Genomic DNA, 281096 nt, shown 5'->3' on the forward strand with positions numbered 1-281096 from the left:
GTGGGAAGTGGAAAGTCACATACTGGAGAAGAGTAGGGATAGTTCGATACAGACACAGAGATTTCAAAAATAAATGGACTAGGAAAAAAATGATAGGCTTGTTAGGCAGTATTTCAAGCCCTTCTGCGGTTGGTGGTTATATTAATTAAGCTTGACTTCAGCTGTATATAACAAGAAAAACACACCAAAATAATGATGTCTTTAAAAAAAATCAAAGTTGACTTCTTTCACACAGAGAGATTATGGAGGTAAGACGAGGGCTGGTATATGACTTCATCAGGGATCAGAATGACTGCTTTTTGCTTCAGCATCTTGGCTCTTGGCTTCCATCCTCAAAGTTACCTCATGGTTCAAGATGTCATCGGGGGCCACACTGGATGGTACGGGGTGGCGCGTCCACTCAGTCAGCTCTCTTACACTTTACTGCTGCAGTAGCACAACATTTTCCCTTGTTTTCTGTAACATAGACACTTGGCCACACCTGTGTACAAGGACACCTGGGAAATACACTACTTTATGCCTGGCAGCAGTGTTTCCAACTAGTTATCAGTTCTCTTACATTTTAGAGCACGGAGTTGGGAATCTCTGCCACACTGATCTGCTCTGCCTTGCGCTTTTCTTCTCTGGTGGGGATCATCTCCGGATATGGCCATGGAGAAACCTGGGTGTTGTTTTTACCAGGGGCTGGAGTTTTATCAGATGAATTGTAAAATAAAAAGTATAAAATAAAAGTCCTGAGGAATAAGAATCTAGAACTGCCTTGAGAGAGGGACTAAAATTATGAACCATAGATTCTAAACTAGATTTGGAGACAGGTGAGGGCAGGTGGAAGCTGATGGATAGTGAAAAATTAGAGGGCTGAATTACAGACATCCTGATGCCGTGGAAGAAATGTTCCTGTGGAAGAAATTGAGTGGGGCAGGAAGTTGTGGTGGGAGGTGAATTTAGGCTGTGGACAGACAGCCGCCAATCATCATTTTAAAGAAAGGAGATGGGACGACCACACCCTGAATCTCAAGTGAAGATCAGGAAGTGAGAAGAGTCCACCAAACCTCTTTCCTGTTTCTGTCTCTTGCACGTCTGTTTCCTGCTTCTGTGAGTCTGGATCTGTAGTATTCCAAACTGAGGGTGCGCATTCAAACACTAGCTTCCATCTCACGTTCTGCATCCTGAAGTTCACATTAGTCCCAGATCATTCTGGGACCTGTGGGACCAGGTCTAGGCTGGACAGTACGTCAGTCTTCACTGGAGAGGCATTTCAAATGCTTTGAGGAAGGCACTCCAAAGAGCAGGGCTCTCTGAGAACCTCACTCACCCAGGTCTAAGTGTTTGAATGTGCCCTACTTGCCACACTCCATGCAACACACTTGTTTTATTTGATCCTCGTAAGCACTTTGTAAGGTGGATACTATCATCAAATCTGTTTTACAGATGAGAAAACTGTGTCCCAGAGAGATTATGTGACTTCCCTCAGGTCACCCAGTGGGGAATCCAGGCTCTGAAATGTCTTCTCTTTCTACATCCCATGTTATTTGCCCATGAAGGGTCTTGCCTTTTCTACTTCTACTAAAAGGGTGTGTGCTATTTCTTTGCAGGAGTACAGCACTCTGCTATCTCCTCTGGTTGCTGACTGAGTACATCTCACACCCAGTTTGTGTGACTAGGTTTTGGCCATAGGCAGAAGCCCCCTCTGATCTCTTGACAGAGGGATAGGAGACCCTCCCCTGGTTTGCCTCCATGGTTTCATAGCTCCTAAACTCCTGTCTCAGGTCCAGGACTCCATCTGTGCCTGACAGTCCCCTGACTGTTGTCCTGGTGAGGTTCAGCTCCCATGTGCAATAAACTCGAGCAACTGCTTGAACAACTTTTAAAACCAGAGAAAGGGCCACCAGGCTTGAAGATGGAAGGTTTATTTAGTACTTTGCCAGAAACTCAGGTTACAATCATTCTGTGTAAGTCTGTGGTGATGTTAATGATTATTCTGGTTTGAAATCTTCATTGGTTGGGACAGACTTTGGGCAAAAATCATTAGGGTAAGGTGTGGCCATTCTCTAATCTTGGCTGATGAAACCTTGCACCTGGGCAAGAGGCCAGGTCAGAATTTAAGCACTGCTGCATGGCTAAAGCCATTGTTTCAACACTTTCACCAAGAGCCCTAAATAAGAGATGGCTTCATCTCTTGAGAGGCGTTGGCTTGGGGTTAGGCAAAAGTTTTACTGCTTTTATAGATATCATGGTCTCAATCTGTTGATCCTCCATCTTTTCCCTGACCACCATTTATGACCCCATAAATAACTATAAATAAATCAATAAAATGGAACTCCTGTGAAGGCAGAAACTCGGGATGTTCATTAGAGGGAGGGCAATGGGGAGCCCCATCCCCTTGTTAACTCTCCTGAAGGAGAGCATCTGGACAGTGTTCAGGAATGAAACAAGGTGTCTGGAGTGTCTGGTGACTTCGGCAACCCCTCAGGGCTGGGGCAGGGGAGGTGCTGGGTGTAACCGTGAATTAGAGTCCCGAGGTTCAAAACAGCAGCTGTTCCTACTCAGCCTAAAGCCAGAGAACTTCCCACAGACCCCTGCCTGAAAATGGTACTTATCTGTGATCGCAAGAAGGGGTAAGGAAGATGCCTCCCAGAAAGGTCTGGTACCAGGACAGACATCATTTTTTTCTGTATGGGTAGTTATCCCAGGATCTGCAAGTTAGTTTCCTCTCTTAACTTTTTTAAAAAATATTATACATATGAAATTTGTCCTATTGATTGATTGATTGGCTGTGCTGGGTCTTCGTCGTGTGTGTTGGCTTTCTCTAGCTGTGGTGAGCAGGAGCTACTCTTCCTTCTGGTGCGTGGTCTTCTCATTGCAGTGACTTCTCTTCATCCAGGGGCTTCCTAATGGCTCACCCACTCCAGTGTTCTTGCCTGGAGAATCCCAGGGATGGCGGAGCCTGGTGGGCTGCCGTCTATGGGGTCGCACAGAATCGGACACAACTGGAGCAACTTAGCAGCAGCAGCAATAACAATGGCTCAGTGGGTAAAGAATCTGCCTGCAATGCAGGAGACATAGGAGACGCACGTTTGATCCCTGGGTTGGGAAGAGCCCCTGGAGAAGGAAACGGCAACCCGCTCCAGTATTCTTGCTTGGAAAACCGCATGGACAGAAGAGCCTGGCAGGCCACAGTCCAAAGGGTCGCAAAGAGTCCGACACGACTAGCCACACAGGCATGTTGTCCTTTGGTCCAGAGCACAGCTCAAGAGCACCTGGGCTCAGTAGTTGCAGCATATGGGCTTCGTTGCTCTGTGGCATGTGGGATCTTCCCTGACCAGGGATCAAACCCACGTCCTCTGTGTTGGCAGGTGGGTTCTTAACTACTGGACCACCAGGGAAGTCCTTCAAATTTTTTTTAACTAGTTTTTTTTTTTTTTTTTTTGGCTGTGTTGCACAACATACGGGACCTTAGTTCCCCAACAAAGGCTGAACCCATGCCCCTTGCATTGGAAGCACAGAGTTCCAGCCACTGGACAGCCAAGGAAGTCCCCCACTCTTAACTTTTGACCTATGTAGCGAATAAGGTAATAGATACGAAATGAGGAGCTAAAATGAGTCTGGTTTCTAAGGTACCTGATGGAACAGAACCAAAATTTCTGGATGAGAGAAAATTGACTTCCAGGCTAACTCACTCCCCAGCACTTGTCCAAAAACTTGGCCATCCCAGTTGGTTTTCATCAAGTTATGACATACAGATTGGGCACTTGGGGCGGTTGCCCGCGTCCATCAGCCCCAGGAAATACCACACATTTCCATCATAGTGTCACGCTTGTTTGTTCTGGACAAAAGGACTTTGGCTCCCCCTTGATGGCTTGTCTTCGGCTGCTGCAACAGAAACCGATGTCTCGGTTGTTTGACTTCACTGGGGCATGAAATCATGGGCCTATTAAAGGAGTAGAGACCGTGAAGGGTTATGTAAGGTTTAAATCTCAAAGTCAGCAAAAATGGGTTTCAGGTTGCTGGGCTGACAATGCCCAGAAGGGAGTTTTGGCATTTCAGGGGCAGGGTTGATGCTGCCTGTACGGCCTGTCTAACCAGCAGCACATTGTCAGAGGCACTTCAGTCCAGTGCCAGAGCAATTATTCCAGTTTGGATCTGGAAAGCATCAAAGGCATTTTGTGGTGGTGGTCATTCTTACCAGGCAGATTAGTTCAGTGGTATGGGATTCAGTCCACGCCTTGGAACTATCCAGAGACTGGATTACTGCAGGATTCTCAAACTTGTGTTTGAATCCATCTCTACCATTAGCCTGTGTCCATGAACAAATTACATCCTGGGCTTGGGACTTCCCCTGGTGGTCCAGTGGTTAAGAATCTGCTGTCCAATGCAGGGGACATGTGTTTGATCCTTGGTCAGTGAATTAAGATCCCACATGCCGTGGGGCAACTGAGCCCCTGCACCTCAATTAGAGAGCCTGTGTGCCACAAATTACAGGGCCCCTGTGCCGCAACGCAGGATCCCACATGCTACAACTAAGTCCAGAAGCCGCCAATAAATAAGTAAGATTCTGACACTCCTGCTTTAATGTGTTACCACCTATAGCTGTGCCTTAGCCTCTCTGTACCTCAATTTCCCCATCTTTAAAATAGGAAACATAAACATTAACTCCTCATAGAGTTGCTGTGATAAGTAATTTTCAGCATAGGGCCAGGACATTGTAAGTACTTGATTCATTTCTGCTACTGAGTTTATTGTTACAAATAGCCTAGGATGTGTTCCTTCCCATCTATTTTTATTGTAAATGCTCTATTTTAAGCTCTGTCATTTTTGGCCTGGGTTACACACTGTTTTCACTCACTAAGTCACCTGGCTTCCCAGGTAGCGCTAGTGGTAAAGAACCTGTCAATGCAGGAGACACAGGAGATGTGGGTTCAATCCCTGGGTCAGGAAGACCCCCTGGAGGAGGAAATGGCAACCCACTCCAGTATTCTTGCCTGGAGAATCCCACAGACAGAGAAACCTGCTGGGCTACAGTCCATAGGGTCACAAAGAGTCAGACACGACTAAAGTGACTCAGCACAGTCACTAGTCATGTCTGAATCTTTGCGACCCCATGACCTGCAGCATGCCAGGCTTCTCTGTCCATCATTATCTCCCTGAGTTTGCTCAAACTCACGTCCACTGAGTCAGTGATACCATCCAACCATCCATCCTCTGTCACCCCATTCTATCTTGCCCTCAATTTTTCCCAGCATCAGGGTCTTTTCCAGTGAGTCAGCTCTTCACATCAGGTGGCCAAAGTATTGGAGCTTCAGCATCAGTCCTTCCAATGAATTTCAGGGTTGAGATCCTTTAGGATTGACTGGTTTGATCTAGCTGTCCAAGAGACTCTCAAGAGTCTTCTCCAGCACCACAGTTTGAAAGCATCAATTCTTCAATACTCAGCTTTCTTTATGGTCCAACTCTCACATCCATTCATTACTACCAGAAAAACTATGACTTTAACTAGACGGACCTTTGTTGGCAAAGTGATGTCTCTGCTTTTTATTACACTGTCTGGGTTTGTCACAGCTTTTCCTCCAAGAAGAAACCATCTTTTACTTTCGTGGCTGCAGTCACCATCCACGGTGATTTTGGAGCCCAGGAAAATAAAATCGGTCACTGTTTTCACTTTTTCCCATCTATTTGCCATGAAGTGATAGGACTGGATGCCATGATCTTCATTTAATGAATGTTGAGTTTTAACCCAGCTTTTCCACTCTCCTCTTTATCAAGAGGTTCTTTAGTTCCTCTTCACTTTCTGCCATTGAAGTGGTATCATCTACATATCTGAGGTTGTTGATATTTCTCCCAGCCATCTTGATCCCAGCTTGTGAGTCATCCAGCCCAGCACTTTGCACAATGTACTCTGCATATATAAGCAGAGTGACAATATACAGCCTTGACATACTCCTTCCCCAATTTTAAACCAGTCTATTGTTCCATGTCCAGTTCTAACTATTGCTTCTTGTCCTGAATACAGGTTTCTCGGGAGACAGGTAAGGTCATCTGGTATTCCCATATCTTTAAGAATGTTCCACAGTTTGTTGTGATCCACACAGTCAACGGCTTTAGCATAGTCATAGTCAATGAAGCAGAAGAAGATGTTTTTTGGGAATTCTCTTGCTTTTTCTATAATCCAGCGGATGTTGGCAATTTGTTCTCTGGTTCCTCTGCCTTTTCTCAATCCAGTTTGTACATCTGGAAGTTCTTGGTTCACGTACTGGTGAAGCCTAGCTTGAAGGATTTTGAGCAATATCTTGCTGGCATGTGAAATGAGTGCATTTGTAATTTGAACATTCTTTGGCATTGCTTTTCTTTGAGATTGGAATGAAAACTGACCTTTTCCAGTCCTGTGGCCACTGCTGAGTTTTCCAAATTCGCTGGCATAATGAGTGCAGCACTTTAACCACATCATTTTTTAAGATTTGAAATAGTTCAAATTGAATTCCATCATCTCCATTAACTTTGTTTTTAGTAAGCTTCCTAAGGCCCACTTGACTTCACACTCGAGGACGTCTGGCTCTAAGTGAGTGACCACGTCATTGTGTTTAACCATGTGGCTAACATGGTTGACATCATCGTGGGTCATTAAGAGCTTTTTCGTACAGTTCTTCTGTGTATTCTCGGCACCTTTTCTTAATTTCTTCTGCTTCTTTTAGGTCCTAGTCATTTTTGTCATTTATTGTGCCTATCTTTGTATGAAATGTTCCCTTAGTAACTCCAATTTTCTTGAATAGATCTCTAGTCTTTCCCATTCCATTGTTTTCCTCTATTTCTTTGTATTGTTCACTTAGGAAGGCTTTCCTATTACTCCTTGCTATTCTCTGGAAGTCTGCATTCAGTTGGGTATATCTTTCTCTTTCCTTTGCCTTTCACTTCTCTTCTTTTCTCAGATATTTGTAAGGCCTTCTCAGACAACCACTTTGCTTCTTGCATTTCTGTTTCTTGGGGATGGCTTTCGTCATCACCTCCTATACAATGTCATGAACCTCTGTCCGTAGTTCTTCAGGCACTCTGTCTACCAGATCTAGTCCCTTGAGTCTATTCATCACTCCACTGTATAATCATAAGGGCTTTGATTTAGGTCATAACTGAAAGGCCTAGTGGTTTTCCCTACTTTCTTCAGTTTAAGTTGAATTTTGCAATAAGGAACTGGTTATCTGAGCCACAGTCAGCTCCAGGTCTTGTTTTTGCTACTGTATAGAGCTTCTCCGTCTTCGGCTACAAAGAATATAATCTATCTGATTTCAGTACTGACGTCTGGTGACGTCCATGTGCAGAGTCATCTGCTGTGTTGCTGGAAGACAGTGTTTGCTATGACCAGTGCATTCTCTTGGCAAAACTCCGTTAGACTTTGCCCACGTTCATTTTGTACTCCAAGGCCAAACTTGCCCATTACTCCGGGTATCTCTTGCCTTCCTACTTTTGCATTCCAGTCCCCTGTGGTGAAAAGGACATCCTTATTTTGGTGTTAGTTCTAGAAGGTCTTGTAGGTCTTCATAGAACCATTCAACTTCAGCTTCTTCAGCATTAGAAGTTGGGGAATAGACTTCGATCACTGTGATGTTGAATGGTTTGCCTTGGAAAAGAACAGAGACCATTCTGTCATTTTTGAAATTGCCACCAAGTACTGCATTTTGGACTCTTTTGTTGACTATGAGGGCTACTCCATTTCTTTCAAGGGGTTCTTGCCCACAGTAGTAGATATATTGGTCATCTGATACTGGTGTCTTATTTTATCCTGCTTCCAGATTTCCCTCTGTTTTCCTGGTTAGTTCTTCAAGATGAGAGGACATTAATTCAAGCTGCCAATGAATGCAGATCTGCTGTGCTCCTTGGGTTTATATTTTTTCTCTCTTCTGCCTTGCGTATGAGTACTTTGGTTCTTCACCTGCACATTCTTTTCCTCAGGTCTCCTGAGAGCTGATTTTATAGACCGTATTTCACATCTTGTAAAAAGCAACATGAATAATACCATACATCTTAGTTTCACAATCTTAGTAACCTAAGGGACCTGAAGTGATTCTTACCAAATATAGCAGGAGAAGGCTCTCAGTCATCAAAGAAGACATTCATCATCTGAGGAACTGTCATGCAGACACCAGCTGAACAAGAGTCATGCACAAGACCTACCCATCACTTGATTCTATGCCCCTGAAGTTAGCTTTCTTTGTGGTTATGAAAAATTTTATTCAGAACTTACGGAAAAGCATGCAATGTGACTCCAGCATGTTTAGAAAGTCCTAGAAAATAAATGTAGCAGATCTTGCTTTTTAAAGTATTTCCATAATGAGCAGATGTACAATAAATAGCAACAATAAGGGTATTTTTTTTATCTATAACCTTTTAAAAAATGGAAGTATAGTTGATTTACAGTGTTGTGTTAGTTTCTGGTGTACAGCAAAGTGATTGTTAGACATATATATGCATATTATTTTTTCATATTCTTTTCCATTGTGGTTTATTACAGGATATTGAATATAGTTCCCTGTGCTATATACAATAGGACCTTGTTGTTTATTTAATTTTTTAATTTAATTTTTATTTTCGAGTATAGTTGGTTTACAATGTTGTGTTAGTTTCACTTTATGTATAGCAAAGTGATTCAGTTATCTATTTTATGTATAGTAGTGTGTATCTGAAGAAGGAAATGGCAACCCACTCCAGTATCCTTGCCTGGAGAATCCTACTGACAGAGGAGCCTGGTGGGCTACAGTCCATAGGGTCACAAAGAGTCAGACACAACTGAAGTGACTTAGCAGCAGCAGCAGTGTGTATCTGCTAATCCCAAACTTCTAATTTATCCCTCCTCCACTCTCCCATTTGGTAACCATAAGTTTGTTTTCTCTGTCTGTGATTCTGTTTTGTAAATAAGGTTGTTGTTTTTTTTTATCATTAACAATAAGCGTTTTTTAAATGACCTGTTGGCTAACACGTAACAAGATATAGAGACTTGGATGCTGTGTGTTCTAGTTGAATTGAAACTGGTGTGAGTCTAGGTCATCACCTCAAACAAAAGTGGCCACAGGCAAGGCTTACCCAAAATGAAAAAATCAAAGGAAACTGGGATAGAGGATGAGTTTCAGGTTCAAGTCACTACGGGTAAATCTTCATAGTTAAGATGCAGCTAATATGATTGTCTTCTACCAAAATAAGAGAAAATAATTACCAAAATAAGAAAAAAAATCACTGTCTGTGGTTACGTATCTCTGTCACTACCCACTGGATGTCTGTGTGGAAGATGGGGGAAGCAGCAGGTCTAAGAGAGGGGTTCCCAAAAGCATATATTTATAATCACAGCTATGTTCTAACGGTTCTGGCTGATTCTCTTTGCATGTATGACCAAAAGAACAGGCTTCCATGACAGGCTTGCATTTAGGGTGTCATTGTATTAATTTTCACTAGTGCTAAGGTATAAGCGTGGACTTCGCTGGTGGTCCAGTGGTTAAGAGTTCGCCTTCCAGTGTAGGAGGCAGACAGAGGTTTGATCCCTGGTCAGGCAACTAAGATCCCATATACTGCAAGGCAACTAAGCCCAAGCTCTGGAGCCTGTGCTCTACAGGAAGAGAAGCCTGTGCACCACGACGAAGGACTAGTGCAGCAAAAAAAAAAAAAAATACGAGAAAGTTCTGGCTCCAAAACATTAAACCCTGACGATGAGAGATCCTGTCCAATTCCAGCGCTGATAGTGTGCCAGGTGCTAGGAATACAATGGTGAATAAGATACTGTTCCTACCCTTAAGGAGCCAGGGTAGGGGTAATACCTAGTGAGAAGACAGATGAGAAAACAAATTATAACAAAATACGTGACTTCCCTGGTAGTCCAGTGGTAGAGAATCCGCCTGCCCATGCAGGGGACACAGGTTCAATCCTTTCTCCAGGAGGATTCCACATGCTGCCGAGCAACTAAGCCAGTGCACCGCAACTACTCAAGCCCAAATGCCTGGAGTCCGTGTTCTGCAATGAGAGAAGCCTCCACAGGGAGAAACCTGTGCACTGCAACTAGAGAGCAGCCCCTGCTCCTCACAACTAGAGAAAGCCTGTGTGCAGCAACTAAGGCCAAGAGCAGCCAAAAATATATAGATAAGTAATTTAATCTATATTAACATTAGAAAAACACAATATAGATGGTAGTTACATGGTGCTATGGCAATATAGAAAGGTAACACATTCCAGCCTGAAAGGGTGGGGGGATTAGAACCAGGGAACGCTTTCCAAAGATAAGCCTTGAGTCACGTAGGAGTTGTATGAACAAAGTTGGGATAGTGAGGTTGAGAGTAAGGGAAAAGAGGCAGTACTAAGAGTCTGAACAGTAAGAACAGTGTAAGTAAAAGAATGAAAGCATGTAACAGTATTCTGTCTTTGGGACCCAGGTATACCTTCTTTATAACTGGGATGTCAATAAACAGAGAAGGTATGGCAGAGGGTGCAGTTTGTGAGATACACAGTGTCAGATTCTAACTGTATGAAAAAGCAGCTAATGAAGAATTGCATTATATGTATAATAAATATTAATAGAAAAAAATGAAAATCAGAAAAAAGCAAGACAATGGGGAAAGTGATAGCAAAGTTTTTTTCCTCCCTAGGTTGCTGATGTATCCAGGAATAAGAGATATCAGTTTTGCTAACTTTTCCTGAGATTCAGTTCAGTTTAGTTCAGTCGCTCAGTTGTGTCTGACTCTTTGCGACCCCGTGGACTGCAGCATGCCGGGCTTCCCTGTCCATCACCAACTCCCGGAGCTTACTCAAACTCATGTCTGTCGAGTCAGTGATGCCATCCAACCATCTCATCCTCTGTCATCCCCTTCTCCTCCTGCCTTCAATCTTTCCCAGCATCAGGGTCTTTTCAAATGAGTCAGATCTTCGCAACAGGTGGCCAAAGTATTGGAATTTCAGCTTCAGCATCAGTCCTTCTGATGAATATTCAGGACTGATTTCCTTTACAATTGACTGGTTTGATCTCCTTGCAGTCAAAGGGACTTTTCTGGGATAGCAAGTTTAAATGTGAATCAGAGATTGAAGCTCTTTTCATTAGAAAATCCTAAAAATGTGGACAAAGACTAGGGAATGAGAAAAGCTGTATGTAGCGTAATATCCTAAAATTCATTATTATTACAATTTATTTCTCCATCTTAGTCTTCCAATTAGGTGACAAATGACTTTTCACATAAATATTAGGGCAAGGTCTTTCCTCTCCCTCTATTAAACTTACTTAGAGAGTTCCACACCAAGTCATGCCCAGTGAAGCATCAGCACATCCTAGGAAGATCCTGTGTTTATGTTCTCCCAAGCATATTTAATTGCACATTCCTACTCCCTCAGATTAGCCTTTTGGCAAAGTGAGCTCATTTCATTTCCAATGAATAAGATTACCATCGTCCATTGTTGAGCAAAAAGGATGAAGATTAGCTGGAAACTCAGTCAAGGAGAAGTTTCAAGAGTATTCTGCAAATCTAGGAGTAACACAAGGAAGTCTACTACCATTACCCAGGTCAAGTCAGATGAATTTTAAATAAGGGGTGTTGAAAACTTGAATGCCTTCCAACAACACATGGTGATTAAAGGAATTCTGACATCTGCTTGTACACAGTAGGCACAATGGTAATATTCAATAAATTTATAAAATTTATTCAAATATGAGTGTCAGATTGGACCAACAAGTATTTATTGAGTATCTACTATGTTGGAGATAGAGAAGTGAACTAGACATAATTCCTTCTCTTAGTCAAAGAATTCCCACTTTGGGACCAGGCGCTTAAGATCATTGTCCAAGAAAGATAGGTGAGTAGTCTTATAACTAAACCATGGAATGATAGAACTTCTTTGTGTACATAATTATTGACATCCAAGGAAATCTCAACCTACCCTAAAGCTGATTATAATTTTCATAATTTCTGCTCTATATATTCTTTTTCTCTCTTTAAACATCAAATCCAAATATGATTAGCAAGGTCATAAATGACCTCCAAAATCGGTGACTGCAGCCATGAAATTAAAAGACGCCTGCTCCTTGGAAGAAAAGCTATGAACAGCCTAGACAGTATATTAAAAAGCAGAGACATTACTTTACCAACAAAGGTCTGTCTAGTCAAAGCTATGGTTTTTCCAGTAATCATGTATGGATGTGAGAGTTGGACTATAAAGAAAGCTGAGCACCAAAGAGTTGATGCTTTTGAACTGTGGTGTTGGAGAAGACTCTTGAGAGTCTCTTGGACTGCAAAGAGATCCAACCATTCCATCCTAAAGGAAATTAGTCCTGAATATTCATCGAAACTCCAATACTTTGGCCACCTGATGTGAAGAACTGACTCATTGGAAAAGACCCTGATGCTGGGAAAGATTGAAGGCAGGAGGAGAAGGGGACGACAGAGGATGAGATGGTTGGATGGCATCACCGACTCAATGGACATGAGTTTGAATAAACTCCGGGAGTTGCTGATGGACAGGGAGGCCTGGCATGCTGCAGTCCATGGGGTCGCAAAGAGCAAAAGCTGAGCAACTGAACTGAACTTGCCAGCCTAATGCTACTTTATAGACCTTTCTTCATCACTGAAGTCAAAAAGCTTACTTAGTTTTAATGTCACACTGGACATCATTGGATGGCCCCTGGGATTAAGAACTTGCCTGTAACTAGTTCTTCTCTTAATCACCAGACTGTCCAAAGAGCACAGGCTCATCTCTCACAGGAAGACAGTGATTGATTACATTTGGGGCTCACATACAGGAGTATTTTCCAGAAGATATCTAGTAGCATGGGTCCTAGAGTAGGTGTGAGTTGTTTGAGGGTGAGTTTAGGATCACAACGTGAATATGGAATAAAGCAGGACTTCAAGGTCTGAGATCACTGAAAGAGAAGGACATGCAGGGCCTGGGCATTGGAACACGTCTCTTACATGTCAACTTCCTAATATCAATAAGGAGGTTTAAATATGCAGAACGATGAAAAATGGACATTCCATGGCAAAATCTAGAAAACACATAAGGAAGTGACAGTCCTGGCCTTTGAGGAACATATCCTACAAGAGTTGTTCTTAACGTCATTTTCATATCCTCACTAGTATGTACAGTGTTTTTGAGACCCTGACAGAGCAGAGATGCAAAATAAGAAATTCCCTTCCTCCTTTAACTAGTTTTCTGGTCTAAAAAGAAGCAATCATTAAATGAGGAAAAGGGCTTTTACTAACTCTCATAATTACCCAGTGTCTCCATACCAGAATTTTAAACATTCAAAGGTGAAATGGAGAAGCAAAAAGTACAGTCCACAACTTCAGTTCTTAATCTGACCCACATCTCTAACTACTGCAGATTACTCTTATGAAACTAGGATCCAGCACTACTGAGTGCTGCTCCAAAGGCACAGAATTAATGTTACTGACAAAACTCTTAAGTGTTCTAATGACTAGAGCTTAAGAAATGAGTAAGTCCTTAACTGAGTATGATGCATGTATAGGGTCAGAGGTGGAGGGCATGTTTAATCTGATAATCACACAGAAAATGTGGATAATTTCTCTGGGGAGAACAAGCCCAATTACTCATAATGCGCCATACTGGGCAGCACTTGAGAGACTAGGCATCACTAGTAATTTTGGTCTGGCACACATCCATGTTTTCCTGACATCCCCCCACTCCAACACTCCCCGCTCCCCCAGAGCTCTGTATTGCCCAAAAGTGATGATAATAATGATGGCTGATGGTACCATCTAAAAGATAGCATAATGGAAGGCATTTCTGGGACTTTGGTGTTATTTCTAGCTTCAAATTCTGGTACTAACTGCTACATTGCTGAGAATACACATTTCATCAATGTTCTGCTTTGACCTGCTTCTGAAAGCTGGAGTGTGGCTTGTGGTGAACTTAGAAACAGTAACTACACAGCGGCTTTTCCCTTTCTGGTCACAGTCCTGCCAACTAGTATTAATACACAATACTGCCTACTAGTATTAATACTAGTACCCAGTCCACGGACAGCCTTGTCAGATGCCTAGCCATGGCAAGCCCTTTGTTTCTCAGGACTAACAACTTCCCCAGAAAGGGCTCTTGCAGTCTCAGGGAAGCTGAAGTTAGAAGACAACACTTTCTTCAGCTTGTCTTCTCCTGAGAGCCTTCATGTAACAGAGCCAACAATGCCCTCTCTGTGCACTAGGCTTGTGTTTGCTAGTTGGTTTTCATAGATTACTTTATAGATGAAGTTGTTAATAGAAATATTTAGGGGAAAAGGATTGTAGGTCATACTAAGTCCATCAAGATGTTAACATTGATAGTACTTGTAGAATCTCAAGTTAAATTATTAAGATTTCAAAGATTGAAGACAAACAAGAAATACCGAAGTGGTATTTTTGAGACATGAATTCACAAGGTATACACAATTTTGATGACAAACTAAGGCTCAAGTTTTAAGAATGAATACCTAAGATGTTCTATGGCTCTCAGAAGGCTCACCGGGGAAAATGGTTCATTTAAAGGAGGTAATTGAGGAGAGTTTAATGAAGATACTAATTAAAAAGGGATGAGCATGGTTAGGTAAACCAAGTCAAAATGGTGAAGTACCTCAGTGGAGTCCAGATCTTTCTGCAGTGATGGAAATGTTCTACATCTGCACTGTCTAATTCTATAACAATTAGTCACATGTGGCTATTGGACACTTAAGATGTGGTTAATGCAACGAAGATGCTGAATTCTTTGGAGGGATGCCGAGTCAACTTATGGCTGTGGCTTTTGACTGAAGAATGCAGCTGCTGCCAACTTACAGCCTGGTAGGGGAAACACTGGGAATACTAACTCACTCTTCCTGTTGAACCATCCTTCTCTGGTACTTCTGACTGATGGAACTCTCCAGGAACCAGAGAACAAGAAAACTCACTGATGCAGTTCATAAAGGTTGACCTCCTGGGGCACAGAACATAGTGAAGCATGGAGCGTAGAAATGGAGCAAAACATTTTCATATCATGTACAAACTGAGAAATCAAACCGTTTTATTAGCATTTATAAATGTAAATAAGTATGGAACTAGTGGCAAAAAAAATTGAACAAAATCATGTGTGTCAATAAAGTCATATAAATGTTTTATTAAAGCTATCTGAGCTGTCTGCTGAGATAAGTGGTACAGTGCTTTAATGAAACTGCAACTGGGTTCATTTCAGGTTTTGTACATGAAGAATGAGGTCAAAACCATGTCCCTTCACCTATATTCAACCTTGTGTTCTTAGCAAGGATCTGTGTGAAACTTTTTCCAAGGTCCCATCTAAAATCACAAAGCCTGGGAGTGGGAAATTTTTCACTTTACTTAGGTGAAAGGTCATTGTAACTCAATAAATGGGTAAACTCAGATTAGAAAGTAGGCAGAACACCAGGAAATTAGATACGGGGACCCAAAGGCCCCCAAATCCTACTCTAGGACTATATGACCACTCTATTTTTGTACCATCTCTTGGAATTTTGGTGTGTTTAAAAAAAATTGTTTTTTCCACTTTCTGCACTGAATAGCAGTGCTAAGAAAGAACCAGAAACAAAAAAAGGAGTGAGAAGGGGAGTGGTACTGTCCAAAGCCAGAGTCAAATCCTATTCTGGAAAGCTTTATTGTCCACTCTAGTGGGTCCTGAATATATAGCAAGTCCAGTCTTTACTGTCTAGCACTTAAAGGAGAAAGGTCTAATGTCACTGTATGGGGGTTGAAGTAGGTGCCAAAAGAAAAGCAGTTCCCACCACCTCCAAGGAGCAGGAGCTGTTGCTCTTCAGGAAAGAGGATGCTGGTATGATTGTGTAACATTAATGGCCATGGCACACATGTTGTGTCAATCTGATACTCAAAGCTCAATCCTGTAGACAAATCAATAACAGTCACTCCAGGAACTGCAGAGGAATGAATCCAGACGCCTCCAACCAACAAAAGCTTCGCATTGATTACATGAGCTGTGTGGGAGTACCTTGGGGTAATGGGAGGCTGGATGGCTATAGATTCCCAGAGAAATCCACTAGTGATTGGTTTCAGAAAGAATACAGAGCTCAGTGGCTCCTCAGAAACACCCAGACCTCCAGCAATGAGGGCTCCCCCTTGCCAGCTGCAGGCACTGTGGGAATGGCGACCTTCAGGTCCTTCTCCCTCCACTGGGATCCTAACCCAAGTCATTGTCCCCACATGGAGGAAATGCCAGTCACTTAGTACAGGTTCTGCCACACTTCGGCCCCCATACACAAACAAATATTTCTGATTCTCACAGGACACTTCTGTTGTTGAATGGCGCCAACGTGACAAGGTGGAATCTTCTTCTGGACCGAACTTCGTGACTGTTACAATTGGGTCCTCAGTGCTATTATCCTCATTCTCACAACAAAGTTGGAGTATCCCCAAGGCTGGAGTTACTGGGGACAGTCTCCCTCCTAGAACCAGAACCTGAGTATCTGAAAGTCTTGTCATGGTGTGATAAAGGCGTCCATCCCACTGAGCTCCAGTTCCCCAACTGCCTATCTGGTTGCCTTTCCATTCAAAGTCACTGTATCTTAAGAGCATGTGAAACTTGCTCACTCGGCAATGTCGCCCCTCCTGCTCTCCAAATCCTCCTGCACTGAGAATAACGCCTGGGCTCAAAAGGACAGAGGCGTGGCCGTATCTCTTAAGGCCCAAGCCCTGGGTGTCCCCAGTGACTACACTGGCAGGGAAGACTCCTGAAGGGGAAGCAGGATCTATCCGAGGAAACGTCTCTGAGGGTGGAAACACCAGAGTCTGGGAGAGGCTGTCTCCCCGAGAAGCGGCTAGAATGAAATAGTGGGCACACTTCAGATGCCACTCTTCAAACTCGTCAAAAGGTTCAAGATTTTCCATGCGTCGGCGTTCTTCTGCGGGGAGAAAGCAGCGATAGAATTCATTCAGGTCCATGGCGCGACAGGCAGTCCAGCCAGCCTGAAGGAAGCGCTGCTGCTGGGCCTCCGCGTCGGGAAAGCGGTCCAGGCCATGAAGGGGAGAATTCAGGTGCCGAAAATGTTGCTGCATAAACTCGCCAAAGGCGTCCTGCGGCCTCATCTGCTCGTAGACGACGAAAATGGCATTAGAAAACCGCTGGGCGGCCCAGGCGATGAGGGCCGCGGCATCATCCGGCTCGAGGTAGGTGAGCACGGCCTCAGCCAGGAGCAGGGTCGGGAAGGCAGCGTCAAGACCCGCGGCGGCAAGGGCCTGGTCCAGCCGCTGCAGCTGCCGCAGGTCCAGGCCCAGGATGCGGTAGTCCGAGCTCTCAAAGCACAGCGTGGACCCGTGGTCTCCACTCTGGAAAGGCCCGGTTAACGCGCACAGATCCGGCGTATCTCGAATCCTCTGAGCTTTACGCTCGGCCACGTCCGGAAAATCCACCTCCCAGACAGCAGCCCCGGCCAGGTGGCCCGCAGTTTTGAGACGAAAATACAGTGAGTCTGAGCCGGCGCCCAGCGACAGAATCTGCGCGCGAGGAGTGCCGGGGGCCGCGCACGTCTGCTCTATGAAGGCGCGCACGCAGTGCCGCACGGCGCGTGCGCGGACGTAGTAGCCGCGGTGGATAAGCGGCGCGCGGCGGGCCGTCCCCGGAACCAGCAAGGCAGCGAAGGCGTCGTGCACATACCCGCGCGCGGCCAGGGAGCTCTTGCTGAGCGCGCTACTGTCGTTGGTGCTCTGCACTGCCTCAGCCCGACGTTCGCGGTTGCGCGAGCCCATGGTCAGGGGAATCAGGAGCGGCGGTCCGTCGGGGTGGTGAGCTGCTCTTTGGTCCCGTAGTATCCAGTAGCCGGGAGTACAGCTCGCGGACTCGGTACTGGGCGGGGCGAGGGGGGTGGGGAAACAACGCTCCGTTACATCTCTTCCTCGGATAGGCGGGCGTCACTTCCGGAAACGGCGCGCCTCGCCAATCAGGATTGAGTAGGCTGCAGCTGGCGCTGACAGTCGGCTGTGATTGACATTTCTTTGATTTTCTATGATCGAGGTTTCGCGGGAAGACTGACGGCTGCGGGTTTTTGTGGACACGTGGACTGTGTCGGGGAAGCGCGGATTGTCACTTTTCTACAAGCCTTCCTGGCTGAAACGAAAATTTATCTTAAGTTTTCATAAGCTGACTCAGCTGTTGACAAAAATCTTTCAGAGGTGAGTCTGTGGGGACTGACAACCCAGAACTTCTTGGACCGCAGCGCCTGCATTGAGTGTCTGGTAGGGACAAAGCAGAGTTAGGACCACTAATTTTAGGGGGCAAGGAGAAGGAACGATCTTTCCTTGGATGCTAACTACGAATAGTTACGAAGAGATCCCATTTAAGTCTGAAAACAAGTCAGTGAGGCCAGGTACAAAATAAAGAAACCTTTACAGAAGTTGTGATTCACTCAGTGTTTCCCCACAAATGTATACTGTTGATTCCCTTGTATCCCAGGCTCTGTGCTGAGCTTACAGTAAGTAAACCACTCAGCCTCTGTTTCTCAGCTGTAAAATGATACTCCCCTCCGCGTTCAAAGTTCTGTCTTCTTGGATAGAATTGAATATGTCTGCGGAAGAGGGAATCACAAAAGAGAGGTGATTATTCTTTCTGAGTCTTGGCAGTTTAAAATAATCATCAAGTTTCTACTTTAAGTGTTTCAGAGTCATCACCAGTAGGTAATCACTTGCAAAGATACTTGGGGGATTTGTAACTTATTAATTGGTATTTGGTGACTGTGGGAGCCTAGATGGAGAAGGAAATCAGGATGACTCTTAAGTATGGTTACCTTGAAGCAGTATAGCATAATGGTGAAAGACATGAGTTTTGGAGTCCAGCTGATTCGGATACTGGAACTGGTGTTTAGATTTGGTGTTTAAAAGCTCTTAGTGACTTTCAGTTCAGTTCAGTCGCTCAGTGTCCGACTCTGCGACCCGTGGACTGCAGCATGCCAGGCCTCCCTGTCAATCACCAACTCCCAGAGTTTACTCAGACTCATGTCCTTTGAGTCAGTGATGGCATCCAACCATCTCATCCTCTGTCCCCTTCTCCTCCCCTTCTCGCACTTTCAATCTTTCCCAGCATCAGGGTCTTTTCAAATGAGTCAGCCCTTCGCATCAAGTGGCCAAAGTATTGGAGTTTCAGCTTCAACATCAGTCCTTCCAATGAATATTCAGGACGGATTTCCTTTAGGATGGACTGGTTGGCTCTCCTTGCAGTCCAAGGGACTCTCAAGAGTCTTTTCTAACACCATAGTTCAAAAACATCAATTCTTTAGTGCTCAGCTTTCTTTATAGTCCAACTCTCACATCCATACATGACTACTGGAAAAACCATAGCCTTGACTAGACAGAACTTTGTTGGCAGAGTAATGTCTCTGCTTTTTAATATGATGTCTAGATTGGTCATAACTTTTCTCCCAAGGAGCAAGTGTCTTTTAACTTCATGGCTGCAGTCACCATCTGCAGTGGTTTTGGAGCCCCCCAGAAAAAGTCTGTCACTGTTTCCGCTGTTTCCCCATCTATTTGCCATTAAGTGATGGGACCAGATTCCATGATCTTAGTTTTCTGAATGTTAAGCTTTAAGCCAACTTTTTCGCTCTCCTCTTTCCATCAAGAGACTCTTTAGTTCTTCTTCACTTTCTGCCATAAGGGTGGTGTCATCTGCATATTTGAGGTTATTGATATTTCTCCCAGCAATCTTGATTCCAGCTTGGCTTCATCCAGCCCAGCGTTTCTCATGATGTACTGTGCATATAAGTTAAATAAGCATGGTGACCATATACATACTTGACATACTCCTTTTCCTATTTGGAACCAGTCTGTTGTTCCATGTCCAGTTCTAACTATTGCTTCCTGACCTGCCTATAGGTTTCTCAAGAGGCAGGTCAGGTGGTCTGGTATTCCCATCTCTTTCAGAATTTTCCACAGTTTATTGTGATCCACACAGTCAAAGGCTTTGGCGTAGTCAATAAAGCAGAAATAGATGTTTTTTTGGAACTCTCTTACTTTTTCAGTGATCCAGTAGATGTTGGCAATTTGATCTCTGGTTCCTGTGCCTTTTCTATATCCAGCTTGAACATCTGGAAGTTCACGGTTCACGTATTGTTGAAGTCTGGCTTGGAGAATTTTGAGCATTGCTTTACTAGTGTGTGAGACTTAATGACTTTTGGGAGAGCAATTTCTGTGAAACAGTAAGGGCAGAATCCATGTTTTGGTGAATGGGAGATAAGTAAATGGAGGCAGTTCAAGGAGTGTAGCTCAGAAGGAAAGAAGAGACAGGTCAGTAAAGAAGAATGGGGGATAGGAGAAATTAGCAAGTGGAGAGAGGGTGACTTGCAGAAAAGTGAGAAGATTAACTAGTGGAGTAATGACTTGGAATAGATAAGAAGGAATGGAATATTACATAGATTAGTCTTGGGAACAGGAGACTGAATCCTCTCTCTCTGACTCATGAAGGAAGAGGGGTACAGATACAGATAAGATTAAGTGTGAGGGAGGGCAGAGAGAAATACAGGAAATTCATGCCTAAAGGCTTTTGTTGTCTCTGTAAAGCTAGTGACTGAGTTGTAAAGTTGAGTGTGAGGCAGCTGGGTCTAGCGGAGCTCTTGAGGAGTTTAAAATTGCCCCTGAAGAACATGGGAGAAGGACTCCCCTGAGTTTGCTGGGCTTTGAGATGTTCATTTCTAAAATGAGTGGATTAAGTGAAGTATCTCAGGGTTGATTGAGAGAGAAAAAAAGAGGAATGTTGGACTTTGGACAAAATGTATAGCACTGTAGAAATAAATTTTTGACAAGTTAATCAAATGTACATGATATATTAGAAATACTATATTTTTGGTAAAGAACATATCAAGAAAAGTGATTCAAGAAGAAAGAGAATGGAGCAAAATTTGTGAATTGGGTACCTTACAGTTGTTTTCTGGTGTGTGTGTGTGTGTGTGTGTGTGTTTCAACTGCAGGTGTGTGTGTGTGTGTGTGTGTGTGTGTGTGTGTGTGTGTGTGTGTGTTTCAGCTGCACCGCAGGTATCTCCTGGTCTCCTGGTCCAATCTTAGTTCCCTGTGTGTGTGTGTGATTGAACCCAGGTATCTCCTGGAATCTTAGTTCCCTGACCAGGGATTGAACCCATCCGCTCGCAGTGAAAGCACAGAGTCCTAGCTACTGAACCACCAGAGAATTCCCTCTGGTTATTTTTTCCCCCCTCAGGTTATTTTTTAAAAATCTGTATATTTTTCTGTAAAATGGGACAGTAATATCTCATAGATTTTATGAGAATTAAGTACAGCTGCCAACTAGGACAGTTAGCAGAACACCTGGCTCATACTGAGTGCTTAATAAATAGTAGCAAGTGTTTTTATTATTCTGAGTTCCCTTTGTGGGGCAGGGACAGAGGGTGGGGAGGAAAAATATTCTCTGGGAAAACAGAAGATCTGATTCTGGCTCTGCTCTAATTTGATAAAATATTAGTACAAATGGATTCTGAACCACTGGGCCACCAGGAAAGTCTACTACGTCATTTTCTCAGGGTATATGCCCAGTAGTGGAGTTGCTGGATCATATGGTAGTTCTGTTTTTGATTTTTCAAGGAACATACTGTTTTCCACAGGGGCTGTATCAATTTACATTCTGATCAGCAGTGCAAAAGGGTTCTCTTTTCTTCACACCCTCTCCCTATTTGTTGTTTGTAGGTTTTTTAGATTATGACCATTCTGACTGGTGCGAGGTGATATGTCATTGTAGTTTTGATTTGCATTTCTCTAATAATTCGTGGTGTTGAGTATATTTTTATGTCTGTAGAAGTGTAAACGCTTAATGACTGTGGATTTCTATGGCTGTCAAGTCCTGTGTGTGTGTATGTGAGTCACTCAGTCGTGTCCAACTCTGGAGGAGCCATGGACTGTAACCCACCAGGCTCCTCTGTCCATGGAATTCTCAAGGCAAGAATCTTTGAGTGGGTAGTCATTTCTTCCTCCAGGGGATCTTCCTGACTCAGGGATCAAACATGGGTCTCCTAGGTTTCAGACAGATTCTTTATTGTCTGAGCCACCAGGGAATCATCAAGTCCTGTATAAACCATTTTCTTAATTGCCCATTTTAATACCTTGGTAGCTTATTTAACCCTTCTCAGTGTTAACTGATTGATTTTTAATGTGGTAAAAATATGTATTTTGCCAAGTTCCTGCAAGAATTAAAAATAATATCATTAAAAGCACTTGCTACCTAAATGGTAAGCTCTGAATGGAAACTACTGTTCTTATCAACATCATCATTAATATCAGAATCCAAAGGGTCAAGGTGGCTACTTTTAAAAATCACAAAATTTTGTCTTAATTTATAATCGACCTTCAGAGGTAAAGGGAAATTAGGATTTATTTATCATCTACAATGTGCTGGGCACTCTGCTATGTGTGAAACTGCACTGCTTCTTGGGTGGGACCCAGCCAAAACTCAAATTGGAATTCAAACCCATGGGCTGGGACTTAAACCCACGGTCCCCTGACTTAGGAAAGACTCGAACCCACTATCTTTTAATTGAAACTGCACTTACCTGGTGTTAGGATTTACTGATGCTCAGGTCCTTTTGTCTCATTGCAGAAAGATTTCAGTGAGAGGCAGAGTGGCAGGCAAAGAATGAGTGTATTAGCAGAGGACTCTTGTGAGAAATGCAAATGGGCAGATGAAAAGGCTCTGCCCCAGGACCACCTTCTTCCTCATTCATGGGTAGATGTCAAGACTTACATCGTTTGTTTCTCCTTTGGTTCTCTGTGGTCTAACCAGGCCTGCCATGGTGCTATTTAAATCATATGTGTTTTACCAAAAGGATGGTAACATATACTAAAACATGGTAATGCATCTCAGGTTTCGGTGTAATGTCTCCTCTCACCTAGTTTGTTTCTCCTTTCACCTATATTTCCGTCTTGGCTATGTGCAGAAATGCTGCTCTTCAAGGACTATTAATTCCCTGACTTTGTATAACAAGATTCAGACCCCATATCTATGGTCTTGTGTTTTTAACTATCAGGGTCTCTGGCTTGAGTGTGTCTGGCACTTGGATGCCCCTAGTCTTCCTTCAAGGTAAAGTAGACAATTACCAGGTTACTGGATTCTTTTCTTGAGTGGTCTTTAGCTTACAACAGTCTCCCAAACTCCCTTAAAATTCCCTTTCTGTTTTTAATAATCCCCTAGTGGGATTTTTAAACTATTTAATGATCCTACTCTATCCCTGGAACTTCCCAGGTGATGTACTGGTAAATAATCCGCCTGCCAATGCCAGAGATGCAGGAGACACAGGTTTGATCCCTGGATCGGGAAGATCCCCTCGAGGAGGAAATGACAACCTTCTTCAGTGTTCCTGCCTAAAAAATCCCATGGACAGAGGAGCCTGGCGGGCTACACAACATGGGGTCGTAAAGAGTCAGACATGACTGAGCATGCACGCACTCACCATATCCCCTATCAGGTGCTGGGGAGGTAGTATCAGGATAGAGGAGGTAAATTTAAGTTACTTTATTAATCCCCACAGCTACTCTGCTTTTTTTTTTTTTTTTTGAAGGATAATTGCTTTACGGTGTTGTGGCGGTCTCAGACTTACATCACTGTGAATCTGTCATAATTGTATATATATCTGCTCTCCTCTTGAGCCTCCCTCCCCCCACACCATCCTGCCCCTTGAGGTCGTCAGAGCGCCAGGCTGGGCTCCCTGTGTTATGGAGCAGCTTCCTGCTGGCTATTTCACACATGAGAGTGTATATATCCTGAGTGTTCATTGGAAGGACTGATGTTGAAGCTGAAACTCCAAATCTTTGGCCACCTAATATGAAGAGCTGACTCATTTGAAAAGACCCTGATGCTGGGAAAGATTGAAGGCAGGAGGAGAAGGGGACAACAGAGGATGAGGTGGTTGGATGGCATCACTGACTCAATGGAGATGAATTTGAGTACACTCTGGGAGTTGGTGATGGACAGGGAGGCCTGGCGTGCTGTGCTCCATGGGGTCTCCAAGAGTCGGACACGACAGAGCAACTGAACTGAAGTGTATATATGGCAGTGCTACTTTCTCAATTTCTCCTAGCCTCTCCTTTCCCCAGCTGTGTCCACAAATTCTTTCTCTACATCTGTGTCTCCATTGCTTCGATGTAAATAGGCTCATCAGTACTGTGTTTCTGGATTCTGTATATGTGCATTAGTACATGATGTTTGTTCTTCTCTTTCTGACTTACTTCACTCTGTATAACAGGCTCTAGATTCATCTACTCTGCATTTTTATCGAATTTTTATTCCATTTTTTAATCCCGTTTTTACAGTTAAGGAAACTGAAGCCTGGAGTTAAAAGTGACTCAGGGCCACACACCTACTAAAGGGCAGAACTGGTACAAGGATTAACCTGGGTCCATCTGATTCCATTGCCTCTATTCTTACTTTATATATTTTAAACAGTTCAAAAATGTGAACTTTTGAACCCAAAGTAGGTCTTATAAATTTCTAGTTTTAGACATAGTTTTGTAGAAAGTGCTAATAGGTAAAAGTATATACCCTACTCGTAAAGGTATACATCTTCCTGGGTCGGAAAGATCCCCTGGAGAAGGAAATGGCAACCCACTCCAGTATTCTTGCCTAGAGAGTCCCATGGACAGAGGAACCTGGCGGGTACAGTCCATGGGGTCACAAAGAGTTGGACACGACTGAGTGAGTAATCCTTAATCCTATACACCCTACCAAATTTCAGATTTTAATCTCCCTCTTATCAGCTTGAGGACTTTTCTTATTTCTAGTTCAGGTTGTTGGCTCACTTAAATTATTAATAGCTTTGGAGAGCTTTTGTCTTTAGAGGAATAAATTAATAGAACTTGTTTCTTTGCTTTTGCGTCAACATCTAAAATGTCCACATTTGTTTAAATAGGTGAAACTGAGCCCAGAACTACATATACTGTTTATCTAATCAAAACGGGTGGAAGTAAAGCAGTCTGAAGGAAGTTCAAGGCCACCAAACTTACTGACTGAACTATATTTAGTATTCATGCTGAGAATAAGTGGCTGGGGAAAGACCTTGATATTCTGCTAAATCATGATGGAGGCAGAAGAACAGCCATGGAAGACAACCTTTTACTCAAAATTACCTAAAGTGGTAAGAATTCAACCACAGAATTCTGGAGTGTTGCTAAGTATCATGACTTCTGTGTTGTTTCTTTTCACAAAAAGAGAAATAAATTTTATAGGTAGAATTTGTAAACTTTGTACATTTTAAAAGTTATTTAGCTACATCTGGTAGGCCATTTGCCTAGTGCAGTCTACCAACATCAAGCACCTGCTACAATGCTGTGACTCTAGTGGACTTGAGAAGATTTTTACTGATTGTATTCTCTTATTTTAGGAACTTCATGCCCACTTGAATGGATCCATTAGTTCCAATACCATAAGGAAATTAATAGCCAAGAAACCAGATCTAAAAATCCACGATCAGATGACTATGATTGACAAGGGAGAGAAAAGAACTTTAGAAGAGTGAGTTTGGGGGAGTTTGTGCACACACTTCTTTTTTTCTCTATTTTGCGATTGTAAATAGTATGTAAGGATTCGGATTTTTGTAGTTAAAGGAATAAGGTGGCCATCTGGTATGGAGAGTATAACTTGACAAATAGTATTTTTTCCAGCTGTCAGACTGTTGACAAATTTTAGTAATTTGTATTGTTTGTGAAATTATACTGTATTGGAATATTCTTTAGACTTGCAAATATAGACTTTTTGATTTTTTTCCCCCTGTTTCCTGCTTCCACTTGAGATACGGGTTGTGGGGGTGAAGAAGGGAAACTTGTTTTCCACTTAAAAGTAACATTTAATTTTCCATCATTTGATGATCTGTCCAGATCAGTGTAATTTTTGAGAAACCTATTCTGTTGTTCCTTATAAATATATAATTACTACTAGCCTAAAATCAATTAATTTAGTGAAGTTTTTGATGACTAAAGTATGTTAAAACTTTTCATATTGCAGGTGCCTCCAGATGTTTCAAATTATTCATCTACTTACTACTACCCCTGAAGATGTTCTAATGGTGAGAAATGAAGCAGTTTTTAGACTGGTTTAAAAATTAGTAAGTAATTGATGCCCTTCTGTTGTTGCACATGACTGAAGAGTCTGATGAAAAATATTTTTTTGCTTTTTTTATGGTAACTTTTGAAAAATAATGTTAAGACATTTTGCCTAACAGCTAATAGACTCTATTAATTGTAAACAATATGAGGAAAGAACCAAGATCAAAATCTTATGTTAGGTAGAAAGTTGGACAGTGCGGAGGAGAAAATCTTGTCTTTTTTTTCATATATGTATAAACTGTATATATAAACATATCATATGAAATATCTGACCACAGGCTTTACCTGAATTGCTCAGGATACTTTGAACTTTCTGGGTGGACAGTATAGAGAATGAAGGCGTTCAAGAGGTGCTTGGAGATGGAATGATCAGTCCTTAGGGAAACTGCCTTCCCTCTGGAGATGAAGGGCTAGAGGACTCCACTGTGTTCCCTTAGCTGGATGACTGGCTTTGTATCAGATTTGTATCATTGATCTGATTAAGATAGCATTTTTAAATGTTCTCTTTCTAATTGGAGAGAAGCAGAATCCTATCAGTGTTCTTAACCCTTAAGGAAAAAGTAAGAAATGTAATGTGTTTTTGGAGAGGTGACATTTGACTGGTCCAGAAAGAATTTTTCTCCTTGGCTGAGACTGATCCTCTTGATAATTATTAAGTAAATTAATCACCTTTTGGAGGAAGGTTAACTCTAAGAGTTTAGTTTAGCAGAAGTTGACAGAGTGTCCCCAGTGTTCCAGGCACTCTGCTAGGGCTGAGAGACAAAAAGATCGACATGGTCCCTGCCCCTCGGGAATCCATAGTCAGGTTGGAGAGACAGACCCGTAAGAGGATAAATCCAACATCACGAGGTAAGCTCTGTGTTGGAGACATGCACAGGGGTTATAGGAACCCTAGGAAGCATTTGTCTTATCAGGCACTCAGTGGGTCCTGTTGAACCCTGCTAGGGATGTCCACCACAGGAGACTGTGTCTCATTTTCTCTTGTTGAGTGGAACAGAGCAAAACTGATTACACTTTCGATTCTGAGAATTCCATGGGTATAATATGCCATACTCATTGTTTCTTTTCTTTAAAAGTTGGTAAGAAGCTTTAATAAGTGAACCTTGTGTGGGAATAAGTCAAGGGATTGTTTATAGATATGGGACTGAGTGTATGAGGATCACTTAACAGTCTTATCAGAGTAACTGAGTGTTATCTCAAAGAGACAAGATTGAAATGTGGCTGAAAAAAGATTAACTATTGCATGTGCTAGATTCTGTGCTCAACATGACTTTTCTGAAGTGGTTATTTTTATTGGTCCCTTTTTGCAGATGAAAAAAACTGAGGCCTAAAGAGGTTAAATATAACTTGTTCAAGGTCACTAACCATGAGTAAAGTGGCAGAATTGGCTGTTTTGTCTGATTCCAGAGTCCTTGTTCTTTTTTATTTGAGATGTACAGTCTTACCATCCCTGGAGTAAGCGGCAACTTAATTGTAAGGTACTCTATCTGAAGACAGAACTTGAGTCGATGTTCTTAGTCTAGAGCAAAGGAGAACAAAGCCCAAAGAGCCAAGAGCTGACTGCAGTACCTATTGCTGCCTGGAGCAGAAAGGACTGAATCTGGTTGACATGGGAAGAGAAGTCACTCCCTAGAGAAGTGTTCTTGGATATGAGCTAGAGATGATTCCACAGGTCTCACTGTGGCCTAGCGAAGTCTTGCTTCCACTGCTCTCAATCAGTACTTGCCAGCAACCTTCTGTTGTTCCTTTAGGTTTCACAGGTACCTCACCGCCAGGAAAGGGGATGCCCTGGACAGTAGATATGATCACTTCACACCTTCCCTTCACCCTCGTTGTCAATCCACACACTATAGACGGGCTTCTGCATTAGTCTCCTGTGAGCTGGGGTAGGGGGAGTTGGTCTTTCTGGATCTGCTTAGTTAAGGAGTGAAGATGAGATTTGAGTTCCTCACAACCTGCAAAGACGAGGACTGGGCTGTGGTGATGGCAGTGGCAGCAGCGTGGGGTTTCTGGAACACCAGCGCTACAGAGTGGTCTAGCGCCTTTGATGATGGTGCAGAGGCTGCAGGGTCGTGCCTAGTGGTGGAGGAAGCAGTGGTGTCTTGCTTGGTCCAAGGGTGTCATGTGATTTTGAATGCTTTTGTGTTGTCCTTGTTACTGAGTCCAAGCTCTCTCTGCTTGCCACACAACAGGCCAGTAAATTCAAGAGATGAGGTGTTGAGGCAAGGAATATGACTTTATTGGGAAAGCTGGCAGATGGAGAAGATGGCAGACTAATGTCTCAGAATAACCATCTTATTGGCGTCTGGATGCCAGTTTCTTTTATAGAACAAAGATGGGGAGAGGTGAGGGATTAAGGTTAAAAATGCTGTTAATCTTACATATATCTTCTGGAATGGCCAGCCTCCAGGAGAGGATATGTTAATTTTGCCCTCCTGGAGCCATCCACAGGTGGACAAAGTCCTGAACAAAGGCATTTTGGTTTGACATTAGGCAGAGGGGGCATTTGACATAATGGCCTCCGAGGCAGGCCATTTTGTTTGTTTATAATAATAAAAGCAACAGAAAGCAAAGGTTTAAGTCAAAGAAACAGATTCAGCATGGAGTCAGAATTGACTCTTGCCTGTAACATCCTGAGCTGTGTGATCTCTAAGGCTGATTCTCGAGACCTCCTGGTGAATCTGAGCCACCTGTTATATGCATGTTGTAATAAGTTCCATTTTGGCTTTAGTATGAAGAAAAAAGACGAGGCTCAGACCTTGGCTTGCAGTGAATCCACCAAGGTGGTGCCACCCTGTTAGGCACTGTCTGTACAGTCAGCCAGCCCTGTTCCTCTGCCCGGATACGGCATCTGTGTGCCCATGTGCGTGTGGGCAAAGCAGGTGAAGCGTAGGATACCAGCTGTAAGGACTAACTAGGGCTGGTTGTCACAGTATTTCTAACCGGGTCCTTTTTTCTCCTAGGTTTTTACATTTTAGGTAATGGCAATGAGGGAAAACATGCCTTCAGCCTTTAGATATCATTTATCTTGGTCATTTAGTAATTTTTGGATTGTTGAGTTTTCTATTAGATTGAATACAGTTTTTTAATTCAAATTTATCACCAATTTTTCTTTGCCTAAAAGAATCTTCCTAAGTACCTTTGGGGAGAGTTTAACCCTGCCAAAAGAAATTCTTGCAAAGTTCAACTTATCCGTAAATAACGTGAATAAGAACCTTAAGCCATGACTTTATTTTTTTTTTATATTTTTAATTGAAGGATTATTACTTTATAATATTGTTTTGGTTTCTGCTGTACATAAACATGAATCAGCCATAGCTATACATATGTCCCCTCCCTCTTGAGCTTCCCTCCCACCTCCCACCTCATCCACCCCTCTAGCTTGTTACAGAGCTCTGGTTTGAGTTCCCTGAGTCACACAGCAGATTCCCCTTGGCTATCTGTTTTATATATGGTAATGTATATGTCTCCATGCTACTCTCCCCATTCATCCCACCCTCTCCTGCTCCCCACTCCCCCACCCCGTGTCCATAAATCTCGTTCTTTATGTCTGCGTCTCCATTGCTGGCCTGCAAATAGGTTCATCAGTACCTTTGAGGATACCACATATATGCAGAAATATGTGATATTTGTTTTAGTTTCAGACTTACTTCATTCTGTATAATAGGCTCTAGGGTCATCCGCCTCATTAGAACTGACTCAGACGCATTCCTTTTTATGTCTGAGTGGTATTCCATTGTATATATGTTCCGCAGCTTCTTTATCCATTCATCTGTTGACAGACATCTAGGTTGCTTCCATGCCCTAGCTATTGTAAATAGTGCTGCATTGAACATTGGGGTACACGTGTCTTTTTCAGTTTTGGTTTCCTCAGGGTGTATGCCTGCTAGTGGGATTTCTGGGTCACGTGCTAGTTTTATTCCTAGTTTTTAAGGACTCTCCACACCATCTTCTGTAGTGACTGTATCGGTTTACATTCCCACCAGCAGTACGAGAGGGTTCCTTTTTCCCCACACCCTCTCCAGCATTTATTGTTTGTAGATTTTTTTGATGATGGCCATTCTGACCAGTTTGAGGTAATATCTCATTGTAGTTTTGATTTACATTTCTCTAATAATGAGTGATGTTGAGCATCTTTTTGTTTGTTTATTAGCCATCTGTATGTCTTCATCGGAGAAATGTCTGTTTAGGTCTTTTGCTCACTTTTGGTTTGGGTTGTTTGTTTTTCTTATATTGAGTTGTATGATCTGCTTATATATTTTGGAAATTAATCCTTTGTCAGTCGTTTCACTTGCTATTCATTTCTCCCATTATGAGGGTTGTCTTTTCACCTTGTTTATAGTTTCCTTTGGTGTGCAAAAGCGTTTCAGTTTAATTAGGTCCCACGTGTTTTTGTTTTTATTTCCATTACTCCAGGAGGTGGGTCTTAGAGGATCTTGCTGTGATTTATGTCATCCAGTGTTCTGCCTGTGTTTTCCTCTATAAGAAGCCATGACATTAAATGGTACATCAGTACTGCCTAATCATTTTAACTGCTTATTTCTGTATGTAACTTTCCAGTACTGTACACTCAGAGATGGTTTACTGGTTTTAGTTTTGCCTCATTTCTGTTTTATCAGTCTGCTGTTCTCTAGGAGATAGACAAATGGTTAAAAGGGAAGAAGAGAAACAGAAGGTGGCGGGGGGTTGTGCAGATTTGGATTTAATGTGAGAGTGAGGTGGGTAAGGGAAGCTGTTGGAAACATGGTAGTTTTGTCACAGCCTCCACTAGGGGTGTGAAAAGCAGGTTGCTTTACTGTGTGGGAGACGCCACCACTCCTTGCAAGTCATTTAATGCGTGAAATAAAGCTGAGCACGTGGCATTTTCATTGGGCGCCTTGCTGCTGCTGCTGCTGCTAAGTCGCTTCAGTCGTGTCCGACTCTGGGCCCCTTACACTAATGTTATCAGTATTGTGTGCATTGCTTTTATTATCAGGTGACGAAAGATGTCATTAAAGAATTTGCAGATGATGGTGTCAAGTATCTGGAACTAAGGAGCACACCCAGAGGAGAAGATGCTACAGGTAAAATCTAACTATTGCTGCTTCTCAGCATATGTCTATCTTTTCCCTCACGTGCTTTGATCATGCATGTGCCTGCAAAGTTGAGAGTATGCAGCATTTACCGTTACACTGTTGTAAAAGTAGGGTCAAAGATCCATATCTTCCGATGTACATTAATGACATATGTTATTAATGAGTCAGTCAGTTATTCGTAAGTTAAAATACCAGGTCAGGTATTATCTGTTGAAGGGAAATTAAAAGGGCTGCAAAAATTTAGATTATTCTTGTTTGCTCTTCTCACTCTGAAAAAAGAACACTTGTTCCTTATGGCTGTGTTCTTAAATAGACGTTGGTTCGTGTTCCCTGCAGCAAGCGCTTGTGACACAGTGCCCCTGAGTGGATGTGGAATTGCATTTCATGACAGTCACTGAGATGAAGTTATTCAGTCTCTTCTCGGGGACTGATGGTATCTTAGGCCAGGAGCGAGCTGTGATGTGGTAAAACCTCTCTGGGTGGAGATGAATGGATCTGGATATGGTCTGGAGAAGCTTCCTAGGGCCCTCTTTCTGCTGATAAGAGCAGCATCAGGAGGTATTCTATGATGTCTTTGGGTCCCGCTTAGCATTTTGTGACCAGATCATCTTGTGCCTAGATAATGTGTAGCCAGCATTATTCAGAGGGTGAAATTTTAAACTACATATAGTAAAGTAAGTGTTGAAATGAGATAAGCAGAAGATTCTTTTTTTATTTTTGATTTTTATTAGAATATAGTTGATTTACAGTGTCATGTTAGTTCTGCTATACAGCAAAGTGAATCAGTTATACATATACATATATCCACTCTTTTTTAGATTCTTTTCCCACGTAGGTCATTACAGAGTACTGAGAAGAGTTACATATATCCACTCTTCTTTAGATTTTTTTCCCACATAGGTCATTATAGAGTATTGAGAAGAGTTCCCGTGCTATACAGTGGGTATTTTTTAGTTATCTACTTTACATATAGTCATGTGTATGTGTCAATTCCAGTCTCCCAATTATTGCTCCCCCTGAACAGAAGATTCTTATTTCACATTTTTAAACTTTAGGATCAGTTCCAAGTTATGCCGGTGAGGATCGTGAAAGGGAAGGAGAAAAGCAATCTATAGATTATTAGTGCTAGTGGACTCTTCAAATGGAGATTCAAAGGGAAATGCTAACTTAAGTGTGCAGAATAGGGGAATAGTTAAAGTTTAATGGAATATTTGGTAACCATGAAAAATATTTGCAAAGACACTTTAATGACAGGAAGATATGCTCAGAACACAGTGTTAAATGAATGAATAGGATACACATACATCTAGTAGCATCTCATCTGTTCAGAATTGTATTTTTGTTGTTGTTCAGTCTCCAAGTCATATCATTGTGTGTGTGTGTGTGTGTTGTTGTTGTTCAGTTGCTCAGTTGTGTCTCTTTGCTGCCCCATGGACTACAGCACACCAGACTTCCCTGTCTTTCACCAACTCCCAGAAGACTGCTCAAACTCATGTCTGTTGAGTCAGTGATACCATCCAACCATCTCATCCTCTGTCGCCCCCTTCTCCTGAACCAGGGTCGAACTCAGGTCTCCTGTATTGCTGGCAGATTCTTTACCGTCTGAGCTGTCAGGGAAGCTCATTAAGTACAAATGGCATTTACTAAAGCCTGCATATGCAAGAGACACAGATTCGACCCCTGGGTCAGTAAGATCCCTGGAAGAGGAATCAACCTACTCCAGTATTCTTGCCTGGATAATCCCATGGACAGAGGAACCTGGGGGGCTACAGTCCATGGGGTTGCAAAGAGTCTGACATGGCTGAGTGACTGAGCATGCACACACATCCATAACTCATCTGTAACCATACACTTATCACACAGAAAGTGAAATGTAATTGTTCATATAGGAATATGATTGTTGAAGGATGAAATTGTTGATGATCTCTTTACAGATGTTTTATTTGTGTCCTTTCCAGGAATGACTAAAAAGACTTACGTGGAATCTATACTTGAGGGTATAAAACAGTCCAAAGAAGAAAACGTAGACATTGATGTTAGGTAAGAAACATTGTGCCTTAGTGGTCACCACTGAAAATACTAGAATGTGACAGTTTTACTCTGAGCATGGGTATAACAGATTTTTATAAATCAACCAATAACTGACTTTTATCTTATAATAGAAAAAAGGTCAAGAACTTCATTGTTTAAAGTTGAGAATACAGTTTTGAATTTTTTTTCCTGTGGCAATAAAGTTCTGAGTCCTGTTGCTGTAGTGAAGTGTGGCTTCCCGTGGCTCTTCAACAAAAACCCAGACTTCTTCTTGGGGCCTGCAAGGTCCCACGTGCTGCCTTTCTCACTTCAGCAGCTTCGTGTGTTTCACTGGTCACGTACCACGCACTGACCTTCCCCCTGTTCCTCAAACAGGCCGAGACTGTCGTCCCATGTCAGCACTTTTGTAGTTCCTGTTGCTTCTGCCTAGAACACTCTACCATATCCTCACATGGCTGGCTTCTTGTTCCTCAGGTCTCACGTGGCTGTCACTTCCTCAGAGAGGCCTTCCTTGACCACCTTATCTAACATGCCTCCCCACATCTTCTAGTTACTCCATTTATTTCCTTTATGACACTCCTCTTAACAAAATCAGAAATTTTCTTGTTTTATGTATATATATACACATTCACTCACTAGAATGTAAGTTCAGTGAGGCCAGGGACGTTGTCTTTTGATTCACCAGTACTTAGAGCTGGCACATAATTAGGGCTCATTAAGTCCTTGACGGAAGAAAATAAAGAAAGCTAGCTGGCATTCTGGCTATAAAATCTGTCTATAACATCTCTCAGTTATGCTTAACTAGACTGATACCCTAATTAAAAAATAAAAACAGGCAAAAGACAAGAATTCAGAAGAGAAAACATAGAAATGGCCAATAAATGTATATAAAACTATTTAACTTCAATAATCAAATAATTTTGTTTATTTTTTAGTATATGTTGATATAATTTGTATCAGCTATTGGGTACATGTTAGAATATTACCAGTCTTGTAACCCTTAATGAAATAAGAGATCTAAGCCTTCTGATGAAGGAACCACCGCCTATTAATTCCTCTTGCCTCAGTATTGAATTTGATGTGATTAAGCCTCTAGACTGGATCCAGTTTCCAATCCGTAAGAAATACAAGAGACAGGAGAACATGTTAGCAACATAGGGATTCAGTCAGCAAAATCAGACTGTGGGAAACTCTACAGAACAAATGATCTGGTTTCTTCAAATAAATTCAAGAAGAGAGGCTGGGGAGAGGTGTGAGGTGGAGAGTGGGGGAGGGGCGGGAAGTGGCAATGGATTAAAAGAGACTTGGGACACATTGACCAAAACGATGTGTGGACCTAAGTTGGATTCTGAACCGAACAGACTAAGAAACAAATACATGAACAACAACAACAACAAAAAAAAAACATGAAATAATCAGAAGTTTGTGTGGTAACTAGATATCTGGTGCTGTTTAGAAATTTATGTTTCACTCCCTCTGGCAAAGTAAGCTGTCAAGTCATTCAGGCTGTACTTCTGCAATAAGATACATCGCAGGTAGCTTGCCGTACCTTCTGGCCATCCTCAGAGTTGTCTTTTTCATCTTCACAATCAGCATTCGTTTTCACCTGTGTTCTTGCATTGAAGGTATTTGATATCAATTGACAGAAGAGGTGGCCCTTCAGCGGCCAAGGAGGCTGTTAAACTTGCTGAAGAGTTCTTCCTTTCTGCAGAGGATACAGTTCTTGGCCTCGACCTCAGTGGAGACCCTTCAGTAAGTTATTTTTCCAAAATATGTTTTATTTCTAAAAAATAGAATCAGTTTGTGGGGTAAAGATTAGCTTGGGGCACCTTGCGTTCTCCAGAGGTTCAGCAGACCCCCTGTGTGGATGAAGCCATGTTCTGTCCTGGATGACCAGAATGTCCGCAGCAACTGCTCTCCAGGTTTCTGTGAAAGAGTAAGCCCTCTAAAAAAAGGAAAAGAAAAAAAAAGATTTGTATGACAGTATGATTATTTTATTCATTTTTCTAAAGATGGTATCCAACTAGTACCATCCTACATACATAGATAGAGTTGATTTATTATAGTCCATGTCTAATGCTTAATTAATGCTTAACTGTGGGTAGGGCTTAATTATCTCACAGAAGCCCCAGTTGAAAAAAGCTGGCCTAGAGCTTCTTGAAGGTCATATTCAAGCAGGGTGTCTCAGCTGTGACTACTGACATCTTGGGCCAAAGAATTTTTATTGTAGGAGAATGTCCTGTGTATTTTAAGATGTTTAGCAGCATCCCTGACCTCTTCCCAATAGATCCGAGCACCTTCTTAGTTGAAACAACCAAAAATGTTTATAGATGTCACCAAATGTCCCTTGAGGGGCAGAATCACCTCAGTTGAAAATCAATGAATTAGAGTCCTGTGAACCTGGTTCTTACAGCTTTAACTAAACCTGGGCTGTTCTGGCCTTGTTTCATCGTCCATTTGATAGAATGGACATAACAGTCATACTTGTTCCTGAATCAGGTGAGTTCTCCTTAGCTCTAGATACCTAGATAACCTTCCAGAAATAAAATTTGGTGACTGTTATATCTAGCTTAGCTGATTCACCTGAGGTTCACTGATAACTTGAGATTCTTCAGGGTAAGGACAGTAGCTTTGCCAGCTTTGAATTCCCTAACTTTGTTTTATAAACAAAATGTACAAATGAGTCCATCTGCCACTTTATTTCCTGCCATTATTCCTTTGTTATTGAGACAGAATACTCAGTTCTTCAGTTTGCCTAGACTCATAGATCCTCATTTTAACTTTTATCTTCAAGGCAGGACAAGCAAAAGACTTCTTGGAACCTCTTTTAGAAGCTAAAAAATCTGGTCTGAAGTTGGCACTTCATCTTTCAGAGGTAAATAATATTGTAAAATTAGGCTGGAGAGGGTAGATTACAGTGGAAAATCATTAACAGAAAATAATAATCACTTGTACATGGCTAAAGATAAACCTGGCTTGGGAAAACACTTTTAGAGAGAAAATAGAAATATTTTTGTATAAGTTATAATGATAAAGGCATAACTTGCCATAGTCCCTGGAGTTATGGTTTCTATGTTGTTATAGTTCCTAGGCTTGGCTGTTGACTTGTGCTACAGTTGTATCCTTAGAACAGTTCAATGACAGCTTGGTGGAGAAAATGCATGAATTTTGGTCAGCAGCCTTGTTATCAGCAAACCGACACTGAGAAAAGCAGAGTTTGCCTCGCTTGTCCTTGCAGGGAAGGGACCTGAATGTATCACATACACTGGCAAGAAAGGAAGTAGCTCATCATCGTTTTGTAAGGCCCAGAGGGAGATTGGGTGCCCCGTGGGCCCCAACTGGACAGCAAGAGCACAGGGCAGGTCATGCATGGACAGTAGCTGGAGAACAGTCACTTCCCTGGCCGGCATGTCCCTGAGGGGCAAACGAGGGCTCTCCTGCACTTTTCCATTTTATAGGTAGATTTGCTTTCTTACCTCAGTACTCTACCTACTTAATGCTTTCTTTTATTAATATACAAAAAGCTGTAAATAATTAAGGTATACAACTTGATAAATTTGGGTTTAATTGTTTCTTGAATGCAGGAAATATTACCTACTTACTGCATATGATTATTTTGAGTATTAGATGGGGTCATGATATAAAGATTGAGGCAAAAATTGGAGCTTCTTGTCAGTACTGAGTGTTTTTCATGTCTACAAGCAGAGAGTCAGTAATCTAGTAGCAGAACTTAAAGTCTAGGATCTATGTTTCCACACTCTGATCAAAAAGATCCTTCACACACAGGACACCCTCTAGTTGACCTAACCGATGCCAGATTGAAGCCATCGGTCAGGGTAACGGAACAGCCAGCATGAAGCCGGTTACCTCTGGTTCTGTGCACAGCGTAAGAACCTGCCCTTACTTTAGTTTCTGTTCTCTTATTTGATCCATTGGATGGGAAACGTTTCATTTCGACATGTTATGGTCATTTGTCTTTTAGTCTATCTAAGAGATGAAGAGCACAGCTAGACACACATTTCCGTGGTGGTTGTGGTATGCACATAGGTAGCTTTGTCAAGATAAAGCACGAATGCACTGTGTGGATGGAGGCTAGGCCCCAGAGTCAGACAGAGCCGGGTTTCCCCCTTATCTCTACCATTATGCTAGCTCTGTGAGCTTGGACAGCTTTTCTTTAAAATGCTTTATATCTGGACAGCTTTTCTTTAAAATGCTTTATATTTTTAGCTACAAAAGTTTTATGTACCTGAAGAAAATCGAAGAGTAGAGAAATAGTATAAAGTAGAAGTAAATAAATAAAAAATGGAAGGTCCCCTTCAGTTCTGCTCCTGAGTTGATCCTGTTAACAGTTTCGTTTTTATGTTTTTCCAGCTCTTTTTCTAATATGTGTGAAGACATGTACACAACACAGAACACACGTATGCATATAGAGTTGTGGGATTTTGTTATTGAACACTTACTTTTTGAGTTTTGATTTCTTTGTCTTAATACGTTGTATAATTCTTGTGAGGTTTAAAGCAGAATGTATGTAAAAGTCAATAACTGTTGGCTCTCTAGTTATTATTATCATTGAAATGAATCCAGAAGAATATTGGGAAATGAACGGGAAGATCAAAGGCAAAGAAGAAGTACTTTTAAGAGCCACTGAAAGACGTTATTGATGCCTTCTTCTCCCCTTCTTTTTTTTGAGATTCCAAACCAAAAAACAGAAACACAAGTACTCCTGAACCTGTTTCCTGACCGAATTGGGCATGGGACATTTCTCAGCTCCTCCGAGGAAGGATCCCCGGATCTGGTGGACTTTGTGAGGCAACACCAGATACCGCTCGGTAAGGCTTCAGGTCCTCCAGGCAACTCTCTGACCCTTCCTCCCCACCTGCAGCTTGCCATCCATATGTAGAGAAGCACTGTTCTAAATACATAGATATCATTTAGAAATGAAGTGATGCTTTCTCAACCTTATCTAAGTAACTGGAAATTTTATTAATAGCTCCCATTAGAGTATAAAAGCTCCATGAGAGCAGGGCCCTTGTCTGTCTTGCTCACTGCTGCACTCCCCAGTTCCTGGAACTCAGTATTATATTGAATAATATATAATTTTATATATATATATATATATATATAATATATAATAAGGGTCATCTTTCATTTTGGAATGACTTTAACCTGTTTACTTATGTTGTGAAAATGTATAACATATATTTAAAGATTAAGACGTCTGCAAAATTCCATATATACTTTTTTATGTCTGTTAACATCACATGCTTGTCCACATGTATATACCAGGAGCTATTTTTATTTAGCAACAAATATTTATGAAGTGCCTACTCTCTTCCAGTCACTATTCCAATTGCTGGGAATAGAGCAGTAAAAAAATAGACAATGTTTCTTTCTCAAGGAACTTATATTCTAGCATGGGTAAGAGAGACAGTAAGCAAATACACAAGAAAATATCAGTGATAAGTTCTTTTCAGAAAATTAAACAGGCTGGTAGAATAGTGGTAAGCTAAGCACTTTTGATTGGATGGTTGGGGAAGGCCTTTCTGATGAGGGAAAAAAGCAGGTGGCTGAACACCTTTTTACTGAATGATGAATTCACCGAACTTACAAATTTAACAGTTTGTCGTAACACTTTTGTGGGTGTGGTTTTTTGACTAATGTATAGAGTTTTTCAGCAATTCATAATGGGTGAGATTTTTTTTTTCTTTTTAGTAAAGAAATTTTTAAACATCCACAAAGGTAAAGAATCTTGGAAACCACTTGCCTAGTGATCTTACTTGGAGTGGTGTCCAGGCTCTGCAATCAGCAGGGGCAGGTTGGGTTTGCCATTCCTGGGACTGAGTGGCCCTGGGTCGCAGCCACCTCACTGAAAGGAATGGATGCCATCAATCAAGTCAGCGAAGCATTTCACTCTGGCTGGAGAGCCGGGCACAGCATCTCAAGGCAGGAGTTTTGTAATCATAGAAGTCATTCTTAAGATAGACTTCTTTGCAGGAGGCAGTGAATGGAAGGAGTTGAGACCTTTCTTTTCATGGAAAAGGTCCATTTCCACTCTTGGAGTTTTGTAACATGCAGCCCTCAAGCATTGCTACTGTTTCCTAACCTCTACTTCAGCCTCCACTGTGGAAGAAGTGCAGCAGCCCTGTGAAGATTCCATCTACTCCCCTCTCACGCTTCCCTGCATTTGTCATGGTGACTGGCTTATCATGCTCCTCTTTCCTCTCCTTTTTCGTAAAAGAAAGGGGGGAGCACATGATTGTGAAGGGGACACTAATTCCCCGCCTGGTACAGTCGCTGCTGTAAACCGCAGCACATGGCAGTTTTCACATGTAAGAAAAGGCCAGCTACTAAAAATGAGCATAGCTTGGGAAGATTTCTCATGTCTCTACTAATAGATCTTTTAATTAGAAACTTCTTCCATTCCCACCTCGTTCTAGAACTCTGTTTGACCTCCAACGTCAAAAGCCAGACAGTTCCAGCTTACGACCAACATCACTTTGGATTCTGGTACAGCGTTGCCCATCCTGCCGTGATCTGTGTAAGGTGTTTTGCTCCCTTTTAGTCCCAGAGTTGCTGTAGGTCAGACGTTCACTGTCTAGCTGGCTGCGTTGCATGCCAGGGGTGGTGCCCAAGTGGAGGAGTGAGAGAGGAGGGAAGTGTGAGAGGCTGCAAAGGTGTGACTGTGGTTTGGCTCTGAAGGGGAAGGTCCTGGTCAGGACCTGGGGGGAACGACAGTACCGATGCCCAACACCCACCTCTTGAGATAATGCTTTCATTGATCGGGGCTGAGTCCTGGGCACAGATGCATTTTAAAAGCTCCCTTGGTGATTTGCACATGCAGCCATGGTTGAGAGCCACTACTCTGGTGGTTTATGTTCTTAAAAAGGATAAAGAAGACTGTTCAGTAACAAACGTGCCTGGATACATTTGTAGGCCCCTGTTTAGACTCTTAAAAGCATGGTAAATAGGAAAATACTCTCAACAAAAGTTGAGAGTTGTTATTTTTTTTTAAGTCATTTCCTCGTTCATTTTGAAACTTTCTTACATTGACAGACTGATGATAAGGGTGTTTTTGCAACACGCCTTTCTCAAGAGTACCAGCTGGTGGCTGAAACATTTCATCTGACCCAGTCTCAGGTGTGGGATCTGTCTTATGAATCCATCAGCTACATCTTTGCTTCTGACAGCACCAAGGCTGACCTGAGGAAGAAGTGGAGTCATCTGAAGCCCCATTTTTAAGCTGTAACAAGGTGAATACTTTTGAGTGTGTTTTACAACCTAGATCTCCCTGCCATATCCCACTTAGTAAGCCACACCTCCCTTGGAACCATAGCAGCCAAGTGCTGCGGACTCCGACACCAGCACCTTTCTCATGGTGGGTGCTCAGTAAATCTGTCTTAAACCGCCTAAAGGCTCTGAGGTTGTCCATGGCTTACCTCCATGCTGCTTTCAGGAAGGGACCCGAATGCTGCTGCACACTGAGCTCCCCATTCTAGCAATGGTTTTGCCTTAACAGTCCCTCTTCACTAGAGATCATGAAACTTCAAGAAAATCAAAGTAGGTTCTCATCAGGAAAAGTTTTGGAACTGCTAGTCTAAATAAGGTGAGAAGGGAATACAGATTGTTACCAAAACCTTTAATCTGTCTAGCTTGTGATGACAGCTCTGTGGTTTGTTGTGCCTACTTTAATCAGACTCCCTTAAGTATTCTCCAGAACTGTGGACTCCAGGCTACACTGTATACCATGGATTTTTGTGAATCCCAGTAGCCAGGGTTAACCTCCTTTGGGTGATGCTCGTGACAGATCAGGCTAGCTGCTGAGATCTGCCTTTGCCCTTCTCATGATTAATCCTTCTGGAGTCAAGATACATTTTAGATTTTGAGTCGAATAATGGCGAGAGAATTGATCCATTTTTGTGCTCATATCTCATCTTCCCTTCCTTACACTTTGTCACCATAAAAATAGTTCCCTATAGAGTTGACAAGACAGCCCTATACTCAGGTTACAATAAAAGAGAAATGGCAGTGTTCTCTCTCTATATATATGTATGTATACACACACACATATATATATGTATATATATGAACGTATGTATGAAGTGAAGTCGCTCAGTCGTGTCCGACTCTTTGCGACCCCATGGATGGTAGCCTACCAGGCTCCTCCCTCCATGGGATTCTCCAAGCAAGAGTACTGGAGTGGGTTGCCATTTCCTTCTCCAGGGGATCTTCCCGACCCAGGGATCGAACCCAGGTCTCCCTCATTCCAGGCAGACGCTTTAACCTCTGAGCCACCAGGGAACCTATGCATATGTGTGTATTAAGTCGTATGGCGTTGGCCACAGAGAATAAACAATAAAGGGAAGAAGGGACGGCATGGGGGGGTGGGGGAAGAATAGCACGAGGAAAACAGCTGATGAGAACAGACATGACTGTCCAGCTCCTGCTAAGATATTCTTGCTTTCTCTGTTGCACACGCTACCCAGTCTGTCCCCACGGTCTTACAAGAATTACAGGGAGGGGTGCACAGATCCTCTTGCTCTCCCAGCAGTAGGCTTGGCTTCTCCTAGGATGTCAGAAGGCTATGTATTATTTCTTGCTTCATCCATCCTCAAGAGTGGCAGACAATGGTTTGTGAGTTAGTTTGAAATAAGATTGGGTTTTCCCAGGTAAGAATTTTGCCTTTGTCTTATTCTTTTTGCACATTTTCTTCATCTGGAGATTGGAGGGCTGGTCCTGGGTCTTTTAAGATAGACTCATTCTCCATGCCCAATTATAATGGGTCCCAATGGATTGTCCTAAAGGATATGGATACAGATACTAAGGAAGAATTTTCATTCTGATTTGTCTTTTAACCACATTCTAATTTGTTTTTCAGCCTGGAACATAAAGATTTAGACAGGCATACTTGTAGCAGCCCCACACAGGGAGCCAAAAAAAGCAAGTAAAGATTATCTTTTCTTTCCAGGAATGACTTAATCATACTTTGCATATATACATTTTTTAAAAAAGCACTTGAAGAACCACTGGGCACTTTATAATTTTTATTAACTTGGTATCCCTGAGAGGCAAATTAAGGTGTAAACATTGTTCTGCTTTACACAAAGGGAAATGGAGGCAGGTTGACTTACATGTAAGACATCTGGAAACAGAATTCATATCTGTTGATACCACAACCAGTGCTTTTTCCACAAGACTATACACAGACATACTGAACACAGTACTCTCATTTTTAAAAAACATTACAGCACACTTCCTAAACTATCTCAGATCCTGAGGCATTGCTTTATACTGGTATTTATTGTTCTCTCCCTGTCTGTTTAGGCAACGTAACTGAGATACCACCTCCCCTTAATTCCTAAGACTCAGGAAATTCCCTCAGCACCAGAACTCCAATTCATCATTGGTAGACATCATTACTGTCTACCACAGTAAGCTATGGATTTTAGAATATCCTATCTCCCCATTTCTCTCCCAGATCTCATTCCTATCTGAGAGCTCATTAATGTGACTGTGACAGGGCTACTTATCTGACCTTAGCCATTGGGCATCTTCTTTCCTTTGACCTGCCAATCGAAATATCTTCTCTCAGGATACTGGTTCCTGACCTTTGTCTCCCATAGGAGCTAGTCCCCTAAAACTTCTCATCTTTCTTACCCAGTGCCAGTCAGCTGTTGCCTCATCAGTAAGTGCAGCACAGGACCCGATATATTAATATTCTGGGGGATGGAAGCCCGTTCGTGATTTTCCTGGCACTCCACGTTTCAGCTGAAGCAAGTCCCTCTCTGCCCCCTGCACAGCCCTTATCGTGGTACCCCTCAAATTCTGTGCTGCTCTGAGCTTTGTCTCACCTTCCTTAGTCTGTCCTTTGCCCTCTGTTCCCTTGCTCCCCAGTTTTCCCATTTCTCACTCATTCAGCATGCAGTTTTACAATTAGTTTTGGAACGTTCATCTTGCCCAGTAAACCTTCCCTCTCAGCACTTCCTGCTTCATGAAACCTTCCTGGTTAAAGAGAAGGAAATACCTCTCATTTTTTCCCCAAACTCTAATGCTTTAGACCTTAACTTTTATGCATAGTGTTACTACCTAGCTTTCTAAATTTCTCTAAAACTGTTGTAACTGTACGTGTGCACCATTTGTTCCTGTCAGTGTCATCTGTTGTAGGTTGTAAGGACAAGGACGGGGTCTGTTTAACTTGTGCTGTACAGGCTCATACTACTGTGAATATGTGGGCAGTTAATTCAATACCATCTTTATGGTATCAGAATTACACTTGTTTGAAGAGCTGCTTTTAAAAATAGATGTATACAGTTGAATATGTGTGCGTGTGTGTGTGTAAGTATTGTCAACTCCACTGACCAAAGATAATCTGTCCTCCTTACAATTAGGGTAAAGAATTTTTGGCACAAAGTGGTCTGTTTTCCCAGTCTGTGGGAACATGGCCAGTGGCTTCTGCTCATCGCACATTAGTATTGTGCCCACAGGGTGCGTGACACTCACCCAGGTGTTAGGGTGTGTGGATTATGGCAGTCCCTCTGGCAGTTCTAGCTGCTTTCCCTACTACTGCATCCACTTGCCTTCCTCTTTGGGCTTCTGGACCACAAGGGACAGACAACTTTTAGATGAGACAGACCAGAAAAAAATCACACTAGATGCTGTAAATACAACGTTACTCTATTCCAAAGCTTCTGGGGCTTTGAAGACAGTAAGAAATCCAGGGTTCACAACTCTCTGTTTATATGAGGTTTACACTCTTCCCCCATATGGCACACCTAGATTCTTGACAAAATGGTTTATAGGTCAGAACCAGACTGGACACTTAAAGGCTCCTTCTTTAAGGTAAAGGAGTGTGTGTGATAAGTATATCATTCTGAGCACAGACTTAAGTGAGCAGGAAAAAAAATCATTCTTCTTTGCATTTCCATTACTGTATAAAGAGCTAGACCCATTCAGTGAGAATCCTTACTACTTCTCCATGAAATGCTGCAGTGTGGGTTTTTCTAGTTGAAATGCAACTGAATAATGTGATGAGTAAAGAGTACACATCGGATTCACAGGATCTGCTACTGTGTCCTCTCTGTTAGGGGAACAACTCAGGCTCTGAGAGGAAAGGGTGTTACCGTCAATACAAGCAAGGAGAGGGAACGAATCTTTCTTTCATTCTTACTCTAGATCTGAGAGAAACACAGGAACAAGCAGTGGGGTAAATTCTAGACTGTTTGCTTAACTAGTTGGGCACAGATTAGGAGATGGATCTCACTACTGGAGAACTGTTTCCAAACAATTTCAATACATGTAATGAGGCTGTTTTTCTCATAGATCCTCAAGGGCTTACTTAGGTGCTGGCTGTGACAGAAGTTTCTCTCGTGTGTGGATCTCTCGGTGCTTGTTAAGAGCAGAACTTTTACTGAAGCACTTGCCACAGTCTTGACACCCGTAGGGCTTCTCTCCAGTGTGGGTTCTGTGGTGTGCACGTAAGTCAGAACTCTTGCTGAAGCTCTTCCCACAGTCGGGACACACGTGGGGTCTCTCTCCTGTGTGTATCCTCCGATGTGCACTGAAATGAGAGCTGTTATTGAAACTCTTCCCGCACTCTTCACACTGATAGGGCTTTTCTCCTGTGTGGGTTCTCTGGTGAATGATAAGGCTTGAGCTCTGATTGAAGCGTTTTCCACACTCACCACACTCATACGGTTTCTCTCCTGTGTGGATTCTTCTGTGGGTGATGAAATTGGAGCTGTCACGGAAACTTTTCCCACAGTCAAGACATTGATAAGGTTTCTCTCCAGTGTGGATCCTCCGGTGTCTAATGAGGCGAGCACTCCGACTGAAGCTTTTCCCGCAATCGGCACATTTATATGGATTTTCCACTTGATGGGCTAGCTGATGCATAGGGTGGGAGTTTGGACCAAAGCTTTTGCTGTATCTCAGATATTTATAGGGTCTCTCTCCCAAGTAAGGTCTCTGATGACTTGGGACCTTACCTAAACTTTCAGGGAATGTTGGTTTTCCTTTTTTCTCTCCCGGCGTGTTTTCCCACTGTCTTCCAGATCTGCATTCACTCTCATTGCCTTTACTTTGATTAAGATGCCGGGGAATTTTCCTTTCAGACCTTGCAAGTAATGTCTTATGTAGTTGTACTTCCTCAGAAATATCCCGTTTTAGATTCTCTTCATTCTCAAATCCAGCCTCGAAACCTAACATAAGAATAGAAATTTAAGTTACCCATTTTATCAATTATTATGTGTGACTGTAAAGTATCACATTAGATGACTTAACATAAAAATTAGGGAGCTCTAGATCCTAAATAACTGCTGCTGCTAAGTCGCTTCAGTCGTGTCCGACTCTGTGCGACCCCATAGACGGCAGCCCACCAGGCTCCCCCATCCCTGGGATTCTCCAGGCAAGAACACTGGAGTGGGTTGCCATTTCCTTCTCCAATGCATGAAAGTGAAAAGTGGAAGTGAAGTCGCTCAGTCGTGTCCGACTCTTAGCGACCCCATGGACTGCAGCCCACCAGGCTCCTCCGTCCATGGCATTTTCCAGGCAAGAGTACTGGAGTGGGGTGCCATCGCCTTCTCTGTCCTAAATAACTACTGTCTATTAAAACCTATTTGGTAATCTGTCACATGCTTCTCATCTACAGGGGAACTGATGAATATGTTCTTTTAACTCTTTTTCCTGGATATCTGGGATCTTCAGAAAATCCTCTCAGTATACCAAGAAAAACCTGCCAGATTTAAGATAAAACCATGACTATGATTATGCAGGAAAGACACTTTCTAATGCTGTATTTTAGCCTCATCTCAGGCCTGTCACGGTTTACATTCTTTGCCAGTAACTAAAGGGATAAGAAAAGAATGTCCAGGGAAACTGGGGAACTTCTATATTGAGGAAGAGCTACATAAGTCCTTTTCACCCTCAAATTCCATGTGTTGAGAATAAAAACAGGGTAGAAAGATACCTGTTGTCTTTCAAAGAACAAAAGGCCTTCTGAGAGAGAAACTTTGGTAGGTGCTCTCTCTTTGAAACTTTCTCTTTGCCCATGGACAAATAATCACTAGATGTTCCAAAGCACTACTCTAATGCCCAAACTAAGCTTTAATATTCCTCTAAGAGCCAAATGCCAGGCTTCCCAGGCCTAGGCTATGAGAATTTGTAGATACTTGGAAAGTTTCAGTTTGCAAATTCAGTTTGAATTTGTAGAATTTTCAGAGGTTTCAGATAAACTCTGGATCCCAATTCCCTGGACTAAATCTGAGAACATGTACCCCTTAAAGCACTATTTCTACCCAGAAGCCCAGTGTTAGGATTAGACCCATGAAATGGAGGTTCATTATATTAACTGAAATCTCAGAAACTTAAATATGTGACTATAAATTATAAGCCTCTGAGAGGGGTACTTAGCATTTCCTAAACCTAGAAGCTGTTACTTAGTGGAACATGTTAATAGCTTCATGGAGTTGATGCTCTGTGGAGCACACTTGGAGAATGCAGATCTAAAGAATATTTTGGAAAAGAAAACTATTGTTTATCAAATGCCCAAGTACCGTGCTAGGTGCCTCACTGTGGTACTTCACTTACATCAATCTTGTGAGGCCGGTCTTAATAAATAAGCAAAATTACAGGGTTAAGTAACTTGCTTTAAGGTACTCAACTAATAACATAGTCTATATTCACATACATATATATGTATGACTCCAAAAACAGAATTCTTCCTGCAAGGAGGGAAGCCATAATGAAGTTTTATGTTTTTTTTTTCTTCAACAGTAAATAAGATTCAAAGGGTCAGTTCCCTCAGAAATTTCAGACTTTGCGTTAAGTGTGTCTGAAGAAAGAGATTATCAGGTTTTCATAGATATGAATAAAGCAGGCATACAGATGGTGTATAAGCTGAAACTAGAAGAAAAAGCAGAAATGAGAATGAGCTTTAAAAACCCAACTTCATGTACTGTGTGTACAGGACATGCCGTTTGGGAAATGTTAGCTTTCAGAGTCCCTGCCAGGTACACTGGCTAGTAACTGAGCAGCTCACGTGCAGATGAGGGCACATTTACAAAGTCTGCAGCCATCTCAGATTGATGCTATAGCGTGAGGAGGCAAGTCAAGTGGAAAGCTGCCTAAATAGACAGGAAACCTGGAGAAAAGAGAAGAATCCCTGAGTATTGGGTGTAGAGGCCAGTTCTCCTGGTCCTCAATCTGATAATTTTTCTTCTAGATGCCACTGCCTCCCCTTTGCTGCTTCTACCTTAAGAACAGGATCTTACCGCTGGGGCTCTGAAATAAGACTGGAGCACGGGTCAGTGCCTCTGGAGGTATCTCGGGATCCTCTTCATCATCTTCAGAATCATCTTCTATGGCCTCGACTGCCGGCTCGGCTTGCTTTTCGGCTTCAGCCTCACTGGTCTCCTGCATGGGGCATAAGGCTGTCTCTTCTTCCTGGCCGTCACTGGGCCGGGCAGCCACCCGGGCATTCACCAAAGCGTCCATCTCTTCAAAGAAGGGACAGGTCTCTGGTGCTTGGCCATTCTTGACTTTCCGATAGCTGGTCTGTAGGCTCTTAAACTTGGTCCGACACTGCTCCGGTGTCCTGAGGAAGCCATATTCCCATAACCGCTCAGCCACGGCTCCATACAACTGGCTGTTGCGGTGACAGTTCCGAAGGGCTTCGTAAAACTGAGTCTCACTAAGAATTCCAAGGTAGGTCTTTGTCTCTTCATAGCCCCAGTGCACACCTGCCACCAGAAGAGAAGTTTTAGCACCACTTAATGCAGGGCTTTATAGCCGCAATTCCTCAGTCCTAGCATCTGCATCATGAAAAGTCGCCTAAGCTTGGGCTCCTAGGTGAGAAGGCAAGAACACCTCACATTTCCAAATCAATGCAGACTCTCAGGATGTCCTGCTTCTCTGGTCCATATCAGTTTCACAGAGACCTTGACTCCTACATTCAATTTAAAAGGCCTTTTCAGCTGATCACAGTAGTGATCATTATGTACACTGAGGCAAGTGTACAGAAGGCATTTCCCCATTCTTCTAGCAGTTCTGGAGTTCTGATCCTAACTAGAAAATAACTGGTTACAAGACCTACAGTCAGTCACTGTCAGCCAGGAGCCATCCTTAAATTCTCTGATCAATGTTTTCCTACCAGCCCTACTTCCTTATAAATTAAGTCTCCCAAAGAATGTCTCAAAATCCCAAGGAACAGTCTTTTTCAGATTCATACTGCTGCCTAATGCACTCCCTTTTATGGCCCTTCTTCACCTGGCCACAGTCTCAAAAAGCCAGCCCAACAATAGCAAAGGCCTGAAGGGTACAAGATAAGAACCTGTGGTCAGGCACCTTCTCCTTAGTAGCAGAGGACTGGCAGAGCCAGGAGGAGGAAGGAAGCAGAGCATTGAGCACCTCCTGGTCCCCAACATGGGCAGAACTTCATCAGGATGACTAAGAGACTCTGCTCCCTGAAGGTCCCTCAAGCTAAAGGGAAGGGAGGTTCCAAGAGCTTTCCTCCCACTTGAGAGCCAGGTGGCAATGACATTGCTTCCATTATCCTCCACTCTCTGCCAGTGAAGCAATAGGGAAATAATTGGAAGACAGAGAAAAAGCAGTGGAAAAAGACAAAAAGAACACAGATAAAGAAAGTAATAGCAACTAGCACATGGGCCATGTTTGTGATTTACCTAAATTTATTCCAGTGACAAAAAGGGAAAGAGAATTATTTTTTTTTAAAGGAAAAAGTACAAGACAAGAAGACTAGAACAGAGCAAAAGTAACAACACGTAATAAAACGTGGAAGGAATAGATAAGTGTTCACAGTAGAACTGCAGCTTTGGAGTTAGCTCTGTCCATACCTTACAGTTGAGGACACAAACTGTGAAATGCTCCCCTGGCTGATGAGTGGGCAGGATTAGAAACAAAGCCTCCTGCTTCATATGTGGTGCTTTTCCCATAACAGCTTAGTTGTACAGATTACATCAGTAATAATGTGATATTTAAAGATGGTTCCATAGGCAAATAATATTTCAATAGAGTGTTAAACAAGATTTCTTGCTGCAAAACTGGGTCCTGTTAAAATGCCAATATGTGATACAAATCTCATGGAGGAAACGTAGAAAATGTTTTCCCAACTTTAGACAGTCCTTCACTATGCTCTTTTAAGTAAAAAGGAACACATAATAAACTTGAGTTTGGAGGATAAAAATAAAACACCAGTTCATATAAGGCACTCAACAGATAAACTGTTTCTCCTTAAAGATACTATACTGCCAAGATTTTCTCAGCCTTCAGTGATTTTATAATCAGGAAAATATATTTTAAGAAAGAAACAGAAGGAATGGTACTCCTTTTCAGGACTCACTTGAATTTTGAGTGTATTTCTTTATAATATTTAATATTTTTCTTTACTTACTATTAACTCACTGGTTTTCCCACAAGAGAAGGAAATACATAAAGAACTGAGAAATACCTCTATTCTCTTAAGTGACAAAGCTGGCAAGTGACATTAAGTTTACTAACTCCACACCCAACCTCATAATTCCTCCGTCTAATCCTAAAATGCCAAGAAGAAAGGCTTACCACTTGGGCTACGGAAAAGGACAGGTGTGGTGGAGCTGTCAGGGTCCTGGGGAGTGGCCTCTTGGCCCACTTCGTCACTGTCGGACTCTTCAGCCGTGGTCTCCTCTCCCCCTTCATGGTGCCAGCCCTCTTGCTCTGGCTCCTTGGTCTCAGCATCACTGCCTCCCAGGCCAGAGTGAGAGGCCGCCTCCTCCGGGCCGTTACTGGGCAGGGCAATGACCTGGGCACTCATCAGGGCTTCCATCTCTTCAAAAAAGGGACAGGTCTCAGGTGGGTGGCCACTCTTGACTTTCCGATAGTTCTTCTGGAGACCTTTGAACTTGGTCCTGCACTGCTCCAGGGTCCGGAGGAACCCAAACTCCCGGAGCCGCTCCGCCACAGCCCCGTACACTTGGCTGTTTCGATGACAGTTTCGGAGAGCCTCATAAAACTCAGGCTGACTGAGAATTGCGAGGAGAGTTCTGGTCTCTTCATGGCCCCAGTGCACACCTGCCACCTTCTCATCCTCAAAGCCCCAGTGATCCTGGTCCACCCAGCTGCTTCTCTCTCTCCTGGATGGTAACAGATCAGCAGACATTCGTCTGTCTTCTGTGTGACTGCCTCTTGGGAGTTCCTTCTCCTTGGAGCCCAGATCTGGGATCCATGGCTCTCCTTGCTCCATCCTGGAGACCATGCTGGATTTAGAACATGGAAATCCTGCTTGCAGGGAAGCAAACAAAGGATATCATAGTTTGGAATGGTCATAAAAAAGTATGAATTCAGACTTGCTTTTTTTTTAATCCAAGAAGCTTATAAAGAAAAGTAAGAAAATGTTTTCAGAAAGATCAGTGGATTGAAGAAAGTGAGGAAAATACATAAAACCTCAAAAAATGAGAAATACTTTACAGAGCCAGGTGACAGAGGAAAGTGTCCTCTTGTGTGTTCAGAGCAGATAATTCTGCTCCAAGTTACTGCTTAGCTCTCCTGACTACTTGTATGCAGGTCCTGGCACTGCTGAAAACAGTCACCTCCTGCCTCCTAGAGAGCTGACTCTTCAATGACATGGGAGTTAATCCGAGCAGAGCTCACAGTAGGCCCTCTGTATCCACGTTCCTCCACGTCTGTAGACTTAACCAACTACAGTACTGTAGTCATTACTATGGAAAGATCGCTGTGTATAAGTGGACCCGTGCAGTTCAGACTCATGTTGTTCAAGGCTCAGCTGTGGTTCTCTACTTGGGACTAGAGAATTAAACTCAAGAGTGATTGCAAGGAAGAGACTGTCTTCAACTGTTCCATTTCTCACACTTTGTCAGTAACTTCTAGAGGCTTTTCCCTCAGTATATATCCTTTATTCCTTTATTTATGAATGGGCACAGCCCATTCATACCAGACTCCTCTCTCCAGAACGCAGCACACATTCACCACTCTGCCTTGCCTTTCCTTTAACTCCCTCCCTTCTATGCAAATTTAACCCATTAGTGCCCCCCTGAAGCCTTCCATACAGCCCTCCTTCGTCTCCTGCTCTTTCAACCCCTATTGTACTCACACAACTGAGTAACAAGTCATTGTTTGGCACTGTTTGAATACAGTTCAGTTCACATATTTATGTTCACTTTTACATTCTCAATCATACTATAGGCTCTCTGAGAGGTACCTTTCCTCGTTCCAAGTACCCTGCATGGTGTTAAGCATGTTGGTAGGTGTTCAAAATGGATCGATTTTGCAAGTGGGGTTGAGGGACTGCATCTGGATGACTAGACAGAGACCACTACCAGCCTGGCTGGGAAGGCTGGCGTCTGGGATGATAACATCAGAATTCAAAACCACCTCAACAAGTTGAAGTGTTCGAGGAAAACAACGTACAACATGGAACTCAGCAGAGTACAAAGACGAAAAACAAGTTCCACAAAACCAAGTTTAAGAATAAGAACCAGGCACAAAGACAATCAGGAAGAGACCTGGGAGTATCAGGTGAATGATAATCATTAGTTGAGTTATACTGAAAGAAAGTATAATGAAATTCTGAAGTAAAATTCTTAGTCTGCCTCTACCTGCCAGACCCTCACTGGAGTAATATATATAATTTAATTCTCCACAATTAACATGATGTTTGAAGAATTTTCCAAAGGACAGTAACAAAAACTTACTAGCTCTGAAGAATGGAGCTTCTGGGGAAAAGCTTAAACAAATCTAGTTTAATATGGAGAAAGAAAATGACTAAAGGGAAGATAAGCCAAGTATAGAAAATAATTTTTATCTAGAAAATTCAGACTTAGTGTCGTCATTACCAGGAGAAAAGAAATTCCAAGTCCTGGTAAAAACTATAGAGAGCCATTCTCTGGCAGACTTATCAAAAGAGGAAGTATAAGAGTACTTATCACAACAGAGAGCTAAGCTACTTGCCTTAAGGAGGTCCCCAACAGCTGCATGCTCCATTTCCACTCATTCCTGAAATCCATTTCCCACTCACAGCTCCCAACCCTACTTCCCAACTTAGAACGGCATCCTATCTTCCCACATGAATCTACTCCTCACCGCTCCTTTGAAAAGGTCTGAGCTTCTCCTTTGGGTTCATCTGCTCCTGTGGTCCCAGGTCTGGGCTTCTTGCCCTCTCTTTCTTGGGTACACCCCTGGGCTGGGGTTCCACTGACTCCTGCCGAACACTTAATAACTCTTGTGATGATTTCAGGGGTGTCATCTTCTCCAAGCGCACTTCCTGCCCCTTCACAGAGACTGTGACCTGGAAACAACCCCCATGAATTGTCACTGCAAGGTCATAATGAGGGGTATTCCCAGAGGAGTCTAGTTAATATCCCAAAAGAGATCATCCCTTTGGGACATGGCTAGGGTTGGGGTGGTGGTAGGGGGTTGGTTAATAGAACAAGGGTCTTTCTTACTCCATTACTGTTAGCTTAGAGCAGCTGGAACTCCAGAACAAAATAGTAAACCCAATTCCACACTAAAAAAGGATTCCCCTCTCATTATGTCGAAAAGTTACATTCAGGTGGCATCTCCCAATAACCTGTCTGAAAAAGTTACCTTTTGAAGGACCAGAAGTAGGAGCATCTAATGGAGACTGTGCCTTAATTTGGCCTTTTATCCTGCCCCTTCCCAGTCACATACTTCTGAATTCCCCCTCCCTGCTCACCGAACGTCCAGGTCTTCCAGGCTCTCTTTCTAAGTCTTCCACCAGAGTCACTGCCTCCTCTCCACTTTCTGGACATTGCTTTTGTACCCAGTTCTGGATCTCCCCAGGTAAGACGGTCAGGAACTGCTCTAGCACCAACAATTCTACAATCTGCTCCTTGGTGCGCACCTCTGGCCTTAGCCAACGACAGCAGAGTTCCCAGAGTTGGCTGAAAGCCTCCCGGGGCCCAGCCACCTCCTGATAATGAAATTTCCTGAAGCGCTGTCGGAAGGCCTCAGAGTTAGAGCCATTCCCTCTCAGGGTGGGTTTGGCCATGGTTCACAGCAGGAAGCAGCTTCCCTTCACTTAAAGGTCTAGGTTCCAGGGCTTACACCCATCTTCCCATGTCCTTGGAGAATCACCTGCAGATGAGTCTCTCTCAGTAAGCAGTTTCTTCCTAGGGCAGAGAGAGATGGCACTATCAGAAGGAATATATGTCTAGGGTCTTGCCAGAGCTGGCCTGACTGCCCATATGCTCCAAGTGGTCACCTGAGGTAGCACCAGCTTCAGGTCAGGAAGTCAAAACTGAGCATGAAGGTGAGAGACCATTCAAAGGCTGCATTTCTGGGCAACATCCAGGGCAGCCCGGAGAAGCAGCAAAGGATAGAAAGTACTGTCTACTCTTCCACCGCCCCCAAATCTGACCCATGGAGCTCCCCTGACCAGTGAGTTCGAACCATTTGGGAGACCTGGAGCTCGGGAGGTTCTAAAGTCAGGTCACCATTCTGCTGAAGGTAACAAAAAGCCTCTGTCCAGCGGGTCGCAGCTGATCTCCGCCGTCCTTCCCCAGGCCCTCACAGCCCGCCCCTCTCCCTGAGACTCCACCACTACCAATTCCCACCCCAAACAAAAATCAAGTACTGAATACTGGGTCTCTGTTTTCCCTCACAGCAAAAGTAAGCGGTCAGTAAACATCCGGGAACTACTGACGGGAAACCTCGCGCATTCAAAGAAGCTGATTTTGGCTCCTGAAGCGAGGTCCGGGTGGGTTTGGGGAGAGTCACACTGAGTTGGTGGAGAGAGGAATTCCGAGGGGGCAGTAGTCATGGGTCTCCTGAGGACGAGTTCGGGTGGTGGCCAGGCGCTCCGAGGTTCGCGAGCGCGGAGCTCAGGTCTAGGAGCGGCGGGTGCGGGGTTCCGGCCTCTTTGTCTTCGTTCCCTCCGGCCAGGTCACTCTCGGAGCCGTCATGAGTCCCTCCAGAGGCCTCCGACCGGACTAAGGCGCCCTGAGGGCACCCTGTGGCACACACCTGAGAGCTTCTTCCTCTCAGGCTATCGCTCAACCCGCTTGCATCTCTGCCCACCGGCCAGCCTCACCCAGTCAGGGTCTGGCTCCAGCCCGGGCTCGCCAGCCTCCCAGTCCAGCTTCCAAACCGGAAGTCCGAGTTGGTGCCTCGGGAGTCAAAGGCGCATGCGCAAGGGCAGCTCCCGCGACTCTTGCGGGGCACCGGCTGCAGCCGGCGAGTGGGCCCTGCTGAGCTCGGCGCACTTCCGGGACGCGGCGCGCCGGCTGCTTTCTGTCCTGTCTCCCCTGCAGTTGTCTCGGCGGGTAAAGTCAGGAAGAACGGTGCGTCCCGGAGACCTGTGCGCGCATAGAGAAGGGAGCGCTCGCCTTCTTGGTCTCCAGCTGAGGCTCTGGAGGAGGGTGCGACGGATATAGGGACTCGAGGTCCGCCGTGGGAATGATCCACGAACTGCTCTTGGCTCTGAGCGGGTACCCAGGGTCCATTTTCACCTGGAACAAGCGGAGTGGCCTCCAGGTACTGTCCGGCTCGGAGCGCGGGAACTAGCGAGCTCGGAACGGGTGGACCCGCGCTAGCGCTTGGGAGGAGGAGTCTGAGGGAGCAAGAAGGCGGGGCTGGCAAGGACCGACCGAGGCGTGGGGGGCGTATCCCTGGACGGGTAACCTGAGGGCTGTGCCCTAGGGGCTTAGGGATGGATTAGACACCTGGAGAGGGTTGGGCCTAGGCGGAAAGCGGAGGGTGGATCCCTACTGGCTCTGCCTTAGGGGAGGAGGGAATCGCGGACCAGGCCTACGGTTGAAGTGTCTGGGCGAGAGTTGCTGGAGAACTGGACGTAAAAATGAGAGAGGCCCTTTCTCCCATTTTCATGCTTGCACAACGTTTTAAACTGAGTTTTGAAAGCTAGACCAAATACACAGTGCCTAATATACAATATGGAGAAGGAAATGGCAACCCACTCCAGTATTCTTGCCTGGAGAATCCCGTGGATGGAGACTGGTAGGCTGCAGTCCACGGGGTCGCAGAGTCAGACACGACTGGAGACTTCATTTTCAGTTTACAATAAGGATTCAGCCAGTTTTGTTGAGTGAAAAAGTGAGTGAGTTCCTTATTACTCCTTGCTGGAAAAATCTCTGCACTCAGAGAATTTGGAGCAGGGGAGGCTTTTCGTGTATCCAGGGATTTCAAGGGGGCTATGTATATACTATATATATGATTTACCTGTATGCTTTAATCTTCACAACCACCTATCTCCATATCAGAGATTAATTTCCGGTGTCAGGGATCACAGAGAATAAGTTTAGGGTCTTGAACCCAGGTCTGTCTGACTTCAGTATTTGAACCACTCTTTTCTACTTCTGCTTCCAGTAATATTATTCTAATCATTTCCATAACTTAGTAACTTACGTATTGTTGGCCTCAGTTTACAAAAGAGCAAACTGGAGCTCAGAGGACTTTATGGTGGCTGGTCTTAAAAAGGCAAGATTTGAATCTAGCTCTGTCTGATCACAAAGTCATGCCTGTTTGTATGAGAATTGGTAGTATAAGCTGTGGAGGAGCAGAAGAATTACATTCTTGGTTTTTACAACTTACACATCAAACAGATTCCTCTTATTTCTTTGCACCTGTAAAACTAGCACAATGCCAGGCATGTAGGAGGAAAAGGCTCAGAAAGTAATTGTGTGCTCTTGACTATGAAGTAAAAAGAGACAACAGAATATGGGAATAATAGCTGCCTTCCTTTTTTTCTTATAAAAAGTCTTAGTTGGATATTTTCCTCTTTAAGTTCTCAGTTTTAAAGTTACCGTCTAAGAAAAACTTTCTCTAACCACCTCTTTATACTTCTAATGCCATTATTTTCCATCACAGCAACTTATTTCCTTTAGAGGACATCATAATTCATATGATTTATTGTTGTTACCTACACATATAGTCTTTCTGTCACATAGGTTGCCTATGGGGGCAAAGGCCCCAGTGATCTTCATAGATGTTGCAGAAGCACCTAACAGTTTCTGCCACATACTGGTATTAAGATATTTGTGAGGGACTTCCCTGATGGTCCAGTAGCTAAACTCGTGCTCCCAGTGCAGGGAGCCTGGGTTCAAACCATGGTCAGGGAACTAGATCCCACATGCTACAACTAAGAGTTTGCATGTCGAAGCTAAGATCCAGCACAGCCAAATAAATTTTTTTTTAATTAAAAGATACTTATGAAAGAAAAAATTTTACCCAAACCAGCAAATATTGCATACTTTCTTCAGGACAGTGTTTTTCACATTTGTATAAAGGGTAAAATTGTCATGAATGTTCTCTGTTGATAAAAATAATTTTATTGTAATATAGAATATGTACACACATTAAGCTAAGTATAAACTCATATTGTTCTTGAACAACTGTAAACCCAATTATTTTTACAAAGTAAATAATGCTACCAAATTGATAATTCACATTGACAATCTGACGCAGCCTCTCAGTGTTGGCACTGTGACATTTTGGACTGGAAATTCTTTGTTGTGGGGACTGTCCTGTGCGTTATAAGATGTTCAGCAGCATCTGTGATCTCTACTCACTAGATGCCAGTAGGACCCCTGGCAACCAAAAATACCTCCAGACATTACCCTCTCCCTTGGGGGCAAAATTGCCCCAATTGAGAACCATTGAGCTAATGCAGCATATACTTTTGTTTTGCTAAACCTAAATTGTCAACACTTGAGTTTCATAGTAGAATGATTTTGCTGCTGATCTGGCTATTTCCTATTTTGACTTTAGTAACTCTGTTCATATAAGTAGGTTATACTAAACAGTACCAATAACTTTAAGGTATCATTTGCTGTTTCAGAATAACCAGACCTTGAACTTTTCTAAAATTCCTGCAACACTGCACAAATGCCAATTTTAGTAGTATTATCACTTAATAACTGCATAGGGCCGTCCTAATAATAAGAAATAGTACTCATTGGAAAAGACCCTGGTGCTGGGAAAGATTGAGGACGGGAGGAGAAGGGGACGACAGAGGATGAGATGGTTGGATGGCATCACCAACTCAACGGACATGGGTTTGAGTGGACTCTGGGAGTTGGTGATGGACAGGGAGGCCTCGCGTGCTGTGGTTCATGGGGTCGCAAAGAGTCGGACACGACTGAGCGACTGAACTGAACTGAATAATAAGAAATTGCTGACATGTATTGAGCACTTGGCTATGTGCTTAGCACATGTGATTTACATATTTAATCCTCAAAGTTATTATCTCTACTTTATAGGTATGAAAGATGAGGGTATTGCTTGCCTAAGATTTCAAGGAAGTAAGAGGTGACTCAGATTCAAACCCAAGCATTCTGACTCCAGAGACCAGGTTCTTAAGCACTGGTCATGCTACCTCTTAAAAGTTATTAACTTGAAGATATGGTTAACATTGTGTCATTAAGTCTACTTTAAATGGATTCTTAATCAAATTATTGTGGAATCAGTAACAGAAAAATTCTTTTTTGCCTATTTATTACATTTACTATCATATAAAAATGGCTTCCACAAAATATAATACATTATGAATATGAAATATTCTGAGTTCCTTGTGAGTAGTAAATATATCTGACTTTGCTCCTTATTTATGGAAAGTTAGCACAGTGCCTGGGATAAGTAGGTGGTCACTAAAAGTTGGTTGATTGTCCAAAGAAGATATTCAATGGCCAATAAACAAATGAAAAGATGATCAATAGCATGATTCTTTAGGAAAATGCACAATGAGATATCGTTTTATATCCTTTAGGATGGTTATTACCAAAAAAACAGAAAATAACAAGTGTTGGTGGGGATGTAGAGAAATTGGAACCCTTGTGCATTGCTGGTGGAAATGTAGAATGGTGCAGTCCCTGAGGAAAAAGATATGGCAGCTCCCCCAGAACTTAAACAGAGAATTACCAAATGAGCCAGCAGTTTTATTCCTAGGTATATAACCCAAAGAAGTGAAAGCAGAGACTCTGATAGGTATTTGTACACCATGTTCATAGCAGCATTATTGACAATAGCCAAAAGGTAGAAGCAGTTTGTCCGTAGACAAAGGAAGTGATTACACAAAATACAACAAATATCAACGGAATGTTGTTGTTGTTGTTTAGTCTGAGTTGGGTTTGACTCTTTTTGCGACCCCATGGACTGTAGCTCGCCAGGCTCCCCTATCCATGGGATTTCCCAGGCAAGAATACTGGAGTGGGTTGCCATTTCCTCCTCTAGGGAATCTTCCCAAATCCAGGGATGGAACCTGCATCTCAGCATTGGCAGGCGGATCCTTTAACACTGAGCCACCTGGGAAGCCCACAATGGAATATTATTCCAGCTTAAAAAGGAGAGATATTCTAACATGTGCTACAACATGGATGAACCTTGAAGACACTATGCTAAGTGAAACAAGCCAGTCACAAAAGAATCAATATTGTAAAGCAGTCAAATTCATAGAGACAGAATCAGAAGGGTACTTGGCAGGGTCTGTGGGTTAAGGAACAATGGAGAGTCGTAGGTACAGAGTTTTCATCTGGAAAGAAGAATATTCTGGAGATGCTGGTGGTGATGGCTGCCCAACAGTGTGAATGCGGTTAATGCCACCAGACTGTACACTGGGTGATGGCTGAACTGATAACTTTTGTGCATATTTTGCCATGAATTTCTTTTTAAGTTGATTGAATGAATATATTCTCTCACTACTATTTTTCTGCTTGAACTGCTGTGAAATCTTTATATACCATACTAAGTTATCATTTGGCCATGATTTAAATTAAAAATATGAATGAAAATATGGATAGTAAATTATATGTCCTGTTTTAAAGTGCTCTTACAGATTAAATATGCTACATTAACTTTACTTTTTTTGTTCTTTTCTTTTAAGCTTTACATTTTTACTGAAGTGAAAACAAAATTTAAAATTTCAGAGAGAATTTGTAAATCCTATGAGTATGTTTGAGAAACCTCTGGAGTGTGCAGATCCAAGTTAGAGCAGTATTGCTCAAGAGACTTTGTTGAAACCAGGTCAAAAACCCCAAATATCCTTATAGATCATCCCAGGAAGAAAGATTTCATAAGAAATAGGTAATACACTCAGCCATGAAAAAGAATGAAATCTTGCCGTTTGTGACAACGTGGATAGGCCTGGAGGGTATTATGCTTAGTGAAATCAGGCAAAGACAAATACTATATGAAATCACTTACATATGGAATATAGAAAACAAAATGAACAAATATAGCAAAACAGAAGCAGGTGCGTAGATACAGAGGCCAAATGGCCATTTCCAAAAGGAAGAGGGGTAGGGTGAGGGATGAGATAGATGAAGGGCATTGAGTACAAACTACCAGTTGTAAGTAAGTCGCGGGCTTGTAATGTACAGCACAGGAGCATAGTCTCTTGTAATAACTTTGTACAGTGTGTAATCTTTAAAAATACGGAATCACTACATTGTGCATCTGAAATCAATATAATATTTATACCTCAATTAGCAAAAAAAGAAATAGGTGATAGTGGCTGCCTCTGAGGAGATTGACTTATTTTTAATGTACACCATTTTGTATTGTTTAAATTCTTTACCATGCATTACCACCCATTTCAATAAGTGACTAATTAGGCTAGGGCTAGGGAATAAGGTCTTTGTAGTGACTTGAAAATTCTTTTGTTATCCAGAACTTATCGATGTTAAATAGGCATCTTGCAAAGGGAGACAGCAGTTGTAGCGAGCAGTGAATAGCAGGCATCAGCATTCTTAGCATTATTCTCCTCCTCCAGGTGTCACAGGACTTCCCATTTCTTCATCCCAGTGAAACCAGTGTCTTGAATCGACTCTGCCGGCTGGGCACAGACTACATTCGCTTCACCGAGTTCATTGAACAGTACACAGGCCATGTGCAGCAGCAGGTAGGTTTCTGTTTTCTGAGAATGTACACCTCCTGTGGGCAGGGGCTAAGTCAGACTTTCAGTGATTCCATTGGTAATTCATGTGACATAAGTGTTAAGAAGTAATGAATGTCTCACCACTGGAATTATTCAAGTGAAGGGCAAGGTGACTCTCCCTCCAACAAGGGGAAAATATACGTGGGGACCAGTTTAGGCAGATTGAGAAAGTACGCTTTGCCCAAGTTTTAGGAACCTAAATTAAATCAGTTTGAATTGGATCAGGGTTCCAATTCCAGAGGTGAAAACACAAAGCATCCTTTCCAGTTCCTTTGTTGCTTTGCTTCTAACTGCTGTACTCACATCGAGGCAGGCAATTCAAATCTTCAGGCTTTGTTTTTTTAATTTGTAAATAAAGTTAAACTGGAGAAGGTTCTTGGCATGTGGTGAAACTTAATAAATATTGTTCATTAATAGGAATTGGAAGTCAATGCTTTATAGTGTAGAAGCCAAAGATTGATGTCCTGTCCATCCCTTACTGACCATAGACTGCTCAGCAGCAACCTGAGGCTGTTTCCTCACCTATAAAATGGGGATAATAGATGGTACCTATCTCATAGGGTTGTGGGGATTAAACAAGGTAGTTCCTGTGAAGTGCCTGGTATACAGCAGACCCACAAACAATCTTTAAGAGAAGTTTTAAAGTTCTATTTTATTTTTAACAGTCTGCAGTTCTGTCAGTGGTAAGTAAAAAGATTGCTACATTGTGTGACTGATTCAGTGGTGACTATTTCCCAGTGGAAAGATTGATTCTGCTCTAAGAGAAAGGCTTCTCTTCTAGAATGGGAAAGGAAGGGTGCTTTTCTGAAACAAATGCAGTCAGCACCATCTGCTTCTTCTGTAAGCACTTGTCAGGCCCTTGGTGGTTTTCTATGGGGCAAAGATGTTGGAGGATAATGCCTTATAAATGTTCGTTTCTGGGACAGGGATTCTGGTTCTATCAAAGAGATTTTGTTGCAGAGAAAGTACATAAGCTAAACTTGAATTCAAAATCTAATCAATGCTAGTTTGCTATGAAAACATAATAATAATAACACAATGATCAAATTTGGAACCTGTGTATATCCTGATATAGATGAAAAGGGCTCTAATTTTAAGTGTTTGTAACTTTGGGGTTTCTGTGGTGGCTCAGCAATAAACAATCTGCCTATAATGCGGGAGAGTGAAAAAGTTGGCTTAAAACTCAACATTCAGAAAACTAAGATCATGGCATCTGGTCCCATCACTTTATGGCAAACAGATGGGGAAACAATTGAAACAGTGAGAGGCTGTATTTTCTTGGGCTCCAAAATCACTGCAGGTGGTGACTGCAGCCATGAAATTAAAAGACACTTGCTCCTTGGAAGAAAATTTATGACCAAGCTAGATAACGTATTAAAAAGCAGAGACATTACTGTGCCAAAAAGGTCTGTCTAGTCAAAGCTATGGTTTTTCCAGTAGTCACATGTGGATGTGAGAGTTGGACTGTGAAGAAAACTGAGTACCAAAGAATTGATGCTTTTGAACTGTGGTGTTGGAGAAAACTCTTGAGAGTTCCTTGGACTGCAGGGAGATCCAGCCAGTCCATCCTAAGGGAAATCAATCCTGAATATTCATTGGAAGGACTGATGCTGAAGCTGAAACTCCAACACTTTGGCCACCTGATGTGAAGAACTGACTCGTTGGAAAAGACCCTGATGCTGGGAAAGATTGAAGGCAGGAGGAGAAGGGGATGACAGAGGATGAGACAGATGGTTGGATGGCATCACCGACTCAATGGGCATGAGTTTGAGTAAACTCTGGGAGTTGGTGATGGACAGGGAGGCCTGGCGTGCTGCAGTCCATGGGGTCACAAAGGGTTGGACACGACTGAGCGATTGAACTCAACTCACAATTCAGGAGACGCGGATTCCATGCCTGTGTTGGGAAGATCCCCTAGAGAAGAAATGGCAGCCTGCTTCAGTATTTTTGACCTGGGAAATCCCATGGACAGAGGAGCCTTGCAGGCTACAATCCATGGGGTCACAGAAGAGTCAGACATGACTTAGTGACTAACAACAACAATATATCACTTTAAGAAAAGCTAACCTCTTCTATATTCACATGACTATGTGGATTTTATATGTGGATTCCTACTTTTCCAATTCCTAAAGCTATTTGTAGCACCTCTTATTTATTTATTTATTTTTTCTGAAAAATAAAAAGCAATTTCTCTTTCATTTTGTGATAAATGAAGACATTCAGTTCTCTGAAATGATACAAGATCAAAAAAACAACTGCCTGGTTGTAAGCTAGTCTGGTCTGTTTCACCCTATGCCCATGTTCTTATTATAGCTGTGAACATTTATCTCCAGGAACTGCTAGTATCCTTTGTGGCATCCTCTGGCTACACTGTGCCTTATAACCCCTGAGCCCAAGCTTCCTACCACATTTTTTGCTTAATTCTCCTATGGTATCTACTGCCACCAGAGCCTGACCACCCAGAAAGCCTAGTCATCATGGCCTCTAGTCAACTGTTAGTTACAGTTCCCCCATGTAAAAGAAGAAGAATGCTTTTATAGAAAAACTACAGCTTTCTTGAAAGACAAGCCATATTTGTAAATAGCCTCTTGGTGAGCATCTTCTAACTTCCCGTGTTGGCTGTCAGATTCGTGTTTTTAATGAATTGCCATGTGAGACAGGAGAAGGGTTGTTAGGAGGAGGACTGAGGTCATTTTATTTATTCAATAGTTACCCTCTCTTCAAAGAACTGTGCTAGGAAATGAAATGCAAAGATGGACAAAGTGTGAGCCCTTGCTTCTTGAAGCTGTTGGTCTAATGAGGGAACAAATAATCAAAAGTTCAATTCCAGCACTGAATAGAGATGCTATAAAAGCAACAGAGGGGAGCTATTAATTCTCTGGGGAGAGTTAGAAAGGGCTTTGCAGGGAAAAGATGCTTGAGTTGGGTCCCGCAGGAAGAGTAGGTATTTGTCACAAGCATGGGCACACAATTGTAAGCAGAACACACTCAGATTCATGGAGGTGCAAGATAGAAATAAGGCACGTTCGGGGAACTGTTGATTAATTTGGAAATGAGGATGTGAAGTTGAAAGCAGTAAAAGATAATTTTGGAGAGAGGGTAAGGGCCAGAATACAGAAGTCACCGTATGCTATGTGCTGCTAAGTCGCTTCAGTCGTGTCCGACTCTGTGTGACCCTATAGACGGCAGCCCACCAGGCTCCCCCTTCCCTGGGATTCTCCAGGCAAGAACACTGGAGTGGGTTGCCATTTCCTCCTTCAATGCATGAAAATGAAAAGTGAAAGTGAAGCCGCTCAGTCCTGTCTTGACTCTTAAGCGACCCCATGGACTGCAGCCTACCAGGCTCCTCCATCAAGAGTACCAGAGTGGGGTGCCATTGCCTTCTCCGGTATGCTATGTAGAGGAGTTTAGATATTATTCTTGGGTAAGAGGAAGCCACCAAAGGGATTTAAGCCAGAAGTTACAAGGTTAGAACTGAGTTGTTAAAAAATCTCTAGTGATAGTGTGGAAGAATACCCAGTTTGTAAAATCTCAGACACTTGGAAAATTAAAACATTATCACATTTTAAAAGGTCAGGACTCAAAATCTGTCTCTTCAGTCAGATTTTCCTCTCATGGAAACACTACTTTGATTGGAAATTATTTAAGCAAAAATAATGCCATTAATAAAGGATAATGTCTTCCTCAGGTTTCAGGCTGTGAGCTGAAAAGCTGACTTCTCTTTGTTGATTTCAGGATCACCATCCATCTCAGCAGGGCCAAGGTGGGTCACATGGAATCTACCTCAGGGCCTTCTGCACGGGGCTGGATTCAGTTTTGCAGCCTTACCGCCAGGCACTACTTGATTTGGAACAAGAGGTGAGAAGAGACGTGGGGAGCCACACCTCTGGGACTGCAGATGAGGGCACATTCCTGATGTGAGATGCCCTCTGATATGGTCAGGTAGCTAAGAGTGAGCTATTTTCATCCGAAAATCAGAATTAATTATCTTCTGTAAGTGATCAATTCTCAGTACCCTAAAATGAACCCTAAACCTACTCTCAGATTCCCTTCTAGTTTTCACAGATGAAATAGACTCAAGATACTATATATGGAGCCCTAATCACAGTGTTTTTTGTTGCAGTTCCTGGCTGACCCCCATCTCTCCATATCACATGTCAATTACTCCTTAGACCAGGTAACAAAATGCTTTGGAATCTGTTGATATCATTGGAATACTCTAACTCAGGATATTATTTTTGAGAACTTTTTTCCTTCTGGTTTCAGAGCCCAGCATTTGTTATTTCATAGGTTTTCCTAGATCAGAACTGTTTGAAGAGTTCCACATTTAATGAAAACTTACTGTCTGATGTTAATGCTCTACATTGGCCTCAGTATTAGCAGTTATGCGCCTCAGACACAGAAACTGCTCATGTCTGCCGTTCTATCTACAGCCAACCCCCACATCAGATTGCCTTAGGATCCTGGCTGTTCTGTGGCATTGCCATCTTTATGATATATGGACTGGTTAAAAACAAAGGCATTTCCTGAGTTAATTTTTTTCCTTGTGCTTGAATATATACCATCCTAATCATTCTCTACTTTGTAGTTCCAGCTCCTTTTCCCCTCTGTGATGGTTGTAGTAGAACAAATTAAAAGTCAAAAGGTGAGTACTTTTTCCTTTTGCTGGGGTAAGCACCAAGGACATAATCATAATTCATTTTCCTTTACATTCCTTTTTGAAGACCCTAGTTTTCGGTAGATTTTATTTATTCATTCATTCATTCATTCAGCAATATCTGCTTGGGTATCATGCTAAGTATCAGCAAAGCAAAAATAAGTTATGACCCTGCCCTTAAGCACCTCCTGGTCCAAAAGCTGGGGTAAATAGTAACAGATGTCCCCAAGAATGCTGCTGGGTAGAGGATAAAGCTATGGATACTTGAAGGTGAGAGTTTTGTACACTAAAGATTCAAAACTTTGGATATGGAACTTGAGAAGAAGTAGAAAGTTAATCCTTAGAAAGAAGGTAATAGGTTTATTATTAGGGTGTTGGCAGCTTTCTGAGTATTGTTTAGTCATTGGGTGAAACCCAGCTGTTCATTAGTTAAATATGCCTCTTATCACAAGTTTTTATCATATGCATTGAGAAGAGGGTCTCCAGTGTCCAGAGAATGTCTTTTCTGAGTAGGATTAATAATTGAGATGCTTTGAGATTTTACATTAGAAGAATCTGCTGGTTCATAACTGGATCAGAAAGGACAAGTGGATTAAATATATTTAGTTAATTCCTGTTTTTAAGCTGATGTATTTGTGCCTTGAATATAACTAGTTAACTAGGCAGTTTGCCAGATTGCTGCTTCTTTTTTTTTTTCACTGTACACGTCTAGAAACTTACACTCTGCTGCATTCATTCTGTGGCAGCAAAGTCAGTGGGGACAGCGCTCTCTGACCCTGCAAAGCTGGTTGCCCTCATCAAATAACATCAAGCTTTTATTGTGCACTTGTTGTATACCAGGCACTGTGCAAAGTGCTTCACATGTATTATCAAGGTCAATCTCCTAAGGAATCAAATAGGTTAAGGAATGTAATTAGAGTCACACGTGTATGCGTGCTCAGTTGCTCAGTCACGTCCAACTCTTTGTAACCCCATGGACTCTAGCCCGCCAGGCTCCTCTGTCCATGAATTTCCCAGGCACGCATACTGTAGTGGGTTGCCATTTCCTCCACCAGGGGACCTTTCCAACCCAGGGATCAAACCTGCGTCTCTTGCTTTTCCTACATTGGCAGTCAGATTCTTTACCTCTGCACCGCCTGGGAAGCCCCTTAGGATCATACAGAAGGTAATAAACGGTACAACGAGGATATAAACTCGGGGCTGTCTGACCCCAGACTGTGCTCTTAACTACTCTACTAAACTGTCTCCCAAAGCTAGAGGGGACCTTCTAGGTAAGTGGGGTTAGCATAAGAGGCCATGCATGGCTGCACACCTCAGTTGACCCTGAGCTTCCATTGGCCCCAGGAAGGAGAGTGGAAAACGAGTGGAGGGATTGTAGATGGGCAAGGGATTCCTGCCGGGGAACGGGTAGGAAGCTGAGTGCTGAGGCTCTAAATAAATGAGGCTGTGGGTGAGAACAGGGCAGTGCACACAGGCACAAGGGGTCCTTTAGAGTGCTGGAAATGTTATAACCCTGGATCGTGTTGATGGTTGCACACTGCTGTAAATTTATTAAACATTGTTGAAAGTACACTTAAATTAGATGAATTTTATGGTGTATAATGGAGAAGGCAATGGCACCCCACTCCAGTACTCTTGCCTGGAGAGTCCCATGGATGGAGGAGCCTGGAAAGCTGCAGTCCATGGGGTCGCTGGGGGTCGGACACAACTGAGCGACTTCACTTTCACTTTTCACTTTCATGCGTTGGAGAAGGAAATGGTAACCCACTCCAGTGTTCTTGCCTGGAGAATCCCAGGGACGGGGGATCCTGGTGGGCTGCCGTCTATGGGGTCGCACAGGGTCGGACACGACTGAAGTGACATAGCAGCATGGTGTATAAAGTATACCTCAGTAAAGCTGTTTAAAAAAAATAGAGACAAAAGGACATTGAGAGAGGAAGCAGGTTTTTAGATAAGTGTGTACTTTATAAGAAGTCTGAATTAGGCCTTAATCTGAAGTAAAGAGCGTTCTTTACTTCTTTTCCTGGAATTTGAAATGACTCTGGTTTCCTTAGTGCAGTTCTCAAACTTCATTGTGCATTAGAATCACCTGGAGCTGATTGTTAAAAGCAGATCATTGGGCCCCACCCCAGAGATCCTGATTCAGCAGGTCTGGAACAAAGGTCTAAGAATTTGTAGCTCTTAAAAGTTTCCAGGTGATGCAGATGCTGCTGGGCAAAGGTGTGGGCTGGGAAAGGATAGGGATGCGGAGGGTCCATACTTAAGAACAACTATTGTGATGTTGTGATTTATAATAAGAAAAATAGATTTGGTCTTTGTCCCATTTCTGGCACAGAGCTCCTAAAACTCAGAATTTCCTAAGTAATAAGAGCAATAAAGACATCTTGGTATGCATAGCAAACCCCTATTTACCACACCTGAGCTTGTTAACCAGGTGATTTTGGGAAAACACTGAAATATGGGCTGGTTGCCCGGGGAACCAACCCTGTGATTGGAAGGTGAGAACTTGCAGTCCCACGTTTCCCACCTGACCTTTGGCAAGAAAAGCGGGCAGAGGGCAGAGAGCTGGGAAGGTCCATAGAAACCTGAAAGGATGGTTTGGAGAGCTTCCAGACTGGTGGACCAGAGTGCCTGTGTGTGCCACCGTGCCCTGCAGAAGCTCGTTTGTCCGGGACCTCGCTGTATGTACCCTTTCATCTGGGTGTTGATTGGTATCCTGGTGTATCCTTCCTAATAAATTGATAATCTAGTGAATAAATGGGTTTCCTGAGTTCTGTGAGCTGCTCTAGCAAATAAGTGGAACCCAGGGATTGAGTTGGGTTATAGGACCCCCAGCTGGTGTCAGAGAGTTGCTTGGTGGTGTGGGGGAACCCCACCCACCCCTACACACACACAGTGGAATTGGAGTCAGAATTGGAACTATGCATAGATCTTACAAGTTTATCCTCACTCTCCGTGGATTTTGCCCTCTGGATTGAATATAGAATATGAGATTGTGTTACATGAACTATTAAAATGGAATTCAGCTTGACAAGGTTGTGTTTTCCACAGATTCATGGTTGTCAAATCCTGGAAACTGTATACAAACACAGCTGCGGGGGGTTGCCTCCTGTTCGCAGTGCACTAGAAAAGTAAGTCGTGGCTTCACTGGGGTAGAGGGAGGAGTGGGTGGTCAAGTGACCTGACTTGGCCCAAGTTCTGTTTCCAGGTTATCTTGGGTTTCTCTCTGGGGACAGTTGTCCCGTGAGTACAGGAGCCCATGTCAGCCTTACGGTGACTCAGAAACCACAGAAAGGGGATTCTAAGGTGTTGAGCGTCCAGGCTAGGACCTAGCTGCCTAGATGATCTTGAGGCAGTCCTTCATTTTTGGACCTCATTATCCTTGGAGAATTTCCATGAAATATTCCAGATTATGCTTAGCTGTGTCTAAACGTGTATTTTGAGTAGCTTTATAATCCTCTTAAGAATTTTACTCTAACAAAATTATCCAAAAGAAGAAAATAACCATATACACAATCATTATTCATTGCAATATTGTCTGCTATATTAAGAAATGAGAAAATCACCAGTAATAGAATGCTGAATAAAAATATATTCACTTGATAGACTATAAACCAATTAAAATTACAAATTCTGAAACATGTAAAAATATTTTTATAATACTAACTGAAAAAAGGATACAAAATTATATGTATTTTATGATTGCATCTATTAAATAAATGTGAAATATGATCAAAGGCTTCCTGTAGAATACTCCACAGTCTGGATTTTTCTGATTATTTCCTCATGAGTAGATTCAGATTGGACATTTTTGGCAAGGATACTACCTAGGTCGTATTATTCCGTTAGAGCATATCAGAGTGCACACAGCGCAAGTTTGCCCCATTGCTGGTGTAAAGCTTCATCACTAGGGTTAGGTGTTTCCCACCAGATCTGTTTTAGAGGAACATTTTCCACTTTGTCATTGATATGTTTTCTGAGGTGTGGTCCTTTGAGGCTGTGTAACTATCCCATTCTCCAACAACCATTCTGCATTTTGTTGGGTAATACTTTCTCAGGTATATCTGCCTCTCACCTACTGGACCTACTCTCCTCATGTGAGTCCAACAAAAGTAAAAACTTACTTAATACTGTGTTAGCCAAAAAGAGACTCCTGTAAGTCCATTTAATTTTAACAGGAATCTTCCATTTTGAAACTTATTTTACTCAAAAGGAGGGAAGAAATGTGCCTCTTCTAAAAGATGATCAGAACCTTTACCGAGCATTTCAGACTTCAGTATACAGGCTACAGGTTTGGAAATTTAACCACTTAGTTCATCCGCAGAGATTGAAGTTAAAATAGCACAATTATTTTTACCCTAATTGGTCCTTTCCTTTCTGACTGACCAAACTCTCAGGCCTCTGTTTATCCAGTTTAAAGCACGCCCTCTGTGCTTTTGTCCTCTGAGTGAACTTCTAAGGCTTTTGCTGTCCTCTCCACTCAGGATCCTGGCCGTGTGTCACGGGGTCATGTATAAGCAGCTCTCAGCCTGGATGTTACATGGACTCCTCTTGGATCAGCACGAAGAGTTCTTTATCAAACAGGGTCCATCTTCCGGGAATGTCAGCGCCCAGCCAGAAGAGGATGAGGAGGATCTGGGCATTGGGGGACTGACAGGAAAACAACTGAGAGAACTCCAGGACTTGGTGAGAGCCCAGCAAGAAGCCTAGCCTGCTCCTGCCAGGAGCTGGACAAGTCGGCAGCTAGATGACCTTCCGCTGACTTGCCCCCAGCTCATCATGGCCTGGGCACGTTCCATAAATTCTGTAGACGTAGACAGCTGGCTTAGCTTAATACTCAAACTTAATGCCTAACAGTGAGAGACTCTAAAGTAGAAAATACACTTGTAAGATCCCTTTTGTTTCCCCTTTTCCTGGTATTTGCATTGAGGAGAGTAATAATAAGTCTTATCCCTTTAGGTCGTCTTGTTGGTACCCAGAGCTTTTACACTGCAGGTTACATTTGATTCGGCTCCCCAAAGTCCTGTGTTGTTCATATCCATTCATTTATCCTGTTACATTTTATTGAATGCCTGTTATATGCCAGGCACAACTGTTCCAGGTGCCACAACCGCATAAACAAATAAAATGTAGTAGTCCCTGTCCTTAAAGAGCTTACAGTTAGTGGAAGACATATTACAATATACTAAGTGCTCTGGACCAGTGAGTGTGGGTATTCTGGGAATATGGACTAGAGTGGAATATATGTCTTAAGTGCAGAGAGTTTGGGAGAACGACTTCTCTGGTGGTTCAATTGTTAAGACTGAGCTTCCAATGCAGGGGGCTGAGGTTTGATCCCTAGTCTGGGAGCTTAGATCCCATATGCCACACGGCCAAAAAAAAAAAACAATTCCAGGCAGAGGGAAGGACTGTGTACAGTACAGAGGCCATGAAGGACATGGATCATTTGGGGGAACCATTAGTAATTCAATTGAGATGGTCAAGTAAATAAAGACTGAAATATAGAGTGTAAGGGACAGTTGGAGGGGATGTGGGAAGTGGCAGTCAGTGAAGCTTTTGAGATGAGCAGAGGTAAGATCATGAAAGCCCTTGTAAATAATGGGAAGGAATTTGGACTTGAGCCTGAAAAGAGCTGGGAACCACGAAGAATTTTAGGCAACAGGTTAACACACCTCTGTATGTTATATTAGACTTTATGATAGATCACTCTGGAAACTGCGGGAAAACTTTTTTTAAAAAATTAAGATTAGCAGCAAGTACAGTAGTTAGGAGAATGTTTGGGACATTACATATGCTCAGTTGCTTCAGTCGTATCCTACTCTTTGTGACCCCATGGACTGTAGCCTGCAAGGCTTCTCTGTCCATGGGATTTTCCAGGCAAGAATACTGGAGTGAATTGCCATTTCCTCGTCCAGGGGAGCTTCCTGACCCAGGGATCAAACCCAGCTCTCCAGCGTCTCCTGCATTGCAAGCAGATTCTTTACTGTTTGAGCCATCAGTGAAGCCTGTTGGGGACATTAGCTGAAAAATAGTGCTGGCCTGCACCAAGGATGGGAACAGTAAATATGGTGAAGAAGAAAGAGGCTTCAGCGCTATTTAGGAGGTGGAGCAGGCAGGTCGTGGCGATTGATTGGCCAGGGGCCCAAGGGAAGCATCAGGGATGATGGCCAAGTCTCTGCCTTTAGTGCTGGCGAGTGGTGATGGTGAGGACTGTGGGTTGCTGATAGGAGAGAGCAGGGGAGAAGGTGTGTCTAACTCTGGACACACTGAGATGCTTGTAGGAAATGACCAGTGGGCTGAGCCTGGAGCTGATGAGAGCAGTCTGGCTTAAAGATAAAGTTTTAGGAGTTATCAGTATATCAAAGTTTTTAATCTGAGGTCCATGGGTGGCTTCAGAGGTTCTGTGAAGTGTATGTTTCCATATTCTTCTGGAAGGTCCATCACTTTTATACTTGCAGAGAGTCCTGTGATGCAGAAAGATTAAAAATACCTGTTATGATCAGTTCAGCCTCAGAAGATGTGATTGTTTAGGAAGAGTGTGGAAAGCGAGAGGAAAAAAGGGTCTTGGGTGGTGCCCTGAGGCACACCAGCACCCAAGCCCAAAATCGAAATGGCGGATAGCAGAGATCAAAGTCAGGAGAATGGAGCTTGGGGTTCCTTATCCATACCCTGGATAAGGGTCAAATTAGCAGCAAGTCAGGGACCTGGTTAGCTAGACGGCAAGAATCTGGGGCTTCATGGGCTAGATTAGTGGTTCTCAGACTGTAGAGTGCCCAGAATCGCCTGGAGAGCTTATTAAAACATGGACTGCTGGGCCTCATCCCCCAGGTTTTCTGTAGCTCTGGGGACGGGCTTGAAATTTTGCATTTCTAACAAGCTCCCACGTGAGGCCAATGATGCTGGCCCAGGAGCCAGGTTATGAGAACCACATGGCTGTATGACTCAGGCCTCTGTGAAGAGCTGGGCAGAGCAGACATGCACAGGGTAGTAAATCACAGACATGCAGACCTGGAAACAAACAGATCAGGTATCCCACAGTACAGACAAGAAGACTGAGTTCCAGACCCACTGCACAAGTTTTACACAGTAGTCAAGGCAGAGTGAGAATGAAAATCCTAATGTTAATAGAACCACTGTTATTTCCACTGTGCTTTCTGTCTAAAAATGGAATGTCTTTCTCTAGCACTGGTGATTTAATAATTATGCAAGTTCAGATTTAAAGTCCCTGCTTCCAGAAACTGTAAATCGTGGGTTGGGAGAGCTGCCAGATATTCCCTTGTTTCCCCTTTCTCACTTCATACGTTATCTCTGATGTGGGTTTTTTCCTTGCCCAGCGCCTGATAGAGGAGGAGAACATGCTGGCGCCATCTCTCAAACAGTTTTCTCTGCGAGTGGAGATTCTGCCGTCCTACATTCCAGTGAGGGTTGCTGAAAAAATCCTCTTTGTGGGAGAATCTGTCCAGATGTTCGAAAATCAAAATGTAAACCTGACCAGGAAAGGTAGGAATATCCTTGCCCAGGGTACCCCCCATCCTCAAAGGCATATTTGACATCATGCTGGACCCAGAGTCGGCCCGGACAGAGTGGGTGGCTAGGGACCTTCATGTCCTAGGGACATGGGACATGAGTGGGTGGCTAGGGACCTTCATGTTGTTCCCGGCAGCCCCAGGCAGAGAGCCCCCCGCCTGTGCAGGTTTCCTGACTCCCGCTGACCGTGAGTGCTTTCCTGTCCTACAGGATCCATTCTGAAGAACCAGGAGGACACTTTTGCAGCAGAGTTGCATCGTCTCAAGCAGCAGCCCCTCTTCAGCCTGGTGGACTTTGAGCAGGTGGTGGATCGTATTCGCAGTACTGTGGCCGAGGTTGGTCTTTCTCAATATAGATATAGTTTATTTTACTTATTTAATTGACTGCACTCGGTCGTCACTGTGGTGCATGAATTCTTTGTTGCTGCACTCGGGCTTTCTCTAGCTGTGGTGAGCAGGGAGTACTTTCTTGTGGAGCCCAGGCTCTGGGGCTCTTGGGCTTCAGTAGTTGTGGCTACTTAGGGGCACACAGCTACTCAGGGGCTTAGCTGCCCTGAGGCCTGTGGCATCTTCGTTCCCTGCATTGGTAGGCAGATTCTTAACCATTGGGCCACCAGGGAGGTCCCTCGTAGTAGAAGAAAATAGACTAGTTTCCTAGAAATTGAGTACTTGATTTATTTCCTCTTGGTGTGATTAGAACTTAACTTGCAGGGAAGTGTTTGAGAGAGTTGAAGAGCAGGAAGTAGAAAATAAAAGCATTGTTTTAATAATAGAGGCGGAACTGCCTTAGCCTTTTCCCACCTGACAGGAGTTTGATTGATAGCTAGTCAGTTACTTAGTAATAAAGGAAGATCTTGGTTTGCATTTCAGATAGATACCCTTTTGACTCCATTGTGTAGTTGGCAGTGACTCCAGGGGACCCACTAATTCTGACTAAATTTAGTGCCTTACGGCCTTAGGATAATCTATCATAGGAAGGCAGGACAAGTAATATTTTTCCATTTTTTTTTTTTTTTTTTTTGCACTCCAGCATTTAAAAATTTTTTTAATTGGAAGATAATTGCCCTACAGTGTTGTATGAGTTTCTGTCCTATAACAGCAACAATCAGCCATAATTGTATATTTCCCTTCCCTCTTGAGCCCCTCTCTCTGCCTCCCCTCCCACCCCTCTAGGTAATCACAGAGCGCCAGGCTGGGCTCCCTGTGTCACGTAGCAGCTTCCCACTAGCTCTCTGTTTTACACGTGGTGCTGTGTACACGTCGGTGCTCCTCTCTCACTTCGTCCGACCCTCTCCGTTCCCCACCGTGTCCCCAAGTCCATGCTCTCTGGGTCTCCATTTCTTCTCTAAAAATAGGTTCATCAGTGCTGCTTTTCTAGATTCCATATATATGCATTAATATATATTTTTCTCTTTCTGACTCACTTCAGTCTGTGTAACAGGCTCTAGGTTCATCCACTTCAATACAGCTGACTCAAATTCATTCTTTCTATGGCTGAGTAATATTCCATTGTATATATGTACTGTATCTTCTTTATTCATTCGTCTGTCGATGGACATCTAGGTTGCTTCCATGTCCTGAAAATTGTAAACAGTGCTTCTATAAACATTGGGATAAATGTGTCATTTAGAATCATGGTTTTCTCAGGGTATACGCCCAGTAGTAGGATTGCTGGGTCATGTGGCAGCCTTATTCCTAGTTTTTTAAGGAATCTCCATAGTGTTCACCATAGTGGCTGTATCAATTTACATTCCCATTGACAGTGAAGTAGGGCTCCTTTTGCTCTATACCTTCTTCAGTTTAGTAGTTCAGTCGCTCAGTCGTGTCTGACTCTTTGCAACCCCACAGACTGCAGCACGCCAGGCCTCCCTGTCCATCACCAACTCCTAGAGTTTACTCAAACTCCTGTCCATTGAGTTGGTGATGCCATAGAACCATCTCATCCTTTGTTGTCCCCTTCTCCTCCTGCCCTCAATCTTTCCCAGCATCAGGGTCTTTTCCAGTGAGTCAGTTCTTCGCATCAAGTGGCCAAAGATTTGGAGTTTCAGCTTCAGCATCAGTCCTTCCAATGAACATTCAGGACCGATTTCCTTTAGGATGGACTGGTTGGATCTCCTCGCAGTCCAAGGAACTCTCGAGAGTCTTCTCCAACACCACCGTTCAAAAGCATCAATTCCTTGGTGCTCAGCTTTCTTTATAGTCCAACTCTCACATCCATACATGACTACTGGAAAAACCATAGCTTTGACTAGACAGATCTTTGTTGGCAAAGTAATGTCTCTGCTTTTTAATATGCTGTCTAGGTTGGTCATAGCTTTTCTTCCAAGCAGCAAGCATCTTTTAATTTCATGGCTACAGTCACCACCTACAGTGATTATGGATCCCAAAAACTAGTCTCTCATTGTTTCCATTGTTTTCCCATCTATTTGCCATGAAGTGATTGGACCAGATGCCATGATCTTAGTTTTCTGAATGTTGAGTTTTAAGCCAGCTTTTTCACTCTCCTCTTTCACTTTCATCAAGAGGCTCTTTAGTTCTTTGTTTTCTGTCATAAGGGTGGTGTCATCTGTATGTCTGAGGTTACTGATTTTTTCTCCCAGCAGTCTTGATTCTAGCTTATGCTTCATCCAGCCCAGCATTTCTCATGATGTACTCTGCATATAAGTTAAATAAGCATGGTGACAATATACAGCCTTGACGTACTCCTTTTCCTATTTGGAACCAGTCTGTTATTCCATGTCCAGTTCTAACTGTTGCTTCTTGACCTGCATACAGATATCTCAGGAAGCAGGTCAGGTGGTCTGGTATTCCCTGGAAAATTCTCTTGAAGAATTTTCCACAGTTTGTTGTGATCCATACAGTCAAAGGCTTTGGTGTAGTCAATAAAGCGGAAGTAGATGTTTTTCTGGAATGCTCTTGCTTTTTCAATGATCCAGTGGATGTTGGCAGTTTGATCTCTGGTTCCTCTGTCTTTTGAAATCCAGCTTGAACATCTGGAAGTTCACAGTTCACATACTGTTGAAGCCTGGCTTGGAGAATTTTGAGCATTACTTTGCTAGCGTGTGAGATGAGTGCATATTTGCGATAGTTCTCTGGCATTGCCTTTCTTTGGGATTGCAATGAAAACTGACCTTTTCCAGTCCTGTGGCCACTGCTGAGTCTTCTAAATTTGCTGGCATATTGAGTGCAACACTTTCACAGCATCATCTTTTAGGATTTGAAATGGCTCAACTGGCATTCATCACCTCCACTAGCTTTGTTCGTAGTGATGCTTCATAAGACCCACTTGACTTCGCATTTCAGGATGTCTGGCTCTAGGTGAGTGATCACACCAGCATGATTATCTGGGTTGTGAAGATCTTTTTTGTATAGTTCTTCTATATATTCTTACCACCTCTTCTTAATATCTTTTGCTTCTGTTAGGTCCATACCATTTCTGTTTTAGTGTGCCTATCATTGCATGAAATGTTCCCTTGGTATCTCTGGTTTTCTTAAAGAGATCTCTAGTCTTCCCAATTCTATTGTTTTCCTCTGTTTCTTTGCATTGATCACGGAGGAAGGCTTTCTTATCTCTCCTTGCTGTTCTTTGGAACTCTGCATTCAAATGGGTATATCTTTCCTTTTCTCCTTTGCCTTTAGCTTCTCTTCTTTTCTCAGCTATTTGTAAGGCCTCCTCAGACAACCATTTTTCTTTTTGCATTTCTTTTTCTTGGGGATGGTCTTGATCACTGCCTCCTGTACAATGTCACAAACCTCCGTCCATGGTTCTTGAGGCACTCTGTCAGATCTAATCCCTTGAATTTATTTGTCACTTGTACTGTATAATTGTAAGGGATTTGATTTAGGTCATACCTGAATGGTCTAGTGGTTTTCCCTACTGTCTTCAATTTCAGTCTGAATTTGGCAATAAGGAGTTCATGATCTGAGCCACAGTCAGGTCCTGGTCTTGTTTTTGCTGACTGAATAGAGCTTCTCCATCTTTGGCTGCAAAGAATATAATCAGTTTGATTTCTGTATTGACCATCTGGTGATGTCCATGTGTAGAGTCTTCTCTTATGTTGTTGGAAGAGGGTGTTTTGTTTGAAAGAGGGTGTTTTGTAAGTAAGTTCATCTGTATCATTTCTCTTTAGATTCCACATATAACGGATATCATATGATATGTCCCCTCCTCTGACTTACTTCACTCAGCATGACACACTCTAGGTCCATCCATGTAACTTCAGATGGCCGTATCTCATTCTTTTTAATGGCGGAGTAATATTCCCTTGTGTTTATGTGCCACGTCTTCTTTATTCATTCCTGTCGACAGACATTTAGGTTGCTCCCATGTCTTGTCTGTTGTAAACAGTGCCACAGTGAACACTGGGGTGTGTGTGTTTTGGGGGTTATGCTTTTCTCGGGATATACGCCCAGGAGTGGGATTGCACAGTCATATGGCAACTCTATTTTTAGTGTTTTAAGGAACCTCCATACTGTTCTCCATAGTGGCTGTACCAGCTTACATTCCCACCAACAGGGCAGGAGGGTTCCTGTCTCTCCACACCCTCTCCAGCGTTCGTTGTTTGTGGATTTTTTGATGATTGCCATCCTGACTGGTGTGAGGTCGTATCTAATTATCGTTTTGGTTTGCGTCTCTCTAATAGCTGGTGGTGCTGGGCCTGTTGACCATCTGTGTGTCCTCTTTGCAGACGTGTCTCTTGCGGTCTTCTGCCCGTTTTTTGAGTGGGTTGTTTTTATTCTATTAAGTGTCATAAGCTGTTTGGAAATGTTGGAGACTAATCCCTTATCAGTCACATCATTTGAAAAATATTTCTCCAGTCTGTGGGTTGTTTTTTGTTTCCTTTGCTGTGCAAATGCTTTTTGAGTTTAAGTAGGTCCCATTTGTTTCTTTTTGCTTTTATTTCCACTATTCTGGGAGATAGATTAAAAAAGATGTGCTGTGACTTACGTCAGAGAGTGTTCTGCATATGTTTTCTTGGAAGAGTTTGATAGTGTCCAGTCTAACATTTAGGTCTTTAATTCATTTTGAGCTTATTTTTATGTATGGAATTAAGGAATGGTCTAACGTCTTTTTTTTTTTAAACATGTGGCTGTCCAGTTTTCCCAGCACCATTTGCTGAAGAGACTGTCTTTCCAGCATTGTGTGGTCTTGCGTCCGTTGTCACAGATTACTGACTGTAGGTGCATGGGCTTATTTCGGGTTTTCTATCTGCTCCATTGATCGGTATTTCTGTTGTTGTGCCACTACCGTCCTGTTTTGATGACTGGAGCTTTGTAGTGTAGTGTGAAGTCAAGGAGCCTGATTCCTACAGCTCTGGCTTTCTTTTTCAAAATTGTTTTGGCTGTTCAGGGTATATTTGGCTATTTTGTGTCTCCATATCAATTTTGAGAATTTTTTGTTCTAGTTCTGTGAAAAATACCATGGTAATTTGATAGGGATTGCATTGAATCTGTAGATCACCTTGGGTAGTATAGTCATTTTGAAAATATCGATTCTTCCGATTCACAAACATGGTATATCTTTCCATCTGTTTATGTCTTCTTTGATTTCTTTCATCAGCATCTTATAGCAAAAGAGGAATACATGTCTTTTGTCTCCTTAGGTAAGTTTGTTCCTATGTATTTTATTCTTTTTTGATGCAATGATAAGTGGAATTGCTTCTTGAATTTTTTTTTGATCTTTCGTTGTTAGTGTATAGAAATGCAACTGACTTCTGTGTATTGATTTTGTTACCTGCAACTCTACCAAATTCATTTATGAGCTCTAGTAGTTTTCTGGTAACATCTTTATGATCTTCAGTGTAGAGTATAATGTCATCTGCAAACAGTGGCAGTTTAACTTCTTTTCTAATTTGGATTCCCTTTACTTTTTTTCTTCTCTGATTGCTGTAGCTAGGACTTCCAAAACTCTGTTAAATAAAAGTGGTCAGATTGGACATGGTTATCTTGTCACTTCCTCCATTTGCGTGTGACACCAGTGGTAGGTTTGTCATGTGTGGCCCTTTATTTTTAATACATGTGTTTTACTGAGGTAGCGTTGGCCGTGTTTCAGGTGCACAGCAAGGTGATTCAGCTACACAAATACACATGTATTCATGTAGTATTGGGGAATTATTTTCTACCATAGGTAACTGCAAGATACTGACTATAGTCCCAATGCTATACAGTGAACCTTTTTTGCTTGCTGCATATCTGTTTTTTAATTAGAAATCTGGCATTCTATTCATACTAAGTCAAGTAGTATCAAAATGTCATAATTTTTTTAGTTAGGCAAAAATAAGTTTTATAAAATATATATTATACATATTTATATATATGTACACAAAAGCTTTTCTACTACACTTGATAAAGACTTGAGAAAGAACATCAAAAAAAAAAAGAGATGGAGAAATTGAAGTACATAAACTGAATGAAATGGGAGCACTGAGTATGAAATAGAAAAAGTGAAACGAACTAGATAAAAGTAAAAGATCATCACTTGTTTTTAAATATGACTGCTCATTAGAAATCTATCTGGACCTTTGGAGAAAAATTAACAATACTTGAGCATTTGTATTTTTCAAAAAATTCCAAGATAATTCTGATATGCATCTGGATTTTCGAAAGTTATTTTAGGTTTTTCTATTAGATCCTAGTTCTGGTGATACAGAGTTCTGTTATTTTTCTCTTGCCAATCATGATACAATGGTATTAAGTGAGTAACAGTTCAGTTCAGTTCAGTCGCTCAGTTGTGTCCAACTCTTTGCAGCCCCATGGACTGCAGCACACCAGGCCTCCCGGTCCATTGCCAACTCCTGGAGTTTACTCAAACTCATGTCCATAGACTTGGTGATGCCATGCAACCATCTCATCCTCTGCCATCCCCTTCTCCTCCCGCCTTCAGTCCTTCCCAGCATCAGGGTCTTTTCCAATGAGTCAGTTCTTCGCATCAGGTGGCCAAAGTGTTGGAGTTTCAGCTTCAGCATCAGTCCTTCCAATAAATATTCAGGACTGGTTTCCTTTAGGATGGACTGGTTGGATCTCCTTGCAGTACAAGAGACTCTCAAGAGTTTTCTCCAACACCACAGTTCAAAAGCATCAATTCTTTGGTGCTCAGCTTTCTTTATAGTCCAGCTCTCACATCCATGCATAACTACTGGAAAAACCATAGCTTTAACTAGACAGACCTTTGTTGGCAGAGTAATGTCTCTGCTTTTTAATATGCTGTCTAGGTTGGTCATAACTTTTCTTCCAAGCAGCAAGCGTCTTTTAATTTCATGGCCGCAGTCACCATCTGCAGTGATTTTGGAGCCCCCCAAAATAATGTCTCTCATTGTTTCCATTGTTTCCCCATCTATTTGCCATGAAGTGATGGCACTGGATGCCATGATCTTAGGTTTATGAATGTTGAGTTTTAAGCCAGCTTTTTCACTCTCCTCTGACTTTCATCAAGAGGCTCCTTAGTTGTTCTTCGCTTTCTGTCATAAGGTTGGTGTCATCTGCATATCTGAGATTATTGATATTTCTCCCGGCTGTCTTGATTCCAGCTTATGCTTCATCCAGCCTAGCATTTCTCATGACATACTCTGCATATAAGTTAAATAAGCACAGTGACAATATACAGCCTTGACATACTCCTTTTCCTATTTGGAACCAGTCTGTTGTTCCGTGTCCAGTTCTAACTGTTGCTTCCTGACCTGCCTATAGGTTTCTCAAGAGGCAGGTCAGGTGGTTTGGTATTCCCATCTCTTGAAGAATTTTCCACAGTTTGTTGTAATCCACACAGTCAAAGGCTTTGGTGTAGTCAATAAAGCAGAAGTAGATGTTTTTCTGGAACGTTCTTGCTTTTTCGATGTCACCATAGTAAAAATGTTTATTGCTTTTCACAATCAATAGCCATAGGAAAAAAAAAGATAATTACAATTTCAAGCCATAATGAGAACATGATTAATTTAACAATATAAAATAATTACATACAATTTGTGGGGGTCAAGCAGGGTGATTGCAGTAAGTAGAAGTGCAGACATACGCATGTTTTCATCCACCCAACCAGTCTGTGTCTCTGGTGCGTTTAATCCATTTACATTTAAGGTAATTATCAGTATGTATGATCCTAAAGCATCTGCCTATAATGTGGGAAACCCAGGTTCAATCCCTGGGTCAGGAAGATCTGGAGAAGGAAATGGCAACCCACTCCAGTATTCTTGCCTGGAAAATCCCATGGACAGAGGAGCCTGGTAGGCTATACAGTCCATGGGGTCACAAAGAGTAGGACACGACTGAGCACCTTTCTTAATGGTAATTAAGAAAATTACCATTTTCTTAATTGTTTGGGGTTTATTTTCTGTAGGTCTTTTCCTTCTCTTGTGTTTCTTGCCTATAGAAGTTCCTTTAGCATATGTTGTAAAACTGGTTTGGTGGTGCTGAATTCTCTTAACTTTTGCTTGTCTGGAAAGCCTTTCATTTCTCCCATCAAATCTGAAGGAGAGTCTTGCTGAGTAGAGTATTCTTGGTTGTACATTTTTCCCCTTCATCACTTTATTCTTCTTTTTTTAATCATTTTATCATAGGTTAAAGTGAAAGTCACTCAGTTGTGTCCGACTCTTTGTGACCCCATGGACTATACAGTCCATGGAATTCTCCAGGCCAGAATACTGGAGTGGCTAGCCTTTCCCTTCTCCAGGGGATCTTCCCAACCCAGGCATGGAACCCAGGTCTCCTGCACTGCAGGCAGATTCTTTACCAGCTGAGCCACAAGGGATGCCCCCCTTCATCACTTTAAATATGTCATGGCATTCCCTTCTGGCTTGTAGAGTTTCTGTTGAGAAATCAGCTGACAGCCTGATGGGAGTTCCCTTTTATGTTGTCATTCTCCCCTTGTTGTTTTTAATATTTTATTTCTAATTTTTGTCAGTTTGATTACTATATGTGTTTGGTGTGTTCCTCCTTGGTTTTATCCTGCCTGGGACTCTGTGCTTCCTGGACATGGTTGACCATTTCCTTTCCCATGTTAGGGAAGTTTTCAGCTATTATTTCTTCAAATATTTTCCTCTGGTCCTTTCTCTCTTCCCTGGGACCCGTATAATGCAAATACTGTTGCGTTAAATGTTGTCCCAGAGGTCTCTTAGGCTGTCTTCATTTCTTTTCATTCTTTTTTCTATATTCTGTTCTGCAGCAGTGATTTCCACTATTCTGTCCTCCAGGTCATTTATTCATTCTTCTGCCTCAGTTATTCTGCTATTGATTCCTTCTAGTGTATTATTCATCTGTTTGTTTTTTCTTTAGTTCTTCTAGGTCTTTAGTAAACATTTCTTTCATCTTTCTCAGTCTTTGCCTCCATTCTTTTTCCAAGATCCTCAATCATCTTCACTATCATTATTCTGAATCATTTTTCTGGAAGGTTGCCTATCTCCATTTCATTTAGTTGTTTTTCTGGGGTTTTATCTTGTCCCTGCATCGGGGACATAACTTTCTGCTTTTTCATTGTGATTAACTTTCTATAATATGGTTTTTGTTTTAGCCACTGTGAGACTGTGCTGCTGCTTGCTTCTTCTGTCTGCCCTCTGATGGAGGAGACTAAATGGCTTGTATAATCTTCCTGCTGGGAGGGACTGGTAGTGGGAAAACCTGGGTCTTGCTCTGGTCGGCTGGGCCTTGCTCAGTAAAGCTTTAATCCAGTTATCTGCTGATTGATGGGGTTGCACTCCCTCCCTGGTAGTTGTTTGGCCTGAGGCGACCCTGCCCTGGGGTCTACAGGCTCTATGGTAGGGTTAATGGTGAACTCTAAGAGCATTTTCACAAAGGGGGACCTTCCAGTGCCCCTGTCCCTGTGGTGAGGCCCTGCCGACCGACCCTGCGCAGGAGGCCCTTCAAGACTGGACTCTCTGTTTCCCCCAGTCCTGTGGAACTTTTGTAATCAAATCCCCCTGGCCCTCAAGGCCAGATTCCCTGGTGATTCCCAGTCCCTTTGTTGGATCCCCAGGCTGGGAAGCCTGATTTCATAAACTTCACAACAGTAGGAGAACTTCCTTGATATTACTGTTCTCCAGTTTGTGGGTCAGCCCCCCGATGGATGCGGGATTTGATTTTACCGTGACGGTGCCCCTCCTACCGTCTCTCTGTGGCTTCTTCTTTGTCTTTGGACTTGAGGTATCATTTTCTGGTGGGGTCCAGCATCCTCCTGTTGATGGTTGTTCAACAGCTAGTTGCAGTTTTGGTGCTCTCACAGGAGGAGATAAGTGCCGATCCTTTACTCCACCATCTTAACCTGGAAGCCTGAAAATTTTTTCATTTCTCTATTTACCATCCATATATTTTCTTGGAAGTATCCAAACCTTTTTTCCATTTTTTATTGAAAAAACTTTACTTTTTCACTATTGAGTTTTGAGTCATTTATGTATTTTGGATTTGTAAGTCCTTTATCAGATACATGACTTACAAATATTTTCTCCCTCAGTTCAGTTCAGTCGCTCAGTCATGTCCAATTCTTTGCAACCCCATGAATCGCAGCACACCAGGCCTCCCTGTCCATCACCAACTCCTGGAGTTCACTCAGACTCATGTCCATCGAGTCAGTGATGCCATCCAGCTATCTCATTTTCTGTCGTCCCCTTCTGCTCCTGCCCTCAATCCCTCCCAGCATCAGAGTCTTTTCCAATGAGTCAACTCTTCGCATGAGGTGGCCGAAGTACTGGAGTTTCAGCTTTAGCATCATTCCTTCCAAAGAAATCCCAGGGCCGATCTCCTTCAGAATGGACTGGTTGGATCTCCTTGCAGTCCAAGGGACTCTCAAGAGTCTTCTCCAACACCACAGTTCAAAAGCATCAATTCTTCAGTGCTCAGCCTTCTTCACAGTCCAACTCTCACATCCATACATGACCACAGGAAAAACCATAGCCTTGACTAGACGGACCTTTGTTGGCAAAGTAATGTCTCTGCTTTTGAATATGCTATCTAGGTTGGTCATAAAGGAGTAAGCGTCTTTTAATTTCAAGGCTGCAGTCACCATCTGCAGTGATTTTGGAGCCCAAAAAAACAAAGTCTGACACTGTTTCCACTATTTCCCCATCTATTTCCCACGGAGTGATGAGACCGGATGCCATGATCATTGTTTTCTGAATGTTAAGCTTTAAGCCAACTTTTTCACTCTCCACTTTCACTTTCATCAAGAGTCTTTTTAGTTCCTTTTCACTTTCTGCCATAAGGGTGGTGTCATCTGCATATCTGAGGTTATTGATATTTCTCCCAGCAATCTTGATTCCAGCTTGTGTTTCTTCCAGTCCAGCGTTTTTCATGATGTACTCTGCATATAAGTTAAATAAGCAGGGTGATAATATACAGCCTTCACGTACTCCTTTTCCTATTTGGAACCAGTCTGTTGTTCCATGTCCAGTTCTAACTGTTGCTTCCTGACCTGCATACAGGTTTCCTCAAGAGGTAGGTCAGGTGGTCTGGTATTCCCATCTCTTTCAGAATTTTCCACAGTTTATTGTGATCCACACAGTCAAAGGCTTTGGCATAGTCAATAAAGCAGATGTTTTTCTGGAACTCTCTTGCTTTTTCCATGATCCAGCAGATGTTGGCAATTTGATCTCTGGTTCCTTCTGCCTTTTCTAAAACCAGCTTGAACATCAGGAAGTTCACGGTTCACATATTGCTGAAGCCTGGCTTGGAGAATTTTGAGCATTACTTTACTAGCGTGTGAGATGAGTGCAATTGTGCGGTAGTTTGAGCTTTCTTTGGCATTGCCTTTCTTTTGGATTGGAATGAAAACTGACCTTTTCCAGTCCTGTGGCCACTGCTGAGTTTTCCAAATTTGCTGGCATATTGAGTGCAGCACTTTCACAGCATCATCTTTCAGGATTTGAAATAGCTCCACTGGAATTCCATCACGTCCACTAGCTTTGTTCGTAGTGATGCTTTCTAAGGCCCACTTGACTTCACATTCCAGGATGTCTGGCTCTAGATGAGTGATCACACCATCGTGATTATCTGGGTCGTGTCTCTTCATTCTCTTAAGAGGCTTTCAAAGAGCAAAAGGTGTTGATTTTGATTAAGTCTAGTTTATCAGTTTCTATGTATTTTGTGGTTCATGCTTCTGGCATTGTGACTGAGAAACCTTTGCATAACCCAGTGTCACAAAATTTTTCTATTTTCTTTTAGAAAACTTATAGTATTTAGTTTCAATTAGGTTCATAATCATTTCTAATTAATTTTTGTATGTGGTACAAGGTATAGATCAAGTTTTAATTTTTTGTATATGGATATTCAGTTGATCCAACATCTTGGTTCTTTTTATGATTTATTTTTGTTTATTTATATTCCTGTTATCCTTGCCTCTTAAACATATTTATAAAGAGTATTTTAAATTTGGGGGAAAAGCAAGAGGAGGGTTCCTAGTGACCTAGTGGTTAGGATTCCAGAGCAAATAAACTGTGATGCAGTTGCAACAGAAGCCTTGGCCAATCTTTTGGAGAGTTCTGAAGCTAGAATGGCCCTTCCAGAGATGTCCCAAATTGAGGTTAGAGGGCTAGGCCATTGTACCTCTGCATCTATCAGAAATTGGTTCCTCAGGAGGGAACCATGGGCACGGTAGCTCCCTTTAGCCAAAAGTGCCAAACAGATAGTACTCTGAAGAGCTGGCGTATGGAATGTCTCAGTCTTACTGGGGAGATCTGGGTGGCTAACTATACTACCCCCTCAGGCAGTTCTAAAACTTCTCCAGTGTTATCTGCTGTTGCTGTTTAGTCGCTCAGTCTTGTCCAGCTCTTTGTGACCCTCTGAAATGTAGCCCACCAGTCTCCTCTGTCCATGGGATTCTCCAGGCAAGAATGTTGGAGTGGGTTGCCGTTTCTTTGTTCAGGGGATCTCCTGACCCAGGGATTGAACCCACATCTTCTGCATTAGCAGGCGGATTCCATGACTGAGCCACCTGGGAAGCCCATGTCTGTCTAGTCTGTTACACCTCTTTTACACCTCCCGGGTCTAATTACTTTGACCTGTGTGCACACATTCCCCTGGGGAGGTCAGCTGTTTTGTCTAGCATTGTGTATTGGAGAAGGGCCTAGTCTGTGTCAGTTCCAATGAGAGAGGGCAGAGAGTAGGAACACCCAGGTAAGGATTCCAGGCACACTGAATCAACACCAATCACGTCACTGGGCAAATCCTAGTCAGGATCCTTTGATGCGGTAATGGCCATGTAGTGGATTTTTTATCTTCATCATCAAGCTTGCCAAATTCTCTTACTAGTTCTAATAGTTTATGTCAGTTCTCTTGGACTCTCTGCAGGTAGTGATATTATCTGACAATAGTAAGTTTTGTTTCTTCCTTTTCAGTTATTTTTTTTTCCCCATATTGGCAAATCTTTAGTACAATATTGAATGACTTTAAAAGGAATTTCTTCTAATGTTTTGCTGTGAAATAGGTTGTTTGCTGTGGGATTTTGGTATATACCCTTTATCAGAATAAAAAGATTTCCTTCTAATCTTTGCTTTCTAAAACCATCAACAGATGTTTTATCAAATGCTTTTTCTGCATCTATTGAGGCAATCATGGTTTTTCTTTTTTAATCTTTAATATAGTTATTAAAGTTATTAACTTTAATAAGTTATATTCATATTAAATTTTTTTTTGAGATTGAAAAACATCAAAGTTAAACATTTGAGCCATTTAAAAATAGGCAGGTTCACTTTTTTTTTAATGTTCACAATGTTGTACAACCATCACCACTGTCTAATTCCAGAGTATTTCCATCTCATATTTTCTTACCTTTTAAACTTTTATTTCTGGGATTAACCCAGTGTGGTCATGGTATGTATACTTTTTTCAATACATTGCTGGATTTTCACAGAACCATTCTTTGTAGGAGTTTTCATTGTAATGAAACTTACCCTGTATTGTTGGTTCTTCTCACAGCATCTCTGGAAGCTGATGGTGGAAGAGTCAGATTTACTGGGTCAGCTGAAGGTAATAGCTTAGCTCTTCTTTTAACTCTTAAAATGATGCTGGTGGTCAGTGCCTTTATTCTACAGCCTCTTCTGAGGGCACTGGTTGCCTATCCCGACTTCTAGAGTGGCTTTTTATGTCCTCATCCAGGTGGGTGGGCAAACTCCATCTAACACTACAGATTTACTCTAGCACAAAGCTTCGGCTGTTTACTTTCTTGTGGCATAATTGTGTTTTTGTTGAATAAATAAGATCAAAGACACGCCAGTCACCCATTACCAAGTATGCTCCTTTAAAATGCCAAAACCCTATGTCCTTTTGTAAGCTGGAGTGAAACAGATGAAACTTGAAATTATATGCATAAATCTCTTAGGATAGTGAAGAGCTCCTGGCCTTGCTGGTTTACTGAATTAAAAATTGAAATTCTTTCTGCAGATCATTAAAGACTTTTACCTTCTGGGACGTGGAGAACTGTTTCAGGCCTTCATTGATACAGCTCAACACATGTTAAAAACACCACCCACTGCAGTAACTGAACATGGTAATCACCCTGGGGCCTGAGAATTACCAGCTTACTGAAGTCCCAGGGCTGTAGGGGATGGCTTAGCTTGCTGCTGAACCATTTAGACCTGGTCCACATTTAAAGTAGCCTGGTGAGTTAAGAGTGTTTCCAAAGATAGAAGGCTGCTCAGGTATGCTCACACTGTTGTCACTGGGAACAGCCTCAGCTCGTGACCCTTCCTGGAAGAGGCGGTACAAGCCTTCAAACGAGTTGTTCAGTTCATCTCATCAGATTATAGCCACCATATATTTCTTTAAGTCTGTATTGAATTTGTGACAGTATTGCTTCTGTTTTGGTTTTTAGCCTGGAGGCATGTGGGATCTGAGCTCCCTTACTGGGGATCAAACCTGCATCCCCTGCATTGGAAGATAAAGTCTTAACCACTGGGCCACTGGGGAAGTCCCTGTAGCCATATATCTCTTAAGGGACATATTAGGACATTTTGTTTTGGCTGAGCGATGCAGCATGCTGAAACTTAGTTCCTTGACCAAGGATTGATTGAACCCCTTGGTCCCTTCATTGGGAATGCAGAGTCTTAACCACTGAACCACCCAGGAAGTCCCCATATTGGGACTTATTGCCCCTTGTTGTATTAGAACTGTTTAGGTTGTCAGTGATGGAAAATAACCTCGGTAGAAGGGGGGAATTTATTTGCTATTGTATCTGTAACTCCAGTGGGATAGGGTATTTGTTGTTGTTTTAATCACTAAGTCATGTCTCTTTTGTGACCCCATGGACTGTAGCCCACCAGGTTCCTCTGTCCAAGGGATTTTCCAGGCAGGAATACTGGAGTGGGTTGCCATTTCCTTTTCTAGGGGATCTTCCTGACCCAGGGCTCAAACCAGTGTCTCCTGCATTGAAAGGCAGATTCTTTACCACCGGGCCAATGAGGAAGCCCATGGGGATGTAGCTGGGCCTAAGAACCAGGGACTGCCAGGATTCTCTCACTGCTAGGATTGTCTGTGCCTCTTGTGTTCTGATTGCCTTCCAGTCCCTTGTGGCCACATGGCCACCAGCAGCTCCCAGGAACATAGCTCACAGCGTCTGCTGGGGGAGTCAAACCTGGTCTCTCTGGTAGCAGGTTAAAGGATTCCAGGGAAGGGGTTTTGATTAGTCCAACTAGATCGTACACCTGTCCCTGTATCAAAGAGGTCAGCCATGAAGATCTGTTTATTTGGGGACTTCCCTGCGGTCCAGTGGTTAAGATTCCACACTTCCACTGCAGGGCTTACTGGTTTGATCCCTGGGGAACTAAAATCCCACATGGGTCACAGTGCAGCCAAAGAAAACGTCTCCTTCAATTAAGTGTTCACCCTTGACTGACAGGAAGGATAACCATTCCCATTCGAACTACATGAGAGTTGGGTAAGGCTGAGTGTCAAAAAAGGTGTGGGAGAGGTAGGAGAGAAAACAGGGTTACCATTTTTCTAGCTCTATAAAACCGCAGATGTCCACTGTACTTACATAGGGCTTTCTAGATTGCAGGTGTCAGAAAACTCAATTCAGATCCCATCCACTTCCAATTCAAATTCACTTAAGCAAAGGAAAAAAGAATTTATTGATTCTCATAATTGAAAAAGCCACAGGTATGATGGCTCTAGGCAGTTTGCTCCAAGGCTCACCTGGCGCCTTCAGGGCTTGGTGTCATTCCATCTTTCGCCTCTGCCTTTTCTTCTGAAACAGGCCTCCTCGTATGGTAGCAAGATGGCCTGCAACCAAGTTCACATCTTACTGACTCCGTTTATCTCAAAAAAAAAAAAAAGAGCTGCCCTCTTTCAGAATCTGAATAGAACCTCTGGATTGGCCTGGCTTGGGTCATATTCCTATCCCTAAACAGCATAATGTAACAAGATAGCTCACCACTGGGTCACCGGCCCCCGCTGGAACTACATGGATTGTTCTGGGCCGGGGTGATTCCTCAGGGAAAACCAGGATGCTCTTATTAGCAAGAGGAGAAGGAACACTTGCTAGTCAGCAAAAGCAGCTGCTATTAGAGCTGGGCGGGCTGGGGGAGAGATGGAAAGCCAGAGGAGCTGGGACGTGTGGCAGAGCCAGGCCTCCACTCGGCCCGTGTCCTCCTTCGCAGACGTGAACGTGGCCTTCCAGCAGTCGGCGCACAAGGTGCTGCTGGACGACGACAACCTGCTCCCTCTGCTGCACCTGACGATCGAGTATCACGGCAAGGAGCACAAAGGTCTGCCTTGCTTTCACTCGCCTTCTCTGCTCCTACCGGTCATTGCCTCTTCTGCTTCCATCCACTTCTGCAGAAACCATATAATTTTGTACCTCAGAAATCACCTAATCCAGCGCCCTAATTTTACACAAAAGGGAAGTCAAGAGATGCTAAGAGACAGCCAGGCCATGGTTTTATTTTCATCATGCTACTGGAATGGTTTATAGCCGCCATTCTTTACGGCTGAAAAAAGAACCCCTGAAAGATCTCCTGCGAGAACCCCGCATGGGCATCTCCTTGCCCCCTACAAGTCCTTTTGTGTGCCCTCTCTGCTTCTCACACTGCCGGCTCAAGCGAGCGCTCATCTCTCACCTTGTTGAAACTCTGGTTCTAGATGAGCAAAGTCATCTTCTCTGTTCTTAACAGATGCTACTCAGGCAAGAGAAGGGCCTTCTCGGGAAACTTCTCCGCGGGAAGCCCCAGCATCCGGCTGGGCGGCCCTGGGTCTCTCCTACAAAGTGCAGTGGCCACTACACATTCTCTTCACCCCTGCTGTCCTGGAAAAGTGAGTATTTCTGAGTTTCTCACAGGTAATGATTATCCAACTTAATTCCACGGAAGAAAGTATCAGGAGTAGAACTGGTGGGAGCGAGAGAGCCAGCCGACAATTTAACAGTCTGTAAATCAGGGGCTGTGAACTCGGATGCCTTCAGGGGCCGGAGACAACACTAGAAAGTGAGGCTGTACATGTGATACGGCAGTGAATACTGCAATGACTGGGAGGGTCAAACCCTTAAAACTTTTTTTTTTTTCAATTGCAAAGTAAGGAGCAATTTGGGCTTCCCAGGCAGTGCAGTGATAAAAGAATCCACCTGCCAAAGCAGGAGACATGGGTTCAGTCCTGGGTTGGGAAGATCCCCTGGATGAGGAAATGGCAACCCACTCCGGTATTCTTGCCAGGGAAATCCCATAAACGGAGGAGCCTGGCAGGCAACAGCCCACGGGGTCGCAAAGAGCACGCACACAAGGAGCAATTTACAGGCTGCCAGTGTGTGGCCTCTCCTCCTCCTCCCCATCCCTGTACACAAGCCTCAACTTCTGGGGGCAGAGCAGCTTAGGGTACGAGACACTATAGACATACACTGCAAAGACAGAGCTGGTTCAGGGAGAAAACAGAGCCACAGCCCGCCCAGATGAGCTGCCCAGACTCTCTCCTGAGAGCATCTGTAGGTCCCAGTCCACTTTTCTCCTCACTTCATAGGCTCCTAACACCCTTGAAGAAATCAAGCTCAGAAGTATTTTCTTAAACATTTTATTATGAAAATTCCCTAATGTAAACAAAAGTATGGACTGTAACAAACTCCCACGGACACAGCGTCTATCTCCAGTAACCAGCCATGTCATGCTGTTTGGTTCATCTCCTCTTTTTGGCCAGAGCCTTCTAAAGCAAATCCCAGTCATCATTTCACTCCACCACTATGCAATTCAAAAAAGGAACATTTTTTAACATAACTACAAGTAGCCATTATCACACCCAGTAAAAGTAACAATAGTTCCATATTGAAGTTTCCCTTCTTACCTAAAACTTGTCTTTCTATGGTTGGGTTTGTTCAAATCAGAATCCAAACAAGGTGTATGTACTATTTTCAGTACATTGTTCCATTAGAAATAAAAATGTTTTAAAGCCAGATGGAATCAGGTTCTTACACAAGCCTCCCTGAGAATCGGTAAGAATAGGTAAATAAGCCTACTTCCACCAGGAACTGGCTGCTCTTCCCATGCATCTTCTCAATACAGGACTCAACATCAGGCAGCTGTTTTGAGCTCAGTGAGGGGAGCCTTGACTTTTTTAACTGAAGTGGAGTTGGCTTACAGTGTTGTTAGTGTCAGGTGTACAGCAGTGATTCATATTTTTCGTATTCTTGTCCAGTACAGGCTTTTAAAATACTGAATAGTTCCCTGTACTATACAGCAGGACCTTGTTGTCTGTTTTGTATACAGCAGTGAGCATCTGTTAATCCTACCCTCCTCATTTATTCCCCACTCCCCAGGGGGCCCTTAATTTTCTCTCTCCCCTGGTCTTCAGGGAGAATCACAGTAACCAAAATCCTTGGTTCCCAGCACATTCTTATTGGTCCATGCCAGGCCCTCCTCCCCTCCTTCTTACACACAACATAAAACCACTTCTAGAAGAAAATCTACTGCACTGACCCTAATGTCTGTCTACCTGTGTGGACCTTCTCAGCCCTGCTCCCTTGCCTCCCTCAGCCCTAAGTGACCACTATCCTAAACGCAATGTTTTCTATCGTGTTTATAGTTTTATAACATCTAAATATGTTCCCCCAAAGTACATTTTTTCTACTTGTTTTAAGCATTACCAAAAAGATATCAGGTTATATGTAGTCTGTGAATAAAAAAGGGAAACTGAAAAATCCTATCACTTGGGAGTCATTTTCTAATGTACAGCTAAAGTTTTTTTCATTTTGATGGCTGTGCAATTTTCCATCATAGAAATAAACCAGTTTCCCTGATCACGTTTCTAGCCATTCTGATGTCCTTCTTGCCTTCTGGGGACAGGTGGGTGGCACAGAGTCCTAGGGTCTGTCACGTGGGCGGAGGTGGGGGGGGGGTGACGTTTTATCTTGAATGGTCTGGTGTTCCCGTCCAGGTACAACGTCGTTTTCAAGTACTTGCTGAGTGTGCGCCGGGTGCAAGCCGAGCTGCAGCACTGCTGGGCCCTACAGATGCAGCGCAAGCACCTCAAGTCCAACCAGAGCGACGCAGTCAAGTGGCGCCTCAGAAACCGCATGGCATTCTTGGTGGATAACCTGCAGTACTACCTCCAGGTCTGCATTGTGGGATAAGAAAGGGGTAGGAAAAAAACCCAGGTTGGCAGGAGTCACTGAAGAAGAATCCTGCACTTGGTGAAAAACTGGGGTCTGAAAATCCGTGGATTGTATCACTAGGGCTGTTTCTTGGGGGGCATTTTAGAGGAAAGTAGAAATAAGGACCTTGACTCCTCATTCTCCTTCATCCACTCAACAGTCATGCTGTACATGCTTGTTGAACCTAGTTTGCTGTAACTTTTGGGATCCCACAGGACTTAACCAAGTCAATCAGTGGAGGGAATGAGGGATAGGAGGGATCTGCCAAGACACTGGAGGTTGGTAGGGACAAAGAATTTCTATTTCATTGCTCAGGCACCTTAATGTCCTTGAGTCCTTAGACTGAGCAGGGTACTAAAATGATTTGTGTAACTGTCTCAAGGTAGATGTGCTGGAGTCTCAGTTCTCACAGCTGCTTCATCAAATCAATTCGACCCGAGACTTTGAAAGCATCCGATTGGCTCATGACCACTTCCTGAGCAATCTGCTGGCCCAATCCTTTATCTTGTTGAAACCTGTAAGTAGAGCTGGCTGCTTCTAGCCTCATCACTTAGACACTTTGTCTTGCCAGGATAGGGGGAACTGTCATTCAGCAGCTTTGTGGTCTCTGTCTAAACATTTTTAACAGTTTACAATGGACAAAAACTAAGAGGGAATACTAAAAAGGAACTTAAAATGTCTTTGAATTTCTGAAATATTATACCATAGGACCTGGTGAGCAGCTATAGATAATATATGCTTACCCCTCAGAAGGAAAGATTTTTGTTTCTTGTGGCATGTGGGCTCTTAGTTCCCAACCAGAGATCAAACCTGTGCCCCCGCTGTGGTGGAAGTGCAAAGTCCTAACCACTGGCCTGCCAGGGAAGTCCCAAGACCAAGAAGAATTTAAAGAAATTTTTAAAAAGCTTTTATGACACCATAGAAAGACTAATGAAAAGCACATAGAGTTTACTTTCTTAGCAACCTTTTGGATCAGGATGGACCAGTTTGGAACTTGTTTTCAGACAGCTAGAGTAGTGTTGTCTCTTACGTGTGTGTGTGTGTGCCTGTGTACATACATATATTGTGTATCTCCTTTAGGGAGGTTATCCTCAACCTTGGCTCCACATGAGAATCTGGGAGCTTTTTAAAAAAAAAATCTAGGCCCCAGAGCACTTACATTAGTAGAACCCAGGTTCCAGTTGGCACCAGTCTTAGAAAGCGCACAAGCTGATTCCAGTTCAAGGATAAAAAAGGCAAAATGATTAAAAGGACCCCTAGTAGGGTTTTGTTTTCCTAGTACTTTCTGATAGAATAGTTATGCCTTATCTCTGACGGGAGCTAATCGGTCTTCCTCAGTCACACTCTTTTGTTCTGGTATTTGGGGCCATTTTTAAAGGAGAGTGAGCTCTATAGATGCCACTCTAGAGGGTTCTGTGAACTGGAAACCACCGAGAACCACTGTGACAGGAGACTGTCCTTAGGTGGTATGAGCGTCCTTGGGGAAAAGCAGAGTATCAGAGCAGGTGATCATCAGCAAATATTTATTGAGTGCTTACTGTATGCAAGGCACTGGGGATACAAAGAGGTATACGTCGTGGCTCTGCCCTTAAGGAGCTCACAATCTAGTTGGAGAAACAGGACTTACATACATCACAGATCAGTAACAACACGGGGGCCTGAACAAACGCCAAGTGAACAGTACACATAATACAGAGAGGGAAGCAAGGGGTTGCTCAAGGCTGCAGTGGGGACGGGGGCGCCGCGGGGACGGGTACAAGCAGAGTGCCCCAGGCACGGGAGCAGCACTCAAAGCGAAGCTCAGCCTGGCGCACACTTGTGGGTCCGAGAGACGACGACGGATTTATTGTGGCGCAGGTTGAGGTTTCGTGCAGGGTCTTTGCCCACAAGGTGGGAACAGGTTAGCTCTTATTGTCCCGAATCTTTCACAGATGTGTCTCCCTTTTTCTCCTAATGCCAACTGTTTCCTGGGTAGGTGTTTCACTGCCTGAATGAAATCTTAGATCTCTGCCACAGCTTCTGCTCACTGGTCAGTCAGAACCTGGGCCCACTGGATGAGCGTGGGGCTGCCCAGCTCAGCATCCTGGTAAAGGTGAGTCAGCCTGGCCGCTGGCCGGGTGCAGCCCCGTCCAAGGGACACAGGTGGTTCTGCACGTGGGGGATCACGGTCTTTTCCCCAGTACACACACACACACATAACAAGATACAAAGGTAAAAAATGTTCTATCAGTTTTTGAAGCAGGTATGTATGTGCTGCTTTGGTGTTCAAATGCAGTTAAGCCCCAAATGGTTTATGAAGCCACCAGATACACACTGGTTTTGTTCCTGCTTTCTAACATTCAACCTCCTTACTTCCTTGAACTAAACCCCCTATTTCACCAAGATTATAATTATCTGCCTGTAGCACAGGCAGGTCTATGTTATCTGAAAACACAGGTTCTCGCCAGCCCAGTACACAGCAGAATATAGTCATTTAAAGCTGGCTGCTAAATTCCTACTGAGAATGAGAGTACTTTCATAGGAAATTCTGTGTTCTGTGGACTCAGTACAAAGAATTCATTTTTGGAGTCGAGAAATGGGACTGTCGGCAGGCCAGTTAGTGCTGTAGGATTTTCAGGAAGACTTTTCCAACACATCCCCTTTGCCCCCTTCATCCACATGGGCTGGTAGATCTAAGAGGAGTGACACAGCTTGAGCCCTTCTCTCTGCAGGGTTTTAGCCGTCAGTCTTCACTCCTGTTCAAGATTCTCTCCAGTGTTCGCAATCATCAGATCAATTCGGATTTGGCTCAGCTACTCTTACGACTGGATTATAACAAATATTACACCCAGGCTGGTGGCACTCTGGGCAGGTAAGAACAACCGCCTCTGGGGCGCTCAGTGGATTGTGTGTGGCTTTTTAACAAATTGTAGAATTCCAGAGTTGGAAAGAGACTTTAGCCATTATCTAGTCCAAAGAAAGAAAGCAAGGCTTGGAGAAGAAAGAAAGCAAGGCTTGGAGAAGAAAAAGGCTGTGTCTGATCGTCAGCAAAGATTATTTTCCAGTAGAAGTTTAAGTAAATACTTAAATTCCTGACACTGAGATGGACTTTAAATTCTTGGCTAAGTTGCGCACTGCTGTGCTGGGAGGCAGCATGGCTGCAGTTCCCAGTTCTGACGTGAGCCAGCTGCTCAGCCTTAATGCCCCTTACCCCCAGCCTCCTTGACCCTCAGAGCTTTTGCTTCTGAAAGGAGGGAACCACTGCTTCACACTCTAGTGATAAAAAAAAATCTAATAGATTCAGTGGTAGGTGGCTTCTCCAATGTCTGTCTCATTCAAAAAAGCACTTGCAGATTCCTCCTAAGTGATTTTAGCAAAAAGAGTTTTAAGATGAGATTGTCTAGATCACAGGTTGCCCCAATTCGTACTTTTTTGAAGAAAATCTCGGGAATGCATGATATATTGATGCAGCTTTTCTTTCTTTCTGTAGTTTTGGGATGTGAGAACTTCTGGTCCACAACCTGAAATAATCCCACTGCATTGTGACAGAAGATTCAAAACAAACATCCCCTTTCTCTCGCCGGCCCCCGTACATCTGCAGCTACTGGAAAAGCTCTGACTTCTCTCCTAGAAGCCATTACTGAACATCCACGGGTGCAAGTCCTTCCCCTGGTTCCTGTGTGGGAGGGGCCTCTGCCCCACCCCCGAGGAGTTCTCAACTCACCACGGAGGACTTGTAGCTTCGGCCCACCGCTGACCAGGCAAGGTCTGTTACGTTGGGAACGTTTGTTGGAGGTTACCTACTACATGCCTGGGTACTGTTCAAGCTTCGAAAGACAGCAGTAAGTTACACAGCTCAGAACATTATATGGCTCATGTGAAAAAAGGAATTATAAATAGGTCAAATACTGGATGTTACCACTGAGCAAGAAAAACACCAGGTAAGCTAGGTTTCCCCACAGACCTCCTTTCCTCTTTCAGAAATTGAAATGGAGTCTCCCATCCTTAAGGGTCTTCAGCTGTGACTCTGAAGAATTCTACCAGTAACTTCCAGTTATTTCAGACTGTTAAGAAGGTAATTCTGCTGCTGACAATGTATTTTTTTAACAAAGGAAAAAGGGTCCTTAAGGAAAAAAAAATATTAAGATTTCGAATACTGAAAGATGCAGGTCTGATTATCCCTTATTAGAAGAACCACAGGAGTAATATGCCCAGCCATCACTGATAACCATCAATCTTCATATCAGTATGAGCCAAAATAAATATGCATTGGACAACTGCCTCCAAACTGAAAGATAATTCTGGCTTCAGTGTGTAGCCACTCAATCTGGCCCTTGTCCATCCCTACATCTTCTACCACATATAGACGTTTATTCCCTGAAACTGTCAGCTAAAGATGACCCTTCCACTGCTGCCTCTGGAGCACAGGTTAGCATACTATGGCCAGCCTGTTTTTGTAAATAAAGTTTTATCGGCACACAGCCACGTTCATTTGCTTACCTATTGTCTACGGTTGCTCTCATGCCATCATAGCAAAGGTGAGTAGTAGTGACACGCCAAATGGCCCACAAAGCCTAAAATATTTACCGTTTGCAGGGGGAAAAGAAGGTGTTAGAGATTTAAGCCTTGATTTAGAGAATGAGAAGACATTTAACAGGGATGATGCTAGAAGTAGAAAAGGAACAGCTTCCGACTGTGACAGTAATAAAATTCTGACCTCTGACTAGAGCTGCTAACATTTTCAAGTGTTACCACTGTTTCTCATGTTTATCCTTGCAGCAAGTCATCAAGTTTACAGGCACCAGCCATTCACAACAACTGGTCCTTTTTAGCTTTGAGAGTATAGCACCCACAAGTCAGCTGTAAGTAAATTCAACTCTAAAGAGATTTCTGTTTCACTGCCAGAAAACTAAGATATGTGCCCAATCCAACTCAGCTTTTGGGACAACTATAATCTGCGCCTATTATAAAATCAGATTTTGGGAAGTACTGAATTTTAGACAACCCAGATTAATCTTCTGACAGTGATACCACAGAAAACTATAAAAAATTCACTGTCTTTTCTTGACCCACTGTCCTACAGCAAACAAGTCCACTTGAAAACAGCAGTTACTGTGTTTGTCTTGCTATTTGTTCTGAGATTAAGCTCAAAGAAATGGATGAAGAAATCCCAGTTACTACAACCAAAGAGATTCAACATTTATTTTATCATAAAAGTCCAGCAAATAAAACTATATACAAGATCCATGCAAGGAATCCAGTTACACACAAGACACATTTAAAACCTGGTTAAAACACAATCGCCACAACAGCAGGGAATAAAACCGGTAAGACCAAGTATCCTTAGTGAGAAACATAATCGTGTTTATATTTTGGATGCTGCTTGAATCCAATCCTCTCCCCAACAATGAGGCACTGGATCACCCACTCTTGTGACACCACAGGGAGCTGCAACGCTTCAGCACACTTCAGCACCGAGGCTGGGCATGAGGGGTCCGTCACCACCACGTCAAACACCCCTAAAGCAATATCTGCAGGGGAAGGTGGACGAGGAAAGGAGACTCAATTTAGCCCTCCAGTAAAAAGACAGGTAAGCCTTCTCACCAGTATATCCCACTCTGCCCAAATTAAATCCCTTCAAGTCAAACACGGTGCCACTGATCACAAGCACAGTGGAAAGCTGTGCTCACTGCATGCTGGCCTTCTGTTCAGCAAGTACACAGTGGACACCAAGAGGAGCACCAACAGCCCAGTGCTTCACTCGCAGTGGCTCACCTCGTGAAAGCACTATTGTGTGTTTCTGTCAGGCCTGAGACTTAGAGCACCAGGCCTCAGAGCTACAGACATCCTTGGCTCAATAACAACACACACTTTCCAGGTACCTTTGTTATGGGCACTTGAATGGTGCTGCTTCACAGAGGCTGCCCCCCCAGTCATGAGGATCTCGGACCAAAGCTCCAGGAAATTCTGCTGTTGGTCTGATACCAAGAGTACCTTCAGATTCTGGAAAGGGTTTTCACGGGGTTGCCTATGGAGGAGTCGGAGAAACAGCATGATAAATAATACCCAACAACAGCTTTTCTGCAGAGAGACTCGGGTACATGTGAATGCTTTCAAAAGCCCTGCTGAGGGTGTCACCCCCTTCCCTCTTTCTTTGAATGATGTGTCTTCTCTGGGATCCTGACCTTCTAATCTACCCCTTCTGATTTCCAGATTTATCCTGAGCCCCAAAAATCAGTCAAATCACGTTCCTGGGTCTATATTTTTAAGCTTAAAACTTAGTCCCCTCACCTGACAAGTTGAGAATATTGAATCTACATGAAAATCTCACGTTTTTAAAAAGGTCCCTAACCATATACTCTAGGAAAACAAACTAAATTACAAAAATAATCTCAAACCCAAATTCTGTCATGTATCCTATGATTGTTCCAGTTTCTAGAAATACTTACTTTCCCACAGATTCTTCCCCTCTGGAAGCTTGCTATCTTCCTGTCTGCTGTTCTAGACAGGCTCACAACTACTCACCAATCCAGAATCCTTTGCTCCTCAAGGCTGTACCCAGCTGGCAGCAGGTAATTGCGGTAATTCTGGAGCTGGTTGGCATGGCAGCTGTCATGGACCCAAACATGAGACACACAAGGAATCCCACTGGCAAGGCACAGGAAGTACTTCCGGGTTCGACAATGCTGATCCGCAATTAGGAGACACTGGTAGGCTGTGTTACACTGGAAGAAAAGGCATAAAACCAGTGGGTCTGGTGATGACTATGGAAAGCTGCTTAACAGCTTCCTTAATGAGTCACAGAAAACAGAGTTGAACACCTCCCGATACTATCCAAAATGTGACTGAGTCTGTTCTCCTACCCAAGTAGCTTCCTGCCTCACCTGCAGCTTTCTGGGGGTCTAAGTCCTCAAGGGACAACCACACCCCATATATTTAGCCAGTACCATGAAAAAGATTTCTGTTAAACACAAATTTTCATCTGCTTTTGTCCCAGCAACAGAACCAATGCTATTAAATGTAACCCAAGATTCTGACTTCTCTTCCTTGTACACAGTAAAAGTTCTATTTTATGCAACATTTTGGCAGTGTCTCAGTTCCCAAAATCTCTACCATCCAGCCGCTGCTCAGTCCAGCAAGTGGACTTGCATTACTGCCTCCCCTGGGAAGCTACACAAAGGAACGCCTTACCTGGGCTTCATTGAAGTCTTCGAGAATGTAGCCAGCTCCTGCTCGAAGCTGGCATTCTGTGTACTGCTTGTTGAAAGGAGGAATTTCTAAATATTCTATTAAAAAACATAACCAAGATGATAATCACTACCAGTTGGTTCATTTGCTACTCTGACTGCTTCTTACTGTCCTCTTTCTTACTTCCCAGTTACCTCCACAATACTGTATCCCCAAAACAGGTAAAGGGCTTCCCCATGGGCCAGAAAGACCTGTCACGAGGCCTATGAAATGCTGCTCAAAAAAGGGACAGGAGCAGGAAGGGTGGGGAAGATGAGAAATGGAGGCAGGTCCTAGGCCTGAGAACAGCAAAGGTCTCTGCACCAAGATCGCGCCCAGGGACTGTGCCTGGGGACCAATGCACCCACTCCCCACCCTGCTGCCCTCCAGCCTGAGTAACCCTTACCATCAGCAAGTTCTTCCTGCTGTCTGCCCTAATCTCTCTTGCAGACTAAGCCTATTTCCTCTAATTCTGCCTTCTGTGGAGATCAATGGCCAATTAGCACTTTTTATAATAAAGCCTTCAAATGTGCCCTTCATCCACATTTTACTCCCTATCCAGTAAAACTCTGATAAACCAAAATGCTCAAAGAAAATGGGGTTTGTAAAATATAATTAACTGGAGGTTAGCCAGAAGGGCCTAATTCAACCTTTTATTGCAAACTATCTACCTCTGACGATCCTGAAGTAGCTCAGGACACTGAACATCAGTGACTGCTCTACATTCTTGAGAGTGAAGCAGAAGTTATGAGAGATGAGGCTGAAGCTGTAATGACCCTAGGCAATTAGAAATTGCTTCTTTTGACCAATATCTGAGACTTTTCTTGTCATCTGCTCCTCTCATATATAAATAACACTTAAAAAAAAAAGACACTAGAGATTTTATTGAATTAGAGTTTGGAGAAATTTAAGTTCTAATGGACTTATCACAAATAAAAAAAAAAAATCAAATGTATAAAAAGTTCAGTGCCAGGACCACTCCCTCCCCCAACTCATACCTGAAGGAGAACCTGCTGGAACAGAACCCCCGCCACCAGAGGCTGCCCCACCCTTTGGGGCCCTCCCTGCCAGAGCTGCTCAGGCAGTATTGAGGCCCTAAACCCAAGCCTCTGCTCAGGTCTGACTGACCAGCCTATTTGCTTCCGTTGCTCTTTTCTTGATTGAGCATTCTCCATATTCTTGTCAGAATGAAAACTCAAACTAGAAACTAATTGGCTGTAAGAAACCCAGAATCCAGCAAGACTATTTCTCAGTTTTGCCCTGGCATCCTTGGCCCTTATCAATAAATCATGTCACACTTTTTGGCACCAACACTCTACTGCTGAGTCACTGCCAAGACCCCCAAGGTCCTTTATTTTTCTCATGACTATTTTATGTCTACTTATCTAGAACTGTTTCTAGTCCTGACCTGTTTAGCTTTTAATCCCCATCTGTATTTCCTGCATTTGTGTAATCAAATATTACCCTACCTCAGCAGTCCATTTCTACCTTTTCTCAGTTTGGATTTAATTTTATTTCTGACTGCATGAGTGGCCCTGGTCAATCAGAGGCTAAAATGAACAGATTTTTACTGCATCATTTGAATCAAGGATGAAGGTACCTAACTCTGAAGTCAATCCCTGTGGCTGATGGGTCCCTAATAATGTGCCACCTAACAAGATCAGATGCCGTATTCTTAACTCGTTACTAAATACGTCTCACAAGATGGATTCAAATATTTTACTGAGCTCCTGATACAAATAAAAGAGATTCCTGGTTATCTGCAAGACATATCACATAGTTTCTTAAAAGCTAATTAGTAAAGGACTGTTCTGATACAAATGTCCCCTGCTTCCTGAGATCATGGAATCTCTAAAATATACTATATACCAAAAATATCAAAGATTCTGGTACTGCTGGAGCAATGTGTAAGGATAAAGGAGCAACATAAAGCAGACATTCATCGTAACTACATTTTCCACAACAAACATGGCCTGCTCCCTCTAAAAAAAAGGTCCAAATTCCTCCTCACTTGAGACAAAACCTATCCCTCACTCATGCTTTATAAGAATGAGATTAAAAATATCTGATATATCTGCAAGAGGGGATGGAAGGAATTCTCAGGTTTATAAGATCTCATGCAGGCTCATAGATTTTTAAGGAATCTGACAGTCTGCATCTCATACCAAAGCAAGTTTTCTTAGGCGTTCTGTATCAATCAACAAAACATCTGGAGAGCTGCACTGTGAAGTCCCAGTCTAGGAAAGGGCTAGGAGCGTGCTGGAGAATGAAGATTAGAGTCCAGCAATATTGTGAAAGCAAAAGAAAACAAGACCACAAGCATGGTTCTGATACCCTGACACACCCAATCACGATCCAAATCACACTAAATCCTTAGCTAGGAAACCCTTCACATACCTGCATTCTGTCTGAAAAACTAGGCCTAGATCACACTTACTCTTGAAACCCATCCACTGGACACGTGCTCTCACACCCTAAAGCCTCAATACTGATAACCATTTATGTATCTCCAGATAGTATACACTTCAACCGCAATTCCCTGACCACCCTCCCCATGTCCCCATACAGATCTCCACAGAGCTGTGGCTGGTGAGATGTAGTTTTGGTTAATTAGGAAAATCGGCCACACACCTGAAGTGCCAATCCCAGATCTGCAGCTGGTGCTGTCTTCTGATAACCATGTTCCCCAATTCGATTTCCCTCCTGCAAGGCCCAGCGCTGGTGAGCGGTCTAACTTATACAACATTGTTCCACTTGGAGTGTCAGCCCCGGCAGACACACACGGATACTGTGCTGCCGTCACTTAATTACAATGTATGTTTGTACCTGCCCAGCTTTCTCACCTGGATCACACACTCTTTAGACAGGTGAAATAATTTTTACCTCTCCCCACTGCAGCCTTCACTCAGACCCTAAGAGACAACCCAGATGCAATGTGTAAGGTTTAAGGTTGAAGAGACATACAAGAGGTGAAAAGGCCTAGAGGCTGCTTCTCTGAAATCACCTGGGACCCTGAGCCCACCCTTCCTAGTCTGACACACAGACTCAAGGGAACGAACTTCATTCCCACATGTCTTCTTGGGCCCAGAGAAAACCAATGGGAAGGGTGGCAGGGCATTCAGAAATCTGACTGTACTGCACAAAATGGAGTCTAAGTCCCAAGTCCACCATTACTGTGGATAAAAAGCAATTATTTGACCGCTCCTAGCTTGTTTTCTCATCTGTAAAATGGATAAGACCTATCTCCCATCTGCCTCTCAAGGACTATTTTGAGGAACTGCTACGAGAAATTCTCTGAGAGTAGTCTATAAACCACAAAGCAAGCAGGGTTAAACTAGTTTTCTCTGACTCTGACTCCAGTTGCCACGGGCCCTGCCTCCTCGACATGGTTCGTAAAGTGAATGGAAAGGAAGGACGAGCACATGGGTGTGAGAGCCCCCAGGGCTTCTTAGGGCCTTACCCTCCTCTTCCTCGCTGCTTCCTGTAGGACCATCTGGCAATTTGGAGCGGCTAGCCAACTTGTCGCTGGTCGTGGCCATGGTGAGGAGGAAGGCATAGCCCAGAAACAAGGTCTTGTTGAGGGGCAGAGGCCCTCTCTGCTCTTCCAGGGCAGAGGGCTCACCCAGGTTGTCGCCACTCTCACAGGGGCTCACAAACTCTCCTGCCCCCACCGCACCTGGGAAGGACAGAGGCACAGGGTACAGACCGTGGCCTGGGCACAACAGGGTGGGCAGGCAATGCCTGCGGAACTTTTTTGAGCTATTAACCAAAGACCATCCTATGGCCAACAACCTGAAAACAAACTCACAAGGCAGAGGGCAGTCCAGTGGTTAGAACTCCATGAATTCATTGCCAAGAGCCTGGTTTCAATCCCTGGTTGGGGAACTAAGATCCCGCAAGCCATGCCACTTGGCTCAAAAAAAAAAATTTTGTTTTAACAGTGCAGAGGAATTCTATGTATTTAAATTTTACAGTCATAACAATGTATACATTGTTTTCCCAACTAGCACTGTTTTTATAGAGCCAAATCAAAAACTTCTGAAGTCACCTGAAGAAAAGGTGATTCTAACACAAAGTAAAAGTGAAAAATGACTGGAAACCTTCAGCCCACATTCCCTGCCTAGTGCTTTGAGGCAGCCTTTAAAAAGGTGGGTTCATTTAAAAGAAATGTCCCCAGCAGATACTCCCCCCGTCCCTGACCCTCACCAGAACAGTGCACAGAATCCTTGGTAATAAAGTGCTTTTACATGTCGACAGAACCGTATCAACCAGTTTCCAACACCTGGGAGTGGGACGTGAACCGGCCAGTCCAGGACTCCCAGAACACCCATGCTTGGTGCCCCAGGAAGTCCTCGAGGAAACAAGCAAATACCTGGCATGGAGAAGCCGAATCCTGGCTCATTAGGAGGCTAAGATGACAGTCAGGTTATGCCTCCCTAAAACAAAACCAGCAGCAAGAGAACAGTCTGATGTAGCATGCACAAGCCTGGACTTCACAGCCAGACTGCCTAAGTCTGATTTCTGGATGACTGTGTCACCTTGGGAAGTAAACCAACATTCTGCCTTAGATTCTTCAACTAAAAAATGAATTCCAGCACCTGTAACTCACAGACACTGTATGAGGTAAAATGTATGAAGCACTGAATTCCATGCCTTACATACCCTGAACCAGAGCAGAGATATTTAGATACGGAGAAGACACAGGAAACAGAAGTGCCAGGCGCCAGGACATGCGACGACAACCAACTTCCTCAGTTTGCTAGACTAAGACAGCGCCCTGGGGCAGACACTGCAGACCCTGCCTCTGTGTCTCCAGCATCCACAGAGGCCGCGGCTGGGTCACAGCAACACCCAGTGAACAACAGATGGACTGAACTTCTATAAACACGCAGCTTGAGGGGCTGGAAAGGGGTTGTTTGGGGGTTAGTGTGGAAAGGGGAGACACAGGCTAAGGTAGCAGCTTTTAATAGGACATGTGGGAAAGCCAGAGGGCCCTGAGCATAAGGGAGGGGGCAGCAGAGCTTCCAGAGGAAGACAGTGCCAGATAAAGGAAGAGGTCCAAGAAAAACTGCACCTCCTGTGAGTCTGCCTAAAATCCATTACATTTCTTCTCCCTCCCAGAACCAACACAGGCATCGAGGGATGCTTCCCATCAAAGCCTGCCTTCCTTTCTGGTACCAGACTGGGCTCTGCTGGGAGATGGAGAGGTGGGCGTGTGCGGGCGCCGACTCCGTGATCAGGAAGGAGCCCCTGCTTGTGCCAGGCTCCACCTCTCCAGCAGCTGACCCTGCATTCCGAGGTCTGGGGGAGAACAGGGTAAAAGGGAGCACTCACCAGGTTTCACAGTGGCAGATTTCCGGCCTCGCTTGGCAGGGGACCGCTCCTCTTCAGAAGTGACAAGCTTTCTTTTGCCCGAGGGGACCCCCGTGGCGGCACGAGGGCTCTCTGTGACCTTTCGGGTCGGGGTTGTACTGCTGCTGCTGGAAGTGGTGGGGGTGGCTGGGGAGTTGATGTTACTTCGCCGTTTCCGTTTTCCTTCCACCAAATTGTCTGCGATACAATGAGCCAAAGGCAAGTCATCTCCTATGATGGTCTGAGGCCATGACCTCTAAGAAGCTGATTGCAGCCTGATTTAAAAACCACCACACCCTCTCCTCCACCTCCCACATGAGCAGGAAGCCTCTGCCAAGGCCACCATATTTTCTGTTTCAGCTTCTGCCATGACTAAAGTGTGTTTGGTCCTTTATAGAACTGGGGAAGCCAGAAAAATCTGAGGACTTACTATTGGGTCCTGGCAAGAAAACAAGAGATATGCAGTGGCTCCCAATATGAGAGTTCATTTCCATCTCATAAACCACAAAGGAGTAAGACTGAGGGAAGCTTTACAAACTGCTCGAAAGCCACCACTCTGCCCACAAGCAGGCCAGGGGTCCGTTGGCAGTAGTTCAGGAAGCCAGGGTCTTACCTAAGCTGATGTCTGCTGCCTTGGTGAGGGGCGTTACTGCCTCATACGGGCCCAGGCCATACTGCTCTCTCAGCCTGTTTCCTTGCTCCAAGGACAAGATGACAGCCATCCGCTTATACCACTTCCTTTGGCCCTCTTTTTCAATACTGTAGTACAGCTCTCCAGACTCCTTCCTGTGCCCTTTTACCACTCCTGGGTGAAGGGGGAAAAAAACAAAAAAGCAGCTTGTTTAGGTTGCTCGGCATCTATTCAGAGCAGGCCTGAAGCAGGGAGTCACAGGAGGTCCAAGAGAGGGCTGAGGTTAGGACTGAGCAAACTCCTAGCCGTCAAGCCCACACACCACCACCACTCAGGGATTGGAACGTGAAGGTTCCCAGCAGCAGGAACCCTCTAGTTATAAAATTGTTTCCTAAAGCCAGCCTTTATGGATTGTTAGCAATTCAAATGGTTCTCAAAATGAAATGCATGTGGTTTCTTAATGGTCCCATTATAACTTACTAAACCTTTCCTTCTTCGTTTGTTTGGAGGCTGGGTGATAATTCTTGAGTTAAGTCACAGATGAAAGATGACATCATTTCAAGAGAAAGCACAAGTCTGTGTAGCAAAATCGAAGTAGAAATACAGAGCAGAGAAAGGAAGGAAATCAATCCTGCCTCTCCTCCATTATCTGCTTCTCTGATCTTGCTCTGATTCGGGACCTAAAGACAAGGCCTCCAGACTAAAAGGAACTCAGTGTGGGGCACAAAAGCACATTGGGCTAGAATTCAGGAGACCTGAGTCTAGGCCTAATTCTGCTGCCACCAAGCTGTGTGATCGTGGGCAAGACCCGTTTCCAATGCTATGAAAAAGATACCTATGTAAAGATAAATACAAATATAAAAACAGGGCACTAATGTGAATACTTTCTCATTTCTATGAAGAGAAAAATCAATGTATTCTCTCCTGTTAGCCAGTGCTTGAATGAAGGGCTAACAGAAACCCAGAGCATGTACCAAGGGGGAAAAAAAAAAGGAAGAAAGCAGGCCTTGGTTCTCTCCTTATCTCTGCCACAGAGTCACTCGCTCTGCCCTTGCTTGTTCATCTCCTGGCTTAAATCTCTACCACCACACTAAATCCTCAAGAGCACAAAGAAGGCCAAGGTCAAGAATACCCTTCACACTCATGAAGAGGCCTAGTCTAACACCCGCAGACAGCCTCAATAAATGGGGCCGAGTCCCCTTCCCCTGAATGGCACAACGCACGCAGGATAGAGAACTGGCTCTGTCTTAAGAGGGCCTAACATGGACTTCCAAGAGAGGCTTTACACTGGAAAGAGAAACAAATACATTTGACACAAACAATGTAAGTCACAGGCCATAAAAGATCTCAATCCATGTGCTACTGATGCTAAGTGAAGCTAAGTGTTACCCAGAACTAGAAGGTGAGGTGGTTCATTTAACAATGAAATAAAGCAGCAGACAGCAAACCACTGAGGAGTCCAAACACAACAAAGTCTGAAGAGACTTCAACTGACGCATTTTTGCCCACTGTACCCAATCACTGTTCCAAACAACCCTCATTAAAGAATGTTTTTAATGACAAACTCAATGAAACATGTATCTCCAAACCACCTCATAGAAAAGAGGCAACACATTCAAAGAATGGACACATGAAAGGTAGACATCCCAGAGACACCCTCTGGCTGTCGCCCACCCCCCTCCCACACACAATGCCGTGAGAAGGGCATGCACTACCGTCACATTCTTTTCAGAAACTCATTAATGCCAACCTAACCAAGAGAAAACAGGAGACAAACCCAAACTGAAGGACAGTCAAAAAACACCTGACCCAGTACGTACTCCTCAAAACTGTCAGGGTCATGAAAAACAAGACAAGGTTCAGAGATTGTTACAGATCCGAAAACAAAAGACATGTGAGGAGTAAAGGCAGTACAGGAATCCTGAACTGGATCCTGGAACAGAAAAAGGACGTGGAAAAGCTGGTGAAATCCGTGTGTCAGGAATTGAGTTAACGGTATAGTGCCAAGGCAGTAGTCTTCATCCTGACAAAGGTGCCAGGTTAACGTAAAATGCTGACAACAGGGAAAGGGGAACGCTGGCTGAGGGGCACAGGGGACGTCTCTATGCTATCAGTACTCTGCACGTGGCAGATGCTGTGTGTATATACATTTTTTCCAAACTACGGAGTTTATTCAAAAATAAACAAGGGGAACAAAGAACAACAAAGCAGCCAGGGGTGAGAGTAGGCCGTGTCGGGAATGAAATTTCTGACTGGAGGGCACAGGAGAGCACTGAGGCTGGAGTGAGTGCTGCTGGTGGTGGAGGGCCGCGGACGCGTTAGGAGGGCTCTGGCTTCTTCCAGTACCTGCACTGAAATACTCATCCTCCGAGAGGGCGGTCACTTCCGTGTCCAGCGGGATGGGGTCACACAGCAGGATGTCTTTGCCCAACACGTCACACTCGTACCCATCGTCAAAGAGCAACTTATACTTCCCAGCTCCGACATCTCGTGTGATTTTTCCAGAGTAAAAATAGCCATTGGATGACCACTTGGCTACAACACGGAGCCCTACAAAGCTGTTCCCTGGAGAGGAGGCATCTAAGCCATCTGAAGGGCCAGCAGCAGTCTGGAATGGAATCTCGGGAGAGTCGCTTCGACGCAAAGCACCAGCACCCGAGTCTGCCCGTCTGCTGGAGTCTGGCGCTCGAGGCACGATACGGGTGAAGGATTTATCATCCGGCGACATGCTAGGTGAAATGTCCTCTATGCCCAAGGGGCCAGGCACAGCTGTTTCCCTAAAGTGAGATAAGAGACAGGCGAAGGCAGTGAGAATGAGCCAAGGGCAGTAGGATCTATCAGTTTCCCCACTCCTCTGTCCGTGGTCTCCAGCCCGTTCGCTGCTAACCCCATCGCAGGCAGAAGCCTGGTGTCTCAGGGGCCTCACTCTGATCCCGGCCCACTCCCCAGTCAGTGTGGGCCCCTCTTCTCCCTCCTGACACCCCACATACTCTCTGCTCCCCTCTCTTCTCTCTACTCCCTTTTTTCTGAACAAGTCACAGACTAGTGTATCTCACACTACCCGGGTACCTGGTTCCAGTGGTCCGAGAAGGCGGGCGGCCCCTTCGCCCGCGCCCACGAGGTGTGACTGGAGCCTTCCCTGCCTGTCTGATGCCAAGGCCCGCATCACCATCCTCCTCACACACTGGCGTCCCTGTCTGACTGACCCCTTTTCTAGGACTAGAGAATGAAGACAGGTTAGTCTGAGAGCGCCTGCTACCGGATCCTTCTTCACAGTCTCCCCTTGGTCCTCAGACTACATGCCAGGCCAGCAAGGCTGAGCCTCCAGGGCAGCAGGAAGCTGGTCCACACACCCACCACCAAATTAGCTGGGAGCGGGAGTTAGGATACCAAGTAAAGGGCATCCTTCTACACTCCAGTCTAGACCCTCCTGACAAAGCTTCCTACTGCTGCCCTCAAAAACAGCACATCCACTCCTGCCCTGCCTTCTCTTGTACTTCAGGCTCTGGGTACCTGTAGAGGAAAACAAAAAGCTAGGGAACGTGTCAGGTTGGGGCCACTACCCCGAACTTCCTGTGCTCCCAACCAAAACACCCACAGGCTGCAGAAAGTGGGGGGCGGGGGGCAGGAGCCTGGGCCAGCATTCCCGAGGCCCCTCACCTGTTTTCCACAGTTTCTCAGGAAGTCTACCTCCCACAGGGCTCCACCCTACCTCCCATGCAAACCCCAAACAGGAGAGGAATGAAAAGGGGTGGAAGAGGAGTTGATCGATCCTAGGAGGATGGGGGGACTTTCCGCAACTCCCCTTTTCCCATGATATTAACACGTCAGCAACCCTGCCCCTGCGGTGGCTCTCTCTCTGGAGACCCTGTCTGCACCTCAGCTTTCCTGGGCCTCCTCGGGAGCTGGGCAAGGCAAACTCGGCAGGTTCTGTCCCGCTGGTTTTCCCTTTGAGCTGTCCGGCTCCTCTCCCTGAGCTGCCGCTGCTGTGCATGGCAGACAGGCTCGTCCCACTTGACGTGCGGTGTAAGCTGGACGCCTTTGAGGAGAAGGAGCTGATGTCCCCCAGGTCACCCGAGGAGCCGCCGGTCTGTGAAGGGGAGACTTCCGTTTCACACTCCTGACACTCTACGATCGGCTCTTCGGTCTCCTGCCGGAAGAAAGGGGTATAACGGCTTAGAAACGCCACAAGAACATAATGCTCCTGTGATGACTGGATAGTCCTAGATGGCAAGAAATTTCAGTTTAGAGAGTTGGGAATTAGGAAAGAACTTTCTGGAATAATGGAAATGTTCTGTATCTTGCTTTGAATAGTTGTGACATATTGTCAAAACCACTGAACTGCACATTTAAGACCCGTGCATTCTATAGGGAATATATACTTCAATAAAATAAATAAACAAAGATGGTACTAGATCAGGAGGAGGGGGCCTCTATTACCTGGAGCTAAGTTAAATTCTCTTTTTACTGGACAAGTTCACAACCTTTGGCTGCTGAGATGCCAGCAAGGATTCCAACGCAGAGAAGAGAGGTAACGCCCTAGGTGAAGGAAGGCAGGGAAGCTGGCAGGTTAGAGGAGGAGAAAGTGTGGTCAGGAGCCCTTCTGGGTACCTGATTACAGCAGTGGGTAGCCTGACAGTTGTTTCAAATTAGGTATTTCAATACATGATTAAGGAAATTAAAAATCACAGGCAAAAACTGATATATAATGGTATTACTGTTTATAAAAATGAAGACCAAAAAGATAGTAAGCAAAATATTTGAATTTCTGATACCTACAGAGGACAGGAATATCAAACTGACTCTATCTCACTCCCGTGCCTGCTTTGATGAACTGGTAGTGGTTGCCTGGAGCTCAGTCTGAAGCAGCTTCTGAAGCTAATCCCCAGGCTTAATAAGGAAAGGTTCTAGAACCAACCAGCAGTGTCCTCTCTCGGCACAGAACTGAGAGATTATAGGGCACCTGTAATCTGCCCACCTGCCTTCCTCCTCTAGACTGTCTGTGCATGACCGTGCTGCTGCCAGAGAGAAGATGGGAGAGACAGAGGACAGACCACCCCCCCACTCCCCTCAGAGAGTGTACTCTCTCTCTGGGAGATGGTACTCAATGTGCACAGGTGCACACATTTAAATACTACTACTGACTGAATGATTATGTTTGACTACTCCTTTCTTGAAAATCTCTTCTCTAAAATCTATAAAGTCACTCTTCTTTTCATTCTACCTGTTTAGCTAGCTCTACTTGTTTTTGACTCCTCTTCCTCAGCCTATTCATTTTAAATTAGTATTTCCCAGGAGTCTGTTCTCACTTCTCTCCTCACTCTTCGTGTTTTCCTTGGCCAGTCTTACACGACTTATTCTGACCTGTCTACCAACAATACCATGATGACTCAGCTCTAAGCTCTCAGATATAAATGCCTCCTGAACTCTTACCCTTGGATATACCAGGGACACCTGTATCTTAACCCCTCTAAAACTCAAACTCCTCTCCATTTCCTTGCCTTCAATGAACCCTGGACGTCCCCAGTGCCTCTCATATCCCCTGAAGCTCTCTGTAGCAGGGGCTGATTTTCCTTAACCAAACCTCAACCCCTGGTTGGGGAACTGGATCCCACACGCCACAGCTAAAGATTCTGTGTGCAGCAACTAAGACTCTGCACAGCTAAACAGATAAATAGAAATAAATATTAAAAAAAAAAGAATTTGGAGATGAGAGGCCTCCTTGCTCCCCATTGTCATTAACAGATCATTTCTACCTCCCTACTTCTTGCTCCTACCAAACCATTATCTGTCGTTCCATACTCACCCACATCCTCCCAATCCCTCTCATGCATGAACACCTTACACCTGGTTCAAAGCCTCCCCATCTCCCATTTCCATGATCATTTTTGAGGCTAACAACCAACAGATGACCCATCCAGCAACAAGCTTTCCCGATCTAATCACACCATTAACCTTTTCCTCTCCTCTACCCCAGCATCTGCATTCACCAGTGTCATTACCAGAACTTGCACCATCTCCAGAAATCTCATCCCTCTCCACTCACCATCTCCTATTCTAGCCAGGTATGAGTCAGCACCATCTGCCAAGGTCACTGAACTAAAGCATGTGTTGGGAGCCCAGAACTTAAGTCAACTCCTTCTCGTGAACATAGCAAGCGAGCAGGGGCAAGACCAGTCCAGCAGGCTGGGACTCCAGGCGGCTCCTCAGTTGGAAAGGAGACCCAAAGAGCAGCAGCGACCTACACCTGCTTTTGCAACTGTTTAGAAGTTCAGGTCTTGTTCTTATAATGACTTGGGTCCAGGCTCCAAGTTGGCCTGTTAAGATCTTTTTAATGTATTTGCTTATTCTTTTTCCTGTGTGTCCCTCTTACTAGATTCAGAGGCCACAGTAAGAGTAGTAACCATCTTCTTTCCTGGATTTATCCTCCAAATAGCACAGTGCCTGCCACAAAAGTGGCTCTAAATAAATATTTACTGAAGGAAGGATCTTCTCTCGTAAACCTGTGTCCTATTTATATTCTCCCAGTAAACGGTACCACCATCTATCTGGGCTCCCTGATGGTTCAGTGGGTAAAGAATCTGCCTACAATGCAGGAGACAGAGGAGACATGGGTTCGATCCCTGGTTAGGCAGAGTCCTGGAGGAGGAAATGGCAACCCACTCCTGTATTCTTGCCTAAAAAAATCCCATGGACAGAGGAGCCTGGTGGACTACAGTCCAAACAGTCGCAAAGAGTAGGACATGACTGAACAACCCTAGCAGAAAGCCCAGGCATCATACATGGTTCCTCCCTCTGCCATCATCCCTGCGATCAGGAATTCAGCAGCCCATTAATTTCACCTTCTGTATGTTCTGTATGTATTTTACATCTGCTTCATGCCTCTCAATCCCTGCTGCTACTGCCCTAATTTGACACTCACTGCCTCTGGTCTAAACTTTGCCTCTAATCTCTCCTGTTCCAATCAACTCTTACACTGCTCTGATTAGACCTTCCCAATATGCAAATCTGAGCATATCATTCCTTTCCCCCAAATTCTTTAAAGGCTCTCCATCACATACAAGATAAAAATCTAAAAAAAAAAAATCAAAGATAAAAATCAAAACTTTGTTCTGTGGGATACGAAGCCTCGTGCTCTGGGCCCTGAGCAACCTCAAGAGCATCCACTCTCCTCAGTCCCACCCTTTCGTTCTTGCTGCATCCTAAATATTCATTAAGCACGCCATGGAGTCTACAACACGTGCAAGCTTCTTCACTCTGCCTGCAGCGTCCTCTGCCCCTGCCCCCTCTCCGCCCCACTGCTGAGCACATGTCTGCTGAGGCCTCTCGGCCACCTTCAGGCCCGCTCACAGGCTCTGCGCCCTCTTTCTAACACAGCTTTCCCACCTCTCTACTGCAGCGACCACAGTTCTGGATTGCTTGCACGCCAAGTGTAAGCTCCTAAGAGAATAGGGACCCTGTCTTTTTATCTTCATAGTAGTGATAGGAACACAGCAACAGAGAAGATGCTGGTAAATAAATGAATAAAAGATGATAATCAAAGGCTACAAGAGATGAGGGAAAGTTCCCAGAATCCTCTGACCTTGACCTGTGCACCTTCACATCTTTAGCCTGGCTACCAACTGGACTGTTCCCACCTGTGTTCTCTTTACATTCTGCCTCTGTGCTTTTGCCCGCCAAGGCTTCTTTTTAAATGCAATGTCCTTTCCCTGAATCTCTCAATATCTAAAACCTTCAATGTTCAACTGGCCCTCACCCGAAGGATTTGTCAAAATTCCCTTCAGACAAGTTTCTTCCTCTTCTCAACTCCTACATAGACCTTCCTTTTGACACATGTCCCTTTCACTCTAAGAGACTGCACACTGCAGCAGTCAGGAAGGCAGGCTCTGGAATCAGACTGCCTGGAATAAATGCCACTTCCTCTGTTTATTAGCTATACAGCATTAAGCAAATGAGTTTAACTTGCTATGCCTCAGTTTCGTGAGTGCAAAATGAGAATAATATTTACTTCATACCTTAGTTGTGAGAATTAAATAAGTTAAATCACTTAAAAGTCCTTAGAATAGTGCCAGGCATATAGCCAGTGACCAATAAATGTTCAGTTCAGTTAGTTCAGTTGCTCGGTCGTGTCCGACTCTTTGCGACCCCATGGACTGCAGCACACCAGGCCTCCCTGTCCATCACCAACTCCAATAAATGTTAGCTATTATTATTTTATTTAGTTATGGCAGTGTTTCCCAAACTATGTAACACAGGGATATAATAAACATTACTGTAAAAAATGTTCAATGGTCAAATAAGTTTGGGAAGTTCTGGGTTACACAATAAAATAAATATCTTTACTCTAAGACTTCTTAAGGTCTTTAATGTAATATGCACTGTGAATTCCCACAATGGGGGAAGGCATGGTTACAGTTCTTGGTGTTTTCTCAAACTTAATATTTATGACCATGGAATTTTTTTCCCTCTCAGAATATCTAATAAGCCTACTGTTTCCAGATATATACTTTACAAAGCATCATAAATGAAATAATGAAGTAATATGTGCGACACTTAAAATAGCACCTGGCACAGACTTCAGTGTAGACTACAACAGTTACAAAAACTTGTCATGAAAGCAAACTGTTTTTCTGTAAAGCTGCTAAGTTCGTAATTTCTCCAAAATAGTAATAACACTGAAAAAAATTTTGTAAACATAAAATTGAAAGTAGCGTTCCAGTTCAAGACGGTGGAGTAGAGGAACATGCACTCATCTCCTGCGAGAGCACCAAAATCACAACTAGCTGTTGAACAACCATCGACAGGAGGACGCTGGAACCCACCAAAAAAGACACCCCACACCCAAAGACAATGACGAAGCCGCAGTGAGACGGCGGGGGGGGTGGTACACACTCACGATAAAATCAAACCTCATACCTACCGGGTAGGTGACCCACAGACTGGAGAAAGGTAATACCAAAGAAGTTCTCCCACTGTTGTGAAATTTCTGAACCCCACGTCAGGCTTCCCAGCCTGGGGATCCAACAAAGGGACTGGGAAACCCCAGGGAATCTGACCTTGAAGGCCAGTGGGATTTGATTATAAAGACTTCCACAGGACTGGAGGAACAGAGACGCCAGCCTTAGAGAGCACAAACAAACCCTTGTGTGCATCAAGGCTCAGAGCAAAGGAGCAGTGAGCCCAAACTGAACCAGAACTACCTGGTGGTGTGGCGGGGTCTCCTATGGAGGCAGGGTCAGCAGGGGGCTCACCACAGGGACAGGGGGGACTGGCAGCAGCTGTCTGGGAAGGTCTCCTTTGGCATAAACCCCCTTGGAGGTCGCCATTAACCCTACCATAGAGTCCAAGGCTGGGTCACCTCAGGACAAACATCTATCAGGGAGGAAACTCAACCCCACCCATCAGCAGATAACTGGATTAAAGCTTTACTGAACAAGGCCCTGCCCACCAGAGCAAGACTCAAGTGTTCCAACCACCAGTCCCTCCCATCAGGAAGCTTACACAGGCCTCTTAGCCTCCGCCATCAGAGGACAGACAGAAAGGCAAGAACCACCACAATCACACAGCGAGTAAAACAAAACCACATTACAGAAAGTTAATCAGCATGAAAAAGCAGAAAGTTATGTCCCAGATGAAGGGACAAGGTAAAACCCCAGAAAAACAAATGAAGTGGAGATAGGCAATGCTCCAGAAAAAGAACTCAGAATAATGATAGTGAATATGATTCAGGATCTCAGAAAAAGAATGGAGGCAAAGATTGAAGAGATGCAAGAAATGTTTACCAAAGACCTAGAAAGAAAGTGAAGTCGCTCAGTTGTGTCCAACTCTTTGCAACCCCATGGACTGTAGCCCACCAGGCTCCTCCATCCATGGAATTTTCCAGGGAAGAGTACTGGAGTGGGTTGCCATTTCCTTCTCCAGGGGATCTTCCCGACCCAGGGATCGAACCCGAGGCTCCCACATTGTAGGCAGAGACGCTTTACCATCTGAGCCACCAGGGAAGCCTAAAGATCTAGAAGAACTAAAGAAAAAACAAACAGAAAATAATACACCAGAAGGAATCAATAGCAGAATAACTAAGGCAGAAGAACAGATAAATGATCTGGAGGACAGAAAGGTGGAAATGACTGCCACAGAATAGAATATAGAAAAAGGAATGAAAAGCAGTGAAGAGAGCCTAAGAGACCTCTGGGACAACATTCAATGAACCAATATTCGCATTATACAGGTCCCAGAAGGAGAAGAGAAAGAAAGGACCAGAGGAAAATATTTGAGGAAATAATAGATGGAAACTTCCCAAACATGGGAAAGGAAACAAACAAACCAAGTCCAAGAAGCACAGAGTCCCAAGCAGGATAAACCCAAGGAGAAACACACTGAGACACACAGTAATCAAATGGACAAAAATTAAAGACAGAGATAAATATTAAAAGCAACAATGGAAAAATGACAAATAACATACAAGCGACCTCCCACCAGGCTATCAGCTGGTTTCTAAACAGAAACTCTACAAGCCAGAGGGGAAAGGTATGATATATTTAAAGTGATGAAGGGGAAAAACCTACAACCAAGAAGACTCTACCCAGCAAGACTCTCTTTCAGATTTGATGAAAAAATCAAAAGCTTTCCAGACAAGCAAAGTTAAGAGAATCCAGCACCACCAAACCAGCTTTATAACAAATGCTAAAGGAACTTCTCTAGGCAAGAAACACAAGAGAAGGAAAAGACCTACAGAAAATAAACCCCAAACAATTAAGAAAACAGTAATAGGATCATACATATTGATAATTACCTTAAATGTAAATGGATTAAATGCACCAACCAAAAGACATAGACTGGCTGAGCAGATGAAAACATGTGCATGTATGCATTTCCACTTACCACATCACTTCTGCTTGACCTCCCCCCCAAATTGTATGTAATTATATTTACAGTTAATCATGTTCCCATTGGAGAAGGCAATGGCACCCCACTCCAGTACTCTTGCCTGGAAAATCCCATGGACGGAGGAGCCTGGTAGGCTGCAGTCCATGGGGTCGCTAAGAGTCAGACACGACTGAGCGACTTCACTTTCACTTTTCACTTTCATGCATTGGAGAAGGAAATGGCAACCCACTCCAGTGTTCTTGCCTGGAGAATCCCAGGGACGGGCAGCCTGGTGGGCTGCTGTCTATGGGGTCGCAAAGAGTTGGACATGACTGAAGTGACTTAGTAGCAGCAGCATGTTCCCATTATGGCTTTCAACTGTAATTATATTTTTTATAATTATCTTTTGATTGTGAAAAATAATAAACATCTTTTACTATTGTGATTATGTAACTATTACTCACCTCATATCACTGTATCATGATTGGTCAACAGAAAAATTATGTAATTCTGTATCACCTAAACTACCATTTAATAGAAAAACCTGTAATCACTTTTTAAAACCCATATGCATATCAGAATTACCTTGAAATTTTTTGAAAACTACAAATATCCAGGTATTGCTTTTTTTTATTGGCCAGAGGTCCAGATATATTTCTAATGAGCAGCCATGTTTAAAAACAACTGGACTATATGAGGATCTTTTACTTTTATCTAGTTTGTTTCACTTTTTCTATTTCATATTTAGTGCTCTCATTTCATTCAGTTTATGTTTTCCAATTTCTCCATCTTCTTTTTTTGATGTTCTTTCTCAAGCCTTTATCAAGCACAGCAGCTTTTGTATACATATATGTAATATATATATTTTACAAAATGTATGAATTTTTGCCTAACTAAAAACTTTATGACATTTTGATTCCACTTGTTTGATTTAGTATGACTAGAATGCTAGATTTCAAATTAAAAAAATAGATCTACAACAAGCAACAAAGGTTTACTGTATAGTACAGAGAACCTAGTCAGTATCCTGTAATAACCTATAATGGAAAATAATTTCAAAAATAACATATGTGTATATGTATACCTGAAACACACACACACAAAAGAATTCTATTTTCTGAAACTTAGTAATGTTTATCTTCTTGCCAATTTTTCTAAATGTCCTATGGACATCTAATAACAATGCATGAGATACAAAATTTTAAATATATTTCTGTAGGATATGCTTAATATAAATTAAATATATATTTAAATTATTGACATTAAAGATGCTCTTATTCTTATTTTTTTGCACTTGATAAAATACTCTCAGAGACATGTCAATATATCTGTGATTATACATCTCTCTTCCCTTGTACTTCTTCTGATATTCGCTTTACGTGTCTTTCTTTGTTGTAAAAGTGTCTAATGGTTTATGATGTCTATCTTCTTTGTGAAATTGTACCTTTTATCATTAAAAACATTCATCTTTGTTTCATTTAAAATAAATTTTTTAAAAATTGAAGGTAAACCAGCATTTTAAAAGAAATATTTTTGGCATCTGGTGTATAATAAAGAATATAAGACAATTTCTCAAACTAAAATTAAACACTTTGACATGAGAGCCATAATGGCCCATTAATGAACAGCAGCAAATATGTTCCACTTAAACTATTTACCAGTTTAATTCTCCCAGAGAACAATCTCCTATATGGCTAGCTGCCAGAATTAAAGAAAAGTGCTTGACTAAGGAATAAAATAGCTATGCCTCTTGTCAATCAGTAAAATGGTTCCTGGAGGAACTTCCCCAGTGTTCCAGGGGTTAAGAATCCACCTGCCAGTGCAGGGGACATAGGTTCCAACCCTGATCCTGAAGGATCCCACAGGCTACAGAGCAACAAAGCCTGCAAGCCACACCTGAGGCCACACTGTAGAGCCCTTAAGCTGCACCTACTGAAGCCCGCACGCCCTAGAGCCCACGCTCTGCAATAAGAGAAACCACCACACCAAAGAGCAGCCTCCACATGCCGCAACCAGAGAAAGCCCACGAGCGGCAACAAAGACCCCGTGCATCACATAGATGAATACTGAAAGAGTAAAACATAATATTTTATCATCGTATGTACCAAAATATTAACATACGTGGGCTTCCCTGGTAGCTTAGTGGTAAAAAAAAAATCCACCTACCAATGCAGATGGGTTCAATTCCTGGATCAGGAAGACCCCCTGGGGAAGGAAATGGCAACCCACTCCAGTATTCTTGCCTGGGAAATTTCATGGACAGAGGAGCCTAGCAGGCTACAGTCCGTGTGGTTGCACAAGAGTCAAACATGACTAAGCAATTAAATAAAAACGTTAACATATGTACCGGATATTAACATATATACCAAGAAAAAAAGTGCCAGATCTTTAATTCTAGAAAATCTAACCTCAGCCACTGTTAGATCTAAACAAAGTCAGCATACAACACTGTCCACTGTATCAGTCAATAAACATCAATATTCTGCTGACACTGGGAATGAGTTCATAGTGAATTCTACTAAAAAATAAAGGTATACTTCCTACTAACAGGCTCATAACCACACATGGATGGAGACCAAGATCAATGAGTAAAAAATGGTAACGTGAGAAAACAGTAAGAAACAATGAGAAAATACATGCTGCTAAGCAGGAGATTCTAAACTTCATTAGTTTCAAGGATTAAAAATAACACATAAAATCTTTATACATGACAGATTTACCACTTTGTTCTCTATACATATGGAAAGCATAATGGGACTGGTTAAATGACTGACCAAAGATCAGACAGCAAACCCATGGTTGGGAAAAACAGAACTCTAACCCAGTTCTTATATCTTTTTCACAGGAGGAGGAAGGAAAACGAAGCGTTAGCAGCTAGCTACACAGGGAAGAGGGATGGAGGCGGAAAACCAGGTAATTTTTCTATTGAAAGAAATCTGCCACATAGACCCAAGTATGTATTACCTCAGTTACTTTTCTTTCTACTTCTGTTCCATCCACGTAATACACGTCTGTGATGACACGAGTGACAAGTGTGCGGACCTCACGGATTGTTCTCATGTGGCGATGCAAGACGTGGCCGTGCGGGGGCTGAGGCATATCAAACTCTTCCTCCCCCTACGACAGAAAACAGAGAGCACAGGCCTGAGTCTCACGGCAAACTGGCAGACTCACAAGTCAACTTCTTCACGACGAGCACTGTTCAGAGGGTCCATGAATCTCGTGTGATGGGATTTTCCAGCTGCTCTGTTTCTATTCACTTATGGCTAACACTAGACATGGGCCAGCTGTCTAGTGAGAGGAGTTTATATCGGTTTCACCTAAAAACCTATTTCAGTCTAAATCAAAATCATAACATCTAGCACTTATATCTAGGATTTTTAAGTGAAATTTTGATCCCCTAAAAGCACGTTAGAGATTGTAATCCTTCTGATTCTGTTGCTGACTTATCAGCATACAATTTACACTTGCAAGAGGTCTTCAAATAAAAGGAAGGCATTCTTTAGAACTTTATATAAAACAGAATAAGATCTGAAAATCTCAGTGTAGTCTGTTTTTCCTGCATTAGTAAGTGAAAACTATGGTATATTTATTCCTGGAGCAAGACACATTGATTTCTCCTAGAATTAAGTATGAAATATTTAATGTATTCCAAATAATAGACTGTAACTAAAGAGTTGAGCTAGTGTCCACAAATAGAGGACATTAGCAAATTAGGATTTTGTATCTAGTTGTATCATAAAGAATAGTCAGCTACATAGTTTAAATGAGACCCTACATTTTTATGACAACTATTACATACATGTTTTCTCATAACATCTGTATCACATTTATCCACATCCACAACCCCACCCCTTCTGCCCCACAGCTCTATAACTGTGAAAGGAAATGCATGCTTTTTTCTCCCACCCGATTTCCCCTACAGTAGACTGATACTACTTTCTGCAATCAGTGTCAAGGTCAGTGTCAGCATCAAGTGTCTTTCAGGAGAGTTATATGCACCACCACATAAGGGCGAGCCTGGTTTTTCATTGCAGTGTGGCAATATTTTACCTAAAGTAATTTACCTGAAGAATTCCCAGTCCAACTTCATGTTAGGGTGAAATATCTATGAAAATTATACAAATAAAGTGCATGGAAACTTACTCAACCAATTCCTTAAAATAATTCTGTCCATACAAACAACTCTGGTTAATGAATGGTCAAGGTACTGGTCTGTCACACACCAGTCACCAGGGTGCCCCTGCATAAGAACCACAGCAGCCTGGACCTGCTAGCTGCACACACGGTGATTAGACCCTCGATCACAGAAGTCTAAAAGCTTTTGGTGTGCTTTACGTATATCCTTAAAATGCAGCCAAAAGCCTCCCTGTAGTCTTCCATTACAACAGCCAGGTAAATGATCACATCAAGAGAAATACCTAAATAAACATAGAGTCTGATAGAGTAAGAAAGAAGAGAAGGGAAAGAAGGCGGATAAAAAGAAAGTTATGCTTACTCTCTTCAAATAATATTCTGAAAAGTTTCTGTAAAGATACGTAACTTGAGGATCTTGTTATAATTAAGGGAAGATAAAATGAAAATAAAGCCACACTTTCACTTCACAGAAAACCTGGCTCCAGGCCCACCTGACACGCAAATGGAAATTTAAGGAATGTCAAAGGTAGGCTGCCTATGCTTTTCTCTGAGACTGACCTGAATCCTACCCAGACTGCAGGAGATAAAAAAAGCACCAACATTCAGAAGATGTCCATACAGCCTTATCATTTTCTAATCACTCTTCAAAAGATGGCATACCAATCCCAATTTCTGTTACAGTACCCATCATCTATATTTTTTTATTGTGGTAAAATATACTTAATATAAAAATTACTGACTTTAACCACTTTTAAATAGACAGTTTGTAGCATTATGTACATTCACACTTTCACAAACATCACTGTATCCATTTCTCCATAACTTTTTATCTTTCCCAACTGAAACTCTGTACCCATTCACTATTCACACTTTCGAGCACTTTTCTTTGCTTGGCAGGAGGAACAAGCTTTTAAATGTGCTGTTTCACGCTGCATGACATAGCAGTAGTATAGCGTAAGTAATGGTTGTGTTGCGAACAGCTGCAGTAGTGGTATTTAAAACAATAATCAATAGGTTGTAGCAGCAGCTATATACTGAGCATTTACTGTGTGCCACACCCAGCACTAAGGGCTTTGCAAACTTCATCTCATTCAACTTTCAAGACATCTAGATGACGTCTGACTCCAAAGCCTGGGCCTTAACTAACGTTCTGGCTCACTCACTGGCTCCTCACTGTCACGACACAGGAGCAGGAATTATTTCCCTAGCTGACAGAGGGAGAATCTGAGGAAGTAAAGAAAGACACAGTCTAGTGGCACTCATGTGATTGCTGTCTTTGAGATACAAGTTTTAACCCTTGTTATAAAGGCAGAGAAACCAAATTATTATGTGGCAGAATATAAGCACTTTAAGGGTAAAATAAACAGCTGCAAAATAGGCTCTGATGTGCTACAGCTCCAAAAGGCTATGTTATTTTGAATCTGTATGAATTGATAAGGTCTTAGGTCTCAGAGTGTTAGTATAAAAGGCTAATATAAACAGAATTTTTGGAGAGGCACAGATAAACAGAACAAGACTACACAAGCTATGATTAAAAAATAGAAAAGCAACATAGCATAATGAAAAGAATACCGCTTCTGAAGTCAGATATGCTGAGTTCAAATTCCAGTTCTGCCACCTACTGATGGCAAAATCTTGGGCAAGTTACTTAACCTCTCTTCAGCTTGGTTTCTTTACCTGTGAAATGGGAATAACAATACCAACCTCATGGGTTGTCTTGAGCACAGTGCTGATATACTGTAGGTGTTCAATAAATAGGAACTACATTATTTTTATAAAACAAACAACCTGGACCATTCAAATGAGAGGTACCTCACTAGTAAAGCTTTCCTAGGCAGATTTCAAGTGATGATGCTCTACTGAAAAGGCGATTTAACCATGGTTACTAATGAAATTTTATGAACTTACCCCCTCAATTTTCACGAGTTCCTACACACCCCTACTCTATTTCTAAAAACCTGTTCCTGCAGTCTCACATTCATCAGCCCCAAAACTTTTGCTCCCACTGTATGTACTCTTAGCTGCTTTCTGCAGTCCCTGGTTACCTGGGAACTTTCCCTGTTACTGCTGTTTCCAATACTGTGATACACTATCCTTCACACTTCTTCTACTCCTTCCGGGAACCACAGTGAAATCAACTTGGGGGAGAAGCAACTGGCTCTGATGGTTATAAAGGAGAATGAAAAATGGCAGAAGACTGAATGTAGAAAAATACCACAGGACCCAAACTACACTCCCGGCTTTCTCATCCCGTAAAGACCTACTTGACAAACTCTAGCACCAAAGACTGCAGGAATAGTCTTTGGCTATAGCTACTCATAATTTCCACCACCCTGTCTCTTATCCTGGATAAACTGTTTTTGTCTTTTAACCACTGGTCTGTATAAAACGGTCAAGAATTATTGTTAAGTAGAAGCAGCACAACTTAAATCCTCTGGGAATCCAGAAAGGTGAGAACAGGGCCCCTGAGGTACCCTACGTGCGCTCTCACCTGGCTGTGGAGCGACTCTGTATCATCCCCAGGAGCACTGACTGCTCTCTCACCAGTCCCCTTCTCCGTCTGAACTGTGGCGTCTTGTCTTCCAGAGTTCTGGTCCACTGTACTGGTCCCTTGTTCACACACATTCTGTACAGTCTGAGTTGCTGCTGAAACAGTTTCTGGGACCCACAGGGAATGTTCTATAGTCTGGATCCCTACGTTATTTTGGCTGGGCCTTTCGATCAAGGCCTTACTAGGTTTCTCCTGACTGGTACTCCATGCTCCTTTCTGGCCTTCTGGCGTATCTATCTCCATTGCTTCCCCTTGAGGACTGGATGGCTCCTGTGTGGCCATCTGCTGGGAGATAGAAGCAGCAGGCTCTTTGACAGGACTACTGGGCTTCATGGGCTGTTGACTCTGCCTGGTCCCTTGGTCACCTTCGAACTTTCCCTTCTCCTCGTCGTCTTGAGTACTCGGAAAATGGAGCAAGTTTCCCCTGTAAATGAAGCACATAAAGAAACCGTGTTTTTAAAAAAAAAACAAAAAAACCTATCAAGTAAGTGTGTGTGTCTGTCAAGGGGGAAACCATAATTTCATGATCTGAGAAATGTAGGGATGGGTGAAAATAAGGTGACCAGGTGTATCACCTTACAAGATTTCTCATCATAATTTCATTCCTGTGAAAAAATAATGGTACACAGGATTAGTCCACTATGACAGTAAAATAGCCACAAAATTTCTCCACTCCATTAGCTACGAACTCTGAAACCTGACACAGGAAAATAAGGTCAACAAAAGATGTAAACCATTATTGAAGCCATAGACAATGAGGGCAATTTAGGGATCTACTTTAAAAGAGATCAAGTAGGTTAAGACGTCTCATTTGGCTTTATTGATGGTTCTAACATTCCTTAAATGACTCCCAGCATTCTAGATACTGTTCATTACCCTCTTGACTAATAATTTTAGGAAAAGAAACCCAATCTTATCATATCAAAAAACCAAACAACCCAATCAAAAAGTAGGAAAAAGACCTAAGCAGACATTTCTCCAAAGAAGACATACAGATGGCTAATAAACAGCTGAAAAGATGCTAAACATTATTCATTACTAGAGAAATGCAAATCAAAACTACAATGAGATATCACCTTACACCAGTCAGAATGGCCAACATCAAAAAATCTACAAACAACAAATGCTAGAGACGGTGTGGAGAAATGGGAACCCTCTTGCACTGTTGGTGGGAATGTAAATTGACACAGCCACTATGGAGAACAGTGTGGAGATTCCTTAGAAAATTAGGAATAAAACTACCATATGGACCCAGCAATCCTACTACTAGGCATACACCCTGAGGAAGCCAAAACTGAAAAAGAAACGTGCACCCCAATGTTCACTGCAGCACTATTTCCAATAGCTAGAACATGGAAGCAACCTAGATGCCCAATGACAGATGAACGGATACAGAGGCTGTGATACGTACATACAATGGAATATTAGTCAGCCATAAAAAGGAACACATTTGAGTCAGTTCTAAGAACACATTTGAGTATGATGAACCTAGAGCCTATTATACAGAGTGAGTTAAGTCAGAAAGAGAAAAATAAATATTGTATATTAATCCATATATGTGGAATCCAGAAAGGTGGTACTGATGAAATTATTTGCAGGGCAGCAGTGGAGACACAGACATAGAGAATAGACTTACGGACACGGGGTGGGGGGAGGAAGGAGAGGATGGGATGTACAGAGGCAGCAACACGGAAACTTTCATTACCATATGTAAAACAGATAGCCAATGGAATTTGCTGTATGACTCAGGGAACTCAAACTGGGGCTCTGTAACAACCTAGAGGGGTGGGATGGGGAGGGAGATGGAAGGGAGGGGACATATGTATACCTATGGCTGATTCAAGTTGATGTTAGGCAGAAACTAACACAATTCTGTAAAGCAGTATCCTTCAATTAAAACACAAATTTAAAATCAAAAAACAATAAATAAATCACAAGTTCAGTGAGTTACTGTACCATGAAAAACTACATACTAATGTATTTTTAGATTGCATTAAATATACAGTAACCACAGGCTTCCCTGGTGGCTCAGTGGTAAAGAATCCCCCTGCAATGCAGTGGACACAGGTTCTATTCCTGGTCCAGAAAGATCCCACATGCTGTGCAGCAACTAAGCCCATGAGCCACAACTACTGAAGCCTGGGCACCTAGAGCCCATGCTCCACAACTAGAGAAGCCACTGCAATAAGCAGCCCACACACGTAAGCGTAGCCCCTGCTGACCGCAACTAGAGAGCCCGTGAGCAGCAACAAAGACCATACGCACACACGCACGCATACGTGCGAGCACATACACCAGATTAAGGGCTTTCCTCGTGGCTCAGACAGTAAGAATCTGGTTGCAATGCAGGAGACCTGGGTTCAATCTTTGGGTTGGAAAGATCCACCGCCAGCACAAAGACAAAAAGAATCCATTCTGAACTAATCATGGAAAGACATCTGGAATGTTTCAGGCTGCCATGTCTGACAAAGCATAAACTGAGATATACCCAGAAGATAAATTCAGGGTGACGAACGGTCTAGAAACTATGTATCTTGCTGCTGTTAAGTGGTTGGCCACAGAAAGACAGAGCTAGCCATCTAGACAGAAAAAGCTGTCTCCAACTTGGGAGGAGCTCTCACCCTAAGAAGCTGAAGAGACCTGGGAAGACAGAAAAAGGAAGCATGAAGAGTTCTTTAGGGCATGCTCTGCATCTTGGAGAAGAAAGGAAAAAGGAGACATTTCTGAGGTTTCTATCTTGTTAGCACAGCTTACCACAACAGGAGACCAAAGCAGGGTTTACAAGAGAGTTCTGGCCAGAGAGCCTGGTATATTCAATGCAATTGGTTGTTAAGAGCTTGGGTCCTATCTGTCAGGAACCTCAACTGAATGAGGATATACGGCCCCGTGAAGAACAGGTAAGAGTAAAATCACCAGAAGACTGATGAGTAACACCAATCTGGTTTATAAGTGATCACACATACAAATTACTTAGCAGAGTGCTAGATACACAGCAGATGCTCAATCAGTATTGGTTGCATAAGACAAAGCATGGACCGAATACACATTTGAATCTTTAAGACATCTAACGTATCAACACCTAAGCAATAATAAAAGTGAGCCAAAAGCTAGAAGGGACAGGATTTGATTTACCATTTTAAGAATTCTATTGTTCCCACCCTTAAACAAGCCTAGACATTTTACCTCAGTTCAGTTCAGTCGCTCAGTCATGTCCGACTCTTTGCGACCCCATGAACATGTAGCACACCAGGCCTCCCTGTCCATCACCAACTCCCGGAGTCCACCCAAAGCCATGTCCATTGAGTCGGTGATGCCATCCAACCATCTCATCCTCTGTCGTGCCCTTCTCCTCCTGCCCTCAATCTTTCCCAGCATCAGGGTCTTTACAAATGAGTCAGTTCTTTGCATCAGGTGGCCAAAGTACTGGAGTTTCAGCTTCAACATCAGTCCTACCAATGAACACCCAGGACTGATCTCCTTTAGGATGGACTGGTTGGATCTCCTTGCAGTCCAAGGGACTCTCAAGAGTCTTCTCCAACACCACACTTCAAAAGCATCAATTCTTCAGCACTCAGCTTTTTTTTTTTTTTTTTAAGCACTCAGCTTTCTTTATAGTCCAACTCTCATATCCATACATGACTACTGGAAAAACCATTTTCCCTCAGAAACTATTTAGGGCATAACTTCTGAATATAATTTCAGTTTTAAAACAAAGCTTCATTTTATTTTTGACATTTTAATTCCTAACTTGAAAAATAACAGGCTGCCTTTTCCCCCAAAACTGTTAATCAGAACAATTCCTATCTCTCTAAAGACTAAAGGTATCTCATTGCAACAGCAGCAACATTCAGCAGATTCCAGTCAAATATCAGATTTTTGCTACTTCTCTTTCTTGTGTTAGCATCAAATAAAAAATGTGCAAATCAAACTTTCCTCCAAGAAACATCTATCACAAAGATGTATATATCCCACAAAACACTGAAGAAGGAAATTTTAGCACCAGAAAAGAGACAGACAAAAGAAACTCAATAATTTTAAGAAGGACCACACTTCCTTTTCTTCATTAGATTAGGCTACACAATTCTACTCTGGTCACTATATGTTAGGTTTGGAAACTGATGCCAAAAAATAGCGAATTTTAGCAGAAAAAGCCTGGATAAAATTCATCCAAAGTGAAATATGGAAGAATTAACCTCCATATTTAATAAACGTTTAACCATTCTGTTCTGAGCGTAGGTAGGTCTGCCGGAGGGGACCTGGAATCAAGATCACCTGAATTCTCAGGCCCTTCTTCCATCAAGGTTAAACAACAATCATCAGCATCCTATTCTATTATAAACCATCTAATAAAACAGGAAGGCAATACAATGCAATCAATAAGTTTCCTAATTGCTGGGCCAAGACCACACTACTTTTGAAAACATACAAGGTGGTACTTTAGTTTCCTGATACAACAAAGGATGTGATCACAACAAAGGATGTGATCTGGACTATCTGATTCCCAAGAATACCAACAAGTTCACATGTAATCATCAGAATGTTTAGTAAAAGCACTGATGTGCTTCTCTTCAATATTTCTACCAATAAGGAACACAGAAATTATGTTGCAGGGAATTAGGACTCGAGTGCCAAGAGTCTAGGTTCAATCTCTGGTTGGAGAACTAAGACCGCCCGGCAGGTTACAAACAGCCAAAAAAAAAAAAAGTTACAAATAACACTATTAAGAATATAGCTGATGACAATACATTATTCTAGTCCCTAATTACAAATTACTGAATTCTAGAGATATAAGATTCCTAATGAAGATACAAACTTATTCCACTGCCATTACTTATTTCTCCTACACTAAATATAAGAACCACATATTCCAAACAAGATACTTTTCTAATACAGAAGAAATACTTTGTAACTCAAAAAATTTTTCCAAGCTTCATAGCTGGTCTAAGAGATAATGGAGTAAAGAAATTATTGGAAAACTTTAATTGCATCAAGCCTGATAAACTTTAAATTTGAGCTGTCAAACATCCCATTTTGCTGTATGGGAAACTAATGGAAAATAAAAATTCTGTTAAAAGTAAACATGTTCAAAACTAAGTAAAAGAGAATCTTAGAAATTCAGGATGATATATTTTTATAAGTTATGAAGACTGAATAATTTTAAATTGATAAAACTAGCAGATAAAGACAAAAATCTATTTATGAAATATTTAATAAAACTTTTCATTACATCTCATTTATAAATCTACCTAGAATATGTCACAGTCCCTCAAATAAAACAGTAAGCTCAAGTTCACAAAACAGTAGCAGTATATTCTAGATTTTGTTACCAATCATTTTGTGAATCCATATAGCCCAAAAGACGCTATGAAAATAATGCTCGCCTGATGGGTGCAGAGGAGGAATTCTGACTTCGAGCCTCATCCTCTTGCCCGGCTTCACAGACACAGCTAAACACAGACATGGTCTTCTGGGAACTAAGAAATAAATTAAAGCAATACACTGTGTTAACTGTGAAAGGAAAAGTACCTCTGAAAATTATCCTTTTAGGTACAGAGAGAATAAAATTCTTTCTCTGAATATGAAAAATCTGAATACCAAATATTTGATGACATTAGGAATCAATGGCAATTTTAAAAGCATGATAATAGTACTGTGGTTAAGTTGAAATTAAAGATTTCTTATCTTTTAGAGACAGCATTGAAATATTTAAAGATAAAAATGATACAATGCTAGAATTAGCTTTAAAAAAATCAAGTGGAGTGGAGAGTGTGGGAAGCATTTATAAATGAATCAAGACTAGCTGTAAGTTGTTAATTTTTGACCCTGGGTGATGAATTCATGGCAGTTCATGATACTATTCTCTTTACTTCTGTATATTCATGAAATCTTCAATAATGAAATGTGAGAGAGAGACAAGATGGAAGCAAGTAATCTGAACAGTGTCCAGCTACAGACAACACTTAAAAACAGAGTGGTACTGCTTCACCTAAACACAGAGATAGCATTTAAAATACTCTAACAGAGTCCATCACCGACTTGATGGACATGAGTTTGAGCAAGCTCTGGGAGTTGATGGGCAGGGAAGCCTGGTGTGCTGCAGTCCCATGGGGTCGCAAAGAGTCGGACACAATTGAACGATTGAATTGAAAGGAACAGAGCTTACTTTAAACGATTACCTATGGTGAACCCAGTGGTAAAGTCAAAGATTCTTAAAATCTGGATTCTCCTATATAAAATTTGCTTCAAAACAGTATCAGTGACTCTCATTCTGTGATCCTCCAATCCAACCCTCTGCCTCAGGCTTTTCTCTATTTTTCCATCCCTACATTCCACCCAAAGGGTCCAGAAAGTTTCAGCAGCATATACTGTTCCCTCTTAACAAGTACATGTACAAAGTGATAACAAGTTGTGCTGGATTTTAACAATTTTGTTAAAACTGAAAGATCAAGTATAAATTCCATTTTCTTCAACACAACATTAAAGAGTCTTCAACTAACAAGGAGTCAAAGGTACTTATCTTTCAAATTAAATATGTAAAATACCAGAAAATAATTACTCTCTCTATACAAAGATTGACACAAATCAAAGGATTCAGATGGATCACTTACAACTGAGGATCAAATTTAGTCCAAAGACAACTTAGTCAACAACAGTTTTAGATGACCCACCAAGCAGGAAATTTTATTTTTAAAAATTTATATTTTCTCTTTACAAATTTAAAGATTTCGCAACAGTAAGTCTGCATGGTAATGACTGGCTGGAAATGAATACGGGCTACCCTCCTTTAAAACGAGACACACGATCGGTTGGCCATCGTCGTCAACATTTCACGCTCTTGCACCTAGACTGCTTTACTTATTTATAGCACGTGTCTAGACTGATTTAAGAATCCTCACCTATACTTCAACAACCACTGCTGGTATTTTCATACTGGATGACTCACACAAGAAACCAATGAAACAATTCTATTCTCACGGCCACCAGATGGCAAAGCTTACCACCAGAGCCTCAGGATGGGGTCATATTCAAACTATGACAGCATCCGTGACAAAGCGAAAACAACAGGACGGTAGCTAATTTGGCACCAGAAAAGAACACGGCCTGAGGCTTGGGCTGGCGAGGGCAGACCTCAGGAAGAATAAGGTCTATGACTACCTCTGTTAGCTTCCTGTTTCCTCACCAAAGAAAAAAGGCACTCTCACATGAACGAAAGGACGAAAGGGAAACACCATTAAATATCTTAGTTCTAAATATAGCCAAAGCTTTATTAAAGTATTAATAAGAAAGCCTACGGTTAGATTCAACACACTGCTACATGGTTTATGCTCAAGTTTTGTTTCAAATTTTTTTCCTTTCTTGATAAATTATCTTCCCCTCATTACCAGTGGCTTTGTATATTAAACTCCTCTAAATAGCAACCAGCTCTGGTTACCTGGCAACAGCCTCAGCAACAGCAGTAGATCCATTTTTCCTTTCACCAGCTGCTGGCTCTGAATAAAAACAAAAGAAAGGAAAGAGAAACAGAACTCAGTATCACACCTTAAGACCTCTTAAAAACCTGTTCAGCCCCAATGATACTCTAAAATAATGCTTGAATTTCTGAAGCTATTGAAGGCCTCTTTTCACTATGACATTGAAAAAAATCATAAAAATAAAAACCTGATCTACTAGTATTTGCAACAAATAATAAAAAGGAAATGAGTAAGAATAAAAAGTGAACATGAAAAGATTTCTTAAAATTTAATGACATGTCTTTCTCACTTCCACTGATTTTCTTTCAAACTCCCTACAGAAGACTACTCAGTTTCTCCAGAAATACAATATAATGAATTACTAAGAAGATTTAAAAACGAAAATGAAATTTCTGAATTACCTCTTCTAAGTAAAAAAATCATGTAGTAAAAAAAAAATTCTATTTAAAAATTTCAAAACAAATTTAAAGAAACTTCTGAGAAAGTTTATAAGTGTGAAACTAACACAACATTGTAATTCATCTCTACTTCAATAAAATGTTTTTAAAAAGAAAAAACTTTAGTAATTATGCAGGAAAATTGCACAAATTTTAAATAGTGTTAAGAGAACCCACACACAGAAGATACTCAAATTCTTTCCAAAGAGCTTTTGGGACAGATATTTGAAAAATAAGAAAGAACCTGTAGTAAAAAATTAAAGGTCATACTGAAAAGAATTCCATGTTCTCAAAGCAATGCCACAGGATTAAAATGTGTTCATTTACCATTAATTCTAGCCTTAGAAAAAATAATAAATACTTTAAAACATTTCTAAAACAGTCATAACCCAATATAATTTGAATAGTTCGTCAAGGAGGCAGCTGAAGCTTGGTGGTCAGAGGCCTGGCTCTGCAACAGAAACCTGGCTCAGGCCCTGGCTCCAGCACTTAGCAGTCCAAGCTGGGGATAAACTTCATTTTGAGTCAGTTTCCTCAAAATAGGACCAACCCAGGGACTCCCTGGGGGTCTAGTGGTTAAGACTGCACTTCCACTGCTGTGGACTGGGGTTCAACCCCTGGTCTGGAAACTAATATCCCACAAGCTACACGACCAACCCTCATAGGTTTGTTGTGAGGATAAAATGGGGAAAACTATTAGTATGGTACCTGATTATCAGGAAAGGTAGTAAAATTTACTAATATGGTCATCTTTAACATTTAGCTCCATTTAAGGTCTTCCCAATTTTAACTTCAAATCTAAAGAATCAAAGCTATCGTGTACTCTCTTACTAAGTCCTATCTGATTTCAGAGAAGATGACAATAATGATGAAAATGTTATACTTTATTTCTACTGAGGTTCTAAATTTTCAAATCAATAAGCACTGAGAAGCAGAACTGCACTCTAATTCAGAACCAGACTTCTGGTTCTTGGAACTACTTTGAATTCAGGCTACTTCATTTACTAGCTGTGTGACTCTAGGGAACAAGCTCAACCTTTCTGTGCCTCAGTTTCCTTACCTATAAAATGAGGATAACAACAGGATCTACTTTACAGGTTTGTTATCAGCTTTAATGAGCTGTACATGTATGGCATATATATGTGGCATATAATAAGAACTCAAAATACAGAGCTAAAATTTCTTTTCTTCAATCTCATAGAATCAGAGTTCTTATCAGGTCCACCCACTCTATCTGCAGTCTCTGAAAACTCCCCTTTCATCTCTCTCTCTCAAGAATCTCATTTTTAACCCATTTCCCCTTTGGAGATTTCCTTTCAATTTCTAAACCTCCTTAGGTATCCCTCAGCCTGAAAAAAAAAACAAACCTCCTTCAGTTCTATATTCCCCTCTAACTTGCTGTTATTTTCTCTTCCTTTCTTACCTCAACTTCTCAAAAGTAAAATACATTTGCTGCCTCTTCTCCTCCCCTTTACTCCTCAATTACTGTCAGGACAGGTCCCACCCAACCACTGTACTGAAATAGTTCTTTCTAGAGTCACCCAATGAATCCTAACTGCCAAGTCTAATGTACATTTCCAGATACATCTTTCTAGACCTCACTTCGGCATGTGACATTTTAACTCTCCTCCTCACAGGCTTCCATGGCTTTATACTCTCCTAGCCCTCTTATCTAGGAATATTTCTTATCTAAGATAAGGAATATTCTCCTTATCTAGAGTAATATTCCTTTACAATCTCCTTGATAAAACTTTTTCCTCTCCTAACTCCATTAAATCCCATTTAGAGTCAGATGGATCTGATTGAAACTCCTGCTCCACCTCTTACCAATTACTGTAACAGTAGGTTTAAAACCTCTCTTAGTCTCAGTTTTCTCATCAACAAAATGGAAATAAGATCTACTACAGAGTGCTATCATGAAAACAAAATGTGGATGTAAAGTCATTCTATATTTTTTCTTGTATTATTTCCATATTTAACTGGTCCCAAGATCCCCTCTATTCTGCTATTTATCTCTCAAATTCATCCCCTCATCTCTGAACCACTACTAATGATCCCACTTCCTGGTTAAAGACTGCATTTGCCAGGCAGCAGAACAGAAAATGGGCAAGGAAAGGAATGATGCACAGATTTTTCAAACAATCAACTGATCCTTTAAAAGAAGCAAATCTGACCGTATTACTCCCCGGCTTAAAATTCTTCAGCTTTTCAGCATGATGTAAAAGGCCTTCCAGAATCCAGTCCTGACTTTGCAGCCATTCCCTTGTACCTTCTCTGTATTCCAGCCATACCAAACAACTTGCAATTAATGTGGGAAAGTCAACTTAAACCTACAACCTGAATCCACAATCCTACATTTTCTAGTCACTTCTGAACTCAAACATTTCTGACTATGAAAACCAATTACTTTATATAGACACAAGTTTAATACAGAGATACAAGCAGTACCATAGAGATTATAAAATGGAGCATCTTCAGTAACATGACAGTGACTAGCAAAAACAAAGAATTAAAATTCATGAGAATAAGACTTTACAAATAACATTTCCAGAAGTTTCAATCATTAAAACCAGAAGAAAAAAAATAATTCCAGAAGATCTGGAGCCACTAGTTACCCAAGATTAACATAAATAAAACTTACTTTCCAGGCTAAACTGCAAAGACTCTTCACTTGCCTCAGTCTCAGGACTGACCAATTTCATTCTCAGACACAACTGATCACCCATTTCTGGGGCAGCCCCAGAATCTCCTTTTTCATTCCCAGGTATGGGATCGTTGGTCTCCACCATGCTTTCTGACATGACATCACTGGTTGTTATGGTGCTTTCTGGATAGTTGCTAATACCTGAAAGAAGGGAGGCAGGGGGAAGAAAGAAAGAACACTAAAATACAAACATGAAAAATAACAATTCAAAGTCATCAGTTTGTCTGTTTGGCTCCACAGCTCTGCAGGACTGAAGAGGATTCCTAGGATAGATCCTGTCACAAGTATCAACAACTACGCACTAGTACTGACACCTGGTCTTAAGAAGAGCAACAGGATTCAGTTCCACTTCTGCATCTGGACAAAGGATGCTGCATGAGCCCTCAGCCAACCCACATCTGCCAGCATCAGGCATAGGTAGCAGGAGACTCCAGACGGCATGACTGTTACCTCCCAGCACTGACTAGAGAAAACAAATAGGTTAATGTAGAAGACTACTAGCCGCTTCAGGGAAGGAGGATCTCAATTTTCTTGCCCTGTCAAGCAGCAGCAGACTGATTAGCCAGGGTCCTAAGTAAACAGTATTTCTACCCTACCTGCTTTCCCTTCCTTATAAAACAGCTCTAAACCACTGTTTAACACTCAGATACTATGGCCTTGCAAGTAACAGAATAAAATCCTCATAGATATTCTTCCTTCCTTCCTTCACTGTATCCTTTCCTTCCTCTCATCACTGCTCACATTTCCTGGGAGTTAACTCATGGAACCAGACACCATAATCTTATTCTTCCTAAGACAAAAATCAATCTCATCAGGCAGGCCCAACTCCTCAGATATAAAAGAATCACTGGCGTACAGAATGGTATCTCAGAAATTCTGCTTTAAACATCATTACATTTAATCACTCACCAATAGGAGTACTGTGTCTCTTGGGCTCCAATTTTAGGTGCCCAATAAGAGGTGGAGTTGCACCAGTCAATGGTGGAATAATATCACCTTCTTTAGGCAAAGTAAAATGAAATGGAGTTTCTGGAGAAAGCAAGAAACAAACAACAAACAAAAAAAACCGATGATAAACAAAAGGAAATCAAAACGTAAGTACACGAAAGGCAAAAGTGAGGAGAACTGCAAGAAATATCCCAATTACTCTTTTCCTTTGCTCCCCAATTCTGCCTCATTCCCAACCCCCCTCCCACATCAGGCCTCTCAACCAACGTCCTACTGTTCTCTCTGCTCATCAACAGAACTGACACAAAGCAGACAACTAGGGAACAGGCAAACAGAGGAAGCCCAAAAGCTCGGAGGTCCTGAGGAACATGGGGTCACAAGGAGCACAGACACATCTGAGCCCCAAGACAGTAAGTAAGCTGGATAGTTTCAAATCTAGACATCTTAATCTTGTGTAATGTTATCTCAAGGAGTTCACTTACAAGCTTTAGCAGCCTGTAGGATTTCTCTATGTTAAAGTCTGATGTTAATACTTGTAATTTACAATCTACTCAAAGAGCAGACAAAGGATTTCATGAGCTAAAAGGACTTCAAAATACTCATTGGTTCTACAAGAAATATACAGGTTTCACAATTCAGCAGTACTAACCAGTTCTAGGCCATAGCAGTGCAATGGTAAATCTCACATGTATGAGCATTCCCATTGTAGATATATTGGTCATTAACGAACATTTGTCTAGAAACAAAACTTTATTTTTTAACTAGGTCTCCATTCCAAATTTCTAATCAGAATTAGCAAATGGCCAAAATCACATTTTTTGAATTCCTAATTATCTCTTTTAATAAAATGACTAAGTTTGGGAGAAAAAAAGAATTATGCCAAACTGCTGTTCTTAAATCTGGCATGTGAAAAGTTATACTTAGTTTCCTGGAATGGCTCAGAATAACTATAATATGGCTTACCCAGTCACTATTCCTTATGAAAGTTATTTGTCTAATGTCCTTTCCAGATCACCAAGCAATTCTCTGATTCCCAGGGGACATTTAGTGGGTGCTGTACAAAGGTAATTCTGACACTGTCTACCCAGTTAGTGTTAGTCACTCAGTTGTGTCTGACTCTTTGCAACCCCATGGGCTATGGCCCACCAGGCTTCTACACATGGAATTCTCCAGGGAAGAATGCTGGAGTGGGTAGCCATTCCCTTCTCCAGGGGATCTTCCCGACCCAGGAATCCAAGCCAGGTCTTCTGCATTGCAGGCAGATTCTTTACCATCTGTGCCAACAGGGAAACACAGAGATAGCATCAAATCCCACAAATTAAAGGCTCGGGTCCACAAGATTGCCCCCACTTCAGACACCAATCAGCAGTCCAGGCTTCTAACCAACTAGCTCTGTATCACAGGTTCCCACAAGGATGAAAAGTTCACATGTGCTGCTTAAGAAACTGTGAAGAGCAGAGTGGAAAGTCTCAACGTCCCATCTAACTGGCAAAGAATTCCACCATAGTTATAGCAAAATGAAATGGGCTGGTAGGTAAGCATTCATTCTCTGGCAACTCTTTAAAAAGTTAAGTCCTTCAAATTACTAAAGAACTTAAAGATATAGAAATTAAAAAACAAATACACCTCACAAAGCGTCATACACTCTGAAGACTATTTTACAGAATGTTCATTCCCAGTACAACCATCTGTTCTCTCTCTTGACAGGAACTATCCTTCACATTATGATTAACCATTCAGACTTTTGAAAATCTGTATAAAATCTTTAAGTAGAGCCTTCTACATGACAAACCACAATATGCGAATGTAATATGCAAGCATTAATTACAGAATATCATTTATGAAAAGTTATCTTAGCACTACTGATCCAGTGCATCACTACAACCTAATAGATATTGGCTTATATGGGTAGCAGTGCCATTATCTGGTCTTCAAAGCCTCATTTCCGGATTATCACAAGAGCCTATCGATTACTTTGCCTGCCTGAAGTCTCCCTCTTTCCCCAATCCACAATTCTTTCTGTACAACTAAAGCACCTTTCCTAAAAAACGTGACTTAGATTGATAACAGTACTTAGATAAAATTAAACTATAAAAGTCTTTAATAATGTAGAATACTAGGTCATTCAGATAGTTCTTTGCCATAACTCAGCAGAATTAGAGAAACGGTATAATACAGTTTGGGGCTTCCCTGGTGGCTCAGACGGTGAACAAGTTGCCTGCAATGCGGGAGACCTGGGTTACATCCCTGGGTTGGGAAGATTCCTCTAGAGGAGAAAATGACAACCCACTCCAGTATTCTTGCCTGGAGAATCCCCATGGACAAGAGGAGGCTGGCAGGCTCCAGTTCATGGGGTCTCAGAGTTGGACACGACTGAGCAACGAAGCACATATCATACGGTTTTTACAGGAGGTAAAAGCACAGACTTAGGAATCAGGAGACCGAGGTTCTAGTCCCACTTCAATCATTAACTAGGCACAGGACTTTAGGAAAGAGAGACTGAACCCAACACCCCTTAACCTCCTTTCAGCTACTTTTCATTTCTTGTTCTAAAAAAAAAAAAAAAAAATGAACATCAAATCTAATGAAAGGGAGCAATTTTGAGATGAAAAAAGTACTAACAATCACTCCTAGACAAGAGGTATAAACTAGAACCAGGAAAAGGTATCATCACCCATACTAATAGCCATGATGCTACCTAAACATTGCTTCTCATTTCCATTATCTTTAGAAACTTGCTTTCTTAAGTCTGTATTTTGGTCTTTTGGTTTGTTTTGTTTTTAAATTATACTGACTTTGGGCATTCAGAAAGTTTGAATTCTTTTCAGCTAATGTCAGACATGATATTCTAGACGTATTTCAGAAATAAGCTATTATTCTCTTTCTGGACTGTATAAAATAGATAAAGGGACTTCCCTGGTGGTCCAGTGGTTAAGAATCTGCCTGCCAATGCAGAGGACACGGGTTCAATCCCTGGTCTGGGAAGATTCCACATGCTGCGGAGCAACTAGGCCCGTGCAACACAACTATTGAGCCCACGAGCCAAAACTACTGAAACCCAAGCAACCTAGAACCAGTGCTTTGCAACAAGAGAAGCCACCACAATGAGAAGCCTGCTCACCACAACTACATAAAGCCCAGCAAAGCAACAAAGACCAAGCACAGCCAAAAATAAATGAAACTTAAAAAAAAATAAAATAAAGCACACAAACTAAAACTTTCCCAGTTAAAGGTTTAAGATGTATATACGTTGAACCACTGTTAGAAACTGAATATCCGTAAGGAAGAGACCACCACACTTTTTTTGAACATGATTTAACTGCGTAACGTAATCAAAAAAGGTCCCTGTACTTCAAGGCCACTGTCCAAATATAAAAACATGGAGCAAGGCTGAGACTTAAGTAGAAAATACCAGATTGGTACAATTTTCTAAATACTTAGAAAATCCATGCTAATTACACCTGAGTTCTAAAGCTGATAAAAACTTCAAATGATCTGATTCCACAAATAATTAAAGCTATAAAAGAAAAAAACCCATATTTTAATTATTGGCTGCTCACAAACATAAATCCAAATTCATTTTCAGCCCTGATGTAACAAGTATGCAGTTCTCGCCTACCTTCCATTCCAAATCATACTTTTTGGTTGGAAACACAGAACAGTTTACAATCACACTCACCACTAGAGCTTTCACAGAAGCTTTGTGAAGCCTGGGCAGAGGCTTTCTCCAGTTGCTGGGCCTCTACACCTGAGTCCACGTGCTCTGCATTAGCCACCTTTGAGTCTTCCCTTAATGTGCTATCGGTTCTCTCTTGTGGTTGGGTCTGCTGCATTTCCTGCTCAAGTCCTAGAGTACCATCTGCTCTCACTAAAGTCAAAGGAGGCTGTGGAGAGTCTGCCTCTACAGATTCTTTTTCTGCAGTCACTAATTTCCGATCTCCTTCACACTCTGCACTCTTTTCTTCTTGGATATCTGCTCTATTCTCAGCACATGGTTCTATTTCTGGAGCATCATCCTCCCACGACTGAGAATCTGAGCATTTCTCCACTCCCTCTAAAGGTTCAGAAGAGACATCAACTCTGGGAGATGGTTCCTTCACATCTACAATGACAACACTCGAGTCCTCTGAAGTAGCTTCTTCCCATGCTTCCTGATCCTTATGTTCCAATTCCTGTTCAAGTACTGGAAGCTTCTGGGGAGAATCAATACTTATCACACTGGTTTCAACTTCCATAGCTTCCTGGCATTCTTGTTTGGGGACTTCCTTCCGAAGACCCAGCCCTTGAGACTGCGTTTCAGTCAGAGAAAGATGCAATGTGACACTCTCCATATTTTCTTCTTTGGGCTCCTCTCCTTGACTTTCACAAGGAGTCTCAGGGATTTCTTCCACCTCAGACCCTGAAGACCCCTCCTCTGGATGATGTTCTTTAATTTCTATAGCTTCCTCCTGATCCAACACACTTGAGAGTGCCTCAGATCGAGTAGCTGGAGAGGGAACTGCCTGACTGCCTGAATCACAAGTGAGATCAATACAAACGTCTTCCGCTACAGGTTCTTCTCTGCCTTTGCAACCGGCAGATAAAATACTAATGTCAACCCTGGTTCCTATGTTGTCCCCCTTTGCTTTGTCATCATTCTGATTCAGTTCTACTTGGCCCTCTTGTGCAGGATCAAGCAGGATACTATCATTTTCAGCAGGAACAAGTTTAGAATTGAGAACAGGAGACATGGGTTCAGTATCCTCAATCTGTGTGTTCTCTCCATCTTCATCAAGCCTGTGAGAACTCAAGCTCTCCATCTTTGGGGACTGGCTATACTCACTTGTAGAAAGCATTAACTTACAAGAATCCCCTGTCAAAGAAAGTCCCAGATCCTCAGTGGAATTCTTTGGTTCAGTCTCTGAAGCTTTAGAACACTCAACAGTCAAAGTTGAACTATGCAACTCCCTACCCTTCTTCTCATCATTTGATCGTTCTTCCAAACTTGGAGATGGAATGAAGATATCCTAAAGAACAAAAACAGACAAATAATCATTTTTTCATAATCATATTTCTTTTATATCTAGTCCTTCAATTCTAAAATTTCTAAATCAATTACACAAGAATTTTAAACTCCAGGGCCATAACTTCAGAAATACAAGTCATAATCATCAGTTTTTTTCATCAACACAAGTCAATGTTTAATGCTTTTCTTGAGAATCACTGATCTACAATAAGCACGATCCAAACAAAAACCTAGAAGTATTCAAGTAGGTAGAAAAACACTTAAATTGACTGCATCTCACTACTAAAATCATGTCATACACTGTATGATGGACTGTTAATTACATAAGAATCACATGAACATAAGCCTACACAGTCCACTTCAGTTCTCACAAAGTGGGAATACATATAGGCATAACTCAGAGATACTGCAGGTTCAGTTCCAGATCACCATGATAAAGCAAGTCACACAAGTTTCTAGGTTTCTCAGTGTACGTAAATGTTTAAACTATGGAGTCTAAGTGTGCAATAGCATTGTGTCTTTAAAAGATGTACATATCTTAATTAAAAAAAATTTTTAATGCTAAACATTGACTGACAATTCTGGATTGCCACAAATCTTCTATCTGTAAAAAACAAATTACCTGCAAAGCACAATGAAATGAGGTATGCCTATTCTTATTTCATGTCCCACTATTTCAAAACGTGCTGGCACTCACAAAGCAAATGTTAAAATTCAAAGTTTACAATAATCACATTAGTCAACAGATACCACTACACACCAGTGTGGAAGGTGAAGGCTTAGCAGTAAGATGACATCCTGTTGGTAAGGATGCGGAACAACTACAACTGTCATAAACTGCTGGTGGCAATGCAAAAGCTACCACCACGCAGGAAGACAGTTCGGTTCTATCTTACAAAGCTAAACGTACATTAGTGTTACGATATGATCCAGAAATTGTATTTGTACATATTAACCCAAAAGAAATAAAATCGTAAGTCCACACAAAGATGTGTACGCAAATGTTCACAGCAGTATCAAACATCCAAAAACTGGAAGCAACCCAAATGTTCACTGAGAGGTGAATAAGTATCCATATCACAGAATAGTACTCAACAATAAAAAGGATTAAAATACTAATACGTGCCAGAATGTGAATGAACCTCAAAAATTAGCTAGGCTAAAAAACTCAAACACAAAACATCATACACTTATCATTCCAATTTTAAGACATTCTTGAAAAGATAAAACTGTAGTGACAGAAGGCAGATGACTGGCTGCCCAGGGTAGAAGTGGGGGAGGGTGGGTGAGGAGGGATCAATCGTAAAGGATTATAAAGAAGCTTTTTAGGGTGAGGAAACTGCTCCATACTTCGATGGCGATAATGGTTATACATTTGTATACAACTACCAAAATTCATCAAACTATACACTTAAAATGGCAGTCTCATTTTATGTAAGTAACATCTTTAAAAAATTAAACTCAAAGTTTAATGTTTTTATGTAAGAATTTACATTTAGGGTGTTGTTTTGCTCAACATAAATGCTGTAAAGCTCTAGACATAGCTGATAAGGCATTCACTTCCTATGATTTTTAAGAGAATGAGGAATCAAAGTATGTTGCCAAACATTCTGTGCATTCATTAACTTCTGATATTTCAATGTTTGGTCTTACTGTTTACCCTTTCAGATTATAAAAACAGTAATAAATTTTATCTGCTCATATACTCCCAAGCATGACTGCATAAAATTGGTTCAACATTTCTAATGGCAATTTGACAATACACACAGCCTTGAAACCTTATATACTCCTTAGTCAAATAATTCCACTTCCAGGAAATTATTTGATGAAAATACACTAAGATTTAGCTACAATGCTGTTCAATACTAAAAGTATTTAGAAAAGGAAACAATATGATATATCCTAAATATCTACAGATAGGAGATTCATTTAAAAATTACGATATACCTAACATGATGGAAGACTTTATAACTTACATAAAATTGTACATGAGTATTAAAAAAATAGAGAGAGAAGCAGGCTATACATTAAATAGAAACATTTTCTAAAGAAGTTTATGAATACACATTTTATTGTGGTCTACACATTTTTACATAATTTCCATGTTTTTTAAGTTATTAATAATACATAAACACCATTAAAAAGTTACAAGCAGTCATTTGAGATAACTGATGATCTTAGTTTCACTTATTTGTGTGTTACACACGTTTTATAAGAAATTATGTATTTTTTAATAAAAAGTCAATTCACAAAGGCTTATAGATAAGACATTGCTAATAAAATTATAAGTAACAATTGTTTTTGAAAGTCAAACTCATATAAAAATAACCATCTCAAAATGAGCATTTACAATGCGCAACCACCACCTCTATCTACTCTGAAAACATCTTCATCACTCCAAAGGGAAATCTCATACCCATTAAGCAGTTGCCCCCATTCTGAATATGCTTTAAGAGTTATCAAGGTAAATATTTATGTGATTTTTTACAGAATTTTTTCAATATATGTATAATTTTTGTCAGCAAAGTAAAATTTCAGGGGCTAACCAGCCTAACAATAAACTTTATTTCTTAAAAGGCTTCCTGGATCTAGTATCTTGCCCCTAATAATCTCTGAAGGCTTAGTCAGAATAATAAAGTTAAGTGGAAAAAAAACAAAAAAACCCCTCAGAGCTCTGGATAAAGACTAATGAAGAATTGTCAGGACTTGCATCAATGAGTCAACCAGTCTAGACTCAATACAGACCTAAATCCATAGTATCCAAGCTGTCAAAACTGGTCTCTCACACAGTTTAAAAGCCACTAATAAAATCATCTATATGTGTATCAAGAATAAGAAAGTGTTAAATATCAAACTATTTTCTACTAATCCTCTCCTCAGCCCTCACACCCTGGTGAAGGATCAAAAAGGCTACGCAATTAACAAATATATTAGGGAAAAAAAGAAATAAATACATGAAGTTACCTTTATCTCAGTTTTCTCTTGATTAGTAATGATTTTATCACAAATAAACAGATCTCACAACATCAAAATTAGGTTGACTTGGATTCCCGTAACCAAAGTACAGAAAAAAAAAAAAAACACAGATGTACAAAGGTGAGCCATTAAGAATAACATAAGGAGTTTGATACACAATGAAAAAGTACAGAGCTCCCAAATAAAAACAACGGATTTAATACACACATTTACTTTAACTTCTTTGAAAAATCCCACTAAGGAATGGTACAGCAATTTTAAAAAAAAATGAATTTTCAAGAAAAAGAACACGAAGAAAAGATAACCACAATAAAATTTTAGAAGAGTGATCATCTATTCAGCGGACTAGTGAAAACTGAATTCCTAAGACAGCAGTAGGGAAAGCTAAGATGTAACCCAAATTACACCTCAGAATCACCATGCCCCAAAAAAGATTCAGGACTTGGCAGCAGCCCAGGTAACTCCGGAAGTGGTGATGAGGGCAGAGCTAAAATCAGGACTGACTGACTGGCTGGAAATCTATTTAAGAAGCAGTTTAATCCCCAGATCCTCTCTCCCTGAGCCTTGTCCTCCCTGGAGAGAGTGAAACATAACATCCCTGAACTGGAGGACAGGGGACACAGTTATCAGAAAGTACCATACTGGAAATTGGGAAATTAAATGAAAATTTACACTGAATAGAACCTGCCCCTGTCTCTAAACATCCCCAGTCCTCTTTCATCATAGATTTCTAAAGTAATGGCAGACAACAGGGAACCTGAATAAGACCAGATAAATCAAGATACTGACATTAGGAGACCCCAGAAACGGCCCTACAGATACCACTACAGTGAATACCAGAAACAAGAAGCACCAACCACTAATTCAGAACTTCTAACCTGTTTTCTAGGATTTCACTCTTAAAGGAGGCAGACAATCAAGTATTTACCATCACACTCTTAAATTAGAGGAAAGCCTCTAATTCAAAAGTGAAACACACAACAAAACTAAAATGTATTTGAAGAAATAGTGATCACTACAGGGAGAAAATGTCTCAAAAACTACTATTATTAGGGAGATAAGATAGTATTTGGAAAACTCAGCAGTGGCCACAGGACTGGAAAACGTCAGTTTTCATTCCAATCCCAAAGAAAGGCAATGCCAAAGAATGCTCAAACTACCGCACAACTGCACTCATCTCACACGCTAGTAAAGTAATGCTCAAAATTCTCCAAGCCAGGCTTCAGCAATACGTGAACCGTGAACTTCCTGATGTTCAAGCTGATTTTAGAAAAGGCAGAGGAACCAGAGATCAAATTGCCATCATCTGCTGGATCATGGAAAAAGCAAGAGAATTCCAGAAAAACATCTATTTCTGCTTTATTGACTACACCAAAGCCTTTGACTGTGTGCATCACAATAAACTATGGAAAATTCTTCAAGAGATGGGAATACCAGACCACCTGACATGCCTCTTGAGAAACCTATCGGCAGGTCAGGAAGCAACAGTTAGAACTGGACATGGAACAACAGACTGGTTCCAAATAGGAAAAGGAGTATGTCAAGGCTGTATATTGTTACCCTGCTTATTTAACTTCTATGCAGAGTATATCATGAGAAAGGCTGGGCTGGAAGAAGCACAAGCTGGAATCAAGATTGCTGGCAGAAATAATCAATAACCTCAGATATGCAGATGACACCACCCTTATGGGAGAAAGTGAAGAGGAACTCAAAAGCCTCTTGATGAAAGTGAAAGAGGAGAGTGAAAAGGTTGGCTTAAAGCAAAACATTCAGAAAACTAAGATCATGGCATCTGGTCCCATCACTTCATGGGAAATAGATGGGGAAACAGTGGCAGACTTTATTTTTGGGGGCTCCAAAATCACTGCAGATGGTGATTGCAGCCATGAAATTAAAAGACGTTTACTCCTTGGAAGGAAAGTTATGACCAACCTAGATAGCATATTCAAAAGCAGAGACATTACTTTGCCAACAAAGGCCCATCTAGTCAAGGCTATGGTATTTCCAGTGGTCATGTATGGATGTGAGAGTTGGACTGTGAAGAAAGCTGAGTGCCTGATTGATGCTTTTGAACTATGGTGTTGGAAAAGCCTCTTGAGAGTCCTCTGGAATGCAAGGAGATCCAACCAGTCCATCCTGAAGGAGACCAGTCCTAGGTGTTCTTTGGAAGGACTGATGCTAAAGCTGAAACTCCAATACTTTGGCCACCTCATGCGAAGAGTTGACTCATTGGAAAAGAGTCTGATGCTGGGAGGGATTGGGGGCAGGAGGAGAAGGGGACGACAGAGGATGAGATGGCTGGATGGCATCACCAACTTGATGGACATGAGTTTGAGTAAACTCTGGGAGTTGGTGATGGACAGGGAGGCCTGGCATGCTGCAATTCATGGGGTCGCAAAGAGTCAGACACGACTGAGCGACTGAACTGAAGATAGTATACCCATAAAATGACAAAATGCTAATCTTTTTTTAAAAGGGAGAACATTTGAGAAAAAAAAAAGTATAGAAACTAAAAACCCAAGAGTAGAATAATTGCTCAGACAAAGGTTAAAAGATGGTTAAACCTAGTAATTGCACTCCTAATTATATATAATGAGAGAAATAAATTATGACTACATATAATAGATATAACACACATTCATGGAGAAACTTGTGCATGAATGTACATAGCATTATTTATAACCAAAAAGGGGGGAAACAACCCAAATGTCCATCAACTGATAAATGGACGAATAAAATGTGATATGTACACACACAGTCGGAGAAGGCAATGGCACCCCACTCCAGTACTCCTGCCTGGAAAATCCCATGGACGGAGGAGCCAGGTGGGCTGCAGTCCATGGGACTGCTAAGAGGCGGGCGCGACAGAGCGACTTCACTTTCACTTTTCAGTTTCATGCATTGGAGAAGGAAATGGCAACCCACTCCAGTGTTCTTGCCTGTAGAATCCCAGGGACGGGGAGCCTGATGGGCTGCCGTCTATGGGGTTGCACAGAGTCGGACACGACTGAAGCGACTTAGCAGCAGCAGCACACACACAGTATTCTTCAAAATTAAAAGGAATAAAGTTCTAATACATACCACAACATGCATGAACTGTGAAAACATTACACTGAAGAAACCAATCACAAATTGTATAATTCTGTATAATACTGTATATGAAATACCCAGAACAGGCAAAATCATAAAGACACAAAGTAGATTAGTGATTGAATAGGGCTGGGAGTAGGGGAAATGGAAATGACGGTTAATAAGCACAGGGTCTTTTTATTGGAGGGAGTGTGATGAAAACGTTCTAAAATTAGAACGTCAGGAATAACTGCACAATTTATACTAAAAGCCACCTGACTGTACACTTTAAAAGACTGAACAATATGGTGCGTGAGTTAAATCTCAATAAAGTGGGGGCTTTTTAATTAAAAAAAAAAAAACAGTTGAGGAAATCATCCAGAAAGTTAAAGAAAAGGAGAAAGGGAGATGGGAAGTAGGGCACAAAATAATAAAAATAAAACTACAAGACTATTCTAGGAGTTTGAATATCCAAATAATAGGTACTCCATGAAAAAAAAGAAGAAATTAAATAATTAAATGTCCCTGAACTGAACAACTTGACTTTCCAGATTGAGAGAACTAACGAATACAAAATAAAAATAGACTTATGTCAAGGATCTGGAAGTTTTAGAACACTGGGGATAAAGAGAAAATTCTGTAAGATTCCAGTAAGGAAAAATAACAGCTCACATATTAAGGAACAAAATCAAACCGGACAGGGACATGCCTGGTGGTTGAGTGGTTAAGAATCCTCCTTGTAATGCAGGGGATTCGGGTTCAATCCCTGGTTGGAAAACTAAGATTCCATATGCCGCAGGGCAACTAAACCCATGTGTCACCATATAGATCCCATGTGCAACTAAGACCCAATGTAGCCAAATCAGTAAATAAATACTAAAACCAAAAATCAAACTGGCCACACTTCTCAACAGCAACACTGAACTTTGAAGATGGTGAAGCTATGCTTTCAGAAAGTTTAAAGGAAAATTATTTCCAACATAAAATTCTATACTCCTACAAACTATGAATCAAGTATGAGAGTAGAAAGTCTGCTACTAAAGAATGTCCTCCACCAAAATGAGGGCATAAATCAAGCACGAAGACATGGAGCCCAAGAGGAATCCAACACAAAGACAGGTAAGGACAATCTCCAGACAGTGAAAGGGAGGTGACAGTTCTACACCGGGAATAGAAGGCAATAGCACAGATTAGAAAACAGAAGGCTCCCAAAAGTGGTTTCTCCAAAAAGAAGTTTGAGGCCCTTGAACATCTGGAAAAGAAATTTTCATTAATAACATCTGGTAGAAAGCCTAGGGTTGATTTAGTGAGAAGTTAGTGGCGTTAAGGTAGAATAATGATTAATGCTGCCTTTCAATTTCAAAGTAACATTTCAAGAACTTTAAAGACATAGTACAAAATTTAAACATAAAAAGTACATCAGATAGTAGGTGACTCTGGAAATGTTCTAAAACTAGACCATGACAGGTGCACAAGTCTATTGCTATTGTTGTTGTTCAGTCACTCAGTTGCGTCTGACTCTGCAACCCCATGCACTGCAGCACGCCAGGTTTCCCTGTCCTTCACCATCTCCCACAAGTGTATAAGTTTACTAAAATATCACTAAACCACACACAAAATGGGTGAGTTTTATGGTTTGTAAATTATACCTCAATGCTGCTGCTAAGTCACTTCAGTCGTGCCTGACTCTGTGCAACCCCATAGATGGCAGCCCACCAGGCTTCCCCCTCTCTGGGATTCTCCAGGCAAGAACTCTGGAGTGGGCTGCCATTTCCTTCTCCAATGCATGAAAGTGAAAAGTGAAAGTGAAGTCGCTCAGTCATGTCCGACTCTTAGCAACCCCATAGACTGCAACCTACCAGGCTCCTCTGTCCATGGGATTTTCCAGGCAAGAGCACTGGAGTGGGTTGCCGTTGCCTTCTCCATACCTCAATACAGTTGCTTAAAAAAAAAGACGTTAGGAGGAAAAAAGTATTATTCTACAATACTCACATGAGAAAACTCAGGCTGGGACGGAATAGGAAGTGAACCAGGAGTGAAGACTGGTGTGCTCTGAGATACTGGTGTCGAGGCTTGTGGTGATATAGTGGGCTCAGTGGGGAGAGGGGGGTTTTCCATCTCTGCTGGCTCATCACCTTGGAGTTTCTTCTGAAAAGACTCTCCTCCTTCAGATAACACTGACATATCCATTGGCTCATCTAGTTTAAAATATGGAAAACAAATTGAGAAAGAAGCACTCATCAGTACTATTCATGTTCCAATACCACTAGTAATTATATTCACAGATTTTCACTCCTAAAAAAAAAAAACAGTGACTTGATTTTTAGAAAAACCGATAGGTTAATAGAAGATTGAGTCCTAGAAATCTAGCAATACTTTATTCCCCCAGGGGAGGGAAGTCCACACTCCTAAAATACTCAGATATAAATTAAAACAGGGTTCATCTAGGGACACCCATCCATCTATATAATAGCAAATTAACTTGGTTCCTTTGAGCCCCTTTCCTGATTATAGCTCAGTTTTCATACTTTGCTCAGGAACACCCAGATTAATGGCATCTAATTTAACCACAGGCCGTGAAAGGCAGTGAACTTGCTCACCACGCTCAGTACACATCTGGAGAGGTATGAACTCATTTTATTTGTATTAACGACTGTTAAGTGCAGAGGTAGATGCTAGGACAAATAAAGGAGGGGCAAAAATGTATCAATGTCAGTCAGTAATGATTTATCAAAGAACTAAATATAGGACACTAACCCTGGGACAAACTGCTCAGGAGGGAAACACACAAACAAAACACAAAATACTGCTTTCCCATAGTACTCTATCCACCTGTAGGCTAGCAGGACCTTCCTCAGAGGCAGCCTAGCTGGTATTTGATTCATCAAGTCTTTTCCCCTATCTTACAACTTGAAGCCCCAAACAGGCTTCCTTTAGACCACTCTCACATACTACCCACACCATTTAGTTTTTCCCTATAATCAAACTACCAGCTCCCCCAAACCTCAATGCCTACCTATCCTGGCTGCTTCGCTTGGTGTCAGATGCACGCTCCAATCTAGACAGGTTTGGGAACTGGTGCTGTAGACCTTAATTACACTACCACAGCTGTGTTAAGTAATTTCATATCTTTTGATCTTTATCACCATGACAAAGCACTTATTAAGGACTGTTCTAAGCACTACATATAAAAAGGCTTTAGGTTAATATTCTTAGACATAAAAAAAAATACAAGAAGCATACACAGTCCCACAGTTATTCACATATTAAGCAAATACATTAAATCTAAAATATAATTGACAAGGGAGAATACAATATGTTACATGAAAAAAAAAAGAACACAGAATCATATACATAACATGATCCCAACTGTGTAAACATCCTTCTTTATATTCATGCACAGAAAAACTCTGAAAGGAAATAAGCATATCCAAATACTGTGGTATCACAGGTTGATTTTTATTCTCTTCTCATTACTTTCCCATATGCTTTCCAAACTTTCTACTGTAAGTACTAACTATGTTTACAGTAAGGGAGAAAGCATTTTTAATATATTTTTTATATATCTTCAGTGTTCACACTACAGAGAGAAAAAAATAAGATCAAGGATAAACCAAATTTAATTTGCATTAACAGTATTTTTTGCATCAACAGAATGGATTCACTTTTATTTTTCACCGAAGATCTCTAATCCCGTTATGCTTAGAACGGTATTAGTCCGCATGGATACACCTACACTGATTTCAAGAGAAAATAACCAGACACAAACTCTTTGACAGAAGAAAAGTCTAAGATTAAATTTGTCACAGGTAAATTAAAACTCATTAACACAGGCTTTGGTGGTAGGTGCCCAAGTTAAAATCCTGCCTCTGTGACTTAGCTGTGAAATCTCTCTGTGCCTCCATTTTCTCATCTGTAAAATGGGGATAAAAGTAACACCTACTTCTCAGAACTGTTGTGAGAATTAAAAAAAAAAAAACACACACAAAAAGAAGCACCTAGAACTGAAGAGAAACACAAAGAACAGTGCCTGGCATAAACTAAGCATTCAATAAATATTAGCTATTGTACCATTATTGCTATGTGAAAGAAGGAAAAGGGAAAAAACCATGAAATTCACTGGCAAAGGCTTTGTATAGAAGGAATTTGAAATATCTTGAGTGACTAGAACAGGGCCAAAGAGGTTTAGATAATGACATAGGTAAAAAGGAAATCTCTCCTGTGAATAAAGTAATATAAAATCACTACGTCCTCAAAGGAGGAAGGGAATGAAGTCAAAATTTCTACCACCTGCCCCTAACCACTCTGGCTAAAACTGCTTCGATAATAGCAAAATAACCTATAAAGAACAAAAGAAACAATTTTTGGTTCCCTCTGACTAGGAACTTGTTACCATGTTGTTGGAGAGTATTAGGCCAATAGTAATAAAATTCTTCACTATATTAATTCATCTGAGTTCAACTTTAACAATTTTCCCTTAAGGGTCTTTTCAAAAATTAAGTTGTCAATACAGAACTCAGAAAAATCAGTGCGAGAAGAGCAAAAAACTGAGGAGAGCACTTCACACTAGGCCACAATGCTGAAGGTTAGACTTGAGTCCTAGTGAATAGTTCCGGTCTCAGTGTTCTAACATAGAAAGAAACAATACACACTGCAGGGCAGAAGTACTGATCCACTTCTCATCTGAGATCGACAGACAGATCAAGAGAGCTCACCTTTTCTCCCTTCTTGCTCTGTGGGACTGCTAGGGACGATAAAGGGGGTGGATCGGAAAGCATCAGGGGAAGGAGCAACAAGATCTGAGGAATTCCTTTATGTAAAGAGAGAAGCACAGGTTATTTCACCAGAGCCACAGTTTTCCATTTGTTTTCTACTTCTCGATAACAAAAATATCTAAGTCATTCAAACAATACTTATTAGTATTTCTCTCAAACAGCTGAGATTGGTAGAAGGGCCATGATATAATACTTCAATAACTATTTCTCATACCAGACGTATCCAAAATCAGACTAAAAAAATAAAAAGAGATTATGGGAAAAGCCATATAATTACAAAAGAAAGTACTGATTGGATACAAGGACATTATGACTGAAAAGCACGATGACAAAAGTGCTTAAAAAAAAAACCATTCAACTGCAGATGTGAGACAAATATTCACTCCTGCACACAGATAAAGAAATCCAATTATTATCAACTCTAGCATAACCCCTTCTGCACCCCTATGCCATTAAATGGGAAGAACTGTTAGTCAAATGGAGCAGCAAGCAGCTTATTTTAGACATGTAAGAGTCTCTAAATAACTGGGCAATTTCTTCCCTGGTAAAACCTTTGGGCTCCAAATGGGAAAGCAGATCTACCTGTCTTCAATAATTCCATAAGTTCTTATTCCCCCAAATTCTTAAGCCTAGAGTTTACTTCTTTGCTTCAAAAGACTTCTGGACTACCAATTTTAGTTCTTTCAATCTTAGCCTTAAAACCATAAGGCACATGTTTCCCTGAAAGGGCTATTTTCAGCTTACTCACGTGGAAAGACTCTCCTGAACAAGGGATCTCTGACCAGAGAGCTGCAGGAGGTGCAAAGTGGTAGCAGGTGTGGAGGCCAGAGAACACCCACCTTCCTCCCTTAAAGGAGTAGAGCAACCATCAGAAGCCACTGAGAAAAAAAAAATTCCAGTTGCATTTACTTCTCATATTGACATTACTGAACTGTCAAAAAACAAAAAACACTCAGTGCTACAAAAAGAGTAATATTCATGTATGGTTTGATCCCCTGGAGACAGGAATGGCTACCAACTCCAGTATTCTCGCCTGGAGAATTCCATGGACAGAGGAGCCTGGTGGGCTGTAGTCCGTGGAGTCAGTCAGACACAACTGAGCAACTGACAAAACAGAATGGCATTCTAACACAAATCTTGAGTAACAGTTAAACACCCCCCTCCCTAATAAATTATGAATTTCTTTAAAAAAGAATTCACAAGAAAAACTACTTAGTCTTTTCCATCATGATCGAAGCTTGGAGAGGAAAAGCCAGAACCCTTAAACCTCTCCTTGGCTGCTCTTTCTTGTGACGTTTCTATTGTAGTAAGTGAGTCTTCTACTTCAAGTTCTACCTAAGGTGAAGTAAAGTTCATGCCATGATGCAGATGAGAGAAATCAAAACAATATGTATGACACCTGATAATAAATGCAGCAATTTTCATGATTAGAACCTGGGCTCCTCAAAGGAGAGAAAAAATACTAATGCCTAAGTAAAAGGATATATGAGCAGCTATTAGTGATTTATACTATGAAGAGTCTCCTGTGGGTCCCTTCTCCTTAGCAATGAATTGAGTATCTGCTGTTTTAATTGCAAAAATACAGAAATTTCTTAAACACAACCTTGTAACTTTAGTGAGAGTCCAGAAAAGGCTTCATGGTGACCCTCTGTATGTCCTGCACACATTCACAACACAGTAAAGGAATATAACCTTCTCTTCTTCCCTACTTACAACCAATACATCATAATTTGCTGATTGTGACTAAAGCTTTTTGGCCCTGTGAGGCTGCAGAACAGGCCATTGGTGGGGGTTAACAAAATCTGAAACAAATACCATTCTGCTTCTGAAAGTATTATGTTCTTTCTGCTAGATCATAAATTCCTATTTGTGGTATGTGAACTAATAAACAGATGAATAAGTAGACTGTTACCCAGATGAATATAAAAATCTTCACTTAATTATCATATTATTTAAGATTTGAAGACTTATGATAACAGAAATAGCTGCTCAGTCCATAACATTAAATCTGCTATATTATTATTCAATATCTCCATTTCCAAAAGAGAAAGAAAATTATGCTAAAATGTTAAATAGCAATCATTTCCAAAAAGCCCTTCTCATTAATTAGCTAGAAATATACTTTCCTTCTGTATCACAAACAAGTCTGCATACCTACAAAGTGCCTTATAACTTAAAACAGTAGCCTCAGAACAGAAATAAAAGTTCAGACCTTCAGAAAAGAAGAGCTACAGCAACTAATTATTCTTTGTACCGGTTTTATTGCTCTGATCCGGAGAAGGCAATGGCACCCCACTCCAGTACTCTTGCCTGGAGAATCCCAGGGACGGGGGAGCCTGGTGGGCTGCCATCTATGGGGTTGCACAGAGCTGGACACGACTGAAGTGACTTAGCCGTAGCAGTAGCAATATTGCTCTGATCAAACAATTTGTACCTGTTTTATTGCTCTGATCAAACAAGTCTTCCTGGGTTGACAAAACCTCAGGCTCTGGTGACTTCTGAACCTGCATCCCACCTTCTGGAAGTTCTTGAGCAGAAGTCTGTTCTTTTGCTTCCATAGCAGCAGACACTTTGGGACTAGAAGGCATGTCCTCTGACCTAGGAAATTCATATCACCAGAATAAAGAATTACTATGTTCAAAGGCTTTCATCTTTGAACCAAGAAGCTTTTCCTAGTCTGTGTTTTCCTTTATTAATTTCAAAACCTTCAAAAACTATTTGTTAAAAGTGAAATAAGCTACTCTTTATAATGAAGCAAAGCTCTCAGCCTCTTTCAAAGTGTGTCTCAGTCTCTCACACAGCAAAATCTCTTTCTCCATGCTGCTCACTGCAATGCTGCATGCTGTCCAAGATATCTGATCAGTGGTTTAGGGATTTCTGCTACACATGTTGTTATCTAGATGTGCATGAAGGTGTGTGATCAAGGGCACAACAATGCCAGAAAGAACAACGACCTTGCACAGAAAGGGCCTGGATGTAAATTATCCTCTGTATCATCCACACACGGTATCTTCTGCTGACCTTTTTCTCTTTTTTAAATATTTGTTTGCTTGTGCCAGGTCTCTGTTTCGTCATGAAGGATCTTTAGCTGCAGCACGTAGGATCTAGTTCCCTGACCAGGGACTGAACCCAGGCCCCCTGCACTGGGAGGTGGAGTCTTAGCTACTGGACCATCAGGGAAGTCCCTGCTGGCCTTTTTGATTTGATCTACTCAACCTAAGGCCCAAATCAAAACTCTCACCACAAATACTACTTACACGTGTAAGACACTCACTGCTGGCTCTTTTCCAGAGACTTATGAGGTTTACCTACTCAGCCATTCCCCAGAGTAAATAGGATAGCAAAATCAGCTAAAGAGCAATTTCCTAAAGAAGAGTGGGAAAAGTCAGCTGCAGTTTAGCTGGGTGTTTTGCATTAGAAAGCTGACCTCTCTTTACATTCAACTTTGTTCAGTACCGTGTTTCCCACTGGTTCTAACTAAAGGAAGAAACAACAGAATACTAAATCTTTATTCATTCCCTCCTCCCAAACGGAAACATCTCACTTGTCCTCTGCCATACCTAAACCTGAACTACTGACTAGAGATAATGCTGTTTGGAATATAGCAATCACCACAGGCAGAAAAGAGATCAACTGGTCATTCCTACCAACTTAAGAGACTAAAGGACATGCAGAAAGAACACTTCCCTATTTATCTTCTGTCATAAACTACCAGATGCAGGATACCTGAGGAAACAGAGCAATCTGGGTGCTCCTCAGGTATAAAAACAGTGGACTTCCAAATACAATATTCCTGTGACTCCTATAACAGAGAAGCTAGAAAGACATCCCACAGAGACATGGTGCCTCTGCAGACAAAGAACAGAGAGGAGTAGCAACCAAGAATAAAGGGGTCATCCTCACAATTACAACAGCAATAAATTGGATTTTTAATATGCCTAAAGATAAGGACATAATAAAAATTCATAAACAATAAATGTTTCCACTGAACCAAAAATATGCCCAGGGAAAGAGGGGAAAAAAGAAAATCGAGAATTTCTAAAAATGTTTCCACCTGGCCAAGTGAAGTAAGTACAACCCGACAGCAAACACCCAAAAACACTTTCTAGGAGGAAGTTGGTTCACCTTTCAGGTGGTGCATTTTGCTCTTCCACCACAGGGACGTCCTTGCTGGGCTGTTCTGCCACGGGAGTATCTTCATTAGACTGTTCTTCATGCTTAATTGCTTCAAGTTTCAAGTTTTAGAAGAAGATAGGAAGGAGATATTTAATTTTTCAAAATACTAGAAGTAGTCCCAAATGCTTTTTAAAGGGCAGAGATTTTAAAGAAAGAAATACAAACTGAGAATATACACAAGTATATCATTCCAAAAAGGAAAACAGCCTTTACCCACTTAGCAAAAAACCTTAGTATGCAAGCCATCAACTGATACGTATTTGCCAGACAACTCTACTTTACTATATTTAGATTACCTTAACTTACATAGCCATAAAATACATCAAGGAAAACACAACTAGCGTGGGAGTAAAATACTTATAAACAATTCTAAATGCCAGAACACACATTACATACCAATATTAGCATCCACACCAGATAGCCGAGTATATCCAGAGTTGGTGGTTACTGACTGTAGAGGCTCTCTGTCTATTTCATATGGCACAGTTTGTTCTTCAATATCCTGGCTCTGGGAGAGTTCCAGAACCCCAAAGCCCATCTGTGATGAGGCAGGATCTAGGAAGAAAACCCCAAGAAATCAGGAATCATCCCATATTATGCGCTATGTAAGGTGCTGCTGCTGCTAAGTCGCTTCAGTCGTGTCCGACTCTGTGCGACCCCATAGACGGCAGCCCATCAGCTACCCTTCAGCAAAAGGCCATACTAAGTCCTTCACATCAAAACCCTGCCCCACCTCTGCAAGTTTTTTCAAAATAAAACTAAGAATAAAAGCCCTGAAAGGAAAGGGGGGGAATGCATAATAAAGCAAAAAACTGAACTATAAAACCTTACAAATACCTAATAAAGGCAGACTATGTCTAATTTCTAAAGAAATACATAAATGCCACACACGCACGCATGCACACACATGCACGGCAGTGTAGTTCAGATTGTAATTCCACCCTACAAGGCATCCATCTCCCAAATATCTGAAAAACGAATGAATACAAAAGGAGTAGGAGTCAATATGCAGAAAGAAGGCCAAACAATGAGCTAAAAATTCCTGAACAACAAATCAGGTGGAATATCTTAGACTACTAGCAAATTTCCTAATGACTATACTTAATTTAATGATGAGACATCTACAGCCTGATAAGGAGAAATTGAGGCATCTGCAATGTTCATGTTAAAGGGACTAGACCACTCTACTATCCTGAAAAAGGCATAAAATTACCTTCAGCACTAAGGGTGTGTGGTATCATCTGGAATATCTTCTTCCTTTTCCTCTTTCTCCTTCTCTTCCACCTCTTTTTCCTTCTCTTCACTTACAGGAGGAGCAGATTCCACTGACATTCCCAAAACACTACACAGCAAAAAGACACAATCATGTATTCCCATATAGGATGGGATACCCTGCTCAAAGAACTCTGAATTCTTCTGTGACTCCCCACACATCATACCACTTTTTAAGTAAATGTGAAAAAGTAAAAAAACCTCACCCCATTACCGCTTCTTTCTACAGAAAGCACCTAAAAGGTTAACAACTTAAAACACTGTACAGAATTAATACAAACATGAGTCAGAAGGAGGAAACAAACATACTTCATTTTTATCTTTCTCTGAAAAAAACATGAGCAGGGACAGAAAAATCTCACACTCAAGAGAATTACTGACAAAAGAAGATGTGCATTAGATGTGCAGAGAAGGGGCTCTAAAATACAGCTGTTAAACAGAACACAATTAACAAAGGTATTTTTGCAAAAATTTTTAGAACACATAACACAGACCCACACAGCATATGAGGAAAAAATTCAGGTTAACATCACAGGTTATGTTATGTTAAAATGATAAACAAAAGTTTAAGACATAAACAGTTAGGAAAAAATATCTGCAACAATGTAACAAACGAATCATCTTCATAAAATACAAGGAATTTATAAGAAGCCTAAGATATAAATGCACAACAAAAGAGACAACTCACAAAAAAAACAGAAATACAAGTATCTTAAAACACGTAAGAAATCAGAGAAACCATTAGTTGCCAATCAAATTAGGAAAAAAAAACCTGTAAATATTGTCCTACTATTCAGTACTGTTGAGGTAAGATGAGCATTATCACATACTCTTCCTGAGAGTGTAAACTAATAGAACCTTTCTGAAGAACTAGAAAATATGTATTAAGAGCTCTAAAAAAATGTTCGTACCTAGTAATATCAATTATAAGAAATAGCTTAAAATATGAAAAGATCCTTATACAAACTCACTTTCAAAGTTCACTGTAACTAATAACCCACTATAAGCCTAACAGTAGGTAAATGACTAATTTCATAATCCATAAAATGGAATTTATGCAACTGTTAAATATGTTCAAAACAACCAAATACAATGTGTAAATTGTATATCTGGACCAGATACTGGACAAAATAGATATATATAATCCAAACAAAACAAAAATTTATGTATATAAAATAAAGACATCTTTGAGACAACTGGGAAAATATGAACATAAACTATATTATTAGGTATTATGGAATCGATATTAGGTGTGCTAAGGGTATTATGATTACACAGGATAATGTACTTTTCTTATGGGATGAATTCTAAAGTATTTGAGGGGAACTATGATTTCTGCAACTTAGTTTCAAATGATCCAGCCCCCCAAAACAGTATATATTATACACACAGAGAAAAAAATGCATAACTTTTACAACAAAAATCATGGGCAAATGTTAGTAAGAGCTTTAATTGTCAGGGAAAATTAACTGCTCGTGTTGATAAGCAAAAAGGTCAAGAAACACACAAACTTTTACCTTCCACATCTCAACTATGTAAATCAAGTGTGCCAAAAAAAAAGAGAGAAAAGAAGCCAAAATATTTACAGGAATTAGCCTCTGGGTGGCAGAATTATAGATGACATTTTTTGTTTCCTTTTAGCTTTCTATCCATTTAACATTTCACATAAAGACCATTAAACGTAAGTTTAATAAGCATGAAAGAGATGAAAACATGGATTTGCAAAGTTGGGAACCATGATCCAAGGAAGAGAAGAAGGACTAAGTAAAGACTTTCACAAAATAAAATAGAACATTACCTACACAACTGGGAGGACCAGATGCAAGACACTGGGAAATATAGGGAAAGAAAGTCAAGAACATGTATGACAAAAAAGTAGAAGAGCAAAAAAAGACAGCACTAATCACACACCCTGGATCTTCTTCAGCCTCTGTTGATGGTTTTCTTCACGTCCCTAACCTCTAAATGCTGCTGGGCACAATGAGTCCTTGAACCTCTTCTTCACCTACACTCATCCCTTTAGTGATCTTATCCATACTCATGGCCTTGAATACCATCCATATGCTTATGACTCTGCAATTTTTAATCTCCAGCTTAGACCTTCCTCCTGAGCTCTAGACTTTCACATCATCAACTGCCTCCAACTGACAATTGAAAAGGCAGCTCAACTTTAACAAGCCTGTAATTGACCTTCCTGTTCGATCTTCTCCATCTCAATCAACAGCAACTCCATTCTTCTAGTTCCCAAACCAAAAATGTGGAACCGCCGTTACCACCTTCATTTCCCTCATACTTAACATCCAATCTGACTTTGAATCCTAATTTCAAAAACCCAGAAGCTCACACTTCTCATCCTACTTCTACACTGGTCCAGCCACTGTCACATTTTGCCTAAATTATTTCAAGAGTCTCCTAGTTGGTCTTTCTGCCTCTGCCTTTGCTCTCCCTTCAAATTTTATTTTTAACTTGAACAGCTTCTTTTTTATTTTTCCCAGCTTTATCCAGTTATTAGTCTATTCTTGATCCAGCATCCAGAGTGATGCTGTTCAAATCTAAGAGCGTGTCATTCCTCTGATCAAATCTATTAAACACCTTCCTATCTCACTAAAAGTAACAGCTAAATGCCTCACAATGATCCATAAGGCCTTATATATTCTGGCTCCCCCCTCACTCCTCTGACCTCTTTTCCCACTCCTCTCCAGCACTCCAAGGCAGCCACACTAACCTCCTCGTCATTTCTCAAATATCCCAGCACACTCTTCCCTCAGGGCCTTTGCATTTGCTGTTCTCTATGTGCAGATTACGTTTATTTAAATAACAGCAGAGATCACTTACTCAAGATTTTTAGTCAAAAGTCACATCAGGGAAGCATCCCCTAAGTCACCTTGTCTAAACTTGCAACTCCACTGATGTTTCCCATCCAATTCTCCACTTTATTTTTCTCTGCAGCCCTATCAGAGTGTAAGACACTATAGATTTTTACATATCTATCAGATAACTGGTATGTCCCATAAAAGAATATAAGCTACATTAAGGTCTAAAATTTCTTATCTCTTCTGATCACTCTGTATCTCTAAAACTCAAAAGTGCTTGGCATATAGGAAATACGCAATAAATATTTGTAGAATGATTAGGTGAATCAGAGCAGATGTGAAATAAATCAGATTTTGTCCAATATCCAAAACTGATGGAAAAAGAAAACAAATGTTTAAATATACCATTTAGAAATATAAATCTAGCCAATAAAAAAACTAACATAATCATTATCAAAAGTTAGGAGTGTGCTGGGATTTCCCTGGTGGTCCAACTGTTAGGAATCCGCCTCCCAATGCACGGGGTGCAGGTTCAATCCTCATCAGGGAACTAAGATTCCATACACCACAACTACAGAACCCACACCAGAACGAAGGCCCTACACAGCCATAAATAAATAAATATATATATTTTAAAATTAGAAAAGTGTTGTTGTGAGTTAAACCTCATCTTTCATTACAGAACTCAAATGTCTGAATCTGATTAAACAAGAAATGGCAATACTGTAGTGTTACTTAGTTTTACAATATTAAAAGCTAAAAAGATAACCTCCCAGAGAAGTAAAAACAGACACTTAAAAAGGGTTACCTCTTTGTTTAAAAGGATCACTTCTGTGAAAGGGAGCCAACAGTGGGAATGGACTCTTTGATTTTTATTATAAGTTATTTTTAAAATAATCTATGCATTTATATTTCTCTGTTAAAAGCATTTAACAGACCTCATCAAAATTAAAAACATGCTCCATGAAAAAAAACCTCTTAATGAAAAGACAAGCCAGAGAGAAAATATTTGCAAACCACATATCCTACAAAGAACTAGCACACAGAATATTAGAATTCTCAAAACACAATAAAATAAAACCCAATTACAAAATAGGCAAAAGATATGAACAGACATTTCCTTGAAGAGGATGTACATATGCAAAGACGCATGTGAAAAGATGTTCAACATCATTAGCCACTGCTGCTGCTGTTGCTAAGTCGCTCAGTCGTGTCTGACTCCTAGCGACCCCATGGACTGCAGCTCACCAGGCTCCTCCGCCCATGGGACTTTCCAGGCAAGAGTACTGGAGTGGGGTGCCATTGCCTTCTCTGCATTAGCCACTAAGGAAATGCAAATTAAGACCACAATGAAGGCTTCCCTGGTGGCTCAGTGGTAAAGAATCCACCTGCCAATACAGGAGACACAGGTTCAATCCCTGATCCGGGAAGATCCCACATGCCTCGAAGCAAATAAGGCCCTGTTGCCACAACTACTGACCCTGTGCTCTAGAGCTCTGGAACCACAACTACTGAAGCCTGCACGCCTAGAGTCCAGGCTCTGCAGCAAGAGAAGCCACTCTGCAACGAGAAGCCCACTCACTGCAACTAGAGAAAAGCCTGCACAGCAACAAAGACCCAGCACAGCCAAAAATAAGTAAATAAATAAAATTGTTAACACACACACACACACACACACACACACACAAACTGAGATATCACCACACACTATCAGAATGGCTAAAACAAAAGACGGACAACACTTATCAGAATGCCTGAAAGAGTGACAACACCAAATGCTGCTGAGAATGGACAGAAATTGGACGTCCAATGCCAGTCGAACTGTAAAATGATACAAGCGCTCTAGAAAACAGATCAGCATTTCTTAAAAAAAAAAAACCTGAACATGCAACTACCATGTGACCTAGCAACTGTCCCCCTGGCCATTTATCCTAGAGATATGAAGACTTATAAAAACCTGTAGGCAAATGTTCATAGCAGCTTTATTTATGCTAGCCAAAAACTAGAATCAACCCAGATTTCCATCAACGGGTAAATGGTTAAACAAATTGTGATACATCCATACCAGGGAACACTACTCAGCAATAAAACAAACCACTGATACATGCAACAACTCAGATAGATCTCTAGTACGCAGTTTGAAAAAATCCAACCTTCAAAAACTATATACTATATGATCTTATTTACATAAGATTTTAAGTGACAGAACTTTACCAATAGAGGATGGTCTTTAATTTTTTTGGCTGCTCCTTGCAGCATGTAGGATCTCAGTTTCCCGACCAGGGATCAAACTTGTAGCCCCAGGATTGAAAGCATGGCGTTTTAACCACTGGACCACCAGGGAAGTCCCGAGGATGGTGCTAACTACTGGTTGCCGGGGGTTCACGTGCAGGTGAAGGGGATGGATGTGGTTGTAAAAGGGCAACACTAGAGCTCCCTGTGGTGTTGGAACTGTTTGCATCTTGGTCACAATGGTGGATAAACCTACACAGACAATTGAGCAGTATACAAATTACACACACAAGTACAAGCAGAACTAGAGAACTCTGAATCATTTCATTGAATTTTAGCAATGCTGATATTCTGGTTGTGAAATTATACTATAGTTCTGCAAAATGGTACCATTGGGGAAAACTGGGAAAAGTATACAAAAAAATCTCTGTGCCATTTCTTACAAAAGCATGTGAATCTATAATCATCCCGGGACGTCTCTGGTGGTCCAATGGCTATAACTCCACACTCTCAATGCAGCGGACCCAGGTCCAATCCTTGGTCATGGAACTGGATCCCACAAGCTGCAACTGAGAGTTTGCACACCACAACTAAAGATCCCGCACACCACGACAAAGATCGAAGATGCTGTGTGCCACAGCCCTGACGAAACCAAGACCCAGCGTGTCCAAATAAATAAAAATAAATATTCATCATCATCTCAATTTTTTAAGCATTTAACAGAAATAAAAATATCTTCAGCATATTTTACAACGCTTCATGTTTAGGACCAAAGGCTTACATCAGCAAGACAACAGATAAAGAGAGGAAGATCTTTTGGAATTTTATGATGTATAAAACTCACAAGCAGCTTTTCAAAATGTCTGCTGTAACGAATAAAGACAACATAAAGAGATCAGTACACATGTGTTTTCTAGAGCTTTCATTGTTTTGGAATCAACCCCACATTCTTTGCAGTTTCGTGGCCTTTTCACATGCTGTTCCCTCTTTTTGGAAAGTTCCTCCTCCCACATGCCACACTTCTCCCCATCCCTTCAACTATGCCTAACAAATTCGTATTTATAATTTACATCATCTTCTCAAAAAGGTTTTCCCTTATCCCCCAGATTAGGTCATATATCCTATTTTTCCCCTGTTTACAATGATCACAATTTTCACTGAATAACTATTTATGTAATTATTCAACATATGTCTCTATTAAAGTGTAAACTCCATGATGGCAAAGATGATTTAAAACACCCGCCACAGTGCTTGCACGTTTACTGAATGTAAGCATTCAAGTTTTTTTTTCTTTTTTAAAGAAAGAGCAACATGTTCATGCAAAAATGGAAAAGAAGTAGCATGAGAATTCTCAAAACAGTACCATCCATTTATAACAACGGGTACGCACGCATTCTGTCCCCAGTGGTTCAAACCCGGGTCCTGAGCCACAAAAACATAGATAAGCCTGGCACGTGGATCCTAAAGAGGTATCAGAAAAACTTAAACGCCTACAAAAAGCAAAGAAAGGTAACATAAATGATTGAAGTGGTTGGGTTTAAGAACAAAAGCACAAGCCCTAGGAAAATGAAAAAAAAGAACAGCTGGCCTCAGTGTCCAGGTACAACAGTGAGTTACAGGCACTATGACAGACCACAGCACTCATGTCCCATCTAAGCAGAGATTGGCTGCTACTCACAGCTCTAGCCAACTGTTGCCAATAATACAGCAGTTGTGTTACTTCTGAACTAGTAATCCCAGAAACGGGAAACTGAAGTTCCATGTGAAATTTCCCTATTTTTAAATTCTATCAATTAATTCAAATATATTTTAACAACCATGTATGGGCCAACTAGAACCCACCTGCAGGCCAAAGTAACTCCACCAATTTGCGGATTGATCTAAAGTGTCCAATTGATGATTTGAAAGAAAAATTTTAAATGCAAACACAGAGTATTAAATAGAACACATACACACAAAAAATATTTATTTTTGAGATAAAAATCGTAGCCTTTCACCCCAAACTAACATTCTCTTAACAACCTCCCTTTTCTATTCCACCACTCTAAAACTCTTGCATTCTTCCTTGATCTTAGAAGAATTTGGGCGCTGAATAATCATAAAGAAAGAGAGGCACTTGAGTTACAAGGACTCAAAACCCAGGTCTGCCACTTACTAGCAATATATTCTAGTGTAAGGTTTTTAACTTCTTTGCCCGTCACTCCCCCCTACTAAGTAACATAAATGATTGAAGTGGTTGGGTCTAAGAACAAAAGCATTCAGTAACAGAAGTAATGCAATGTGTTCATTATACAACTCTTTAAGGATGAAATTAAATGGCAGTATATATCAAACATCCAGACTAGTACCCAAAAGAGAGGATAAATTCACAAATGGGCAATGTTAAAGATTTACAACAGACAAAGTAAAAAGTGAATACTGTTAAGAGTATGAATTAAACATTCTTGAGTCTAAAACTGGTGAAGATTCTTTGGTTGGTAGGTAGAAACCATTCCTAACTTTTGATAATATATCTTAATTTTTTTATTATTTTTCCTATAAGTCATATCCAAGCTAAGAATGAGGAATTCTTATTTTGTTTCACACGCACAAGACAGATCACAATTTGAATAATATAGGTGCAAAAAAGTTGCTACCTTCGCAAAAGAGATTCCAGCTTAAGTACCAATAGAATGCTAGTTAAAACAATCCTCAAATCAAATTTCCTGCTCCACAAAAATAAATCCTTTTATCCTTAGGGCAAGACAACAGGCACAGATAAAAGAACTGATCCATTAATGCATTTAAATAAATTCCTCCAAACACTAATATACCTGCTTTTCCTATTTGGCTGAGGTAACTGTTCAATGACCTGACTGATGGAACCACGTGTGTCCAAATGAGAAGAATCCAGAGAGTCTGAAAAAAATAACTGGATATTAGCACAAAAGGCATTCACCACCAAACTTTAATACAAGTTCAGGAATGTGGACAATACCAATCTAATCAGCTGTATTAGAAAACCAACCTTGTGCGTACCTACTACACACCAGACACTGTGCTAGACTTCCTTACACACCTCACCACAATTACATAATATTTAAATCTACCCAACTCCAATATGAGCACCCTTGCAAAGGGATCTCACCTGCGGCTTTGTTTTCTTTCAGATGCTCATTGAAGCCACTCTTACTGTCTCCTTGTTCTTCTTCAGCTGTTTGCTCAGTATTGACTCAACATCCTAAAAAATACACATGCACAATATACCCACTGTATATGAGATAATCCAAAATGAGATATATTTTTATGAAAATATAGATTTCATTTTCCAACCAACTTTACCCAAAAGATAGTGATCTCCTAAGTACTTACATTTGCAGGCTGGTCTAGATTAGGGGTGGGGTGGGGTGGGAATCTACTCAATCATTTCCAAGCAACCTATCACTCACCAACACAGGGTTCTCTTTGTGCGTCTGAAGATTAGGAAGGTGTCGAGCTAGCACACTGAAGTGAGAACCAGAATCATCTTCTAGAACCTGGCTTTCAGGCTGAGAATCTTCAATTATCAGGCAAGGAGTGTCTTGCTGAGAGAAATCTGAATCCAACTGACTTCCAGTAGGGTCCATCTGCTCCCCTGGAATGGAATAACAAAAGATCAGTTCCGTGTAACCTACTAGCCTTCCTCACGCAGTCTGAGCTTAAAATAATGAGGCAGTTAAGTACGAGACTTGGAAAGGGGGACGAGTGTAGGACTCTTCCTATTACAACATTGTACATAAGCACTTTCCTGTCATACCTGCCACGGCCCGATTTCCTCTTGCTTACAATCAGCCTGCCTACCCTTCTCTCCCCTTCCATCACCTTCGCGTAGACACCCTTTCCCCTCCTTCCTAACCTCTACTCTCCCCGCCCCTTTTTTCCATCCCCCACAACTCTCCCTACGTCCTTCAGGCGCCTCTACCGCTCCCCAAAAAGCATCTTTGGGAAACCTCTGATCGTCTGAACCCCTACAGCCGTTCCTGCTTCCTCACGACCACCCGGGTCTTCCTAGCGAGTGCTACCCCACCCCCTCCTTGGGGCCCTCCAACCCTTCCCCCGTCACCGCCGCCATGCTTGCCACCCCGCCCCCTCCGGTTTGCCACCCCTTCAGACGCGAAGCCCAAGCCTTGAGAGCCGACTACTCCCCCTTTTCCCCACACAGTACCAGGCATCCCGGCGGGAGGTCCCTCGCTCTCGTCCTAGAGGTTTCCCCACGCTCCCCAGGTCCCTCCAGCTCTATCCCCAGGTCGCCGCTGTAGCCACCGCCGCCACCAGCCGCGAACTCCCCCTTTCCCGTCGCGTCACGCAGCATCGGCTCGCTCATTCGCTGCTGCTGCCCGCCACTCAAGAAAGGCTGTGGGTAACTGGCGACTGAGTCGGAGTGCCCCGCCCCACGTAGGAAAAAGGAACACGGCGGCGTGTTTCCATGGCAGCCTGGACTTTGCAGGCCCTCCCTCTAGTATAGCTGGAGAATGACAGTATCCTTGAACCGAAGGGACCTTGAGAGGGCATGAAATATAGTCCGATGCCTCTCCAGGACGGTTGTCTGTACCACTGCTCAGACATAAGAGAAAAGACAATTTTTTTTTATTGTTCATGCACCATAAGGCCCTACTCTCACCCTCTTGCGTGGAAAAGGTTTCCTGGTTTTCTAATAAAAGGGCAAAGAAGGATGGCTAGAATTTCAGAGCTAGTGAAACTGAAGAGAGAGAGGACTCTTCGGGGTTTGCCAGGTCAACCAGGATCCCCTTCTTAGGCCTCTACTTGAATTCAAGGGCACACATTAAATACGTCTCCACCAGTTCTTTTTTTTCCTATTTACATTGTCTGAGGGCCCTGGTAAGCCATATTTTCCCCCCATTGCCCTTTCCAGTCTGGAACATAGTTCAAGCTTCATATTTGCTTATCGGTGACCTATCTTTTATGGAATTGCAGCCTACAGAGACCATGGCCCCAGACATTTTTTGCACCTCCGTTTGAGATAACTGAGCACAGTAACTGTCGGTGATGAAGAGAACAGCTGCTGCTCTTTAACTAAATGACCTCAAAGATCCCTCCAAGCCCTGAGAGTCTATTATCCTAATTATGGTGCTAGGGTCTTATAGAGGGTGTGGCAGCTGTGACTTGTATTATTGAAGGAGGTCCCATGAGGAATATATTGTTTTGGGGAGGGTATTTTTGTTTTCTGTTTTTAATTTAAAAGGTGGTTGGATCTGAGATGGAATTCTAGCCAGAGCAGCAGTCAATAGGGAAAGCACCCAGCACTCTGCCAGGCATATACATAGTAGGTATTCAATAGGAAGTAGTTTTCTCTCTCTCTACCCCAGACTCAGAATGACTTAAGCACAGTCCAACCATGATTCTCTAATTCTGGAAAATACCCAACACTTGATATAGGCTAAGCTGAAGTGGAGCTTCGTATCAACCAATCTTCTCCCTCCTGTTATAAATTACATTGATCGTATTTTCCAAACAAAAATCAAAGCATGTCATCTGAGTATATGTTACTTGTGGGAACAAAAGGACAGACTCTTTGAAATGAAACTGTCCTGAAAAATCTAGAATCTACTGTTGCTATAACTAGAATATAATTAGGGTCCCCAGAATGTTTTATTAGTGGAACAAAAATGGAAAGGAGCATACAGAGACATATCCCACTTCTTAATCCTCAAATCCTTTATAACTGACTCCTGTCTTCCCTCCTACTCCTAGTGTAGCAGAAGACCAGTGACCAAATAAATGCAGTCCTACAAGAACCAGGTAAGGTCAATATTGACTACACTAGATAGACAAAGTGAATTCATCTGCTTGATTTGAGAGGACACAATCATGTCCTGTTGTATGCAAATTTTGACCTTGATTCCCATAAAAATTCTCCATAGTCACTATATTTTGGGTCTTTTCTGTCCTGCTGTTGCATCTTCCATCTCCAAGCAGGACATAAATAGGTAGACTTTCTTGATTATTTGACAAACAACTGTATGTGTTTATCAAAACTTACAAAACTGTACTAAAAAGGGTAAATTAAACTTCAATAAGCATGGCTTCCCAGGTGCCCCAGTGGTAAAGAATTTGCCTGCCAATGAAGGAGATGCAAGAGATATGGGTTTGATCCCTGGAGAAGGAAATGGAACCCCACTCCAGTATTCTTGCCCAGAAAATTCCATGAACAAGGAGCCTCCTGGGCTACACCCCATGTGGTTGCAAAGAGTGGTTGTGTTCAGTTAACACAACTGAGCACAAACGTGGCTAAAAATAGATAAATAAATGAGCCTGAGCCATTACCATTACTAAATAAAACAAGACCTTTTTTAAAAAGAACTGTGAATTCCTTGTTAAGCAGGATGATAATTAAATTAATCATTAAATTTCCCAAAGAGATCAGAAAATGCAGGCAGGATGATTACCCACTGAGGCTGTGATTGATCACAGTTTGGTGATCTAAAGGCCTTTACTGACTCTTAGACTGCAAAGGACCATCAGCATATCTGCCTGTCTACAGGTGCATCTTTACCTAAGCCACCCCCAAGAAATCTAATCTACCTCTAAAGTTCTCCCAGACAAGAAAATTCCATCAAACCGCATGTTAACTCACTTTGAAGTTTAACAAACCTCATTGTCAGAAATTTTTCTTCTAATCATATAATCTGAACTCTTTATTCTAGAATTTAGAGCCATTTTCACTCATATTGTCCTTAATTGGTAATTTTAAAACCTGGACAAATTCTCCTAAGAGTAGGATCATCTCAGCTGTCCCAATAATTCTATCAATCAAACAATGAACATAAATGCTACATAATGAGCTCGATAGTCTTTTCCTGAGGTCTCCTCACAGACTTCTCTAAGCAAAAGAACCCTAGATGGTTTAATACTACCTCACAGACACTATTCACCAGCCTTTATATTTGCTTCATGGTTTTCCCTGAAGCTCAGCAGCAGAGAACTTTACTGAAGATGAGTAAATTTAATGATAAACTAAAACATACCCCTTTTAAGCTGCAATATTAAATTATTACAAACTTAAATTTAACATGTAATTGATTCTGACCTCTAGGCTGTCTTCTGTTGCATGTGGACCTATACAATCATACCCAGGCATAGACCAATAGTATTGATATAATTAATAACTGTATTACAGTTTTACTATGTGTCAGGCATGTACTCTGTTTTACATTCACTATCTCACCTAAAAGCTTCATAACTCTGAGGATTACAGATGAGGACACTCAAAATTAGAGAGATAACATAATTTGCACGATGTCTCACAATCTGTGAGAACCCAGTCTAACCTCAGAGGTTTTATATATCTGATTTACATATATATATTTTATATATATGTCTCATTTATATATACATGATTGAGGAGGAACACTTAACAGAGGAATGGCAAAAGAGTTGACAAAAAACTTTCTCATTTTAGAATGTATTTTTGAGTATAAATATGGGTGTCCCTAGTGTCCTAGAAATTCATAATAATTAAAATAATATCAAGAGAAAAATAATATGGAGAAAAATGAAAAGTTGTCAACTTCCCACTCTTATGAAGAAATTAAGTCAATAAAGAGGTGATGATCAAAATGTGAAAGCAAATTGCCTAAAGTAGTCAATAATTGCCTCTGATATATTAACTTCTTAACACCAGGCTGATATGCTTAGTGCTATGCAATGCTATGCTAAGTCACTTCAGTCGTGTCCGACTCTGTGTGACCCCATAGACGGCAGCCCACCAGGCTTCCCCGTCCCTGGGATTCTCCAGTAGGGCCCTGCAACCCCTGCAGTGGAAGCAATCTTAACTGGTCTGTATCATCTCTACAGAAAGTCCTCCTGTTAATTTTAAGGAAGATTTTTTTTTAAGTTTAGACCAGCAGAAAAGTTACAAAAAGAGTATAATTGAAAAACAACAGTATAATGATCTCTCAGAAACCCTTTCACCTAGATTCACATGTTGTTAATATTTTACCACATGGCTATTTATCTTTTTAATTGTGGTAAAATATGCATAGCATGAAATTTACCACTTTAACCACTTTTAAAGGTACAGTTTAGTGACATTAAGTACACTGATGTATTTAGCCTCCCAAACTCTTATCCATCCAACACTTATTTCCCCCTTCCCCTCTCCCTTCAGCTCTTGGCAACCACCATTCTACTTTCTGTCTCTATGAATCTGACTACTCTAGGTACCTCAAACAAATGGAATCATACAATATTTGTCTTTTTCTGTCTTATTTCACTTAGCAAAATATCCTCAATGTATATCCATGTTGTAATTTTAATAGCAGGTGTTAGAATTTCCTTCCTTATTAAGCCTGAATAATATTCTATTGTAGGTATGTATCACATTTTATCGTCCTTGTTCATTTTAAGCCACTTTTCAAACTTTTCCAGAACTCCAACTTTGCCACACCCAAGTACAGATGATGCCCTGAAGGCATGTTAGCAGACTCCCACCAAGGCAGCCACCTCTTTCAGGTTGCTAATTTTCCCGCTGACCAGTTAGCTGTAGGCCCTCTTACTGGCCTGAGTCTCTCAAACACACAATATTAAGCACAATTGTGACTTCAGAATTAGCTGCAATTTCCTCCCTTCCACCTTTTCAAATGTTTAACCCAAACTGCTTAATTCCACCAGAAGCTGCTTACCTGGAAACAGAGAGGTAGCTGTGGGAAACAAGAAGCTGTGGGATGAGGGGGGAACGAAATAGAATCCTCGCCTATTTGAACACTGACAGGGCTTGCCATGCTCCCTTCTCTGGCTTATTCCCTCTCCTTATAGAAATATTCAAATCACCACATCCTGGAAGCACCTCCCCTCTACTCTTCTATCAAGCTCTGGACTTTTCCTCTCTCCTTTCCCTCCAATCTCCACTTTCTCCATACTTATAACTCCATAATCCTTTACAATCTGGGTTTAATCCCCACAAATCTAGTGCCTGGAACAAAGCAGTTACTCTAAAACTGTGAACAACTGATTCTGAAATTTTCTTGTCAAGTCACCTCATTAGCTTTGGTCTCTATCATGTTTGATGGTGTTGCTGATTCCCTTCTCTTTAAAATTCTCATCCTGTAACCTAAATGCAAACTAACAACGGATGGATGGATAATTAAAAAAAAAAAAAGTGAGGTAGACAGAGAGAGAGAATGCAATACTACTCAGCCATTAAAGAAAAAATGCAATCTTGCCATTTATGACAACATGGATAGACCTTGAGGGTATTATGATAAATGAAGTAAGTCAGATGGAGAAAGACAAATATCATATGATTTTAGTCATATGTGGGACAAATAAAAAATAAGTGAACAAATGAACAAATCAAACAAACACGTGGATACAGAGAACAGAATAGTGGTCATCACAGGGGAAGGGATTGGGTGAAGACAAAGTGGCTAAGAGGGTCAACTCTATAATGATAGATGGAAACTAGGCTCCCCTGGTGGCTCAGACAGTGAAGAATCTGCCTGCAATGTGGGAGAACTGGGTTCAATCCCTGGGTTGGGAAGATCCCTGGAGGAGGCCATGGCAACCCACTTCAGTATTCTTGCCTGGAGAACCGCCATGGACAGAGGAGCCCAGGAAATAGTCTCTGTTCATGAGATTTCCCAGGCAAGAACACTGGAGTGGGTTGCCATGCCCTCCTCCAGGGGATCTTTCCAACCCAGGGATTGAACCCAGGTCTCTCACATTGCAGGCAGATTCTTTACCATCTGAGCCACCAGGGAAGCCCAAAGAAATTAACTGTTTTCAAAATTAAGTCACTGTAGCAAAAACTGAAGCCCCAAAATGGAAGAATGCTAAATGTTGTCTTATCCTAAAGAGCTCAATAACTATAAGACACAATAAAAGTGCTGTAGGAATGCATGCTGCTGCTGCTGCTGCTGCTAAGTCACTTCAGTCGTGTCCGACTCTGTGTGACCCCAGAGACAGCAGCCCACCAGCCTCCCCCGTCCCTGCATTCTCCAGGCAAGAACACTGGAGTGGCTTGCCATTTCCTTCTCCAATGCATGAAAGTGAAAAGTGAAAGTGAAGTCACTCAGTTGTGTCCGACTCCTAGCGACCCCATGGACTGCAGCCCACCAGGCTCCTCCGTTCATGGGATTTTCCAGGCAAGAGTACTGGAGTGGGGTGCCATTGCCTTCTCCGATAGGAATGCATAGGAGGGAAAACTCAAAAGAAAGAATTTTAGTCATGTGGTTATAATGAATATTTAGTGAGTATTTACTGTATTCTAGGAGCCTGGCAGGCTATGGTCCATGGGGTTGCAGAGTCAGACATGACTGAAGCGACTCAGCACACACACACAAGCTCTGTTTACTCTCCCTCCTTGCTTTATCTCATCCAGTCTCATACTGTAACTACCATTTATATACCAATGACTCCCAAGTTTATATGTCCAGCCTAGACCTCTTTCTCAAATCCTGAACCTACACCTAACAGCCTATTCAATATCTCCATTTAGATTCCAACTGACATCTCAAACTCGACATGCTTAAAACTGAATTATTTGGGTTGCTTCCATGTCTTTACTATTGTAAATAGTGCAGCAGTGAACACTGAGGTGCACGTGTCTTTCTGAATTCCAGTTTTGTGCAGATATATGCCCAGGAGTGAGACTGCAGGATCATATGGCAACTCTATTTTTAGTTTTTTGAGGAAACTCCACACTGTTTTTCATAGTGGCTTCGACACTTTACATTTCCACCAACAGTGTAGGACGGTTCCCTTTTCTCCACGCCGTCTCCAGCAATAAATGCCCAATCTTTTCAACTATATCTCCACCCACTTATGCCCAAATGATCATTTATAAGAAAATCCCAGATATCATAAAATTTCATGCATAAATATTTATCTGTGTGTTACAGAGAATCTTTTAAACATAACAATTAACACACCTAAAGAAAATTAACAGTAACTTTGTAATGTTATCAAATATATAGTGTTTAACTTTCTCCAATTGTTCATAATTTTACAGTTCCAAACAAGATTTGTGCATTGCATTTGGATGACACTACCTTCAGTTCAGTTCAGTCACTTAGTCATGTCCGACTCTTTGTGACCCCATGAATCACAGCACGCCAGGCCTCCCTGTCCATCACCAACTCCCGGAGTTTACCCAGACTCATGTCCATCGAGTCAGTGATGCCATCCAGCCATCTCATCCTCTGTCGTCCCTTTCTCCTCCTGCCCCCAATCCCTCCCAACATCAGAGTCTTTTCCAATGAGTCAACTCTTCCCATGAGGTGGCCAAACTACTGGAGTTTCAGCTTTAGCATCATTCCTTCCAAAGAAATCCCAGGGCTGATCTCCTTTAGAATGGACTGGTTGGATCTCCTTGCAGTCCAAGGGACTCTCAAGAGTCTTCTCCAACACCACAGTTCAAAAGCATCAATTCTGCGGCGCTCAGCCTTCTTCACAGTCCAACTCTCACAGCCATACATGACCACAGGAAAAACCATAGCCTTGACTAGACGAACCTTTGTTGGCAAAGGAATGTCTCTGCTTTTGAATATGCTATCTAGGTTGGTCATAACTTTCCTTCCAAGGAGTAAGCGTCTTTTAATTTCATGGCTGCAGTCACCATCTGCAGTGATTTTGGAGCCCAAAAAAATAAAGTCAGACACTGTTTCCACTGTTTCCCCATCTATTTCCCATGAAGTGATGGGACCAGATGCCATGATCTTCGTTTTCTGAATGTTGAGCTTTAAGCCAACTTTTTCACTCTCATCTTTCACTTTCATCAAGAGGCTTTTGAGTTCCTCTTCACTTTCTCCCATAAGGGTGGTGTCATCTGCATATCTGAGGTTATTGATATTTCTGCCAGCAATCTTGATTCCAGCTTGTGCTTCTTCCAGTCCAGCCTTTCTCATGATGTACTCTGCATAGAAGTTAAATAAGCAGGGTGACAATATACAGCCTTCACGTACTCCTTTTCCTATTTGGAACCAGTCTGTTGTTCCATGCCCAGTTCTAACTGTTGCTTCCTGACCTGCATACAGATTTCTCAAGAGGCAGGTCAGGTGGTCTGGTATTCCCATCTCTTTCAGAATTTTCCACAGTTCATTGTGATCCACACAGTCAAAGGCTTTGGCACAGTCAATAAAGCAGAAATAGATGTTTTTCTGGAACTCTCTTGCTTTTTCCATGATCCAGCGGATGTTGGCAATTTGATCTCTGGTTCCTCTGCCTTTTCTAAAACCAGCTTGAACATTAGGAAGTTCACAGTTCACGTATTGCTGAAGCCTGGCTTGGAGAATTTTGAGCATTACTTTACTAGCATGTGAGATGAGTGCAGTTGTGCGGTAGTTTGAGCATTCTTTGGCATTGCCTTTCTTTGGGATTGGAAAGAAAACTGACACTACCTTAGGCCTCTTTTAATCTTTAAGTTTTTCTCTTTCTTATTTCCTGCAATTTATTTGTTGATGAAACCACATCATTTGTTCTGTAAAATTTCCAACTTTGTGGATTTTTCTTATTACATCCCTGTGATGTCATTTACAGTATTTTTTTATTTTTTATAAATGGGACAGAGAGGTATGCTTGTTCATATTTATGTTCCTTTTTTTGGCAAGAATAATTGGTATCATAAACTTCCTACTGCATCTCATCAAGAAGTATATATTAATAACATTTGGTTTAATGTATTTTTGTTCTGTTACAATTGACCATTGGGTTCAAATATTACCACCTTTTTACTTGATAGTTTAGCAGTCATTGATAATTATAACCAAGATGAATTATTTCACTAGGGGCTGTAAAAAAAGTGATATTCTAATATTAACATACTACTTTCATCTATTAGGTAGAATTCTTCTATAAATAAGAACTTATAGAATAGTCAAGTATTTGAACATTTAGAATAGTCGAGTATTTGATTAGTGAGGGAAAGGCAGGGCTTCCCTCATAGCTTAGTTGATAAAAGAATCCACCTGCAATGCAGGAGACTCCAGTTTAATTCCTGGATCAGGAAGATCCCCTGGAAAAAGGATAGGCTACCTGCTCCAGTATTCTTGGGCTTCCCTTGTAGCTCAGCTGCTTGCCTTGTGGCATGACTCAGCTGGTAAAGAATCTGCCCGCAATGCGGGAGACCTGGGTTCAATCCCTGGGTTGGGAAGATCCCCTGGAGAAGGGAAAGGCTACCTACTCCAGTCTTTTGGCCTGGAGAATTCCATGGACTGTATAGTCCACAGGGTCACAAAGAGTCGGACATGGCTGAGCAACTCACTTCACTTCAGAGAAAAGCAGGACAAACGTTTCTTTCTTTTGATTTACTAGTTTTCAAAATAGTAAGTTGAGGTCCTCCATGTAATACAGAATAGTTCTCTAAATAATGAGGTTGTCCAGCATACCCCAAAGATTACTTAAGAGAGTTTTGTTTTTAGTATCACTATGACCTGTGGGTTTTAACACATTTGGTGTGCTTCAAACCACTGCAATTATTGTTTATTTTGAAATACACACTGTCCCATCTTTGGACCATGGAAGTCGTCTCAGATTAGCTCCAAAGTTCTTTTGACATGACTTTAGCACTCTTGGATGGCTTTGTTGCTTTCTGGTATAACAAGATGTTCCAGGTTCATCTTGTTTATTTCCTGCCACAGATCTAGAATCAGATGTTTCTCTGAGAAGCCTTGGTTCATTTAGTAGTAAATGGTATTTAAAGACTACAATTTAGACAGTTGGAATACTTACTGCTACTGAGTTGATCATTGTTTGGCTTTATCTAACTAAATCTTAGGGTTTCAGGGATTTTATCCAACTTTTTTTATTCTATATCTCTTTTTAGCATAATCAACAACTTGATTCCTAATAACATTAGCACAATTTATTTTATTCAATTACATATATAAAACTGTTTCCAAAAAACTCCCAATATTATTACTAACAAGATCACTAATAATAACATTTTAACATTTTTTGCAGTTTCTTTCTTTCCTTAGGGTACATCCCATAAAAATGTATACTTAAGATATATGCTACAACATGGATGAATCCTGAGGACATTATACTAAGTCACATAAGACAGTCACACACACAAAAAAACAAAATACTGTGTGATTCCACTTATACAAGGCATTTAGAATAGTCAAAATCAGAGACACAGAAAGCCAAACGGTGGTTACTAGGGACTAGGGGGTATGGAGGAGAATTGGGAGTTCTTATTTAATGAGTATATTGAGTTTCAGTTTTACAAGATAAAAAGAAGTATGGAGGCTACGGCCATACTCTCTTGAGTGTGCCTGATCTCATCTGATCTCAGAATCTAAGCAGGGTTGGATCTGGTTAACATATGGATGGGAGACCACCTGGGACTACTGACTACTGTAGGTTTAAAAAAAAGGTGGGGCTATGGATTACATGGCTGGATGGCATCACTGACTCGATGGACTCGAGTCTGAGTGAACTCAGACTGAGTTGGTGATGGACAGGGAGGCCTGGTGTGCTGCGATTCATAGGGTCACAAAGAGTCGGACACAACTGAGCAACTGAACTGAACTGAACTGATGGAGATGGATGATGGTGATAGTTCCACAACATAATGAACATATTTAATATCACTGAACTATACAATTAAAATGATTAAAATAGTAAATTCTACATGTATTTTACCACAATAAAAATTTTTGAAAAAACATGCAGTTAAACTACCATATTTTAAAGTCATCTGAAACAATTCCACCAATTTAATACAGAGGTTAATTTATTTCACTTTGATTTTTATTTTTAGTGACTTCTTTATTTTTTTATTGAGGTAAAATTTAAATACAGTGAAATGCAAAGCTCTTTGTTTTTGCAAAGCTCTTAGTTGTATAATTTGATGTGTTTTGATAAACATATATATCTATTAAACTTACATACCAATCAAGATTTTCTATCACTCTGTATTAGTTTCACCTGCTCAACAATTTTACATAAAGGTAATCATACTGGTCATAGCAAACATCCTCTTGCAACAACACAAGAGAAGACTCTACACATGGACATTACCAGATGGTCAATACCGAAATCAGACTGATTATATTCTTTGCAGCCAAAGATGGAGAAGCTCCATACAGTCAACAAAAACAAGACCAGGAGCTGACTGTGGCTCAGATCATGCCAAATTCAACTTAAATTGAAGGAAGTAGGGAAAACCACTAGACCATTCAGGTATGACCTAAATCAAATCCCTATGATTATACAGTGGAAATGAGAAATAAATTTAAGGGACTAGATCTGATAGAATGAGTACCTGATGAACTATGGACGGAGGTTGGTGACATTGTACAGGAGACAGGGATCAAGACCATCCCCATAGAAAAGAAATGCAAAAAAGTAAAATGGCTGGCTGGGGAGGCCTTACAAATAGCTGTGAAAAGAAGAGAAGAGAAAAGCAAAGGAGAAAAGGAAAGATATAAGCATCTGAATGCAGAGTTCCAAAGAATAGCAAGAAGAGATAAGAAAGCCTTCCTCAGTGATCAATGGAAAGAAATAGAGGAAAACAACAGAATGGGAAAAACTAGAGATCTCTTCAAGAAAATTAGAGATACCAAGGGAACATTTCATGCAAAGATGGGCTCGATAAAGGACAGAAATGGTATGGACCTAACAGAAGAAGAAGATATTAAGAAGAGATGGCAAGAATACACAGAAGAACTGTACAAAAAAGATCTTCATGACCCAGATAATCACGATGATATGATCACCGACCTAGAGCCAGACATCCTGGAATGTGAAGTCAAGTGGGCCTTAGAAAGCATCACTACGAACAAAGCTAGTGGAGGTGATGGAATTCCAGTGGAGCTATTTCAAATCCTGAAAGATGATGCTGTGAAAGTGCTGCACTCAATATGCCAGCAAATTTGGAAAACTCACCAGTGGCCACAGGACTGGAAAAGGTCCGTTTTCATTCCAATCCCAAAGAAAGGCAATGCCAAAGAATGCTCAAACTACCGCACAATTGCACTCATCTCACATGCTAGTAAAAGTGGAGAGGAAAAAGTTGGCTTAAAGCTCAACATTCAGAAAACGTAAGATCATGGCATCTGGTCCCATCACTTCATGGGAAATAGATGGGGAAACAGGAAACAGTGTCAAAAGACGCTTACCTTGAAGGAAAGTCCCTTGACTCCACGGAGATCCAATGACCAACCTAGATAGCTGAAATATTCAAAAGCAGAGACATTACTTTGCCAACAAAGGTCTGCCTAGTCAAGGCTTGTTGATGGATCTTTGGGTCATTTGGACCATTATAAATAAAGCTCCTATGAATGTTCATAAAGAAGTCTTTTTGGGAACATACATTTTCATTTCTCTTGGGCTGATATCCAGGAGTGGAACTGTTGCAGTTAAACAAACAGCATTTCTTTAACTTTTAAGAGAGAAATGACAAACAGCTTTCCAAAATGGTTGTATAATTTTATACTCCCACTAACAACATATCAGAGTTTCAGGTGCTGCGCATTCTCACTAATGTTTGGAATTGGTAATGTGAAGTGGTATCTCACTGTGTTTTTCAGTAAATTTTATATATTATTTGTGTTCAACAAAGTGTACCTGTTTTAAGTGTAGAGTTTGATGAGCTCAACAAATGTATATATACGTGTATAACCACTACGATAATCAAGTACAGAACATTTTCATCACCCCAGAAGTTTCCTTGTGTCCCCTTTGCAATCAATTCCCATCCCCTCCCCAGCATCAGGAAACACTTATTTGCCTTCTATCACTGTAGATAAGCTTTGCCCATTGTACAACTTCACAAAAACTTATTCTTGCAGTATGTACTCATAGTGACCATGAATATGCACTACTGAAATCTTCTTTCAGAGAGTATATTTGATGATGAACCCACCTGCTGCCACTCTGGATCTACTCCCACATTTGCACCAAAGCCACACTTCCTTAGGCTGATCCTAGCCAATGCCAGAGAAGAGCAGGGCTACAAAGGCAGGCCTAATCCTGTGATTAAAAAGATTCTTCCAACAGGAATTTTGACTTGAAGACTCTTCATCAGCCTGACCAAACCTTTCTTGAACCTATGCTGCAGGACAAAACTCTTCATTTCCAATCCTCATTCTTTTCCTCTCTTCTTCCACAGATGTCAGACCTGTATCTGGGTCTGAGGCTCTCTGTGCCTTCCACTGGTCTGTCCATGTGGTGATTTAAAATATATCCACAAATTCATTGACACATCCTTCAAAAGGTAGAGTCAATTTCCTTCCTCTTGAGAATGGACTAGACTCAGTGACTTGCTTCTGTATATAAATAAAATAAAACAAGGCAGAAATGATGATACCTAACTTCAAACACTGTCAATAAAAGGCATTGTAGCTCCCTCCTTACTTTCTGGCTTTGGGAGAAGACAGCTGCCATGTTATGAGAATACTCAAGTAGACCAATGGAGAGTCCTACATGGTGAGGAGTTGAGGTTTCAAATAGCCATTTGAATGAGCCATCTTGGAAGCAGATCATCCAGTCTCAGTCAAGCCTTCAGATTACTGTAACCCCATTTTGACATCTTGACTACAACCTCATGGTTGTAGGACTACAATCCTAAGCCAAAACCACTCACCTAATTTGCTCCTCAATTTTCAGATCCTTAAAGACTGTGTGAGCGCTACCTTGGTGGTCTAGTGGTTAAGAATCCACCTGCCAATGCAGGGGACACAAGTTCGACCCCTGGTCCCAGAAGACCCCACATGCTGCGGAACAACTAAGCCCATGTGTCGCAACTACTGAGCCTGTGCTCTAGATCCTGTGCTCTGCAACAAGAGAAGTCACTGCAATCAGAAATCCGGGCACAGCGATAAAAAGTAGACTGCTCCCACCTCTCCCCTGCTCACTGCAACTAGAGAGGAAACATGCAGGCAGCAACAAAGACCCAGTGCAGTCAAAAATAAATAAATCATCTTAAAAAAAAAGAAACTATGTTAGATAATATGTATTTGTTATTTTAGGCTGCTGAATTTTAGAGTAATCTGTTTCAAAACAATAGATAACCAATATTGTTGTTTTAGTCACTCAATCCTGTCCGACTCTTTTGCCATGCCATGGACTGTAGCCCACTAGGCTCCTCTGTCCATGGTATTTCCCAGGCAAGAATACTGGAGTAGGTTGCCATTTCCTTCTCCAGTGGATTTTCCCAACCCCTGGAGAACTGAACCTGTGTCTCCTGCATGACAGGCGGATTCTTTATCACTGAGCCACTAGGGAAGCCAAGATAACCAATATACTCCCCTAATAAATCTCTTGCACATCTAACCACATCTTGGTATCTACTTCTCAGGAGACCAACACAACATTCTTGTGTTTTGTTTCTTTTGTTTCAACATAATGTATTTTTTATTTTTCATCTATGTTGTGTATACTTGTAGTTTCTTTTTATAGCTGAGTAGTATTCTATTGCATGAAGGTAACACAATTTGTTTATCCATTTTTTAATTGATGGTTGTGTTGTTTCCAGGTTATGGCTGTTATGAATAAAGTTGCTATGAAAAATGAATCTCTTTGTGAACATATATGTGTTCATTTTTCTGGGGTAAATGCTTAGGAGTGGAATTTCTAAGTTATAAAGGTTTAGATTTATAAAAAGCTCCAAATACTTTTTATAAAGAAATTATAACATTTTATACTACTATTAGCCATATATGAGAGTTCTACATCCTTTCTAACATTTGGTGTTATTGGGTTTTTAATTATTGCCATTTTGTGAATAAGTAATGTTACACTGTAGGTATATGTATATATGTATATATGTATATATTTTGTCATGCCACAAGGCTTGTGGGATCTCAGTTCCCCAATCAGGTATTGAATCCAAGGAAAGCCTGAAACCTAATCACTGGGCCACAAGGGGACTGCCCACTGTGGTTTTAATTTGCATTTCCTTGGGACTAATGATGTTAAATGGTTTTTCCTATATTTATTGGTCATTTGTGTACCATCTCTTGTGAAAATCCATTCAAATTCCTTGTCCATTTTATAGCTGGGTTGACCTTTTGTCTTTTCTGGGCTGATTTGTAGATTTTAAAAAAAATATATTCTGGAATAGGTTATTTGTCAGATTGGTCATTTTGATTTAATTTTGTTTTATACTTCTGTAAAACATTTATATGATTCTAATGTCAAATTTACAAAATAAGATAAATTTTAAAAATCTACTTTCCATCCTTGGCTGCCTTACAATCTGTTTCTCTTTCCTCCTAGAGGTAATTTTTTAAAGTTTTTGGTTTATCTTTGGAGTCACTATTTACCTTTTCTCTCTCACTCCCCATTTGATAAGGCAGGAAATCAGATTGGCTCTAGCTTTGAAATACTGTGTGTCTAGCATCCCACCATCTCCACTGACCCTACTCTGATCTGAGCTACATCCCTGCTCATCCAGGTTACTGCAAGTTGCTTGCCTGGTTTCCCACTTTGTTATTTTTAACCAGGGCCCCTCAGACCCCTAGGTGTCAAAGGTCCTGGGGTGATCAAAGACCAGTACTGGTCATGAAGAGAGTGGTTTCCCACTTTAAACCTTCCAACCTTTACAGTCTATTCTCAGTACAGCAGCCAAAGTGATACTGTAAAAATCTGTCAAATGATATCACTCCTCTGTTTAAATGCCTGCATATAGGACTTCCCTGGTGGTCCAGTGGTTAAGAATCTACCTGCCAATTCAGGGAACACTGGTTCAACCCCTGCTCTGGGAAGACACCACACGCAGCCAGGCAGTTAAGCCCGTGTGCCACAATGACTCTGCCCAAAGCCCACGCTCTGCAACAAGAGAAGCACCACAACTAGAGTAGCCCCCACAAGTCGTTGCTTGTGGGAACTAGAAAACACGGGTGCACAGCAACGAAGACCCAGCACAGCTTAAAAAAAAAAAAATAGCCTGCATATGTTTCCTATTTCACTCAGAGTAAAAACCTAATAGTAACTAACAATGCCAACAAGGCCCTACGTGATCTGGCCTCTATTATTACCAATCTCATCTCCTATTTCTCTTTCACTCCTCTGCTCCAGGCACAGTGGGCTCCAGCTATGCCTTGAATGTACCAGGCATACTGCTACTTAGGGACTTTGAATTGGCTATCTTCTCAGCCTACAAGACTCTCTACCACATAGCCAAATGACCAAAACCCCTTGCTTCCTTTAAGTCTGCTCTAGTCTCATCTTAATAAAGCCCACCCTAACCAGCCCCTTTCAAATTGCAGCCCTTCCTGCTGCTTCACCATTCTTCCCCATCACCACACCCTGCTCCAGCATTCTCAGTCACCCTTATCATGATGATTTCTTTTTTGCCACAGTACTAATCACTTTCTGACATACTATATACCCATCTATTATTTATTATCTGTCCCTCCCCACTAGAACATAAGCTCCACAAGAGCAGGGACCTCTGTGTTTCATTTGCTGGCACACAGTAAGTGCTCAATACACATCACTGAATGAATGACTTAAAAATGAATTCTGGGCATTCCGAGGGGAAAAGAGACAACCTGAACAGAAAGTGTAAGAATGACTGAGGGAAAGGCAAGTGGTTCAGACTGACTAAATGAAGGGGTTAATGCAAGGTATTTGGAGGAAGTATTGTTAGAAAAGGAAGTAAAGACATATGATGAAGGATCAAGAAGGGATAAGGAATTCCCTGGTGGCGTATAGGTTAAGAATCTGCCTGCCAGTGCAAAGGACATGGGTTAAATCCCTGGTCTGGGAAGATACCACATGCCACAGGGCAACTAAGCCTGTGTTGCACAACTACTGAGCTCACAGGCCTAGAGGCCGTGAGCCACAACTACTGAAGCCACCGCAGTGAGAAGCCCACCCACTGTAATGAAGAGTAGCCCCTGTTCACACCAACTAGAGAAAGCCCAAGTGCAGCAACAAAGACCCAGTACTACCAAAAAAAAAAAAAGGAAAGAGAACTGATGAGAAGACAAACTATTTCTGAGTTAACTTATATACCAAGTACATCATGAGAAATGCTGGGCTGGGTGAAGCACAAGCTGGCATCAACATTGGCAGGAGAAATATCAATAACCTCAAATATGCAGATGACACCACCCTTATGGCAGAAAGAAAAGAACTAAAGAGCCTCTTGATGAAAGTGGAAGACGAGAGTGAAAAAGTTGGCTTAAAACTTAACATCCAGAAAACTAAGATCATGGCAACTGGTACCATCACTTCATGGCAAATAGATGGGGAAACAGTGAAAGACTTTATTTTGGTGGGCTCCAAAATCACTGCAGATGGTGACTGCAGCCATGAAATTAAAAGACGCTTGCTCCTTGGAAGAAAAGTTATGACCGATCTAGTGAAAGTGACCAATCTAGGCAGCATATTAAAAAGCAGAGACATTACTTTGCCAACAAAGGTCCATCTAGTCAAAGCTATGGTTTTTCTAGTAGTCATGTATGGATATGAGAGTTGAACTATAAAGAAAGCTGAGCACTGAAGAACTGATGCTTTTGAACTGTGGTGTCAGAGAAGACTCTTGAGAGTCCCTTGGACTGCAAGATCCAACAGTCCATCCTAAAGGAAATCAGTCTTGAATATTCATTGGAAGGAATGATGCTGAAGCTGAATCTCCAATACTTTGGCCATCTGATGTGAAGAACTGACTCATTTGAAAAGACCCCGATGCTGGGAAAGACTGAAGGTGGGAGGAGAATGGGATGACAGAGGATGAGATGGTTGGGTGGCATGACCAACTCAATGGACGTGAGTTTTGAGTAAACTCCAGGAGTTGGTGATGGACAGGGAGGCCTGGTGTGCTGCAGTCTGTGGAGTCGCAGAGTTGGACACAACTGAGCAACTGAACTGTACTGAACTGAATGTTGTAAAGGTAACAATATTTCTGCAATCCAAGTAAGTACTCCTTGAAGGAAAGTGACTCTATTATATGAAATCTTGAAAAAATGATGCAAAATTTAATTCACACACAGGCATGGCCTCAAAACTAAGTATTACATTTTGCGCCTTTTTACCACCATCCTCTTCATCATCACATGAAAATCCTTAGAGATTCCTATAGTAAGAGCAACTTCATTCAGACTAAAGGAAAAGGTGGTTGTCAGAGACCACAGCCAAACACTAACTTTCATTTCAGACACTAATCAAACAGAAAATTGAAAATAATATCCATAAATATTTCTTTTTTACTTTTGGAAATGATTTTCTTTAAGAGAAGAGTGTGGAGAGCGAGGGAAGAAAAAGTTTCTTCATTGTCCGTTTCAACGCTCTGCACAGGGAGGGGAAACCCAGTGCCCTGATCTTCCCATTACTTAGTGAACAAATTATAATTAGGACAATTATGCAACAAATGTTTATTGTGGGCTTCTTCTGTGTGCAAGATAGAGTAGTAATAAATGCAGACTTCTTCCCCATCTCAAACTTCTTAGAGATTATTTTACTCAGTGCCTCATTAGAGGTTATTTCACTCGGTGCCTTTGCAGATAAACCATGCGAAGAGGTGACCCTATGGTTGCTGGTGTATATTACGATCCTAGTATTCTCCCCAAAAGCCAAGGATAAGCTTCTGACACAGCAATCCTGTAATTCAACACACCTCTCTCTTTGTAAAGAATGCTTTAATAGGCACAACTGAGTACAGGGTAGGAATGTGAGCTGCATACAGCTCCTTTTGTATATCTTGGTTGATAAGACCATGCAATCCAGCACAGCCAGCTGGAATTCTGCCAAATGAGCTGAGATTCCCCAGAAAACTGACATTCACTGGACTAGCGGGGAGGAGCCAGTACATTTTCTTTACGAATTATCAGAGCTAGCCTAAGTCCTATGGAGACCCTAAGTATACAAAGGACGATGGTGCCTTCCTCTCTCACACATACACAATTCTAGATGAGAGTAGTTCATTCCAATAAATTTCTCATTTTCTCATGAGGATAACTTTAATAATTTAAATACCAAAAATGAAATTATTTCCAAAAAAAACATAGAAATGCCCCTCCTACTTTGTTAAGTATGTGTATAATTTACCTGTTGCGTATTTATCACTATATATTATGAACTGACAAAGGTCTGGGCGCTGAGAATCCCTTAAATGGCTTAAACTTGGCCAAGGCTACAATTACCTTTCAAACCATTTACAATCTGTAATACCTTTTGCCTTGCGCCCACTCCCATGCATACCCAAGCAAAGAGCCTGTAATAGTGTCTTCCTTTGATATCTACCCTAACTTCCTTTTTCAGTGATAGATCCTTAGAGACCCCTTCCACAATTCAAGGATCCTTCATCACAAATAGTTTGGAAAGCACAGATTGTAACCACTATATTTGCCAATGCTATATGACAAGAAATGTGGAAGAAACTATAGAATAGCAGAATTTCCAAAAGATCATACCTGGTCAGTTTGAGGGGTAAACAGTTAAATGAAACACTACAGCAGGCTCTATAACCATCACACACTACTGAACATGCTTCACAATCACGTATATCATAGGTTCTCAGTTGGATGGGTCTTTGAATGCTCCTGCCACAGCAAACTATTCCTAAACACAAAATAGGGTTTTAAATACTTTGCAATTCACATATAAATGTATTTCTTTAAAATTTTTATCCAATTTCTATGCCTTGTACATATAGGCAATCTGTTTTCTGTCTGCAGTTGCAGAATTCTGGCACATAAATACTAACATTCCAGGTTTTTTTTAGTCCCATCACAGTCTGTATTTAGGGACTTCCCTGGTGGTTCGGACAGTAAAGAATCCACCTGCAATAAAGGAGACCTGAGTTTGATCCCTGGGTCGGGAAGATCCCCTGGAGAAGGACATGGCAACCCACTCTAGTATTCTTGCCTGGAAAATCCTATGGACAGAGGAGCCTGGTGGGCTATAGTCTATGGGGTCAGGACACAACTGAGTGACTAACAGTTTAACTTTCCTTTACCAGTCTGTATTTGCAGCTCTAATTAATAAAAAAGCCAATTCTAGCAGGGTCTGACATCACAGGCCTGAATTGCTGCCCCTATCATCTGATCAGTGTGCGGTCCTTCTTTACAGAATTCAGATCTATTGTCTAATCTCTTTGTCAAAACTGATGAAAGCAGAGCCTGTGCTTAACTGCAGATGACTGTTATACTGAGGCCCTGTGCTAGTTAAAGGCCTCAGCTCTACAGTTGCTATGGTAACTGTCCCCTTCCTCTCCCTACAACCTATTCTGGCTCTGCCTCCATGTGGCACTCTTTTCTGATTGCAGAAAAGGGGAGGCTTACACATCCATTTGTGCTCTTTGCCAGACTGAGATTTGCAAATGGGGGGCGGGTGGGTAGAGCACAGCACTGTCTCATGTGTCAAATAGGGTGAGGCATCCCCACCATTTTACATACCACTGTATTATTTCTGTTACACAAAGGATTTTCAGGGCCCTGTCCATTTTTTTTTTTTTTTTAATTTGAGGTGTAACTGACATATAACACTATGTTAGTTTCAGATAGGGCCATATCCAAATTGCAGAATGGATGTTTTGCTAAACAAATGCTCCATGATAAGAACCAGGGCTACTGTGAGGTACTTAAAATGCAGACACTGTCCAGCCCTCCTCAAGGCCTCCAGAGAGGAGGTGAATCAGAAGGCGGCTCACAGACAGCCGTGCTGAATCGGGCACTGTGCTCCTTTCTTCCCTGTACCATCCGGAAAGTGCATGGCATAGGGAAGCCACAAAAGTACTGCTGGAGTCCTAGGGCAGAAGGCAAGCTCTTCTCCGTGTGATACACATACAGAATGACTCAGTATCCTGGGTAAAAGAAGATACAGGAGTGCAGAGTAGGTGGTGGGGACAGGCTGAGGAAAGGAGGGGGTGGGAGTGTGGATTAGGCTTTTAGCACCACACCATTGTCACAGGATGTTCCAGGCAATCATAAAACAGTGCCAGCCTCCTTAGTACATCCTCTGGTTTTGGTTCTTTTTTTTTGGAAGGGCCAATCTCTTTCCTTGTTCAGACATTGTCCCTTCTGTTTTGAGAATTCCCTGGGGGAAGTAATACCATTGTCTCCCAAGGTTACCCAATTCACTGTGTCACAAGTAGTTGGGAAGGACTCTTCTGGGTTTTACTCAAACCCCCCTTGCTGCAGTCTGAGCTCATTGCACTCAGTAGAGATGGAGACAAGCCAACCACTATCTTCGGAATAACAACTCACCAGGGACTCAGGGCCGGAAGGTCATTCTGTCCGTCCTGATACTGCACAGCCTTCCAGAGCACACCCAGGGCCCGGGGCAATGAGGACAGAAAAACCGAGGACGGAATCTAGGACCCTGGCAGGCAGTGACAGGAGGGAGGAAAAAAACAAAAAACCTCCAAACAATGATAATACAGACACACCGACTGAAGGATACACCAAACTCAGAAGCAGAGAGGGACAAGATGGCTCCCCTCAGTACGGGCGAGGCTGCGGAACTGCCAGACAGCACTTATCCGGGAAAGACTACCTAGAAGCTTCTTCTGGCGCGGAGGCAAGAGACTCGCCCCTCCACCCGGCCCGCAGAGCCCCCACCCCTACTCTAGCCCGAGTATCAGCTCCCTCTGGAAAACAAGTGATGACGGAGCGGGAAAGCCAACCCGCACCTCGGTACCCGCCCCCACGTCCAGCGACACCGCAGAGCCGGAGCGTCGCGGCCGCGGCCCCGCCCCTGCGGCGCCAGTGCTCCGCCCCCTGACAGGCAGCAGCCAATGAGCGACTTCTGCCGCCGGCCTTTAAGAACCGCGCGCACTCTACCCGCAGCGGACACGGCCGGCCTAGCGCGCCAACGGAGTTTCCATGGAGACCGAGGCTGGGCCCGGGCGGCCTCGTGGCGTTGCCATGGAGACAAGTCCCGGGCTAGGGCTCCGCAGCCCCGGCTCTCCGCCGGCTCAGAACCCCGCGGAGCCGCTGCGCGAGGCCGGAGCCGTGGTGGCGGCGGCACGCTGGGACCTGCGGAAGCACTCTTTGCTCATCGTGATCGGCGATATCGCTACAGAGAGTCAGCTGAGGGCCGTTCGGGCCCACCTTGAACAAGGTGAGCTGCTGTCCTGGCTGCGCTAGGGACATCCTCCATCCCGTGCTTCTCTGCCGTCTGCATCCTCTATCCCTAGTGTGCATTTCCTGAGATCTGCGCGCCCTGTTAATCTGAATCATCAGCCCCTGTCACCTGCATCTTCTGTGTCACGCGTTCGTGTCCTCCCAAACTGCCAACATCTCACAACCCCATCCTTGCCTCACACTCCACGGCGTTCCGCAATCTCCCTCAGGCAGGGGTCGGGGTAGGGGTGGGGAGCTGGCACTGCCTGGGTGGGGATGCCCTCTGGTTATACCCCTCTCTCCCGCAGTGTCTTGGGCCAGAGGTCCTGAAAGTCCTCACCATCCCCTGAAGAGTCCATGTCCCTACCTTAGTTTCTTCTTTAGGGTTCTTGAACCAAGCACAGTGTGCTTTCTGAATGCTGTAGACAGATCTCAAATATCCCAGTGCTAGCCGCCAGTCTGAAAGAGTGACCTTCGTGGCCACAAGCTCTTCAGCCCTCCACTGCCTGTGGCGCAGTGCTGCGGAGCCACCTGCGGGTGGAAGCAAGCCACGGAGGAGTGGAGGCAAGGAGGGGGCCACAGAAGGAAAGTCTAGGATCCTACTTAGCCGTATTGGGAAGGCAGCCCCTAGTATCTGGAAACGGAGAAGGCGATGGCACCCCACTCCAGTACTCTTGCCTGGAAAATCCCATGGACGGAGGAGCCCCAGTAGGCTGCAGTCCATGGGGTCGCTCAGAGTCAGACAGGACTGAGCGACTTCACTTTCACTTTTCACCTTCATGCATTGGAGAAGGAAATGGCAACCCACTCCAGTATTCTTGCCTGGAGAATCCCAGGGACAGGGGAGCCTGGTGGGCTGCTGTCTATGGGGTCACACAGAGTCGGACACGACTGAAGCGACTTAGCAGTAGCAGCAGCAGCAGTATCTGCAAATGGGCCCTTGGGTGTCACTTCTATCACAACTGGGCAACTCTGCAAGAAAATTCCTACATACAAATTTACCAATGACCAAATTTAGCCTAAACTCTGCCCTCCTTCCTGTAGCTCAAGCAAAGTCCAAGAACGGTACAGGATGGGAGCTAGACATAGGACTGGCCACCTTTCTTAAATACATTAGTGAGGCTGATCATGGCAACCATCCTTATCCCCTCCCTCTCACCCCTCACCCCTTCTGTGAGCTTGGAAATGCTCCCCGAAGTCCAGTCCCTCTGACCTTATCTAGGTCCCTCTTTGTTTCTTTTTCTCTCACAGGCATTCTCTCCTGGAACATTGATTTATCATCCATTGACTTGAACCAACAATTGAGACTCTTCATTACCCGGCATCTAGCTCACTTCTCCTCAGAGGTCAAAGGTTAGGACTAGTGTCATTTGTCTCGGTGCTGTGGGTGAGGGATGGTCACAGAAGAGCAGAGGTCCAGTCTCTCTGGCAGAACTGACCTTGTGGGAAGTTTGGGTTGGGGAGAAGGGAGGGGCTCCTGAGGGGAATGTTGTAGAGCTCCGTAGCAATCTCCACATACCCAGGTCACTTCACAGACAAATGGTATGATTGTGGAGGAAGCCTGGAGAATGTAATTTCTACCTGAGAAGGGGGTGGTTTATGGACAGCCAACATGCACTAAGGGAATGAGGTACCTCTTGAGTGATGAATCATCTCCTATGTAAAAAGTTCACTCTCTTTTTTGTATTCCCCTTTCTGTATACCCTGAGCTCCTTGCTTCCCTTTACAGAGACCCTTGAGTTCCCCCACTCACCTTTCCAGATCCTTGCTTAGCACTTTCCCTCAGGCTGCACAGCCTATCCTCTAGCCTCTAGAGTTTCTGGTTCCTCCTTTGGCTCAGTCAGCAGATGTTCAGAACATAGCAGAAACCTTGACCCAAAGGCTGATGAGCACCATTAAATGTACCAGGAAGCAGGGTTTCCTGGGTTCACTGCTGCAAGAAAGAGCTAGCCATACTTTGAGATTTGGCTCTGAGATCAAAGTTTGCAAGATGCAGTTTTGCATTCTGCTGTGTGGGAGAAATGGTCAGGAATTTGAGAAAAGTAACATTTTAGAAGCTATTATTCCATGATGGTATCTATGGGAAGACTTACAGAAAGCTCTACATCCCATTATAAAAATGCTTGGGCATCTGGTCATGTTATTGGTAAATGTCGGCAAACCAATTGATACACCAGTGTCTCTATGGAATATAAATCCACCCAATTCAACAGTCCTTACCATCAAATGACTGAATTTGTATCTTATGCAGATGATTCTCAGTTATCCATTATATCGGACAGTCACTTCCCCTTCTTTTTCTGCTCCTCCTGCTAACTGCCACATCGTTGGTCATTGCCCTGATCACCTATTCCTCTAGAGCTGCTCCTGGAGAGAGAAGACAAGTTTAATGTGACTAATGCTATATTATCTTAGAACTATGTGCAGCATTTTAAAAATGTGAGGCTGGCATCTTCTTGATGTGATTGGCTTCCTATGAAGCTAACCAGTCACTGTTTTGAGACTTCCTTCTGTTTAGTATACTTACATCATGGCTTCCTCCATTAGCTCTAACGATGTGAAAATCGACAGTTTTACCACTTTATTCATCCTAGGAGCTTTGGTGCAAGTCTGGAGAAAGGGATGACAGCAGATGAAATTAATGACTCAATTGAAGTTTGGGAAGTATCTGCTGATGTTATTAATTCACGCTGAATTCTCGAACCTTGTCTTTTTGGACATGGATGTAAGAGAAGGATGCTTTCTGGAATGATGTAAGAAAGAACAGAACTTGAACCAAAAAACTTAGCCATTCTTCAGATGAAGATTTGGGGATGCTTGGGAAAATACTTACAGGGAGATGCATAGTTACTCTCAGGGACCTCTCAGACTGATATACAAACACCTACTGGATCTTTTCAATCAAAGAGTTTTAGCATGGTATCCTCAAGGAGTTTAGGACAATTATACCCAATATCAGGGCTTACTTCTGAATTTTTTTAGGTTTGGACATTTTTCACGGTGGCCTGTCTATGTCCCTGGAGAATAGTGGATAATTTCCTGGAAAAACCCACATGGCTCAAGACAGCCACAGCCCCAGCCCTGCTGGCTCCTCTTTCAGCTGTCCCCACAAACACCAGTCGGCCCAGAGCAGCTGCAGACACTGCCCCTCCTTTCAGCCTCCATTAGTGGGGAGGCCAAGGGAACCAGGCTGCTGGGATGAGCTCCATGGCATATGCTAGGAGCTTACTATTTTATCTTCTCTGCCCACCCCACCGGCTGGGCCACCATCTCTCTCACGTCTCCTCAAGCCCTAGGTCAAAATGCTGAAAAGGGGGACAAAAATGTATCTTGTAATGATAGGGAGAGAACAATCATTCCTGCCACTACCCTTTACACACACACACACACACACACACATAGAAAGGAAGGGGACCCTTTGATGGAGAGTCTCACACACACACACACACACACACAGAAAGGAAGGGGACCCTTTGATGGAGAGTCTCACACACACACACACACACACACACAGAAAGGAAGGGGACCCTTTGATGGAGAGTCTCACACACACACACACACAGACACACACACACACACAGAAAGGAAGGGGACCCTTTGATGGTGAGTCAGTGGCCCAGCTCCTTCTAGTGGTCAAATGTGGTAAAGGCTTTCCAAGGTGAATTTTGCACCACTTTGGTCTCCAATGGTGACTTGGAGGCTTCCTTTCTAATTCCTGCAAAAAAAAAACCTCTGGAGTTTCCAAGCATTTTAAAACAAATCCCAAAACAATTAGAACAGTGGGAAACTGAGCTTAAATAACACTGTGATATTGCTTCTACTATTGAGCACATATAGGAAGGAAGAGGGTTTTGTAATTTATAATTCATGATTGATATTCTGGGCCTAAAAAAGACACAGGCTGAAGGACCAGTTTGGAAGCCTTCTGTCTGATGCTATCCCCACTGATGTGCTCAGGAAGTGTTAGTTCTGTTACTTCTGCAAACATGAAGACTTCTGAATTGATACAGTAGCTCATTGGCCCCTAGAACTGGGGTTTGCACTGCTGTCAGAAATGGGAAAGGAGGGACATGAAGAGTACGTGAAGTCCCTTCTGACAGGCACTTTGCGTCATAGCTTTACCTGGGAGCTAAGTTACTCTAGAGTTGAGATATTCTGGTTTAGGAGTTCCTGATCACCTCGGTGACCTCTCATAAATCTTCCACAAGAGGGAGACGGACTTCCAGTGGCACTGGTGCATTATGGGTTTAAGGTTCTAGGAGTGAAGCACTTTTTCATCTTTTATGTGATTTACTCCTTGTGGCGCTATTGGAGGGTGGTACTAATATTATACTCATTTTGTAATTAAGGAAGTAATCTTTCAGAAACCTTAAGTGGCTTGTTTAAAAACATGATTAGTAAAATGGCAGAGTCAGATCTCAGATCCAGGATTTCTGATCTCACTTTGTGTCTGAGCTCAGGCCTCTCTTCCTTGGCATCTCACCATTTCATTGCAGCAGAGCCAAGGAACACAGCGGATGGAGGTGTGGTTGTGGTGGGTAGGCTGTTCAGAGGGTGAGGGATGAAGGAAAACTCCCTTGTGAGTTGGAACCTTGCCCAGGGTGTGGCCCTTGGGGGTGATAGCTGAGAATAAGGGTGGGCTCTGCAATGGTCTGGGAAATGTTATTTTGTTCTCAAAGCACATGTCTATTCAAGTTTCCCTCTTAGCACACTCCAGAGAGCTCTAGAAAGCAGGGAGGAGAGAGAAGGTTTGAGGTGGGAGAAAATAAGAACTATGAAGTTGCAGAAAGGAGTGTCTCCCCTTTGTGATGCTCGGAACTCAGCCTGGTTTGTGTTGTACGTCTCTGCAGATGGCCTCCTCTATCCAAATGGGGCTGTTGCCATGTTACTGCTTTGCATCTCCGGATCTGAGCAAAGATTCCTCCCCATCTTTAGTCCCACCCCCACCCCCACCCCCCACTGGTGACTCAGCTTCTCCTCTCCTCTGAAGGCAGTTTACAGGGGGATGGGGATACTGAGAGCAGAGACTATTTTGGCTTCTCTGACCTTCAAAAGCAGCTCTTGGCAGCCAGGGGCAAGGGTGGAGCCGGTGCTGGGGAAAAGTGAGTGGATGTCACTGGGAGGAAGCAGTAGGAATTACCCAGGACTGGGGAGGGTTGATGGGAGGGAAGAGGGCAGGGAAGGACCCTGTAGGAACTTGAGCATCACCGGTTGAAACTCAGTGCTAGAGCTCCCTGGGTCCTCTCTTTGAGTCCTAGAGTACGTGTCACCAAATCTGAGACAGAAGAGGCTAAGGGAAACAGGACCAATATTAAAAGGATTAAGACCCTATAAAATGAAGACATCAGAGAGACAGCAAAGTACAGAGACAAGAACAGGGACCCAACACTCTACAAAGTCATTTTAAGATCTTTTTAGTCCAAAGAATACTTTATGTGACATTTAATAATTGGTCTATAGAAAGAAACTCTTACAGGCCTGGGGCCCTGCTGATCTTCCTTCATCCCTTTAACTATTTCACTGAAAGGTAGAATGTGCCCTGAAACTTCAGAAAATGCCTCTTCATACCCAGAGAGCAAGAATTCCAAGTATCAGTGCCTGTGTGGTTGCAGTGCTGTGCTGCATTGGCACAGAATTGTAGGCAGTCTTAGGGCCCCTGTGCCCCACCCCAGACGGGCTAGAGATGGAGTAGGGACTGTGTGTCCACTCCAGAATTTCAAACTACCCCCAACCTAAAATGACTTCTTTCTGCCACATTCCCTCCCTCCACGTCTACAGCTGTGGCTCAGAAGACAACAGAGCTCTGCGCAACTGCCTTCTTTCTGTCATCCCTAGCCTTCTCAAGTAGTCCCTTCACTCCTACCCTAAGCTTTTAGGCCCCCAGCCTCTTTGTCTCCTGCTCCTCCAGGGATTGAAGGTCATTCCCCCAGTCTGAGGGGAGAGGCAGCAGATGGTTCCTGAGAGAAAAGGGAGGGCCCAACCTCCTATATCCCCGGCAATGTGTAGCACAGAGTGTGGGTCTTTAGCTGACACTAAAAGAATGTATCTTAACTAAGCAGGGTTGGGGGAGAAGGACCCCCCTCCCCCCGTAGGCCACTGGAGACCCCCTGACTCTTTGAGCTGCTAGACAACTCCTTAGCCCCCAGCCAAGCAGAAGCACTAGAGCGCTGACACTGTGAAGGCAAAGAAACAGTTAAATCTCTAGAGCCTCGTCATGGACCAGCCCCCCTTCCCCGCCCTGGCGCCGCCCTCACCATCAAGCGCCCCCACCCCCACCCCACCCCACTCCCACCCCAGTGCCGCAGACTCTTCTCTGAAGCTGCCGGCTGAGGCCGGAGCAGCAGCCTCCATGAGGGTCTCCCCACCACATCCCCGGGTAAGAACCCAACCAGGCCAAAGGACTTGGCATGGGGGATGCTGTGATGGGGAGGTGGGATGCGGGTAACGGGAAAGGGAGTTGATAACCTAATATGCTGTGTCTGGAACTAGCCTGGCGGGGGTTGGCAGGGTGGGGAGCCGAGAAGATGAACTGACTGTGGGGCCAGCCTGGACCCAGAACCAGGCGGAGGCCAGTGGGGCCGCACAGTGACAGGCCACCGCGCGGGCTGGGCTGAGCTGGGAGCAGCCCCAGGGGCAGCCGCAGAGGGTGGTGTCACCGGCTCTGCCCAGCGGCCTGGGGCTCTGACGGAGTTAGAGACGGGCTGTGTCTTTGGTAGGGACAGAAGAATTAGAGGGAAAGGCGGATGTTGTGGGAATGCACCGAATGGGAGAGTCTCTCTGTGTGTCAGCTGCTGGATTGCTCAGCTGCTCCGATGCAGGGGGGTGAATGGGACCGCGAGTTTTTGCCAAGTAAGGGAAGGTGGGGGACACTTTGGAAAAGAAGGGAGGAAAGGGTCGTTAAGACGTGGCACGCGCCTCTTCACAGACCAGCCGGTGTGCGGTGTGCTCCCCACACCCATTCCCGGCAACCGGCAACCGTCGAGCTTGAAACTTGGACTCGAAGCCCCCTCTTTCTGGCTGCCTCCCGGGATGGAGAGGCCGCCTCGGAGATGGGGAGCGCTCGCTCCCCAGCAGCTGCCCCGCATTCCCAGTGCTGTCAACCCCGCCGGCTCCCAGTCACGGCCCCACCCCCACCCCCGCTTCTCTTCCCAAGATGGGGGCTCCGAACAGAGGAGTCCGTTTCTTCTCCCTCTCGGCATCCCCCCTTTCCCTCCCCACCCCCCATGCAGAGGCAGCCAAGAAAATGACTTGTCATGCTGGGGTGGGGGCGGGGGCGGAGCCGGCGCCGGGCTCAGCGCGCACGCTCACACACTGCGGCACACTGCAGCTGCCTGGCCCCCTCCCGCCCGCCTCACTGCGGAGACACCTGCCCTCCCGGCTCCGCACCCGCAGCCACCCCCGCCCCCCCACTAACCCCATCCCTGGCCTGGGGATGTGCCCCTGCCTCAGAGAAGTCCTCTCCAAAGAAAGCGGGAAAACAAGTCCGTGGCCCTCAGTGGGAATGCAGGGGAGCCGAAAAGAGGCAGAGGGCTTCCTCCCAGGCCCCGAAAAGGAGGGGCGCAGGATACAAACCATGTAGTAGTGGCCAGTCACAGCCAGAGCGCCCAGGGGTGAGCCATAGGGTCTTACTCCAAGACCGGAATTGGTGGTTACAAACCAGTCTAGGGGGCCGGGGTAGGGGGCAATGGCAGACTGTGGGGGAACAGAGGTAGTGGAGAGAAAGCAAGTTGGACTGTATCACAGATTTTTCCTTTTCTGACCCCCTAGCTCAAGTGTGTTGACCTTGGGCGTTTGTGCCAGGGGTGAGGGAGGTGGTGGAACTGCCGTTCTAAATCTGAACTACTTAGAGCCCGCCTTGGGCTGGCTGCTCCCTGAATCCTTGAAGTCCCTCATCCCTCACCTGCCCAAGCCCTGCCCCTTCGTGACTCCGAGGTGGTTCTCACCCTCTGAACTGACCTCCAAGCGGCCCTCAATTCCCAAGTTAATAGCAGAGAACCCTTGAACTCCGCATGGGCCCCGCCCACCCTGCGTGGGCCTTGGTCTTCAGACACCATCGGTAGTTCATTTCCCTGCAGCTGCCAGATCTGCCCAATGCTGGCACCATCGCTCTTCCGTTTAACAAAGGCCCTGGCCCCGGGGTCCTCTTGTCTGAGCCCCAGAAAGAGGAGAGAGTGCTGGGTCACAGAAGAGGGTCTGGGGGACAGGTTATGAGTCCTCCCACCAGTATCCTCCAGACAGCCCACTTCCACACCAACCACCTATTCAGTCGGTGAGGGCGGGAGGAGCCTGGGCTGGCGGCACCCTTCTTCGGGATCTCCTTCTAACCTGGCACTTTCTTTGCTGCATTGCTTGGTGTTTCATGTGAGTCTGGAGAAGGGACGTAGAGAGGGGATTTGAGGGTGTATTCTGTCCCTCACCCCACCCCCGGAGCCTGGGGAACACTCTGAACCTCTCCTATCTTAACTGTTTCTTGTTTGTGCATCCCAGACTCCCCTCCTTATGACAGAAGGCCCATAGGAGAGGCGCAGGAGTGAGAGGAGAAACTGTTGTTTTCTCGGAGAGGTCGGGTTGTGGGCAGTGAACCAGGAGCCTGGGAACGTGGAGCTAAGGTGGGAGACAGGGAGTGAAACCTTTAGTGCTGGGAACAGGATGACTGTGTTTGTGAGCGCAGGCTTGGCCTCCCAAGGAACCAGAAAACAGATTAAGAGGTCCTATTTCTCCTCTGCCTTGTAACTCCCTAGGGTTTAGATAGCTCAGACTGCTCTGAGTCCTTTGGAATGGGACGTTGGGCCTGGGATGGGAGTTTGAAAGGAGGATGAGTCCGTACCCACTGCCGTCTCCTTATTTCCAGGCACTCTGGCAAGAAAGCCCTGGGCAGAGGCAAGCTAGTGAGCAGGGAGCTGAGTGAGGATCAACGTCGCAGAAGCCCCTCCTCCAGCTGAGCCCCCCATCCCCAGGCAGCACCAGGAGCTTAGTGCTCCAGAGCGACAGAGAGGGACAAAAGGTTCTTGTCAGCAGGGCAGCCTGAGGCGGGAGTTCCAGGCAGAGGGGGTGTTAGATGAGGGGAGGGAGCAGACAGCCAGTGCGGGAGGAGGAAACCCTGGAAGGGAAGGGCTGCAGCCGGAGCTAGTCCCCAGACCTTACTCAGCAGGTTCCAAAGTGGCAGGATCAAGGAGAGCCAGGCTACCCTTTCCCCCAGCCCCGTTTTCTGATAGTGCAGTTTTTCCTCTCCTGCCCTACACAATGCCTCTCCACTTCAGTCTCTACCCACTTCCCTCAATACAAATTCCTGCATCTCTCCCTCAGGCCAGAGGACCCTCTGCCACCAGAGTGAGATCCTAGAGACTGTCATCCTCGTAAACCCCAGTGCCGACAGCATCAGCTCTGAGGTAAGGCCAGGGCCTGAGCCGCACTGGCCTCGAGGGCCTGCTGAAAGCGCCATAACCCACCCCAGCCAGTGCCAAGAATTCCCAGGCTTGGCTTTGAACCAAGCTCTCTCTGCCATCTAAGCTGCCTCACAATCCCAGCCCCACCTGGAGGTGCTGTGGGGCTCCCAGTGGGGAGCATGTCCTTGCTGTACTGAGGGGGACCTGGAACCTTCAGTGCCCTTTCCTGGGCTTCCTCCATTGTGACCAATCCTCTCCTTCTGCTGTAGGTTCACCACCTCCTCAGTAGCCCATCAGCTCACAAACTGCTGATCTTGAGTGGGCAGAGTTTAGAGCCTGGGGGAGACCTCATCCTACAGAGTGGCACCTACTCCTATCAAAACTTTGCCCAGGTCCTTCAGAACCCAGAGGTGAGTCCTATGTCCCAGTGTCCAGGAGGAACAGAACACGGGGTGTGACTAGAGCTGTGGGGAGGGATCCAAGGAAGGGCAAATCCTATGGCCCTTGACCCCCCGGGGATGCTGGCAGAATGGTAGATCACCTCAGAGAGAGATGGAGACTAGCAGGTTGAATCTGAGTTGGGCTGAGACAACCCCAGTGACCTGATCAGGCTTTTTGTCTCCCATTCATCCAGATTGCCCAACTGCTCAGCAACAGAGACCCTGGGATCCAGGCTTTCCTCACCGTGTCCTGCTTAGGGGAGGGCGACTGGAGCCACCTGGGACTATCCAGTTCCCAAGAGACCTTGCACCTCCGGCTAAACCCTGAGCCCACGCTGCCCACCATGGACGGCGTGGCTGAATTCTCCGAGTACGTCTCTGAGACCGTGGATGTGCCATCCCCCTTCGACCTGCTGGAGCCCCCCACCTCAGGGGGCTTCCTCAAGCTCTCCAAGCCTTGCTGCTACATCTTCCCCGGCGGCCGCGGGGACTCAGCCCTCTTTGCCGTTAATGGTTTCAACATCCTGGTGGATGGTGGCTCTGATCGCAAGTCCTGCTTCTGGAAGCTAGTGCGGCATCTGGACCGCATCGACTCGGTGCTGCTCACCCACATCGGGGCCGACAACCTGCCAGGCATCAACGGGCTTCTGCAGCGCAAAGTGGCAGAACTGGAAGAGGAGCAGTCCCAGGGCTCCAGCAGCTACAGCGACTGGGTGAAGAACCTCATCTCCCCTGAGCTAGGGGTTGTCTTCTTCAACGTGCCCGATAAGCTGCGGCTGCCTGATGCCTCGCGGAAGGCCAAGCGCAGCATTGAGGAGGCCTGCCTCACTCTGCAGCACTTAAACCGCCTGGGCATCCAGGCCGAGCCCCTGTACCGCGTGGTCAGCAACACCATAGAGCCTCTCACCCTCTTCCACAAGATGGGTGTGGGCCGCCTGGACATGTACGTCCTCAACCCTGTCAAGGACAGCAAGGAGATGCAGTTCCTCATGCAAAAGTGGGCGGGCAACAGTAAAGCCAAGACGGGAATCGTGCTGGCTAATGGGAAGGAGGCTGAGATCTCGGTGCCCTACCTGACCTCTATCACCGCTCTGGTGGTCTGGTTGCCAGCCAACCCCACTGAGAAGATCGTGCGCGTCCTTTTCCCAGGGAATGCCCCCCAGAACAAGATCTTGGAGGGCCTGGAAAAGCTTCGACACCTGGACTTCCTGCGCTACCCCGTGGCCACACAGAAGGACCTGGCCACTGGGGCTGTGCCTGCCAGCCTCAAACCCAGCAAAATCAAACAGCGAGCTGACAGCAAAGAGAGCCTCAAGGCCACGACCAAGACACCCGTGGGCAAGCTGGCCAAACGGGAGGAGGTGGCCGAAGAGGGAGCCAAGGAAGCTCGCTCAGAACTGGCCAAAGAGTTAGCCAAGACCGAAAAGAAGGCAAAAGAGTCGTCTGAGAAGCCCCCAGAGAAGCCCGCCAAGCCCGAGAGGGTGAAGACAGAGTCAAGCGAGGCACTGAAGGCAGAGAAGCGAAAGCTGATCAAAGACAAAGTGGGGAAGAAGCACCTGAAAGAAAAGATATCAAAGCTGGAAGAGAAAAAAGACAAAGAGAAAAAGGAGATCAAGAAGGAGAGGAAGGAGCTCAAGAAGGATGAAGGAAGGAAGGAGGAAAAGAAGGATGCCAAGAAGGAGGAGAAGAAGAAAGACACCAAACCTGAGGTCAAAAAGATTTCCAAGCCAGACCTGAAGCCCTTTACCCCTGAGGTGCGGAAGACCCTCTACAAAGCCAAGGCCCCCGGCAGAGTCAAGATGGACAAGAGCCGGGCTACCCGTGGGGAGAAGGAGCTGTCCTCTGAGCCCCGGACACCCCCAGCCCAGAAGGGGGCCGCACCCCTCCCAGCAAGGGAGCTGGCCTTATCTTCACCAGAAGACCTTACACAGGACTTTGAGGAGTTGAAACGTGAGGAGAGGGAGTTGCTGACTGAACAAAGGGATGAGAAACCGCTCCCCCTGGACACTGCCGAGGAGGGACTCCCAAGCACAGCGGCCCAGGTGGCACCACCCTCTGTCCCCGGGCTGGAAGCAGAAGTACCTGTGGTGAAGGAGAAAGAGGTTGTCCCAGACGTCCCTGAGGAACGAGGCAGCAAGGACAGAGGCCCAGACTCTGGGGCGGAAACAGAGGAAGAGAAAGATACTTGGGAGGAAAAGAAGCCAAAGGAAGCCGAGGGGCTCCCTGACAGAACAGAAGCCCGAGAGGAAAGTGAACCTGAGGTAAAGGAAGATGTGATAGAGAAGGCCGAGTTAGAGGAAATGGAGGAGCTGCCCCCTTCCGATGAGGAGGAAGAAGAGGAGACAAAGGCAGAGGGTTTTTACCAAAAGCACTTGCAAGAAGCCTTGAAGGTGACGCCAGGGGGGAAGGAGGCTCTCGGCGGCCGGGAACTGGGACTCCAAGGCAAGGCCCCGGAGAAGGAGACCTCGTCATTCCTAAGCAGCCTGGCCACCCCAGCAGGAGCCACTGAGCACGTGTCTTACATCCAGGACGAGACGATCCCTGGCTACTCTGAGACCGAGCAGACCATCTCAGATGAAGAGATCCACGACGAGCCCGAGGAGCGCGCGGCCCCACCTAGGTTTCCGACAGGAACCTATGACCTCCCTGGGCCTGAAGGTCCCGGCCCGTTTGAGGCCAGCCAGCCTGCTGACAGCGCTGTTCCCGCCACCGCCAGCAAGGCCTACGGAGCACCAGAGACAGAACTCACCTACCCCCCCAACATGGTGGCCGCCCCTCTGGCGGAAGAGGAGCACGTGTCTTCGGCCACCTCGATCACTGAGTGTGACAAGCTCTCTTCTTTTGCCACGTCCGTGGCCGAGGACCAGTCCGTAGCTTCACTCACGGCCCCACAGACAGAGGAGACGGGCAAGAGCTCCCTGCTGCTTGACACGGTCACGAGCATCCCCTCATCCCGCACTGAAGCCACTCAGGGCCTGGACTACGTGCCATCGGCCGGCACCATCTCACCCACCTCCTCGTTGGAAGAAGACAAAGGCTTCAAGTCACCACCCTATGAGGACTTCTCTGTGACCGGGGAGTCAGAGAAGAGAGGAGAGATGGTAGGGAGAGGCTTGTCTGGAGAGAGGGCCCTGGAGGGGGAAGAGGAGGAGGAGACCGCCAACGTACAGATGTCGGAGAAACTGCATGGTCAGTATGGACCCCCGATGTTTGCCGCCCCTGGGCATGCCCTCCACCCAGGGGAACCAGCCCTTGGAGAGGCAGAGGAGCGCTGCCTCAGCCCAGATGACAGCACAGTGAAGATGGCCTCTCCGCCACCATCTGGCCCACCCAGTGCCACCCACACACCCTTTCATCAGTCCCCAGTGGAGGAAAAGTCTGAGCCCCAAGACTTTCAGGAAGCAGACTCCTGGGGAGATACTAAGAGTATCCCAGGTGTGGGCAAGGAAGTTGCTGCAGAGGAGACCGCCAAGCCAGGGCCTGACAAGGGTGCACTGGAGGAGGAAGGGAAGGCGTCTCCTCCCAGGAGCCCCCAGGCCCAGGAGGTATCCATCAGCATAGCTGGGGGACAGGCCGGCCGTACCATCCAGCTGCTGCCAGAACAGGACAAAGCCATCGTCCTCGAGACTGTGGAGGTGGAAGAGCCCGCAGGCCCGGTTCCGGAAACAGAAGCCCTACCCGGAGACTTGAGAACCTCACTCCAAGAACTTGGGGAACCTCAGAAAGAGGAGGTGCTCCAGATTACTGACCGAGGCCTCTCCCCTGAAGAGGCAGAGTCCCTCTCTGTCCTCAGCGTGGTCTCCCCAGATGCTGCCAAAAAGCAAGACGCCACCCCGAGGTCTCCCTGTGGCCTGACGGAGCAGCGCCTCCACACAGACCTGTGGCCGCAGGGATCTCCAGAAGACATCCGGTCACTGTCTCTCTCAGAGGAGAGTCCCAGCAAGGAGACCTCGCTGGACATCTCTTCCAAGCAGCTATCTCCAGAAAGCCTTGGCACCCTCCAGTTTGGGGAACTAAGCCTTGGTAAGGAAGAAAAAGGGCCTCTGATACAGGCTGAGGACACCGCTCTCCACCTAGCCCCTGTGTCTATTCCAGAAGCTCGGGCAGCCACAGCATCGCCTCCCACAGATGGGACCAGTGGATACTCCGCACGGGCAGACATCACAGATGAGAGCCCTGATGGAAAATTACCCGCCAGTTCCTTCTCTCCCACTGCGCTGCTAGGAGATGGGAGGCACTCACCCGGAGTGATCACAAGCCTGGGTGAACACATTCTTACACCTGATAGCTCCCTCACCAAGAGCCCTGAGTCCTTACCAAGCCCTGCCGTGGAGGATATTGTCATGGAGTGGGAAGGCAAAGTTCCAAAGTTGAAGGACAGACCCCCAGAGCAGAAGGAGAAGGGACCCGAGCCCACGGATGAAGTCCTTCAGCAGCAGGGCAAAACCCTGGAACAGAGGGACACTGTCATGGAGCAGAGGGACACAGCCATCTGTCGGAAAGATGAGGTTCTGGAAGAGAAGGACAAGGCTGGGGAGCCGCAGGATCAGGCTGTGGAACAAAAAGGCAGAGACTCAGAACACAGGGAAACAGCCCCGGATCAGAAGGACCAGGCCCCAGAAAGAAAAGACGAAGACTTAGAACCTAAAGACAGAGGCTTAGAACACAGGGACACAGCCCCGGATCAGAAGGACCAGGCCCCGGAAGGAAAAGACGAAGACTTAGAACCTAAAGACAGAGGCTTAGAACACAGGGACACAGCCCCGGAACAGAAGGACCAGGCCCCGGAAGGAAAAGACGAAGACTTAGAACCTCAAGACAGAGGCTTAGAACACAGGGACACAGCCCTGGAACAGAAGGACCAGGCCCCGGAAGGAAAAGACGAAGACTTAGAACCTAAGGACAGAGGCTTAGAACACAGGGACACAGCCCTGGAACAGAAGGACCAGGCCTCGGAAGGAAAAGACGAAGACTTAGAACCTAAAGACAGAGGCTTAGAAGCAAAAGACAAGGCCCTAGAACAGGAGGACAAGGTCCCAGAAGGGAAAGATAAAATCTTAGCACAAAAAATCAGAGACTTGGAACATAAAGACACTGTTCCAAAAGACACGGTCCCTGAACTGAAGGGCAAGGCCTTAGAACAGAAAGATGAAGCCTCTGAACAGGACAAGGCCCCAGAAGAGAAGGACAAGGCCCAGAAGGACCAGGCCCCAGAACAGAAGGACCAGGCCTTAGCACAAAAATACTGGGCCCTCGAACAGAAGGCTGAAGCACTTGAACAAACCATTAAGGCCACTGAACAAAAAGATAAATTTCTGGAAGAGAAAGACAAAACTCAGGAGCAGGAGAGCCCTGTGCAGGAGGATAAAACCATGGCACCAAAGGAAAAGATCCTAGAGGAAAAATCTCCAGAAAAAGTCAAGGCTGTGGAACAGAAAGAAGAAGCTGTGCTGGAGAAGAGCAAAGCTCTGGGGCTGGAAGAGAGCCCAGTGCAGGAGGACAAGGCCTGGGAGAAGTACCAGAAGGAGCAGGATGTGGTCCAGGAGTGGCGAGAAACATCTCCAAGCAGCAGAGAGCCGGCTGGAGAACAGAAGGAGCCTGCCCGGACGTGGGAGGACACATCTCCTGAGCAGGAGGACACGTACTGGAGGGGCAGAGAGGATGTGGTCCTGGAGCAGGACACGTACTGGCAGGAGCTGAGCTGTGAGCGGAAGGTCTGGTTCCCTCATGAGCTGGGGGGCCCGGGGGCCCGGCCACGGTACACAGAAGAGCGGGAGAGCACCTTCCTCGATGAGGGCCCGGATGATGAGCAGGAAGTGCCCCCCTTGGAGCACACACCCCAGAGTCCCTGGGCCTCGGACTTCAAGGGCTTTCAGGAGCCCGCACCACAGAAGGGGCTGGAGGTGGAGCGCTGGCTTGCGGAGTCACCAGTTGGGCTGCCACCAGAGGAAGAGGACAAGCTGACCCGCTCCCCCTTTGAGATCATCTCTCCTCCGGCCTCCCCGCCGGAGATGGCTAGACAGAGGGTTCTGCTGGCCCCAGGGCAAGAGAGCCCCATCCCAGATCCTAAGCTCCTGCCACCCATGAGGGACGAGCCCACCACCCGCTCCTGGCTGGCTGACATCCCACCATGGGTGCCCAAGGACAGACCCCTGCCCCCTGCACCCCTCTCCCCAGCTCCCGCTCCCCCGACGCCTGCCCCAGAGCCACATACTCCTGCACCCTTCTCCTGGGGCACAGCTGAGGATGAGGGTGTGGTGGCTGCAGTGCAGGAGGGGGCAGCTGAGCTGGAAGGCGGGCCATACTCCCCGCTAGGGAAGGACTACCGCAAGGCCGAAGAAGAAAGGGAAGGAGAAGTGGGGGTTCCTGACCACAGCCCCCGGAGCTCACAGGTCCCCAAGGCCGGCGAGAGCCATGCCTCTGAGGAGCCCGAGCAGACCGAGCCAGAGCAGAGAGAGCCCACTCCCTATCCAGACGAGCGGAGCTTCCAGTACGCAGACATCTACGAGCAGATGATGCTCACGGGGCTGGGCCCCGCCTGCCCCACTAGAGAGCCTCCACTTGGAGCTGCTGGGGACTGGCCCCCCCACATCTCAACCAAGGAGGAAGCTGCTGGCCGAGACACACCTGCAGAGAAGGAGCTTTCATCTCCTGTCTCACCCCATCGCCTCCAATTCGACACTCCGGCCTTTAGCTATGCAGCTCTGGCAGGACCCACTGTGCCCCCCAGGCAGGAGCCTGAGCCGGGGCTAGGCATGGACCCCAGCCTCATCCCACCTGCGGTACCCCCCCGTGCTCCTATCCCCCAGAGCCAAGGCCCAAGCCCGCCGCTGAACGGTCACATCCTGAGCTGCAGTCCAGATCGGAGAACCCCCTCCCCCAAGGAGCCAGGCCGTGGTCCCTGGGATGACAGCCCCAGTGACTCGGAGCTGGAGAAGGGGGCTCGGGAGCAACCCGAAAAAGAGGCCCAGTCCCCAAGTCCCCCGTACCCCACGCCCGCTGGCCCCTCCGCCTTGTGGCCTGAAAGCGAGACACGTACTAGCCCTTCCTCGGACTCACACCTGGGTCCTGCCCGACCCAGCCTGGACTTCCCTGCATCAGCCTTTGGTTTCTCCTCACTGCAGCCGGCGCCTCCACAGCTGCCCTCTCCAGCGGAACCCCGCTCAGCACCCTGTGGGTCGCTTGCCTTCTCTGGGGACCGGGCTTTGGCTCTGGCTCCAGGACCCCCCGCCAGAGCCCGGCATGATGAGTACCTCGAAGTGACCAAGGCCCCCAGCCTGGACTCGTCGCTGCCCCAGCTGCCATCACCCGGATCTCCCAGCACCCCTCTCCTCTCCAGTCTGCCGAGGCCCGCCTCTCCCGTGCTGTCTGAAGGCTCCTCCTCGGAGGCCACCACACCTGTGATGTCAAGCGTGGCTGAGCGCTTCCCTCCTGGTCTGGGAGCTGCAGAACCAGGGTCCATAAAGCTGGTCCCAGGAATGGAAGCCGCTGCCCATGGCCTCTGGGACCTCGCTCCTCTGAGCCCAGCACCTCCAGCGTCCCTAGACTTGGCCCCAGCTCCGGCTCCAAGCCTGCCCGGGGACATGGATGACGGCACCCTGCCCTGTCGCCTGGAGTGCTCAGGGGCGGCCGCCAAGAAGCCAAGCCCCTCCCAGGGCCCCTCTGGAGCTGGTGCCACCAATGGTCCAACTGAAACCAGCCCCAAGCCCCCAGGCCCTGCCCCAGCTGACGCTGAGGCCTGCCCTGCCTGGGAGCGTGGGGCCTGGCCTGAGGGAGCCGAGAGGAGCCCCCGGCCTGACACACTGCTCTCCTCTGAGCAGCCGCCATGCCCTGGAGCAGCCCCTGGAGACCAGCCTAGAAGCAGCTCCCCCGAGACGGAGGCTGGGCCCCAGGGCTGTGCTGCTGAACCCCGGCCCCACCGCGGGGAGCTCTCCCCCTCCTTCTTGAACCCTCCTCTGCCTCGGTCCGTGGATGACAGCGACCCCTCAACTGAAGAGGCTCGGCTGGTAGGGAGAGGGGGGCGGCGCCGGGCAGGAGCCCCAGGGGCCACAGGGGGCCCGTGCCCCGTGGCAGATGAGACACCCCCAACATCAGCCAGCGACTCAGGCTCCTCACAGTCAGATTCTGATGTTCCGCCAGAAACTGAGGAGTGTCCATCCATCACGGCTGAGGCAGCCCTTGACTCAGATGAAGATGGGGACTTCCTGCCTGTGGACAAAGCTGGTGGGGTCAGTGGGACTCACCATCCCAGGCCCGCCACGACCCGCCCCCCCTCCCTCAGCCAGACCCTCGGCCAGCCCCTCCCCGTCCTGACGTGTGCATGGCTGACCCCGAGGGGCTCAGCTCAGAGTCTGGAAGGGTAGAGAGGCTACGGGAGAAGGAGAAGGCACAGGGGAGAGTTGGCCGCAGGGCCCCGGGTAGGGCCAAGCCAGCGTCTCCTGCCCGTCGTCTGGATCTTCGGGGAAAACGCTCACCCACCCCTGGTAAAGGGACTGCAGATCGAGCCTCCCGGGTCCCACCCCGACCACGCAGCACTCCAAGCCAGGTCACCCCAGCAGAGGAAAAAGATGGACACAGCCCCATGTCCAAAGGCTTAGTCAATGGACTCAAGGCAGGCCCAAGTAAGTATAACATGGAGAGTGGGAGACTGGTTTGGGTCTGGGTGTGGGCTGGTCAGGGGCTCCAGTGGGAGGAAGGAAGACAGTTGCCAAAAGAGTTCTCCTCTCCCTCTACAATGAGTCCTGTGTTGTCTCTACAGCAGCCTTGGGTTCCAAGGGCAGCTCTGGTGCCCCTGTCTACGTGGATCTCGCCTACATCCCGAATCACTGCAGCGGCAAGACTGCTGACCTTGACTTCTTCCGACGAGTGCGTGCATCCTACTATGTGGTCAGTGGGAACGACCCTGCCAATGGCGAGCCGAGCAGGGCTGTGCTGGATGCCCTGCTGGAGGGCAAGGCCCAGTGGGGGGAGAATCTTCAGGTGAGTGGCAAGGAACACCAGGGAGGCGGTCTGGTCAGAGTTTGCTCAGAGCAACAGTGAACACAGTCTCTGTTCAAAGCCTTGGCTCTGGTCCTTCCTGAACCATCAGGTGCCCATCCCCCGACTTCCCTTCCCTCCCCATTCTCACCTCAGGCTGTCTTGTCTCCTACCCAGGTGACTCTGATCCCTACTCATGACACGGAGGTGACGCGTGAGTGGTACCAGCAGACCCATGAGCAGCAGCAGCAGCTGAACGTTCTAGTCCTGGCCAGCAGCAGCACCGTGGTCATGCAGGACGAGTCCTTCCCTGCCTGCAAGATTGAGTTCTGAAAGAGCCACTCTCCCTTCCCCGAGGATCCGCTCCCCCAGCTCCCCTAGAAGATGGCTACTGCTGAGTCCTTTGGGGTCGAGGGACATGGGAGTTGGGGGAGGGGGTGGGGTGGACAGGATGTCTCGTGGGAACTTAGGCTGGGCTAACGGGAGGAGTCATCCTTCCCCCTCATCCACATCTGAAACGAGTCTCCAAACCAAAGGTAACCAGGATTAGGATAGGGAGAGAATGCAAAATTAGGACACGAGGTCATCTGATGCCTGAGGACCCTGGAGTGACACCCTCTCTTAGCACTGCCCAATGCTGGTGATGGAGTGGAGAGTGAGGATGGGCCTCAGAGAGCAGCCTCTTCCCTCATGGAGGAAGGTCACATCCCCAGCCCCAGGGACCTCTTAATCTATTTAATTTAGCATCCCACAGAAGGACTTCCAGTAGTAATTTATGTGACCTGGGGGTAGGATACTGTCAGTGAGGTGTTCAGAGCTGCGCCCTTTGGTCCATCTCCCATTCCCTTCCCCGTCAGAGTCTGCGTTCTGGCAGGGATCTGGGGGTACGCCACTGCTACACTGTCCCACTGCTTCCCTCCGTGTCTGAATGTCTCAGTCCAAAACGTGAAGCTCTTTTTTGACCAACAGATTGGTGAGGAGAAGAAAGGAGCTTATCCTCCTAGCCCCTGCTTCATACCATTCACATCCCAGAGCCATGCCCAGACCAGGCCTGCTGGGCAGCACAAAGGAGCGAGGAGAGCCCGGCCTCACTCGCGGAATCTTTCCAAGCTCCCTGACCTTCGGAGATTTTCACCCGCCCATTCCAACTCTCCTGATCCCTTCTCATCCCTGCTTGGCTTATCTGCATGTGGTCACCTGCTGTGGCCTGGTGTGTAATGGGTTAAAAGCCACTGCCTGACATCCAAACACTTGACACCCCGGCAATGTGTGACTCCCCCAACATTCCATTCTGCCATCCTGCAGCTGAAATGGGGACGCTGGCTGCCTTTCCAGCTCCACACTCTGGGACAGAGGATCTGGGAGGCGGAGGCCATGCCAGAGGACTTGGGGATAAGGAGAGGGAGGAAGGCAAAAGGGAGAGGAAGCTGAGCCAAGGCTGAACTCTGACTGAGGGAGATGAAAACAGGCCGAAAATACCACCCCGGGAGAGGACCTCACCCCAAGCAAGCCAATAAGAGCTCTGCCAGACTGCTGCGGGACTGAGAAATCCAGACGCTCTTGTTAGGACTCGGCTTCTCTGCCAAATGACTGTGTGGAAACCAGATCGAGCCCGCCTGTGTTCTTCCAGCTCCCACTCTCCCGTGCTGCTGTGCTCTGCTCCTCCCCACTCTTCCCTGCTCTAGTTCCCAGCTGCTGTAACGGAGCCGCCTCCAACTCTAACAATAAATCCAGTTCATTACAGATGTTCCAGTGAGGCTTAGGCTTTTTCTGACTCTACTCATTGCTCAGTTGCTGGGCCCTGGCTTCTGCCTCTCTGCTTCTACCAGTGTTGTCATTTATCTCAGTGCCTTTGATGACTGGAGGCAGTTCCAAGACCCAGGCAGGCCTAAGAATACAGGGTGGGTGAAGGGCGAAAAAGTCACGGGAAGCCAGCATAACTTCTAAAAACCGGTGAGAGTGCCCAAGGATGGGGAATAGGAACTGAGCGTAGGGACACACATTTGGTTTGGGGGAGGGGAGAGAAGCCAGAGCGGGTGGGGGCAGGGTCTCTGAAGAAGGGGAACTACGTACCATGGGGTCAAGAGCTTAGGGCAGAATAACCAGCATCAGACACCTTTTGCACAAAGTGAAGTCACTCAGTCGTGTCCGACTCTGACTCTACTCCGTGGACTGTAGCCTATCAGGCTCCTCCATCCATGGGATTTTCCAGGCAAGAATACTGGAGTGGGTTGCCATTTCCTTCTCCAGGGGATCTTCCTGACCCAGCGATCGAACACAGGTCTCCCACATTTGCAGGCAGATGCTTCACCCTCTGAGCCACCAGGGAAGACCCAGAACCTTGCACAGGAGAACATCAAAGAGGCAAGGAGTTGAGGGGGCTCTATGAGATCCAGAGCCTATTGAGATTGTAAACAGCTTTCACCTGTGCAGTCAGGATTTCCAGCAAGTAAACTGTTGGATTTTCCTCTGCAATGAAACCCTTTATAGTCCTGGGTATGTCAGGAGAGGCCACATTATAAGTGTGAATACATGGGGAGGGGGATATTCCAGCCTTCCTAGTGTTCCCGGCTCTCCCAGTGTAAAGACGTCAAGGGAGTAAAGAAAGAGCATAACCCCTATATATCAGCTCCTCCTGACACTCCCAAGCATCAGAGTTAAAATGAGAGTGATTCCAGCAATCTGGTGAGAAGGCATCGTACCTTTGGCACTTCACAGAGATAGAACCTCTCTTCCTGGTAACATGACTTATTTAAGAAATTTTGGGATGGTGGGCTGACAGTCATAAGGACTTCCTGGGATGCCTGATCTCCATACTTTTATAGCCCATTCCTGCTCAATTACAATGGCTTCTGACTGGTTTAGATTAATTTAGTCAACAGACATGCTTGCTTGATCTACATTCATAATCATTCTTGAATTCACAAGGACATCATCACCACCACTATGATTCTTATTATTTCTTATTTATTGAGCACTCATAATGTTCCAGCCCTCCCCTCCAACCTCTCTTACTCATCTCCATTCCCAACCCCAGGTCTTTGGGAAAAGCTTCATAATCACACCTGGCCCTAAAGACATAATGATATAAGGACAAATCTCTTGGGGACCCTGGAGTATTTGGTCTTTGGCCAGTCTGTCTCTGGCGTGACTACAGAAATATATATATATATAATCTTTGCTCATGTCTGTACAATAATGATCTCTGCTGATTGCTTAAAATAGAACCTGATTTTCTCTACTACAACATTTCCTAAGCCATATAGCCTCTCAACAAAAGGAGGCCCAGCTTTACAGATTAGCCAAGAACCCCACTGCATTTTAAGTAGGTTACTCTGAAATTTTCACAGCAAACTAATACCTGTTTTTCCCTAGAGCTACTGCCCAGAGGAATAGGACTAGGGCCGAGAGGGCACTTGGGGATGATAAGGAAACCCCCATAAGCCCAATCTAAAAATTAGTGGTTATGATGGATGTTTGCTGGGGAAAGGAGCTCTCTTTTTCCCCCAGACGTTTCAGACAGCCATCCTGGGCCCACCTGAGGATGCTAACAAAGACAAGTGTCCCCCAAATGCACATATAGTCTAAGGGTACCTTGAAAAGTTGTGAATACTCCCCAGAAAAGTGGAGACCTTGGAGTCCCTTTTGTACCCGTAGATGGTGTCTTCAGCAGTTAAGTGGTATTTCCTTTACCAGTCTTGGATTTCCTGGGATGATCAGAGTATGTTAGGTAATGATAGACCCGTCTAACCCTTGAAGGAAATCATCGTATTCAAGTCTGATGGCTGGGTGAGAAGTCAATGGCTGCTTTGAACATGAAATTGGCTCCTCCCCAAGCCCAGCCCTGGCACAGATGTGCTTCAATGCCAAGAGGACTGCTTCCTCAGACACCTCTGGTGAGATTCAAGGCCTTAATGCTGGCAGGTGAGTTAGGCAACAGAACAAGTTGCTAGCTCAAATGGCTGGTATAGTGTGACACCACTAATGAGAAAATGATGAATCACATGTTGCTGGTGGAAGGGGGGCGTTCTGGTCAGGGGCTAGAGACTGGCTCTGAGGGTTTGCATTGCTAGGTGGACACTGGACTTGGGGAACTTCCTCTCTGGACAGCTGGTCAATCAGCTCAGGGACCACATAGGACTGCTGCTGCTTCACCCACTCTGAGACCTCCTGGGCCTGCAGAGCACCCTCCCCAGGGAACTCTAAGGGAGGGTTATCAACCTCGGGTGTGTCCGGAGACAACAAATTGATTGCAGAAGCCTCTTGGGCCAGCCTGCCAATGTCCACAGAGAATTCCTGGCACGATTGGCTGAGCTCCTCAGGGATCTCTTGGGTGGGCCTGCCAACTTCCCCAAGGACTTCCTGGGCCAGGCCACCAACCCCTACAGGGAACCCATAGACCAGCCTGCCAATCTCTACAGGGACCCCCTGGCATGGCTGGTTGACCTCCTCAGAGTTCTGGCAAAGTTCGCAAACTTCCTTGGAGACTTTCTGGTACAGCTGGCTGGCATCCTCGCATGGTTGGCTGATTTGAGGGACCTCCTGGCATGTCTGGTCAACATCGTCATGGTTCTCCTCGCATGGCTGGCAGATGTCAGAGACCTGCTGGCATGGCTGGTTGACCTCTTCAGGGATGTCCTGGCATGGTTGGCTGACCTCCTCAGCAACTTCCTGGCACGGCTTCTTGGTTTCCACAGGTGGTTCCTGTGGGGACTGGTTTTGTTCAAAAGGCTCTTGCTGCCCTTCTAAAGGGGGCTCTTGTGCGCCACTCCCAGGGGCCTCCTGGAGCAGCCCAAGGCCTTGATATTCTTCAGTCACATGTGAGCTTACGGAGGGCTGATCACTGAAGCCAAAAGGGCAGTTACCATCCACTGCAGTAGGGGAGGAAGGACCAGCACTGGACACAGTGCTGGAAGGGCCGCTGCTGTCTGCAAAGCAAAGCCAGGAGACCAAGTCAGACAAGCTGGAAGCACTGGCTGTACTCTGTGTCTGTAGTTCAAATGCCAGAACAGATGGTCTTTATTACTGATGTCTTGGGGAATGAGGGTCTGAATTCTTCCTAAGTTATACAGAGACTCCTAAGTTAGCCTAGCCCAGGAACTGTTGCTCTGGCCTAATGTGTACTACTGAAGTAACACTAAGGGACAGCTAAGATTTCAGAGTGAGTACTGAGGCCCACTTCATCCAGTTCTTTCATAAATGTACGCCCATTCCAACTCCAAATTCCCATGACCCCTCATTCCTACTTTGGAAGCATATGAACACTTCATATCAGTGGTTCATAATTAGGGTTACATACCAAAATTATGGGAAATTTTTTTAAAATACATATTTCCAGGTTCTATCTTCAGAAATCCTAATTCTATAGATTTACAGTAAAGGTGTGGGATGTTAAAACACTCCCAGTTAAATCTGACATACATCTTTCGTTAAGAATTATTTCTTTAAAGCTTATTTCTGGGGCAGATGTAATCATTGTTTACTACCCAAGGAACAAGTAAGCAGGAAAATGTAGAAAAACTTTGTGAATCAGAGCATTAGGAAGGAAAGTGATTTACTCCAAGGTGGAAGACTGCCATAGAACAGCAGCAGTTCTTAATTAACCTTTCTGGAGGTCACTGACCCCTTTGAAATTCTAATGAAAGTCATGGACTATCTTCCCAGAAAAATGTGCATATGGATATCCTCGGTAATGTTTACATATAATTCCTAGAGTTTGTAGACTTTACCCTGAAATCCATCCATAGATCCAGGTTAGGACCCTCTAAGTTTTGGGACACACAGTGTTCCAGGTTTATGGATATTATATACATATAAAATATAAAAATGAATTTCCTAGATTCTGACAGTAGTAAAATGAAAGACTTAAGTCTTTCATTACACTGCGGGACAACTCCTACCCCAACCTCTACTTCTTCATTGATCCTTACAGGGAACTAATTTACCTTTCCCTTTGTAAATTCTGTATTTATTGATGGTACGATAGCTTTATATTTAAACCACTCTAATATCAACAATGATAGATTTTAGAAATAAAGGACACCTGAATATATTGCCATGAGGAGAACTGGGAGAGTTGGTAAGCCTGAGTCTGAAAACTCAATGATTCATTAATCTTTGAATTTAAGGAATGCCAGCTATCTCTTTTCTGTAAAGGATCATAGGAGGCATGCTTCAAGCAGAAAAAAAAGAAGAATGTGGTTTGGGGTCAACAAGGCCTATTGAGGGCAGACAGACTCCAAAGAAAATGTTTATAAGTGAACTACACATCTGATACTGAGATTTTAAAAAAAGAAGAAAAAAGATGTAAGCTGAGTTCACCCAAGGATGATGAAGTAGTAGCCTTAATATTAAGCTAGTAGTTTGATTCAGACAAATCAAAGAATTCAGACAGAAAACAGAAGTGGAAGAAAGGTAAGATTTCTAGGACACAGAACCTATAAACACTACTGGACAGAGAAAAAGGCTCAATGGCAAGGTGAGTGTAGAATAATCTGAAATTCAGAGGAAAAATTCTTGGTGCCAGGAAGGAAAGCTGCTTCTGCATAAAGGGTGTCAGAAGTGTAAAATTCTACAAGTTTACTCCAATGCTAAAATATGAATCTTTGCTTCAGTTCTATCCAAGTAAAATAATAAAAGCCATGTTTGATTTTAGGTAGTCCCTGGAGGATTCTTCCACTGCCAGTGTCTCTGCCCCTAATCGCCCAGAGATCACCACAGGTCTCTCTCCCTACCTACAATTACCCTAAGAATTCCTTGTGGTTCCACTGTTCACCCTGTTACCAAGGATAAATAGCGATAGGCTGAGATTATAAAGTAGAGATGGGAAAGAGCAGCACCTGAGCTTGAATTAACAAATGAGAACAGACAACTGGAAAGGAGGGACATGTAGAAAATAATAGATGATTCTAGTTTCTTTCTCCCAGCTTTTCTATATATCCAGGGTCCCTCCCAAGTCACTTTTACTTGAGAAGGCTGTGGTCAACCAAATAGGGATCTAAGGAGAAGGCAGCCTTCATCTTTTCTTCCCCAAAGGACCCCCTCGGCCACTATCATTTAGGAGCCCCTCCAGTGAGATAAAGAATCCACCTGCAATGCAGGAGACCTGGGTTCATCTCCTGGATTGGGAAGATCTCCTGGAGAAGGGAAATGACTACCCACCCCAGTATTCTTGCCTGGTGAATTCCACAGACAGACGAGCCTGGCAGGCAACAGTCCATAGGTTGCAAAGAGTCAGACACGACTGAGCAACTAACACTTTCACTTTCTTCCCAGTAAGATAGAGGGGATGTGGAGGACAGAGGGGATGGACGAGAGAGAGGAAACAGATGTGCCCTTCATCTTGGAAGCAGCAAGTGTGACTGCCTTCTTGCCTGATTAGTCCTGGTCTTTCAGCCCTCATCTCTGTTTCCCTCCTGGGATGAGTCTCTCATTCACCAATCCCTCCACTCCCCCCATTCCCTCTCAGCCTTGCCTATGCAGTTCCAAGAGAATTACTTACACCAAGGGGGCTTTTCAGAGCGCTGTTGGAGTTGTAGGGTAGGTGAATGAAGAGTGCGAGGTGGAGAAAACGGGCTGTCAGAGGCTTGGTTGCTGTGCATAGAGTCAAAGAGAGCTGGACAGGTGAGGGAGAGAGAGGGAAGGAAAAAAAAAAGCCCATGAAGAATTCAACAGCTACAGGTTCTAAATATAAGTCAAATCCGACTTATACTTCCTCAGGCTGAAAAGTAGCATGTCCTAAGGACCCTTCATACAAACCATTTTTAATATTTTAAACTGTATGTTATGAATATTTTCAAACATTTTTTCAAAATACTTGAAAGACTAGTACAGTCAATACCTATATATTCATCTTCTTTAACATGTTAACATTTTGCCATTTTTGTTTCATCTATTTCTTCATGCTAAAGTTTTTTAAAATAAATGACAAACATTATGAAACATTTCACCTCTAATACTTCAGTATTCATTTCTAAAGTACAAGACATTTTCCCTATATAGCCATACACCAGATAAACTTAAAAAATACCCTAATATCATCTAAATACCCAATCCATATTCAAATTTCCCCCAATTATTCCCAAAATGTCTTTCATAGTAAGATCCAAACATGGACCATGCATTCCATTTTATTATGTCTTCAAAGTCTCTTTTAATCTAGGATACAGCTTCCCATATTTATTTTTTTCATAGTGACTTTTTGAAAAGAACAGGACAGCTGTCTCATAGAATGTCATATTCCACTCTCTGGATTTGTCTGATTGCTTCCTCATAGAATCATTTAACTTGTTTCACTATCCCTATAAACTGGAAGTCAGATATAAAAGGCTTGATTCAATGCTTCAAGTGTTTTTCTTTTCTGTAGTATAAAAATGAATGCTTACATTTTAAATGTTTTTTTTAGGTTTTGATAATTTTTTAAAAAATTGAAGCATAGTTCACTTATAATGTTGTATACAACAAAGGTATACAGCAGAGTGATTCAGTTATCAGAATATAAATATATATTCTTTTTCAGATTCATTTGTACTTCCACTGTGGATGTACTATAATTCAACATTACAAGATATTGAATATAATTCTCTGTGCTATACAATAGGTCCCTGTTGGTTATCTATTTCATATATTGCAGTGTGTATACGTTAATACCAAATTTCTAATTTATCCCTCTTCCCCCTTTCCCCTTTGGTAACCATAAGTTTGTTTTCTACCTCTATGAGTCTATTTCTGTTTTATAAGTAAGTTCATCTGTATCATACTTTAGATTCCACATATAAGTGATATCATATGATATTTATCTTTGACTTATTTCACTTAGTATGATAATCTCTAGGTCCATCCATGTTGCTGCAAATGGCATTATTTATCCTTTTTTATGGCTGAGTAATATTCATATATATATATGTGCACCACATCTTCTTCATCCATTTATCTGATGAACATTTAGTTGCTTCCATATCTTGGCTACTGCAAATAGTGCTGCTATGAATCCTGGGGTGCATGTATCTTTTCGAATTATGGTTTTCTCTGGATATATGCCCCGAAGTGGGATTTCTGGATCATATGGTAGTTTTATTCCTAGTTTCTTAAGGAGCCTCCATACTGTTCTCCAGAGTGGCTGCACCAATTTGCATTCCTACCAACAGTGAGGGAGGGCTCCCTTTCCTCCACGCTCTCCCCAGCATTTATTATTTGTAGACTTTGAAGATTGGCAGTCTGACATTGCAGGCAGATTCTTTACCTTCTGAACCACCAGGGAAGCCCCTTGGCAAGAATACTCAAAGAATATTCTTGAATATGTCCATCATATTGGAGGCACATAATGTCTCATTATCCCACTAAGTTACGACTAAGTTGGCGTGTGTGCATGCTCAGTCGTGTCCAAAGCTTTGCAACCCTACAGACTGTAGTCTGCCAGGCTCCTCTGTCCATGGGATTTTCCAGGCAAGAATACTGGAGTGGGTTGCCATTTCCTACTCCAGGGGATCTTCCCAACCCAGGGGTCAAAACAGCATCTCCTGTATCTCCTGAAATTGGTAGGTGAGGCTAAGTCTACTAATGAGGTTTAAATAGGGCTCACAAGATCTCACCATTGAAAAAGCTTCCCCTTCTGATTATAGATGATACTTTGGCACTGTGGAACCTGACTTTTCGACTTTTCTTTGTGTTAGTATTCACTGATGATCCTTAATTATTTTATTACAAGTGTCAAGTGGTGATTTTCTAATTCTATTAAGTCTTCTATATTTATTAGCTGGCATATTTTCTGTAAAGAAGAACTTTCTCTCTTCAACTGGCACCATTTGATTACATTAAAACTGCAGTTCTTACTGAACAGGTAGGATAAGGGTTTATTTCCCTTTAATTAGTTTTCAGAAGAAAGAGTTGGTAAAAAGTATTCACCAATAGTAGCAGATGATTATTATCTTTGTTCTCTTTCTTGTAAGATTCATTATGAGCTTGTGGATGTTCACATGTTTAGTGCACTTTAATCGATTATAGTAAGTTATTCTTTTTAATACTAAAACAATCCAGTTCTGGTCAGTGGGAGCCTATTCAGGCTTGAGTGCTTCCTTGTTTTTGTTACAGCATGCCTCAGGATCACCTTGAGCTTTCCGTGCCCTAGATAATGCATCCTCAATAAAACTGGTTCTTGGTGAAAGTGAAAAAACTTAGATATTTCATTGGTTTGTAATCCCTCAAATGGTGACATTACATTAACAGATATAAAGTAATCTGTAGTATTAAAATTTCATGTGGTGGGGAGTGATTGGAGGGAAAAAATGTAAAAATACTCTATAGGATAGGATGTGATTTAAAAAAAAAGAAAAGGTTAAAAAACATGGACCTAGACCAAGAATACAACCATGGAATCCTGGTTGCTTTTAGTGGGGGATGATATGTGGAAACCAAAATCTAGGTGCTAAGAGAGCTCACTGATACTGTTTGTAATGCATTGAGTTACAAAAAGCATTAATAAACAATTTATATTGATATTATCAATTCAAATTTAATATTACAGCACTTTAAAAATATTTTTGAATTTTTACTTGTATCTTATTTATCTTACTTTGAAAATTCTTATTCCTAATAGGAACATAATTACTTATTTGCATTACTCTATTATATGTGTGTGTGTGTGCATATGACATATATGTTACAAAATAGTATCAACCTCACTATTAACAAATCACTGAATGAGGATTATAATTATTTTATAATCCTCATTTTTTTTCCACTAAAGGATTTATAGTCAAAGCACAGTACTTCAAACTTATTTGAAAAATGATTTTCCCTATGTGATTATATTACTATTTTGATATACAATTAGGGTAATTTTTTTCTTTTTTTTTCTTTTTCAATTTTAGGATTTGCTTCTTTTGATTTAGTTTTACATTCTGAAAAACATTTACAGGTTCACAAGTCAAAGATTTATAAAAAGGCATACTCAGAGGAAGTTGCTTTTTCTTCATGCCTTCAGCTCCATTTCTGTTGCTCTCCAGCAGTAAACATTTTATTAGTTTCTGGTATTTACTTTTAGAATTTCTTTTTGCAAATATGTATATTTTCCCTTTATTTTCCCTCCTTATAAAATAGGTAATGTACTATCAACACTCTTCCACAACTTTTTAAGTTAACAATATATCCTGGAGATTACTTCACATCAAGACACATATACCCACCCCAAAAAAAAAAACAGACCTTCCTTACTAGTTTTAACAGAGGCACAGCACTCATTTGAGTGGACACGCCACTGTTTATTCAACCATTCTTGCACTGAAGAACCTTTGCATTGTTTCCAAAAATAATAATAAACAGCATAAATAATGTCCCAATAACTCTATACAAATGTTATTTCAACTTTGTGAACAATACCTTCAGAATAAATTCCTAAAATTGTATTATTAGAAAAGGAAGTAACTGTATCTGTAATTCTCTGAGATATTACAAAATCTACCTTCATAGGGGTTGCACCATTTTGCACTCCCACCAACAATGTATGGAACTGCCTCTCTTGCGACAGACTTGTCAAGAGACTGTGTTATTAAACTTTGGGATTTTTTTCCAAATTAATAGGTGAGATATGATATCTCAGTGTAGTTTTAGTTTGCACATTTCTTATGACCGAGGTTAAGCATCATTTCATAAATCTAATGGCCACTTGCATTTCTTTCTTTGTAAACTATCCTTCAAAAAAAATCACACTTTTGGTCTTTTCCTTCTGACATGTAAGAGTTCTCTGTATTTTAGGATGATTAAGCCTAAATGTGATATAAATTGCAGAAAAAATTTTTTTCTTTGCTTATGATACTGCTACTGGCTTGCAACATTAAAAAAAAATGTTTATATTACTTAAACATCATAATCTTTTCCTACTGTTTCCCAAATTTGAGTTTGAGTCACAATTAGGCTCTCCTTATTTTCCAGTGATAAAAGAATCTACCACCATCACCCCTGCTTACTTTTAGTACTTGCATGATTTATTTTTATTATTATTGAAGTGAAGGCCACATAACATAAAGGTAACATCTTAAAGCATATAATTCTGTGGCCTTTAACGCATCCACAATGTGCAATTGCTACCTATATCTAGTTCCAAAACATTTTCATCACAGCCCCCTCCCCCCAAAAAAGAAAACCCATATCTATTAAGAAGTCACTCCCCGTTCTACCCTACTTTCAATCCCTGGAAACCACTAATTTGCTCTCTGTCTCTGTTCTGGATCTTTCATATAAATTGAATCATACAATATGTGACTTTTTCTGTCTGGTTTCTTTCACTTGGCATGTTTTTGAGGTTCATCCATATGGCAACATGTATCAGTACTTCACTCCTTCTTATAGTTCAGTACTATGAGATTATATGCATATACCACATTTTGCTTATCCATTCTTGTATACTTCAGTCATTTCCACCTTTTGACTATTATGAATAGTGTCACCATAAACTTTTGTGTGTAAATGTTTGTTACAGTACCTGTTTTCAGTTCTTTTGAAGGGAGGGGAATTTCTGAGTCAAACAGTAATACTATATTTAGGTTTTTGAGGAACTGTGAAACTGTTTTCCACAGAGGCTGCACCCTTTTACATCTCCACCAGTAACATACAAAAATTCTAATTTGTTCATGGCATTACCAACACGTATTTTCTGCTTGCTTTTACTCTATTTCTCTCCTTTTTAAAATTATAGCCATCATAGTTGGTGTGACTTTGATCTGTATATCCCTAATGATTACTGAGGGTGAGCAGTATTTCATGTGTTTCTTGCCTATTTGTATATCTTCTCTGAAGAAGTGTCTACTCAAGTCCTTTGCTCACTTTTAAGTTGGGTTGTTTGTCTTTTTAATTAACTAATTTTTGGCTGTGTTGGGTCTTCGTTGCTGCCCAGGCTTTCGTGTTGCGGTGAGTGGGGGCTACCCTCCATCGAGGTATGCAGGCTTCTCATTGTGATGACTTCTCTGGTTGTGAAGCATGGGCTCTAGAGCATGGGTTCAGTAGCTGTGGTGCATGGGCTTTATTGCTCCGCGGCACGTGGAATCTTCCCAGACCAAGGACTGAACCTGTGTCTCCTACTTTGGCAGGCAGATTCTTACCTACTGTGCCACCAGGGAAGTCTCTGCTTGTTTTTTTGTTGTTGAAGTGTTATATTCTGGATCTTTATCAGATATATGATTTGCAAATATTTTCTCCTTTTCTATAGGCTGTCTTTTCACTTCTCTTTTTCCCCCATTTTTATTTCCTTATTATTTTTGGCTGTGGTGGGTCTTCATCGCTACATGCAAGCCTAGTCTAGTTGCAGGGAACAGGGGTTACACTCTAGTTCAGTGCAGGGCTTCCCACTGCAGTGGCCTCTCTTGTTGGAGAGCACGGGCTCTAGAGTGTGCGGGCTCAGTAGCTGTGGCCCATGGGCTTAGTTGCCCCACGATATGTGCGATCTTCCCGGACCAAGGATTGAACCTGTGTCCCCTGCATTGCCAGGAGGATTCCTAACCACTGAACCACCAGAGAAGTCTGCATGGTTTAATTTTTACTTGCAGATCTCTGAACCCTATGGAGTTTATCCTGGTATATAACATGAAGTATGGATTCAGTTTTACTTTTTGTCAAATGACTATTCAATTGTCCCAATTCCATTCCTTAAATTCTATCTTTCCCCTAGTATTTTGAAATGCTACCTTCAACCATTTCTGGACTTACTATTTTGTTTGCTTGGTCTCTGTCCATTCATGTATCAATACTACACTGTTTTCACTATAGACGTTTTATAAAATGTTTTAAAATCTGGTAGGGCCAACATGCCTTCATTGCTCTTCTTTTCAAGATTTCCTTGGCTATTCTTATTTGTTTGTTTTATGAGCACTTCAAAGTCAGTTTATCTGACTTTAGAAAAACAATAGTATTTTTATTGAGATCACATTAAATTTATAAATTAACTTTGGAAGGAGTGATAGTTCTATGCTTTTGAGTTGACCTATGCAATTAAACATTTTTTTAAGTCTACTTTTTCGGAGTGCCTATCTTTTTAACTTACCACTCAAGCTCTGGGGAGCATGGGAGTGGGGGCAGAGATAGTGGTTCAAGATAAGAGGATTCTCTATACCTGCAGACGCCTGTGCTTGGGCCTCAGTGTGGCGTTGGCAGACTCTACTCAAGAATTCACTCACTTGACGCAAGGAAAGGGCATTATGCAGTGTTTCCAGGGGGTAAATAGTAGGCACCATGGAGCACCCCTCAAATCCTGTTAGAAAACAGATGGGCAAAGTCAGTGTTATTCCTGCTGGATATACTCCAGCTGGCCGAGGAAGCATGGAGAGTCCCTGAGCACCATCAGGAGTGTCTGTGGCTTTTGGAGTGTGGGATGTCCCAGATTCGCAGGAAAGGGAACTCTAGGGCCCTACGGGGGTCTATTTCTGTCACCTCCAGATTTCCCACAAATTCCCCAACTCTGGGTGAGTGAAATCACCTCGCACCCTCCTATGGAAAGCCGGCAATGTCCCATGGGAAAATCAACACAATCCCAATAAGGTAAGCACCCATACTCTTCTTATACTTTCGGGGGTGGAGGGGGGTGTGGATGGGGAATAGAACAAAGGTCCAGAGGGAAGGGGTGCAATTGTACGTCTGAATGAGAGGTAGGGAGTCATGGAGCTGGGAAGAAACAGCAGATTTCAGGGATTACATACTAGAGAACCAGATTAAGGAGAAGGGTTTGGGACCTGAGGAGGGGTTCATGCAGATTTCGGATGTGGGTAGAAAGGCTAGGATATTTGGAAGCTGGATGGCATGCAATACACGTGAAGCTCAGCTCAGGAAAACCACATGCATGAACAGGTTGGGGGATGGAAGTTCTTTCTTGGTTATTTCCATCACATCAAAGCTTCTTTCCTCTGTTCTCACTGCAAACCCCAGACTTGCTAGGATTTCTCTATTCCTTCAGGAAAATGAGGCAAACCCCCTAGAAAAAAGAATAAATACTGATTCTCTGCTCTGAACCCAACAACTCCAATGTAGATCTACAATGTAGGGTGAAGGGTGAACCAACTCTAATCTCAGGGCCTGCTGATGGGAAAAAATGTCCCCGTTAAAGAATCAAGAAGCATACATCTCAACCACTTTTTCAGTCCCTCATCTTTCCTGTGTTTCCTTTATAGTTCCTTAGAGGGACTAAGGGTAGGCAGGACAGCAACATTTATGCAAGACATAGCCTAGAGTCTGACAATGATTAAAACCTACATAACTCAAAAGGATTATACCTGACCATCTTCTAACCTTGGGCCCTTGGTCGCTTCAAGGGTACAACTGAAACCTCTGTGCCTCCATTAGCAGCAGGAGGGCAGGAGAGGTACAGTCCCCAGATGCTCAGGGTGGCTAGAGAAACATCTGGATTTGAAGAAGGTGATCACAGAGATAAGAACAGATTCCAGGGCAAGAGACTGCTCCTGTACCGAATAGCACCGGGAATAGGTAACATTAGGAGGCAGTGAGGGAGGAGAGTGGGAAGAGGATGAGCAGCCAGCACTACAGCCACAAGGCAGCCTGGCCCCAATCCCATCCAAGCAACTAAATGCAAGTCGCATAACCTCAGGGCAGAGAGGAGAAAGGAGCAGGTGGGCGCTCCTGCCAGAAGTGCAAGAAGCAAAGCAGTCAGTCCCAGCCAGGGCAGTGGCGGCAGCCCGCTCAGTGGCAGGGGTACCGTAGAGGCACTCGGGGTCATCCTGGCCTGAGCGCAGCCAGTTCCGGAAGAGCCGCAGGTGGTAGGAGCACTGGTGCAGGTGATGTGCCAGCGCGGCGTCCAAGGACACCGGCCGGCCCCCCGTGCAGTCAGAGGAAAAACCGCGCAGCAGCCGGACCACAGGGTGCTGGTCATCCAGCAGCTCTGGAGGGGCTGGGGGACCACAGCAGGAAGCACGGAGATAAAGAGAGAGAAGAGGGAGAGACAGTGAGGGGGCGCTGGATGACAGACGCACTCCTGGGAGGCAGGGCCATTCAGCTCCAAGGTGAGCTAAGAGGGGAGCAGAGACATCAGAGCCATGGTCAGAGCCATGGGGCAGCCCTCGCAGCGGGGAAGAGTACTGGCATCATGCTAAGAGAAGTCTGGAAGAGCTGAGTCTAAAAGAACGGGCAAGTGAGACCCCATCGTGCAGCAGCCCCACCCCCGCGTCTTGTTGTGCAGAATTCAGTCAGTGCTTACAGACTGCAGTCACATCTTTCTGGACTGGGTGAGCTGGCCATTCTGTAGCTGGGAACTCCAGTGTCCCTGATCGTTCTTGGACAAAGCCTAGTTAGGGCTCGCTTCTCAGATGAATGTATTTGCAAGGTTGGGATAGAGATGAAAAGATTCAAAGTCACTGGGAGAAGGTCAAGAATGGTATAGGTGATTGAGATAAAGCCTGAAGCTAAATGGCTCCTAAAGACTCAGACCCGGTCCTCTGGACCAGACTCTGAGCCAGCCACAGACAAGGATGGTGTTAGGCAGCTGACACAGATGAGCAGCAAACCAGGTGACCTTTAAAACAGCATGTAAAAAAATGGAATCAATATGTGAAAATGCCAATACTGATTAATCATCCTTCACTCTTGTTCAAATACAGCCTTTAAAAAGGTACAGGGTCTTATAAACTGATGATAGGATCTACAGAAAGTAGGATCAAGGATGGTGGGAACAACTGCTCACAACTCCCAGACCAGAGGTGGGATCCACAGGGTGACCCATGTGACTATGGTTCCCAAGACCCTAGTTCAGATGTCTAGAGATTTCTGTATCCATGGTCACACAACTATCTGGGTCCCTAGAAGAGAATGGGCTGGGCAGATCTGGTGGGCACACTGACGCTCTGGATGAGGGAGAGCCACAGTGTCTTTCCCACTATATTAGTTCACCTTGGTAAGTTCAGCGTGCAGTTTAGTAAGGGGCCATACTTCCATACTTGAGGCAGGCAGAGGATGTGACGGCAGCTTACCAGGAATACAGGCAGGGATGGGCGGAGGGATGTTCTCCTAACAAAGCAAGGAAGTAGCAGTGCCTGGCCTCCTTCTCAAAGCCAGGTCCAGTTTCTCCAGCTGCTATTTCAAAGCCACGCATCATGGCAAAGAGATGGTAATGATGGATGGTAGGTTGGCACACTGTTGTGAACTAAGCTGCTGCAAGCAATTGTGGACAGAGCATCTACTCTGTAATTGCTGGGTCGGTCCAGTCACATTTGGCCATGGGGTAAAGCCCTCATATTGTCTTGAGGGCCAAATTAAATCTAGATAATCTCAAGCAAGAGACATAAGAACTCCAAGTCTATTTCTCCTAGATCCCAGATTCTGGTTTCTCAGGCACTTTAGCCTTCAAGCTCAAGTGCAAGAACAAAGGCCAGCAGAACCCTGAAGATGCATGCAGGGTATTGGAGGGGATCTTGAAATTACTCTCCTGCATGGTAATTGTCCAGGTCTTTCTTCCTCTCCTCCTTTTGGTAGAATTAATTCTTCTTTTCTTCAATTGGTAAAGCTGCTAACCAAGGCTTCAGGAAACTAGAGATACATACAGAGGCTTAAGGATCTATTTGGGGGATTTGGATCTTTTCTCACAGATTACTTAGGCGAGTTGTGATTTAGCTCTGAGGTCAGGGGCCCAAGTTCCTAGTACTATCTTCTGTACCCTCCCTAAGTAACAAGCCTCCAAGTCCAAATCCCAGGCGTAGTGTTGGTGCATGAGGTTATACTCTGGAGATGACTGTGGCATGAAGGCCAGAAGAGCTTGAGGCTAACCACACAGTCAGGCCACTCGGAATGGGAAGATCCTGTCACAGGCACAAATGGGAGCAGAGGATGGGGGTAGGGTGTAAACTGAAAATGTATAGACTAGTCAGACTAGGGAGACCCCAGCAGTGCTGAGTGGAGAGGTATGGCCTGAACTGGCTGAGAGACAGCAGCTGCCACTGGCTAAGGAGCAGGTGATCAGTACCTGGAGTTTCTTCCAGCCAGGAGGCCAGGCTAATTTCACCTCCCTCAGAGAGTCTTAGCTCTTGAACAGAAGAAAATCATATCAAACAAAATTGGATTTACCTTGAAGATAAGATACAACTGCAGAGAGAAACTAAGGATACAAAGGATAAAGCAAAGGTGAAGTCCTGGGCTCCTCACCACATCCTACAAATGAGACCACAGCCCTTCAGTCTGGGTTTACACAGATCTCTAAACTCTCCCACCTTAGAGTGGGCAGACCCTGTTCTTCAGTATTCTTTTTTTTTTTTTTCAGTATTCTTGAAATATGATTTATTCCTAAGCTCCCCCAGAATCCCCAGTAGATATCCTCCTCTTTACCTCCCCTTCTATGAGGCCACAGTGCTACAGAGAGGCTGGGGCAACATGGAAACCACGTGTAAACCCTCAAGGCACAATTCTTTTTCCTGAACCTACCACCTCCTACTCCTCTCTTTCTCTCTTTTATCCCATATCAATCTGGACTCCTGTTTTGTAGGCCCAGGCCCTAGATTAGTAGTAACATAAAGCAGATGTCAGGAGCACAAGAGCCACACAAAATACACACAATGGTGGGAGACAGGAATACAGAGATGGAACACAATATGCTCAAGACTAATGCCCTTTACGAGTAGGCTTGGGAACTGGGGACCACAGCATTGTTCCACAAGCAAATTAGTTGTCCACTCCAACAAAAGAACTGGTGAAAAAAATAGGAAGGTCAAAATTATATAAGCTGAGGAGTTGGGGAAAAAAAGAGAAAAGAAATGGGGATGATACAGGAAATACTACTCTCTTCCTAAGAAGGGAAACCATTATCATGTTTGTACAAAGCCTGGCAGTCATGTGATGGGAAAGGAAGAGGTGTAACTCGTTTTGGTGACAATGCTGAAAAAAAGTGACACAATGGCGATGAAGGTGACCACAGAAGTAAGACCTTGAGTTGCCCCAGGGATCGGGGCAGCCAGGCTGCGGCTGAGGCTAAGGTCTGTCACAACAAGGAGTATACCCCAGAAGGGACAGTTAGTGAGTGGTTCATTCAGAGACAGCAGGGTGTCAACACAGTGGAGGGAGAGGGAAGTCAGTGTCAGAACTCAGAGGTTAAATGTCTGGCGGTGACATGGTGAGGAGGAATGACGTTGAGTCAGAAGCAAACGTACCGTTAGTCGGATGCTTTGCAAACGACACAGAAAATCGTTTTACGGCCGGGACAAACAAGAGCTCTGGGGAGAAAAGACATCACGGGGATTATACCCACCGCGGTCCCCGCCCTCTGCTCTGGAATTTGTTCACAACATACTCTGTTCTTCACTGTTAGTAACAATCTGCTCCCACCCCCACCCTGTAGGTCCCTGTCTACTGTATTTCAATCTTTTCCTTTGGATAATCTCCTCTCAGGAATCCGTGTGTCATCTCTACCACAATAAGGCCCCACAAACAGCCCTAACCTCACCACCACATCCTCTTTTTGGTCATTCGGAAATAAAAACCTTTGCAGAAGCTCTCATCCCTTCCCCCGATCTCTTCCCAGGTTGTTTTTCCTGCCTTGGCTGAACAACGTCCCCATTCCTGACCTCCTACATTTTCAAGGTATCACTCATTCTTCCTGACCACGGGTCGCCCTTTTTGGTCCTTACCCCTAAAGGCCAGAATCCAGGAAAGAATACGAAGGTGGGGTAAACTGATGCGGCAGGGCTGTATGTGGGAGATTATGAAGGGATAAGCATAAATAAGTAGTATTCATATGGCGAGAGGGAATGCAAATGGAGGGGTGGTGGGGGTCCTGGTTCTTTCTCCCCTCGATAACTGATGCAGGAAACTCATAAGGCCAGTGTCAGTGCCATTTAAGCATGAATTGTTCTTGAGCTGTGTCTTTGCTGGCAGACGCATGAAGAAAATTGTTGCCCTCCCCAAACCCACCCACATACCATCTCGGTGCTTCAGACTGGCGGGTGGAAGCTTTTTGCCTTGGCTGCGGGCGTAGTCCTGAAGATTCGGGGCGCTGGAGGAGCCACCCAGCACTGTGGTGCTGAACAGCCCCGTGCACTGTGAGCCTGCAAGGCCGGGAGTGCATTAGTAGCCACGCAAAGCTGCAATTACCGCACAGAAGTACACACGACTTCACATGACAACATCAGGACACACATACACATAATCATTCAGAGCCACCACCCAGTGGCCACCTCTCACAACCACAGACAGCTATCACTACGGTCCATAGCCACGCTGGGCAAGCAGAGTGAGGAGTCTCCCGAAAGTCTGCTTGACGGATACAAGAGGCCACTACGAATACAGGGTTAGTCATATTAGGGGCGTCAAAGAGCTACTCAAGAGGGATAAACTGTGCTCTCTAGGTGGCTCCCAGGAATGTTCGAAGAACAGGTGGATTCCTCTTGCTCTCTCTAGACATAATTCAGTGCTCCTTATGCTCAAAATAGGGTTAGAAGAACCCAGAGATCGAGTCCCTTATATGTGTGAAAGGAAAGAACTTTGATTGGAACTAGAAACCAAGTTTTGAGTAGTCAACTCAAATACCAAGTTCTCATAAGTTCCAATTCCCCCTGTTTTTCATCCAACATTCCCTCCCTTCTGTTCTCCTTTAGCCTTTTTACCTTTCCCAAGAAAGTATGAGACTCACTAAATTTTTAAAGCTGGCATGGATTTAAAGATTGTCCAGTTCAACCTCTTGATTTTAGAGATGAAGAAACTGAGATTCAAAAAGGATGTCATTTGCTCAAGGTCATACAGTTTGTTTAGAGCTAAGCTGGACTATAATCCGGGTCTCCTAACTCTTAGGATCAACTGTATTGTTAGAAAGGAAATAATGATTTTTTTTTCATTGGGAAGAAACATAGCATTGTTTCTGAAGTGAAAATAGACACAGATTGAAAGGCATGTGAGGGCTCAGGTGATTTATGTAGAACATGCCTACTAACCGCTGAGCATCCTACTCAGGAAAACCTGATGAGCAGAAAAACAGCAAAACTCACATGCTTTTTCTGCTCTTGTAAGTTTGTTGTCTTGTAAGTCTTATGCTCATTGCCAGATGCTCACAATGTAAGTTCAAAGAAAGCAAAGAGACCTCTTGCCAATAAGAGGAGTAAACAAAACTTGAAAAATCCCTGAAGCAAGTAAATCAAGTGAGTCATGTCTCAAATCAAGAGTAGGGTTGGGCCCCTCCATGGTCCCTTCTCCTACCTACTACAGCCCACAAAGAGACAATGGGCAGGAGGAAACAAGATTAACATCGCAATTTGTGGGATCTTCTCCTCCACTTCTAGATCCATCTTAGCCAAGACCCCGGGTTTGGCGTGGGAACTTGACATTCATATGGCAAATGGACAGAGGGAGAGGAGGTCAGTTTCCTTTGAGCCCATAGAGAAGGGATTTGCTTTCAGGGGCCCCAACACTTCAGGGTCATCACAGATATCAACAAGTTCAGATGGCTAATAACTTCCGCCCTGGAACCGTGCACCATTCCTCTATGTGGCATATTCTCCTACATTTCACGTGCAAACCACCTCTAGGATAGAGCTCAAGAGAGAGACAAGGATTGCTAAATGTCTGCTTTTCTTCAGAGAAGCTGAAGCTGGCTGGCTCTATCCCAGACCACCCCCAGGCTTTGTTCTACATTCACTTCCTCCACTGGGGGATTTTTCTGGTGTAGTCCTGCCAGTGCTGTACTGCTCAGCGTTGGATCATCTCAGCGGGTAGTCTGTACCTTAGCACCACCATCTGTCCACCGCACTCAGATCTCTGCGTTGTTCTTGACAGCACTGCCTCTTAACTGGGCCAGACATACCCATCCTCTTTCCCAGCGTACCTGAAACCCAGTCTTTTCTGGGGCTTCTGGGGGAAAGAATTCCATAGCACAGATCTAGACACTAGTCATTTGTTTTTCATGCACCAAACCATCTACTTCTTTCTAGGGCTCCAGAAGACAATCTACTCCCATACAATTAGCCTGGAAAGTTCCCCCAAACCCTTCTTCTCCTTGCTGGTCCAAATGCTGGCCATTTGGGGGCCAGGAAATTAGGTGCCAAAGAGAAAAGTAACAGAAAAATGAAAGCAGCACAATGGGACAAGATAGAAAAAACAGAGTCTAGACCCCACAACATGTGTCTAACTGCCAGGTCTGGGTCCTGGCTCACGGGCACTGTCCAAAGATAGCCCCTCCCAAGGACCACTCCCCACTCCCAAAGAATACAATACCCTCTTAGGCTTGGTCCTTCCTGTAGTCTGTGTTCTTAGGAAAGGTTGAATGATGTTCTCCACCCCTCTCCAGGAATCAAAAAAATCAAGAGACATTCCCTCAAAGTCCTGAGAGAAGCCTCTGCCACTACACCAGTCTCAGATTTGTCCCTCAATTTTCAGGAAGGAAGGAAAAAAAATTACAGGATTAGGAGATGATGAAGGGGAGGGCGTGGAGGTAGGAGGGGCCAGAGCAGGGATGTAATAAACACAGGTCTCAAAGGAAGACATAGCGCAAGTTTTCCAAATGAGGAACATGACCCCTATTGAGGTGGGGGTTGGGGGAGGGGGCTCACAAGTACATCTGTTTATAGCTTTGTCTCTGATGACTCTGAATGGTCACTGTTTCTATGGACCCTTAATGTCTGGGCTAGACTAAAGGGACAGATAAGGAATAAGAAGTGAAGCCAGAAAAATGCCCTCAGTCAAAGAAATGGGGGTTGGTGTAGAAAACCAAAATACAAACACCATCCTGGAATGGAGACAATCACCTGGGGTCAAACTTCACATCTGAATATGGTTTCTCCCACGACATCCTCCCCAGCCCCATCCAACAACTCCACCAACTAGAGGACCCGAACTCCCATGACTACGGTTTCCCACAATAAAACTCTAAAGAACAGACAGACACCCCTTCCCAACAATGGTCAGAGATGCTGGAAAGCCATACCTAGGCCGCTCTGCTTCATCTCTGTCGGTGGCCGTGAAGATGAGAAGAGTCGGTGCCCACCAGGCCTCGAGGAGGAGGTCTCAGAAAGCACCTGGGGAAAGAAGACTGTGTGAACACTGAGACACTTCAGCGGAGAAGTCTAAACCCAGGCCCTGAGTTCCTGCCCCTGTGAAACCAAGCAATGTCATAAAGTTTAAGAACCAGAGTACTTCTGTGGGAAAGAAGAATACAAAGTCTAAGAATGCGTTTTACAGAGGAAACTGCCCAGGGGACCCTTCTATACTAGAAAGTACTTCTGTTTCCAAGATGCCTGTCCCTGCAGCCCTCCAATCCCAAATCTGAGAAACCATTAGTCAACCATTCTCAGTTCTCAGCAGGGCACGGTTCCTTCATCTTTATATCCTTCCGCAGAACTCAGAAAGCCCATCACAATAGCTCAGCCACAGTAAGAAGTAAAGCCCGCCCATGCCCACTTCTTTCCACGGACAGTTGTGGTTACAGCAACCATACTTAGTTTCTTTCTTTAAAAAAAAAAAAAAAAATACTTATTTGGCTTCACTGGGTCTTAGTTGCATCGTGCTAGGTCTTCAGTCTTCATTGCAGCATGTGGGATCTACTTCTGTGACCAGGGATTGAACTCTAGCCCCCTGTACTGGAAGCATGCAGTCTTAGCCACTGGACCATAAGAAGTCCCCATACTTAGTTTCTTATTTGAACCAGAAGCCCTCCCCTCCACTCCTAGAGACATGAAATGAATTTCCAAAAAGCCTACAAGAGTTCAGTCACACAACCCCCAGCACACACCCTCCTCAGCAGCGTTCTGAGTCCCTAAGTCCCAGAAGGCAAAGACAAGGGCAATCAAGGAAGACGAGGTACACAGGGACACGTGTCCGCAGGAGGCCAAGTGCATGGTGGACACAGCCCGGGACTGTAGGCTGATGGTGGGGGAAGGCCAGGGGAGGTCCCCTGACCTCTGGTGGTGCCCTCCCCTCAAGGGGATTAGGTCCAGGCTCCCCGTGCACTGAATGTTCATGACCTGCAATCAGGCCGAGTGGAAAACCGGCCATGCCTCCTCACACCCCAGGCTCTCCAAAGCCTTAATGTCCACTGGGCAGAGACAGTTGTAGGGCCAGAGAGGACGATCACCTAGGGCATGGCTGCTATGAAGGCCACAGGTTTTTAAATTCTAAACCAGTCCAAACACATAAGAGAAGAAGGGACGAAGAGAAGGGTCACAGTTGATAAGAAAAAGACTACTGATGCCTATATTTATAAAACAAGGAGAGGAACTATTACTATGAAAAGGCTGCATGAACAAGCAGCAGAGAGAAGATTTTATTGCAAAGCTGAGGAGCATATCTTGGGCAACCATCAGCCTGAAGAGCCATGGTACAAGAAGAACCAGTAACTGAGAGATAGAAATCTGATGACAACAGGAAGCTTCCTGTAAGCCTGAAAGAAAGAAATCAATTTCATCAAGTCGGGAAGATAACACACTGGGAGCTCTGCTTTGCCTATGTCTCTTGACTGCTTAAATCAGAAGAAAAGGGGGTCCAGCACAACAGGGCCAGAGGGGCTGACGTGAATGGAGAAGACACTGGATGTGGAGGAGAAGTCTATTACTTGACAATTATATGTCATTCTGTCCAAGTGGTCTACCCACATGAGTCGGCAGGGTTCTAATGTACTGTGGATACTAAGTTAACATATCTTAAGGAGTGAATGATACATACCCCACCTAAAGAAACTGAGTATTCATGACCTCAAATCCACCTTAATGTAATCAGAAAGAAAAAGATGAGTCTAGGACAGAGGCTGTAGTTTGTCTTCTCCAAAATCTGAACCATGAACCTTTGGCTGAACCTATGTAAGCTAATCATAGATTCTTCTGACATACTTCAAAGTGGAAAGGCCAGTTCCTCTAAGACAGATAACTGGTACCAAACCAAGTGAACAGATTCATCTGTCAAAGCAGGACCCACACCAGTCATGGTCCTGAGACACGGCTAAATCATGGGGTCAAAGAGTGTCAATGAGCCAAAGAAGGAAAGGATCTCTCCAGGAAGAAAAGACCAAAACTTTGGTTTTTACCCCAGGATAAAATGTAAGATTTACAAAAATCCTTTCCTCTAGGCTAGAACCAGAGCTAGACACAAACTCCAAGCACAGCAGAACACAGGCCCAGGTTGATAAACCTCATCCAAACAAAGGGGAGACAGACAGAACTCCAGGCTTGATTCCCTTTCTGGAATGAGAGTATAGATAACTCTAAAGGGGTTAAATGAAAGTGCCATTTTTAGTAAAGTGATATTTACTACCATCAGAGCCATAATATTTACCCAAGACAGCAAGAAGATGGAGAGGGCTTGGCCTTTAATCAACTGGGGGATTGGGGGCAGGAGGAGAAGGGGACGACAGAGGATGAGATGGCTGGATGGCATCACTGACTCGATGGACGTGAGTCTGAGTGAACTCCGGGAGTTGGTGATGGACAGGGAGGCCTGGTGTGCTGCGATTCATGGGGTCGCAAAGAGTCAGACACGACTGAGCGACTGATCTGATCTGATCTGATTGTCCTCATTGCCAACTGTTTACTGAACATCTATATGATGATGAGTATTACTTGTATTCACATATTACAGATGAAAAAAATTGAGGCTTGGAGAAGCTGCCTGTCCAAGGTCACACAGCATCTATCAAAAGAGATTTTAGCCCAGAGTTCATGCTGTTTCTATTACATTCTCTTCATTTTCTTTTAAAGAACTGCCTTTTCAAATGCATCCAGAGGCCTCCTCCTCAATCTCATCTCTTGAAGTCCTTGTCTCTCAGATGGCCCTCATCAGCATCTCAGAAGGAGCCTCCAGCTTAAAGGAGCTTTATGGGGAGACCAGCTATGAAAGTGACATTAAGGGTTACATATACATCAGGGGCAGGAGGACTCTGCTTAAGGTCCTGAGAATTCCACTGAAGGGATTCAGAGATTCACAGATATTGTCCCATGAGCATTTCTACTACTTCCTTCTCCCAGGCCCCTCCCATTACCTCCATGGAGCCGGCTTTGCGGTTACGAATGAGGGGTGATCTCTTTGGGAGGCCGGGGCCCTCAGAGGGCAGAGGCGAGGTCTGCAATGCTCGGTCTGGCTCATCTGATGCCTTCCCAGGGCACAGGTCCTCCACGCTGCCTTGGTCTGCTTTCCTCTCCTCATTCTACCCAACAGCAGGCACAGAAGGGAGAGGTGTTAATGGCCTCCAGCCTCCTACTCCAGTCTCTCCAATCCTTTCAACTTCCCTGTACTGTTTCCGAGTTTCCCACCACTTGGTTCCTAAATCTTCCCGTCCCAAATCCCAGCACTCTGACCCACCTCAGAAGAGGCTGGACGGAATCCACAGCCAGTGGGGGCACTGCCTTCTTCCTCGACACCTTTCACTCCAGGGCTGAAGTGCAATTCAACGTGGAACCGCTCCTCCGACAAGGGATCCTACGGGGCATCACCAGAGGAAGGGGAAGTTAGCGAAGTTGAGTATGGTGGTGGAAGACCAGGCAGGGACGATGGAGAAACTCAAGAGGTCACATCCTCCCAGGGAGGGCTGAGGTTTCAGTGTCTCACCCTCCTCTACAGTAACAGCTCCCCACAGTCTAGTCTCATGGGATCCTCATGTCCTCACCTCCACGTGACTTTCCAACTTCCAGTTCTACAATGGAAGTAGAATGGGGAATCCCCCCCAACCATCTCCTACAGGAATTCAGCTTTGCTACAGTACACACAGCAGTACATTTAAAGGTATCTTTGGGGAGCCAGGTGAATAAGGTATATGTGTAACTGTTTGAGAGGAGAAACATTATTTTTTCTCATTATAACACCGTTCAAATTCCATGCCCTCCCTAATGTCAGAGCTCTGTTCTCTGGTATCTCTGACTCAACATCAACCCAGACCATGTCTTTCATTCCAGGGGGAACCTCCTGGACACGCTCTGCGTGCTGCACTTAGACACCACACGTAACTGGATTCCACAGATTCTAAGGATAAGAAAGTTTTCCCCTAAAAGGGATGGAGGAGAAAGAAGGGGCCCCCTCCTCATCCTGCCCTGTTAGCTCCTCACCCGGGTGTTGTCCTCATAGAGCATGATGACAATCTGGGTCATGTAGTTGAGCTCTGAGATGGCACTGAGATAAGCCAAAGCTCGCTGCCACTGTGTATCCTTGGTTTCCTGCCAAATGCGAGAAGAGGTGGGCCAGTGCCCAAGGATGAGGGCATCAGCAAATGGGCAGGGAGACATGGAAACTAGAGGAAGCTTGCAGTGAAAAAAATGAGGAGGAGAGCAAAAGAACGCTGGGACAGGAAGCTCATAGGCTGAGGGAAAAAGGAAGATCCTTACATCCAGAAGTCCCCCATAGCGGAAGACACTCAGTAGGGAGTGCACGTGGCTTTCACTGGTGAAGTAGAGACGTGTTCGAACATGGCGGCCTGGAGAGAGCACCCCTCGGGAGTACCTGAGACAACAGCCAGGTCACTCACACTGTCAGCCCATTGTCTTCCCGGCCCACCACAAACTCCCTCCTCCCGCCTCAAAGCCTCTCTCCTTTCCATCCCAGAACCCCCTTCCATTCTCAGTTCCCCAAGCGGTCTGGCCTGGGTTCCTCCAGAGCTCCCTGACACGCCCCCTCCCTCCATCCAGCACCCCGCCCAGCCCTCCCTCACAGGGGATGCAGCTTGTTGACAGACTCATCCTCGTGGGTTCTCTGCAGGTCAAGCAGTATCTTCCGCAACAGTGGGAGACAGAAGCCCACGGCAATTTCCAGTTTCTCCTCCCGGCTGATCCCATATTCCTAGGGGCCACAGGCCAGGAATAAGCATCTCGACAAATCTCTTTTTCCTCTCGCCTCATACTCCCAGGCCCAAGGTCATGCTTGTCTTCACCTCGGGTCTCGGGCTCCTTCCCAGTTCACAGCATTCCTCCTCCCTAGGTTTCTCCCCAGTTAGCCTCTTCGGCTTCCTCAGAGCCAGTATTGTAGCAACTCAACTAATCCCTTCTCTAGCTTCTATCCCCTGGTCCCCACCGCATGCCTCCTTTCTGCCTTTTCTCTCCTTCCTGCCCAGTGCCCCTGGCCCCAGACTCGATCCCTTCCGTGAGACACACCTGGGGAATGACTACATCAGCCAGCGCCTTAGAGAGACGGAGCAGCTCTGCTGTGCCTTGAAGTCCCAGACTCCCATTGTGCTGTACATCATACTTGACACAGTCGTAGATGTCAGGGATCTTACTGATGTCATAGCGCCCACTCTTCTGCCGGAAGTCACGCTCCAGCTTGCTCCAACGCTGCAGCATCAGCTCTAGTGTCTCGCTGTGGTAGAGCTGCAGGTCTGGAAGGCGGACAGACAGTCAGAGAGAACCAGAGGCTTTACCTCTAACCGAAGGCCCTGGCACACCTGAAGCAGAGCCACAGAGATGAGGATGACTTGTCTCAGACATGTAGGAGAGGGCACACGGTGGCCTGAGGAACCCATCCATACCCAAAACCCTGAAAAGGAAGACAGCAGTGTTCGAACTCACCTACAGACTTGGGGTCCTGCATCCGTTCCCGGATCTGGTGAGTGAGGTTTTCAATCAGGTCAAATACTTGATCACAGACCTTCACAGGATTCTGGATAACAGCCATGGAGCTGAGGAGGGAAGTGCTTCCAGTGGGAGCCAGCTGTGGAGAACAGAGACATGGAGAACAAGACAGACTCAGTGCCAACTGCCCAGGCTCCTGTGCACTCATCACAGAGACTGCCAGCAAACCGGCTCTGTCTGTCGGCTCACTCCCACAAGCATTCCCAGGCTTCTGGGAACACTAGCAGTTCCAGTGAGGGGACTGGCCTAGCATACAGCTACCTGAGAATGGGTCATCTTAAAAGTTTTGAAGTCCAAGGAAATAAAACAGATCTAGGTCTTCTTGGGGCTTCTAAAATACTCAGAGAAAATGCTGGGGAATAAAGATTCAATGCAAATCCCCACAGAATGTTTTCATGAGTGGATAATAGAAATGACATTATCTTATTCCTCTAAACAAGGTGCTAGCTTGAACCTAGAGCAGAGGTGCCGCCTCAGAACTAAGTCCAACTCAAGCATGTAGGATGGTCCCAGTCAATGAAGAACGGGGAGAGGGCGAGGAGACCGCAGGTGGAATGCACGCATTCTACCTCACTCCTCACAGGTTCCATTCTTGCTGGCCAAGGGTAGCAAGGCAAAAAGGAAAAGATGCCTTAGCATTTTTTGATTTGACATTGAGCAATGACTTGGAAAATAAGGTAGCAAGGTCCTGCCCCTTTATCGAGGCCAGCTCAGAGAAGAGCACAGAAAATGCTATTCTCTAGAACAGATCCTAAGCATCCGGGCAACTTTAAGAAAGACCCTGGAGAGAGGTCTCAGAAGAAGCTGAACCTGCCGCCACCTTGATCTTGGACTTCCAGCTTCCAGGACTGTGAGAAAATAAATATCTGTGGTTCAAGATAAAAAAAAAAAAAAGAAAGACCCTAAGCAAGACCAGTTGAGCCTAGAATGGTGAGTGAGAAGATAAAAATGGTTTTTGTCTTAAGTTACTGAGTTTGGGGTGGTTTTTAATACAGCAGTAGACAAATTGAAAAATTCTTTTATTGAAAATCCTTGGGATCAGCTGTGTTTTGGAACTGAGAATTTTTTGGACTTTAAGAAGTTAATACAGAGCATATGCCATATGTTAGATAATACCTCCAGCAGGGCCTAGGTCATAACCAAACACTGTTCTATTTCTGCAGCAAAATGTATATGATTATTTTACACAAGATGGGATAAACAGGGATTAGAAAGAGTCTTATCATGTTGGATTTTGCTGCCAAAGGAGTATCTTCTTTTTAAATTTATTTATTTTTGGCTGCGCTGGGTCTCTGTTGCTGGGCTTTCTCTAGTTGTGGTGAGCAGGGGCAACTCTCTGGTTGTGATGCATGGGCTTCTCACCGCGGTGGCTTCTACTGTCTCAGAGCACAGGCTCTAGGGCATGCGGGCTTTAATAGCCGCAGCGCTCAGGCTCAGTGGTTGCCGTTCCCTGACTCTAGAGCACGGGCTCAGCAGTAGTCACGCATGGATTTAGCGGCTCTGAGGCATATGGGATCTTCCTGGATCAGAGACTGAATCTGTGTTCCCTGCACTGGCAGGTGAATTCTTAACCAATGGACCACCAGACTTCCCTGCCAAATGAGTCTTGGTGGCAAGGTTATAAAAATCTTTCTGATTTTCAAAATTCTAGATGACAGATTGTGGACCCATACTTACCTCAAAGGGTGGGCAAGGATTAAATGACTGAATGTATGGAAAGCATGTGAAACAGTGCCTGGCACGTCATAAGTACCATTACTGATGGCTATTATTTAAAATTCTAGGACTTTGGAAGTGGGGTGTATTGGGCACAAAGATAGGGACAGCCTGACCTGATTGTAATCCTCAGGGCCAAAGGGCGCATCCTGCTGCAGAATGTGATGTAGCCGAGCCTTCACACGGTGCTGGCAGCTGCTCAGGGAATCCCCATCGCTGTCCAAGAGCCCGTTCATGTTGGCACTCTTCACCATTTGTACCAAAATGGGTGTCAACTCCCCTTCTAGAGCCAGAAGGCCCTGGAGGGAAAGCACGAAGTCCATCAAGTTTTCCTTCTATTCCACTTCCCCTAGGCTTCGATGGTCCCAGAGATAAAATGGGAGCTGGCTTGGGGGAGCTGGGGTGCAGATCAAGGGACCATCCCATTAAATATTCTCAGTAGCATAGGATGTAGTCATACACAAGCAGAAACTCCTCTGAGTTGGCACACAAATCCTCTGAAATTTCCTGACTAGTTCTCCAAACTGTGCTTCTCTACCTAATGGAAGCTGGGACTGTGGGAGAACTAGAGTGAGCACCTTAGCAAAGGCTGCGGCAGTCATCTGGACACGGCCCTCATCAGAGGCGTAAATCTTGAGATCGTGGCGGAAAGTGCTATGGAGACGAAGCAGCCCACAGCCAGGAAAGCCAGCATAGTCACCTGGGGGCAAAGGGAAGACCAGAAATGGACGGCTATGCACACCCAAGAATGCGCATTTCCCCTTTAACCTCCCCAATACCTCTGTCCCTTTGTTTCCTCAACTTACTCTCTAATCATCGTATCTCAGCCCTGCTATGTATCTACACCTCCCCGGCCCCCGCCAGACACTCACCCTGTCCTCCAGGGTACATGCAGCGGAAAGCTCGCCCCAGTTCCTCAGCCTGAACACGGCCAGCCGGGGTCAGTTCTCCACCCCACTTCAGTACCAGCAAGAGGGATGGGGCCAGGGCCTCCCGCTGTGTATCTGCAGGAATAAGAGGGAGTGAACAGGTCTAGACCTAAGGAAAACAGTGTGTGCTTAGTCACCCAGTGGTGTCTGACTCTTGCAACCCCATGGACTGCAGCCCACTAGGCTCCTCTGTCCATGGGATTTCCCAGGCAAGAATACTGGAGTGGGTTGCCATTTCCTCCTCCAGGGGATCTTTTCGACGCAGGGATTGAACCAGCATTTCCTGCATTGCAGGCAGATTCTTTACTGTTGAGAAAGTGTGGAAGCACAAGGAAAACAGTGGGGACATCTAAATGCTAAGTCTTCTGAGGAGCCCAGAAAGGTGATTTGGGAGAGAGGTCATCTAAAGGTTCAAGAATAAAAGATGTGAGTAGTAAAGGAAAGAACTGTTATGCCTCACCTTGCCCCTCATTAGAAGCTTTTACTCCATGAGGGTAGTAAGTCAGCTGCACCTTCCGGTTGATGCCTGAGAAGTGACCGTACCTGCAGGATAAACTCACAGTTTGCTTTCTACCCCAGCGCCCAATTCTTATGGCTATTGACACCCTTTTTCCTATTCCCTTTCTCACATCTCCAGCACAGATTTTAACTGCTCCAATTTCCCCGTCTTCTCCTCGATCTCACCACCTGGTTCTTTCTCCAGTTCAGCCAATAGCAGCCGTGTGATGTCCAGCACCTCCTGGAGGAAATAATAGGGTGTCCACGCAGGAGGCCAAGTCCTGGCTGGCTAGGCTTTCATCCTGGCCTCTGTCTTTTCATAGCACTGCTCCTGCCAGCCAGATTCATCATCTTACCTGTAGCTGCTCTGGCCGCTTCAGTTTTAATTTCCCTGTCTTGTAACCACCATGTTTTTCGAATAGACTAAAAAATCTGAAGAAAGGAGGAGAAGCTTCAGTAAGGGCTGAGAAAGGCAAAAAACCTCTGGGAGGTGCCCCTCCCCATTTCCCTTACAAAAACCTATTTGTCTAGATTAGAACACTCGGCTTTTTACCTTGGGTGTGTCACCTCCATCTTCATCTTCTGCTTGGGTGTACGATCCCCATGACGAATGATTGCAATGACACAACGAAGTTCCATCCTAAGACAGGGAATGCTGTTAGAGACACTTCCCCATCCCACCCCACACCGCCACCCATTTCATCCTACTCGCCATGTCAAAGAACACAGGAAAGATTATCTGAGATGAGGAATACAGGTAGGCTCCACCGGTCAGATGGCACAGGGGCAGGAAGTGACCACTGGTCTGACTTAGATGTCTTAAGTGGTTACTCCAGATTTTTAATTTTTACTTTTGCTCACATAGTGCCAGAAGTGGTAGGGACAATGGGAATGTCCTCAGCCTCCATGGGGATGGACCACGGGATCTGGAACTGCGGGGCAAGCTCCCGCATTATGGTGTTCCTAGAAGGGGAAACATGAAGAACCCACGTGAATATGAATGAACCAGAGCTACACATCTGAATGAAGTTCAAAAAAACTAACAATATGTTAATATAAAATCTAAAGACATGCAAAAAAAAAATCCCTATATGTGTAATAAAGATTGTGTTTACCTCTGGGTGGGAGGGGAGGGGATGTTATTAGTAAGGGTTATGTAGGGGCTTCAATTCTATGTGCTTGCTTTTTTTGTTGTTGTTGCACCACACAGCTTGTACGATCTTAGTTCTGTGACCACGTATTGAACCTGGGCCCTCAGCAGTGAAAGTGCCAAGTCCTAACCACTGGGCTACCAGGGAATTCCCTCAACTATATTCTTAATATTTTATTTCTTAAGCTCAATGGTGAATATACCGATACTCACCATAGCCATCATTCCTTAAACATTTTTTAATGTTTTACATATTAAAAAGTCAAGTTGAGAGACAGTGTTATGGTATGATCACATTTAGTACAATAAATGGTCTGTTTATATACAGAAGAAAAAGACATATTGTTATGTCTAAAACAGTTAACAGTAATTCCCTCTGGGGAGAGCCATGTTGGGAAGGCAAGAGAGTTGAGGAGCCCTTTCTCTACTTTCCTTTTTCACTTTTAAATCATTTTTACAGCATTTAAAGTACAGGCAGACCTCAGGGACATTGAGAGTTCAGTTCCAGACCACTGCAATACAGTGAATATCTCTATAAAGTGAGTCACAGGAGTTTTCTTGTTTGGCAGTGGATATGAAAGTTACCGTAGTCTAGTAAGTATGCAATAGTATTATGTATAAAAAAAACAATATACATACATTAATTAAAAAATACTTTATTGCTAAAAAGTGCTAACCATTATCTGAGCCTTCAGCAAGTTCTAATCTTTTTGCAATAGTAACATCAAAGATCACTGATTGCAGATCACTATGACAAGCATAACAAGAAAAATACTGTGAGAATTGCCAAAATGTCACACAGAGACATGAAGTTAGGAAATGCTGTTAGAAAAATGGTGAAAATAGACTTGCTCAAAGGTTGCCACAAACCTTCAAAATGTAAAAAAACACAATACCTGCAAAGTTCAACAAAACAAGGTGTCTTTAAAGTAAAACTTTGCTATTCTCCTCTTTAAGCCCATTCTCCCCAGCCCAGACCACTGTGTCCCTTACCCTAGAATCTTGGCACAATCATCATAGTATTTCATTGAATTCTTGACAAAACTGAAGCCATTGACATCACACACAAAGGAGTGACCATTGGCACGGAGGAGATCAAAACCACAAACTGTTTGCTGCAAGGGGAAGAAGGGAAGATGAGAACAAGAGGGCCACGCTTCCTTCTCAGCTTCGCCCCACCAACCTCTCCCTCATGCCACAGCCCCTCCCCTGCACCCCTCCTGCTCGTGCACAACCTCCCTACCAAGGGGCCTCCCTTCACCTTAAAAGCTACGCAGACTTTCCTGGCCACCAGCTTTTCCATGGCGGTCAGCATGACTGGATATCGAATCTCTTTTCCCTCACTGTCTCGTTCAACCTTCCCATCCAAAGCTGGAGATTTTCTGGCTTCAGCATGGGCATAGTCTGGCCCCACTGTGTACACCTGCAGGTACATAGCATCACTGAGTATGCCCACAGCTCACCCTGTATATGAGAAGGCAATATGAGCGTCATGTCTGTAGGCTAGTTTCCCAGGAAACATAAACAAAACAAACAAATCCCCTGAGTATTAAGAACAAGAAGACTGACTTTTTTTTTTTTTTAACTGAGATGGAACTTCAGTATCATTATGAAAGTTTCTCCATGGGACTCTAAAACTATTGCCTAGTCCTTACTAAGAAATAACTTACCAACGTTATTCCATTTTTCACATTACCCTTGCCCTCACTCTGATAGTGACAATATAAATACCTACTTCCCCAATCCTTGTCTTCACCTGCATATGAAAGCCAATCCCATTCACACTTTATTTTCTATAACTGCTTCCCTACACTTCTACTTGCTTCACAAGCACCCCACCCCACTCAGACATTTATAACCTCTTAAATCCCCATATCCACCATAACCTTGACATCTGTGCCATCTGTTGGCATAAACTCCTCATAGATGTATGAGCCTGTCTTTCGGACGCTGCTCTCTGGAGAGTAAACACTGCTTCGGCTGCCAATCTTCAGGAGAAAAAGGAAGGGGAAGGAAAAAAAAAAAGGTTGCCTCTAACTTGTTCCCAAGTCTTCCAGCTTCCCTTCCCACAACTTCATTCTTGCTCATCTACTTTTCTGCCTCCCCGGATATCTCCCACACCTTACGGAAGAGGCGCTGGCTTCCTCCTCCAGCTGAGCTGGGGTAGTAGATGTAAACGTTGTGGTCCTCTGCACTCACGGGCTTCTCCACAAAGGGCTTGGGGAAGACGGCTCCATTTACCTCCACCTGGTCTTCACCCTCTATCAGGTTGCACTCTGAAAGGTCGGTGTGTGGTCATTCCTAGGGCCCAAGAATGCTTCCAACTCCCAACTTCTCTGAGTTTTAATCTCCATCACCCTCAAATTTCTATGACCATACTTTAATAATAGATATGGTAACTAACATCTGTATACGAGGTCTCAGATTCTGTCCAAAGACCCATGGCTCTAGCTCTACCCGTAGTCCAGTAACCAAAGCCTCACAGAGACAGGCGGCACATAGCTGTCTCAAGAATGGAGAACTGGGCTCAGTCACAGAAAGCGGGGCAGCGTAGGACTGGACAAGGCCAGGTACTCACCCTCAGGCCGGGCAGGGTCACGGTTGAGCACAGCGTATCGAGGCAGGTCAATACCCTCCTCCTGCAGGATCCGGTACACCTCCCTCCTGTTACCCCCGAATAAATTAGCTGAGAGAGGTGGGGGCAGGTGACAAGGGGAGAGGCTAGGGATTTCATTCACTCAGGAATTGGGAGACACCCGTGTATAGAACTCAAGAGGGTTTGGTACAACAATTCGGCATGTTTGTTTGACTCTGCCCCTCCCAGAGTGGGTTCTCTAAAACAGGCGTGATCTCGGGGCCGCCCATCCCCCCAGTCAACAGAAAGCTGTACCTATCCTGGATGTAATACTGCATAGCCAGGTCATTGATAAGAAAAGGGTTTCGAAGCTTGGAGTAAGCAACAGCTTTGTCCAGGGGAAAGCCTGGGATGGAGAGAGGAAATAGAGAGGTGGAAGAAAGAAGGAGAGAAACAGTGAGAAAACAGCAAGAGAAACAGAGAAATGTGTTAAAGCTATTCGTTGCCACTGAGCTCCACAACCCGTCCAACCCAGCACTCATCCTCCTGCCCAACTTCGCAAGTCTAGAAAATCCATCAGGAAAAAAGCAAAACAGAAACTACTTGTAGGGTCCTTCCAGAGACCGATTTTGTCAGAGATCCGAAGAAACTTACAGAGCTTTCCTGAGGTTTGAATATGGGCTTTACACTAACCCCAGCAACTTCTCCAAGATGTAGGAAAAGCAAATCCCTTTGCACTGTTCTCTAGTGTCGGGAAGAGAGGACGACTTCTTTACTATTTGACAGTAAGAGCCTCATTTCCCAGTCCAGCATTCCCAACACCACTCCTTCCCATTTTCCTTCACAGACACCAACCTTTGGAGTGGAAGGAGATGAGGCAGTGGCAGGATGGCCAGTTTTCCACAGGTTCATTGAGAATCACGTCTTCTCCCAGGATGATAACAGTCAGGTAGTCAAACCTGCAGAGTCGCTCTAGGATCTGGGTCATTGGCTTGGACTTGGATTTCTTGGTCATGGCACAGATGCCAACAATGATCTGAGGTTCAGGAGGCTACCAGGAGGAAGTGCCATCAGGAACTTAGGAACTTCTCACCTGAACCGCCTTTAGCAGGGAACACTGCCTCATCATCTCCTTAGGGCAGAGTTTCTTGTCAGGACTTTGGACTTAGGGGGTCAAGGTTGTCTCCTAACTCAGGCCTAGATTGGGGTTCCTGCAGGGATTCCTCCTGCCACAGTGCGATACGTATACTCAGGCAGAAGAGTCAGAGAACCAATAATCATGAGACAACAGGAGGCGGACACAAGTAGAGGGGCTTCAGGGAGCGGCAGTCTAACCAGTCTCCACTGCCCTTCCCTTTCATCAAGAGGGCCTGTTTGTGACAGGGAGTCTAAGCATTTGGGAAGATTGGGAGGAGGTGTCTTAATCCTATGGAATCTCCACTATGGCGGGGGTCCCAACACCAAGTGACATCATGCCCCCTAATCTTACCACTTCATCCTCCTCATCCTCAAGGAGCTCGCTGTCACTCTCTTCTGGCCTCATGCCGAGTCCACGGGTGCCCAGCCCCTCATCTCCAGCTCCGAGGAAGAAGTGGGCTGTGGCACTCTCGCCCTCACTGGCCGGCAGTGACCACATCCCCGCCGGAGCACCCACTCATCCCGCCCTGAAATGGAGGGGATCCCCTTTAGCTCAGAATCCAAGTCCCACAGTAGAGGGTGGGGGTGGGGGATGGGGAATGAGAAAATAAGAGGGAACTACAAGGGGAAACAGGAAACAAAGCTACAGTGACAAGGATCAACAGGGAAGGAGGCGCGTGGGCTGTGACTGGCAATGACTAAAGATCCCCAAGAGAAAATCAAGGTTTCCCTTTTTTTCCCTGCTCACCCCACCCCCAACCAGGAGCCTGGGATGAGAATTACTGGATTAACCCTTACCGTGCTGGCATGTCCCTGATTCTGCCAGCAAGAAAAATCATTAACTCCAGCAGCAAATGCGAAAGGCAGTTCTTCATGGAGGGCCACTGTTGATTCCTACCATAAGAAAAGAAGGTTAGAATGACATTTCAAGTTCAGATTCACTCGAAATCTTCCCAGCCCTCCTCTACCTCCCAACGGCAAAAAGCAGAGACATCGCTTTGCCCACAAAGATTGGTGAAGTCAAAGCTATGGTTTTTCCAGGAGTCATATACGGATGTGAGAGTCGGACCATAAAGAAAGCTGAGCATCAAAGAATTGATGCTTTTGAATTGTGGTGCTGGAGAAGACTCTTGGGAGTCCCTTGGACTGCAAGGAGATCAAAATAGTCAATCCTAAAGGAAATCAACATTCATTGGAAGGACTGATGCTGAAGCTGAAGCATGCTGAAGCTAAGCTCCAATACGTTGGCCACCTGATGCGAAGAGCTGACTCACTGGAAAAGACCGTGATGCTGGGAAAGACTGAGGGCAGGAGGAGAAGTGGGTGACCGAGGATGAGATGATTGGATGGCATCACCAACTCACTGGATATGAATTTGTGCAATCTCCAGGAGATAGTGAAGGACAGGGAAGCCTGGCATGCCTCAGTCCAGGAGGGGCGTCACAAAGAGTCGGAAATGACTTAGCAACTGAACAACAACAACAATTCAAGAGCAGAGGAATGAGAGAGCTCAGTTGCTTTTGCTCTTCACCTCTATCTTCATTCCTACCAAGGACTAACTCAAAAAAAACATTGATTGATTGATGAGGGCATTGATTGATATGTTCTAAGCATTGTATAAGAACATTAAAATCCCTTTGCCCTGACTCTCCTTCATCTACTTTACCTTAAAAGAAAGACACCCAATTCCAGAAGATCTGTTCAAGAAAAAAGGTCTAGTGCTAGTTGGGAAATTCAGGATACAGGCATCCATACAACAGGCCCCAACCCATTCTCAAACTGAAATTTCAATTTTCTCTCTACCGTCATAGGGTACACAGACACAAGGCTGGTCTAGGCCAAGGTCCTTCATAACAGAAGTTACAATGAGGGGAAAAAAAAAAATCCTACCTAGAGCCATTATCAGTGAGAATTTTTTTTTTTAATAATTTTATTTATCTGTTTTTGGCTGTGTTGGGTCTTCCTTGCTGAGAGGGCTTTTCTCCAGCTGCGGCGAGTGGGGGCTACTCTCTAGTTGCAGTTCGAGGTTCTCTTTGCAGAGGCTTTTCTTGTCGTGGAGCATGGGCTCTACAGCACAAGGGCTTCAGTAGCTGCAGCATGTGGGCTCCGTAAGTGCAGTTCCTGGGCTCTAGAGCACAAGTTCAGTTGCGACAGGCGGGCTTTGTTGCTCCGTGGCTTGTGGGATCTTCCCAGATCAGGGATCGAACCCGTGTCTCCTGCATTGGCAGGCAGATTCTTTGCCACTGAGCCACCTGGGAAGCTCTGGTAATATCTTAAGAGTTAAAATTGAATTAGAACAACCTGGAAGTTCCACTTTTGTACACATATAGAAGTAGTGGTTCTTAACTAACTGTGATTATACTGTGCAATAAACAATTGTCAGGAGACACTTTTGGTTATCACAACTCGGCAGGTGCTATTGGCATCTACTGAGTAGACGCCAAGGATGCTGCTGAAAATTCTAAAAGGCATAGCATATACCTCCACAACAAAGAATTGTCCAGTCCAAAATGTGAGTGGTGCCGAGGCTGAGAAACTCCCTGTAGGGAAATTTTCCCACGTAAGAAGACATGTACAAGAATATTCATAACCTACTGTTGGTAAGGGTAAAACCTAAGAACAATTCAGATGTCAAAAGTTAAAGAATGATAAATATAATGTAGTATACACAAATGGTTGACTAATAGCAATTATTAAAAATGAATCAACGGCAGGGTTCCCTGGTGGTCTAGGGTTAAGAATCCATCTGCCAAAGCAGGAGACTTGGGTTCTATCCCTAACCCAGGAAGACCCCACGTGACTCTGAGCAGCTGAGCCTGTGGGCCACAACTATTGAGCCTGTGCTCTAGAGTCTGGGAACCGCAACTACTGAGCCCATGGGCCACAACTGCTGAAGCCCATGTGCTGTAGAACCTGTGCTCTGCAACAAGAGAAGCCGCCACACTGCAACTAGAGACAAGCTCCCACTCCCCACAACTAGAGAAAAGCAAAGAAAACCCACACTGCCTCCCCACAAAAAAAGAGAGAATTGGGGGATAAATTAGGAGCTTTAAGATTAAGATATACACACTGCTGCTGCTACGCTGCTAAGTCACTTCAGTCGTGTCCGACTCTGTGCGACCCCATAGACGGCAGCCCACCAGGCTCCGCCGTCCCTGGGATTCTCCAGGCAAGAACACTGGAGTGGGTTGCCATTTCCTTCTCCAATGCAGGAAAGTGAAAAGTGAAAGTGAAATCACTCAGTCGTGTCTGAGTCTTAGCGACCCCATGGACTGCAGCCTACCAGGCTCCTCCGTCCATGGGATTTTCCAAGCAAGAGCACTGGAGTGGGGTGCCACTGCCTTCTCCATACACACTACTATATATAAAATAACTAAACAACAAGGACCAACTGCACAGTACAGGGAACTATACTCAATATCTTGTAATAATCTATAATGAAGGGACTTTCCTGGTGAGTCAGTGCCTAAGACTCTGCTCACAATGCAAGTAGCCCAGGACTGATCCCTGATCAGGGAACTAGATCCCACATGCCACAACTAAAGATTCAGAGTGCTGCAACTAAGACCTGGTGCAGCCAAAAATCAAACAAACAAATAAAAAAACCTATAATGGAAAAGAATCTGAAAAAAGTATATATATATATATGTGTGTGTGCATATATATATGGATATATATATATATATATGGATCATTTTGGTGTACACCTGAAATTAACACAACATTGTAAATTATCCTTCAATTTTTAAAAAATGAATCAAAGCTATATAAAACATGAACAGCTTCCAAATGCAAACTGCAGAAATATACATGAAGGACAATTCTACTTGTACAAATAAAAATACTACAAATGTTTATGACTGCATACATAATTAGATACATCTGTTAACACTAAATCGTGGGAATAGAAGTACCTGTTATTCTTTTCTCCCAAAATGAAACTGAGTCATATCATCAATTTTCTACGTTCTGCAAAAGTTCTCAGAAATACTGACCAATGGATCTAATGAAAGCCACAAACTCCGTTAAGTAAATGGAATGATTTAGTCTTACAGACTTGTACAGTAGTCCTCAATAATTCCTTTCTGTATTTTTATTTTAAATCCTTACCCTTCACATGAACTCTGAAGCTTTGATTAGAAAGCCACAGCTAATCTTTATACAGATCCTGACCTTTCTAGTCTTCACCACCTGCTTTTCTCTGTTGTTCCACCACCAGACAACGCTCTCCTTAGACTTAACATTTCCAGTTGTGCACCGCAGGTCTTACACATACACACCCCTCCTGATTACAGGCTATTTCTTTGAATTCCATTCTAGTGACCTGACCCAGTTTCCATGACTTGTGACATTCTCAAGGTCCCTGTACAGTTTAAGCAAGCCGAAGTTTGTGGCAGGCTTTATCCTTTCTCCGAAGCAGGAGCTTTTTCTATGTCTAAGATTCCTAACCCTTCACACTTTCTGCCACTAAGCCCTTCCTGGTTTGCTACTGAATGTACACTATCACATTCTTGAAGTTCTATTTTAACTCTCTAACAGGAGATGGTAATAGAATAGCAAAGGAAAATGTGTTCACAAATGTGGAGCTGAAGGAACATGAAAGGTCTAAATTCATAGTTAACAAAGCAGAAATAGAAGCCTGACAGAAATAGCCATGAAATAAGCCAGGATTTATTTAGATGTACCTCTGGGAGAAGCTGGGCTTTAACCCGGTGTTCCAACAGCCACAGCCTGTTTCTGTGCTCTTCTCCCCTTCCTCCTCTCTCTTTCCTAATACTTTGTTGCAAAAGAAAACTTCAGACCCTACACTCAGCTAAAGGGCAAGTCTTACTGGGGCAATGTGGAAGGGAGAGAGGGAGGGAGGGAGGAAACAGTAGGTAAGGAGAGGGAGGGGCAGGGGCACAATCTCCTCAGGAACATCTATGTCAAACTGGATCTAGAGAAGGGATGTGTTTTCCCTGGTGGCTCAGATGTTGAAGAATCTGCCTGCAACACAGAAGACCCAGGTTTTAAGAGAAGGGATAGAAGGGAGGGTTCTGTGCCATGCTTAGTCGCTTCTGACTCTTTGTGACCCTATGGACTGTAGCCCGCCAAGCTCCTCCATCCCTGGAATTCTCCAGGCAAGAATACAGGAGGGGATACCCTATCCCTTCTCCAGGGGAATCTTCCTGCATTGCAGGCAGATTCTTTACCCGCTGAACTACCAGGGAAGCCCAGAAGGGAGGGTAGGTGGTTTAGTCCCTAAGTTGTGTCCGACTGTTTGTGACCCCATGGACTGTAGCCTGCCAGGCTCCTCTGTCCAAGGGATTTCCCAGGCAAGAATACTGGAGTGGGTTGCCATTTCTTTCTCCAGAGGATTTTCCCGACCCAGGAATCAAACCCAGGTCTCCTGCATTGTGAGCAGATTCTTTACTGACTGAGGGAGGGTAAACTGTGTTAATTTCTTTCTCCCTTAGAATTTAGGGCTGCTTGCCTAGTCCTGTAATTTCTTTAACCACCATGCACTTGTTGCAGGGCCCCATTAGTGGTGAAAGAGAAACGTCAGTACAGAGTCCAGGCAGAAATCTTTCCAACACAGTTAAAACTCCTCAGACCATCAACACTGTCTTCTTCAACAGTGGACCCCTTAGTTCCTACTTGATACAGGTTTTGTTTGTTTGTTTTGGATGCAGACTTGAATGATTCATACATACCCTTTTTCTGCCACCGATGAAATGTGCTGATGCCCTTGTTCTCTGTATCAACTCCCTCATATTGCTTTCTTTTTCCTACTTGCTAAAATGACTCTTCCTTGACTCCCTGAACTACCGTTCTCTCCTCCTTCACTGATCAACTGATCCAATGAACAATCCGACTAACCCTCTCCCTCACTGCCTCCCCAACCTTAGGTAGTCGTTCAAACCCCGATGAGTCACCGCACTTGGTAACAAATTTACTTGGAACCCTCAGTGCTTTCCACCCTCCACCTCCACAGGCTGTCTGTGGGCCACTCTCCCCACGCGCCCTCCCTCCAGGGTCACCTCCCTCCTCCAACAATCCCCTTCCTCCAGCCGGCTCTCCGGTCCGACTCCACTCCCACCTCGCCTCACGCGGACCTGCCCACTCTGACCCTCTCCCCTGCAGACGCCCTGGCTCGGCAGGACCCCTCTTCCTCACGCAGACCTCACGCGCCCATCTCTTCTCTCGCGGACCCCCTCCTCCGCGCTCTCCTCACTCCGCTCCCGGTCCCGATTACCACCGCCCATCCTGACTCCTCTAGCCTTTGCCCGCCCCCGCCTTCCCCGCCTCACTCTCCCTTCGCTGACATTGAGGCCTCTCGGCTGCCTCCCTTCCCAGAGCGGCCCCCCGGCCACTACCAACCAGGGCCCTCAGCACCAACGGAGCCCACTCCACCCAAGCCCACCCCCTCAGATACCGCCCCCAGCCCCCAGCCACTCCCCCACCGCCCCGGGCCCTCACTCACCCGCCTCCCCGCGCTCGCGCAGCCGAACCTGCCGGCAGCGACACCTGACAGCGGCCCAATCAAAGCGCAACTTCTCTTCGGTGCCACCAATCAGCGGAGGGCGCGCACCGGCTGCGGAGTCAGGCTGCGTTGGCCGGCGCTTCTGCGCGGAGGCGGGTGGCCTCTAGTGGCTCTAGGGAGGAAGTGCAACCTGACGTTCTTTCTCCGATTTCTAACTGCGTCGCCACAGTCCATACGCTTGATCTCTTAGAGACTTTCCAGTGAGATGAAGTGGGGGGTGGGGGGGGCAAGATGCAGAGAAAAAGGCAGAGTCTGTCGCCATTGCACCTCCTTGAGGACAAAACCAGGTCTTCTGTTTGTCTTGTAAAATAAAACGGGATATGATACATGTGGTGGTGGTTGTTGTTCAGTCGCCCAGTCGTGTCCAACTCTTTGTGACCCCATGGACTGCAGCATGCCAGGTCTCCCTGTCCCTCACCATCTCCTGGAGTTTGTCCAAGTTCATGTCCATTGCATCGGTGATGCTCTCCAGCCATCTCATTCTCTGATGCCCTCTTCTCCTTCTGCCTTCAGTTTTCCCCAAAATCAGGGACTTTTTCAGTGAGTTGTCTGTTAGCATCAGATGACCAAAATACTGGAGCTCCAGCTTCAGCATCAGTCCTTCCCGTGAATATTCAGGGTTGATCTCCCTTAAGATTGACTGGTTTGATCGCCTTACTGTCCAAGGGACTTTCAGGAGTCCTCCAGCACCACAGTTCAAAGGCATCGATTCTTTGGTATTCTGCCTTCTTTATGGTCCAGCTGTCACAACCATATGTGACCACTGGGAAGACCATAGCCTTAACTATACAGACTTTTGTCAGCAGAGTAATGTCTCTGATTTTCAACACACTAGGGATCCAATAAATGTACATTGCAAATGTTAACAGAAGAGTGAAAGTGGTTCTGGAGACAAAAACAGAGACAAACAAATCAGAAAGTTGACAGATGGAAGAGAGACTTAAAAGGAGACAATAAAATGGACAGACTCCTGTGCAGCCTTGGACAAGTCAGTGAATTTCCCTCAGCCTCTCTTTTCTCACTTGTGAGACAGTAGGACTGGAAACTCTAACTCACAGGGTACTGATTATATGAAAGCCTTTTGCATGTGTTTGTATTGTTATCTTTGCATCCTCACTCAGGTTTCCCTGGTCAAGACAATTCCAAGTTCTTTTACAAAGCAAGTTTGTGTGCCGGAAGCTCTGTGAGGCCAAACTGAAAGGCCAGAGATTGGAACAGAGAAAGTTTTATTGCAAGGCCAAGCAAAGAGAACAGGTGACACATGCCCCCAAACCCCAAATGCTTCGAAGGTTTTCGGGGAAAAGGTTTTATAGGCAAAATTCCGGGTGAGGGCTGCAGGTATGTTACTTTCCTCTGATTGGTGAGTGGTAAGGTAATAGGGCAGTGCTCCAGGAATCTGTTATTCAGCCTGAAGTTACCGTCTTCCACCTGGGGGCGGGGTTGGGAGGTGGCTTGTGTGTGTACTCGGTCACTCAGTTGTGTCCAATTCTTTGCAACCCCATGGACTGTAGCCCACCAGGCTCCTCTGTCCATGGGATTTTCCTGGCACGAATACCGGAATAGGTTGCCATTTCCTCCTCCAGGAGATCTTCCCAACCAGGGAAAATCAAACCCATGTCTCCAGCATTGGCAGGCAGATTCACTGAGTCCAGTGTAATCAACTTGCCACTAGGTAACTGGCAAGGGAGGAGGCTTTGTTCCTGTAGAACTAAGCATATTGTTATGTATATTCCTTTAGGAGGAACCAGGATCCTACTTTAACTGCTGCACTATAGTTTTATATATATATATATATATATATATAATTTTTAAAAATGTATTTGGCTGTTCTGGGTCGTCACTGCTATGTGGGCTGTTCTCTAGTTGTGGCCAGCAGGGGTTACCCTCTAGTTGCAGTGTGCAGGCTTCTCATTGCGGTGGCCTCTCTTGCTGGGTCACCAGGGAATGGTGGCTCAGCAGTAAAGAATCCAATGAGGGTTTGATCCCTGGGTCGGGAAGATGCCCTAGAGGAGGAAATGGCAACCCACTCCAGTATTCTTTCCTGAGAAATCCCACGGACAAAGGAGCCTGACAGGTTACAGGTTACATGGGGTTGTATCTAAGGGTCAGATATGACTTAGGGACTAAATCCCCACCCCTACCACCTCTTGCTGCAGAGCACAGGCTCTAGAGCAGAGGGCTTCAGTAGTTGCAGCTCCTGGGTTTAGTCGTCCCGCAGCATGTGGAATCTTCCCAGACCAGGGATCTTCCACCTGGGGGATGGGACCTTCCACCTGCATTGGCAGGCAGGTTCTTCACCACTGAACCATCAGGGAAGCCCCTGTGAAACAGAAGGGAAGGAGGCAGGGCACAACCTTTAAAGAATGACATAGCCTGAGGTCACAACATAAACTGATTTCAGTATGAAGTGAAGTCGCTCAGTCAGGTCTGACTCTTTGCGACCCTGTGGACTGTAGCCCTCCAAGCTCCTCAGTCCATGGGATTCTACAGGCAAGGATACTGGAGTGGGTTGCCATTTCCTTCTCCAGGGGATCTTCCCAACCCAGGGATCGAACCCAGGTTTCCCGTATTGCAGGCAGACGTTTAACCTCTGAGCCACGAGGGAAGCCTTGATCTTCAGTATACACTCCCTCCTAGTAACACATCAGCAAGCTAAATGACACACCCAGAGGTTCCATGTCAGTCCCAAGGTCAACCATCAAAGATCAAAAGTGGGTGGTAGCCCAATGACTGGAAATCTCCACCCCTTCCCCCCAAATAGTTGGAACAATCCTCACATTCATTAGCCTTTGAAATTACCCAGCCCATAAAAGCTAACCAGGGGGGCTGTCCCCTGGTGGCTCAGATGGTAAAGAATCAGCCTGCAGTGCAGGAGACCTGGGTTCGATCCCTGGGTTGGGAAGATCACCTGGAGAAGGGAATGGCTATCCACTCCAGTATTCTTGCCTGGAGAATTCCATGGACAAAGGATCCTGGCAGGCTGCAGTCCAAGGAGTCGCAAAGAGTCGACACAACTGAGCAACTAACACTTAAAAGCTAATCACACTACATTTTGAGGCTTCACTTGCCCTCTTCTGAAGGCCCACACTCAGTGGACTGTGTTTCTCTCTGAATAAATCCACTTCTTATCACTTTGTCTCTCATTGAATTCTTTCTGTGATAAGATATCAAGAACCTGAGCCTCATTAAGTGCTGAAACCAGTTCTGTGACTTCAGTTGGAAGACCATTGGCTGGGTTTGTGTCCCAGCCATGTGGGTTCAAGTCCCAGACTGGCTTTTGGCTAAGTTTGAGTCCTGGTACATGAGTTCAAGTTCCAATCTGAGGTAAACTGTTTCACCTGCACTATAGTTTTTTATTGTTCCTCCTTTGTTTCTGCTTCCCCTCCCTTCCTTGACTAGCAACTATTTGGATCTACCCTTTGGAACCCGGGGAAGTTCTTGGGAGCTGAAGCCTATTTCCAACAATCAAGAAATGGGGGACACAGTAAGACTTCCATGCCCAGGACCCCTACCCCGGGTCCTGCTTGGTCTCACCTCTTTATGAGTATACAAATACCCATAGCTTAAAAATTCACCAACTTTGCCGTTTGGGGAGACATTGCTTTGGGAGAGATCCCCAGGGTCCCACTTACTTGCAGCAAGTAATAATAAGTCCTTCCTTCCTCTGTTTTTCACCTTGGTTGTGTCTAATGGCTTGATACCCACCAAAAGGTGAACCCAGTTTTCAGGTACCACAACTGCAGGACTCCATCTAATCCTGATAATTACTCTCTTAGCAGGAGAAGGAATTGATGGACCGAGAACAGAGGTGATTATCTTCTAAGGATACCCACATGAGGAAGGCAGGAAAAGGAGCACTAGGGAAGCCTGAGAGGAATGAATGAAATGAGAGGAAACGGATGGAATGGGGTCTCATCAGTGAGGCCAGAGGACAAGGTGAAGAGGATTTCTTTTTCTCAAAAACTCTCTTAAGATGAACAAATTTCTTACTGTCTTATGAGTACATCAAGATAGCTGAAAGACTGGACTAATGCCCCCATGCCTACCCCACCTTAACTGAGCCTCCATACTGAAGCTCACATCTCTATTTCAGCTCCAAGCATTCATTTTCCTTCTGCCAGGACAAAGGTCAAGTCACACCCAAGTCATACTTGGAGATCAGGAACAAAACCCTCTAAAATCTGAATATGCACCATGTGAGAAGAGAGGAGGAGAAGGGACCAGGAGGAACGCAGAGATTCCTTGGTGACCCTTTGTCCTTGGACACCCCTCCTCCTTACACTCTGGATTAAACAGCATTAGGGAGCCAAGAGAGGAAACACATGTGGTGGTTAGAGACCTGTGCCTGCCTGTTCCCTTCCTACACCCCGTCATCTCACCACACCCTACACCTCTCCTTACACTCCCCTTCAGCTCAGGAACTGGGAGCTACAGAGAGAAGGGGAGGAGGAGGAGGAGGAGGAGGAAACAAAATTCCCTGCCCAACTCCAGCCCCACGCCCAGCACAGACAGGAGGTAGGCAAGCCTGCCGAGAATACTCAGAGGGAGTCCTGTGATCAGCAAATAGGTCCCAGCCTGGAAAATTCGCTGAGAAGAGATCAAAGGTGAAGTAAGAAATGGAGAGGAGGATGGAGGAGGGGGTAAAAGTGGGGGATCCTGAGAAGCGGAGGAAGGACACAGCAGGGCTTCAGACTTGGGGGCAAGGTGGGATGGGGGTGGGGAAAACAGCTAGATGGAGTAAGAGTTGGTGTTTCCCCGATGTCTCTCAGGGAATCTTTCCATAACCTTGTAAGGAGACTTGCACAGGTGTGACAGGGAGGAGCCTTGGTGCTCTTCCTGGTTCTAAGGAAGGGGTGACCTTGAGCCAGCGGGACTGTCTTTCTCAGTGTCTGCCTGTGTGCTTTCTCTGTGTGTCTTCCCCTGGTATCTGTTTATGCCACGGGTTCCCCGAGGCCACCTCTCCTCGGGAGACAGAAAGGTTGCAGGGGCAGGCCGAAAAAAAACGAGAGCAGGTTGGGCAATGTCCCCCTCTTCCACCCAACGGGGCGACGAACGGAGGGTTCCGATGAAACCGAGAGGCTTAGGGGAAGGGTGTTAGGGTTTCGTCGGGCCCCTTGGGTGCTGTCCTCCACTTGGTGCTGAAATCTGGGCGGCCTCACCTCAGGTGGGCCCATTCCTGGGCCTAAGGCTGCAAATGACCAGTCTCCCTAATCTACCTGGGGGGGTGGTGCCTACCTCTGCCCCCGCACACCTAGCGCGGTGGCAGGCGGGAAGGCGGGGCCTGCACGAGCCCCACCCCTGGAGACTGCAGCGCTGCCTTCTCCTGCGCCCGCCTGCCGCTAGCTCATTGCGCCTCTCCTGCAGTCTGATCGGTACCGGCTTTCACTCCCGCTCCAGCCTCCACGCCAGCCCCTATTTCGGCTCCAGCCTCGCACTCAGCTCCGGCTCTCAGCCTGTCTGCATCGCCCCCCTCCTCCCGGATCCTGCCCTGAGCCAGCAGCTCCTGCCCTGAGATTCCGTAGGCAGACCCTCAAGCCATGGCTGGTCCCTTCTCTCGTCTGCTGTCTGCCCGCCCCGGGCTCAGGCTCCTGGCTTTGGCTGGAGCTGGTTCTCTCGCCGCTGGGTTTCTACTCCGATCGGAACCTGTTCGAGCCGCCAGTGAACGACGGAGGCTGTATCCCCCGAGGTACCAGTGTCTCAGGCGCTCCGGGGGAGGGAGGGAGGGGGGAAGGTCAGGCAGGTGGTGATAGGGGTGGAGATGAGAATCTGGGCAATGGAGAAGGGGTATAATCACGCAGGTTCTGGAGGGGGGCGCTGTGCAGTCTGGAAACCTCAATGGGGTGGCGGTGAGGGGAGGCCAAAACCATAAGGTGAAAGCATTCCCGGGGACTTGGAACCCGCAGTTCCCGTCCCCAAGGCCAGCTCTGGCCCTGCGAGTTCTGACTGCACCTACTCTGCTCAAATTCCTAATTGAGAGACCAGGAACTATCCTTTCCGCTCTCCTCCATCTCCCTTTCCTGCTGTTCTCTCCGGTTTCCTGAATTCCCCTCCTTAGTCTTTCCCCTCCCCCATCCCTAATGCTGCTTCCATGGGAGAAAAGAACGGAGCAGATATGGGAGAACTGAGCCTCCAGCCAGAGGAAGCTAGAACTCCTGGGAAAGAATAGATCCTGAAAGTCCCTAATGAGATTACCAAGATTTAGCCGGGCTCTAGCCTCCCCTCCTCCCAAGGAGCAAAGCCAGGCATGCTCCCAGCTGAGTGCACTGGGTCCAGGCCCCTGTGCCCTCCCTCCATGGTTACTAGGTACCCCCTCCCTAGTGCTGAGTACCCAGACCTCCGAAAGCACAACAACTGCATGGCCAGTCACCTGACCCCGGCAGTCTATGCCCGGCTCTGCGACAAGACCACACCCACTGGCTGGACGCTAGATCAGTGTATCCAGACTGGCGTGGACAACCCTGGCCACCCCTTCATCAAGACTGTGGGCATGGTAGCTGGTGATGAGGAGACCTATGAGGTAGGGGGCCCCAGAGTTTCCCGGTAAAACCCTGTTCATCTTCCCAGCAATCCCAGTTCCTTCCCCCTGAAGCCCCTCACTTTCCCTTAAGACTGGACCATCCATACTCATGTTTTCCGACCCGGTGAAATCAATCCACAGTGAAAGCTTGGGAAGGGGTTCCCTCTCCTTAACCACCTTCTCCCTCTCAACTCCCCCTCAGGTATTTGCTGAGCTGTTTGACCCTGTGATCCAAGAGCGACACAATGGATATGACCCCCGAACGATGAAACATACCACCGACCTGGATGCCAGCAAGGTAGGTTAAATATCCCACTTCTGATTTGCATTGCCTTTTGTACAACATACTGTTTTCTCCAGTCCCTTCCACCATAATTATTCTCTGACTCATAGTCATTATACTGCTGAGCTTTCAAGTCTCAGTGTGGGGAAAGAGTTGTATGTTAAGGAGCAGCCGCTGTGGAGAGGAGCAGGCGTTGAGAACGGCCACACCCCAAAGTGGGCAGTGTGGGGGAGGGTTCACAATGAATGCCCCTTCAGTTGGCATACTTGCCCAATGGGCTGTCCTTCCAGTGCAGGCAATGAAGACTCCTCTAGTCCTTATGGTCTCTCCTTCCCAAGGCCCTCAGCTCCCATCCACCTTGTTTCTGTGACTTACCTTAATTTCTACTATTCTCCAGATCCGTTCTGGCTACTTTGATGAGAGGTATGTATTGTCCTCAAGAGTCAGAACTGGTCGGAGTATCCGGGGACTCAGCCTGCCTCCAGCCTGTACTCGGGCAGAGCGACGAGAGGTGGAACGTGTGGTCGTGGATGCGCTGAGTGGCCTGAAGGGTGACCTGGCTGGACGCTACTATCGGCTCAGTGAGATGACAGAGGCTGAGCAGCAGCAGCTAATTGATGTGAGAGGCTTTGAGAGGGAGCTGGGCAAGGGGGGCAGATAGAAAGACAAGAGAATCAAGGGAGGCTGGGCCAGATGAGGTAGATGGGCTCTGAGAAGCCCGGGGGCTACTGTGTAGATTCTTAACCCAAGTCCTTTTACTCTCCTCAGGACCACTTCCTGTTTGATAAGCCTGTATCTCCATTATTGACCGCAGCAGGAATGGCTCGAGACTGGCCGGATGCACGTGGAATCTGGTATGAGGCTTAGCTTACCCCAGGCTCCTAAAAGTGCCCCTTTTTCCTCTATCTCTCCCTTGCCCTCCCTCTTAATTCCAGTTCCTCCCTCTCTCCTGCCTTCAGGCACAACAATGAAAAGAGCTTCTTGATCTGGGTGAATGAGGAGGATCATACACGGGTCATCTCCATGGAGAAGGGTGGCAACATGAAGAAAGTGTTTGAAAGATTCTGCAGAGGCCTCAAAGAGGTTGGAGAAGAATGTATAAGGGAACTAGCTGGGAGGACTTAAGGAAGAAACTAGAATATGTAGATGGGGATATAATTTATCAACCAACCCAGGACACTTTTCATAGTGAAAGAGATTACCACCAATCACTCTAGTAGGACAATAGGTATAAATCAGAACTGTCCAGGGCATATGGTCCTGGTATACATGGACCAGGTATACATAAATCTGGGTATGGTCATCCTAAGAATAGGAAGAGAGAAAGAATGTCAGCAATCTAAGGAAGTAAACAAAGCAGTTGCCAAATAATGCAAAGAAGGAATTGAGATGGTGAGTCAGTGCCTGGGGGGCATGTGGTGGAATGTGCAGATATAAGAGGAAGGTTTAAGCTTGGACAGATATAAGGAGTGAGGGGTTGGTATGTTCGTGATTCCCATGTAACCACCCATTTCTGAGCCAAGGTAGGCCTTTACTCTAGATTCTGTCCTTCTTACTAAAGTAGCATGTCTAGATTTTAAGCTGAATGGGAGGGAAAACAGGGAAGGTGGAAGATGGAATGGTTTAAGTTCCAGACTGTGTGGCTCTACGTGAGGGGTTGAACTGAATCCTCAGTCCTATAGGAATTAGGTCTCCATATTTGAGTCTAGATTAGAAATTCCCATTAATCCAATCCTTATTGTATGGTCTCATATATACAGTTCTGTTTTGGACTTGTAAAGGGAAAGAACTCTCCTTCTTTTAGAATCTTAGCTGGGAGGTTCCTATTATTTTTAGCGGGTAATAGGTAACATATCTTTGACCCACTGAAGTGGGTAGGGAAGTACTTTTTATATGTCTTAGTATTCTCATCTGTAAAACTGGGGTAAGAAGACTTCCTACATTTAAGTGGTGGGGATTAAGTGAGATAATGCATATAAAGCATGTGGCCCATAGTAAAAGTTCACAAGTGTTAGCTGCTGTTATTATTCTAGATGGAAGGATTTCCTCTTGTTCAGCATTATAATATCCCCCATGCCATGGGTCTTTCTGAACTATGAACAAGGTCCCCCTTAGGTTACGTAGTGGTCTTCACGAACATTACCCTGGCAGGTCTCCAGTCTTTTCAACTCTAGTGGTCATCTTCATGATTGGGATGTTTAAGTGGAACAAGAACACGCTTCCCACACTCCTCTCCCACCCTCCACAAGTATGAGTCCAGCTCTTCTGCTCCATTTTCACCTTTCTGCTTTCTCTTTTTCCACAGCTAACAGGCTCTCTTGCCTCTTCCTGTTGCAAAGCCTACACCCTCATTTTCTGGCTGAAAGAATTCTTCCAAGCTCTAGCTCATTAGCAAAGTAAAGATGTCAATGCATGCAGAACTCCCTGAATAATCAATCCTTTCTCAGTTCAGTTTACCACCTCCGTTCATCTCCCCAGATCATCCTTAGCACATCATTCCCTGAAGTTTCTCTTCTTCCACACAGGATATTTTTGCACAATCTCATCATGATGGGCTTGCAACATCAAAAATATCTTTTATGCATGATAATAATGAGCCATTTCCAAAAAAAAAAAAAAAACAGCAGTGTCATTCTTTCACATCCCAAATCTTTGGTTCTAGACATATTTCTAGAGCTCCTATGGGTCCAGCTAAGGGAGGGTTTGCACAGCCCTGACATGTCACTAATGGAGGCTTTGTGCACGCAGGTGGAGCGGCTGATCCAGGAGCGTGGCTGGGAGTTCATGTGGAATGAGCGTCTGGGATACATCTTGACCTGTCCGTCTAACCTGGGCACTGGACTTCGGGCAGGAGTGCACATCAAACTGCCCCTGCTGAGCAAAGTAAAGGAGTTGGGCTAGAGAGGAGTGTGAGGGAGGAAGTGGCCATGTGGGGTGGAAAAGGGAGTGTACACTTTGGGAAGCAGCAGCCATTGTAGGACTATTGACCCTGCCCCCAAATCTCTATCTCCCCTCTAGGATAGCCGCTTCCCAAAGATCCTCGAGAACCTAAGACTCCAAAAACGTGGAACTGGAGGAGTAGACACAGCTGCCACAGGCAGTGTCTTTGATATCTCTAATTTGGACCGACTGGGCAAGTCAGAGGTGAGATTCTCAGGGATTATGGATAGGTCTGTGGGGGGTGATTTGACAAGGAGTGAGCCTCAAGAATGTAATGGAATCTGAAATGAAACTCAGGTTGACTGGGGGAAAACTGGCAATGAGTTCCCAGAGCAGGCAAATCAGCGCTAAAGAGAGTCAGGTTGTGGGAAGCAGAGATCAAGGGTCAGTATCATCCAGGTGGAGCTGGTGCAGCTGGTCATCGATGGAGTAAACTTCCTGATTGACTGTGAACGGCGTCTGGAGAGAGGCCAGGATATCCGCATCCCTCCACCTCTCCCCAACAAGCATTAACTCCGTCCCCAGTGGATGACTCAAGACTCCCAGGACCTCTGCCATTCTAATGGCAGCCCCTTCTTGCCCTGGGTGCCATCATCAACCCACACCCCCCTGTCCTAGTAAAGGCTCCATGCTATGCTTCAGTTGCCTGTGTTATTTCTAATGGTGGGATGAGGAGGAACTAGCTTCCAGGAGAAAAAAAAAAAAAGGCAATGGGATTATTTATGATGAAAAGAGACTCCAGATATGGCATGCCAGGAACACTGATTCTCAGGTGGGTGGAAAGCATTAACATTCTACCCATATTCCATCAGCTTCCTAGGATAATTACATTGCACTTCCATTTGCACTTTGTTCGTTTTACTTCAAATGTCTTTCCCAACAAATCTCTTTAACTGCACAGACAGGCTCATAGCAGATTGCCAAGGAAGCAGATGGTCAATGCCAGGGCCCAGGAGGGTTGTGACCAGTCCTGGAGACCCCAGGCTGTGCTTTGACCTGTAATGAGACAGAGAATGGAAGGAATATCACAACTCTGTTCCCCAGGAGCCACTGCTACTTGGAGACTATTTGCCTGTAGACCCCTTCACTCTCAGATCTCCCTGAGTTAGGGCTCTGATTCTGGGCCAGGAGTTCGGGAGTCAGTCTGTGCAGTTAGGGACTCACCTTCCTGCTCCAGGCTCTCCATCCCCTCATACTGGGCCCATGCAACTGCTCGTCGCTGCTCGGGACTCAGAAAGGCCATTTGTTCGGGAGTGACAGCCACGGCCTGAACACTGGTGAGACTAGACAGCTGGGTGGGGCTGAACACCACCTGGGGATGGGAGCAGGCATCAGGACATCCATTGTGGCCCTCTTCTGTGGTCACCTCAGACCCCATCCCATCAGTGCTTACAGCAAATTTAGGAGCAGGGATGACAGAAATGGCCAGAGGGGTAAGGCCCTGGATCTGTCCTCGCAGCAGCGCGGAGAGAGCCAGGTCGGGGATTCCAGCTGTCAAGGCAAGTGGGATGGGCCTCCAGATGTTATCCTACCCTGGCCTTCTCTAACTACTCCCAAAATACTTTTCCTCAGACCTTCCCCAGCATGTCTCTAGCCTCTTACCTAGGTGCCTTAGACTCCCACCTTAAGATTCCAGAGAAGTCCTCCACCCAGTCAATTCACGATGCGGAAACTGGCCCCTGACACCCAGCCCCAGCGGTGGCCTAGTCTCCCTGTACCTGCTATTGTGCCAATTTCAGTGAAGATCTCGGGCCCCCAGTTACTGACTGGGCCAAAGCCACCAGGCAGCACCAGGAGCTGGGCCAGAACCTCCAGTTGCTCTTCAGAACATGGGAGATGCAGGTTGCCCAGGAAGAGAGCTGCTTGGCTGTGGAAGAGTGGGAAGAGAAGGGAGGAGGATTCAGCCACAGTGACAGGGTCCGTGGTCATGAGTTGGTGGTAGCGATGACTTTAAGCGAGATTGCTTCCTCCATGGGATCACTCCCACATGATCCTTCCCCGGTGAGCCCACCTTCCCCACAGGACCACAGCCCACCCCCTCCTCTATGTGTGACCTAAACTCCCAACTGCTGATATGCTGTAGCTCCTCAGGCCGAAGTCCACACAGTGCGTAGCCCAGTGCAGTCAGGTGGAGGAAATCCAAGTGGCTCACGTGTCGACCACTCTGCCGCAGGAAACTGGAAACCACCACCCGGAGCTGGAGTTGGGGTGGAGGTCACAGGATAAGGAGAAAAGTCATGAGGAATTCATGGATGGGGAACTAGCTGCTTAGGGAAGGGACAAGTGCTACTGGATTTTCTTATTAGTAGGACCTGAAGAGCCAATTCTGTGCTGCGCTTAGTCGCCCAGTTGTGTCCGACTCTTTGCGACCCCACGGACTGTAGCCCTCCAGGCTTCTCTGTCCATGGGGATTCTCCAGGCAAGAATACTGGAGTGGGTTGCCATGCCCTCCTCCAGGGGATCTTCCCAATCCAGGGATTGAACCCAGGTCTCCTGCACTGCAAGCAGATTCTTCACCGTCTGAGCCACCAGGGTAGCCCAAAGAGCCAACAACCATGGGGAAGGTTGAGGATCAAAAAAAGAGGACAGGAAAAGAGGCCAAAGGGAAAGGAGGCAGGAGGAAGTATTATGTGTCCAGGGCCTCAGTGAATAAATCACTGCTCTAACTTCCTACTAGTATGGAGTATTAAGAAAAGATAGAAAGCATGGCCATGTATGGTCACAAGACAGAAATTCCTTGGGCTTTAGATGGCCTGGAGGCATTCGGAAAGTGGTAGAGAGGAGGAAGATGTTACCTGGCTGGAGCTCCAGCCATCTATCTGCCCCAGGGTGCTCAGCACGCCCCAGTCCACCAGGCTCAGCTCCTGGAGTTCCCGCTCTCCTAGACCTATTAAAAGCCGACCCAGCTGCAGGATCTGCTCAGGACGGAATCCCCGGGGGGGACCCCACAACTGGAGAAAGAGAGGAATGGTGTGAATGGGAAAAGCACAGAATTAGGAGTCAGAATGCCAAGGGTCATTCTTGCCTCCGACCTGAACTGTGTAACTCGAAGCAAATCCCTTGCTTTCTCTGGGTCTTTGGTTTCTTCAACCGTAAAATGAGATGATTGGATGAAGGTTCCTCTGACTAAAGTGTTATTGAAAGACTCTAGAGTCTCAGTAGGAAAGAATAGCAGATTCTAGTCCATGAGTTCCAGTGTGCACCAGACACGGGGTGGGGGTAGCAGGGGCAAGATACAGATGCCCAGACCTGATCCTCAGAGAATCTTTCTTCAGTAAGTCTACAATGGGATCCTCAAGCATTTCAAACACCTGCTCCCCAGATGATTCTTTCTTTAATAATTTTTCCCCAGATGACTTTGATACCTGCTAATGTTGGTAAATTCTAGTCCCTCTAACCATTTCACTAGCTTCCTGTCCTCACTTTCCATCCCCTCTGACTTCATACTCAGGATCCAAACCCCCTAATTCTTTTATGCCCTATGTCCCCCATCTCTCATGCAGCTATCCGTTTCCATGTGGTATGGTTTCCATACCACACCCAACCAGCTTCCTATGTTCAACCTCCAACCCTGACTGGACTCTCCATCACTAACCTGTTTTGCTTTGCCCATTGCTGCCCGGAGTTTCTCAGGCCCAAGTCCTGGGTCTTCCGCAAATAGTGCGAGGCAGTCCTCAAAGTCCAAGAGCTCCATGTCTGCGATCTGGGTTGCAGACCAGGCTGATGGGAATGTCCCTCGTACATCTGCACAGTTTGGCACAGGTTCTAAAGGAGGATGACAGGGTCAGGGGGTCAGTGCAGTACTAAAGCATGCCCAGAGTGGTCAGGTCCAGGGGCATGAAGGGTGGGGGCCATGGTGGGTGGGGGCCTCCTCTCAAAAAAAAAAAAAAATCCCAGAGAGGTATCTGTAGATGGAATGACCCCTCCAACCTTTAAAGGACAGGCTAATATGGGCAGTATGGCTCAAGGGATTACTGTAGTGTGAGATTCATAGGACTCAAAGATATTAGAACTGGTGACTGGGGAGGACGAGCCCCTCATTGTACAGACGGAAGACTGAAGGGCTTGCCCAGGGACTGCGTGGCTGATCTAGGTTGAAACCCAGGTTCCTAGCCCCACAGTGTCACCTTCCTCCATCCTAAGCATGTTCCCAGCAGAGAGCGCCACACTTATCCAAGCCTAGAGCTGAGTCAGCTGTTAACAGGGCTAAGAGAGCAGGGAAAGGGGAGTCCTGGGCTAAAAATGTAATGAGTGATAAATTCACAGAGGTATAGAACCCTACAACTGGAAGAGGCCTTGAAGATCATCCCTCACTGCTCTGGGCTTTATAGATCAGAAAACCCCAGCCTAGAGTGACCTTGTACAAATCTGCTGAAAGGGCACAAGTCTGATTGCGTGGTGGATACTTCTTCCTGTACCCCTTGCTGGAAGTATGGGCATCCGGGCCATCTCACCCGGGAGGTTCTCTGCAGCAGGCCGCACAAGCCCAGCTACCAGCGCTGCTTTCTTGGGAGCGAGCTGTGGCCCCGCACACAGCTGTCCAGCTCTGCTCTGCTCCCAGCTCTGCTGCTTCTCGAGGAGTCGCTCCAGGGTCTCTGGGCCCAAGGCCTCCTGGGAGAGAAGGTGGAGGGAGGGTGGGCAGAGCCAGGCAGGTCAGGAGCAGCTGCTACAGCTGTAATTCCGAAGTCCTGTCTCTTTTCAGCAGCCTCCCCCAGATTTGGGCTTCACATCCTTTGCCTTCAACTTCCTTGGCCTTAGCGCCCCCCCTGAACTAGCTCCCCAGTCCCCTCTCTGCTCTCACTCCCTCCTGTGCTCCTTCACCTCACCCTGGGGATCAAGGAAATAGCCTCGGGAGACAGAGTGAATACTAGGCGTCCTGCTTGCTCGACTTCATCCTGGCTCCATAACTCTGGTTTCCTGAGGGACAGAAAGAAGATCAGGATGCTGAATGGACTGTGAGGAAGAGGAAAGATATGCTGAGACGGGGGACTCAGGGCTCCAAGGGCCTCTGGCATACTGAATGGGCTGCCACTGAGGAGGGTGGTTGAAAGGGTGGGTGAGGATGAGTTAGAATCTGGACTTGCCGGAGGCCCATACCCAAGAACAGGCTCCTGCAGCAGCAGCCATCCCAGCTCTGTGGCAAACAGCCCTCCGAGGCAGAAGCCTTGCAGCTGACTGAGGTGGGCCAGCAGGATCTGCAGGGGGATCCGCCGTGTGCTCTCTATGCCCAGGAATCCAACCAGGGGCCCCAAGGTCTCCAGCACTTCCCTTGACACTGTTGTCTCCTTTGGGGCCTGGAGGGGGATCAGACCTTGGGACGACACACCTCTGACTCAGAGGACCAGTCTCTTTGATCAAGACACAAAGACCTTGTCTCCCTCTAGCTCCCGATCCAAGATCCAATGAAGCTTATTGCCACTGTCCACTTTTCTAAACTATGAGCCCAAAAAGGAACAGGTGGAAAGACTGAGAGGTGGAATCTAAGGAATTTCTAATACTCCAAGGGATATGAACAAGAAACATGAAGCAGACTATCAATGAATGGAAGCCAAAGGTAGATCTAGGGCCCTGTAGACAAAAACCTGCCTGGCAGCAAACATTTGAGTCTGGGCCTAGAAGACAGAGCATTGTCTGAGTGATGACAGTGGCCCAGGCCACAGTTCTGAGTTTGGTGGGGGGATTCTTACCAGGTTTTGTAGTGCCCGCTCTGCCAGGGCTGCCCGGTGGAGTGGGGTCAGGGCCAGCAGCTGCTCTGGAGCGCCTCGTACCAGTTCCACCACTAACATGATGGATTCATTGGACAGTCTATCCATCAACTGGACTCTGTAGCAATTTGACAACAGGAGGACTTGGAATTCAGCCAAGTTGAGAAGGGAACCACAGAATGCACCATTCCCCAGACAAGAGGTAACACCAGACCAAACCCTGTGGCCCTGGATAGGAACTGATATTTAACAGACCCAGGCCCAATTTCCACCACAGTGCTTACAGGGAGAGAACAACAGGAGAGACCTATTTCCAGTCTTCTTGGGAAGAAATGACGAACAATCCTACCTCATCTAATAGAATAAAAGAGCCCAGATGTTAAGTATCATTAAATCCCCTCCCCCATTTTATGGATTAAAAAATAGGTTCATATGAACTTTCCCAGTGGTCCAGTGGCTAAGAATCCACCTTGTGACGCAGGGGACGTGAGTGTCATCTCTGATTGAGGAACTAAGATAATGCCACAGAGCAACTACTGAGCTCGTGTGCTCTGGAGCCTAAGAATGACAACTAGAGAGTCCATGAACCACAAAGAAAGATTCCACTTGACCCAGTGAAGATCTTGAGTGCTGCAACTAAGAACCAACACAGCCAAACTAATTAATTAATTAGAAAAGAAGAGTCCACCTTCCAATGCAAGGGACATGGATTCAATCCCTGGTCAGGGAACTAAGATCCCACAGACCGTAAGCCAAAATGAGGACCCAGCACAGTGAAAAAAAATTTCTTTAATTTAAAATAAATAAATAAAATAAAAAATGGAAACATTCACAGAGACCAAATGGTGGGGTCTTACTCTCAATTCCTATTTCCCACCCTTCCTCTATTTATTGTGAGAAGGTCCCCTCTGATTTGTATAGTACTATACAATTGACCCTGGAGGAGGGCATGGCCACCCATTTCAGCATTCTTGCCTGGAGAATTCCATGGACAGAGGAGTCTGGCAGGCTACAGTCCACAGGGTTGCAAAGAGTCAGACATGACTGAAGTGACTTAGCACTCATGCACCAAAGTTTTTTTAGGTGTTATCTCATTTGATTTTCATGGCAAAACCTGGGGGTAAGAGGTATGTTAGAGAAGGAAATGGCAACCCACTCCAGTACTCTTGCCTGGAGAATCCAATGGACAAAAGAGCCTGGCAGGCTATACAGTCCATGGGGTCACAAGAGTCAGACATGACTTAGTGACTAAACCACCATCACCACTCTTTCACAAACAGATTTGAATGGCATTTTTAAAAAGCCTTTTTGCAGAAAAATCAGAGTGATACTCTATACTCTACCTAAGGTTGCCAGGTCTGGAACTGGGCCATGTAGTACAAAAGCCCAGATCTGTGGAAAGACCTTTAAAAATGTAAGGATAGAGTCAGCTCCTTCCCAGAAAGACTGACTGGAGTCAGCCTTTTCCTGCTCTGACTTACAGTTCAGTTGGCAATGAGGTGGGGATGGAGGTGATATGGGGGGAAAAAGCCTGTGAGTGAGATACTCATAAACTCCGAGTCTCTAGTTTAGGAGGAGCCTTGGGTTCATCAGTCTTCTCTCTCCTCACCCATACTTCAATCTGTTCTGTAACATTCTTGCTGTAGGGCCATCCAGTCTAGGCTTGACTAGCTCAGAACTCACCACCACAATCTTCCTCATATTGTGCAAAATTCTGATTTTCATTCACTGGTGCTAGTCCTGCCCAATGGGGTCATTCAGAAACATGCCGATCTATTTTCTATTTGATGGCTCCTGGGGTATTTGGACACATTTATTGTGTGTTTTGGAGGAGCCTGTAGGCTACAGTCCATGGAGTCACAAAGAGTCAGACACGACTGAGAGACTTCACTTTCACTTTATCACATGTTTCATACATTTTCTCTTTACTTACTCCTCTGAACATACTGAGAACACAGTGCCCTAAGGAGACTACAGTCCTGTGGGGGCAGGATTGAACCATTACTTCCCTCATTTTATGTATTTAATTTTAATTACTTTTTTTGGCTACCCCACACAGCTGTGGGATCTCATTTCCCCAACCAAGGACTGAACCCAGGCCATGGCAATAAAAGCCCAGAATCCTAACCACTAAGCCACCAGGGAACTCTCACTTCCCTCATTTTATACATTCTACCAGTATTAATAGGGCCTAGGTTACATTAAGACTGCTTGGCAGGTCACGTCACAATATTGCCACCTTCAGCTGCCCCATTTTGGGGGTCTTGTTGGGGGAGCCACTCACCACCTAGAGCAACTTTGAATAGCATCCTTCACTTTAGGCTGTAACTGATGTCAGGGAACAACCAGACAGAAAAGCACTGCCTCTAGGGTGTTTCCTAAGAGCAGCTCTTCCACCCCAGGCTGAGCCTTCTGAGAATCCAGTATCTCCAGGTGTAGCCTTACGGTAAGTCCAGGAGGAGCTTGGTGTCCAGCCCACTCAGCTCTGGCCCCAGGGTTGCCAGCTCTGGCTCTGGCATTGCCATCCTCCGCTGTAGCTCTGCCCAGATACAGGTCCTCTGTGGGGCAGAGTAGGGAGGCAGGTTCAGGACAGAGCTGAACACCGAGCCTTGGTTCTCTACCCGGGGTCCCGGCCTCCCTGCTCCCACTAATGCCCAAGCACCCATCTCACCAGGCTCCCTCGGACCCCAGTGGGGAGTTGATAAATCATGTGTACCACTTCAAGGAAGTCTGCCATCCAGTTGATCTGCTGCAGAAACTCACAAGACATGCCCCCTGCCAGCGTACCCAGAGCCCTGTAGGTGTGTGAGTAGGTACATGCTCATTCAACACATGCCACAGCCTGTCTGCACCTTATATCAACATTCTCAACACGAGGACAGATGTTCATTTACAGTAATTTGCAGTTTGAGAAATATTAAAGAAAAAAAAGAAATATTTTTTCGATAGATATTCTCATTGGTCTCCCACACCATTATTGTTTATTAGAGAAGAAAATAAAGATTTACAGAGGTCGAGTGACAGTCCAATATCATCCTACTAGAAATGTGGTCAACTGAGGCTAGAACCACATCTTCAGATGCCCATGGGTTTTTTGCTGGGGGTGAAGGTAAAGTGATCCTTGCTCCTGTTAAGTCCTGCTTGGTCAGTGGCTCTGAGGGGTTAATCAGCAAATATCTATCAGAAGCTTACACTGGGCCAGGCACTGTGTTAGGTACCTTATATGCCTTATCTTGTTTAATCTTTACAACTACCTATGAGATAGGTACCATGTCAATACTTATTCTAAAGAAGGGAAAAATGAGGCTTAGAGAGGTTGAACATCTTGCTCAAGATCACGAAGAGGAGACAGGGCTAGGACCTGAATCTGAGTCTTCTCAAAATCCCTGAGATCCACTCAGGATGGATGTTGTGCTCTAGAAGGGCAGGAGGGTCAGGAGAAGAGGAACCAGGAGAAGACCCACAGGCTGACCTACAGGTCACTGATCCTCATACACCTCCCACCCCCACCCCTGGATATCACATGGTGCCTGGCACACCGTAAGCACTCAAAAAAATGTTAGTTGAATTAAACTCACAGCTCATTACAAGTTACTCACTGCAGATTCCTGAGGGTCAGGTTAGTGGGCACTTGCATCTTCTCCCAGAGAAACTGTGCCTACAAGAGAAAGAAAGAGGAGCCGCTTCCCAGCAGAGCTATTGCCCAGGAACCTAGGACGCCTTGGAGCCAGGGCTGCCACTCCACCCTGTGGGTCCCACCAGTCTCCTACTCTCCCCAATGCCCAATCCCTGGGAAAGAGAGACAAATAGGGGGAAAGGGGAGGAAGGAAAAGCATCCTAAGGGCTGCTGGGAGTAAGGTGCCCAATCTAGGGCTGAGGGATGCGTGAAGGAGGCGGAAAATGTTGAGAGAAGGGAGTTCTAGGCTAGTGGGAAGAATCACCTGCTGCTCAGACCAGGGCAGGTCCCTATAGCGCCTTCGGTCTGCCAGCAGAGCAGCAGCGTCCAGCTGTAGCAGCTTTAGTGGGAGCAGGGGCAGCAGGCAGTCTGGCCAGATGGTGGGGATAGGCTGTCGGAGGGGTAAAGTGTAGCAGTGTAGTGATAGGTGAGAGCGTCTGGACTCAGGCCTCAGGGAAGAAGGGGAACTATGGTGGCAGAAGGGGACCTGAAACTAGAAAGGTGGAGTGGCAGGTGCCACCCTAGCAGGGCACACTCTAGAGCCCTCGCGGTTGTGGTCAAAGGTCCCTGCTGTCTAGGCACCTGACGGACTAAACTCCCTTAGTCGCTCTGAGCCTCGGTCTCTTTTTCTGAAAGCAGGGTGACTGCCCTGGAAGATTCCTCAGACCCTCGGGGCTTTGATGTTCTAGGACATTATGCCTTCCTGCTTCGGGACAGAGAGAGCTGCTAAGGTCTTAGAGGACACAGAGCTAATGTAGACACTCGGGCCACTTGCAGGGGGAGAATGTGAGGCAGTGCCAGCTGTGTGAGACAGCCCTAGGACGGGGAGAGGAGCTTAGTTGGCAGAAACCACACACACACACATACCATACACACACACACGTACCTGTCCAGGGATGCACACAGCTGCACCAGCTCCTGCTGCACCCGTATTTTTAACACCATCTTTCACCTGCATGAGAATTGGCTGTGTGTGTGTGTGTGTGTGTGTGTGTGTGTGTAAAAAGTGGGGAGGTTTGGGGGTCCTTCCCTGGCCACAGGGAAGGTGACCCCTCCCAACCAGAGCCCTCCTCCCTGGTCGGCTGTCTCCCTGCTGCTCTCCTACCCGGAAGGTCTGCAGCAGCGCCGCGGTCTGGCAGGCTGAGAGGCGCGCCAGTTCAGGGGCCAGGCAGGGACAGGCCCTCAGCAGAACTCGCCTCGGGATGGCCTGGAGCGTCTGGGAGCTGAGGCCTGGAAGCAGAGGGTGCAAGGAGCAGAGTTCCTCCAAGGACAGCTGGGGAGCAAGAGAGACAAGAAGCCTGAAGAAGACGGGCCAGGTCGAAGGGAAGGGGACAATCACGGTAGAGAGAGGCAGCAGGGGTGAGAGGGAGCCAGGGAGGAGGGGGACGGATAGCTTGGGCCATGCGGAAAAGTTGCTGCCACTCACGTCACGCCTCGGGAGGAGCCGTCCAAGCAGCAGGACAGCCTAAGGCGGGAGGGAACAGGAAGCAACAGCGCTGAGGCCCTGGCAGCCAGGTCCCCGAACAGGTCCCTGGGGCCCGACCTCCCAAACTCCCAGCTCCCGTTCCACCATTCCCGTGACCAGCCCTTCTGCATCTGAGGAAGAGGGATGAGGGGGTTCTTCTTGGGACAGAGGAAAAGGAGGCTTTGGGGCGGGGAGGGGGCCGGGCAACAGCATCCTTGAATGTAATTGTCTGTAATTGTAATTGTCAGGTCACCCACACCTGGGCAGGGGTGACCCTGGCTCCTTGCAGGGCGGGAAGCATGGCCCTCAGCTGCGGCTCTGACAGCTCCTGCAGGAAGCGGAGCCCCAGTTGAGGGAAGAGAGGAGCCCAGACCCGGAGCTCCCGGGGGCTCAGCACCGCTCCTCCGGATGAGCGCAACACCCCCAGAAGTTCATAGGCTACCTGTAACCAAAGAAGGTTTGGGTCTGAAGAGAAAAGACAGGCGAATCTAAAGCCTCCTCTTTAATCCTACATCTGGATATTCCAGGGCCTGGACTGTGGCTTGGAACCAGGGATAGGACAGGAGCAGTTTGGGCTCAAGTCATCAAAGGAAATGCTGGAGATGTCGTGGACCAGATGGAGTAGAGTCAGGAAGAGGTGGTAACAGGTAAGAGTGGCCAAGGAGTAAGGAGATTAAGAACGAAGGTGAATGTGGTGGGATGAGGGCTGGCTCCAACTGTGCTCCAGCTTGGCTGAGGTGAGTGGGCACATCTTCCGCACAGACCACCCCCCACGGGAAGCCTGGAGTTCTTTTTTTTTTTTTTGATAGCCTGGAGTTCTTGAGGGCCTGGGCCAAGGGGCTCACCCGTCCTTGTGGGCTGAGGGTCCCGTTGGCCGCACATTCCAGCAGCCCCCGTTCTACCGGCCCCATTGGATCATTCAGGGGAACCAGGCTCTGCAGCTCCTCGGGAGTCAGGAAACAGGCGAGGGGCCCCAGCCTGAGGAGGGCATGAAGCTGGCCTTCATGTGGTCACTGAGGCTGCTACTAAGGCAGGGACTGTGTGGGTACAGGGAACAAGCACTCTGACCGCTGAACTATGAAACGTGGGTGCCACAGACAGGCCTCTCTCCCAGGGCCCTATGATGCCCTGGGGCCACGCCTCCTCTGTTGTCCCTTCCCTCCTGGGACCCCAGCCCGTCCTGGCAGCTGCACCTGCCTCTCCGCTGCTCTGGCCTTGATCACTGGCCCCACAGGCCCTCACCTGCGCACCTGCTCCTCTCCATCCTGGACACTCTGGTTCACCAGGCTGCGCAGCACGTGTCGGGCATGTCCTGGCCCAAGACCTGCTGCTGGCCAGCTGTCCTCCAGGGCCTGGATCTGGAGTGGGGAAGGTCAGCTCATGTTGGGATCACTGTGGGACACTTGTGGGGAGGGGCTCACTAGGAGACAGGTTACTGATGCCATCCCACATGCCCGAAAGCTTGCTAGTCAAATAAATGAATTGTTCTCATACCTGGTGAGGACTGAGCTGCAGAAAGTTCTCCAGAGGGAGATGGGGGAGCAGGGGCAGTGCTGCCCAGAGCAATTCCTGGGGCCAGGCGGGCACTTCCCCAAACAGCTCAGGGGCCAGCAGTCGCCTTGCCAGAGCCTCCTTCTGTTCAGGCCTCATTCCAGGGCTGTAATCCCGGATGGCGGCCAGGCTGGGGAGAGAGTGGGTCTCACCCCTTTGCCCTGTCCCCTGGCTCTGTGCAGCCCTGCTGCACATGGACAAGAAGGACTCCCTAGTGTTAAGAGAAGGGGCTGTTCTGGGTGTGTGGGCTTCCCTGGTGGCTCAGCTGGTAAAGAATCTGCCTGCAATGCAGGAGACCTGGGGTCAATCTCTGGGTTGGGAAGGTCTCCTGGAGAAGGAAATGGCAACCCACTCCAGTATTCTTGCCTGGAGAATCCCCATGGATAGAGGAGCCTGGTGGGCTTAAAGTCCATGGGGTTGCAAAAACTTGGACATGACTAAGTGACCAAGCATAGCACAGCCCTGGGTGGGTAGGGTTGACCCTGACAGGATCGGGAGGAGTAGTACAGAGTCCTTACACACTGTCATTGGCCAACAGGGATGGTGGGAAGCGCATCAGGTCGGAGACAGCCAAGAAGGGGATGAGTGGTGAGAGGTCAATGAAGAGCTGGGAGGTGAGGCGTGGGTACCGCTGCAGCAGCAAGGCTGTCAGGCGACCCAGGGCCTGCTCCTCAGATGGTGGCACCTGTGGGGGCATGGGAACAGATGCCAGCTCTGGAGATACCCACTCTCCTGGCCCCGGCTCCTCTTGCATTCCTCCTGCTGGAGCAAGCCTGCTGCCTGCCTGGTTCCAGGTGCTCTTGATGCCTAGACTTCCCCCGCCACCCTTGTCCCCCTCTCCCTCCATGCCCACCTGCAGCTGAGCCCAGGAACGGTGCATGAGCGTCAGGAAGCCCTGAGCAGCCTCCCTCTCTGCTGAAAGCACCAGCTGCTGGAGGTTTTCTGGCGGCATGTGCAGGTATGCCTGGGCACAGGAGGTCATAGTGGTTATGGCCTCACTGGGCACAGATCACCCAGCCCGCCCACACACCCTGCCCCCATCTGTTACCTGCACTAGAATCTGCAGGGCCCAAACACTCTTCTCTCTCTGCAGCAGATCCCACAGCACGGGCTGGTGGGGACATAGACAAGATACCAGGAGAGTTGTCCCCTCTGTCCCTCCAGCAGCTTCCCAAGGTCCACTCACTAGGATGCTTGTCCTTCTGAAGGTGTGTGTGTGTCTCCTTTAGGTCAGGGACCACAGTCTTTAACTTCTTCTATAGCCTTTGCCATAGCTGGCTCAGTAAATATTTGGAGATATGAACCAAATTTGGACAAGGGCATGGCAACCCACTCTAGTATTCTTACCTGGAGAATCCTATGGACAGAGGAGCCTAGAGGGCTACAGTCCATAGAGTCAAAAAGAGCCAGACAGGACTGAAGCGACTTACCATGCACGCACATGAACTAAATTATTACATTTCACTGGTCCCAGGAATTGAGAAAGGTGGGCCCTACCATGGAGTAAAGACTCTTTACATTCCCCACAGCATCTAGCAAAGTGCTTTACGCATAACGGGAACTCAACGAATGAACTATGGTGTTCACATATTCCAGCCCCTTCACTCTACAGAGAAGAAAACAAAGCCCAGGAAAATCAAAGTAAATTGGCTAAGACCATGCCTGTGGCATAGTCAAACCTAAAACTTCTGATCTGCAGTCACCCTGAATTTTTCTCATTTCTGCCTTATCTTCCTATATTTTGCCAGTTTCCAATTCTCACTCTCTAGGGACAGAATTAGAGCCCTCTAACTTGATCCCTTTCCTTTCTGAAGCAGAAAGGAGGTAAATCAAAGAGTCAGGAAGAATAATGAGATAACATTTATTATATATTGTCTGTATATCATATACTAGCGCTAAGCCCACAGCCGGTATCATCTGATGTAATCCTTACAGCCATCCTAAAAAGAGTGGCACCATTATTCTCCACCGTTTGTTTTTCCTTTTTTTTTTCCCGAGACTTTTTTTTTGGCCATGCTACACGAATGTGGAATCTTAATTCCCCAACAAGAGGTTGAGCCCGTGCCCTTGGAAAGGAAGTGTGGAGTCTTAACCACTGGACGGTCAGTAAAGTCCCTCCACCATTCATTTATAAAGGACAAAAGTATTGTTCAGAGAGGCTGAAAACTTGTCCAGGGTTGATCACAGAACTAAGGTGTGAACCCAAGCCTGGATGACTCAGAGCTGCGAGCTTAACCACTGCACTGCTGTCTCTCAGTAAGATCGTAGAGAATTCCCGTGGAGACCCTTCTCTCTGCTCCGGGAACTTTCACTTTGGCAGATCACTCACGCTGAAGCAGGCCAGCAGCTCCATCTTGCTTAAAGCGGGGCTGGAGCTGTCAGTGGGGTCAAAGCCTGGGGTTGGCTGCTCCTCCTGTTCCAGGAACTCCCCGACGGTCCTCAGCACGCTGCGCCGGCCCTCTGGGCGGAAGGCATCCCAGAAGGAGCAGTTGTCTGGGAGACTGGAGAGCATCAGGGCCTGACCCAGCATTCCCTGGGCCTCGTTCCCTCCGGCCCCTGGCCCCAGGAGGAAGGTCAGCAAGCGCAGGAGATAGTGTAGGCGTGTGGGGTGGGCAAGGGCTGGCACAGAGGACTGACAGCGTGGCAGCTGGGACAGCATGCCAAGCAGGAAGGGGCCTGGGGCCAGGCAGAGTGGGGACGGTCCCAGCGGTGGCAGAGAGGGCAGAAGAGGACCCAGTAACCCCTCCAGGAAGCAGGTGTCATTGCCCCCACGACTTATCCTGCACTGGCCAGCTAGCCAAGGCCAGGAGGGCACCAGGGCCTCGTACATGGTGTCGTTGGCACAGACCATCAGCAAGAAGCTGCCCCCATCTGGGCAGCGTTCCCCACACGGTCCGATGTAGCAAGGGGGGAAGGCTGTGACATCCGGGGTGGGGCCCTGGCACACGTGCTGAACCCAAGCCTGGTTGCTGGGGGGCACAGCCTGCAGACTTGCTTCCCCACAGAGCCGCTCGGCCCACAGAGTCTCATTCTCCAAGAAGCAGCCCCAGAAGATCTCTGGGGTCAGGGGGACAGGGGGCAGGCCTTCAGGGCAGCTGGTAGGGGGTGGGAGCAGGCCGGCACAGAGCCGCTTTACCAGGCGGCGGTTGGGGCCCGAGAGGGTGGAAAAGGAGAGGTTGCCACAGATGGCATCTAGGAACTGCTCAGGAAACTGGTCGTGGCAGGCCTGGAGCCAGCCTTGGGCACCTGGCGCCCATGAGACTGCATACCACACAGCTGTCTGGCAGATGGCAGCGGTGCTGGGAGGGGGCTGCGGGGTGACAGGCTTGGCATGCTGGCAGAGCAAGTGGATGGAGAAGTTGGAGATGCTGTAGGGTGGTGCCGGGCCTGAGAGGTTCTCGCAGAGGGCCTCCACAGAGATGGCCCGCCGCTGGCGAGGGCTGATGTGGGCTGAGGGTTGGGAAGTCCTAGGCAGAGGCACCCCCGTGCTCAGGCAGTGGAGGAGGGCAGGAGGGGGGGGTGGCGATCCAGACAGAAAGCCCAGTGCCCGGACATCCCAGGAGAGGTTGTGCCGGATGCCCCTGGGAGCAGAGGGAGGAGCAGGCAAGCAGCTGGTCAGTTTGCATTTCCTCCACTTGAGGTTTCTGGCCCTGGCCCAGAGCCCCACAGGGAGGGTGACAAGCATAGGCTTTTCCAAAAGTGAGGTCCCTGGGAGTGACGGTGTTTAAATGTTGGGATGGGGGAGGGGAGAGAGATCTGTCCCTCCAAGGCACAAAGTCACCAGAGTTGCCCAGCCAGAGCCCCTTCTGTCCACCTGGCCCCCTTCTTTCTCCTTTCTGCACACGCTTTTAGGTAGCTTAAATAAAATAAAACCTTCGGTTGGCCTCAGATCAGGACATCTGCCCAGCGACTGAATATGTCCACCTGTGCTCTGGTACTGTTGTACCCAAACAGTAAGGGGTGGAGGAATCAAACCTTGCCCTCTCTTCCCATACTCTATTAGTTAACATTTATCAAGTACTATGTGCCAGGCACGGGCTTCCCAGGTGGCGCTAATGGTAAAGAACTCGCCTGCCAATGCAGGAGACATAAGAGGCGCAGTTCGATCCCTGTGTCGGGAAGATCCCTGGAGGAGGGCATGGTAACCCACTACAGTATCCTTGCCTGGAGAATCCCATGGACAGAGGAGCCTGGCGGGCTATGGTCCACAGGGTCACAAAGAGTCGGACGCAACTGAAGCACCTTGGCATGCACATACTTCTTCTAGGTGGTTGACACATACAGTGTCAACTCATTTAATCCCTTGTGAAAACTCCGAGGCAGTTAATATTACCCACAGTTCATGAGCGAGGAAACTGAGGCATAGAATGATACTCTAACCTGCCCAAGGTCACATGGCTAGGAGGAGGCGAAGCTGGGGCGCCAACCACCAACAGTCACCCTCTCAAACCACTAAACCACAGCCTTCTCATCAGCTTCCTCTCCTGCCCTGAAAGCTGATGGCTTCCCAGGCCCCGCCCCTCAGAACTCCTCTCTCCTTACTCACCACAAGAGCAGCTGCTGAAGGTTGCCTAGGAGGGAAAGGGAAAGGAAGAGGACTACCCCAGTCTCAACCTTGCTGGCCCTGCCACAGCCCAGCCCCGGACCTGGTGGCACTCACCTCCCTGGCACTGCCCATTGGCATCGGGCTCTGGCTGCCCCAGAATGGAAAAGACCTCATCCTGCAGGGAGTCAGTGATGCGCAGCAGCCCCTCCTGGAAGGTAGCATAGAGGGGGGCCCCCACTGTGCGCAGCAGACCCCCCCAAAGAGCCTCCTCAGAGCCCAGCTCCCCCACTGGGGCAAGCAAACCCAGCAGACCCTGCAAGAGGTGGGGGGCTGGCTCCCTCCCATCGAGGCCCGTGGCATTGGCGGGGTCCACGCTGGGCTGCACCCGCACCAGGGCCTGCCAGCGCGTGCCCTCTAATAGCAGCAGCAGAGAAGGCAACCAGTCAGCCGCCAGAACGCAGTCAGAGGGCCCATCGCGGGTGCAGGGGGGCCGGGTTGGGATAGGGGGTCCCCCAGGAACTAAGGCTCCCAGCAGCACCTCTGCGAGGCCACTCAGCACACCTGCCTGGTGCCCCAGGAAGTCCCGGGGGGTCTGCTCCTGTCCCAGCAGGGCCAGCACGTCCCCTAGCAGCCCTAGCATTGGCTCCCAGTCCGGACTGCCCCTCAGCGTCACTAAGAAATCGTGGAGCCGGAGGGCAGGGGGCTGGAGAGGTGGGGGCTCTCCCACCGGTCCCTCCCCCATTCTCCCAGGCTCAAAGGAAGAAGAAATGTTGGCCAGGAAGGCAGAGAACCGTGAGCGGCTGAGGGACCCCTGGGGAGCCTGGCCCAGAGCAGAGAGCGCTGACTTCAGGAGGGAGAGACCCGAGTCCAGGGACTGAGACCCAGTAGGGACCAGAGTCACTGTAAGGAGAGAAACCAGAAATCACCAAAGAGGGAAAAGCCTGGGACCCAAATTCAGCCCTGGCCTAGAGCCCAGTCCCTGCCTGGATGAGGTGCAAAAGATGGTGAGCTGAGTCCCTTTCAACAACCCACATTAAGTCTTGGCCTAATTTCTTAACCTTCATTTATTTTTTTTCTCTAACCAGTTAATCTCTGCATTCTTAAATCTCTTTCCAGCAACCATCCCCATCATGCCCAGCCCAGCTCACTGTCCCCCTCACCTGCGCAGGACAGCAGCAGCAGGGGCCGGAGGCTCAGAGCCATGTTTCCAGAAGAGTGCAGGTGCTAGAGATGAGTTCTGGTTATTCTTACCTTGTGTGGGAGAGCCAGGTGAGGACAGGGCACGGCAGGCAGCCCCAGTCTCCGCTGACACCGTAGTGTGGTCTTTCAGGAAACAATATCTGTAACCTGACAGCAGATTTGTCACCTGAGCCACTGACTACCTGATCCTTCGGCTTTGGAGAAGGAGTGCCCCTGTCAGAGGGAGCAGTGATAGCGGATCCCAGGGGACCCTGGGAGGAATCCGAGGATATAGCTTCAGTTAGGAGCCAGGGTGCAGATAAGAGGAGGCAGACATAGAGACGGAGCAGTTCTGGAGATCAGGAATGTAATCTAGAAGGGTCTGCAGAAATATATATAAATAGCATTAAATAAACAATAATATCAGAAATATAAGGGGGGGAGGGCCCAAGGGAGCTAAAAAGCAAGTAGAATTCAAGGGAATTGAGGAAGAAAGGGGGCCAGGAGAAAGGATCTGAGCAGTCAGGTGCATACAGAGAAGAGGAAGTAAGACAAAGGTCTGGTCCAAGGATGGAGCGCTTGGGAAGAGAGGGGCTTTTGATTCAGTACCCAGAGCCACAAAATGTTAAGAGTTGGGCAGGACTTCAGAGATCACACAGACCAAATCTCTCATGCCATGGATAAGAAAACAGACCCAGAGAGGAGTGACTTGCTCATTCGGTCACTCCAGGGTTTGGATTTGTCTTCTGGCCTTCTTTCTGTGGCCCAGGTGAAAGCCCTTAGAAAATTCTGAGGTGAGAAAAGAAAGAATGAAACCAGGTTAAATTACTATGCAAAGGGGCTACTCCTCACACACACATGTGTATGCACACAGAAAGAGGGAGAAAGAGACACTGCTCTTAGATCAGAGAGATCCATCTCTCTGATCTGGTCAGGGTGAGAAGGCTTGTCTGCCGTCTGTTTATATCCCAAGGCCTTCACTTGACACCAGCTCTAAAGAGTAATTCAACACCAAGGCTTCACTCAAACCATATTCTCTTCTTCTTTCCTTAGAACTCTTCTTTATTCTATTGCCCAAACCCGTATGTTCAAATCCATTATTACTGCACCTCTGTCCTGGAAGTTTCATTGACGATCATAGAATTTTAGAACTGGAAAAGACTTCAGGAATCCTCTGGTAAAAACTTCTCATTTTATAGATGAGGAAATGGAGGCCCAAAGAAATAGAATAACTTGGCCCACGGCAATCAAAGGAGGTGAGGGCGGTGCTGGGATTTTCCAAAATGAGTCAAAAAGTTAGAACTAGTGAAATGATCTATTGCCTCACTGTGCCAATATTTTCTCTTTGCTCATCAGAGTTACCACGTCTAGTCTGAAAAACAGAGAGGAGAATCAGAGGAAGAATACGGCCTGGGTTCCCAACAGTTTCCTACTCCTGGTTCCAACCCATCCTGCAAGCCACTTAAATTTCTGCCCTTTGTTCTGTAACAACCCTCTTAAAAGAAATTCTCCCTTTTGCTGATAAGGTAGCAAAATATGACTCGACTGGATTCAAATCCTGTGTGTCCTGGGCAGTTTCTAAACTTCTCTGTGTTGGTGTTCTTTTCTGCTAAAATGAGAAATACTAGTATAGAGTTGTCATGAGTGTTAAATTTGACAAGGCATTTAAAGTATTCAGCACAGTGCCTGGCATTCATTCAAAAAAAAAAAAACTACCTATCATGTGCTAGGCACTGTACAGAATAAACATTCACTAAATGTGACGACTGTTATTAGTTTAGCTCAATATGATTCTTTTATTTGAAGCTACAGAGTCGTAATTAATTCAGAAATTGTTACCAAGAGGTAGTGTCTTGAATGAAAGACCTTTAGAACAAGTATGGAACTAGCTGAGTCAAGCAGAGAAGGGAACAATGAGGACTTCCTCAAACCAGAAGGGGAAATTCTTGGCAGTCGACCAGATGATGAAGCAGATTAAGCAGTCCTGTTGCTGCCAAGGATTCAGACTATGTGCCAACTGAGGGTGAAGTGCTTAGGGTTTATAGCAAATATGTCAGCCTTATTCAATATAAGCAAGTTACTGCTTATAGTCTGGTAAAAGTTCAACAAAAGCAAGACAAGTTCCAATCCATGGATAAGAGCAATCCAGAACCAACAAACTGAAGTGACAGGGGTCCAGAGCAGGAAATTAATCATGTGTTTTGCTTAAGTGAAGTGGGTTAGATTGGTGTGGTGATTGCTATGCTCTGTGATCTGGCAACTGGAATGGAGATACGTGGGAGGAGCCAAGGGAGTTGAGAGATCTGCTGCTGCTGCTGCTAAGTCGCTTCAGTCGTGCCTGACTCTGTGCGACCCCAAAGACGACAGCCCATCAGGCTCCACCTTCCCTGGGATTCTCCAGGCAAGGACACTGGAGTGGGTTGCCATTTCCTTCTCCAATGTATGAAAGTGAAAAGTGAAAGTGAAGTCACTCAGTCTTCGACTTAGCGACCCCGTGGACTGCAGCCTACCAGGCTCCTCTGTCCATGAGATTTTCCAGGCAAGAGTACTGGAGTGAGGTGCCAATCTGAAACATCCTCAATTCCCTAAACCAACCGCAGGACGCTTTCTGATTAGAACACAGGCTTCCCTTTGTAAAGCATTTGGGATCTTAGTTCCCCAACCCGGGATTGAGCCTGTGCCCCCTCCAGTGGAAGCTTGGCGTCTTAGCCACTGGACTGCAAGGAAGTCCCATTTTCCTACCTTTCCAGTTTGCCTTTTATAACTGAAATATAGATATATACTGCTAAGGACCCAAGCAACCCCCAGATCTCTTGCAGTTAGGTGGAGTCCGGTGATTAGTCTTGGCTAATGGATAGTAAATGACTAAAGAGCTAAGAGCGAGTGAGTGATGCTGTTGAGGTAACCTGGAAACCACACGTTGAGACAGCAGTGTCATAAGGCTAATTAGCCCCGATTTATCACGCAGCATTTAGAGTCAATTCTTATTTGTGAATTCTGTCTTTGCGGATTCCTCTGCTCACTAAAATGCATTTGTGACCCCAAAATCAGTAACCATGGCAATCTCACAATCATTCACAGACATGTGCAGAGTGGTGAAAAATCTGAGTCGCTTGATGTGTATATTCCTAGCTGAGGTCAAATAAGGCAGTACTCAGTGCCCATACTACCCTGAATGTGTTTCATCTCGTCTGATCTCGGGAGCTAAGCAGGGCCAGGCCTGGTTGGCACTTGGATGGGAAACAAGGCAATACTCTACCTTCTTCTCACACTGTAAATAAGTGTCCTTTTCACCATCTATCTAGTGCCACAATTTTAGTATTTTTGTGCTTTTTGTTAGTAATTTCACTGTTTAAAATGGTTTTCCAGCTTCATGCTCCTAAGCACAGGAAGGCTGCAATGCACCTTACAAGAAAACGTGTGTATGATAAACATTATTCAAGCGTGAGTTATAGTACTGTTGAAAGAGGCCAATACTACTGAATCAGCAACATATTATAATTAATAAGGTGTCTTTAAACAGAAACACCTTACAAAAAACATCCTACAGGAGGGAAGGGGAGTTTGGAGAAGAATGGATACATGTATATGTATGGCCGAGCCCCTATGCTGTCCACCTGAAACTGTCACAACATTACTAATCAGCTATAACTCCAATACAAAATAAAGTTTAAAATAAAAACACCATAGATAAAAGAAAGTTATGTATCCATCCAATGATATTTGAAGATGTGAGGGATAGTTGGAGATCAAACGGGGAAACTATGGTCCAAAATTAAAGCTTATTACAAACCGTATGCAAAAAAATTTTAGTTACATCACAACTGTATCTAAATCCTAACTTCTCTTCCAAAATGCTCTTGAGGAACCATCATAGTTACCTGGCATAGAGTTTGAGTCTCTTCCTTGACTCAAGGATAGTTATAGATGGGCTTTCCTGATAGCTGGTAAAGAATTCGCCTGCAGTGTGGGAGACCTGGGTTCATTCTCTGGGTTGGGAAGATCCCCTGGAGTAGGGAAAGGCTACCCACTCCAGTATTCTGGCCTAGAGAATTCCATGGACTGTATTGTCCATGGGGTCACAAAGAGTCCGACACAACTAAGCGACTTTTACTCACTAATAGCAGGGATACTAGGTCAGGGTAAGGATAAAAAGGGAGCTGGAGGAGTAATGGACTCGTTGCCAGTGGGGTTTGATCCTTAGGCCCTGAAATATTTTTATTTCGTTAGAAAAAATTTTTTTGGTTGTGCCTGGGGGGCTTGTGGAATGTGGGATCTCAGTTCCCCACCCAGAGATTGAACCTGGGCCCTCGGCAGCGAGTGTGTGGAGTCCTGACCGCTGAACTGCCAGGGAATTCCCTGAGCAGCATTTTGAGTAGTTGTTCTCAGAGTAGGGTCTGAGGACCAGCAGAATTGGCTTCACTTGTTGACATGTTAGAAAGTACAGAATCTCAGGTCCCATCCTCAGGGCCTATTGAATCAGGTGTTACATACACACATTAAAATTTCAAAAGCACATTATAGCTATATGAGGACTGATTCCCCTTCTGGATTTTTATACCTAACCTCAAATGAAGTGGAGGACTTCCTTGATGGCTCAGAGGGTAAAGCGTCTGCCTGCAATGCGGGAGACCCTGGTTCGATCCCTGGGTTGGGAAGATCCCCTGGAGAAGGAAATGGCAACCCACTCCGGTACTCTTGCCTGGAAAATGCCATGGATGGAGAAGCCTGTAGGCTAGAGTCTATGGTAGGCTACAGTCTATGGGGTCGCAAAGAGTCGGACATGACTGAGCGACTTCACTTTCTTAAATGAATGGCCTGTGCTTGCCACCTCATTTTTTTAACTCCTTCTTTTATATATGTGTATATATATATATATTATTTATTTGGCTGCACCAGGCCTTAGTCGCAGCATGTGGAATCTCTTAGTTGTGGCATGTGGGATCTAGTTCCCTGACCAGAGCTCAAACCCGGGCTCCCTGCACTGGGAGCGTG

At 44.6% G+C, this 281096-nt stretch overlaps 9 protein-coding genes across 31 annotated transcripts; 4 read left to right on the top strand and 5 right to left on the bottom strand.

Moving 5' to 3' along the window:
• Positions 1 to 14984: 14984 nt before the first annotated feature.
• Positions 14985 to 17798, bottom strand: LCMT2 (leucine carboxyl methyltransferase 2). Its single transcript, XM_005892617.3, has one exon. The coding sequence runs from the start codon at positions 17706 to 17708 to the stop codon at positions 15651 to 15653; it is 2058 nt and encodes a 685-aa protein (XP_005892679.2). The 5' UTR covers positions 17709 to 17798; the 3' UTR covers positions 14985 to 15650.
• Positions 17543 to 47500, top strand: MAPDA (N6-Methyl-AMP deaminase). Of its 3 annotated transcripts, XM_070358817.1 has the most exons (13): positions 17543 to 17744; positions 17974 to 18131; positions 24854 to 25078; positions 25325 to 25455; positions 25945 to 26005; positions 31021 to 31108; positions 33079 to 33160; positions 34777 to 34903; positions 35946 to 36026; positions 37842 to 37980; positions 39589 to 39689; positions 40205 to 40401; positions 47367 to 47500. In XM_070358817.1, the coding sequence occupies exons 3-12, from the start codon at positions 25019 to 25021 to the stop codon at positions 40388 to 40390; spliced, it is 1056 nt and encodes a 351-aa protein (XP_070214918.1). In that variant the 5' UTR covers positions 17543 to 17744; positions 17974 to 18131; positions 24854 to 25018; the 3' UTR covers positions 40391 to 40401; positions 47367 to 47500. The 3 variants fall into 3 exon arrangements, with proteins under 3 accessions (XP_070214918.1, XP_070214917.1, XP_005892657.2); XM_070358816.1 differs by lacking the exon at positions 47367 to 47500 and having other exon boundaries at positions 40205 to 42038; XM_005892595.3 differs by lacking the exon at positions 47367 to 47500 and having other exon boundaries at positions 17665 to 17802; positions 40205 to 42038.
• On the bottom strand, positions 42180 to 54129 carry ZSCAN29 (zinc finger and SCAN domain containing 29). Of its 6 annotated transcripts, none has more exons than XM_070358811.1 (6): positions 53820 to 54129; positions 52851 to 53286; positions 52238 to 52442; positions 49721 to 50416; positions 47416 to 47883; positions 42180 to 45345 (listed from the first exon to the last, which is right to left on the bottom strand). In XM_070358811.1, the coding sequence occupies exons 2-6, from the start codon at positions 53163 to 53165 to the stop codon at positions 44480 to 44482; spliced, it is 2550 nt and encodes an 849-aa protein (XP_070214912.1). In that variant the 5' UTR covers positions 53166 to 53286; positions 53820 to 54129; the 3' UTR covers positions 42180 to 44479. The 6 variants fall into 6 exon arrangements, with proteins under 6 accessions (XP_070214912.1, XP_070214913.1, XP_070214911.1 ...); XM_070358812.1 differs by having other exon boundaries at positions 53779 to 54129; XM_070358810.1 differs by having other exon boundaries at positions 53751 to 54129.
• Positions 54130 to 54332: 203 nt separating this feature from the next.
• TUBGCP4 (tubulin gamma complex component 4) lies at positions 54333 to 96248 on the top strand. Its single transcript, XM_005892597.3, has 18 exons — positions 54333 to 54649; positions 59898 to 60026; positions 63798 to 63920; positions 64186 to 64239; positions 64651 to 64707; positions 67771 to 67850; positions 69204 to 69405; positions 72054 to 72219; positions 72457 to 72581; positions 86139 to 86189; positions 86604 to 86709; positions 88817 to 88924; positions 89330 to 89468; positions 91572 to 91749; positions 92171 to 92305; positions 93764 to 93880; positions 94500 to 94639; positions 95258 to 96248. Exons 1-18 carry the CDS (start codon positions 54572 to 54574, stop codon positions 95268 to 95270), a joined length of 2001 nt encoding a protein of 666 aa, XP_005892659.2. The 5' UTR covers positions 54333 to 54571; the 3' UTR covers positions 95271 to 96248.
• Positions 96249 to 96941: 693 nt separating this feature from the next.
• TP53BP1 (tumor protein p53 binding protein 1) lies at positions 96942 to 163631 on the bottom strand. Of its 3 annotated transcripts, XM_005892598.3 has the most exons (26): positions 163538 to 163631; positions 163224 to 163308; positions 155307 to 155435; positions 154490 to 154648; positions 154043 to 154142; positions 152352 to 152515; positions 150666 to 150795; positions 149858 to 149952; positions 147135 to 147340; positions 137772 to 139098; positions 134054 to 134173; positions 133082 to 133285; positions 129964 to 130021; positions 127913 to 128005; positions 122472 to 122955; positions 118808 to 118960; positions 108856 to 109127; positions 108047 to 108196; positions 107324 to 107754; positions 104960 to 105151; positions 104329 to 104544; positions 102455 to 102670; positions 98959 to 99053; positions 98293 to 98492; positions 97650 to 97795; positions 96942 to 97298 (listed from the first exon to the last, which is right to left on the bottom strand). In XM_005892598.3, exons 3-26 carry the CDS (start codon positions 155332 to 155334, stop codon positions 97111 to 97113), a joined length of 5427 nt encoding a protein of 1808 aa, XP_005892660.2. In that variant the 5' UTR covers positions 155335 to 155435; positions 163224 to 163308; positions 163538 to 163631; the 3' UTR covers positions 96942 to 97110. The 3 variants fall into 3 exon arrangements, with proteins under 3 accessions (XP_005892660.2, XP_070214910.1, XP_070214909.1); XM_070358809.1 differs by lacking the exon at positions 134054 to 134173; XM_070358808.1 differs by lacking the exon at positions 127913 to 128005.
• A 22499-nt stretch (positions 163632 to 186130) lies between these two features.
• On the top strand, positions 186131 to 206951 carry MAP1A (microtubule associated protein 1A). The gene is given in 8 exon segments (XM_070358821.1): positions 186131 to 186402; positions 187656 to 187757; positions 195711 to 195793; positions 196060 to 196200; positions 196425 to 204483; positions 204486 to 204851; positions 204989 to 205209; positions 205384 to 206951. Coding segments are annotated over 8 exon segments (9366 nt in total). The 5' UTR covers positions 186131 to 186164; the 3' UTR covers positions 205540 to 206951.
• Positions 206952 to 208151: 1200 nt separating this feature from the next.
• On the bottom strand, positions 208152 to 248228 carry PPIP5K1 (diphosphoinositol pentakisphosphate kinase 1). 13 transcript variants are annotated; one of them, XM_070358826.1, is made up of 32 exons: positions 248180 to 248228; positions 242515 to 242610; positions 242069 to 242243; positions 241435 to 241630; positions 240895 to 240985; positions 240583 to 240668; positions 240126 to 240280; positions 239891 to 239992; positions 239266 to 239427; positions 238998 to 239119; positions 237716 to 237817; positions 237408 to 237494; positions 237211 to 237286; positions 236986 to 237095; positions 236817 to 236899; positions 236300 to 236431; positions 236006 to 236127; positions 235544 to 235726; positions 233649 to 233790; positions 233235 to 233458; positions 232820 to 232923; positions 232473 to 232587; positions 232197 to 232304; positions 231457 to 231573; positions 231137 to 231301; positions 228095 to 228185; positions 225102 to 225227; positions 224334 to 224396; positions 220901 to 221092; positions 219308 to 219445; positions 212708 to 212821; positions 208152 to 210134 (listed from the first exon to the last, which is right to left on the bottom strand). In XM_070358826.1, exons 3-32 carry the CDS (start codon positions 242213 to 242215, stop codon positions 209188 to 209190), a joined length of 4602 nt encoding a protein of 1533 aa, XP_070214927.1. In that variant the 5' UTR covers positions 242216 to 242243; positions 242515 to 242610; positions 248180 to 248228; the 3' UTR covers positions 208152 to 209187. The 13 variants fall into 13 exon arrangements, with proteins under 13 accessions (XP_070214927.1, XP_070214923.1, XP_070214926.1 ...); XM_070358822.1 differs by having other exon boundaries at positions 232796 to 232923; XM_070358825.1 differs by having other exon boundaries at positions 232796 to 232923; positions 242509 to 242610; positions 248180 to 248201.
• Positions 248229 to 252706: 4478 nt separating this feature from the next.
• CKMT1A (creatine kinase, mitochondrial 1A) lies at positions 252707 to 258604 on the top strand. 2 transcript variants are annotated; one of them, XM_070358440.1, is made up of 10 exons: positions 252707 to 252843; positions 253637 to 253925; positions 254558 to 254756; positions 254959 to 255054; positions 255437 to 255658; positions 255808 to 255893; positions 255999 to 256122; positions 257788 to 257922; positions 258058 to 258183; positions 258379 to 258604. In XM_070358440.1, exons 2-10 carry the CDS (start codon positions 253777 to 253779, stop codon positions 258490 to 258492), a joined length of 1251 nt encoding a protein of 416 aa, XP_070214541.1. In that variant the 5' UTR covers positions 252707 to 252843; positions 253637 to 253776; the 3' UTR covers positions 258493 to 258604. The 2 variants fall into 2 exon arrangements, with proteins under 2 accessions (XP_070214541.1, XP_070214542.1); XM_070358441.1 differs by having other exon boundaries at positions 252746 to 252843; positions 253604 to 253925.
• A 282-nt stretch (positions 258605 to 258886) lies between these two features.
• Positions 258887 to 276125, bottom strand: STRC (stereocilin). Its single transcript, XM_005892601.3, has 29 exons — positions 276083 to 276125; positions 275037 to 275822; positions 274923 to 274947; positions 272706 to 273957; positions 271425 to 271487; positions 271230 to 271340; positions 270895 to 271061; positions 270320 to 270506; positions 270068 to 270183; positions 269671 to 269803; positions 269085 to 269267; positions 268787 to 268825; positions 268466 to 268633; positions 268247 to 268312; positions 267626 to 267751; positions 267284 to 267342; positions 266356 to 266479; positions 266130 to 266242; positions 263667 to 263802; positions 263077 to 263273; positions 262806 to 262896; positions 262434 to 262590; positions 261575 to 261744; positions 260775 to 260930; positions 260034 to 260176; positions 259698 to 259846; positions 259373 to 259470; positions 259144 to 259291; positions 258887 to 258975 (listed from the first exon to the last, which is right to left on the bottom strand). Exons 1-29 carry the CDS (start codon positions 276123 to 276125, stop codon positions 258887 to 258889), a joined length of 5295 nt encoding a protein of 1764 aa, XP_005892663.1.
• Between the last annotated feature and the right edge of the window lie 4971 nt (positions 276126 to 281096).

The sequence above is a fragment of the Bos mutus genome, chromosome 21, assembly GCF_027580195.1.
Source record: "Bos mutus isolate GX-2022 chromosome 21, NWIPB_WYAK_1.1, whole genome shotgun sequence".
Taxonomy (NCBI): Eukaryota; Metazoa; Chordata; class Mammalia; order Artiodactyla; family Bovidae; genus Bos; species Bos mutus.

What these genes read in the sequence shown, in the direction of transcription:
- LCMT2 (XM_005892617.3), bottom strand. Translation starts at nt 17,708, where the DNA reads ATGGGCTCGCGCAACCGCGAACGTCGGGCTGAGGCAGTGCAGAGCACC.
- MAPDA (XM_070358817.1), top strand. Translation starts at nt 25,019, where the DNA reads ATGATGGAGGCAGAAGAACAGCCATGGAAGACAACCTTTTACTCAAAA. An exon ending in TGGCACTTCATCTTTCAGAG is followed by an intron (nt 36,027 to 37,841) that starts GTAAATAATATT and finishes CTTTTTTTTGAG; the next exon opens with ATTCCAAACCAAAAAACAGA. An exon ending in GCAACACCAGATACCGCTCG is followed by an intron (nt 37,981 to 39,588) that starts GTAAGGCTTCAG and finishes ACCTCGTTCTAG; the next exon opens with AACTCTGTTTGACCTCCAAC.
- ZSCAN29 (XM_070358811.1), bottom strand. Translation starts at nt 53,165, where the DNA reads ATGGCCAAACCCACCCTGAGAGGGAATGGCTCTAACTCTGAGGCCTTC. An exon ending in CAGACCTTTTCAAAGGAGCG is followed by an intron (nt 50,417 to 52,237) that starts GTGAGGAGTAGA and finishes CCCTGCAAGCAG; the next exon opens with GATTTCCATGTTCTAAATCC. An exon ending in CTTATTTCAGAGCCCCAGCG is followed by an intron (nt 45,346 to 47,415) that starts GTAAGATCCTGT and finishes TTCTTATGTTAG; the next exon opens with GTTTCGAGGCTGGATTTGAG.
- TUBGCP4 (XM_005892597.3), top strand. Translation starts at nt 54,572, where the DNA reads ATGATCCACGAACTGCTCTTGGCTCTGAGCGGGTACCCAGGGTCCATT. An exon ending in CCTTTATCTTGTTGAAACCT is followed by an intron (nt 92,306 to 93,763) that starts GTAAGTAGAGCT and finishes TTTCCTGGGTAG; the next exon opens with GTGTTTCACTGCCTGAATGA. An exon ending in AGCTCAGCATCCTGGTAAAG is followed by an intron (nt 93,881 to 94,499) that starts GTGAGTCAGCCT and finishes TTCTCTCTGCAG; the next exon opens with GGTTTTAGCCGTCAGTCTTC.
- TP53BP1 (XM_005892598.3), bottom strand. Translation starts at nt 155,334, where the DNA reads ATGATACCACACACCCTTAGTGCTGAAG. An exon ending in CTTCTGTGAAAGCTCTAGTG is followed by an intron (nt 134,174 to 137,771) that starts GTGAGTGTGATT and finishes TGCTTTCTCCAG; the next exon opens with AAACTCCATTTCATTTTACT. An exon ending in GTTGCTGAGGCTGTTGCCAG is followed by an intron (nt 128,006 to 129,963) that starts GTAACCAGAGCT and finishes TTTATTTCTTAG; the next exon opens with TTCCCAGAAGACCATGTCTG.
- PPIP5K1 (XM_070358822.1), bottom strand. Translation starts at nt 242,215, where the DNA reads ATGTGGTCACTGCCGGCCAGTGAGGGCGAGAGTGCCACAGCCCACTTC. An exon ending in AGCGGCCAGAGCAGCTACAG is followed by an intron (nt 237,096 to 237,210) that starts GTAAGATGATGA and finishes TATTTCCTCCAG; the next exon opens with GAGGTGCTGGACATCACACG. An exon ending in GATGAAGCAGAGCGGCCTAG is followed by an intron (nt 225,228 to 228,094) that starts GTATGGCTTTCC and finishes CCGGCCTTGCAG; the next exon opens with GCTCACAGTGCACGGGGCTG.
- CKMT1A (XM_070358440.1), top strand. Translation starts at nt 253,777, where the DNA reads ATGGCTGGTCCCTTCTCTCGTCTGCTGTCTGCCCGCCCCGGGCTCAGG. An exon ending in CGGAGGCTGTATCCCCCGAG is followed by an intron (nt 253,926 to 254,557) that starts GTACCAGTGTCT and finishes CCCCCTCCCTAG; the next exon opens with TGCTGAGTACCCAGACCTCC. An exon ending in AACTGCCCCTGCTGAGCAAA is followed by an intron (nt 257,923 to 258,057) that starts GTAAAGGAGTTG and finishes TCTCCCCTCTAG; the next exon opens with GATAGCCGCTTCCCAAAGAT.
- STRC (XM_005892601.3), bottom strand. Translation starts at nt 276,125, where the DNA reads ATGGCTCTGAGCCTCCGGCCCCTGCTGCTGCTGTCCTGCGCAG. An exon ending in GTTCCTGGGCTCAGCTGCAG is followed by an intron (nt 271,062 to 271,229) that starts GTGGGCATGGAG and finishes ATGCCCCCACAG; the next exon opens with GTGCCACCATCTGAGGAGCA. An exon ending in TGCTGCAGAGAACCTCCCGG is followed by an intron (nt 261,745 to 262,433) that starts GTGAGATGGCCC and finishes ATCCTCCTTTAG; the next exon opens with AACCTGTGCCAAACTGTGCA.